A 227,064-nucleotide genomic window follows, 5' to 3' on the forward strand; every position below is an offset into this window, starting at 1 on the left:
GGGATCGGGAGGGGGTGAGGAGAAGGAGGAGGGGAGGGGGTGGGGGTGAAGAGAATGGGAGGGGGTAGGGGTGAAGAGGGGAGAGGGTGGGGGTGAAGAGGAGGGGTGGGGGTGAAGAGGAGGGGAGGGGTGGGGGTGAAGAGGAGGGGAGGGGTGGGGGCGAAGAGGAGAGGAGGAGGTGGGGGTGAAGAGAGGAGGGGGTGGGGGTGAAGAGAGGAGGGGGGTGGGGTGAAGAGGAGAGGAGGGGGTGGGGGTGAAGAGGAGAGGAGGGGGTGGGGGTGAAGAGGAGAGGAGGGGGTGGGGGTGAAGAGGAGAGGAGGGGGTGGGGGTGAAGAGGAGAGGTGGGGGTGAAGAGGAGGGGGTGGGGGGAGAGGAGAGGAGGAGGTGGGGGTGAAGAGAGGAGGGGGTGGGGGTGAAGAGAGGAGGGGGTGGGGGTGAAGAGGAGAGGAGGGGGTGGGGTGAAGAGGAGAGGAGGGGGTGGGGGTGAAGAGGAGGGAGGGGTGGGGTGGGAGGAGGGGGGAGGGGTGGGGTGAGAGGAGAGGAGGGGGTGGGGGTTGAAGAGGAGGGGAGTGGGTGGGTATGAGGGGGGAGGGGGGTGAGGAGGAGAGGAGGAGGAGAGGGAGTGGGAGTGAGGAGGGGGTGGGGGGAAGGGGGAGGAGAGGTGAGGGGGAGGTGGGGGTGAGGAGGAGGAGGGGGAGGACATGAAGGGGTGGGAGTAAGGGGGTGAGGGGAAGGGTGGACGGGAAGTAGGTGAGAGGAAGGAATGGGGGTGGGGGTGGGATGGGAGGGGAGGGCAGCGAACTGGGGGATGGGGAAAGGGGGTGGGGTTTGTGGAAAGTGGAGGCGTGGGTTGGGGGAAAGGGGAGGAGTTGGAGATGGGCGTTGGGAAGGGGGAAGGGGTTTGGGGAAGAGGGAGGGGTTTGGGGGCGGGGATGGACAATATTTCCAAACTTTGTATCATCTGCAAATTTTGAAATCATGCCCTGTGCACCACAGCCCTAGGTCATTAATATATATCAGGAAGAGCAAGGGTCCCAACACTGACCCCTGATGAACTCTACTACAAACCTTCCTCCAATCTGAAAAACAACCATTTATCACTACTGCAACAAAAACAAAAATACCTGGAAAAACTTAGCAGATCTGACAGCATCTGCGGAGAGGGATACAGTTGACGTTTCAAGTCCGTATGACCCTTCATCAGAACTAAAAAATATAGAAATGAGATGAAATATAAGCTGGTAGAGGGGCGTGAGTGGGACAGGTAGAGCTCGATAGGGGGCCAAGAAGAGACTGCCAAAGATGTCACAGACAAAAGGACAAAGGGGTGTTGACGGTGGTGATATTATCTAAAGGATGTGCTAATGGAGACATTAAGGGAAGCAAGCAGGACAAGCTAGTGGCAGATGGCCCTAGTGGGAGTGGGGTGGGGTGGGGGGAATGGATCGAAATGGGTTAAAAGGTGGAGATGAAACAATAGATCGAAATAAATTTTAAAATAGGTGGGAAAAGAAAAATGTATTTGTAAAAAAATTATAAATTATTGGAAAAGGGATCGGAATGGGGATGGAGGAGAGAGCTCATGATCTGAAATTGTTGAACTCAATATTAAGTCCGGAAGACTGTAAAGTAAAGTAAAAACTGTAAGTCGGAAGATGAGGTGCTGTTCCTACAGTTTGCGTTGAGCTTCACTGGAACATTGCAGCAGGCTAAGGACGGACATGTGGGCATGAGAGCAGGGTGGTGTGTTGAAATGGCAAGCGACAGGGAGGTCTGGGTCATGCTTGCAGACAGACCGAAGGTGTTCCGCAAAGCGGTCACCCAGTCTGCGTTTGGTCTCTCCAATGTAGAGGAGACTGCATATCACTACTCTTTGTTTCCTGTCACTCAGCCAATTTCTTATTCAAGTGCCTACTTTCCCTTTTATTCCATGACCTAGAATTTTGCTCACAAGTCTGTTGTGTGGCACTGCATCAAATCCTTTTGAAAATCCATATACACCACATCAACAGTGTTTCCTTTATCAACCTTCTCTGTTACCTCCACAAAAAACTCCCAGCAATTTAAACATGGTTTTCCCTTGATGAATCATGCTGGCTTTTCTTAGTTATCCTGCACTTGTCTAAGTGACTATTGATTTTGTCCTGAATTATAGTTTCCAGAAAATTTCCCATCACTGAGGTCAAACTGACAGGCCTGTAGCTGCCAGCTTTATCCTTGCAACCCTTTTTGAACAAGGGTGTAATATCCACAGTTATCCAGTCCTCTTCCCTGTGTCTAAGGAAGACTGGAAGATTATCACTAGTGCCTCTGCAATTCCCACTCTCATTCCCTTCAGTACCCTTGGTTGCATCTCACCCGATCCTGGTACCTTATCTATTTTAAGTAAAGATACCCTTTTTTCTCCCTAATCAGCCCTACTCTTTCTTTTATCACCCTTTTATAATTTACATATTTATGGAGGACTTTGGGATTCCCTTTTATGTTCGCTGCCAGCCTCTTTTTATGCTATCTCCTTGCTTTTCTTATTAGTTTCTTCATTTCTCTTCTGGTCGTTCTGATTCTCCATTGTATTTTCTACCTGACATGTGTCATACTCGTACTTCTTTCTTTTCATCTTTACCTCTCTCATCATCCAGGGTGCTCTGTATTTATTTGTCCTACCTTTCCCCTTCAAAGGAATATACCTTTTCATTGCCTGCAGTACTTTATTTTTGAAGGTAGCCCATTGTTCAGTCACTGGCTTTTCTGCCAACATTTGATTCCAACTCACTCGATTCAGGTGCATTCCCATCCCATCGAAGTTGGCTTTCCTCCAATTAATTATCCCTGCTTTGGATTGTTCTCTGTCCTTTTCCATGATTAACCTAAACCTTATGAGACAATGGTCACTGTCCCCTCGAGGCTCTCCCACTGATATTTGATCCATTTGGGCCAACTCATTCCCCAGAACCAGGTCCAAAAGTGCATATCTCTCGTTGGACTGGAAACATGCTGCTATAGAAGATTATCTTGAATACATTCCTGGAACTCTCGCCCCTCATGTCCTTTTGTACGATTCCTATCCCAGTGCTGGTGATGAGCTTGAACCGCTGCAGCTCATGTGGTGTAGGTACACCCACAATGCTGCTCGGGAGGGATTTCCAGGATTTTGACCCAGCAACGGTAAAGGAATGACAATATAGTTCCAAGTTAGGATGGCACGTGGATTGGAGGGGAACTTGGAGGTGATGGTGTTCCCATGCATCTGCTGCCATCGTCCTTCTAGATGGTAGAGGTCACAGGTTTGGAAGGTAGTAAGTAACCTTCCTTTTCTTCCTACCTCTCATCTGTGTTGAACTTCATTTGTTAATTATTTGCCCACCCTGCAAATTTATCCATGTCCTCCTGTAATGTGGTGCAGTCCTTCTCAGTACTGAAGTTCATTTCAGGGGCCCACTGGAGAGGGGTGGCAACTCCCAATTAGTAGCACATCATTCTATCAAGGTGGTGACCGATGCCCCCTTCTATAGAGTCAGCCCAGCCAAATATATCCATTATCACCTTGATCCAGACAGTCTGAGAGTGCCAAAGGATTCAGCACCAGCCCACTGTTTATGCACGAGGTGATGGAATTTCCTGAATGATCTACTGGATGTGGCTCTCCAGGAGAGTCACCCATTTCTTAATGGAGGAAGCCACGTGTGCAGACAAGAGGAAAATGGCAGCACTCTTGGCCTGGATGAATGCCTCTATTGTCTGAACAAAGGCATGGATACCCTTTGGAAACTTCACCACATCTTCATGGACATCACATTGAAGGTCCTGCATCTGCCATCCTACCAATGACTCCAAAGGCACATCATCAGCCTGGAGCTCAGCATCGGACTGGTGTCCCATAATCCTCTCAGTGGCTTTGGCTATGAGGGCCTCCAACAGCTGGTCAGTTGCATGTGTAGTGCTCTCACCAGGTTGTGATCCCAATTCTACTCGTGGATGCATGTCCAATGCCGTGAGCATATCTGCACTGGTGGAGGGTGTAGGGGAATGATGTGATGTTGCACCCTCTGAGGCTCCTTCCTCCTCCTCAGAGATGGATGACTTTCCCCCGGAGATGGCAGCTCTCTGTTCCTGTGGTCTTCCTGCATGAAAAAACAAAGAGCAAAGGATTTTGCACTCCCAGACACAAGCCTTGAGAATCGAGTCTTCAGATTGATGCAGGTACATTGGTGGACACAGCAACAGATTTCTCATGCTCGCCTGAGGCTCCCTCATGCCCACTCATAAGACTACTCACCCTCTTGCAACCACACTCCTGCCTAACCATTCACCTTAAAGCGGCCACCATGCTGCCCTGCCAGTTCAAGAGCCTCTTCTTCCATTGGCATTAGGATGGCTAGAAATGGGACTCGCCAATTGCTTGGTTCTCCCACTGGCAGGGCTGCACTGCTGGCTGGAGGCATTGAGGGAATCGCTGAATGAGATTTGAAGGAGGCTGTTGATGTGGCCATCGTCTCAGTCCCTGCCTCCAACCACTGAATGGTCAGACCCACCTGCCAGCCATTAACTGACCAGCCAGTGAAAAATTGGGGATCAGAGTGGGAGCATCAGAGCCACCCACTTCCAACCCTGCCTTCCCCTCCTCGCCGATTCACACAAAATCCTGACCAAGGTGTTTAGGAATGATAGGGAAGGAAAGAAAAGGAGGAGAGGTAGCAGCATTGATTAAGGAAAACATTACAGTGCTGGAGGGAGAAGATGTCCTAGAGGTATCATGGACAGAATCTATTTGGTTAGAGTTAAGAAACAATAGACATGTCATTACATTGCTGGCTGTACTCTATATACAATCAAACAGTGGAAAAGATACAGAGGAATACATTCGCAAGGAAATTTCAGAGGTGCAAGAATTATAGAGTAGTTATAATGGGTACTTTAATTCTCCTAATATAGATTGGGACAGTAATGGTGTAAAGGCCAGAGAGGGGCAAGAATTTTTAAGAAATTGTGTTCAGGAGAATTTTTTACAACATGTTTCCAGTCCAAAGAGGAAGGAAGGCATTGCTTGATCTGGTTCTGGGGAATGAGGTGGGTCAAGTGGATCAAGTGTTAGTAGGGGAACATTTAGGTGATGGTGATCATAGTATCATAAGGTTTAGGCTGGATGTGGAAAAGGACAATTCAGAGTCAAATAATTAATTGGGGGAGGACCAATTTCAATGGCATGAGAATGGATCTGGCCCAGGTAAGCTGGAATCCAAGATTGGCAGGCAAAACTGTAATAGAACAATGGCCTGTCTTTAAAGATGAGCTAGTTTAGGTAGAGTCAAGCTACATTCCTATGTGGGGGAAAGGTAGGGCAAACAAATCCAGAGTTCCCTGGATGACATAAGAGATATAGATTAAGATGTAACTGAAAAGGGTGCATATGACCGGTGTCAGGTGGATAATACAATTGAGAACCAGGTTTCATATAGAAAGTTCAGATGGCAAGTGAAAAAAGAAATAAGAGAAGCAAAGAGAATATGAAAAGAGACTGGCAGCTAACATAACAGGGAAGTCAAAAATATTCTAAAGGCATATAAATAATAAAAGGCTGGTAAAAGGAGGAGTGCAGCCCACTAGGAATGTAAAAGGGGAATTATGCATGGAGGTAGGAGGCATGGTTGAGGTACTGAATGAGTATCTTGCAGCTGTCTTTACCAAGGAAGAAGATGCTGCCAAGTCATGGTGAAAGAGGAGGTGTTTGAGAACTGGAGTGGTTAAAAAATTGATAAAATGAGGTATTAGAAAGACCGGCACTACTTAAAGTTGATAAGACACCAGGACCGGATGAGATGCAGATAAGGGTGGAAATTGCAGAGGCAATATCTATAACCATCCAATCCTCCTTAGATACAGGGATGGTGCCAGAGCACTGGAGAATTGCAAATGTTACACCCTTGTTCAAGAAAGGATATACCCATAATGTCGCGGACAGCAAAAATGGAAACGAGATTTATTTCATGATAATTATAAGTCGTCCATGTTTCACAGCCATACAGCAAGATGCTGAGGTGTCTTTTAAACCACAGCTTCCAAAAGGCATTTGATAAAGTGCCACACAACAGGTTTGTCAGCAAAGTTAAGAGTCCATGGAATAAAAGGGATAGTGGCAAATAAAATAAAATTTTTAAAACAATTTATAACATGTCCCTGCTCATGTGAGAAGACATGTTTTATAACATTTTTAAAGTTTTTTTTAAAATAACTTTTCATCTCCCTGAGGCAGCTCTGTGCCTCAGGGAGATTATCAAGCGCGCACCCGTGCACATGCGCGAAGTTCACACTCACCCCATTTGTCCTCCTCCCCCTGCCCACATAGGCAATGCTGAGCGCTGCCTCTCGCATTTCACAGCTGGGCCTTAATTGGTCCGCCAGCATGAAATCACCGTCCAGCCTCGATCGCAGGCAGCAGTCGGCTCCCCAACCACCCCCACCCACCCCAGCTGAGCCTGCCCAACAAGGACAAGATTCTGCCCATAAGATTCTGAGGGGACTTGACAGGTTAAATGCTGAAAGGATGGTTCTCCTTCTGGGAGAGACTAGAACTAAGGGTCATGCTTTAAAAATAAGGTGTCTCCCATTTAAGACAGAGACGAGAAAAAAAATTTTCTGAGCGTCGTGAGTCTTTGAAACTCTCCGCCAGAGAGCAGTGGAGGCAGGGTCATTGAATATTTTTAATACAGAGGTAGATAGATTCTCGACTAACAAGGGAGTCAAAGGTTATCAGGGATCGGCAGAATGTGGAGCTGAAGCCACAATCAGAACAGCCATTATCTTATTGAATGGTGGAGCAGGCTCGAGGGGCTGAATGGCCTGCTCCTAATTTGTATGGTCGCATGGGACTTCCAAGGTGTCCCATAGCCCCTCTTCCGGGGTATCTATCTGGAGATCGGAATATCTGGGCCAATATATCAGATTTATACCAGAAGTGGAAATATCTAGTAATAATGTGTGCTAATATATTCAATGCTTAGGAACTAGCCAACAAACTGCAGAGAAAAGATGAAGAAAGATTTTAATAGCTGAGAGTTATCATTCAGGGACCTGTTTTAGAAATTATTTTGCCTTATATACCCACGTTTCAGGGTTGCAGTGGGATGAAACACCATGTTTACACCTCAGGTGTCTGGGTTCAAATCAGCTTAGGCTGATGACACCCGATCAGAAATTGGCACTGCCTAGATTCTACCTTTGTTTAACTAGGATATTTAAATACTGGCTTTGGGTAGGAATGGAACTTTGTGTTGTGGGAGTTCCCCGACTTCCCTGGGAAATTCTTCTTTTACACCCTTGAAAGGTTTCAGTGGAACTCATACCAGTTAAGATCTGGCTGATTCCCTTTGAGGACTTCGGAAGATTCCAACATTTACTACATTATGGTGACTGATCCCAGAAGGAGATAAAGGTTGTTAGTTTTTTAAAATAAGTTAATCAACTTATGCCAGGGTGGTCTTTGTCACAGACACTGGCACCCCAACCCTGTAATATACATGTCCCATTCCTGAGATTTGTGGTGGGGTTCTGGCCTTGGTGGGTGGGTATTCTACTCCTAGGCATTTATGACATTGGAGAAAGATATCAGGAATCACCAAGCCAAGATTCTTCTAAAGAAGTTTGGATAGTCTCAAACAAGTTCCTATAAGAGTTTGCAGCACAAGCAAAGTTGGCAATTAACTGCGATTAAATGTATTCCTGGAGGTTTTATCACATGACTTGCCCCCACACTCCAGCTCTTATTTGGCCAATGCATCCATCCTTGTGACATATTGCCTTCCTACTCTTACTGGAAAGCAACATAACTAATTACCAATTGGATGATGCAACTGTTGGCCAAAAAGCCTTTCTTCTCCATTTCCAATATTTTTATGTCTGATAAAGAGAAATGTTCAAAGAAAATGACACAAAAAACAATATTTTTTAATGTCCCAATGATTTTTCTCCAGGGTTGCATACAGCAGTGTCCTGAAGATTGATCTTCAATTCCTGGAGACTCCAGACCAATCGTGGAAGAATGCCTGCATTGTTGCAATATTTAGGAATCTTTTAGGAAAAAAGCCTTTAGGCTCAATGGGGCCTAAGATGGATGGAGGCTGAATTTAATTGTGAAAAGAGAGCCTAGCAGTATCATTAAAAGGAAACCAAAACTTAATGTTACCAGGACCATCTCCTGATTTATTTTGGCCTCTTTGTTGCTCTTTGCAACATTAGCGATTTCAAACTTCAGGACATTTTGAATGTATCATGTTCCACTACTTTTAAAAAATGCTTAGGACATTTGAAATCCTGAAAAGTGGTCATGGAAGAAAGCATAACAATTAATTAATCCAATATACGCTACTTAAATGCCAATTTTTTAAAAATTAAAATGAACAGGGCACTATTTATTTAAGACTTTCTGTTCTCACAGCTGCAACCTTACCTTACATTATTGCAATAATGTGTGCTCTATATAAGCTCTCAGATCTGCACTTCAGCCTTTTTCTTCTTCCATCATCAGTAGCGGTTCTTCCTCTATTTTTCTACAGCAGAGTAATGCTCTTCAACTCACCAGTAGCTTAGCACTTTCTTGTCATTTATCATGTAGTAAGTTAGTAGCCATATTTTCTTTCTTCATTTTGTTGGTTTCTTGCTTGTTCTTTTACTTTAGTATCCACACAGAAATTCATACTGAAATTCATTTCAGGTAACCTTGCTCGTTTGTTAAAAAAATTACATATACATGAATAATAACAATAAAAGAAAGAAAATCACCCCATCACGGAAATCTAACTTTAATTAAGTATTAAAAAGAACTATTCCAATGCATTAAATAATCAGGTCAGTGAGTCCCACCCTGGATGTATATGCTCGTCCATACATCAAACTCCTGTTGCAAGTTCTTATAGAGAAGGGCATAAATGAGTTCAGGAGCTGATTTGTCCAGCATCTGAGGGATTGTAGCCTTCTTCCAGAATGCAACCAGCAATAATACAGAGAGAAGGGGCGATTCTTATTGTTCGTGACATTCTTTGTCAAAATTCTTTGAGAGCAGATTTCATCAAGAAAGCTCTGCTCATCAAGTACCCTTCCTGGCTGGTTCAATAATCTCTGTACCCTTAAAGTGTCTGCTTTCCTAAGACAACAGCATCAGGTGAGACATCCAGAAAGGATAGCCCTCTCGAGTCCATTATTAAGGATGAGATTTCAGAATTCTTGGAAGTTCATGGTAAAATTGGGCAAAGTCAGCATGGTTTCATCAAGGGGTCATGCCTGACAAATCTGTTAGAATTCTTTGAGGAGGTAACGAGTAGGTTAGACAAAGGAGAGCCAATGGATGTTATCTACTTGGACTTCCAAAAGGCCTTTGACAAGGTGCCGCACAGGAGGCTGCTCAGTAAGATAAGAGCCCATGGTGTTAGAGGCAAGCTACTAGCATGGATAGAAGATTGGCTGTCTGGCAGGAGGCAGAGAGTGGGAATAAGGGGTCCTTCTCAGGATGGCGGCCGGTGACTAGTGGAGTTCCACAGGGGTCAGTGTTGGGACCACAATTTTTCACTTTATACATTAATAATATAGATGAAGGAACTGAGGGCATCCTGGCTAAGTTTGCAGATGATACAAAATAGGTGGAGGGACAGGTAGTATTGAGGAGGCGGGGAGGCTGCAGAAGGATTTGGACAGGTTAGGAGAATGGGCAAAGAAGTGGCAGATGGAATACAACGTGGGGAAGTGTGAGGTCATGCGCTTTGGTAGGAAGAATAGAGGCATAGACTATTTTCTAAATGGGGAGAGAATTCAGAAGTCTGGAGTGCAAAGAGACTTGGGAGTCCTAGTCCAGGATTCTCTTAAGGTTAACTTGCAGGTTGAGTCAGTAGTTAGGAAGGCAAATGCAATGTTGGCATTTATTTCGAGAGGACTAGAATATAAAAGCAGGGATGTGCTGCTGAGGCTTTATAAGGCTCTGATCAGACCACATTTAGAATATTGTGAGCAATTTTGGGCCCCGTATCTCAGGAAGGATGTGCTGGCCCTGGAGAGGGTCCAGAGGAGGTTCACAAGAATGATCCCAGGAATGAAAAGCTTAACATATGAGGAATGTTTGAGGACTTTGGGTCTATACTCGATGGAGTTTAGAAGGATGAGGGGGGATCTGATTGAAACTTATAGAATACTGAAAGGCCTGGATAGAGTGGACGTGGGGAAGATGTTTCCATTAGTAGGAGAGACTGGGACCCGAGGGCACAGCCTCAGAGTACAGGGAAGACCTTTTAGAACAGAGATGAGGAGAAACTTCTTTAGCCAGAGAGCAGTGAATCTATGGAATTCATTGTCACAGAAGGCTGTGGAGGCCAGGTCATTGAGTGTATTTAAGACTGAGATAGATAGGTTCTTGACTGGTAAGGGGATCAAAGGTTATGGGGAGAAGGCGGGAGAATGGGGTTGAGAAACTTATCAGCCATGATTGAAGGGCGGAGCAGACTCGATGGGCCGAATGGCCTAATTTCTGCCCTTATGTCTTATGGTCTTATGGACTACAGCCGTATAGAAGAGTTCCGTGATTGTAGGATCTACTTGAAAAAACAAGTTTTTGTAAGGCTGTTGACCTTTTCTTCTTGTGTTCTGAAATGGCTTTGATAGTTTCTTCAGCACTCCAATACTACAGTTTAAAGGATAAGAAAAAGAATTCATTCATATATCACCTTTCTTTTCACCTCAAAGCACTTCAGTCAATAACTTACTTTAAAAGTGTAGTATCTGTTGTATTGTAGGCAAACACAGTAGCCAATTTACAAGGCCCCATAACAGCAATGATCAGATATTCCATTTTGGTGGTTTTGGTTGAGAAATGAATGTTGGACAATAATACTAGTACAATTTCCCCTCTCCTCTTCAAATTGTCCTATGGATCTTTTAAGCAAACCATTAGAGGTTTAACATCTCATCTGAAAGAAAGTATCTTCATCAATTCAACTCTTCCTCAGTACTGTACAGTAAAGTGTCAACCTAATTTTCTCCTGCAGTGAGGCTCAAACCTGTGATCTTCTGACTCAATCAAAATTTCATTTGGAACACCTTCGGGGGGAAGCATCATGGTGGTCTAGGTGTCCTGATCTTGGGGAAGGGTGGGGTCCTTGGTGGTGGGGAAGGGTTGAATGGTATTCGAGATGGGGAGCGGAGAGATTGGGGACGTTTACTGGGTAGCTGTTTGGCTTGGAGGAAATTCTAGTTCTCCTCCTGCTGCACAAGCAGTGTTGCAAAGGCATTTATCTCATGGATTCAGCCACTATTGCCTCCTTTGCCAAATTTCCGGAAGCTCTGCTTGTCTGTGGTTAAAAACAGAATAACCATTAAAATGAAGGCACACATCCTCATTAAAATATTTCCACTTTCCCCAAGCTGATTGGCTGGCCGCCCGTCCTTCTTCCTCCTCTGTTAAAACCAGAGGTGGGCGGATTTGAGACGCGTTGGGTTCCTGTTTCAGATTTCTTGCATTTTAACCTTCGACACAACCCTGACCCATACATTTCTGGGAGTTAAAATTCAGCCTATTATTGGAGTTAACCTTCCACACTGTATATAACCTGTCACAGTGTACACTGTGTTCCAGGACAATATACCCACTTAAAGGTTATCTTGGAGAATAAAGAATGTATGGCCTCATTCTCACATGCCACTAGTAAATTGCAGAAGCGTAGAAACATGAAAATTCCAGCTCAAACCAAGAAGTTAACAGGATTGTAACCCATTCTCAGATGTGCCACTGCAATCTCTAGATTAAATCAGGTTTCATGTTAACTCATTGGGTTGAGGAGAAAAAGCGAAGGCTCTTCGCAGTTCACTTCCTCCAGCTGTTGCCAAAAATGTTTGACCTTAAGTAGCTTCAGTTCTGCAGCATTGGTAGAAAAACCCCACCTAAAAATCAAAGGCTGCAGCCTTACTATCAGATCAGTCCTCTAGTAAGAGAATTAGCCAGTGCTTAAATAAAAGACATATTGCCTGGCAAATTCCGTTTTTGGGGGGCAAGCCTAACCAATACTTTATTTATCTCTAACTTACTAATTAAATTTGATGTGCCTTTTCTCCTGCTGACTTTCTCAACTGCTAGCATACATATGGGTTATGAGTTAGCTTGGCAGAAAACCAGACAAAGAATCTCTTTTTCTGAATAATGTATTGGAAAAGTTTTTTGGTTTCTTTATTTGTATATAGAATTTTGAGAAAAGCTGTGTTTTGCCTCATGTTTTCCTAGAAACCTGGCCATTCAGATTTTCTTTTCTCTTTTTCTTGAAGCAGGTCAGTCTGCTCTTTCCTATCAGTTTGGGTATGGCTTCTGCCTCAGACCCATAGAATGCGATCAATATCTGTTTTCAGGTACCCAATGCTGCTAGGACTTAGCAACCACAATTTTTCTCTATGGCAGGGTTGTGCTGGCAGTGTGTTGGGTTGACACTTCCACCTCTTCTCCCATGTGGCCCAATCTATTTTCCTGGGTCAGGTTATTTTTATTCATTAATTCGTTCACAGGAAGTGGGCATTCCTAGCTAGGCCAGCATTTGTTGCCCATCCCTAACAGGCCCTTGAGGAGTGAGTGGCAAATTGCTGCCTTGAACTGCTGCAGTCCATTTGTTGGAGGTACACACACAGTGCTGTCAGGGAGTTCCAGGATTTTGACCCAACAACAGTGAAGCAATAGCAATATAGTTCCAAGTCAGGATGGTGTGTGGCTTGGAAAGGAACGTGTAGGTGGTGGTGTTCTTATGCATCTGCTGCCCTTGACCTTCTAGGAGGTAGAGGTTACAGGTTTGGAAGGTGCTGTCAAAGGAGCCTTGGTGAATTGCTGCAGTGCACCTTGTAGGTGGTACACACTGCTGCCACTGTTTTCAGGAAGTGGAGGGAATGAATGTTTAAGGTGATAGATGGGATGCCAATCAAGCAGGCTGCTTTGTCCTGGATAGTACTGAGCTTCTTGAGTGCTGTTGGAGCTGCATTCATCCAAGCAAGTGAAGAGTATTCCATCACAGTCCTGATTTGTGCCTTATAGATGGGGGACAGGCTTTGGGGAGCCAGGAGGTGAGTTAGTCACCGTAGAATTCCCAGCCTCTGATCTGCTCTTGTAGCCACAGTATTTATATAGCTGGTCCAGTTCAGTTTCTGGTCAATGGTAACCCCAAGGATGTTAATACTGGGGAATGCAGCAATGCTATGCCTTTGAATGTCAAAGGAAAATGGACAGATTCTCTCTTGTTGGAGAAGGTCATTCCCCGACACTTGTATAGCAAAAAAAAGTACTTGTCACTTATCAGCCCAAACCTAAATGTTGTTCAGGTCTTGCTGCAAATGGAAACAGACTGCTTTAGTATCTGAACATTGTGCAATCATCAGTAAACATACCAACTTCTGACCTTATGATGGAAGGAAGGTCATTGATGAAGCAGCTGTAGATGGTTGGACCTAGGACACTACCCTGAGGAACTCATGCAGCAATGTATGGGACTGAGATGATTGACCCTCCAACATCCCAACCAATGGAGAGTTTTCCACTCCCCCACCCCCCCCCACTACCCCCAGCCACTTCAATTCCCATTGATGTCAGTTTGCTAGGGCTCCTTGATGCCACACTTGGTCAAATGCTGCCTTGATGTCAAGGGCAGTCACTCTCACCTCACCTCTTGAATTCATCTCTTTTGTCCATATTTGGACCGAAGCTGTAATGAGGTCAGGGGCTGAGTGGCCCTGGCGGAACCCAAACTGAGTGCCAGTGAGCCGGTTATTGCCAAGAAAGTGCCGTTTGACAGCACTATCGACACCACCTTCCATCATTTTGCTGATAATTAAGAATAGACTGATGGGGCTGTAATTGGCCAGGGTGAATTTGTCCTTTTTGTCAACAGGACATAACTAGGCAATTTTCCACATTGCTGGGTAGATGCAAGTGTGTAACTGTATTGAAACAGGTTGGCTAGGGGCACAGCTAGTTCTGCAGCACAAGTTTTCAGTACAACTGCTGGAATGTTGTCAGGGCCCGTAGACTTTGGAGTAACCAGTACCTTCAGCTGTTTCTTGATAGCACGCAGAGTGACTTGAATTGGCTGAAGACTGGTATCTGCGATGCTGGGGGCTTCAGGAGGAGATCGAGATGGATCATCCACTCAGCACTTCTGGCTGAAGGTGGTTGCAAGTGCTTCAGCCTCGTCTTTTGCATTTTTGTGCTGAGCTCCCCCATCATTCAGGATGGGGATATTTGTGGAGTCTTCAACTCCAGTTAGTTGCTTAATTGTCCACCACCATTCACGACTGGATGTGGTGGGACTGCGGAGCATAGATCTGATCCATTGATCATGAGATCGCTTAGTTGTCTATCACATGCTTCTTCTGCAAATATTCCTGTGATGTGACTTCACCAGGTTAACACCTCATTTTTAGGTATTACCTGGTGCTGCTCCTGGCATGCCCTCCTGCACTCTGCATTGAACCAGGGTTGATCTCCTGGCTTGATGGCAATGTAGAGTGGGAGATATACTGGGCCATGAGGTCAGATTGTGGTTGAATATAATTTTGTTGCTGCTGATGCTCCACAGCTCCTCGTAGATGCCCAGTTTTGAGTTGCTAGATCTATTCAAAATTTATTCCAATTAACACAGTGGTAGTGCCACACAACACGATGTGGGATATCCCCAATGTAAATTTATTATGTACTTGGGTAATCCCCAAACTCCTGGAATTCCCTTCCTAACAGCATTCTGGGTGTACCTACACCACATGAACTGCAGCGGTTCAAGAGGGCAGCTCACCACCACCTTCTCAAGGGCATCTAGGGATGGGCAATAAATGCTGGCCCAGCCAGTGAAGCTCACATCCCGTGAACGAATTTTTTTTTAAATGTGAAGGCGGGACTTCATCTCCACAAGGACTGTATGGCGGTCATTCTTACCAATATTGTCATGGACAGATGCATCTGCGACAGGTAGGTTGATGAGAATGAGGTCAAGTAGGTTTTTCCCTCTTGTTGGTTCCCTTACCACCTGCCGCAGACCCAGTCTAGCAGTTACGTCCTTTAGGACTTGGCCAGCTTAGTCAGTCGTGGTGCTGCTGAGCCATTCTTGGTGATGGACATTGAAGTCCCCCACCCAGAGTACATTCTGTGCCCTTGCTGCCATCAATGCTTCTTCCAATTAGTCTTCAACATAGAGAAGCACTGATTCATCAGCTGAGTGGGGGGTGGGGGTGCACGGTGGGTGGGGGGAGTGTGGTAGCTGGTAATCAGCAGGGGGTTTCTTTGCCCATGATTGACCTGATGCCATGAGACTTCATGGGGTCCGAAGTCAATGCTGAGGACTCCCAGGGCAATTCCCTCCCGACTGTATACCACTGTGCTGCCACTGCCACCGCTGCTGGGCCTGTCCTGCTGGTGGGTACAGGATATACCCAGGGGCGGTGATGGTGATTTCTGAGACATAGTCATACTCACAGAACCATACCTTACAGACAATGTCAGGCTAATGCTTGACTAGTCTTGGGATACCTCTCCCAATTTTGGCACAAGCCCCCAGATGTTAGTAAGGAGGACTGCAGGGTTGACATGGTTGGGTGTGCCGTTGTCATTTCTGTTGCTTAGGTCAATGCTGGGTGGTCCATCCAATTTCAATCCTTTTTTTTGACTTTGTAGTGGTTTAATACAACTGAGTGGCTTGCTAGGTCATTTGAGAATGCATTTAAGTGCTAACCACATTGCTGTGGGTATGAAGTCACATGTAGGCCAGACCAGGTAAGGATGGCAGATTTCCTTCCCTAAAGCACATTAGTGAAGCAGATGGGTTTTTATGACAATTGATAATAGTTTCATGGTCACCATTACCTAGGCTAGCTTTATATTCCAGATTGAGGTCACATTCCCAGGTGCAATTTGATGTCTTGATGGGAAGCTTGCTTCTGGGCAGAAGAGGAGAAATCTGGTGCTGATCAAAAATTTAACCAGTTTGAAGGAAATGCCAATGACTGCTCAGAAGCAAAGAATGAAACTTGAGAGGAATGAGTCCTTCTGTGAGTGGATTCTAATGGAATCAAGGGATATAGTGATTGGGTGGCAAAGTGGAAATGAGGTCGAAGATTATGGGCCAAGTGCTGGTAAATGGGGTTAGGTAGGTAGGTCAGGTGTTTCTCACGTGTCTGTGCAGACTCGATGGGCTGAAGGACCTCTTCTGCACTGTGTGATTCTGTGATGATTTAATTGAATGGAGGAGCTGACCCGAAAGGACATATAGCCCATTCCTAATTTTATTTATGTTTTTTGTGTAGCAGAGCCAAAATGCAAGGGTTTCTGACCTTACCTTTGTTAATTGACCCAATTAAGGTAAATGTGACAGCTGATATCTGGAGCTGAGGAATGAAAGATGTCATAAAACCATGTTTCATATCAAAAATGGCTTTATTTCTTGAGTGGGCCAAAACCCCAGTATAAATTAAGGCTGACAACAGCATTCTAAGTGAACAAAACAGCAGCTCGTAAGATGGCTAAACATTTACATAACTTCACCTTGCAAATTACAAAGCCATCAGAAAGGAGCCGGGCTGTCTGGAAGTGGGAGACAGGGACAACTAACTTAAATGATTGTAAATGGCTCCTCTCCTGAACCATTCATAGACATCCAGACCTAAGGTGTGTGCGGTCCAAGTCATTAGACTCAATCACTTAGAACAATGGACCCCGGCTGAAAAGGGGACTCCACCAACCATGTAATCTAAACACATCAAATAGTGGACCTGGAATGAGAGTTTCCCAGCTTGCTGTGATTATATTTCATAACTTACCAGTTTGTGAATGGAGGTCATGTGATGAGCAATCCAATCCTTTGTTGTTCCACCAGGGTCAGGGAGACAGAGCTGAAAGACCATGAGTTGGTAACAGTGAAAAGAAAACTCACAGCCCTCTTTCTCTCTCCAGCCATTCTGCAAAAGTGCCCTGCCTGTGTCTGACTAAGTAAACACCACAGGCAGTGTCTTCGACATAAACCAATCAATAGCTGACTCCAGAGGAAAAGACAAAGATTATCTGTCCAAGTCTTTAAATTGTCTTTTCGCAGAATCCTGGAAAAAACACTGAACAGGACCTGAAACCATCCAACGTGTCAATGTACGAGAGCCGTATATATGATTGACTTTCTTTCTGTATATCCAAACAATTTAACCTATCCTCCCTCCTTGTAACACACTTTCGTGTGAGTCTAATGTTCTGACATTGAGTCCTTCTGTCTTGCAATCTAGGGAGTGGGACTTAGACAGACTGTAGACATACTCTGATATCTGCTTAACACTTGTTTATTGGATCTATATCTAAACAGGTTACAGAGTAGGCAAGTAGCTCTTAGGCATGATTCCAACCTCTCTAAAGAGAGAGAGAGAATCTAACACATGGCTGACTAGTGTCAGTGGTACATCAATCATACATTAGCATATCCCATCTGTTAACCCTTTTACTGCATGTATGTGAGTGTGAACTGGAGCAGTTAAAAATTTATTTTTTACAGGTCAGATGTTAAGTACAGCAAATACCATTTCCTTTTTTGAAACTTACAAGAAAACCTGTCTATGTGTATCCTTTACAGTCACGGCACTAAAACAGTTAAACACTCAGAATAGGTAAGCAAATCATTTTTAAAAACACCTGTTGTGGCCAACCAAAAAGTGGCAAGAGAGGGGAGCCATTCTCCCACACTCCACTTGGCCACAACGAGGCCAACCAAAGGAAAAGCACTGGCCTATTGGAAGAAAGTACCCTTGGCAGTGAGTGCTGCCTCCAAGAATCCCCATACACCAGCTCAGTGTTGGAAGAATTTCATGATCAGGCCAGATTATTGGAGATTAGAGTTGTACCACATCTCAATGCAATGTTATAAGCAAGTTTCACATTTGAGCCTATTTTGCCTTCCCTATGTTAAATATTAATTATTATTTACCTGAAATGTTCAAAGGTACCACAACAACATCCACACCTTGCAAGTGTTCCTTCACTCAAAACCTATGAGAGAGGAAAGTAGTGGAAGATTCACAGCTACTTACTCCTTTCCCACACCTTGTATCACCCCCATAAATGAATGTTTACTCTTACATTCCATGTACTGGCAAACAGGGGATTTTTAACGTAAACTACTGTCTTCTTACAGGAAAAAAGCAGATCATAGCCAATGCCAGATAGCAACCACAGATGATGGAATTCTAACCCTGTACAAGCAGAAACTGTGAAGCCTATAGGCAGGCATACAGGAAAATCAGGAGTAGGAAGGAAATGGGAGTATACATTCAATAGAAAGGCAAACAAACCTAGTGGTTAAAACACTTAATTCCCTGAAAGTTTGAATACCTGTAGCTAAATCTATAAAAAGGCCAACAATATTATGGGTCTATAAACAGGGCTACTACACAAAAGTGACAAAATAATGACAGATTTGTACAAAATGATTATTAGGCCCCGATTACAGTACTGTGTGCAGTTTGGGCATCCTGTTATAGAATAGACATTAAAGCCATGGACGTTGATGCCTGGGATGAAAAGCAATAGTTGTAAGGAGACGCTTAAAATACAGGCATTATTTACATTGGAACAGAGAAGGCTTAAAGAGATGTAGTAAAGGTTTTTAAAATGAAGAGTTTTGATAGAATAGGAAAATACTTTTTCTGGCTGAGGGGTCTTAAATTTAAAAATTGTCACTAAGAATGCAAATAGAATTACAGAGGATTGTTAGAGCATGGAATACATTGCCAGAGGAATTGTTGAGAGAGTGAATATCAATATTTTTACAGATAAAATGAATAAATATTTGAAGCATAAGATACAAGACTACTGGAAAGTACAGGGCAGAAGGATTAGTTATGCATTGCTATAACAAAGAACCAACACGATGGGCCAAATGTGTTCTTCTGTAGTGTAAACCTCTGTGAAAGGCACCAGCTGCAAGTGGTGCATAAAATCCATTTTGTCCTGTCTCTTCAGTTCCTCTATGATGCTTATTATCTGTCACCACAATGCATTGTGAACCCATAAGCTAATTATTTATCTGAATGTGATACTCATTTACCCAAGCTTACCCCTTTTTTTTTGCCATGACAACAAGAGGAAGAAGATCAACAAGACAAGCCATAGCCACCCACTGTTTCAGTATTGCTTAGTTCTCTCTACCAACCCTGGTGTTCACTCTGCCTCTGCCAAACACTGGCCTGGAGTCAATTATCCAGGAGGGAATGCAAAAGTTAATGTATTGAGCAGGAGTGGACACAAGGAGCTGGGGGCAAAAGTTAAGAAAGTTAAGTAGTGGGTGTTTCTATAACACAGGGCTTTAGCGGTTCAAGAAGGCAGCACACCACCACCTTTTCAAGGGCAATTAGCGATGGGCAATAAATTATGGCCTTGCTAGCGACGCCCACATCCCATAAACGAATAAAAGGAAAGAGGATTAAGTGACTTGGTAATCAGCCATGACAATTAGCTCAGTAGGACCCATTCATCATTTTCAGTATAGATCTGTACTCCAGCTGAGACATTCACCTAGGAGGGTTAAATGATTACCATTTAATAACAGTAGTCAATGGGTTTTGATTCCCATTTGCAAAACAAAGTCTAAGGTGGAATTTTACGTCAGCGGGATTTTACAGTCCTGCCGAAGTCAACGAACTTTGGACAGCTCGCCGCACTTTATGGCCCCACCCCCGCCATTGTAAAATTCCGCCCCTAGTATTCAGATCAAGGAGTTAGAAATTAGTAGATACAAGGTGGCTGGGGTGGTGCTAGGGAACCAGGGAGGAAGGAAATAGAAATTGTGATGAAACCTGTACTTGTCTTGCTGAGTTCAGAGATCAGAAACTCCGATTCCCAATGAACCTCGGGCCTTTCATACATGTGCTAGCCAGGAACTGGGCGCACATGTGCAGATTGGGTATTTTGTGTTCTTCAGGCCAAGGACCGACCTTGCGCGCCTGCCTAGAAGGAAGAAAGAAGAGTGGCACAAAAGAGCAGGTCAGATGACCTGGGATGGAGCACCATTTGTTGAGCGAGTGTCCTAGGAAGCAGGAGGGGGACTGGGAGAGGTCCCAAACCAGGGAGGGGAGCAAGGAGAGGTCCCAAATGGAAGTCCCAGGTAAGGGACAAAGAGAGGGAACAGAAATAGGTCTCATTAAGTTCAGTTAAAAGAAAGGAGCAGAGAAATAGGCTCCAAATTAAAGAAAGAGCTGCAGGGAGAAGACTTTAAGTGAAGTTGGCACGAGAGAGGGCCTGAAGATTCAAGAAGGCAGCCAAAGGTTGGTGACTCCATGCTGCAGGCTGTTGGGGCAAAAGTACCCCTTTAGAGCAGTGGTGTTCCGCTTGACACAGCCAAAGATCTGAAATTGTGCTTGTAAGACAATGCTTGAGTGTACTCAGAAATCCAGGGGAAAGGAATCTTGGAAGGCGAGACTGAAATCTTGTGAGGTGGGTCATTGTTGAAGCCGCCTGAATGGGAGCAACTTTTGGAGAGAATTCCAAAGCGAGATCTTCAAAGGTGGTGTTTGGAAACCCTCATGAGAAAGATGAAGTTTTAGTGAGGTTGGTTGGCTCACAATGTGATGAACTGGGTGGGTTGTTGAGAAATCCATGGAATCGGCTTTGGTCGTATCTGTCATTTCTTCTATAGTGTGGCGTGTTTGACTGCAATTTTCCTGTGAGTTCACATGTCCATAATAGTTACTCTGAATGTTAGAGTATAAGATAGATATAGTAAATTGTTTTATCTTTCTGAACCATGGAATCTTGTGGCTTTATTTTTTTAGTAATTTTGAATCTCAAACTTAGTCTACTTTAAACAAAATGTTATTGATTCCAAACTGGATCTCCCCCGACAACCTGGGGTCTGGCCAAGGATCGTAACAAAGTTAAATGGGAGAAAGGAGATAGGGTAGGAGAGGGAGCAGAGGACAATGAAAGGGTGCGTGGCACTGAATCAGGGTCCATTTCTTCAGTGGGGGAACTTGAAAATTTTCAGCTTCCTACATTGTATGAAAATAGAATGGAAATTTTTTATTTGTATGGCTGGGGAAGCAGTTATAGTTCAATGTTGAGGTTAACAATCTATTCAATGGCTACAGCTGCCACAGCGTGAATGGTTGTGATGCCACCAAGAATGGATCTCTTAGAGTAGAAGTTCAGTATGTGGACGATGGTCTGACTTGAATAGCCACAGTCACCATTTCAGCTGTTCCTTATGTCCCACAAGATGGAACTGAATTGCTCCCTTACTTGTTAAGGAATAGAATGAAGTGAAAATTTCCTGAAGAAAGACTGTCAGAAAAACTTTAATGGATCTCTTCCGAAAACACAGAAAGGGACATTTTGAATACTACAGAATGCTTTGGTTATGGTTGAAGCCTGGAAGCAGTGTCCTGGTCTTATTAAGCATCACAAAATGAAGGCAACATGATTACCGAACAAACTCCAATTTACCCTATCTAGAAACTTAAACCTTTCCCTAAAAATATAATACAAAATATATGCAGAACAGTATTAAGACATTGACTCTCTCTGTTCGTAGTGTCTAGAAACATAAAGCTTGCAAACAAATCCAATCTATTTCTTGTTTTATGTCATTGAGGGGAAGAAATGAATCTCAAAAGTTCAGTTGCTTTGTATCATCAATTTTTTACCTTGACCAAATTGACCAACATTACCATCCACGAGCACTATTATTTTCCTTTTACTTGTCTCAGCATATGATAGCTGTAAACTGCTTTCCACAGGATCTGCCTGGTGACATCTTTGTAAATAAAATGAAAAGTATGCCATACAGATCTACAGCAAAGAATACCAACAAGTTGCATTTATATAGTGCCTTTAATGTAATGTCCCAAAGTGCTTCACAGGAGTTTTATTGAACAAATATTAACACCGAGTCACATAAGGAGACATTAGAACAGATGACCAAATGCTTAGGCAAAAAAGTAGGTTTTACAGTGTTCTTAATAGAGGAGTGAGAAGTACAGAGGCTTATGGAGGGAATTCAAGAGTTCAGGGCCTTAGGTATCTGAAGTCATGGCAACCAATGGTGGAGCAATTAATATCAGGAATGTGCAAGGGACCAGAATTGGCGGGTTCTAGGGCAGGAGGAGGTTACAGACATAAGGAGGGGCAAAAGCCATGGAGGAATTTGAAAACAAGGATGAGAATTTTCAAGCTGAAACATTGCTGGACTAGGAGTCAATATAGCTTAGTGTACACAATTGTCATTGGTGAATGGAGCTTGGTGTGAGTTAGGATACAGGCAGCAAAGTTTTGGGTGAACTCAAATTTACAGAGGGTGATAAGTGGGAGACTGGCCAGGAGAACATTGGAATAAACAAGTCTAAGCATAGTAAAAGCACAGATGTGCGTTTCAGCAGCAGGGTGAGATGAGGCAGGGAAGCAGTTGAGCAATGTTATGGAGGTGATGCAGACAGTTTTGACGATGGAACAGATATGTGGTCAGCAGCTCAACTCAGGGTCAAAAATGACACCAAAGTTGCAAACGGTCTGATTTAGCCTCAGATATATATGACTCAGAACTCCACAGAGTTTAAAGTAGGGCAATATGCCAATTTTTATCATCATTTTTAATTTATACTAAAGTAGTTTTAAAGTATACTTGTCGTGAGGGGTCTGGACATAATAGAAAGGGAGAAACTGTTCCCATTGGTGGGAGTGTTGAGAACCAGAGGACATGGATTTCAGGGGTTTGGCAAAAGAACCAGAGGTGACTTGAGGAAAAACTTTTTTTTTTACACAATGAGTGGCTGGAATCTGGACTGTATTGTCTGAGAGTGTGGTGGTGACAAATTCAATCATATTATTTAAAATTGGAATTGGATAATTATCTGAAGAGAAAAAAAAATACAGGGCTACAGGGAAAGGGGAAGTGGAAATAGCTGAGTTGTTCTTGCAGAGACACAACCAGCCAAGCAGCCTTTTCCTGTGCTACAGCCATTCTACGATTCAATCACCGTCACTAAAAAAAATATTACTAGGCAAACTTATGACACTGAAGGTTGACAAGGCCTCTGGATCTGATGGCTTGCATCCTAGGATCTTAAAAGAAGTGGATGTAAAGAGAGTGAATACATTTTTTGTAATCATTCAAAATTTCCTATTTTTCTGGAACGACCCCAGCAGATTGGAAAACCACAAATGTGAATCCCCTATTCAAGAAAGGAGGGAGACAGAAAACTGGAAACTATATTTCGCTTAACGTCCAACATTTTGAAAATGCTGGAATCCATTATTAAGGAAGTGGAACATTTAGAAAATCATAATAGAATCAAGCAGAGTCAACATGATTTTAGGAAAAGGAAATGGTGTTTGACACATTTATTGGAGTCCTTTGAGGATGTAACGATCAAGGTGGATATAGGAGAATCTGTCAATGTAGTGCATTTGGATTTCCAAAAGGCATTCAATATGGTGCCACATAAAAGGTTACTGCACAAGCCAAGAACCCATGGTGTTGGGGGTAATATAATAACATAGATAGAGGATTGGCTAACCAACAGGAAACAGAGTCAGGACAGCAAGCTGTAACTAGTGCAGTGCCACAGATGTCAGTTTTGGGACCTCAATATTAATAGGTGATTTCACTGAAACCTACAATATACTTAAAGGGATAGACAGGGTATATCCTGATTGTGGAGTCTAGAGCCAGGAGGCAATTTCAAAATAAGGGGGAAGCCACTTAGGACCAAGATGAGGAGAGGATTGTGAATCTTTGGAATTCTCTACCCCAGAGGGCTGTGGAAGCTGAGTCATATGTTTAAAGCAGAGATTGACAGATTTCTAAATACCAATGACAGAAAGGGATGAGGATAGTGTGGGAAAAGGCGTTGAAGTGGATGATCAGCCATGATCGTATTGAATGGCAGAGTAGGCTCGATGGGCTGAATGACCTACCCCTGCTCCTATGACCCTAACCTATATTGATGGCTTATGAGGCACTCACGGTTGGTCTCCTACATTCTACCCTCCATAAACTTGAGATCATCCAAGTGCTCACAGGCCTACATTGGATCCTGATCAAACAACGTCTTAAAATTTTCAAATTCTCATCCTTGTCCCTTCATGGCCTTGTCCATCCCACCTCTGTATACTCTCCTCAAACCCCACAATCCTCCAAGATACCTGTGCTCCTCTAATTCTGATCTCTTGTGCATTCTCAATTAAAATTACTCCATTACTGGTGACAATGTCTTAAGTTGCCTCGGCCTGAAGCTCTTTAATTCCCTCCCTACATCCTTCTGCCTCCCTACTTTGCTTTCCTCCTTTAAAATGCTTCATAAAACGTTCCCCTTTGACCAAGCTTTTGGTCATCTGACCTAATATCTACTTATGTGGCTCGGTGTCACACTTTGTTTTATAATGCTCCTGTAAAGTGCCTTGGGACATTTGATTATGTTAAAAGGTGCTATATAAATGTAAGTTGATATTATTGCAGGGTTGAGCAGGTTGGGCCTATAGTTACTGGAGTTTAGAAGAATGAGAGAAGATCTTATTGAAACATATAAGATTCAGAAAGAGGACAAATGCTGAAAGGATGTTTCCCCTTGTGGGGGATTTCAAAATTAGGGGGTATAGTTTCAGAATAAGCGGCCACCCATTTAAAATGGATTTGAACAGAAAGTTCTTCTCTCAGAGGGTCGTGGATCTTTAGAATTCTCTATCCCAGAAAGTATTGGAGGGTGAGACACTGAATAGATTCAAGGCTGAGGTAGATGCATTTTTGTCCTACAGGAAATTCAGGATGGGGAACAGGCAGAAAAGTGGAGTTACGGCCAAGATCAGATCAGCCATCACCTAATTGAATGGCAGAGCAGGCTTGATGGGTTGTAGGTCTCCTCCTACTCCTAGTTCTTAAACAGGGCAGCCAATTTGCACAAGGTTTGTTTGGAGAAATGCCTTTGTGCTCTGTTGCCTTTTGAGCGCTGTGGCTTAATTGTCATATGGCCTCTGAGGTCATCTTTGGTAAAACAAAGGATTGAGGCATAAGTCATTTTTAATCACCACATGAAACATGGTGTCAGGAGTTTGCTGCTGAAATTGAATGGATTTTGATGGCTGTAAGAGAGCCAGCCACTGTAAGAAACAGCAGAGAATAAGTAAAACTTCAGTATATAACTTTGTACAGGACATGGACTGCTGGGTGAGCCTGTATGTCTTTGAATATTCCAGTATGGGCTTCTATGGAGACAAAGGCATATTTGAGAATGAATTGGAAATCCTTCCAATGTCAGAACCATGAAATTGCCACAGAGTTAAACAAGAAACCTGAACAAATAAGAGTAGCAACTCTATTATCAGTGCTGGGGAAAGAGCGCTACAAGCTATATTGCATCCTAAACCCCACTGAGGAGCAGAAAACCCAGACTTGTGAAATTTGAGGCTTTGAATACCCACTTTAAACCCTCTACTAATGCTACGTGTTCAACACCAGAGCTTAGGAAGAGGATGGGGGAATATTGATCAGTAAGTGACTGTACTGAGATGTCTAGCTGAATCTTAAGGGTTTGGGCAACTGAAGGGTGCTGTTATCAGAGATAGGATTTGACTTCAGAACAAGAGATCCCACCATGAAGGTACGTCTGCGGGGAGAATAAAAACTTACTCTCAGGAAAGCTATTAATGTGCAGAAGCCCTGAAATGGTTAATTGTTATGATCACAGCCAATGAGCATAGAAGAGTTTTTTGTTCATGCGTGATGACTTTCTTTATAGATCATGCATGTGGATAACTTGTAACTGCAAATGCTAGACAATGCATTATTTTTATGAAAGGGGAGATATTTGGAGAAATGCCTTTGGGCACTGTTGATTTTTGAGCACTGTGGCTTGCCATGGTCATATGGCCTCTGAGGTCATCTTTGGTAAAACAAAGGGTTAAGCAGAAGCCATTTTTACACACCAAATGAAACAAGGTCCATGAACATCAATGGTCTGATAAGCTGTTTTAATGATGTTGGTTAATTGCTAAATATTAGGACATCAGCAGGAACTCCCTACAAAGTAGTGTTATAGGATCTTTAAGGCACACCTGAGAGGGCAGGCAGGCCTTGGTTTAACATCTCATCAGAATTACTGTATGTCCCATAGTGCAGCATCACTTCAGTATTGCACTGAGAGTGTCAGCCTAGATTGTGTGTTCACATAGATGGCGTAGGATTTGAAACCACAACCTTCTGACTTAGAGACAAGACTGCTACAAACTGAGCAGTCTTGCTGGTCACTTTACTGCTGTAGCATCAATATTGTCAGAAACAGGAGCTCTGTTCAACACATTATCAACTTATTTAAAGATAGATTTCTGTTATTACTTTGCAGGTGATGTTGTCGAAATAGGAAAAAGTGCTGCATTGAAGTGGTCATTTTCTCCCTTTCTTTCACTATCATTGCCATAACAACATCACTGCAGCCATTTCCCCTGCAGACTATGTGCAAAGCTGCCTCAGATCTAGTACAATTTTAATTGGACTATGACCATTAGAGTTGCTAGTGACATTCTTGCTGAGTGTGATGGGATGCACTTATGGCTCTACAAATGTTGTGGAGAAGACAGCCACCTGGATTATATACGGTTGCCATTCCATTCTACTTCTTTTCCCATTGCTATTGCACAGCTCTCACTTCTTCCATTCCATGGCCTTTGTTGTGGATCTGCCATTTGTCAGTTTGCATTGACAAGAGACCTGCTTTCCTTTTCTGCACACAGTATTCATTTTGCCATTACTGCTTCCCTGTAGATACCTTTAAGTGATTTCCCGCTCATGATTTGGCAAGGCGCAGTCACTTTTGGCTCCTTCAGGTTAGCTTTAAATAAAGAGAAACCAAATTCATATTGCATATTCTGATTTGCAGCTCTCTGTCATCAATTTGGAGAAGCCATGCTCATGAAATTTTTAGAGAACAAAATATAGGAAATTGTTCAGATTTGAGTTTAGTTGGCAGCCCGTTATTTGCAATTTGTCATACAATGTTACATTTGCAGCAGCACCTGCTGGTACAATATCTGTAGAATCTTGAGACCACTCATCCTTTTTAATATATAATAGTCACACACAGAAAGTACTTGTGAGTATGTCAACTGACTACATTTTACTGAAAGAAAGAGATATGATGTCTAAGCTTTTTGTCTTGCACTAATCAAGACACTGTCCTTTGCAGACAGAAGAAGCATGTCCAGGCATTATACCTTTTTCAACTAGATAAAGCTTAGGCAAGGGCCATTCCCTGGTCATTCCACATGGCAATGCCTTAACCAATCACAGTCGACCTACCTGGATTTGAACAATAACTTGGCATTTAACTGTTCCCTGCTGTTTTCTCCATAGCAACACCTCTACCAATCAATCAGCACTCTCCTCTCATGCAGTATAAATTGTTGTTCCCTTTACTGCTGGTAATTGTGCAATCTGTCCTGATGAATGCAAGGCGAAAAGTTTAGACACCATGTCTTTTTTCAGCAATACTCAAGTTCTGTACTACCAAATGACTGTGTTTTCATTGACATAGCAACACAATTTTAATAATGATGAGAGTTTATGCTTCTGCAGTAATTCCTAAAAACCTACACACAGATTAAGTAATTTTGTACTTCATAATATGCTCTCAAATGGACATGCATCTCATTGACTGGTATGGCTAAAACATAATTGAATATGGATGATTTAACAAAATGTTGGCATAACCTTGAATTATACTGTTTTGTTTCAGTATTGTTATAATTTCTGGGAGAATCTTTGAGGGTATTGGCTAAGTTATAAAAAATATGATTTATTGACTTCATTCAATAGATTTTCGGTACTAAAATCAGTGTTTAATTTTTCATTGTGTAATATCGTTTTTTTAGACTATCCACTACAATAAAAAGTATAATTAATAGGGCTTTAATGACCTTCATGTTTTGATGATATAAAGTAAACACAATAATATAATGACTAATTGTTTTCTCTTACCCTAGTGGTGATTAGATAAAATCTAACAACAGAAAACAATATTTTACTCAGAAGTGATTAGGCTTGTAAAATGTTTTGGTCTCTGCAAAATTCTGCAGCAGATGGATTCCAATATTTATTACATGGAGTGTTAAGAAAAATACCATTTTTATGGCTGCATTAATTAACATTTTATGGATCAGGATTCTCTATGTAAGTGTGATTCTAGAATTAGGAATTCTATACAATGATAGTGAGTGGAACTGCTTTGGCACCTTAATATTCTATGTTTGAATTAGAACATATATACATTAGTACATCACACAACCAGCATGCACACACACACACAGACCTGTCACAACACCCAACCACCCGCCTTCCCCATGCCCACCCCACCATTGTTTCATTGTTTCATTCAATTTCTGGTGATAGACTGTCCATCAATATCCATTACAAGCCTACCGACTCCCACAGCTACCTCGACTACAAGTCCTCACAACCCGCTTCCTGTAAGGACTCCATCCCATTCTCTCAGTTCCTTCGCCTCTGTCGCATCTGTTCTGATGATGCCACTTTCAAAAACAGTTCCTCTGACATGTCTTCCTTCTTCCTTAACCGAGGTTTTCCACCCACGGTTGTTGACAGGGCCCTCAACCGTGTCCGGCCCATCTCCCGCGCATCCGCCCTCACACCTTCCTCTCCCTCCCAGAAACATGATAGGGTCCCCCTTGTCCTCACTTATCACCCCACCAGCCTCCGCATTCAAAAGATCATCCTCCGCCATTTCCGCCAACTCCAGCATGATGCCACCACCAAACACATCTTCCCTTCACCCCCCCTGGCGGCATTCCACAGGGATCGTTCCCTCTGGGACACCCTGGTCCACTCCTCCATCACACCTTACACCTCAACCCCCTCCCACGGCACCTTCCCATGCAACCGCAGAAGATGTAACACCTGCCCCTTTACTTCCCCTCTCCTCACCGTCCAAGGGCCCAAACATTCCTTTCAAGTGAAGCAGCATTTCACTTGCACTTCCCTCAATTTGGTCCACTGCATTCGTTGCTCCCAATTCGGTTTCCTCTACATTGGAGAGACCAACGCAGACTGGGTGACCGCTTTGCAGAACACCTTCGGTCTGTCCGCAAGCATGATCCAGACCTCCCTGTCGCTTGCCATTTCAACACTCCACCCTGCTCTCATGCCCACATGTCCGTCCTTGGTCTGCTGCATTGTTCCAGTGAATCTCAACGCAAACTGGAGGAACAGCACCTCATCTTCCGACTAGGCACTTTACAGCCTTCCGGTCTGAATATTGAGTTCAACAATTTTAGATCATGCACTCTCTCCTCCATCCCCACTCCCTTTCCGATATCCCCCCCCCTTTTTTTCCAATAATTTATATAGATTTTTCTTTTCCCACCTATTTCCATTATTTTTAAATGTATTTCCATCCATTGTTTTATCTCTACCTTTTAGCCTTTTTCAATTCCTTCACCCCACCCCACCCCCACTAGGGCTATCTGTACCTTGCTTGTCCTGCTTTCTACCCTTAATTAACACATTCCTTAGATAATATCACCACCTTCAACACCTCTTTGCCCTTTTGTCTGTGACATCTTTTGGTTATCTCCACCTATCACTGGCCCTTTATCCAGCTCTACTTGTCCCACCCCCCCTTAAACCAGCTTATATTTCACCTCTTTTCTATTTTTACTTAGTTCTGTTGAAGAGTCATACGGACTCGAAACGTTAACTCTGCTCCTCTCCGCAGACGCTGCCAGACCTGCTGAGTTTTTCCAGGTATTTTTGTTTTTGTTTTGGATTTCCAGCATCTGCAGTTTTTTGCTTTTATCTTATTGTTTCATTGTTATTTGTGTATACTGATTTTTGATTTAAAAAGCTAATTGTCACAGGTTGACTTAATAAGTTATGTAATATATCATAATGTGGATGGGATTTAGTGGTCACATGTTGTTCTGTAATGATATTACATTATTATCTTATGTATGTTTCAGAGAATAATGTTTGGGTGAAAAACCCATTTCACAAATTTGCACATGCAGGGAGCCGCACCTAATGCAAATAGAAATTTTGAGCAATTTATAGATAGCTACCACGAGCCTGAGATTGTTATTCCTTGTAATACGCTAACTTATGTTGCCAAATTTCAGTCCCACTCTGAAAGACACTGCCTGTCATGATTCGATGTTTACCGGCTCCCCTCCAAACTTTGCCTATTTAAGTATTCATATGGTAGCTTAAATGTATCAGCTGTGGCTTAGTGGTAGCACTCTTAGCTCTGAGTCATAAAGTTATGGGTTTAAGTCCCATACCAGATACATGCACAAAATCTATACTAACAATCCAGTACAGCACTGAGGGAATGCTGCACTGTGAAATCTCCTTTATGCCCTGCTAGGTAGATGTAAAACATCTTGTGGTACTACTTTGAAGACTACATTTCAAAAGGACTTGATTAGCTATAAAACACTTTGGAACATTCTGAGATTGAGTTTTGCCATCCAATTATACATCATGTGATAAGGAGGGGTTTTTAAGAGGAAAATAAAATGTGGTTTCTATTTCTGAAAAGAGAGACATGTTGCCGAAGCTTTTCAGCTCGCACTTTCGTCTTGCAGGACAAACGGAAAAATTTTGTCAACACTAAATTTTAAACAATCACAACTATTTATGCTACAGGAAAAAACGGTGTTTATTGGTTGGCAAGTCAACTCTGATTTGCTGAGATGTTGCCATGGAGATATCAACGGGGAGCTATAAGCTGCCCAAGCTCCCGGGCAATTCTAAAAAGGCTCAAATCTTGAACATATTCTTTTTGTTTGCCCAAGTGTGCTAATAGCTAACTAGCTACCAATTTAAGATAATCAATTGAGCTGGTAACGTGGCTCATTTATGCCTGCTAGAAGCAACAAACATTCATATGCAGGAACCCACTCCCTGCAAACAAAAAGAATATGTTCAAGCTTTGTACCTTTCTTGAATTACCTGGGAACTTGGGGAGCCTATAGGCCCTGTTGCTTTCTCTATGGCAATGCCTCAGACAGAGTCAACTTGCCAACCAATCAGCACCCTTTTCTCCTGAAGCATAAATGGTTGTGATCATTTGAAATTTGGCATTCTTGTGTTTGTCCTGATGAGTGCAAGATGAAAACCTTCAGCAACATTTCTCTCTTTTCAGCAATATGAATAGTTATATCAAAATCTATGCATCTATGATACTATTATTGGTTTAGGATATATACACAAAGTAGTTGATCTTCATATTCTTTTCTCTCTCCTTCTTCATCAACTTATGCTATTGTACAGTGGGAGTTATGACCAAGGGCAATACTCAGACTAGCAAGGTTAGAGAAAGGGAAAGGGAGGGGGAGAGGGAAAGGTGAGGGAGGAGGCATGACAGTAAGAATAAGAGGTTGCAGTTACTGGGGAATTGACCCACAGTTGGGGGTACTGCAAAGACAAGCAGCTGGGGGACTAGGTGGGATAGTTGAGGATTGGGTTATAAGCCAAATATGATGCACGGAGAGGAAAAGGCCAGAAAACAGACTCAGCAGGTGGGTGGGTACTAATCGCTTGCTAAGGATAGCTCAAAAGGTACTAAATGTTAAGTGGATCCATGCCAGTTGGTGAAGTTAAAACTAAGACACAGTAGCTTTCTTTGCTGGAGAGAGTTTATTGATTTCGTTCACAGTCAACACTACTCCACTTCCCAGGGTCCCAGATATCCTCATTTATTGGCATTTTAAACAAGCAAGTTAACAATTAAAGGGAACAAATTAACAAATTAGCAAAAGATTAAATGAACAAATAACCAAAATGTGATTTTCGGGGTCAATAGTGCACCCCAGTCCCCTTGGTGCCCACTGATCATGGAAGGCCTCTAATATGCCAGTGGACACAGCATGCTCCCTTTCCAAGGACACCTGGCTGTGAATGTAGCCGGGGAAAAGGGGCAGACAATCGGGTCAGAGTACCCCCTCGATCGCCTGCTGCCTGGACCTGTTGATGGCCAGCTTGGCCAGGCCCAGGAACAGGTTCACGAGGAGGTCCTCCTTCCTCCCCGCCCCTCTTCACGCCAGGTACCCAAAGATTAGGAGCATGGAACTAAGTGTAGTAAACAATTAAGTAATACATTTTTTAAATAACTAGAAAGGGAGTGCAACCTTTGACAACTTACATAAGCGTGGTCCACGGACTCCACAAGAGCACAAAAAACACAGATATCTTGGAAGTCAATGAACCGACTGAACCTATGGATGTATGGGACTGCTGCGTCCAACACCCTCCACCTCAGGTCCCCGATGGTAAGTGGGAGGACTCCCACGTAGAGAGCCCTCCATTGAGGACATCTGCCGCTGGACAGCAACAGGGCACACCAAGGCATGTCCGGACGGCAGGTGAAGGCAAGGAGATGAAGGATGTGCAGCAGCAGCCCATACAGGAAACCCATTTGCAGCGAGCTAAAAGGCACAGAGGGCATTTCCACGAGGCGGCTCAGGTTGTGGGGGTTCCAGCTCCCAAGGAAAGGTTTGGTGCTTAGGGCCAATATGGAATTCCATCCAAGCAGGGATACGCTCAGACGGGTAGTCCACTGCACACTTGCGCCGCCTTGAGACCCCATGTGACATCAGGGCCAAGCACGACTGTCCTAAGGTCATGGGTGGCATTGGCCGTGAGCTGGCCATCCGCTGATGCATGATGTGCCAATTCCTGTGGAATCATCCAGCCCACTCTTTCACCACCCAGCACGTTCCCGATTGTGGTCACCCCAGCTGCCACAGCACTCCCTTCTGCCAGCCATCGAAATTGGTGCAGTGGCAGATTCCTGAGCAGCGGCTCTCTGACAATAGCCACTACTGCTGATGGGAGAGAGCTGCAGTGCAAGGTGACCATGTTTCAGACTTTGATCAGGTCCTGGTTAAAGATTGGCAACGTCTGCAAGGAGCCACGAAGGCCCCTCAGGTCTATAAACAGGTCTTCTTTTTATTAGGACAAAGAGAGGATGGAGAGAGGAGAAGAAAGAAGAGAAATATTTAAATAACCCCATCCTCTATCTCTTTTTCTTTGAACTATCCATTCAATTCAGCAAGAGAGAGAGATCATCAGGACAAACTTCAAATGACAATTGATTATGTATGAGGATGACCTGTTCTCTCCACATCACATACTTCTCAAATTCCTAAATATTCTTGAACAAGGCCCACCTTGGCCTCTTTCTCAATGCCTTACTTGAAAATAACACACTATAGACTAAAAAATGAATTTAAAAGCTCGTTTTGGCCCCTGAGTTAGGGCTGTATCTTCCATGCAGTTCTGAATTTGTCAACTTTTTGAGATGGATATATTTTTCAAATAAACAATCAGGGATAAGGGCCCCATGTGAAAAAGTCCTTTTAAGGGCATCATTTGCAAAGAATTATCATTAATTTTAAGAATTGTTTCGTGCTAATATATAATGTTGATGATGGCCCAGTGGAGGGAGCAAGTTTTAGGACTTAATTGTGCAAATGTCAGTGGATAACAGTCCGTAATGCAGACTTTGCAGCTTTAACTCTGTTAGTCAGTGACCTACAGACATACTATCTGTACGAACAGAACTACACACACCAAACAGAAATAAACATAATGATATTAAAATTAATTAACTTTTTGTAAATTATTTATGTTTTACACAATACGTGCATATTGTAAAACGGATGAGTGGGGAACAAAAGATTTTGATCGTTATCAGGGCAGAAAAAGTGGCATTTTAGTGCTGATGGGAATTATCCACTTTACTTGGATAATACAGTCATTATTTGAGCATTACGGAGACAAGCTGCATTACTAATCATTACATTGAGATGTTTGTTAATATTTGCAAACTGACTTACCCATTTCAAGTGTCAACCCCTCCAGCTGTTTGTTTTGCTGATGGAGTATTTTGGATTTGGAGCTCCCCTGCACACTGGGCTGGTACTCCAGTCGTGACGTGTGGCTATAGCGTAGGAGATTAGAGCCTGACATCCGCGCTTCAGGAAGTGCAACGCTGTTGTGTTTGTGCTAAATAAGCAACCACCTGATCCCCAAGTACAGATGCACAACACAGTTATTATGGAGTGAGGGAGGATGGTATTCGCCAATTTAAAAACATTGAAAGGCGCGTAACCATTCTTAAGTTGTAGGATTTGCCTGGTTTTTTTTCTAATCGATAAGTGACATTAGTGAGCGTGTAAGATAAACCACCCTAGCAATAAACGTAACCACTTATTTTAAGAGTAAATAACGGAAATAATACAGCAGCACTGAGCATTTAAATTGCCGGAAAACATTGAGTTGCAACCTTAAACTTCTTTTCAATCGAACCAGGTAACAGATTTATAAAAGCAAAATACTGCGGATGCTGGAAATCTGAAACAAAATCAGGAAACGCTGGAAAAACGCAGCAGGTCTGACAGCATCTGTCGAGAAAAAGACAGAGTTAACGTTTCGAGTCTGTATGACTCTCCGAAGAACCATAAGGACTCGAAATGTTAACTCTTTTTTTTTCCTCTCCACAGATGCTGTTAGACCTGCTGAGTTTTTCCAGCATTTTCTGTTTTTGTTTCAGGTAACAGATTTGTTGTTATATCCTAGTGTGAGCGCTTGGTGGGAAGGGAATCCAGAGGCAAGCTTATAGAAGACCACTACTTCTGTATGACGGGTAAAGCTTATGATGGGATGTCTGGTTTAATTATCCATGCCTTTTGCGGCCTTCTGAGATGCCGAGTGGAGATTTTAGTGGGCTGGCTGACGTAATGAGTTCCATGACCGGTCATTCATAGCCACAATCGCACTTCAGGTCATCCCGCACCTTCGACTTAAGGAACAGAGGCCGTATCACCACGATGAAAGCAAAATACTTTGGATGCTGGAAATCTGAAATAAAAATACAAAATGGTGGAAAAACGCAACAGGTCTAGCAGCATCTGTGGAGAGAGAAATAGAGTTAACTTTTCTGTCCATATAACGCTTCATACCGACTCTTTTTTGGCTCTGAAGAAGACTCATACGGACTGGAAATGTTACCCTGTTTCTCTCTCCATAGATGCTGCCAGATCTGCTGAGTTTTTCCAGCTTTTTTTGTTTTTATTTAAGGCCGTATCGCCATGCCCTGTTCAGATTCAGTTAAGTGCTATCCACTGTCCTCGAGGGAGGTGGAAGCAGGGATTTCTGCTGTTGGATCAGTGATGGATAGTGGGTTGATAACAGCCGCTTGAATATTGGCTGTTGTTTCTCAGAACGGCTGGCGCAATTTTAAACACTTCCTGGTGGGGTTATGAACAGCAAGGTTAGTGTTTTCGTAGCATTTTTCCAGCTCATGGAACACGACTGCTTTGAAGCAAATGGCAGGAGGGGCAATATAATCATAGAATAGTTACAGCACAGAAGGAGGCCATTCAGCCCATTGTGTCCTTGCTGGCTCGCTGCAAAGAGCATCTCAGCTAGTCCTACTCCATCGCCTTTTCTCTCCCATGTCTAGTGACATATGAGATGGACAAAGCATATGCTTATGTCTGCTCCCATAGCTAGTTTTTCCTGGGACAGGTCACTAGTTTGTCACCAGGGCCTGTGGCTTGAGGAGTACTTCTCAAGGATGGCTGACCAGGAGAGTCTCCTGCTCTTACCACTTGCCATTGGCGTATTGGAAGGATTTACAAATTGATAAAACTGCCTGGCTGTGTTATAAACATACCTTCCATGGCTATCAAGTCGTGAAGCGGGGCTTTAACCTGGAGCTTCAGGTTGAGAGGCGGGGAACACTACTCCTGCATCACAAGACCTCCATTTTTCCAGTAGCCCTGCAAATTATTTCTCTTCAGAACAATGTGGGACAGCAGCCAGAGCCAAGTTCACGACACTGTGGGTGGTTCAGCTGCACAAGGGGGGAGGAGTAAGAGTGCAAGAGCAATAGTGGTAGGACACTCAATAGTGAGGGGTGCAGACAGGCGCTTCTGCGACCATAGGCGTGACTCCAGGATGGTGTGTTGCCTCCCTGGTGCCAGGGTCAAGGATGTCACAGAACGGCTGCAGGTCATTCTGAAGGGAGAGGGCGAACAGTGAAAGGTCATGGTTCACATTGGTACCATCGACATAGGTAGAAAGAGGGATGAGGTCCTGCAACAAGAATTTAGGGAGCTAGGTAGCAGATTAAAAAGCAGGACCTCAAAGGTTGTAATCTCTGGATTACTCCCTGTGCTACATTCTTGTGAGTATAGGAATAGGAGGATGAAGGTGTGGCTGAAGAGATGGTGCAGGAGGGAGGGCTTTAGTTTTCTGGATCACTGGGTCTGTTTCTGGTGAAGGTGGGGTCTGTATGTCTGTGCAAGTTGGAAGGGTTGCATCTGAACCGGAACAGGACCAACATCCTTGCGGGGAGGTTTGCTAGTGATGTCGGGGGGTGCGGGGTTTAAACTAATTTGCAGAGGGATGGAATACAGAGTGAAGGTACAGTAGGGGGTGATGCACAGCCAAATATAGAAGGGAAACTAAGTTAGTCTGGAAGGTAGAGCAAATATAGGCCTGTTAAGGCAGAAAGGAAATAATGTAAGGCTGGATTGCATCTATTTTAATACAATGAGTCTTACAAGTAAGGCAGATGAATTGAGGGCATTGATTAACACATGGGAATCTGATATTGTTGCTATCATAGAGACATGGTTGAGGGAAGGGCAGGACTGGCAGCTCAATATTCCGGTGTATAGAATCTTCAGGCGTGACGGGGGGAGTGGGGGGTGTAAAAGTGGAGGTGGCATTGCATTATTGATCAAGGAGTCAATTACTGCAGTAAGGAGGGATGGTATCTTAGAAGGTTCCTCAAATGAGGCCATATGGGTAGAGCTTAAAAAGAAAAAGGAGGCAATCACTTTGCTGGGACTCTACTATAGACCTCCAAACAGTCAGGGAGAGATAGAGGAGCAGATATGTAGGCAAATCTCAGAGAAGTGTAAAAATAATAGGGTAATAATAGTAGGGGATTTCAACTTCCCCAATATTAACTGGGATAGTCTTAGTGTGAAAGCTTAGAGGGGGCAGAATTCTTAAAGTGCATCCAGGAGAGTTTTTTGAGACAGCATGTAGAAAGTCCTACAAGAGAAGGGGCGGTACTGGACCTAATCTTAGGGAATGAAGCCGGGCAAGTAGTAGAAGTGTAAGTGAGGGTGCATTTCGGGGATAGTGACCGTAACTCTGTAAGATTTAAGGCAGTTATGGAAAAGGACAAACATGGACAGGAAATAAAGGTCCTGAATTGGGGGAAGGCCAATTTCAATATGATAAGACAGGATCTGTCCAAAGCGGGAGCAGCTACTTGTAGGAAAATCTACATCAGACCAATGGGAGTCATTCAAAAAGGAAATAGTGAAAGTTCAGGGCCAACATGTTCCCGAAAATGTGAAGGTAGGACCAATAAGTCCTCAGAACCCTGGATGTCAAGGGAATATAGAGGATTGGATAAGGAAAAAAAAGGAGGCTCATGGCAGATAAAGAGGGCTGAAAACAGTGTAAGCACTAGAGGAGTATAGAAAGTGTAGGGGGGTACTTAGAAAAGTAATTAAGAAAGCAAAGAGGGGGTATCAAAAAACACTGGCGGGCAAGATAAAGGAAAAACCCAAGGCATTTTATAAATGTATTAAGGGTAAGAGGATAACCAGGAAAAGAGTAAGATCCATTAGGGACCAAAATGGCAATCTGTGCGTGGAGCCGGAGGATGTAGGTGAGGTTTTAAATGATCACTTTTCATCTGTGTTCACTATGGAGAAGGAAGATGTAGGTGTAGAAATCAGGGAGGGGGATTGTGATATACTTGAACAAATTAACATTGAGAGGGAGGAAGTATTAACGGTTTTAGTGGTCTTAAAAGTGGATAAATACCCAGGCCCAGATGAGATGTATAGGCTGCTATGTGAGGCAAGGGAGAAGATTGCAGGGGCTGTGACACTAATTTTCAAATCCCTTATGGCCACAGGAGGGGTGCCAGAGGACTGGAGCACAGCGAATATGGTACCATTATTCAAGAAGGGTAGTGGGGATAAACCAGGTAATTACAGGCTAGTGATTCTAACATCAGTGGGAGGGAAACTATTGGAAAAATTTCTGAGGGACAGGATTAATCTCCACTTGGAGAGGCAGAGATTAATCAGGGATTGTCAGCATGGCTTTGTCAGGGGGAGATCATGTCTAACAAATTTGATTGAATTTTTTGAGGTGGTGGCTAGTTGTTTAGATGAGGGTGGTGGCAGTTGATGTAGTCTACGTGGACTTCAGTAAGGCTTTTGACAAGGCCCCGCATGGGAGAATGGTCAAGAAGGTAAGAGCCCATGGGATCCAGGGCAATTTGGCAAATTGGATCCAAAATTGGCTTAGTGGCAGGAGGCAGAGGGCAATGGTCGAAGGTTGTTTTTGTGATTGGAAGCCTGTGACAATTGGTGTACCGCAGGGATCGGTGCTGGGACCCTTGCTGTTTGTAGTGTACATTAATGATTTTGATGTGAATATAGGAGGTATGATCAGTAAGTTCGCAGGTGACATGAAAATTGGTGGTGTCATAAATGGTGAGGAGGAAAGCCTTAGATTACAGGACATTATAGATGGGCTGGTAAGATGGGCAGAGCAGTGGCAAATGGAATTTAATCCTGAGGCGTGTGAGGTGATGCATTTTGGGAGGACTAACACGGCAAGGGAATACACAATGAATGGTAGGACCCCTGGAAGTACAGAGGATCAGAGGGACCTGGGTGTACATGTCCATAGATCCCTGGAGGCAGCAGCACAAGTAGATAAGGTGGTTAAGAAGGCATATGGGATACTTGCCTTTATTAGCCGAGGCATAGAATAAAAGAGCAGGGAGGTTATGTTGGAGCTGTATAAAATGCTAATTAGGCCACAGCTGGAGTACTCTGTGCAGTTCTGGTCACCACACTATAGGAAGGATGTGATTGCACTGGAGAGGGTGCAGAGGAGATTCACTAGGATGTTGCCTGGGCTGGAGCGTTTCAGCTATGAAGAGAGACTGGATAGGCTAGGGTTGTTTTCCTTAGAGCAGAGAAGGCTGGGGGGGGGACCTGATAGAGGTATACAAAATTATGAGGGGCGTAGATAGGGTAGATAGGAAGAAACTTTTCCCCTTAGTGGAGGTGTCAATAACCAGGGAGCATAGATTTAAGGTAAGGGGCAGGAGATTTAGAGGGGGTTTGAGGAAAAAACTTTTCACCCAGAGGGTGGTTGGAATCTGGAACACACTGCCTGAGGGGGTGGTGGAGGCAGGAACCATCACAACATTTAAGAAGTATTTAGACGAGCACTTGAAATGCCATAGCATACAGGGCTACGGGCCGTGCTGGAAAATGGGATTAGAATAGATGGGTGCTTGATGGCCGATGGGCCAAAGGGCCTGTTTCAGTGCTGTATAACTCTTATGAGCACAGGGAGCCACTCAGTTGAATTGGACTTTGTGTCCCTGGCTCCATCCTCATGGTGGTGTTTAACATATCCATGAGCTATATAGAATGATACAACACAATAAGGCCACTCGGCCCATTGTGTATGTGCTGGCTTTTCGAATGAGCTTTACAATTAGCCACGCTCCCCTGCTGTTTTCCCCAAAACCTTGCAAAAAAAAAATCCCTACAAATACTTATAACCATTTTGAAGGTTATAATTGAATCCGCTTCCTGTTGGGCAGTGCGTTCGTTAGTATATTAGTTTGTTGTATGTATTTTTTTGTTGGAAAAAGTGCAAGAGTTGCAGTGGGACGAGAGGAGAGGACTTGCCACAATGTTGCTGAACAGCCCCAGTAGCAGCAGCGCCTCCTGTTAAAGGGATGGGAACTCCAGTTAAAGGGGAAGGTAGATTTTTGCCACAATGTAGCGAAAAGATGGCGGAAACGGCCGAGGCTGACGTCAGCGCGGCCCGAAGCGCGGCCGGGCAGCAAGAAGGATCAGCAATGGCGACTGTGGAGAGGAGACTACCCAGTCCGGAGGCGCTGGCGGGACAGCCCTGGACCCACTGGATCGATGCCGCCAAACAGCACGGGGCGGACGGTGAGCCCAAAGCGCTCTTTAACCTTAGCAAACACTTTTAGCGGCGAGTGACGAGCGGGCCCGGGATGTTTGTGCGCCGACTTGGCGCAGGCAAGGCAGGCAAGTGTAACTCAGTGACTGACTGACTGACTGATGTGTCCAATTGTTACACAGGCACCGAATTGGAAGAAACTTTTAAGGAGTGCGGGAAAAACCGGGAGGTCATGCGGCTGAGCCGGGAAGGTGAGTGGCGGCTTCAAACTTTGCTGTGCTTCTGCTCCTGCCTGCCTGTTGTACAGGCTCCTAAACCGCGGACTGGTGACTCCGCTTCGCAGGCACTGGCAACTAGACCAAAAGGGGGGCCTGTTACATGGATGCATTCTGAACTCATGGTTTGCCCAAATATTTTGTAGGAGCTAGGTGAAGCAACAAAACGTTCAAAGTTCCCGTTCTCTTCCCCTCCTCCTCCTCCCAGTAATGATTTCCTAGTCGTATTTTTTTGAAAAGTTGATTTCTCTGATCTATGTGTTAAGGTTCAATTGCTATCTTGTTTGTCAGGTAATGAGGGAGTGGTTCTGGATAGTATTTTGGAACAATTGAAACTTTAAATCACGAATAATAATTCACTGTAATTGACCATTCTGTTATGTTTGGGTGATCCTACAGAAGATCTCACAATATTAAACTGTATTTCAAGAGGTTAAGGTTAGCTGCTCTTGGTTTCATTTATGTCAAACTATCTTGTGGATGAGTAATATACCCTGCTACTAAGTTATTCAGCTTGTTTGACATGTTGGTATTGAATCCAATTTTAAACTTCAGGTGGAAAAGTTGTAAATTTACATTTAGCAACATTGAAATGTATTATGTAGACTAATTTAAAAATCTCCATATTATTTGGGTAACAATCTTTATCGTAACTGGTAGAAATGACCATTGGATAACATTGCTACTTGAATCTACCCACTTTACCACCACCTCTGTGCACCTTAGATCATGTGCTTTAGACATTGGGCAAGGTCTAAACTAATGCCTAAACAATCTGTATGACCACCGATAAAAGTGCTGATTTAAATTTCAGCCATTTTAAATTAGAATGAAATTGGACAAAAAGACTTTCAGCTCCTCATTCCTTGTTCTTGAATCTGAAATTCCTCTTATTTAAATTTAGAACAGGTGTTGCTAAAATATTCTTAATAAAATTCAGTATAAAATGTGCTGCTGATGTATGTTTTTGGCCCTCGTTACAATACTTAAAATATTTGCATTTATTATTTTAACATGTTGGTACTTGCATTTGAATCCAAGATTCCTCTACTGGCTGTAAGGGTCTTAAAATAAAATTAATTTGGACAGTCTTTCTCTTTTCCAAGACGACGACTATGAGGTCATGGCACACAACTGTCCATAGTTCAACACTAACTTGACTTTGATAGAGGCCACACTGTTGATGTGGGAACTGGGAATGTTGCACTGATGTAATAATTTGCTCTTGAGTTGGGATTGAAGTCTGTTTTGGGGTAGTTCAGGGTGAGCTGTGTCCCTGATATGAATGTTTGCTGACACTGACTGCAAGTTGTATTCCGTTTCTTATTGCCAACATTCATCGGATTCTGGAATTGTTCTGCAGTGCAGACTTTTCCAGTGCTATTTTCATTGTAACTAAATTCTATTGAATCTGTAAAATCAGATGCTGTTGGTAATCATCTTATTGCACATGTGTAGGCATGGAACACGTTTAATGGGCCTTACGAGGCATTTTACCATAACACCATCCCTTAAATAATAAATTGATAGATGTGAGATATTGCTAACAGCACAAATTGTTTTCCCAGGTTATAATGTCAATGTGAGATTTAGTGAATGACAAGCAGTTAAAATTTAAAAAGTCAAACATCAGGGTTAAAAATGCCATTTTATATTGTGAAAATCTCTATAATGTTTTTAGCATTCATGTTGATAGCTGTGAGATGTGACCTGAGTTTTTTTGGAGTTAGATTAGTGGAGTGTTATACTATGGGCCACTCTATACTGTCAAATGAAAATCACGGTTATATCGAACCTGTCAGTTGTTAGCAGGGAAATGACGTGCATAGAATAGCTAACCTTTCAGCCTGTTTACTATGATGTTGAACAAATATCCATTTAAAAATGTAACATTTTATTAGTGTAGTACTAATAGGGCTACAAAGAACTTGCACAAATTTGAAATAACATTTAAAAATATTTTGGCTTGATTTCTTGGCCACAATTGTCATTATTTATTTATCACTTTTTTTTCCTATGTACTGTGTCTATAACCAATTTTCTAACTTCAATAGCCTTAACTCTTTCCATATCCCTTTCTGTCCACTTCTTGGTTTCTTCCAACTGTGTTGGACATGGGCACAAGCATCAAATATGGCTTCACTGACTTCTAATTGGCTGGAAGGAGGAGATGGCCAATCAATAACCTGAGTTTAAATTTGTTGTGATGACATAATGGATGTTCCCAGACCAGTCTTTGATACTTTTTTTTAAATGCTGAAAACAGCAAGGGTCTCTGTTGATTGAGTATATTCTTTTGTGGGCACCAGCGCCTGACTTGGCCGAATGGATGGTCATTAAACACTGAAATCGTAAATTAATTGAGTTTGGTTTGCGAATGCTATTTCAGTTTTTCTAAATTTGCTTAGATTGTCTATATGCTTGCATGCCCTGTGTAGTAAATGACACTCAAAACAGACAACTATTTCACTTCCACCAGATTAATTTAATACTATCTACCCTGCCTACATATTCTTTGGATGCATACATTGAGATAGTTGTTGTTACTTTGCATTCATTATCAGGTATCGTTCCACAGATGCATATTTCTGGTAGACTTAGGTTTATGTAGTGCTTTTCGCAACTTCAATGTCCCAAAGCGTTTTGCAGCCATTGAAATATCTTTGAAGTGTAGTGACTGTTACATTGCAGTTGTACTGGCTTGATAGAGAAAAATTACATTAATCTTGGGAAAGGAAAAGAGTTGCTTGTTGTACTATAATTGAGTGTCATTTACTGATGAGGAAATCAAACACATATACTGAAGTTCAATTGTTTTACAGCTTTATATCATTCAAAGCAGCAGGAAAGGCCCTATACCTGTTCCATTAGTCATTGCTCCTAGTTAACTGATTTGTGATCTATGAGCACCAAGACTTTGGTGTATCCATACAAACCAGATACTAATTAAAATGCAAAAGGATAGAGTTTAACTTCTAATGCTGAGAGAAAACGAGCGGTAACAGATCAGTGGCCTGTTATTACAATCAGTTGATTTTTCTTCCCATGAGAGGTAAATTGGACAAGGTGTGTATAAGGCTGTTGATCCACAGATGCCAGTTTTCTGCACTGATGCAGCGGAGACCCTTTAAGTCAGTGCGAGTAAGTTTAAAGTTAAAAGTGTCCTGCAAGACTCCAGATTTGGTTGGGATGTGAATCCTAAATTCTATATCCCGTTTATAAGTAGGTGGCTGAGGCACTAAGGACTCTGAATTCTGATGTTTTGGAAGTTTAAATGTATAATGCTTTAATTGTAGTAGCGATGTTTAGGACTGATCTAAATTTCTAGCATATTTCTGAGCTATTGCAAAATGTGTGCTCAATGAAGCTCATTTCTTATTACTTCAACATCAAGGACTCTAATATACATATTTAATATACATTTAAAAAATATATAATATATATTGTGAAATTTGTAATTGTTTGATCTATATCTGTCAATTTTTTAAAGTGCTTTCAAATCTACATAACGTAGGCAATGCCCCCATCCCTGGTTTGTTTAAAAATGGAGAATTTGTTCAGTAACATACAAGGTATTTAACAAGCCCAACTTACTGTGATGCCAAAGCAACATATTGCAGATGCTGGAAATCTGAAATGAAATCAGAAAATGCTGGAAATACCCAAGTCATGTAGTATCTGTGGCGAGAGAAATAATTAACACTTTAGGTCAATGACCTTTTGTCAGAACTGGCAATATTGAGATGTAACGTATTTTAAGCAAATATAGTGTCAGGGAAAAGGGTGGGATGGGAAAGGAAACAACAAATGGGAGAGTCTGATGGGGTGGAAGATGAGAAAAGATTAAATGATAAAAGGGATGTTGTAAGGCAAAAGGAGATGGTGAAAGAAGCAAAAGATGGGTTAAGAGGAGGTGTAAGTGGGAATGGCAGAAGCATCACTGACAGTGATTGGCCAAAAAAAAAATCACAGCAACAGTTATGATCTGACATTGTTAAACTGAGTCTGGAAGACTAAAAAGTGCCTAGTTGAAAGTTGAGGTGCTGTTCTTGGGTTAGGTCAAGCTTCCTTGGAGTCTGAGAACAGAGTGGGAATCGAATGGAGAATTAAAATAACTGCCGACCGGAAACTGAGGGTCACGCTGAGGTGTTCCACAAAGCAGTCGTCCAATCTATGTTTGGTTTCCCTGACGTTGAGGAAGATTGCATTGTGAGTCGTGAATACACTACAGTAAAATTTCTGTTAGCCAGTACTCTACCAACTTGAATACTCTTATTAACTGGAATTCTGGGATCTGTTTTTGTCAAAAACACCAGTAGTTGTTATTGGCAGCCTGCTCTCGCTTCGGCTCAGCATCCCACTGTTCTGCAGCACCATATTCTGTTAGTGCTGCTCACTCGATTCACATGCTCCTGCACCTCTCGCAAGACCTCTACACTCGCGTGATCACCCTGGAGCTTTCTGATTGGATGAAAATGTGAAACTGATTTACATCTTAGTTAACCAGAATATTTGATTAACTGGCACCTCCCATTCTTGGAGCATGTCAGATAAGAGATTTTCCTGTATATTGAAAGAAGTACAAGTGAATCATCGTTTGATCTGCAAGGAATGTTTCGGAGCCCAGGACCGTCCTTGACTGAGGATTGTCCACAATTGTGGTTGTCAGGAACTTGACCATGTTCATTCCATTTCCCACACTTCCGCTCTCATCTCTCACCCTCCTGAGGAGAACCACGATGGAGTTCCTCTTGTTTACACCTTCCATCCCACCACCTCCTTTCCACATTTATCCTCGCCATTTACACCACCTTCAACTTGATGCCATCACCAAATGCATCTTCTGCCCTTTCAGCATTTCAAAAGGGCTGTTCCTTCCTCTACACTGGTCCACTCCTCACACCCTCAACACCTCTTCTTCCTACTGCACCTTCTCATGCAAGCACAGGCGATGCAACACCTACCCTTTTATCTCCTCTCTTCCCAACACCCAGAGCCCCAAACACTCCTTCCAGGTGAAAGTGATTTTCTTGTACTTTCAACTTAGTATTCTGTATTCATTGCTCACAATGTGATCCTCTCTACATTGGGAAGACCAAATGCAGATTTGGTAACCACTTTGCAGACCGTTTCCATTTGTCCTGCAAGGGTAACCTCAAACTTTGGATTGCCTGTAATTTTAATTCTCTGCAATTTTCTCATTTAGACCTCTCTCCTCGGCCTCCTACACTGTTCCAAAAAAATTAACGAGAGCTAAAAAAAACAGCACCTAGTCCTTTGATTAAGCACTTTACAGCCTTCTGGGCTTAACATTGAGTTCAACAATTTCCATAACCCCTCTTCCCATTTCTTTTCCAGAAAGCAGCTGTTGATGATTCTGCTCTTTTTCTTACACATCCTCTCAACCTATCTTTTGTTTCTTTACTTGTTCTATTACCATCTTCCTTTCCCTTGCATCATCCTTTGTCATTTAATCGCTCCTGCCTTAATACAGGCCTTCCCTTTTGCTCTTCCAAATCCACTTCCCCAACTTCCCTGTCTCCGTACTTAAAACCTATTACATCTCTTATCTTTTCCCGTTCTGATAATGTAATTGACGTGAAATGTAAACTCTTTCTCTGTCCACAGCTGCTGCCTGACATGCTGTGTATTTCCAGCATTTTCTGGCTTTATTTTAGCTGTGATACCACCTTAATTCTTTTAGCTTAAAGTAATTCAACAGGCAAATACATTTTCTGTAGCTCCTTGTTTAACACAAATCAACATATATCTCAAAATCCTGAACAAATGTGATTTGTTTTTAACCTGATTCTGATCTAGTTACTTTATTAAAGCTTCAGAACTGTTTAAAAAAACTTTGATTTCAATCAAGAATCTAGCTCATGATTCATATTTTTCTGATCAACCACGCAACTCCCTGGATGAAACTGACAATGTTTCATAGAAAAAATTAGGTTGTAGAGTAATGTAATTTTTTTTTAAAACCCTCTAAATTATGTATCTATATTTTGATGGAAAATGGCTTTCATCTATAAAGCAGAGGAATTTATTCTGACTTTGCTCACTTACTAGTGAATACTTGAACATTAATATTAAAACTCTTCCAGATTTTGAAGAAATTAAAACAGAAGAAATATTTTAAAAATGATACTCTTAGCAGATGAACGTCCATGTGCTGCTTTGTATTTCCTTCTTAGTAATTAAGCCTTTTCCTCTTGCTGATTTTTTATTGAACTCAAAAATTATCTTCTGGGAACATTGATTGTTCAAATTTCATTTTCACGAAGTTCATTATTGGTCTGCATTTTTCCACTGACCTTGAAGAAAGCTGCCAGCAAAGATCTAGGAATCTCTGTGGCATGGGATGTCATCTTTCCTAGTACGAAAGCAAAATACTGTGGATGCTGGAAATTTGAAATAAAAACAGAACATGCTGGAAATACTCAGCAGGTCAGGCAGCATCTGTAAGGAGGAACAGAGGTAACACTTTGCGTCAATGATGACCCTTCATCAGAACATGAAGTTAAAGGATTGTTATCGACCTGAAACAATAAGTCTTCCTCTCCACAGATACTGCTGAGGGTTTCCAGCGTTTTCTGTTTTTATTTCACCATTTCCTAGTATTAATTTGATTCTGATATAAGGGATCTGTTGCATCCAGTAGCAGTGATGTCATAAAGGAGGCTAAGCAGCCATTCGCATTGAAAAAATTCTCTCAGCCAGCAAACCAGGAAGTACAATTCATAAAGAATGCTGGAAATACTCAGCAGGTCAGGCAGCATCTATAGAGAGTGAAATAGACCTGATGTTCCGGGTTGGTGACCTTTCGTCAGAGCTGGAAAATGACATAACGGGGTTTCAGCAAATACAGAGGTAGGGAAAAACAAAATGGAGAGTGTAAGGTAGAGTGGAAGGCAGGAGAAATTAAATGACAAAAGAAATGATGGTGCAAGGCAACAGAAGGTGGCAAGCAAGGAAACAAAAGATGGGTCTAGAGGAGGTGTAAATGGGAATAGTTGAATCATTAACAGCTGCCATCCAATAAACAGGGGTCTGAAATTGTTGAACTGGGTAAGTCTGGAAGGCTGTAAAGCACTTAATCAAGAAATGAGATGCTGTTCCTCTAGCTTGCGTTGGGTTTCATTGATCTCTGCCTCCTAAAATGTTCAAGTGGGAGTGGGGTAAAGAATTAAAATGACGCACAACCGTGAACTCAAGCTCACACTTGCGGACTGAATGGAGGTGTTCTGCAAAGCAGTCACCTGATGTGCATTTGCTTTCCCTGCATTCTCAGCAGTGAAGGTAGTATATACTAAACTGGAAGTAGTACAAGTAAATTGCTGTTTGACCTTAGCAGTGTTTGGGGCCCTTGACATGGCCAGGGAAGTTGTTCAGCAGTAGTTAAATTTGATACATTGTTTAAAAACCCCAATTACACCTCATTCAACAAGGCATAATTTTTGGGAGTGGGGGATGGTTTACAACAGGATTAGAGCATAAAAAGTGGAAGTTCACGTCAATTCAAGTGATTTCTAAATATTTCCATTTGCGGGGACATCAACAGTGTGCCCTGTAGAGGAGCAGGGAATCACTGACGGCAGCCCATTATAGGAGGATAAAGAAGCCATGAATGAGATATAATGAAGTTTCACTGGGATGTTACCAGCAACTTGGTTATGAAAGGAGACTTCAGAAGTTGAACTTTTCTTAATTTGCTCAGCTCCAGACCACTTGGAGCGCGGGGCAAAAAAACAGCCTGTGAAGCTGATATCTAGTCTGGCGTGCCACCACACTAATTCAGCACCTAACTGAACAAACTGGTAAGAAATTTTACTAATTTAAGAGAATTAAAATTCATGGTGGTGGCAGTTACGGAAATGTCCGGTTTTTGGATAGCTGGATTTGAGACACTGGACCGGTACGAAGAATTGCTAATAACTTCTTTCACAAATGGTTTAAATGTACAATATTTGTCACTGTTGAAGAACAATGCATAAATAATGTTTTCCCACATTACAGCAATGACTACACTTCCAAAAGCACATCTTTGGCTGTAAGCTGCTATGGAATGTTGTAAGGTCGCAAAAGGTGCTATATAAATGCAAGTTGCCTTTAATAAATTCTTGTAAAATAGAATTAGCTACTTGCTTTGAAAAAGCAGATTATTAAAAGGTACTTAGTTGATCTCCTTACCACGGACAGTATGGTGGTTGGACAGAAAGAGATTTGTGTGCGTACTTTTGAAAGATGAACTAAACTATCTGGTGGAGTTGTTGACAATGTTACTGTTCACTGCGTTGGATCCTGTGTGATGCTAATGTACTAATTGCCTATAATACTTCTATGTATCTTTAAATTCTAATATCCCCATTTCAGCAACATTACAAAATTAATAGATATAATACAGGATTGTATAAGTAACATATTGGAATCATAATTCAATAAACAAATTATACATTTTAAAATTAACGCAAATAATATATATATATTCGAATTAAAAATTTAAGTATATTCAAAATAAAGTATATTTGAAATAAACATCAGTGAATCATATTTAACATTTATAATTTTGATTAAAAGTCAGGAGAGACCAGAGAGGGTAAGGGGCCAAGGGTGGGCTGGTGGTAAGCTTTGGAGGTCCAAACTGGAGAAATAGTGTGAGGAGGGGAAAGAAATATCAGTGGAGAGGGCAAATATCAACACTTTCTGAATACTGCTGCACCATTGAGGTCATGCTTACCTGAGACTGTAACATTTAGGGCTTTGAACTATATCATTTTGAAGCAAGGGTATCATCAGATTGGTAGGGAAAAATGTCTGGTAGGCACAGGCTGCATAAGATCATCTTCCAGTCTGAAGTTATGCAAACCTGTATAGGGGGAAGTATGTAATGTGCTTGGTTTTGAAATAAATGGAAGCTATAATTGGTGTATTTTTAGTGAAGGACTGATGGTTGTCAGTAAAGAGATACAAATTAGAAAGGACAAAATGAGAGCACTTAAAGTCATGGAATAATTAGGGACAGTCAGCATAAATTTGAAAAAGAGTTTACAGAATGTCGTGACTGTATATGGACTTTTTTTTAGAGATTCATGAAGTATTAGGCAAATGGCTTACTTTTAAACTAAATCATGGCTGATTATCTACCCCAATACCATTTTCCCGCACTGTCCCCATATCCCTTGGTATCTTTAATGTCTAGAAATATACCTATCTTTGTATTGGACATTCTCAATGAGTGAACCTTCACAGCTGTTTGGTGGAGAGAATTCCAAAGGTTCACCACCCTCTGAGTGAAGAAATTCCTACTCATCTCAGTCTTAAATGACCTACCCCTTATTCTGAGACACTGTCTCCTGGATCTAGACCCCTCAGCCAGGGGAAACATCCTGCATCTACCCTGTTGAGCCCTGTAAATTTTGTATGCTTCAACGAGATCACCTCTCATTCCTGTAAACTCTAGAGAATATAGGCCGTCTCCTCATGGGATGATCCCACCATCTCAGAGATCAGTCAGGTGAATCTTTGCTTCAGTCGCTCTTTGACAAGTATATCCTTCCTTGGTTAAGGAGACCAAAACTGTACACAATACTCCAGGTGCGGTCTCACCAAGGTTCTATACAATTGCAACAAGGCTTCTTTACTCCTGTACTCAAATCCTCTTGCAATAAATGCCAACATACCATTTGCCTACCTAATTGCTTGCTGCACCTGCATGCTAGCTTCAGTGATTTATGAACAAGGACACTCAGGTCCCTTTGGATATCAACACTTTCCAATCTCTCACCATTTAAGAAATACTGTCTAGTTTTGTGTCATCAGAAAACTTGGAAATATGATTTTTGGTCCCCACATCCAAATTATTGTATAGGTTGTGAATAGCTGGGGCCCAAGCATTGATTCTTGCAGTACCCCCACTTGTCATAGCCTGCCAATCTGAGAATGGTCTGTTTATTCATACTGTTTTCTGTTTTGCTTGCTAACCTCTAGTGTGGGACCTTATTGAAAACCTCTGAAATCTAAATACACCACATCCACTGCTTTCCCCCTTATGTATTCTGCTAGTTACATCCTCAAAAATGCCAACAGGTTTGTCAAACACGATTTCCCTTTCATAAATCCATATTGATTCTGCCCAATCCTTATTTTCTAAGAGCCCAGTTGTCACAAGGATAAATCTGGGCCCAGTATAGACAGACAAAAGAATTTATAATGGAGAATAGGGAAATGGCGTAGAAGCTAAATAATTACTTTGTCTGTCTTCACCTGAGGAAGGTATAAGAAATCTCCCGGAAATAAGTGAACCAAGGGACTATTGAGAATGAGGAACTGACAGAAATTAGCATTATTAAAAGAAGTAGCATTGAGAAATTAATGGGACTGAAGTTGATAAATCCCTGCGACCCGATGATCTACAGTATAGTGTTGAAAGAGGTGGCTCTAGAAATAGTGGATGCATTGGTGGTCATCTTTGAAAATTCTCTAGATTCTGGAATGGTGCCTATGGGTTGAAAATGTTGAGAGAGAGAAAATGGGGAACTACAGACCTGTTAGCCTGATATCAGTAGCAGGGAATATAATAGAATCTATTACAAGGATGTGGAAGGATATACTTGCCACGGAGGGGGTGCAGCGTAGGTTTGCCAAACTAATTCCTGGGATGATGGGACTGTCCTATAGGGAGTGATTGAAGAGACCGGGCCTTAATTCTCGAGTTTAGAGGAATGAGAGGTGACCTCATTGATAGTTATGAAACTTTTAAGGGGCAGGACAGGGTAGATGCAAAAATGAGGCTTCCCCTAGCTGGGATGGTGGGGGGGTGATGGTGTGGTGGGGGTGCTAGATCTAGGGGACACTGTCTCAGAATAAGGGGCAAGCCATTTCAGACTGACATGAAGAGGAATTTCTTCACTCGGAGGATAGTGAACCATTGGAATCTTCTATCCTAGAGAGCTGTGGGAGCTCTGTCATTGAGTATGTTCAAGACAGAAGTCAATAGATTTCTAGATGCTAATGACATCAAGTGATATGGAGATAGCGTGAGGAAATGGCGTTGAGGTAGATGATCAACCGTGATCTAGTTGAATGGCAGAGTAGGCTCGAGGGGCTGAATGGCCTACTGCTCCTATGTTATCCTGCTACCACTGCATTCCTATTTACTCGCTTGAATGGTTCCTGTACCACAGTGCTATGATCCTTTCGCTCATCTCCCTGCAGCCCCCACTTTTGTGCAACAGGTTCTAAGAACTTCAAACCTGTTGGATAATTTCAAGGGCTGAGGCTCCTCCACTTCTACTTACTTGATCCCTATACCTGCCTCACCTGCAGTTTCACCCTCCCATCCTTGACCATGGACCAAATCAGACAACTCTATCCTAAGGGGCGTAACAGCCTCCTGGAACAAAGTGTGCAGATAACTTCCCCCTCCCTGATGTGTCACATTGTCTGCAACTCAGCCTGCAGATCTGACTCTGAGCCTAAGTTCCTCCAGCCACAGACACTGACTACAGACGTTTTTGCATTGGAGCATACAGGTGTCTACGAACGTCCACATTCTGCAGCTGCCACACTTCACCTGCCTGTGCTTATATTCTTATTTCAATAAATGCTCTACTTAATAAAACCTTTAGAATTAGTAAAATTACTTGAGATTTAAAAGATAAATGAGAAAAATACCAACCAATCAATCTGAATTTTGTCGAATCCTGTTTCTGTCTTATTTAAATTAATTGGACATAAAAGTTGATATTGAAGTTTACGTTACCAAGTTAGGGGAATGCCAAAATGTTCGTAAGAATATAGGAGGACAGATAAGTAGCAGGCACAGTTTGAGTGAGAGAAATGTGAAGCAACACGTTTTGAAAAAGCATGAAAGGAAATATACAGTAAGTGGTACGAATCGAATATTGGAGAAACAATAATTTGCAGGCCAGATTACACAGATCTTTAAAGATGAGTGTGGATAGAAAAGGCTGTAAAAAGCAAATTTAATTGTGTGCGCGTTTCTATTTGTGTCTGTCTGATTGGATGTCGGTTTGGCCACAGCTGGAGTATTGTGTATAGTTTCGGACGCTCCACTGTAGAAAGAATATTAGACCTATTGGGAGGATGCAGCAAAGATTTATCAAAATAAGAAATTTTAATCATTGCAATAGGTTTGAAGAATTTGTTTTTTTTCTCACTGTCACTGGATCTAAGAAGGTTAAGAGAAATTTGTGTTTTCCCAACATTTTGATGGGTTTTGAGAGGAGAAATAGTGGAAGTTTGTTTCCAGAATATGCCATTTCAGTAATGAGGCATAGAGAAGATTATAATTACAAGAAAAAATGAGAAGTTTGAATGTTTTTTCACATGTAATTGTTGTTTGTATATTAAAACATACATACCACAAAATTTAAGGAATTGGCAAGCATTTCAAAAAGAAGGGGCCAACCGAACTGTGGCGTAAATTCCAAGTTTGCAGAGGTAAAACTTGTATTCAACTAGTAAATCCCTTAATGGCTGTTGGCTATATGATATTTGGGAGGGTGGGTTGTGGGGGTAGGGAGAGGAGTGATGAGCTCAAAGTTTGAAGGATTGACTTGCCACAACTTACAGGGTGCATATTTTCTTGATTATCCATAGGAAGGCATAGGACATAGTGGTATGGTCACTGGACTAGTAGTCCAGAGGCCCATGCTCTGGGGACCCAGGTTTGAATCCCACCATGGCAAATGGTGGAATTTGAATTCAATAAAAAATCTGGAATGATGACCATGAAATCATTAAGATAAAAGCAAAAAACTGCAGATGCTGGAAATCTAAAACAAAAATAAAAATACCTGGAAAAACACAGCAGGTCTGGCAGCATCTGCGGAGAGGAACACAGTTAACGTTTCGAGTCCGTATGAGTCTTCAACAGAACTAAGTAAAAATAGAAAAGAGGTGAAATATAAGCTGGTTTAAGGGGGGTGGGGGTAGAGCTGGATTGAGAGCCAGTGATAGGTGGAGATAACCAAAAGAGGTCTGGGTATGCTTGCGGACAGACCAAAGGTGTTCTGCAAAGCGGTCACCCAGTCTGCATTTGGTGTCCCCAGTGTAGAGAAGACCGCATTGGGAGCAACGAATGTAGTAGACTAAATTAAGGGAAGTGCAAGTGAAATTCTGCTTCACTTGAAAGGAGTGTTTGGGCCCTTGGACGGTGAGGGGAGGGGAAGTAAAGGGGCAGGTGTTGCACCTTCTGCAGTTGCATGGGAAGGTGCTGTGGGAGGGGGTTGAGGTGTAGGGAGTGATGGAGGAGTAGACCAGGGTGTCCCGGAGGGAACGATCCCTACGGAATGCCACCGGGGGGGTGAAGGGAAGATGTGCTTGGTGGTGGCATCATGCTGGAGTTGGCGGAAATGGTGGAGGATGATCCTTTGAATGCTGAGGCTGGTGGGGTGATAAGTGAGGACAACGGGGACCCTATCATGGTTCTGGGAGGGAGAGGAAGGTGTGAGGGCGGATGTGCGGGAGATGGGCCGGACACGGTTGAGGGCCCTGTCAGCCACCGTGGGTGGAAAACCTCGGTTAAGGAAGAAGGAAGACATGTCAGAGGAACTGTTTTTGAAAGTGGCATCACCTGGTCCACTCCTCCATCACCCCCTACACCTCAACCCCCTCCCACGGCACCTTCCCAAGCAACCGCAGAAGGTGCAACACCTGCCCCTTTACTGCTCCTCTCCTCACCGTCCAAGGGCCCAAACACTCCTTTCAAGTGAAGCAGCATTTCACTTGCACATCCCTCAATTTGGTCTACTGCATTCGTTGCTCCCAATGCGGTTTCCTCTACATTGGAGAGATCAAACGCAGATTGCGTGACTACTTTGCAGAACACCTTCGGTCTGTTCGCAAACATGACCCAGACCTCCCTGTCGCTTGCCATTTCAACACTCCACCCTGCTCTCATGCCCACATGTCCGTCCTTGGCCTGCTGCATTGTTCCAGTGAAGCTCAACGCAAACTGGAGGAACAGCACCTCATCTTCCGACTAGACACTTTACAGCCTTCCAGACTGCATATTGAGTTCAACAATTTTAGATCATGAACTCTCTCCTCCATCCCCACCCCCTTTCCGATCCCCCTTTTTTTCCCCCAATAATTTATATAGATTTTTCTTTCCCCACCTATTTCCATTATTTTTAAATGTATTTCCATCCATTGTTTTATCTCTACCTTTTAGCCTTTTTTGATTCCTTCACCCACCCCACCCCCACTAGTGCTATCTGTACCTTGCTCGTCCTGCTTTCTACCCTTAATTAGCACATTCCTTAGATAATATCACCACCTTCAACACCTCTTTGCCCTTTTGTCTATGACATCTTTTGGTTATCTCCACCTATCACTGGCCCTCTATCCAGCTCTACTTGTCCCACCCCCCCTTAAACCAGCTTATATTTCACCTCTTTTCTATTTTTACATAGTTCTGTTGAAGAGTCACACGGACTCGAAACGTTAACTGTGTTCCTCTCCACAGATGCTGCCAGACCTGCTGTGTTTTTCCAGGTATTTTTATTTTTGTTTTACCATGAAATCATTGTTGATTGTCATAAAAACCCTTCTGGTTCACTAATGTCCTTTAGGGAAGGAAACCTGCTGTCCTCTACCTGGTCTGGCCTACATGTGACTCACAGACCCACAGCAAGGACTCTTTTAAAATAAAACACTCTGAACAAGGTCAATTAGGGACAAACAATAAATGCTGGCCTAGCCAGCGACACCCACGTCCCCTGAACAAATTAAAAAAACTGTACATGATGGAATCAATAGCTTAAAAGCTCACTGTCAGACGAAGCATGGAGAGGAGGGGGGTTGGGATGGAGATGCTGAAATATATGATTTCTATTATGCACTGAAAGTGGGAGGGAACCTCTTCTGGTCACTGATCAAGATGCCACTGTATATTTGTAATTCGTCAAATAGTCTGTGTGTATTATATACATATGCACGCATTCGCCCACCTCCTAGTAGCACTTTGTCTGGTGCTGGATTGTATTGGCATATTGTGAAAGGAGTGCTGTTGTTGGACACCTTTTTAAAGTGATATATCCTAGTGCAGTATTGTTGCTTGGAGCTTTGCGCTTGAGATAACTTTACCTTTTTAATTAGGGGTCACTGATTACATATTTTTCTTTCGTGAAATTGTAATAGAAAATAGCACAGCAGAACACTGTTAATAGATCAGAATTTTGTTTTCATATCGCTTTCATTTTTTCTTGATCCTAATTTATCTCTGTGATCATACACTTATATGCAGTGAAATGGTGAAATCCTCCCTGAATGCAGCAGTATTTCCAAATGTGTGACCTTCATAAAAAATACAGATATTAGTAACAAGATCAATTTAATCAGATGCTTGAGTAATTCTGATTCTTGCACAATAGATCAGTTATGACAAGGCTGGTTTTGTGCTTTCTGTGATGGTATATTTTTACTTTAAGAAATTTTGGGCAAGCTACCTGACTATTAGAACAGTTTGCCTTCAGATGAGCTTAAATCCTGTTCTGTAAAGAACCACCAGTTAAAAATATCACAAGTTCTTTTAAGCACAAAAACTATGCATTAAGATGCTCTAATCTGAAATGATTTCAGATAACCTGCGTATGTCAGGTTTTTAAAAAAAAAATCCATCAAGAAACTTGGCATTGAAATTATAGTAGGGATAGGCACAGTATCTGGAAAGGAGATAAAATGGCAGCCATTGAGTGGCTTCACCATGGATTGGCAATAGATTAAACTTTTCATTGCACAAATGGTGGTTAACTGATGCTACCCTTGAACTATTGACAAGGTATCCATAAAAATAAGTTTACATGTGTTTACTGAATTTTTCATAAGATAACCAGTCATTGTTTTGTTAAAATTACTTGGGTGGTTTAGCATTGATTCTTTACATTCACTTTTACCTACATACACAACATTTGTTTTCTGATATACCACTCCTCTGTTCAGTGGCCATGCAAATAGATGGCACCAGGGTTTCTGTTAATTTCAGTTGCATTGGATAATGAGACAAAATGCCCAATTATGAGTTTGTCTTTTTCCCTGTTCCTTCCACTACTGCCACTGCCAACCCCCCCAACAGATTTCACCTTGGCTGGATAAATGCTTTACTGTTAAAATTGGGAATTTATTATATGAGGAATTGCAAGTGTGAACTTGCATCACGTCACTGCAAGTTGTAATATGTTCAACCAATAATGACACCTTTTAGAAAACACCAAACTGAATCTGGGCTGGGTAATCTGACTTTTTTTTCCCTATTGTGTTGTTTGATCAGATTTGTTTTTCCCTGATTCTGCAAAAGCTTATGATTTGTTATCACTCGACTGCGTTGTGTAGGAACATGGGAATTGCTGGGTGAAAAAAAATGGACCATCTAATTTGCCTTCTACCATCCCATGATCTAATAATGGAGTTGATGATCACTGCAATCAATTTCAATTAGCCCAAAACAAACCCAGACATAACGTGAGAATAACCCCAGGTCTGGAGAGTTTTGGGAACAATAGAACCAAATTTGCCTCCAAAGCGTGTCATGTTTCTGTTTACTTATGTTGCATCTCAAAATATGCTTTTCTGAAAGAGATCCTGAATGACCAACATTAGCTGCTTCCATCATCTCCCTAGGAAGCCTGTTTCATAAGTTGACCAATTGCCCACTGAAATCTCTTTTCCGCAAAAGTTTTGAATTTAAATTCCCCTCTCCCTGTGCAACTTCAAATACAGGTTGTGTCCTTTGGTTCTGTTGATCTGGATAAGGTGAAATAGCCTATTTTGTAATGTTATTGTCCCTTTAGAATTCTAAAAACAGTAATCATATAATTTCTCAATTCTCTTCCAGTGAGAACATGCCCAATATACATGATTGTGTAAGTTATCATTTAGCATCATGACTTCATGTCAGCAAATTTTACATCTTTTTTTGAACATAATTACATATTTAATCTCAAATGGAACTGATAGCCTCCTTTCTTTTGGTGTTTTTCTGATTAGATTATAAAATAGTGGAATCGCTACAAAGGAGAATAATAGAAAAATATCTAGAAACCAAAACAATTTATAATGAATACTCAGCGTGGATTGATGGATAACAAGATGGAAAGAAGAGAATAGGGGTAATAGTGGCAGAAAATGAAAAGAGGAGTCCTACAAGGATTAATGCTGGGACCACTGTTCTTCACAATTTTATATTAATGTTTTGGACATTGAAATCTAATTTCTAAATTTGTGGATGATAAATTAGAGTGGACAATCAATACTGAGGAGGACCAAGAATATGATCAATGGGGAAATAAGGAAATGGAAGAGGCATTAAACAAATACTTTGTATCTGGCTTCATGGTAAAAGACACACACATTCTGGAAAAATTGGGGAAACCAAAGGACTAGTGGAAATGAGGAACTAGGAGACACTATGAAAGAAATGACACTGGAGAAATTGTGACAAAGTCGACAAAACACCCAGATCTGATAGCTTACATCCTGGGGGTTTTAAGAGGTAGCAACAGAGATAGTGGAGACATTTTTTTTATCTTCCAGAATTCCATAGATTCTTTGGATAGTTTGGAAGATAGCAAACAACTTGACAGTTCAAGAAAGGAGAGAGAGAAAAAAAAAACCTGGGAATTATAGGCCAGTTAGCCAGACATCAGTAATAAGAGAAATGCTAGAATCTATTATTGAGGATGTGTTAACAAGGCACTTTGCCTAATCATACGATGATATTCTGAGTTAATGTGGATTTATGAAAGGGAAGTTGTGTTTGGCGGATCTGAGTTTTTTGAGATTGTAATGAGCAGGGTAGGTAAGGGAGAGCCAGTGAATGTAGTATATATGGATTTTCAAAGAGCATTCAATAAAGTGCCACATGAGTCTATTACTCAAAACTGGGGCTCCTAGAATTGGGGGTAATATATTAGCATGGATTGAGGATTGGCGAGCAAATAGAAAGCAGAGAAGGAATAAACGGGTCATTTCTGTGCTGGCAGACTATACCGAATGGGATACTGCAAGGATCAATGTTTGGGCGTCAGCTATTTATGAAGTATAGCAATGACTTAGGTGAGATGACCAAATATACCGTATTGAAGCATGCTGATGATATAAATGTTATGATTTCTGTAGAGACCGATAACTTTTAAAAGGAGATTCAAACTTCCAGTTAATTGTAGAAAGAATGACATGATGTTTTAAAACTTTCACTGTAACAAATGATTAAAGAAATACCACTAATTAAACAGTTGCTTGGTAGTACAGAACATGAGTATTGCTAAAAAGAGAGACATGTTGTTAACGCTTTTCATCTTGCACTCATGAGGACAAATGCAAGAATGCCAAATTTCAAACGATCACAACACAAACAGAAAAGGATGCTGATTGGTTGGCAAGTCGACTCTTGCGTTTGTCCTGATAAGTGCAAGACAAAAACCTTCAACAAACGTGTCTCTTTTCAGCAATATTGACTAAACATTATTTTCCTTTTGTAGGCAACTTAGACATTAAACTACAGAGGAACATTCTGCTTTTATACTTATCATCCATTGCATGCTCCACAGAATTGCAGTCCTTTTAGCAAACAGTCCACAGTTGTTCCCAGCTTCCAAGGGGTTTCTGTATCCGCCTCTTGCTGAGTAGTAACTTTGAGTGACTGTATCCTGCTGTTTTCCTCAGTTTTCAGAGTGTTGTCTTAAATCCACCACAAGCAGTCAAGCCTGTTACGATGATTCTTCTTTCCCCTGACCGTTCTGGGATGAATCTCCTGGAATCCTTAGATGGCTACAAGATGCACCGACTAGAGACGGTCTCCCTCTTGCATCTGGCTGTGGTATCTTGCAAAACCAAAACAGCCGCTTCTTTCTGCAGACCACACACAACTGCAGTCTGTCTGAGATATTCATTGGTTTGCAGGGAAGCTTGTAACCTTATCTCAAAAATGGCTTCCTCTGCCCTCTTCCCCATGACAACGTGAAACACATTAACCTTGCCTTCAGGTAGAAATACTAATTAGCTACCCTTGGCCCCACTCTCTTTCATCTTAGAAGTAAATGGACAGTTTATAGAACGACTGTTTGCAACCCAATACCTGTAACGTCTTTCTGGGACTTTCAGAGAAAGTCTACTCACAGTACACTCAAAATGCGGCCATTGTCTCCAAGTGTAAATACTTTGCACCTTCTCAGTAAAGCAATCTAAGCTTTCCTTTGACTTCTAATAATCAAACCACCCAGGCTCACTATCAGGCAGACCCCATTATGACCCCATTCATTTATCCTAAATTTAAAGCTACAGTCCCAAAATATAATCATCATATGGCTGCGTTTATTTGTGCCGCAACACTAGGGGAAGTACTTCCTGCACATGTGCAAACACTGTCATTTGCAGTGAATCAGTCTGTGACTTTATCATTTGCAACTAGATAGATACCCTAAGTTAGGTTTTGGATGCAAACTGACACTTGGATTAGGGAGTAAATTAAAATGTAATCATGTTAGGATTGACTGTTCCCCAAAATATTCTGTACATTTGTCAGTCATTATTATTAATATTCTCATCAGAAATACATCAGGGTATTACTTTTTAGTAGGACTTTTGCAAATGCTTTCAAAAGGATTTATTCTGTTTTCGACTAATGAATATATTCTTTGGTAAATAAATAAACAATATTAAATTTTAAAAATCGTCACTCAATATGGGATTCGCGACCATGACTCTGGGCTTAAGAGCCCTGTTAACCATCAACTGAGCTAGCTGGGAATTGCCTCTGCAAAACCTTTCCAACCTGCATCAAAAGATCATTACTTAAACCTGCAATCAGTATTTCTATTTTGTATAAATGTGATGCATTGCAAACTTATCCTGAATAATAAAGCAGAAACCTGAAGAGGGGGTTGATGCCCTGGAGCTGTGTGAGTGGGCCCTTCTGATGCTCCTGTCGCTGAATGGAAGCAGTTGGTATCAATTGAGCATGTGCTGGCGGCCACACTAGACTGAGTGCGCATGTGCAGCTGTTCTGCTGCCAACTGGAAAGGAGTTGGGGAGCTGATCTTATAAACCTCAATTGTAACGCCTCCCCCTAAAGAATGAAGAGTTGCCATCATAGTGGTGAGTTTTCATAAACATTATCCAATATATATCAACTTTAATTCTATGTAATTGAACAACATAATTTACAATTAACTCACTACATAACAATACATGTAAATTCTCTCCCCCATTCTGTCACATTGTCCATTAAAGAGTCCATCTTGGCAGCATCACTATGTTTAAGCTGTATCAATCAAATACATGTAACAGTTAAAATCTTAACTCCTTTTTATGGAGGTTCTTCCCTTCTAATGATGAAGTGGTTTCATTGCTAGCAGCTCCTTTCTCATGGTGATTAAAGTCCATTTTATTTCCATATTCTTGATTAAAAGATGGCACAATTGATTCAGTCTAGGAAACTTTGTCAAGACCAATATTGCTGACTTCTGATCGTCCCTCTGGCTTTTGAATATGAACAGGTGTAAGTTGTAGATTCAGAAGAAATTCTCTGTCATAATGCTTCCCCCCCTCCCCCCCCCCCCCCCCCCCCCCGGGTTCAGTACTCCCTTTGTTTTCCTATAGAATCATTCTGTGAACCGCATGGCCCAAGTTTTAACATTTGATCCCCGGAAAAAAAAATTGTCTAAAAATTGTCCAAAAAAATCTAGGCAACCATCTTTTTCCCGTTTAAACACGATTATGGTTCTCCTTTGCTGATTTAAGAATCTCATTGAGATTATATTTATGTTCTGATAATTCTTAATGCTCTTTTCTGTTTCTTGCGTTCCCACCCAGTATGAGCTTTGTACAGTTCTTTCTGAACAAGAGCCACAGCCTCACTTGGAGTTTTATTTTTCTGCTCCAGAACTTTAAGATGGTGCATCAGCATTATCTCCCAACAAGTTCTTTTGCTTCAAAGCACTGTCTTTCTCTGGTTGTTCATAAGCCTGGAGTACTGCTGCTATATCCTGTTTTGACACCTGTGGCATAGGATTTGCAGGCAAGTTCAAAGCAGACCGATTCAGTTTGTTTGCATTTGACTTTAACTCTAATGCCAGCCGGAGGTTTCGAGGGTTGTTTACTATCTGAACTCTGAGCTTTTGATTCTCTGGACACATCTGTAGTCAAAGCAGTACTTTCTGCAGCAGAATTACAAGTTGTCCCTGATTTTTTTTTTGAGCACGTTGTCAGTTTCAATGGACTTGCCTACCATTCCTGGAGATGGCAACACTGTCTCTCGCAAGGTCATTTCCTCATATGAAATTGATATTATCAATAGGCAATTTAGACACCATTCCAACAATAATAGACTCATTGACTAAAGCCCAGTTTAAACTCACTGTAAACAGTGGAAAAGGTATAGTAAACAATTTCCATCAATGCCCTGTTACACTTTTTATTTAGTGAATTCTCTGGTGAGAAAAATCACATCTTTTGTTCACATGTTTTGAGCTGACCCCATACCCCTAGGAATAACTGTTTTTGGCTCCTTTAGCAGGCAAGAATGGAGTTACTTCACCCTCAAATACAAAACTCCCATAATCTTTTATGCTGCAATTTGTGCCCACTATAAATAAATTAGATGGTATCAGTTTGTCACCAGCCCCAACAACTGGTTCAGCCTTCTATGGAGAAACATTAGACTCTGATAAGTGACTGGCTTTGGTCTTACCTTCCAGCAATCTGCTTTTACATGTCCTGTCTTATAGCAAAAATAACGTGATGGTCTCCTCAGACCAAGCTGGCCGGTTCGTAAAGGACATAGCTGCTAGACTGGGCCTGCGGCAGGTGGTGAGGGAACCAACAAGAGGGGAAAACAACTTGACCGCCTCACCAACCTGCCTGCTGCAGATGCATCATCCATGACTGTAGCGGTAGGAGTGACAATTGCACGGCCGTTGTGGAGAAGAAGTCCCGCCTTCACATTGAGTATACCCTCCATTGTGTTGTGTGGCACTACCACTGTCCTAAATGGGATAGATTGCAAACAGATCTAGCAACTCAAGACTCATCCATGAGGCGCTGTGGGTCACCAGCAGCAGAATTGTGCTCGAACACAATCTGTAACCTCAAGGCCCGGTATATCCCCCACTCTACCATTACTATCAAGCCAGGGGATCAACCCTGGTTCAATGAAGAGTGCAGGAGGGCATGCCAGGTGCAGCACAGGCATACCTAAAAGTGAGGCGTCAACCTGGTGAAGTGATAACACAGGACTGCTTGCATGCCAAACAGCATAAGCAGCAAGTGATAGACAGACAGAGCTAAGTGATCCCACAACCAACGGGTCAGATCTAAACACTGCAGTCCTGCCACATCCAGTCGTGAATAGTGGTGGACAATTAAACAACTCACTGGAGGAGGATGCTCCACAAATATCCCCATCCCCAATGATATAGGAGCCCAGCACAGCAGTGCAAAAGATAAGGCTGAAGCATTTGCTACAATCTTCAGCCAGAAGTGCCGAGTGGATGATCCATCTCGGCCTCCTCCGGAAGTCCCCAGCATCACAGATGCCAGCCTTCAGCCAATTCGATTCGCTCCATGTGATATCGAGAAACAGTTGAAGGCACTGGATACTGCAAAGGCTTTGGGCCCTGACAATAATCCGGTGATAGTACTGAAGACTTGTGCTCCAGAACTTGCCGCGCCCCTAGCCAAGCTGTTTCAATACAGCTACAACACTGGCATCTACCCGGCTATGTGGAAAATTGTCCAAGTATGACCTGTACACACAAAGCAGGATAAATCTAACCCAGCCAATTACTGCCCGATCAGCCTACCCTCAGCAGTAAAGTAATGGAAGGGGTCATCAACAGTGCTATCAAGCAGCACTTGCTTAGCAATGACCTGTTCGCTGACACCCAGTTTGGGTTCTGCCAGGGCCACTCAGCTCCTGACCTCATTACAGCCTTGGTTCAAACATGGACAAAAGAGCAGAACTCCTGAGATGAGGTAAGAGTGACTGCCCTTGACATCAAGGCAGCATTTGACCGAGAGTGACATCAGGGAGCCCTAGCAAAACTGGAGTCAATGGGAATCAGCGGGTGGGGGGAATGCTCTCCGCTGGTTGGAGTCATACCTAGCACAAAGGAAGATGGTTGTGGTTGTTGGAGGTCAGTCATCTCAGCTCCAGGGCATCACTGCAGGAGTTCCTCAGGGTAGTGTCCTTGGCCCAACAATCTTCAGCTGCTTTATCAATGACCTTCCTTCCATCATAAGATCAGAAGTGGGGATGTTCGCTGACAATTGCATAATGTTCACCATCCGCGACTCCTCAGATACTGAAGCAGTCCATGTTCAAATGCAGCAAGAACTGGACAATATCCAGGCTTGGGCTGACAAGTGGCAAGTAACATTCGTGCCACACAAGTGTCAGGCAATGACCATCTACAACAAGAGAAAATCCAACCATCGCCCCTTGATGATCAATAGCATTACCATCACATCCCTCACTATCAACATCCTGGGGTTTACCATTCACCAGAAACTGAACTGGACTAGCCATACAAATACTGTGGCTGCAAGAGCAGGTCAGATGCTAGGAATCATGCGATGAGTAACTCACCTCCTGACTCCCCAAAGCCTGTCCACCATCTACAAAGCACAAGTCAGGGGTGTGATGGGATACTCTCCACTTGCTTGGATGAGTGCAGCTCCCACAACACTCAAGAAGCTTGATACTGCCCAGGACAAAGCAGCCCGCTTGATTGACACCACACCTACAAACATTCACTCCCTCCACCACTGACACACAGTAGCAGCAGTGTGTACCATCTACAAGATGCACTGCAGAAATTCGCCAGGGCTCCTTAGACAGCACCTTCCAAACCCACGACGTCTACCATCTAGAAGCACAAGGGCAGCAAATAGATGGGAGCACCACCACCTGGAAGTTCCCCTCCAAGTCACTTGCCATCCTGACTTGGAAATATATTGCCGTTCCTTCACCATCGCTGGGTCAAAATCAAAATCCTGGAACTCCCTTCCTAACAGCACTGTGGGTGTACCTACACCACATGGAGTGCAGCGGTTCAAGAAGGCAGCTCACCACCGCCTCCTCAAGGGCAGCTAGAGATGGGCAATAAATGCTGGCCTAGCCAGCGAACCCTATATCCTGTGAATGAATTTTTTAAAAATCGTTTTTATCTCCTACACTGTCTCTTTCACTATCCTGAGAAGCATTTGTCTTTTCAGTTTTACCACCCCCTCATTGTAGTTAGTATTCTGTTAATTCATTTATCAACTCGTTTATCTCTGCAGCTTGTGTGCATGTTTGCAAACAAAGGTTTGCTTCCACCCCTGTGCTTGTGCGGTCAGTCATAGCTAATCGCTAAAACAGCTGCCTCCCTTATGGTAGAAACTTTGTGACCTTCTAGGTGGGACTTGATTTCTCAAGGAATACTGTTTTTAAATTCCTCCATGAACAGCATCTTTAAGGTTTTCAAAATCCTGTTTGAGCTTCATCGCCCAAACCATCATCCAAACACCTCTCTTTTTTTCTAGCAAATTCCACAGAAGCCTGTTTCTACCTCTTTTAAATTTCTAAATTTTTGTCTGTAAGCTTCTGGAGCTGGCTCATATGCATTAAGCACAGCTGTCTTAACTGTGTCATAATCTTCAGACTGTTCACCTGAAAGAGTTGAATAAACCTCCAATGCTTTCCCTGTCCAAATTTCTTGTGCCCATTGTAACTATGTAGGAATTTTCTCAAATGATAAAATACATTTCAACTCCTCCTCACTCAATTTAGGCACTAGGTGAATATTCCTTGCTAAATCAAAACCAGGAGTTAAATCTGACCCATTTGTCAAATCTATCTTCTGCTCTCTGTTCGATTAATCAAAGCCTTTCCCTGTCTAATTCAAATTTCCTGGCTTTTTTCTCTTTCAAACTCGCTTTCTCTCTCCCTTTCTTCTCTTTCTAATATTTCTCTTTGGAATTCAAACTCAAGTTTTGCCCATTTTCTCTTTTTCTTCCTTCTCTTTTCAATTTGAGTTGCAGTTTGAGAAATGGAAGCTTATACCAATCAGAAGGAATGTCCAGTTGGGTCCCCTTCTCTTGAAAAGAAGCTGATGTGTGAGCTAGTAGAGGTCTTTAAAGATTTTGATGGAGTAGACCATTTCAGCTTTTGAGGAACAGCAAAATTAGAGACCACCAATATAAGAGAGTCACCAAGAGATCAGATGGGAAATTCAGAAGAAACGTCTTTATCTGGAGAGTAGTGAGAATGTGGAATTTGCTGTTGCAGGGAATGGTTAAGGTAAAGAGTGTAGATCTAGTTAAAGGGAAACTAGATAAGCATGTGAGGGAGAAGGAAGGAGTCTGCGTCCTCCGCAAACAAGAACGAGAATTCCAAAGGGCGTGTTGTCTACCTGGTGCCGGGGTAATGGATATATCATGGCAGCTGGAGAGGAACTTGGAAAAGGGAGGAGGTAGAAACAGATGTATTGCCAGAAGATTGGCGGATAGCTAATGTAATTTCTATATTTAAGGGGTCAGAACATGCCCAGGAAATTATAGCCAGTCGGCTTAACATCAGCAATAGGACGAATAATGGAATCCTTACTAAAGGATGAAATAGAAGAACATCTAAAAATAAGAAACGATGAATAGACAGCATTTTTCAAAAGGGAAAATCTTTCTTGACCAAACTTATGGAATTTTTGAGAAGGTAACAGAAAGAGTAGACAATCCAGTGGATGTAATTTATCTGGATAAGGTGTCCCAGAAAAGACTAGTAAATAAGGTGAGAGAATATGTAGTCAGCAGACAAATGGCAGAATGGATTGCTAACTGGCTTCAAGACAAAGAAGAGAGTCGGAGTTATTCAGTTGTTCGGAGTGGCAGAAGGTGGAAAGTGGTGTTCCATAAAGATCAGAATTGGAACCACTGCTGTTTACAATTTACATTAATGATTTAGACTGTGGAATCAAAAACAGAATTTCTAAATTTGTGAATCACAGCAAATTGGAGACAATAGTCAAGGCTGAGGAGGACTGCAACAACCTACAGGAGGGCGTTAAGAAACTGACAAAATGGGCAAATAATTGGCAAATGAAGTTCAACACAAATGTGAGTAGTTCATTTTGGCAGGAAGAATAGAGAGGTTACTTATTACTTGGAAGGTGCAAGTCTATGTAGGGTAGAGAAAACAAAGGGACCTCTGACCGTAAATACTTCAAAAGTTGTGCCACAGGTTAGCAAGTCCATAAAAGCAAACCAAGCACTAGGCTTTATTTCTGGAGGGATAGAGGGTTCTGATCGCCATGTTATAAAAGGATATGGAGGCACTAGAGAGGGTGCAGAAAATTTACAAGGATGATACCAGAAGTGTGTGGGTATATATATCAGGAAAGGATTGGCAGGCTGGGTCTCTTCTCACTTGAAAAAAGGCTCAGGAGGATCTAATTGTTTTTTTTTAAATTATGGAAGGTTTTGATAGAGTGGATACAGGCAGAATGTGTCTTCTTTCAAGAAGATTTCCACACTTTGCCTGCTTTTCATAGAACTACACACACACTCACTTGTATTTAGTATACTTTTAAAACACTTCTCAGCATTTTGATGAAGGGTTGTTTTTCCACTGAGATTATAAAATCTATCTTAAGCTTCAATTTGCTTTTTTACAGTTTAAGATGAACTTTTGTAACATGCATTTTTGAACTGTCCCCTTGAATAACTCAATTGCCAGAAGTGTCTGATGCTAAAGTTCCAGCATTCAATAATCATCGCACCTGCAAATTGCAGAATTTTACATAAAATTGTATAGAATGTACAGTTTAGAAACAGGCCAGTCAACCCAACTAGTCCATGCCACTAGAGCCTCCTCCCATCCTCCTTCATTTGGCTATCAGTATAACCCCCTATTCCATAGGATACAGAAACAGGCCATTTGGCCCAAACTGTCCATGCCAGTGTTTGTGCTCCACTCGAGCCTGCTCCCATCTTCTGTCACCTAAGTCTACCATTATAACCATCTCCCTCAAATGCTTGTCTAGCCTCCCCTTAAATGCATCTACTATTCGCTTCAACCATGTGGTGGTATGTTCCACATTTTCACCACTCTCTGGGTAAAGAGCTTTCTTTTGAATTACCTGCTGGATTTATTGGTGATGTTCTCTAGCTACACTGCATCCCACAAGATAAAGTATTCTGCCTGTATCCACTCTATCAAAACCTTCCATAATTTTTTAAAAACCTCTATTAGATCACCCTGAGCTGCTTTTCAAGCGAGAAGAAACCCAGCCTGCCAATCCTTTCCTAGTATATGTACCCACACACTTCTCGTATTATCCTTGTAAATTTTCTGCACCCTCTCTAGTGCCTCCATATCCTTTTACAACATGGTGACCAGAACTACACACAGTTCTCTATGCATGGTCCAACCAAGGTTTTATGCAGATTTAGCATAACTTTCTACTTTTCATGTTAGTTGTGAACAGCAGTGGTTCCAGCTTTGATCCTTGTGGAGCATGACTTCCCACCTTCTTCACTCTGAATAACTCCAACTCTTTTCTTTGCCTTGAAGCCAGCTAGCAATCCATTCTTTCTTTAAATTCTATATATGTCAACAGTGGGTTGTTCTAATTGAAATGAATCAATTAAAGCTGATACGTTTAATGTGCCTAGCTTTCAAAATATGCTGTAATTGGAATCCTTTCGGCTACAAGTGCACCAAGACTTATGTGCTAATTGATCAGCTTCATTGTAGAAACTTGTACTGTTTGTGGCATACCCTGTCACTTTTAGTTAATTTGTCTTGTTAAATTGGTATTCCTCTATACTCGGTCTTTATTTGTAAACGTATTGAATGAATGCTGCAAGCTGTTCACAACATTGTTAGGGAATTCAGAATTTTGTTCAACTGGAAGTTATTGCAGAATATGTCCACCAGTGTAAAAGTGAGATTTGGAGATGGTTTTAATGACGCCCCTCAGGGTTTTGATGGTTGGGGCCTCAGCTATGGTATTGCTGTTGAAAGTTGTGGGGAGGAGTTTCTTGGGCCTTTTCTTGTTTGAAATGGTCACTATATGGAGCTTGTGTAGTGTGAATGTTACCTGCCACTTATCAGTCCAAGCTTGAATGGTGTAGATTAGCATTGACTACTAAACTGAACACTGTAGAATCTTCAGCAAATTTCCCTAAATAGGGGTTGGGCTAAGGACATTTCCCTTAAGAGCATCTGTAGTAATGTCCTAATGCTAAGGTGAACAGTTTCCAACAACTCCAACCATTTACCTTTTCTGGGTCTCATCCAGGTGGTTTTGTCCTTGATATCCATTTTGCTAGATCACCGGTGCCATACCCAGTTGATTGTTGTCCATCAATTTGATTCACTAATTCTCTGGTAATCAGTGCCCATATCCATGTCTGAGTGCAAGCTGCGACAAGTTATGGGGCTAAAATGTTCTGGCCCATTAGCGAGGAAGCTATTGGTGAACAGTTGACTCTTTAATTGCCTGACTGATGATTGGGTGGATTCCACTATGGCAGTAATTAGTCTGATTAGTTTTGTCCTTTTTTTGCCTTTATGGAAAGGAGAACAAGCCATTTGGTGTTCATTGTACAATTGATTCCACTGTCATGATTACACAGAATAGCTTGCTGGTGGTGATTTTGGAGGGGGGGAGGAGGTGAACTTTCTCTGGTGTGCAGTTCTTCACAACAGCCAGGATGTTGTAACAAGCCTCCTGTGAGACATTATTGAATACCTTTTGAAAATCCATATATATAACATCTGCAACATGACTCTTATCAATAGAGTCACTTGACTTGCCTGGAACAAATTTCTGTCGACTGTCCTCTAATTGTTCACTAAAATTTGATTTCCATTGTGGACTCTAAAAGTTTGCCCAGTTTGGGCTGTAAGTGATCTTGTGCAGTGTGCACTGCTTCTTACCTTTTGACAAAGCTTAAGGCCTCCATTTTGTCTTTATTTTTGAAGAGGAAGGGATCAGAGGAATACCTATGGATGTTATTTAAATGGACTTCAAAAAGGCATTTGAAAAAGTCCCTTGTTGGAGACTGCTAGCTAAAGTTGAAGTTTATGGAATTGAAGGCAAACTATTTACACAAGAACATAAGAAATAGGAGCAAAAATAGACCACATGGCCTGTTGAGCCTGCTCCACCATCCAGGCTGCTTTTGGCTTCAGCTCCACTTCCTTGTCCACTCTCCATATCACTTGATTCTCTGAGGGACCAAGAATCTGTTTCTCTCAGCCTTAAATATATTTCATGATGGAACATCTACAACGCTCTGGGGTAGAGAATTCCTAAGATTCATGACCTATTAAGTGAAAAAAATTCTCCTTATCTCCGTCCTAAATGATCGGCCCCTTATCATGAGACTGTGGCCCCATGTTCTGGATCCCCCATCCAGGGAAAACAACCTCTCTGCCTACCCTTTCAAGCCACTTCAGAATCTTGTATGCTTCAGTAAGATTACCTCTCATTTTTCTAAACTCCCAGAGAATATAAACCCAGTTTACTCGGGTTCGCAAAGAACCATAGAAAAGTTACAGCACAAAGAGGCCATTCAGCCCATTGTTTCTGCGCAGCCAAAAAAGAGAAATAAAAGAAACTAGCTGCTCATTTTAATCCCACTTTCCAGCATCTGGTCCTTAGCCTTGCAGGTTACAGTGCTTCAGGTGCAGATTCGGTACCTTTTAATGACTTGAGCGTTTAAGCCTCAAACACCAATTTGGGCAGTGAATTCCAGACGCCCACCACCCCTGGGTGAAAAAGTTCCCTCATGCCCCCTCTAATCCTTCTACCAATCACCTTAAACCTATGCCCCCTAGTGATTGACCCCTCAGCTAGGGGAAACGGGCCTTTCCTATCTACCCTATCTAGGCTCCTCATTATTTTACACACCTCAATTAGGTCACCCTCAGCCTCCTCTGTTCTAAGAAAAACAACCCTCATCTATCCAATCTATCTTCATAGCTGCAATTTTCAAGCCTTGGCAAAATTTTTGTAAATCTCTTCTGTACTTTCTCCAGAGTAATTATACCCTTCCTGTGGTGACCACAACTGTGATTGCTCTAACTAATGAATCCCCTATCGCTACAGCTCTTCCTTTCTTTTCCTCCCCTCCTGTACAGCAGAGTTGCCTGTAGTGCCACAAATTTGGCTCTGAGAATATTCCTCTTCCAATAAACCAATGCCCTCACCAGTATCCAAAATGGAAAACAGATTGGTGAGCAGGACCCCAGGGGCCTTCTGCACCACCTGCCTAGTTCTCTTGTTCTGCTTGGTGTTCACCCATTCCCTTTCTGCCTCCTGACTCCTAAGCTGTGGTGTGACCACCTCTCTGAACATACTATACATGTAGCTCTCAGCCTCATGAATGTGCCACAGTGACTCCAGCCATCGCTCGAGCTCTGAAACCCGGAACTTGAGTTTCTGCAGCTGGTGACGCTTCCTGCATATGTGGTTGTCTAGAATACTGGTAGCATCCACGGCTTGCCACATATTACAGGATACGCATTCCATATGACCGAGCTCTCCTACCATGGCTTCTATTTGTTTCCCTTATGTTAACTTTACTTTTACAACTTTATTTTACCTGACCTTGACTTAACTTCTCTTTCCTATTGCTTGTGTTTCTAACTGAAATCTAAGGAGCTCCTTCTTTTAAAATGACTACATTTTTCTAATTTTCAGCCACTTGAAGACCCTCCCTAACAACAGTTTCTCACCAACCAATGAACTTATGTTTCTCTGTAATGTCACTCTTGAACTTTTTTCAAACTTGGCTCTCTTGTGCAGCTTTTCAACTCCTTGTCTCCTGAAGGCAAACTCACAGTAATTCCACCCTGTACCAGTTGCACTCATCATAGGATAGCCCTCTTTGTCCTGGGTGTTGTTGGCGCTGCATTCAACCAAGCAAGTGGAGAGTATTCCATCACACTTCTGACTTGTGCCTTTGAGATGGTGGACAGACTTTGGGGAGTGAGGGGTGGGTTACTCGCTTCAGAATTCTCAGCCTCTGACTTGCTGTTATAGCCACAGTAATTGTTCGTGGACATGGTTAATGGTGACCCCTGACAATGTTGACGGTTGGGGTTTTGGTGTTTGTAATGCCACGAGGGAAGGTGGCTAGATTCTCTCTTGTTGAAGACAGTCATTGCTATGCACTTGCTCTCAGCACAAGCCTGAATGTTATCCAGTGTTGCCCTGGTTTTGCTGCATCATTATCTGAGGAGGTGCAAGTGAAACTGAACACTGAAGTCATCAAGACTGCGAACATCCCCATTTCTGACCTTATGTTGGAGGGAAGATAGTTGGGTCTTGGGCACTGCCCTGAGGAACTCCTACAGTGATGTCCTGGGGCTTAGATAATTGGCCTCCAACAACCACAACATTTTGTGCCAGGTATGACTCCAGCAATGGAGAGTCCCCCACACCCCAAATTCCCTTCGATCATTTAATTTTGCTAGGACTCCTTTTATGCCACATTTGGTCAAATGCTGCTTCGTCATGGGAGTTACTCTCACCTCATCTCTGCACTCAGCTCTTTTTTTAAATCCATATTTGGACCAAGGCTGCAATGAGGCCTGGAGCAGAGTGGCCCTGGCAGAACCCAAACTGAGCATTGGACATCAACTACCCCCCCAGCTTCTTTAACATAATAAAACAAGCCAAGGCATGTAAGAAAGCAAAATTTGACACAGCCACATAGGATATTGGGGAAGATGACCAAAAAGTTGGTCAGAGGTGAACTTTAAGGAACTTCTTTTGGAGGAGGGAGAGAGGTAGAGATGTTTAGGGAGGGAATTCCAGAGCTTGGGCCTTGACAGCTGAAGACATGGCCACCAGTGGTGGAACAATTAAAATCAGGTGCTTGAGGAGCCAAAATTAGAGATGCGCAGAAGTGTTGTGGGGATAGAGAAGATTAAAGATGGGGTGAGGCCATGCAGGAATTTGAAAATGAGGATGAGAATTTGAAAATTGAGGCATTGCTTAACTGAGAACTAATGTCGATCATCAAGGTCAGGAGTGAGTGATGGAGGAACCAATCTTGTTGCCAGCTATGACATGGTCAGCAGAGTTTTAGATGACCTCAAGTTTACAGAGGAAAGGGCATAGGAGGCTGGCCAGGAGAATGTTGTAATAATTGAGTCTAGAAATAAAAAGCATGGATGAGGATTTCAGCAGCAGATGAGGTGAGGCCGGAATGGAGCCATGGTGATGTTAGTGGTGGAAATAAATGTTCTTGATGGTAGTGTGAATATATGGCAGGAAGCTCATCTCCAGGTAAAATAAGATGCCAAGGTTGAGAACAGTCAGGTTCAACTTGAGAGAACTGCCAGGGAGAGGGCTAGAGTTGATGGCTTGAGAATTTATAGCAGGGATTCTGGCCTTCCCAGTATTTAATTGGAGGAAATTTCTACTCAATTCGTACTGGATGACAGACAAGCAGTCTTACAGTTTAGAGATGGAAGGATTGAAAGAACTGCGTGTCATTAGCAATGGTCCATTGAAAATTTAGTTGCTGTGCAGGGCCTTTTTAAAAGTATTTAATAGACACCACAGCTTAGCAGGAACATTGGCTGTAGTGAATTGGTGAGGAAATAGTGCTTGTTAGCACCATCAGAGCCCTCTTCCATCACTTTGATGATTGAAAATAGACTTATGGGACTGTAATTGACTGGATTAAACTTGACGGCATAACCTGGGCAATTTTCTACTTTCTCAGGTAGTTGTCAGGGTTGCAATTGTACTGGAACAGCTTGGTTAGAGGTGCAGCTAGTTCTGGAGCACAAGTCTTCAGCAATGAAGTTGGAATGTTGTCAGGGGCCATAGCATTTGCAGTATCCAGTGCACTTATCTAATTCTTGATCACACATGGGGTGAATCAGATTGGTTGAAGATTGGTTTCTGTGATGGTGGGGACCTCTGATAGCATCTGAGATGCATCATCAACATGGCCCCTCTTGCTGAAGGTAACATATTGTTTAAACACTAAAACATTTGCCAAGCAACCCTAAACCTGGGGCTGGGGGTGGGAATCCATCTTCCAATTTCTTGTTTAATTACTGAAGTGTAGAAACGAGAGATCCATGTTTACCTTTTTTGAAGCCACCAGTCAATAATGCAGATCCTGGGCAGGGAACAGCATATGGTACTGGTCATGCTCAGAAGGCCATGACAATGCTAAAAGTAAACCAAATCCACAAAGGTGAAATTAGTAAGACAAATTAGTGAAGTAAAATAGATGCTAATTCAACAAATAGGTTTTTTTCAAAAATCTTGAGTTAATGCAGAATTTCCTCATACTGAAATGTTTTTAATATGGCGCATTTGAATTTGCAGATTTTTCTGAACATCTATCCAACTGCAATGTACTGTATTTCGGAGAGTTGTCAGCATCAGCTTTCCATCCAACATCATCTTGAACTTTTTTTTTTAAAATCAAATTTTATCCCTAATCAGATCCTACCCTTAACCAATCAAATGCACCACAACTGGCTAATTTATATGAAGTCATGAAGTATGGCCTGGAACCTCCTGAAACAGCAGCAGTGCAGTGTAATGCCAATTGTTAGGTACAATAGGATTCAAAGTAAAATTGCTCTTTTTGTTTTTGGCACCTTTTCCTCTCCTCTGCGATTGAATGTATTTTTGTACTACATCTTTATGGCATCAGAATAGTCTGCATTCAAAATTGAAAACTTTGACAGTTGCATTTTTGTGAACATGCTATGCCAAATATTAGTATTTGATGGGTTCATACTTATTTTTATGCATAAATGGGACTTAAAGAAGGAACATGGAGTAAATTCAGCAGTTTCCTTGGTCTGATTATTTATGCTGATTTTGTGTTCCAAGTTGAAGCAAGTAGTGTAGCAACCAAAAATAAGTACTGAGTTAACGGTTCATATGCTATGCCACTAATAATTAGGGAGATTCCCTGAAAAAAAATAGTATTGCAGATTTTGTCCTAGTATTTTTGGAAATGGTTGTGTAGGTACCAGGAACAATTTTGAGCTGCATAAAAGATTTCCAGAAGATAAGTCAGTGTACATGTGTATGTTGCCAGCAGTGCTTACTATCACACTATAAGCATGTAGTGATTGAGGCACAGATAATCGTTCAATGTGAATGCCATCACTTCAATTATGTGGAGCAGATATTATATCCCCAGCTATAATTAAATATTTACAATATTGTCCAGGAACATTTTTGTTTTAAAAACAAATGAAAATGCTGCATTTGCTGGAAATCGGAGGTAAATCAGAAAATGCTGGGACACTCGAATAGTATCTGTGGAGAGAGAAAAACAATTGTCATCAGGTTGATGACTTTTCATTGGAACTAGAAGTAGAGGTGCAACAGCTTTAAGCAAGTACAAAGGGAAAGGGGGAAAAATCTCACATTTACATAGCGCCTTTTACAGTCTCCGGATGTCCCAAAGCACTTTGCAGCCAATGAAGTTTTTTAAGCGTAGTCCCGGTTGTAATGTAAGAAACAAGGCAGCCAGTTTGCATACAGCGAGCTCCCATAAACAGCAATATAAAAATGACCAATTATCTGTGTGATGCTGATTTGAAGGATTAATATTGGCCAGGACTTGGAATCTCTTATGTCCACTTGAGAGAGCAGACAGGACCTTCATTTAACATCTCATTCAAAAGACGGCACCTCAACTGCGCTGAGTGCGCTCGGCACTGCACGGAAGTGACTGCCTAGATTTTTGTGCTTCAGGCCTGGAGTGGGCGACAAACCCACAACCTTCTGATTCAGAGTGTTACCAAACTGAGCCATGGCTGACGCACAAAAGGGAAGGATGTGGTAGGGTGGAACACAGGAGAAATTAAATGACAAAGGTGGAAAGCAATTGGTCAAAAATAAAAAAGTGGCTCTAGAGGAGGTGTAAACAGGAACAGCAGAATCATCAGCAGTAGCTGCTGTTCAAAAAAAAAAGAGGAGGCAGAGGTTATTGATGAATTGTTGAACTTAGTGTCAAGTCTGAAAGTCTTTAAAGTGCCTAATCGGGAGGTGTTGTTTCTCAAGTTTGTGTTGAGCTTCATTGGAATGGTTTAGGAGGCCAAGGACAGAGGTGGGGGTGGAAATGGGATGGAGAAGTCAAATGATAGGTAGTCAGAAGCTTGTGGCCACGCTTGTGGACTGAATGGAGATGCTCCGCAAAATGGTCACACAATCAATGTTTGATCTCCCCAATGTAGAGGATACTGCATCATGAGCAGTGAAAATGTTGAATGAGCATTATATTAAATTGAAAGAAAAGTAAATCACTGTTTGACCTCAGAGGACTGTTTGGGCTCTGGATGGTGGGAGGGGAGGAGTTAAAAAGGCAGGTGTTGCATCTCCTATGTTTGCATGGGAAGGGAAATGGGTGATTGAGGGAGTGATTAAGGGGTGAGCCAGGGTGTTGCAGAGGGAATGATCCCTTCAGAATGCTGAAAGGGGAGTGGGGGAGATGTGTTTGGCATCACGCTGGAGGTGGTAGAAATAGCAGAGGATGATCCGTTGAATGTGGAGGCTGATAGGGTGGAAGATGAGTTTAAGGGGAACCCGACTGTGGTTCTGGGAGAGAGGGGAAGGAGAGAGAGCAGAAGTGCGGGAAATGGAATGGACACAGTAAAGGCCTTGTTAACCATGGTGGAGGGGAATCCTCAGTTGAGAAATGGAAGAGAGCCCTTGCAGGAAGTGTAGAAAGAGTAGCTGTGGGAGCCTGGGCTTATAGTGGATATTGGTTGATAGCCTATCCTTGAAACACAAGCTGGGGAAGCGAAGAGTCGGAGATGGACTATCTGAAGGTGAGGGAAGGGGGGAAATTGGAAGCAAAGTTGGTGAAATTTCTCAGTTTGGGGAGAGCAGGAAATGACACCTGTATAAGTCCTCAATGTACCAGAAAAGGAGGTTAGAGAGGGGACCTGAGTAGAACTGGAGCAAAGAATGTTCCTCATATCCCACAAAAAGAAAGGCATAGCTAGGACCCATATGGATTCTAATAGCAACAGCTTTTATTTGGAGGAAGTGAGTGGAGTTAAAGAAAAGTTGTTCAATGTGAAAACAAGTTCAGCCATAGGGGGAAGGTGATGGTGGATGAGGGCTAGTTGGCTCTCAGTTTAAGAAAGAAGTGGCTGTCACGGTGGAAGTTGGAGATGTAGAGGGATTGGACGTCCGTGGTGAAAAGCATATAGGGCCTGGAAATGATTGAAGTGCCAGAGGGTGGTGCTTTAGTTGCGGATGTAGATGGAAAGAAATTTGTCAAGGAGAGGAAAAATTGTTTAAGATAGGACATCAGTTCAGTGGGGCAGAAACAGGTTCAAATGATTATCTTGGGAAGTTGGAAAAGCAGGTGGTGTGGGGTGGGGTAGAGGGAAGATCTCCAGAAGAGCTGAGGTCAGTGACATTCTTGGAAATAATAGCTTGATGTTCAGTGGTGGGATCGCCATCCAGGAGGTAGATGGAAGTAGAGAGTTGGTGCTCAGCCTCAGCCAGTTAGAGGTTGGTTCACCAAACAATGACATTGCCACCCTTGTTAGCAGGTTTAATGACTGTTAGGGTTGGACTGGAGAGAAAGGAGAGCTGTGTTTTCAGAGTGGGATAGGTTAGAAAGAGCGAAGAGAACCGACGTATTGAGATGACCAATATCATGTCAGAAATTCTCAATGAAGAGGGAAGAATTCAGGTGGAACAAGAATACTGAAGATGAAATACGTATCTGCTGTGTGGGGGCAGGACCCTGGTCAAAGAAATAGGTGCGGAAGTGAAGATGATTACAAGTCAACGACATGCCAACTTCAAAATTCATTGTGGGGCATAAGAGGACAAAATTGAGGCCCTTGCTGAGCTCTGATTGTTTGGGGTCAAAGGGGATAATGAAAACGCAACAAGTTGAGATAGGAAGAATGGTTGGCATCACAGAAAAATGAAGAGAGGAAGGTTCTGCAGGGGTTTTGGTGACCAAGAGTTGTTGAAGCTTGCGATCCTTGTCACCAGAAAGAATGAAAAATGTTTCATTTTCTCTAGGATTCTCTTAAAATATCTTAGCTTTGATGATTAGTTGGTGCAGTGTGTTAGATAGGCCCTCAATTTTAAGGGGAAGGTGGGGGAATGAGCTTGCAAGCCAGCTGGTGGATAACACACCTGTTGACATTAGTGACATGGAGGCCCTACTAAGGGAAGACAACACGGTAATCTGCCTAAAGGTTTAAATTACACTATAGTGTCAGTTCTTTGCACATTTTAACCCCTTGCCTAACCCTTTCCTGCCTTTTGGATTAAGCTGGGTGATAAGGGGTGGGTGGGGGTGGGATGATACTGAGGTCTGAAACTCTCAGGATTCAAATCCTGCTCCGCTTAATGGCGGTGTGAATGCTAGACTTTATAAGATGGTTATGTTTAAAAATGCCCCTTTTTAATTTAAGTAAAACTGAATGCCCTGGAATTCAGGGGAGATGATGTGAAGTTGTGCTGAACTCTGCCTGGCGATAAGCTCACGTGACCTGGTTACCATGAGGACAGGGGTGCAGGTGAGCTTTAACACAAAGGAAAAGGGCAGCTGGTCTCACTGCTGCAGACCCTCAAGAGTCAGACAGACCAAAGGAGTTGTGGGGAGAGGAACCCACAACAGGTACTACTATGTCAAGCAGAAGAAAAGGATTGCTTTTTGGGTTAACCACCCAACAAAGGGCTGGTCGGGATGGAATCAGTGTTCGAGGAAACAAGGATTGCGAAAAGTCTAGAGACCACAGAATCACCAGATGGAACTTTACAATGGGAGTTCATTCAATTATGCTCAAGGGGTTGAGTGATGAAGAATAAAAACAAAAAATGGTGGAAAACTCAGGTCTGGCGGCATCTGTGGAGAGAGAAACAGAGTTAATGTTTTGAGTCCGTATGACTCTTCAGAGATTCTTCTTTGGAGTCACACGGACTCAATGTTAACACTCTCCAAATGTTTCACTCTCCACAGATGCTGTCAGAGTTTTTCCAGCATTTTGTTTTTATTTCAGATTTCCAGCAAACGCAGTATTTTGCTTTCGTTTAAGTGATAGTGAAAGGGAGATAGAAGAACAAATATGGAGGCAAATTTCTGCTTTAAGAGCAAGAGGGCAATAATAGTAGGAGACTTCAACTATCCTAATATCAACTGGGATTCAAACAATATAAGGAGCACTGAGGGAGAAAAATTCATGCAGTGTGTCCAGGAAAATTTTTTCAACCAATTAGTGACAAACCCAACGAGAGGAGATGCAATTCTAGACCTAGTCTTGGGGAACGAAGAAGGACAAGTGGGTGAAGTGATAGTTGGCGACCATTTCGGGGACAGTGATCACAATTCAGTTAGATTTAGCATTACCATGGAAATAGACAGAGATAAGGCAGGAGTAAAAGTCTTGAACTGGGGGAAGGCAAATTTTGCAGAAATGAGAAGGGACTTGGCTGAGGTGGACTGGACAGCACTGCTGGAGGATAAAACAGTGAAAAGCACTAAAAAGCGAGATCCTAATTGTACAAAGTAGACATGTCACCTACAAAAATAAGAGTGGTACTGCCAAATCTAGACCCCCCTGGTTGTCTAGAGGAATACAGGGGAAGATCAAACAGAAAAGAAAGCGTACGATAGGCGCAAAGAACTAAGCACTGCAGATAGCCTAGACGAATATAGGAAGTGCAGGGGCGAAGTAAAAAAGGAAATAAGGAAATCAAAGAAAAGGCATGAACAAAGATTAGCAAGTAAAGTTAAAGGAACCCAAAAATGTTTTACCAATACATTAATGCTAAAAGATTAGTTAAGGAAAAAGTGGGACCTATCAGAGATGAAGATGGAAACTTGTGTGTAGATGCAGAGGCTGTGGGAAGGGTTTTAAATGAATATTTTGTCTCCGTGTTTACAAAGGAAAGGGAGGATGTAGATATAGTAGTCCAGGAGGAACACTGCGAGATATTGGACGGGGTAGTCATAAAGAGAGAGGAAGTACTCGAAGGGTTGAAATCCTTGAAAGTTGATAAGTCACCAGGGTCAGATGGATTGTTTCCGAGGCTGCTGAAGGAAGTCAGGGTGGAGATAGCAGATGCTCTGAGGATGATTTTCCAATCTTCACGAGATACAGGGGAGGTACTGGAGGACTGGAGAAATGCAAACGTAGTTCCATTGTTTAAAAAGGGATCAAAGGAAATGCCAAACAATTATAGGCCAGTTAGTCTTACATCGGTGGTGAGCAAATTAGTAGAACCAATCCTGAGAAATAGGATTAACTGTCATGTGGAAAGGCATGGACTAGTCAGGGATGGTCAGCATGGATTTGTTAAAGGAAGGTCTTGCCTCACAAATTTGATTGAATTCTTTGAGGAAGTGACAAGAAGGGTTGAAGAAGGTAGTGCAGTGGATGTTGTGTACATATATTTTAGCAAGGCATTTGACAAGGTCCCGCATGGCAGATTGGTCAGGTAAGTAAAAGCCCATGGGATTCAGGGTCATGTGGCAAACTGGACAAAAGGTTGGCTTTGTAACAAGAAACAAAGGGTAATGGTCGATGGATGCCCTTGCGAATGGAAAATTGTCTAAAGTGGTGTTCCGCAGGTCTCGGTGTTGGGACCCTTGCTGTTTGTGTTATATATTAACGATTTGGACGTGAGCATGGGGGGCACGATTGGGAAATTTGCAGATGACACAAAGATTGGCCGAGTAGTGGATGGTGTAGAGGATAGCCATATTCTCCAAAGCCATAAGACCATAGGACATAGGAGCAGAAATTAGGCCATTCGACCCATCGAGTCTGCTCCGCCATTCAATCATGGCTGATAAGTTTCTCAACCTCATTCTCCCGCCTTCTCCCCGTAACCTTTGATCCCCTTACCAGTCAAGAACCTATCTATCTCAGTCTTAAGTACACTCAATGACCTGGCCTCCACAGCCTTCTGTGGCAATGAATTCCATAGATTCACCACTCTCTGGCTAAAGAAGTTTCTCCTCATCTCTGTTCTAAAAGGTCTTCCCTGTACTCTGAGGCTGTGCCCTCAGGTCCTAGTCTCTCCTACTAATGGAAACATCTTCCCCACGTCCACTCTATCCAGTCCTTTCAGTATTCTGTAAGTTTCAATCAGATCCCCCCTCATCCTTCTAAACTCCATCGAGTATAGACCCAGAGTCCTCAAACGTTCCTCATATATTAAGCCTTTCATTCCTGGGATCATTCTCGTGAACCTCCTCTGGACCCTCTCCAGGGCCAGCACATCCTTCCTGAGATACGGGGCCCAAAATTGCTCACAATATTCTAAATGTGGTCTGACCAGAGCCTTATAAAGCCTCAGCAGCACATCCCTGCTTTTATATTCTAGTCCTCTTGAAATAAATGCCAACATTGCATTTGCCTTGCTAACTACCGACTCAACTTGCAAGTTAACCTTAAGAGAATTCTGGACTAGGACTCCCAAGTCCCTTTGCACTCCAGATTTCTGAATTCTCTCCCCATTTAGAAAATAGTCTATGCCTCTATTCTTCCTACCAAAGTGCATGACCTCGCACTTCCCCACGTTGTATTCCATCTGCCGCTTCTTTGCCCATTCTCCTAACCTGTCCAAATCCTTCTGCAGCCTCCCCGCCTCCTCAAAACTACCTGTCCCTCCACCTATCTTTGTATCATCTGCAAACTTAGCCAGGATGCCCTCAGTTCCTTCATCTAGATTATTAATGTATAAAGTGAAAAGTTGTGGTCCCAACACTGACTCCTGCGGAACTCCACTAGTCACCGGCTGCCATCCTGAGAAGGACCCCTTATCCCCACTCTCTGCCTCCTGCCAGACAGCCAATCTTCTACCCATGCTAGTAGCTTGCCTCTAACAGCTTGGGCTCTTATCTTACTGAGCAGCCTCCTGTGCGGCACCTTGTCAAAGGCCTTCTGGAAGTCCAAGTAGATAACATCCATTGGCTCTCCTTTGTCTAACCTACTCGTTACCTCCTCAAAGAATTCTAACAGATTTGTCAGGCATGACCTCTCCTTGATGAAACCATGCTGACTTTGCCCGATTTTACCATGCACTTCCAAGTATTCTGAAATCTCATCCTTAATAATGGACTCTAAAATCTTACCAACGACCGAGGTCAGGCTAATCAGCCTGTAATTTCCCGTCTTTTGCCTCACTCCCTTCTTAAACAGGGGGGTTACATTAGTGATTTTCCAGTCCTCTGGGACCCTCCCTGACTCCCGTGATTCCTGAAAGATCGCCACTAACGCCTCCACTATCTCTTCAGCTATCTCCTTCAGAACTCTGGGGTGTAATCCATCTTGTCCAGGTGATTTGTCCACCTTTAGACCTTTCAGTTTTCCTAGCACCTTCTCCTTGGTAATGGCCACCATACTCACCTCTGCCCCCCCGACTCTCTTGAACTTATAGATGGGTTGGTGGAGTGGGCGGTAAAGTGGCAGATGGATTTTAACATAGAGAAGTGTGAGGTCATGCATTTAGGGAGGTCAAACAGTTAGAGATTACACAATAAATGGGAATATACTAAGAGGGGTAGATGAAGTGAGAGATCTTGGCGTACAAGTACACAGGCCCCTGAAGGCAGCAGTTCAAGTAGACAAGGTTATAAAGAAAGCATATGGAATGTGTCTTTCATTGGCAGAGGTATAGAATATAAAAGTAAGGATATAATGTTGGAATTATATAAAACACTGGTGAGGCCACAACTGGAGTATTGTGTGCAGTTCTGGTTACCACATTACAGGAAGGATGTAAAAGTGCTGGAGAGAATGCAGAGGAGGCTTACAAGAATGTTGCCAGGGTTAGAAAAGTGTGGCTATGAGGAGAGATTGGATAGGTTGGGGTTATTTTGCTTAGAACAAAGAAGGCTGAGAGGTGACTAGATTGAGGTGTACAAAATTATGAGGGGAATAGATAGAGTGGACAGGATAAAATTGTCTCCCTCGGTGGAGAATTCTAGAACCAGGGGACGTAGATTCAAGATAAGTGGCAGAAGGTGTAGGGGGGACATGAGGAAGAACTTTTTAACGCAGAGGGTAGTGGATGTCTGGAATTTGCTGCCCAAGTTGGTGGTCGAGGCAGAAACTCTAAACTCTTTTAAAAAGTACCTGGATCTGCATCTAAAGTGCTGTAAGCTGCAGGGCTATGGGCTGGGTGCAGGAAGGTGGGATTAGAATGGGCATCTGGGTGTCCTCGGGCTGGCATGGACAAGATGGGCTGAATGGTCTCCTTCTGTGCTGTAACTTTTCTATGGTTCTATGATGAGGACTTGGTTTAAAAAGACATTGGAAAATTCATCTTGGCAAAGTTGGAAGAAGGGAAGAGTTGGACTTTGAACATTGTACTGCACTTTCTGTTAACTTGTAGTAGTATGTGTAAACATGGCGTGGGGCTTTCAGTCATGTTAAGAATTACTAAGAAATACCATTTCTCTGCAGTAGTTTAGTGTATTAGTTGCCTACTAAGCAATGTTAAATTTATGTTTAAACATTTAATCCAATGCTTCGGGTTGGTGACCTTTCATCAGTGCTGGGGGTGGGGGTTGGAAGTGTAACAGGTTTTGAGCAAGGGGTGCGTGGGTAAAAGAACTTGATAGGATAGATACCAAGAAGATGGTTTCCACTTGAGACTAGAACTTGGAGAGACAGTTTAAGAATAAGAGGTCTCCCTTTTAAAAAGGAGATGAGAATTTTTTTCTGAGGGTCATTGGTATGTGGAATTCTCTTCCCTGAAAGCAGTGGAGGCTGGGTCATTGAATTTATTCAAGGCAGAGTTAGACAGATTTTTGATAGACAATGGAGTCGAGAGCTAAGGGAGGGGGCAAACAGGAAAGTAGAGTTGAGACCACAACCAAACCAGTCATGATCAGCCACTGAATGGCAGAGCAGGCTCAAAGGGCCGAATGGCCTACCCTTCCTAAGTCCTATGTTCCTATTTTGATTTTAGTGTGTTTGTTACAGTAAGTCTTAAAACATGAAATGTTGTGTGATCCTGTGAGTCAGTCACTGGAAAATTCAAATCTCTCTAAGAGTTATTGGCCTCTATGAGGATTTTCATAGGATGAAAGTCTCCTTTGCCTTTTAATGGGCAACGCATTTAGGCATTCCATTCAATTCCTACTGGCCATAGGGCCACTGTATAATATTGCTAATCTGAAGTTGTGCTACAAAATGGGTGCTGTGTAAAATGGAAGAATGGCACACTACTGTAGTAAGCAGTGGTCTTCTGGTTAGCTGTGGATAATGTACTCTCTTTTTTGAAATGCGCAGGCCGTTTGAATTTTTTACCGCATCTTTGCATGGTGATAATTTAAAAGAACCCCTTGCGAGTGGCCCACATGGGATTTTTCGTGTTATTGCACAGTACGCAATTTAGGGAACATTGACAGTGGGTGCCTGAAATGACAATGGTTACGTTCCTTGGTTCAGTGAACAAAAATTCATGCAACTATTAACTCCTAAAATCTTTGTCCATATTGTGCTCTCAAGTTAAAATGTCTTGTTCCTGTTAATTATAAAAATATTAGCAAAATACACTTAAGGCAAAATAAGATATGACCTTATTTTGCAACCATTTCTTCCATTCATTGCTTCTTGCCTTTGCTCCTGTTTTGAGGTTAGGGTTGCTAACTCTGGTTTGATGTATTCCTGGAGATTTAATCACATGGAATTCAATCACGTGACATTGTTCTTGTGATATTCACATGACATTTGATCATCTGACATTTGTCCATTATTTGCAAATGTTATGGCATTTACCTTGGTTGAGTGTGTTAGCATCACCAAGCTCCTAATAAAATATTTGACTTGTTTTACAGTGAGATGAATGACACAATTTATGCATCAAAGTACATAAAAGAATAGAAAGTTTAATGATAACTAATGTCAAAACAAAAACTACTTTTGTTCCCACAGGATCAACTACAATAAGGAACACCCAATAAATAAACAAAAACATGATCAGTCTAAGTAAATTTAATTAAAGTTCTCTGAAAATTTAATGACATTTTACAAAACTGAGAAAAATAATAAATAGAACCAAATTCAATTCACTGACTCCCACAGCACAACTCTGAAGTCCAGCTTCAGGGAGGTGAGGCTCAGTCCTTAAAGCTGCCTGACTCCCACAGTAAAACCCATAAAACAACATATTGCAAAGGGCAGCATAAACTCTAACAGGAGGTTAGCATGCAGGTACATTAAGTAATTAGGACGGCAAATGGAATGTTGGCCTTTATTGCAAGGCAGATGGAGTATAAAAGTAGGGAAGTCTTACTGCATATGTACAGGGTGAGACCACATCTAAAGTACTATTACAGTTCTGGCCCCCTTCCATGAAGGGGGGATATGCTTGCGTATTGGAGGCATTCAGTGAAGGTTCACTAAGTTGACTCCTGTGTTGAAGGGGGTGACTTATGAAGAAAGGGTGACATTGAAGAAAGGGTGACAGATTGGGCCCATACTCATTAGAGTTTAGAAGAATGAGAACTGATCTTATTGAAACATGTAAGATTCTGAGGGTGCTTGACAGGCTATATGCTGAGGATGCTTCCCCTTGTGGGGGAATCTAGAACTAGAGGGCATTGTTTCAAAATAAGGAGTCTCCCATTTAAGGTGGAGATGAGGATGAATTTGTTCTAAGTATTGCTAATCTTTAGAATTCTTCACCCCAGAGAGCTGTGGAGGCTGGGTCATTGAATATAGTTCGGCTGAGTTAGACAGATTATTGATCTGTAAGTGAGTCAAAGGTTGTAAGGGAAAGTGGAGTTAAGGTCACAATCAGATCAGTCCTCTTGTTGAGTGGTGGAGCAGGCTTTTGTGGCCAAATAGCCTACTCCAATTTCTACTGTTCCACCCATCAAATTGAATTGTGGCACTCCCTCTCTCTGCAATTAGTTTGTGTGTTTCACATTTATTTTCCCTCAAGTTTTGTACCTTTGTTTCTTTCCCTACCTGGCCGGTTTGTGTTTCTCTCATATATTTTCTTCCCTGCTCCCACCCCTACTGTGTGTGTGTGTGTGCCTCTTTTTTTTGTTTTTTTCTCTTTCCTGCTCCCTCCCCTGCAGATTATCAACCTGAATGTTAACTGTTTCTCTCTCCACATATACTGCCAGACCTGTGGAGTATTTCCAGCATTTATGTTTGTATTTCAGATTTACAGCATCTGCAATATAATGCTGCTTTACTAAATGTTTTCCTTAGCCAGTGCAAACCACCTTGTTCACTGTTTCCGTTTCAAAGACTGTCATTGACTTAATTTCCTATGAACTTCACAAGATCTCCAGCCCTCTTCAACCTCTTTTCCAAGACCCACGAACAGGCCTGCCCTGGTAGACCTGTCCTTCTTGCCCCACAGAACTGACTTTCATCCTATCTCAACTATTAGCACATTAGAGAGGAATGATCTAAGTTCAGGAAACCAGGATGCAGAAGCGGTTTGGGTTGAGATGAGGAATGATAAAGGCGAGAAGTCACTTGTTGGAGTGGTGTACAGGTTTCCTAATTGTAACTACTAGGTAGGACAGAGTATAAAGCAAGAGATAATGTGAGCTTGCCAGAAAGGTACAGCAATAATCATGGGGGATTTTAATCTACATATAGACTGGAAAAATCAGATTGGGCGAAGGTAGCATAGATGAGTTCATAGAATGTTTTTGGGATAGCTTTTTAGAACACATTCTGGAGCCAACCAGAGAGCAGGCTATTCTAGACCTGGTATTTAGTAACAAAGTGGGATTATTTGAAAACCTCCTAGTGAAGGCACCCCTAGGAAGCAGCGATCATAATATGATTGAATTTTACATTCATTTTGAGAGAGAAGTAAGTGTGTCCAAGATTAGTATTTTAAACCTTAAATAAGGACAGTTATGAGGGCATGAAAGCAGAGCTAGCTAAAGTGAACTGGCAAATGAGGTTAAGGGACATGTCAACAGAGGTTCAGTAGCAGAGATTCAAAGGGACATTTCAGAATACACAGAATATTTGCATTCCAATGAGAGAGAAAAATTCCAAAGGGAGGGTCCACCATCTGTGGTTCATTAAAAAAAAATTAAAGACAGTATCAAACTTAAAGAAAAGGCATATAATTATGCAAAGACAGGAGGCAGGTCAGAAGATTGGAAAGAATATAAAGAACAGCATAGAATGACAAAAAGATTAAGGAGGGAAATATTAGAGTATGAGAGAAAGCTAGCTAGTAATATAAAGATGGATAATAAGAGTTTCTATAGATATTTAAATAGGAAGGAGTTAGCAAAGTGAGTGTTGGTCCTATAGCGAGTGCATCTGGGGAATTGATAATGGAAAGTAGGGAGATGGCAGACAAATTAAACAGGTATTTTGCTTAGGTCTTTACTATAGAGAACACAAGTAATGTCCCAGAAATAGTTGTAAATCAGGAGATGGAAGGGAGGGAGGAAAGCTGTGGGGGGGAGGGGTGAAATTACACTCACCAGGGAAGTGGTATTGAGCAATTGTTGGGGTTGAGGGCTGACAAATCCCCAGGTCCAGATGGACTTCACCCTAACATCTTGAAAGAAGTGGGTAGTGAGATAGTTGATGCACTGGTTTTAATTTTCCAAAATTCCCTAAATTCGGGGAAGGTTCCATTAGGTTGAAAAATAGCAAGTATAACCCCTTTATTCAAAAAGGGAGAAAGAAAGCAGGAAACTATAGACCAGTTAGCCTAACATTTGTCATAGGGAAAATGTTAGAAACTATTATTAAAGATGTTATAGCAGGACACTTAGAAAAATTCAAGGTAATCAGGCAGAGTCTGATTTGGCAAGATGTGATGAGTGGTGTGCCACAGGGATCAGTGCTGGGGCCTCAACTTTTTACAATTTAAATGACTTGAATGAAGGGACTGAAGGAATAGTGGCTAAACTTGCTGATGACACAAAGATAGGCCAGAAAGTAAATTGTGAAGAGGATGTAAGGAGGCTACAAATGACATAGGTTAATTGAGTGGTAAAGATCTGGCTAATGGTGTACAATGTGGGCAAGTGTGAAATCCTTAATTTTGGCAGGAAGAATAAAAAGGAAGCTTATTATCTAAATGGTGAGATTGCAGAGGGACCTCAGTGTCCTAATGCATGAATCACAAAAGGATGGTATGCAGGTACAGCTGGTAATGAGGAAAGCTAATAAGATGTTATCATTTATTGTGAGAGGAATTGATTACAAAAGTAGGGAGGTTATGCTTCAGTTATACAGGGCACTGGTGAGACCACATCTGGAGTACAGTGTATAGTACTGGTCTCCTTATTTAAAGAAAGATGTAAATGCATTAGAGGCAATTCAGAGAAGGTTTACTAGACTAATACCAGGAATGAGCAGGTTACCTTATGAGGAAAGGTAATACAGGTTTGGTATGTATCCACTGGAATTTAGAAGAGTTAGAGGCGACTTAATTGAAACCTTTTAAGATCTTGATGTGGAGAAGATGTTTTCTCTTGTGGGAGAATCTAGAACTAGGGGTTACTGTTTAAAAATAAGGGGTCGCTCATTTAAAACACAGATGAGGAGAAATTTTTCTCTCAGAGGGTTGCGAGTCTTTGGAACTCTTTTCCTCAAAAGGCGGAGGAAGCAGTCTTTGAATATTTTTAAGGCAGAGCTAGATAGACTCTTGATTAACAAGGGGGGGTGAAAGGTTATCGGGGGTAGTCAGGAATGTGGGGTTGAGGTTACATTCTGATCAGCCATTATCTTATTGAATGGTGGAACTCGAGGGGCCGAATGGCCTTCTCCTCCTAATTCGTTTGTATGTTTGTAACTTCTATTTGTCCCAATGTCCAGTCTCTTTTCACATTAATCCACAGCTCATCTGGCAGTCTGCCACTTTAACAATTTCTAGCCCTGTCTCCTTTTCACCATGGCTCTCTAATCCATAACACCTCCATTCCTCGCCATGAAAGCCAGAGGGCTCTGTTCTACTACCTTGAATGAAAACACAACTCATCTCCATCCACCACAACTTTCCTCCACCTGGTTAAACTTTGTACTTGTGTTAAACAGCTTTTCCTTTGACTCCATTTGCTTCCCTCAAATAAAAAATGTTTCTCTAGGGTCCTGAGTGATGCCTGCTTTCTTGTAGGAAAATTTTTGTATTTCAGACTTGCTCTGCTCCCCTCCCTCACCTTTTTCAATATAGTGATGTCTGGATGGCTGCCATTTGGTTCTCTCTCGTCGAACTGGAAAATTTCATCAACTTTGTTTCCAGTTTCCACCCTTCCCTGGCCTTCATGTGGCCTCATCTCCAAATCTTTCTTTCCTCAACTTCTCAGCCTATCCCCAGAAATGGACTATAGATTAACATCCAGTATTAGCCCACTGATTCGCACAGGTCCTTGACTACGCTTCCTCCAATTCTACTTCTTGTAAGGGCTCTCTCCTATTCTCCCAGTTTCTCCTTTGCATCTGACGATGCCACTTTCCATACCAATGCTTCCTCCCCGCCACCACGGTTGACAGGGCCCTTGACTGTAACCGTTCCATCTCTTGCAATTCTGGTCTCGCCCCTTCCCTCCCCTCCTCCCTCCTAGAACCATGATTGGGTTCCCCTTGTCCTCATCTTCCGCCTATCAGCCTCTGCATTTAATGGATCATTCTCCACCATTTCCGCAAACTCCAGCGCAATGCCACTACCAAACACATCTTTCCCTCCCCTTTCATCATTCCAAAGGGACGATTCCCTCCATGACACCCTGATCAACTCCTCAAATACCCAATACCCCATTCCCATTTCTTTCCCATGTGACTGCAGATTGGGTCACTGCAAGCATGATCTCGAACTTCGGGTCACCTGTCATTTTAATTCTCTGTCCCGCTCCCACTCTGACCTCTGTCCTCAGCCTCCTACACTGTTCCAATGAAGCTCAATGTAAGCTCAAGAAACACCACCTCATCATTTGACTAGGCATTTTACAGCCTTCTAGACTCAACATTTGAGTTCAACAATTTCAAAGCGTAACCTCTATCCCCATTTTTTTTTTCAGATGGCAACTGTTGCTGATGATTCTGTGTTGCTCATTTACACCTGTAGATCTATCTCCTTGTTTCTATACTTATTCCATTACCATCTCCACATGCCTTGCATTATCACCTCTTCTGCCAGTAGTCTCGAGTGATATGTAAACATTGGCATGGGCTGGTTGGGGCGAATGGCCTGTTTCTTTGCTGTATATCCAACGTGATTCAGTCTCTTCTGCCTATCACAGACCTTCCCTTTTGCTCTTTTTCCATCCTTTCTTTTTCAACCCCCTCCCCCCACTTAACTTGCTTAAAACTCGTGCCATTTCCCATCTTTTTCCAGTTCTGATGAAAGGTCATTGACCTGGAACATGAACTCCATTTTTTTCTCCACAGATGCTGCCAGAGCTGCTGAGTATTTCTCGCATTTCTGTTTTTACTGTCGATCCTGGAAATCTGGAATATTTTGTTTTTGTATTGATGGTTCAGCATCTTATCTCAATATCTAATTTCAGATCAGATTCCCTATTTATTTCATATGACAATACCTGTCTTCTACAACCATATTTGTCACTTTCTCTGCAACTTACTGTTATGTGGAGAGTTTTGGATTTCTAAATTGAATCCTGTGGGCTGTGGTACATGCTCAAAGTGCCTTGTAGAATCTGCTGTCTAAGATATTGCCATAGGAAATATCTCACAGATCATCTTGGGTGAGGGAGCTATTTGGTATAGGGATTGAGTTGTACTCTACTCCCCTGTTTACTGTTGAGTTGATCTGTACTTTTTGTACTAGCATTTATTGTGGTTCTTGCTAAATGTAATCATTTCTGACGGTTGATTTTGGCAGTAATTTTCCTCTCTCCCCACTGTTTGTGTTATACAGACAAGTCAAATCAAGAACTATCTATGTAGGGTATGTTTGATTTGTCAGCTTGACTCCCCTGGTAGCCCGTTTACTTCTTGAGTAGGAAGGCCCCCCTCTGCAGTTTAAACATTTTAACATATGCTGATGCTGTTCTGTATTATGGAAGAAGTGCTCTGTTGTTGAGGGTGCCATCCTTGAGAGCAAACATTAAAATCAGAGAATCGACCACCTGTTCCGTTGGATCAGTAGACATGTAAAGATACCATGACATTGTATTATTCTAAAAAGAATAGGGAGCCTTCACAGTGCGCTTATTGTAATTCTTCCCTCAATTAACGTCACCAAAATCATTTGTTATTGATGTTGATTAATAACATTGTTGTAATAATTTGAATGCAAAATGGTTTGTCCATATCATCAGCTGTCCCTTGATTTGAGGATGATGTCTACTTAGGCTCGTGAATTTCTGCCACGGGTCTTCATGTGACTGAAAAGGCCGATTCTTGACACACAGATCTCTGAGCACATGGGGTAGGATGTCCCATGAGGTAGTAGGATCTGGAGTGCAAGACTTGCTTCCTTCTCTTTCCTTCTCGTCGCTGCTCGGCCCCATCATTAAGACGTTGTGACTCAATGTGTGATGCAGACTGATGGACAAGTTGTCGCCATTTTGAATGATTAGTAGCAAGTTCCCCCCCAGTCATTAATATCTATGCTGCCGTGCTTCAAGAAGAGTTTGAATGTCTTTGAAACATTTTCTTTGTCCTGCACTGTAGAGTTTTTGAGAGTGGAGAAAACATGATCTGGCAGGGGAGACACATTTCGGCCATCCAGACACTGTCTGCGTTTTGCTTGCATTGCTGGCTTCAAGAAGGACATAAGCATTTGTTCAGTCCTCCCATTGTATCTGGAAGATGCGGCAGAGACATTGCTGATGGAATTTCTCTAGTGCTCTTTTATGTGTCCCTGATGCACAGTCCATGTCTCGCTGTAGTACAGGAGTGATATGGGGATGACAACTGCTCTACACGAGGACATTTGTTGACTTGTGGAGGTCTTTGTTGTCAAACACTCTCGCTGCCATGGTTTATAGAAGGTTGAACTGGTGCAGCTCGTCTGTTGTTGGATCTCCTTGTCAATGGTGGCCTTTTGAGAGAAGTGGCTGCCAAAGTATGGGAAGTGCTCAACATATTTCAGAGTATCTCCTTCAACATATATGGGCGGTTGTTATAGCATAGCAGATGGTAAATGCTAAGTTCAGATGCCAGAGGGAAACTTGCAAAACAGTTGTGGCGGTTGTTTCAATTTGTATTTTTATTTTGAGTTGCGTGCCTTGAATTCAGTAGTAATAATTTCACTGAGTCGGGTTTTTTTTTTACAAAACGGAATTAAACATTTATTAATAAAAGAAATAACTTTAAGCACATACATGGGCCTGCAAATTACTACTATGATAACTCCTGGCTCTCCTAATTAATTTGACTCCCAGTTACACCCCGGTTAAAGCAACAGCAAAAACAAAATAGATTTTAACACACACCCAGGCAAAGCACAGAATACCCTGTACAGGGATATCCGTAGTGAATTGCCTTAGCTTCGGCTCTTATAGGCAGCAGCTTGGTAAATAGAGGCTGGAGGCTTTTCATGCTTATTAGATCTTGGAATGCCTTCTCCTTATACATAACCTCATCCCCTTTATACATGTTTCTCCCTTTTAAATGTAAATCCGATTGTTCCAATATGTCTTTGGACTTTACCTTTCTAATAAAAAAATCCTTCATAGCACCAATTTTATCAGTAAGTTTTGGGAAAAATAAACACACATTTTGGCTTCTTCTGGCAAGTGTAACATTTCATCTTCTTTGAAATTCAAGCTACTCTGGTTTATCTAAAAATACAAATTTTCCTTTACATCTCACATTAGCATTTCAAACCTAGCTTCTCTTATACATCAAAGCCTTCAGACCAGCGGTCTTTAATTCAATTAAGTCCCCCCTGCCACACGCACACGTGCGCACACATGTACATGCGCGCGCACACACCCTAGATCCCACTATTCCTACTTTACAATAAATCCCAATAACATTATGAAAATTATTATATTTTCATGAGAGGTGGAATATTCGGCTGACCAGGTATAGGTTGATATGAGTTTCATTTTGGCAACATTCAAGGACTGGCCAAGTTTCTTATATGCAGAATTGAAGAGATCATGAATGGCCTGTCAATCTGGTGCAGAGTAATCTACAACATTGCAGTCATCTGCAAACTGTAGATCATATATGTCTATGGAAGTAAGTTTTTAGTTTTGGCATGGAGGTGACTGAGGTTAGAGTTTTCCATCTCGGTATAATTTAATATTGATACCAGAAGGCAGTTAATCTTTGAAGTAAATAGCCACTGTCGGGTAAATTGTAAATAGTATGCGGGTATCATACAACTTGCTTGACCCCAGTCTGGATTTTGAAGGCATCTATTTCAGACCTCCCAGTCAAAACAGTTGCACTCATATCATCATGAAGCAATTGCAGGATTGTGATGAAGTTTCTTCGACATCCAAATCTTTGGAGCACAATCCACAGAGCCTTGTGATTTACTGAGTCAAATGCTTTGGTCATGTCACCGAATGCAATGAAGAGCTCCTGGTGATGTTCTCAACATTTTTCTTGGATTTACCTGGCAACAAACACCTTGCCAGAGGTTCCTCTGGATGGTCTAAAGCTGCACTGTATCTTTGGAAAGATTTCCTCAGCCATAGAAATTGAACAACTCAGGAAAATGTATGTCAGCATTTTCCCTGCTATGGACAAAATGGAAATTTCTTGATAGTTTCCACAGTGTGATTTATCTCCCATCTTGGAAATTGTTACAGTTGTCACATTCCTAAAGTTGGCCCGGTGGGGGGGTGGTAGGAAGAGTCTTTTTTCTCCCAAATCCATAGGATGAATGCATGGAGTCTTGATGTGAGCAATCACAGAATTCACAGTAGTTTTGTGAAATACATTGTATTTGATAAAGGAAATAATTTAGCAAATTGGGTGAAAATATGTCCTAGAAAAGGCCCAGTTTTTTTTGAATATTTGCTTGTTTTCTGTAATAAACCTTGCACGTCATTGTAATATTTTGGGTTAGATATTTCTAGATATTTTCTCTCGGGCAGACTTCACACCCCAAATGATCTAGATTGTCCCTTTCATTCCGAATGTCTAGTTTAAAAATAGCAAGGCCCAGCGATTACAATCGAGAATCTTTGCACTATACAACAGCTATGAGAATGCATCACCTCCTACCACATAATTATCTGGTCTTTGAAAAGCAGATTGAAAATGTTTTCAATCAGATAAAGGCTTAGGCTTTAAATCTGCAGGTGATTTATCTAAATAAAATGGGTAAATAAATGTATAGTACAAAACAGCAGTACCGATACATAAAGTAATAAAGGTAATATTTACTTCCTCTCCATACATAGGCTTTAAAACAGAAAGTTGTTTCTTGTATTATGAAACGTACTGAAATTTCAAAACTAGTATAACGTGCCTGCAGGCCAACACAACCTTAAACACAATCCCAGCCCCGGCCGTGTATTCACCATACCCCCTGACCTTCCCCTCTCCGACGCTGAACGTTCAATGCTCAGCAAAGGACTTAGTTTCATACCTTTACGCCCTCATCTCAATGAATATTGGGCTCGGCACAATGCTGAACTCTTCTTCCGCTGCCTTCGTCTCCGTGCTCACGTCTTTGGGCAGGAGTCCTCTCCCCGTTCAATGGATCCTTTTACGCACCTCCAATATTCTGCCTCCACCTGGACCCCTCCCTCTGGATTCTTACCTTCTCTTGATCTTTTCATTGAGAACTGTCGGCGTGACATTAGTCGTTGCAATTTCTCTGCTCCTCTCGCCCACTCTAACCTGTCTCTCTCTGAACTTGCCTCACACCTTTCTCTCAGATCCAACCCTGACATTGTCATCAAACCCGCCGACAAGGGTGGTGCTGTTGTTGTCTGGCGCACTAACCTCTACCTCGCAGAGGCTGAGCGTCAACTCGCAGACACTTCCTCCTACCTCTCCCTGGACCATGACCCCACCACTGAACATCAAGCCATTGTTTCCAGGACTGTTACTGACCTCATCTCATCTCTGGAGATCTTCCTTCCACAGCTTCCAACCTGATAGTCTCCCAACCACGGACGGCCCGCTTCTACCTCCTACCCAAAATCCACAAACAGGACTGTCCCGGCAGACCGATCATGTCAGCCTGTTCCTGCCCCACGGAACTCATTTCTTGCTATCTTAACTCCATTCTCTCTCCCCTTGTCCAGTCCCTTCCCACCTACATCTGTGATTCCTCTGACACCCTACATCATATCAACAATTTCCAGTTCCCTGGCCCCAACCGCCGCCTCTTCACCATGGACGTCTAATCCCTCTACACCTCCATCCCCCACCAGGATGGCCTGATGGCTCTCCGCTTCTTCCTCGAACAGAGGCCCGAACAATCCCCATCCACCACTACTCTCCTCCGTCTGGCTGAACATGTTCTCACACTGAACAATTTCTCCTTTGACTCCTCTCACTTCCTCCAAATAAAAGGTGTGGCTATGGGTACCCGCATGGGCCCCAGCTATGCCTGTCTCTTTATGGGGTACGTGGAACATACCTTGTTCCAGTCCTACTCCGGCCCCCTCCCACAACTCTTTCTCCGGTACATCGATGATTACTTCGGTGCTGCTTCATGCTCTTGTCTGGACCTGGAAAAATTTATTAGTTTTGCTTCCAATTTCCACCCCTCCATCATTTTCACATGGCCCATCTCTGACACTTCCCTTCCCTTCCTTGACCTCTCTGTCTCAATTTCTGGTGATAGACTGTCCATCAATATCCATTACAAGCCTACCGACTCCCACAGCTACCTCGACTACAGCTCCTCACACCCCGCTTCCTGTAAGGACTCCATCCCATTCTCTCAGTTCCTTCGCCACCGTCGCATCTGTTCTGATGATGCTGCTTTCGAAAACAGTTCGTCTGAAATGTCCTCCTCCTTCCTTAACCGAGGTTTTCCACCCACGGTCGTTGACAGGGCCCTCAACCGTGTCCGGCCCATCTCCCGCGCATCTGCCCTCACACCACCTTCTCCCTCCCAGAAACATGATAGGGTCCCCCTTGTCCTCACTTATTACCCCACCAGCCTCCGCATTCAAAGGATCATCCGCCACCATTTCCGCCAACTCCAGCATGATGCCACCACCAAACACATCTTCCCTTCACCCCCCCCGGCGACATTCCGCAGGGATCGTTCCCTCCGGGACATCCTGGTCCACTCGTCCATCACCCGCTACACCTCAACCCCCTCCCAAGGCACCCTCCCATGTAACCGCAGAAGGTGCAACACCTGCCCCTTTACTTCCCTCTCCTCATCGTCCAAGGGCCCAAACACTCCTTTCAAGTGAAGCAGCACTTCATTTGCACTTCCTTCAACTTAGTCTACTGCATTCGTTGCTCCCAATGCAGTTTCCTCTACATTGGAGAGACCAAACGCAGACTGGGTGACCGCTTTGCAGAACACCTTCAGTCTGTCCGCAGTCATTACCCAGACCTCCCTGTCGCTTGCCATTTCAACACTCCAACCTGCTCTCATGCCCACATGTCCGTCCTTGGCCTGCTGCATTGTTCCAGTGAAGCTCAACGCAAACTGGAGGAACAGCACCTCATCTTCCGACTAGGCACTTTACAGCCTTCCGGACTGAATATTGAGTTCAACAATTTTAGATCATGAACTCTCTCCTCCATCCCCATCCCCTTTCCGATTTTCCCCCTATTTTTTGTTTTTTCCAATAATTTATATAGACTTTTCTTTTCCCACCTATTTCCGTTATTTTTAAATGTATTTCCATCCATTAATTTATCTCTACCTTTTAGTCTTTTTCGATTCCTTCACCCCACCCCACCCCAATAGGGTTATCTGTACCTTGCTCGTCTTGCTTTCAACCCTTAATTAGCACATTCCTTTAGATAACGTCACCACCTTCAACACCTCTTTGCCCTTTTGTCTATCACATCTTTTGGTTATCTCCACCTATCACTGGCCCTCTATCCAGTTCTTTTTGTCCCACCCCCCCACCCCTTAAACCAGTTTATATTTCACCTCTTTTCTATTTTTCCTTTGTTCTGTTGAAGAGTCATACAGACTCGAAATGTTAACTGTGCTCCTCTCCGCAGATGCTGCCAGACCTGCTGAGTTTTTCCAGGTATTTTTGTTTTGGATTTCCAGCATCCGCAGTTTTTTGCTTTTATCTTAAACACAATTGTTTTGCTAGCTGAGAAGCAGGCAGTCCACTAGATCCCTAACTGACAAAACACTCTTCAATGAGCTGACTATCTCCATTCAAACCACATTAGAAGTTGAAAGGATCAAAATTCAAATTAGAAAGCTGGTACTTCCTCTCTCAATATCATTATTAAATGTATAGCTGATGTTTGCAACTACGTATAATGGTTCCCACAAATATAAAAACAGTGCAGGTCTGGCAGCATCTGCGGAGAGGAACACAGTTAACGTTTCGAGTCCGAATGACCCTTCAACAGAACTAAGTAAAAATAGAAGAGGGGTGAAATATAAGCTGGTTTAAGGGGGGGATGGGACAAGTAGAGCTGGATAGAGGGCCAATGATAGGTGGAGATAACCAAAAGATGTCACAGATAAAAGGACAAAGAGGTGTTGAAGGTGGTGATATTATCTAAGAAATGTGCTAATTAAGGGTAGAAAGCAGGACAGGCAAGGTACAGATAGCCCTAGTGGGGGTGGGCTGGGGTGAAGGAATCAAAAAAGGCTAAAAGGTAGAGATAAAACACTGATAAAAGCAAAAAACTGCAGACATTCAAAATCCAAAACAAAAACAAAAATACCTGTAAAAACTCAGCAGGTCTGGCATCACCTTTTGTCTGTGACATCTTTTGGTTATCTCCACCTATCACTGGCCCTCTATCCAGCTCTACTTGTCCCACCCCCCCCTTAAACCAGTTTATATTTCACCTCTCTTCTATTTTTACTTAGTTCTGTTGAAGGGTCATTCGGACTCGAAGTGTTAACTGTGCTCCTCTCCGCAGATGCTGCCAGACCTGCTGAGTTTTTACAGGTATTTTTGTTTTTGTTAGAGAAAAAACAATGGATGGAAATACATTTAAAAGTAATGGAAATAGGTGGGAAAAGAAAAATCTATATAAATTATTGGAAAAAAAGAGGGGATTGGAAAGGGGGTGGGGATTGAGGAGAGAGTTCATGATCTAAAATTGTTGAACTCGATATTCAGTCCAGAAGGCTGTAAAGTGCCTAGTTCGAAGATGAGGTGCTGTTCCTCCAGTTTGCGTTGAGCTTCACTGGAACAATGCAGCAGGCCAAGGACGGACATGTGGGCATAAGAGCAGGGTGGAGTGTTGAAATGGCAAGCGACAGGGAGGTCTGGGTAATGCTTGTGGACAGACCGAAGGTGATCTGCAAAGCGGTCACCCAGTCTGCGTTTGGTCTCTCCAATGTAGAGGAAACTGCATTGGGAGCAACGAATGCAGTAGACTAAATTGAGGGAAGTGCAAGTGAAATGCTGCTTCACTTGAAAGGAGTGTTTGGGCCCTTGGACAGTGAGGAGAGGGGAAGTAAAGGGGCAGGTGTTGCACCTTCTCTGGTTGAATGGGAAGGTGCCGTGGGAGGGGGTTGAGGTGTTGGGGGTGATGGAGGAGTGGACCAGGATGTCCCGGAGGGAACGATCCCTGCGGAATGCCGCCGGGGGGGTGAAGGGAAGATGTGTTTGGTGATGGCATCATGCTGGAGTTAGCGGAAATGGTGGAGAATGATCCTTTGAATGCGGAGGCTGGTGGGGTGATAAGTGAAGACAAGGGGGACCCTATCATGTTTCTGGGAGGGAGAGAAAGGTGTGATGGCGGATGCGCAGGAGATGGGCCGGACACGGTTGAGGGCCCTGTCAACGACCGTGGGTGGAAAACCTCGGTTAAGGAAGAAGGAAGACGTGTCAGAGGAACTGTTTTTGAAAGTGGCATCATCAGACAGATGCGACGGAGGCTAAGGAACTGAGAGAATGGGATGGAGACCTTACAGGAAGCGGGGTGTGAGGAGCTGTAGTCGTGGTAGCTGTGGGAGTCGGTAGGCTTGTAATGGATATTAGTGGACAGTCTGTCACCAGAAATTGAGACAGAGGGGTCAAGGAAGGGAAGGGATGTGTCAGAGATGGACCACGTTATCACCCCACCAGCCTCCGCATTCAAAGGATCGTCCTCCGCCATTTCCGCCAACTCCAGCATGATGCCACCACCAAACACATCTTCACTTCACTCCCCGGGCGGCATTCTGCAGGGATCGTTCCCTCTGGGACACCCTGGTCCACTCCTCCATCACCCCCTACACCTCAACCCCCCACCACGACACCTTCCCATGCAACCACAGAAGGTGCAACACCTGCCCCTTTACTTACCCCCTCCTCGCTGTTTAAGGGCCCAAACACTCCTTTCAAGTGAAGCAGCATTTCACTTGCACTTCCCTCAATTTAGCCTATTGCATTCATTGCTCCCAATGCGGTTTCCTCTACATTGGAGAGACCAAATGCAGACTGGGTGACCGCTTTGCAGAACATCTTCGGTCTGTCCACAAGCATTACCCAGACCTCCCTGTCACTTGCCATTTCAACACTTCAACCTGCTCTCATGCCCACGTGTCCGTCCTTGGCCTGCTGCATTGTTCCAGTGAAGTTCAATGCAAACTGGAGGAACAGCACCTCATCTTCCAACTAGGCACTTTACAGCCTTCCGGACTGAATATTGAGTTCAACAATTTTAGATCACGAACTCTCTCCTCCATCCCCACCCCCTTTCCGATCCCTCCCCCCCCCCCTTTTTTCCAATAGTTTATATAGATTTTTATTTTCCCACCTATTTCCATTATTTTTAAATGTATTTCCATCCATTGTTTTATCTCTACCTTTTAGCCCTTTTTGATTCCTTCACCCCACCCCCACCCCCACTAGTGCTATCTGTACCTTGCTTGTTCTGCTTTCTACCCTTAATAAGCACATTCCTTAGATAATATCACCACCTTCAACACCTCTTTGCCCTTTTGTCTGTGACATCTTTTGGTTATCTCCACCTATCACTGGCCCTCTATCCAGCTCTACTTGCCCCACCCCACCTTAAACCAGCTTATATTTCACCTCTCTTTTATTTTTACTTAGTTCTGTTAAAAGGTCATTCGGACTCGAAACGTTAACTGTGTTCCTCTCTGCAGATGCTGCCAGACCTGAGTTTTTCCAGATATTTTTGTATTTTTGTTTTTGTCTTGGATTTCCAGATTCCGCAGTTTATTGCTTTTATTTTTGCTTTTAATATAAAAACAATGACCATTTAATCCAATCAGCACTTAAGGCCTTGTACTCCATGAAGTGTGAATTATGAAATGTAGCCAATCTATTGTGTTTCTGAGCTTGTAGCCTTTCCCCTCTGAGGAGTTACCTGTGTGAGCATGTATTGTTATCCCATCCAATCTGCTCCTAGTAATGGTACGTCGGTAGAGTACTGAGGGGCTGTTGTTTTGCTGGAGATGGCATCTTTCACAAGGGACATTAAACAGTGGTCTTGTCTATCTGTTCAAGTTGATGTAAAAGATCCTGTTGTATTATTTGAATCCTGTTGTATTATTTGAAACTTTGAGCAGGGAGTTCTGGTTATCCTGGTCTTCGTTCCTCTTCAGCCATCTCCACCAAAATAAGCAGATTAACTGGTTATTTGACATCAAGGTTGTGAAAGGCACTATATGCATACCAGTCTTTTTTATTTGTTTCATTTTCTGTTTGAGAGGCCTTTCCATGTGGCACAATTTATAATAAAAAGTAACTTCAGAAATAAATCGTTCATTGCAAAAACACTTTGGATCTCCTGAGGATGTAAAGAGATGCTAAAATCGTTTCACATCTTCATTTAGGGTTCTATTATTTTTACGAGATATGATCAAAAGTGGCAAGTTAGTTTGGAGACAGTTTACACGTTTGAAAACTGACTTGTCAAATAAAATCGTTTCCTACACTTTATGAAGTAATTTGTAGATGCTGGTTGGTACACTAATATATCAAGATCTGTTGAAAGCTTGTCTAAAGGGTCCCTGTTGACCTATATTATTTGTTCTCCACATAACTAATCAGAATTGGGATAATGGCCTGAATTTTGCGGTCCGTGGCAAAGGGACAGTGCTCACCCCCTGACCTCTAGCAAAGTTGTCCATAAAGGTTTATTTCTGGAGGATACATTTCCCCTGTTTGGACTTTACTTTGAATTTGGTGACATTTACAAGGGAGCTGTGGTATCCAGCAACAGCTAGTCAGGCAGGCTGCTTAGCCAATGAGATCAATGACATCAAAACATGAAGTAAAAAGAATGGAGTATAATTCATATTTTGATCAAAAATTGAAATAAAGATCGGGACAAACACATGAGATTGAGAGAAGGTGAAATATCAATTTTTTTTTTAAAGTAATGCTCTTCTGTGTGGAGTCTCATTCCTTCAGGTGGAATTACTTTTTAAGGGCCAGAGAAATTGTTTAACGTTAATTGTGACTGCATACGCAGTTAAATTTGGCTACCCCTGATTGAACGAGGCCCAACATTTTCATAGGCTTTTACAGTGGGAATGGTGGGTATAAACTTGAACTTCACATCAAGTTACTACTACTGTGCTGATCATCTATTTTCAAATACTGCAACGGAATAAGGCGTCGCTGACAACAACTCCTGGGTTTTTTGTGTTTAACTGTGCACTTACACCTGAAATTGCTGTCAGTTTTACCCAGTTATAATGAGCGGTGACGGTTTTGCTTTGCCCCTACTGCAAATGGCCAGGCTTTGAGGTAATAATAACAGTGGCAGCATTGACCATTTGCAGCTGCTGGCATTCATATTTGTGCAGTTAAATGTGGAGATCGGGAAGTTGCTGTCTGATTTGACATGTTCTTCCACAAGCTTCATTAAACCTGGACCTCACCGAGAGATTTGGCATTGAAATATATGAAGCTGTGATACTCATGCCTCATTAAATACCAGAAAAGATTGGGGCTTGTCCGTTCAGATGTGAGTGAATTTTCAACATTGTGATAAGCCTTAATTACTTACAGACAACCTCTCTGACACTGAATTTACTTTTACAAATGTGGAATCTTGTTCTTAGATTTTAATTATTGTTGGAGATGTTAAAGCCTCATCCCTCTTTAAGCTATTTTTCTTTCCTCTTTATTTTACTTTCCGTACGTGATTTCACATTCACTAAGTGACCTGAACTTGTGTATAGGGAGTGCAATTTTGAAGTTTGGCAAATTTTTGTATCAACCACAATGTAGTAAATAGTGAGCAAGATAGTAGTGGACTTCAGGAGGATATAAACAAACTGGTGAATTGGGAAGATACATGGCAGATACAATTTAATACAGATAAGTGTGAAGCGATGTACTTTGGGAAAGAAAAAAACCATATAGAGGGAGTGTAACCTGAAAGTGTACTATTTTGAGGAGGGATCTGCGAGTGCTTATTCACAGTCCTTTGGCAGGGAAAGCTGATAAGGCGGTTAAGAAAGCATGTGTGCCACTTGGCTTGTAAATAGGATGATTGAATATACCTGCACACGACAACTTTTTGCCAAAATTGAGGTTGAGTTGACTTTGTGGACCACTTCAAAAATGTGACCCCACAAACAGGTGACGCAAGATCGTGTGAGGCGCTGTAAGTGTTTCTGAGGTTGAATTTGACATGCTCAGCATTGAGTATTTCATGAAGTTTGAGCAGTTGGTTTAGTGAGGTGCATTTCATTCAATAACAACTGGTAAATGTGAAATCATTGCAAGTGACATCACTGACAGAGCTATAGACTTTTAGAATGCGTTGAGAATGACATTGAGCAGTCGGGCTCATATGCAGCCTGACATCTCGGGCTGACCAAAAACCGAAATTACTCTCTCTATTTCTAATCCTTCCATGGAACTGATGACTGAGTGAGAGTTGCATTGACAGATGGGGCATTGTGTGTTTGTCACATTGTTAACAGGTTTATTGGGTAGAAGGTGGTGGGGGGGGTGTGTGCCCTTCTACGTTAGAAAATGAACAGTAATAGTGTTGTGATTTCACCCAGCCCAATGATGTCGCTTGCTGCAAATATGCCAGGTTTCTCGAGAAATCAACTCTCTGCTGTTCCTGGTTGCGATCCAGGTCTTGGGGCGCGGTGGGGGAGGAGGAGAAGGAGAACATGCGGCAGGTGTAAACGGGTGGGAAAGGTCGGTACAGAATGTGATCCAAGTCTTAAACAGGGGGAGAAAATGATTCATGTTCTCAACTAGACCATGTGCTCGCTGTCATCTGTCCTTGCCTCCTTCAAACCTGGGTCACATTTTTATTCAAGTTCCTGATCTCACGATCCCCCGCTCACGCTCCCTTTTCATGAGCTCCTGACCAACATCGTATGCAGTTACATGGCTCCAATTTTACAAGGGTGGTGAGGGGATAGGAGAACGGTGTGCTGATTCAGCCCTCCCACAATGTCAGTGGTAAAGAATAAAGGAGCAGCTAGCATAAAAAAGAAAGGGATCCAGTGAATTCACCAAAATACTTTTTGAAAAGGCTATCAGCTTCTATTTTGTTTCTGTCAGCAATCTGAGCAACTATGCTTAGTATGATTGCTAACGTAGCAAACACAATGTTTTAAAAATGCATGTTGCTGATGGTTTGCACTAGGGTCTAGAGATGTGTGAGGTACTTAGATACTGAGCCAGGTGGACCATGTTGAGTGACCATCATTAATATCCTGCTCATGGGTGATTTAATGATGAAAGTCCTCCTGGCAAAGTGTTTCAGCAGTGGCAGCTTAAGCAAGAACTATAAATTCTCTTAAGTAAGGAAACGGGGAAAACACTATCTTACAAATGAGTATGGTTTCCACAAATGAATGTGGAATTTGATTTGGAGATTTATAACTCAAAATCTAGTGAAATAAGATCTGATAGAATCTTTTGTGGGGCGTGAGTATGGCAGAAAGTGTTTATTTTAGAAACCATACTTTATAGAACTCCTAAATAATAGGGAATGGCTGTCAGATTAGTTCATCCAAAATTAATAAAGATTTCGACACACTGATTCACATTCTGGTGTAACCTCTGTGCTATCTCCTTGATTTTTTTCTCCCTTTTTAGTTTGACTCCTGCACTACTACTACTACTACTACTACATTTGCTGATTTGCTTTTTTGTTGTGGTTTGCTTCTGAGCTGTAGCCAAGAGGGTGGAAACTTGTTGATTAGAGGATGTGTGGTGAATGGGAGAAGCCAAACGATGGCACGTTGTTCATTTTCCCTTCTGCTAGGGGCCACCTCATTGTTGTAACTAAGAGTGGGGAAATGAGAAGTGGAGAAGATTTGTTATAAATCATTCCTCCACACCATGATATTATGTGCTGACTTGCCACAAATGATGGAATTATTTTTAAAAAATGGCTTGAAACACATTTGTGTTGATACTGTAATATTAAAAGTACATTTGTAAGTAACTTTCTTTTATCGGCTTCTTGCTGCTTTGGATAGTGTGTTCACAAATACTAACTTACCACCTCATTGTCAGTAGCGAAAGCTGGTTACAAAATGACCAAAAGATTGAATTTTTTGTGGTGTTGGCACTCGAAATAAAATATTTGCTGTGCTACACCACTAACACAAAAAACTTCCTCAGATATTCAGTATCATTGCCACCATGGCAACCAGTTCCACATGTTCAATAGATCTCTCTTCACTAGATAAACATATTAGCTTTACTGAAAACTGCACACAAGTAGACACAATATGAAAACTAGGCAAACCTAATAGCACTCTAAGAAAATGGGTGCTCATATTTATTTCTTAAAATGCCTCCATATGTAAGTGCATAGCCAGTACATCAGAGCCATCTTTAATTATATGACAGTATATTTTGCTATACTTCTCTACCAGTTTTCCCTCTACTTTCTATGTAGAGTGCTTATGTGATTTGTTTAAATGTATGGCCCCTTTAAAATTTGTTTTTGCATGTACGAGTGTCAATTTAAAGGGGCCGACTTATGCGTGACCTGCATGAGGACTAGGGGGACCATTATTCTCTATCTTGGCTGCCTGTGGATTATGACAAAATTAATGACTTTTGAATTTTTTTCTCAATTATTTGAACAATAGTAGATCTATGATGTTACTTCTGAACAATTTCAACATTTGCATTTCCATTACTGAATCCACAGTTGCTTTGGTGAGGAATAACAAGTAACAGCTTTGGACGATATTCTGTTGCAAAAAAGGAAAGTAATTATAAGCTGATCTTCCTTTTCAATTTCTACTAGTGTTTTCCCTGTGAGAGGTACTAGTTATGGAATAGCCCTTAATAACTCATTCTTTGCACCCAACATTGACTTGTCAACTGTTTCCAAGATCTAAATAACTCCATGGCTGAAGTACCAAAATGTATGCTATACAAGAGACGATTTACATCAGAATACATAAAAGTTACAACATGGAAACAGGCCATTCTGCCCAACCAGTCTGTGTCAGTGCTTACTGTCCATTTGAGCAGATTTACCTGTTCTGCTCCCAAGTTAGATTTTGTGCATTCACTTACTCAATATAATCTTGAATGCTGACAGTTTCTGGTTCAACCACCAATCTTGGGAGTGAATTCCACAGCCTCAACCGCATAAAGAAATCCTTTCATAATTTTAAACACTCATTGTTTTGGCCCATAATGTAGTACCCTCATGGCAAAGACCTAGTTTTTCAAAACTGTCTTTATTTATTCATACCTGATAGCAGCATATTTATTCTGTGTTGTAGCCCCTCTAAAGCTTCTATCATTCGATTAATGTGAAGCCCAGTACTACATACAATAACTCAGGTCTTAAGTTGTATGTAGGATCCTCATTAGCTTTGATACTCTCAACATCTTGTAATAAAGCCTAGAATTCCATTAACGTTTTTATGACTTTATCAGCCCAAACTGCGGCCTTTAATCCCTTTGAACCTTTACATTCAAATCTTTCTTCTTCCACAGCACTACTTCCATTCAGGCTACCAGAATGTTTCATCTCGTGCTTACTGACGTTGACTTCCATCTGCCTTTTATAAGCTTGTTCCCTCTTTACCAATATCCATGGCTTAATTTTGGCCTTACAAGACATTAGGTGCATTTATTTTTTTAAATTAAATCAAATTTCAATATCTCTCTCTTAGGCCTATATCCCAATCACTGATGTATCCAGTGAACAGAGGTACGCATAGAACTAAGCGCCATGAGGCACCACTACTAAGCTTCACTGGATGTGAGAAAATGCCCTTAATGGTTTCTATCATATAACTAATTTTTAATCCAGTTTGCTGTCTTCCCTGTAAATCCACACCCATTAATCTTTAATAATCTCTCCCAAATCCATGTACACTAATCACTGAATTTTCTCCATCTATTATGCTTGCTAATTCCTCAGAGAATTGAGATTTGTCAAGCTTGATTGTCCTTTTGAAATCAGTACTGGCAGCATCTAATTCTTTTTGCCCTCAATCCAAATATGTAATAATTTCACCCTTAAAGATTGCATAGAACATCCTACCACTAATGTTAAACTAACTAATTATCTGGATTAGTTGTGTTCCTTTCTAAAAACAGATACTACCGTAGCTGCTGTCCAGCCCTCCAGTGCACGTTCACACTTGAAGTCCTGAAGTACTTTAACACCTTGGAAATTGCCTCCGCGTTCCCAGGATTACAGGGTGTATTCCCTGGTGTTTTGTCTTCCTTGAGTTTAACTAATTTATCTAAGATTTCCTTTTTTATTCATCGGATGAACTTTTTTGCTTTTATGGCCCTTTCTTGTGTCTGACTTATTTCCTAAGATAAAATCAAAAAACTGCGGATGCTGGAAGTCCAAAACAAAAACAAAAATACCTGGAAAAACTCAGCAGGTTTGGCAGCATCTGCGGATAGGAACACAGTTAATGTTTTGAGTCCGAATGACCCTTCAACAGAACTAAGTAAAATCTGGTTTAAGGGGTGGGGGGGGTGGGACAAGAAGAGCAGGATAGAGGGCCCCAGTGATAAGTGGAGATAACCAAAAGATGTCACAGACAAAAGGACAAAGAGGTGTTGAAGGAGGTGATATTATCTAAAGGAATGTGCTAATTAAGGGTAGAAAGCAGGCCGAGCAAGGTACAGATAGCTCTAGTGGGGGTGGGGTGGGGGGAAGGGATCGAAATAGGCTAAAAGGTAGAGATAAAACAATGGATGGAAATACGCTTAAAAGTAATGGAAGTAGGTGGGAAAAGAAAAATCTATGTAAATTATTGGAAAAAACAAAAAGGAGGGGCAAAATCGGAAAGGGGGTGGGGATGGAGGAGAGAGTTCATGATCTAAAATTGTTGAACTCAATATTCAGTCCGGAAGGCTGTAAAGTGCCTAGTCGGAAGATGAGGTGCTGTTCCTCCAGTTTGCGTTGAGCTTCATTGGAACAATGTAGCAAGCCTAGGACGGACATGTGGGCATAAGAGCAGGGTGGAGTGTTGCAATGGCAAGCGACAGGGAGGTCTGGGTAATACTTGCGAACAGACCGAAGGTGTTCTGCAAAGCGGTCACCCAGTCTGCGTTTGATCTCTCCAATGTAGAGGAAACTGCATTGGGAGCAACGAATGCAGTAGACTAAGTTGAGGGAAGTGCAAGTGAAATGCTGCTTCACTTGAAAGGAGTGTTTGGGCCCTTGGATGGTGAGGAGAGGGGAAGTAAAGGGGCAGGTGTTGCACCTTCTGTGGTTGCATGGGAAGGTGCCGTGGGAGGGGATTGAGGTGTAGGGGGTAATGGAGGAGTGGACCAGGGTGTCCCAGAGGGATGCTGGAGTTGGCGGAAATGGTGGAGGATGATCCTTTGGATGCGGAGGCTGGTGGGGTGATAAGTGAGGACAAGGGGGACCCTATCATGTTTCTGGGAGGGAGGAGAAGGCGTGAGGGCCCTGTCAACCACCGTGGGTGGAAAACCTCGGTTAAGGAAGAAGGAGGACGTGTCAGAGGAACAGTTTTTGAAAGTGGCATCATCAGAACAGATGCGACGGAGGCGAAGGAATTGAGAGAATGGGATGGAGTCCTTACAGGAAGCGGGGTGTGAGGACTTGTAGTCGAGGTAGCTGTGGGAGTCGGTAGGCTTGTAATGGATATTGGTGGACAGTCTATCACCAGAAATTGAGACAGAGAGGTCAAGGAAGGGAAGAGAAGTGTCAGAGATGGACCATGTGAAAATGATGGTGGAAATTGGAAGCAAAATTAATAAATTTTTCCAGGTCCAGACGAGAGCATGAAGCAGCACCGAAGTAATCATCGATGTACCGGAGAAAGAGTTGTGGGAGGGGGCCGGAATAGGACTGAAACAAGGAATGTTCCACATACCCCATAAAGAGACAGGCATAGCTGGGGCACATGTGGGTACCCATAGCCACACCATTTATTTGGAGGGCCTGTTCTTTTACCTGCATCAGTTCTCTTTGTTCTCTAACCAAGTTTATCTGACTCATAAACTACTTTTTATACCTTTCCCTGTCCAGAAGACTATTATTCATTTTTAATAAGCTTTTAAAATACATTTTTAATGTAACTTGCCTACACCCCATAGAACCATTATGGTTTTCTCCCTTTGAAGGTTTCACAATGAGCAGGTTGTACAATGTCCATACAAGGACTATTTTTAAAGTCACACTTCCCTTGCATGTGCACTAATCTTCAGCACATTCTCCAATTTTAACTAACTTTTGAAAATGCAGCACCAGCAAACCACAAGCTCTAAACTTAATAAGGTCCTGTACTTAAAATGTTATTTAGGAGCAACCTGAATTAGCAACAGAGATAAGAACAAAAAGCTAAAAGCTACTGCGGATGCTGGAAATCCAAAACAAAACAAAAACAGAATTACCTGGAAAAACTCAGCAAGTCTGGCAGTATCGGCGGAGAAGAAATCAGTCAACGTTTCGAGCCTCCATGGCCCTTCGGCAGAACTGCAGCATAGTTTCAACAAGGGAGAAATATAAATTGGTTTAAGGTGGGTGGGGGGGCGGGGGGGAAGAGACACATTGAGGGTGTGGTGTGAGCAGATAATCAAAAGATGTCAGAGACAAAAGGGTCAAAGAGGTGTTGAAGGTGGTGGTCTTTGAGAAAAGTGCTAATTAAGAATGGAATACAGGATATTCAAAGTACAGCTCTAGTGGGGGTGGGGTGGAAAGACTAAAGGTTTTAGTTTTAGATTTAAAAATAATGGAAATAGGTGGGGAAAGAAGAATCTATATAAATTATTGAAAAAAAAGCGGGTGGGGGGGGAAAAGAAACGGGGTGGGGATGGGGGGAGGGGGAGTTTAAGATCTAAAGTTGTTGAATTCAATATTCAGCCCAGAGGGCTGTAAAGTGCCTAGTCGGAAGATGAGGTGCTGTTCCTCCAGTTTGCATTGGGCTTCACTGGAACAATGCAGCAAGCCAAGGACAGACATGTTGGCAAGAGAACAGGGTGGAGTGTTAAAATGGCAAGCGACAGGGAGGTTTGGGTCTTTCTTGCGGACAGACCGCAGGTGTTCCGCAAAACGGTCGCCCAGTTTGCGTTTGGTCTCTCCAATGTAGAGGAGACCGCATTGGGAGCAACGAATGCAGTAGACTAAGTTAGGGGAAATGCAAGTGAAATGCTGCTTCACTTGAAAGGAGTGTTTGGGCCCTTGGACGGTGAGGAGAGAGGAAGTGAAGGGGCAGGTGTTGCATCTTCTGCGTGGGCATGGGGAGGTGCCATAAGTGGGGGTTGAGGAGTAGGGGGTGATGGAGGAGTGGACCAGGGTGTCCCGGAGGGAACGATCCCTACGGAATGCCGTCAAGGGGGGTGAAGGGAAGATGTGTTTGGTGGTGGCATCATGCTGGAGTTGGCGGAAATGGCGGAGGATGATCCTTTGAATGCGGAGGCTGGTGGGGTGATAAGTGAGGACAAGGGGGACCCTATCATGTTTCTGGGAAGGAGGAGAAGGCGTGAGGGAGGATGCGTGGGATATGGGCCAGACACGGTTGAGGGCCCTGTCAACGACCGTGGATGGAAAACCTCGGTTAAGGAAGAAGGAGGACATGTCAGAGGAGCTGTTTTTGAAGGTAGCGTCATCAGAACAGATGCGATGGAGGCGAAGGAACTGAGAGAATGGGATGGAGTCTTTACAGGAAGCGGGGTGTGAGGAGCTGTAGTCGAGGTAGCTGTGGAAGTCGGTAGGCTTGTAATGGATATTGGTGGACAGTCTATCATCAGAAATTGAGACAGAGAGGTCAAGGAAGGGAAGAGAAGTGTCAGAGATGGACCATGTGAAGATGGTGGAGGGGTGGAGATTGGAAGCAAAATTAATAAATTTTTCCAGGTCCCGACGAGAGCATGAAGCAGCACCGAAGTAATCATCGATGTACCGGAGAAAGAGTTGTGGGAGGGGGCCGGAGTAGGACTGGAACAAGGAATGTTCCACATACCCGATAAAGAGACAGGCATAGCTGGGGCCCATGCGGGTACCCATAGCCACACCTTTTATTTGGAGGAAGTGAGAGGAGTTAAAGGAGAAATTGTTCAGTGTGAGAACAAGTTCAGCCAGACGGAGGAGAGTAGTGGTGGATGGGGATTGTTGGGGCCTCTGTTCAAGGAAGAAGCTAAGGGCCCTCAGACCATCCTGGTGGGGGATGGAGGTGTAGAGGGATTGGACATCCATGGTGAAGAGGAAGCGGTTGGGGCCAGGGAACTGGAAATTGTTGATGTGACGTAAGGTGTCAGAGGAATCACGGATGTAGGTGGGAAGATGTTTCCCTACCTCTGGGTCATCTAACGACTGGCCCATCTCTTAATAGTAAGACTTATAGAGTCAGTTATTCTGTATTTCAGTTCCTGCATGTTGGACTGCAGTACATTACTTAAGAGACTGCTGCACGGAGGTGATTGAGACATTAAAATGAGGTGCCATCTGCTCCTTTAAGTGCATGTAAAGTGACACTATATCAGAGGAGGGAAGTTCTCTTTTTTATCCTAGCTGATATTTATCCTTCAACTGAAATCATTCAGAACAGCTTATCTGCTCATTATCACAGTATTGTTTTGAGGACTTTGCTGTATACAAATTGGCTACTGTGTTTCCTAACATTGTAATAATGACTCCAGTTGAAATGCTTAAAGCGCTTTGTGAGCCTCCTTTCTTTTTTAGCAACTTTAGGGATAAACTACACATCTGTTTTCCCTTTTTGTTCGTAGTCCATAAGCACAAACACTTCGGTATTTCTGATGAATCTCAGTTGGAGCCAGAGAATTTCTCCATTTGCAATATTACCTTATTCTACTATTTCTTATTTCCTGGCAAAGGTAGTCACCCCACCCAACCTATCAAGTTTGCTATCCTTTCCAAATCATGTACATTGAGGTTTCTGAAATTCAGATCTATCCTCAAAATTCATTTATTTTTGTGAGGGCCATCATCTCAAGGTCCTGTCACAAAAATCCTTCTAGAATCAACAGGAATAAATAGCTTCATATTATTTTGGGATTTTATGTCTCCTGATTTGATTCTTTTGTGGTGAAACGGACTGAACAGGTGCACTGTTGCTAGTATTTAAAGTGAGGTTCTCACTGTTTTCTATCTGTATTTTGTAGCCTGGTCTGACCAGTTTAAAGGAATGCTGAGTGCTTTCTCCATATTGGCAGTAAAAGGTTTTACATGGTTAGGAGTTTGAACACCTAAGCTCAGCATATTGAGAGGGAGCTCGTACAAATGTGGCAGCCTTCTGCAGGAAAACCTCATGGTTTGTTTTAATTTTTAAGACGCACAGCTTAGTTACCTTACCTCATTCTCTAACCATTTAAATGTCTCACGACAGGTGGTAGGTGAACCCCTTACAAAGGCTGGCAACCCTTCCTTTTCCAAAATCATCTTTAAAAAAAATGTATACCTTATTCATAAATTATCTGGAAAAACATTACAAAACATTTCTAAATCGCCATCACAAGAAGTGCAATCCGATTCAACTTTTACACATGGATCACGAAGTGCTTCAATGCAATCAATGAATATTACGATAATTTCAATATGATCATTACAGACAATCAGACAATGGTATTGGAGTTATCATCATACATCATGTTGCACTCTGAGGTGCTTCAATACAATTATAATATAATTAGTAATCAATTCATACATTCATTGTGAGCTGTGCAGCCCGAGGGACTCTAAACAATTCCCAGCCCCTCGGTGCATTATGGCTCCTGCATACCCATAGTGTTCACAAATTGTCTCACTTTGGAAAGGCCAAGGAAACTGTCTTGAACCACCCCATTAGAGATGTTCCGCTCAGGTGGCATCTGGGGGTTCATGCAAGGAACGAGCTTTGAATTGTTCTCTGTTGGAGAAGTCTCGCCGATCCTCTCCCCCTCTGGGGCGTTGCTGCTCCCAGCTTCCCGGAGCTGGGGTGCGCTGAGCGCTTCACTGCTCCCAGATTCCTGGGGCTGCGGTGCGCTGGCCTCTTTGGGTTGTGGGCAAAGTTGGAGTGCGCTGCTCTCCTCATTGTCTCCAATGTTCTGGAGTTTGGATGTCTCGTCCTCCAACTCCCTAGAGCTTTGCTACTTCTTCTGTAGGTGCTGCCCTTGCCCTTCTTCGTCCAAAGAGCAGCTGCCCTTGTCATCCATCTCGGATGGGAGACGCCTCTTGCCACTTGTCTGGGAAGTGGCTTGGTCCCTTCTTAGCCCCTTCTTCTTTTTGGCTCTCTTTACCAACTGCCACTCCCCCTGCTGATTTTCTGCTGCTTCCTCCTCCATTGATTCGCTCTCTTGAGGAGTGGGAGGTTCAGGGGGCAGTGCAGTTGATTGGCTGTCTGCTGCCTCAATCTTTTCCTCCACCTTGTCTCTCTCCATGTCCTCCTTTGTCCTATTGTTCTCATTGGGGGCCTTGGTGGTTGGGGGGTTGCAAGTGTCCTTGGTAGTAGTGACAGGAAGCATTTCCTCTGCTTCCCCCTCGTTGGCTTTGGCTGCCTGTGCATAAGTGAGGCAACGTTTGGGGCAGGTCTTGTAGAGGTGGCCTGCCTCACCACACAGGTTGCAGCACTTAGTCTGTATGCAGTCCTTTGTCTGGTGCCCTTCCTGCTTGCAGTTCTTGCAGAGGACGGTGCTGCAGTTGGCCGCCACATGACCAGACTTGCCGCATGAGCGACCAAGTTTGGCCTGCCCAGCGTAGACTAGGTAGCCATGGCTTTCCCCTATAGCGAAGCTGGAAGGAGGGTGGATGGTGGCTCCCTTACCATCGGCCTTGAGTGTGACCTTGACCTGGCGTTTGCTTGTCCAAATCCCGAAGGCATCTTTAGCCTTGGTGCGGCTCCCAACCTTGTCGATGTACCTGGCGAGGAAGGTGAGCCCATTGGCGACAGGGACGTGGGGGTTGTATAGGTGCACAGTCACCACACAGCCTCGTTGCAACGGCAGAGCAAGAGCGACTCCACCATCAGGGTCTTCATCTCCGGCTGGTCTCTCTTCTCCTCGAACACCTTCAGGAACTTGACGCAAGCAGCCACACTCCTGAAGGTCACGTCGCAATATCCAGCGCTGGGGAAGTCTTGCAGACAGTAGATCTCTGCAGCTTCGAATCCACACGACTTCAACAGGATCTGCTTGATGAAGAAGGCACGATCCATGGGTGCTCGTCCTTCACTGTCCTTCACCGCCACCCTAACGGCATTACGTACCCCATGGTTTGGGGCTCGACTGGTTATCCTTTTCCAAAATCATCTGAAATGTGTATATATGCCACAAGAAGCATAAATAATCCTTATCTGATCCTTGAGGATTATGCCTGCCAGCACTTCCACTCTCCAACTTTTGGCTGACCCTTGTCCTCTCAAACCTTCAGATGGGTTGTCCAATTTGGGCCAGCCAGGCTGAAAAATACTGGAATAAAATATCTACCAGCTGTAAACAACTGTCTGTTAAGCTCAATGAGGCTGGCAATCAAACAGAATTTAGACCAGTTCCATATGTTTGTATTCCAATTGAATAGCTTTGTCTCGACCCTTGAGCAAATGACTGGCTAATTGTTGCAACTATTGTATCAGGAATAAACTAGGGTATGTTTTCTGGGTGGAGTTGGCTTTTGATTGCATTGTGTTAAGACATTAAAAAAGCACTATTTATAGTTGTTAAAATCAATGTGAATGTTGGACTCTCAATGTGAAAACCCATAGTAAAACTGTCAACATTTACCAACAGTACCAGTTTTGTCTGTAGGTTATAGTCCAACAGTGTGAAATGGATGTTAAATGGCCCATCATGGTTAATGGATCAGGAGCAAATGTTCCTGATTAAATTATTATTGATCAGGTTACAATATCTAAGCCACCCTGATTGTATGCCAGAATATTTTTTCCACTCTTGAGTTTCTGGTCAACTATAAATAAGGAACTCTGCTATAATGGTTTTAAAAACAGCTAGATTGAGCCCCTAATGATTCCTAGGCAGTATAAAAGATGCAAAATTTGTGGGTTTTTTGACTGTGAACCGTCAGCATTCACCATCAGTACCTCTCTGAATTTAGTCACAACTTCCGGATTTGGCACAAGCACAGATGAATCTCAGAATTGTTGGAACACGGAACTGGCTCTCTGAATGAGCAATTCACCTAGTGCCATTCCCAGGCCTTCTCCCTGTATTCCTGCACATTCTTCTTTTTCAGATAACCCAATTCCTTCTAGAATGCCTTGATTTGAACCTCTACCACGATCTCAGGCAGTGTATTCCAGATCGTAACCACTCACTGCGTGGAACAGTTTCTCCTCATGTTTCCATTGCTTCTTTTGCCAATTATCTTAAATCTGTGTCCTTTCATTCATGAGGTGTAAATCTCCTTCCGTGCCCGGTGGGCGCCGCGGGGACTGGGGTGTTTTGTTGACCCCTTTAATCACATTTTGGTTTAATGTTTGTAAGTTTCCTTTAAACCTTGTCCTTGGTTTTACAGCTGACCTGAATTAGGGGCTGTGCTTGATTTATCCCTTGTTATTGTTAATTTAGTTAATTGTTTTGACTCGAAAAATGAGGTGTAAATCTGAAGGTGTAGTCAATCATTCAGTGCTCTGCTCCACCATAGGCTGTTCTTAAACGCCCCTCCCTAAGTCACCAGTTAGTTAAACTGTTGATCTGGTGAGATCTACCCCCTTTCTGCTCTCATTATTGTTGGCAAATCCATAGCTAGGTAAACCTTGTTCAGTGAGATGTAACCATTTTTAATGGCAATCTGTGTAATAATTACTGCTGAACAACTGATCTGACCCTGAAAAAGATAATTTTGTATTTGTGGAATGTTAAGTGTCTCCATTATGATTAATTACTAGACTTAAATCATTAAAATTTCTTTAATTAAAATTGAGCTTCTACCGTCCCAATCCTTTTGTTCTTTGTAATTTTTTTAAGAAGTGATTTCATTATTAATGCTTTACGTTTCCTGGCTTGTTGCCTGACAATTCTTCTTATGATTGGCTGCTTAGACTGCTTGATGACATCACTACAGCTCAACGCTGAGAATCCCCATTAAACAATGCTGCAATCAATTGCATTATCAAAGGTTAGAGTTCTTACCACAGAGAGCACTAGATTTTTCAGCACAGCTTTCTTCGAGGTCAGCAGAGAGTATCCCTGTGCTTCATCACTGACTGGGCCAAACCTGGGCCAAAATATTCAGCACTTACTGACCTTCTGTTGATCATATTGTCTCCAATTCACAAGCTGAATCCAATGTCAGAACAACCCAGGATAGCTATGGATAAATGAATTTCATTTAATGTCTTTTGAGAGGGGGGTAAAAAATTCCTGGTCCAATAACCAGTGCCCCCTCTAAGATATGCAGGTGTGTGGCTGCAGTGCAATCTGGCCCATACTATGTAGTGTAATAAAGAGGCTATGCACAACAAGGAAAAATTAGCAGAATACTGGCTACTAGAGAACCTGTTCCCTTCCCTTGATTAAGGAGATTTTGACCACTTTCATATTTTAGGGAAGACAAATCCTTCTCACTCCACCACCCCCTCCCCCCGCCATTGCATTGTTCCCTGAGATAGTAAAACCAGCACTACGTGTGGCTGCAACAAGCAAGTACATTTGTTTAAAGATTATTTACATATATGCAGAGCGAGTTTCCCTCTTGACCCCACTTTCATAGAACACAAGTGACTGATGACCAGCCATCCCTTCCTTTGTGCCAGCTTTGAGTCTAACCACTGAAGAGTTTTCTGTCCAGTCCTCACTGACTTGGTGCCACATTCAGTCAAATGTTGCCTTGATGTCAAGGGCAGTGACCCTTCCTCTCTGGAATTCAGCTATGTCCAAGATTGGACCAAGGCTATGATAGCCTAATGATGTAGGCAATGCTATGAAAGTAGGTGATCTTCATGACGGAGAGCATATCGGCTCAGATGCTCAGGTATGGGTGACTTAACAAACTTGTGAACAGTCTGCAATCTGGTCAGCTTGAGACAGTGAATGGAGAGGAGAATAGAACTCATGGCAAAGATGCAGAATTTGCGTTGAGAGCTGACGGTGATGGCTTCAGTATTCCCAATGTTTAATTAGAGGAAATTGTGGCTCATCCAATAGTGGATGTTTGATAAGCAGTGGGAGGCTGAGGCAGATGATGGAGTGATAAGAGTTGGGTGTTATCATCATACATAATGGAGCTTCCCCATGGCCATGGATGATGTCATTATGAGGCACGTAGATGAGAAAGAGGAAGTGGGGACCAGCAACAGACCTAATGGTGCAGGAAGAGAGGCCATTGCTGGAGGTATTCTGTATTGGTAAGATTGGAACTAAGTGAGGATAGAAATAAACTGGAGAATATGTGGTTGAAGGTGTCAACAAAGGTTAATACAGCATCATTACTGTCAGAGGATGTAATTTGTGACTTTAATTAGGGATGTTTTGTTGCATTGACAGGGATAGAAACCTGATCGGAAAGATTCAAATGTGGAGATGGAGAAACTAGAAAAAGATGCAGGACAGGTTGAAGGGTGAAAAGCAGCTTTGATAGCAGAACAAATAGTCTGAACCTTGGTGACAATTTCACTGTGTAGGTCATAATATTCTATCCCAAAATTATATTGACCGCTATGGCCCTGTGGGGAAAACCCAATCGGAAAATTCAGCATTTTCCTGTGGTACCATTTCTTCCTAACCTTAAAACAAATTGGTGTAGCCAAAGTGAACTGCCCTTTGAGTAGTATTTGCTGGCCTCTGCTGCTCAGTTTGTCTTTTGTACCAGAGTTCCTTTTGCTAATCACTGTCCGGTGACACGTGCTGTGTGTGTGTGGCTGAGGATGGGAGCAGGATCAGCTGTGATGCCTGCTGACACTTGCCTCTTGGTTCGTTCATGAAGAATAACCTCGAATGAGGCACCAGAGGACTGCCCTTGCCTGAGATGGAATTATAACTTCTGGGTGAGGAGGAGAAAAATATCCTTCTTAACAATTTAAAGGAAGCTTCATAAAATGGCGGTTATTTAAATTTATCAGAAATTTATTAGATACTTTATTTTCCATCTTTAGATAAATATGCACTGATGTACAGCAGGTGTGCAGGGATTAAAAGATTAGCCTGCTGGTTGCCTATTTACACGCTGATGGTTATTTGGAGCTATTAACAGTTCATTGCTGGAATACAAGTAAAGCTATTTTTAATATATTTTGAACCTGAATTACATGTGTAAACATAGGGATATTAAATTTTAGGTGGCTGTATTTAAAATGGTACAAATCGATACAGATTCTGTGGTAACATGGTGTTAATATCACAGTTTGAGCAGGCATATTTTCTTGCAAGCAGTTTGGCTTTTCCTCTGTGTTCATATTCGACATAAAAATACTTAAAACATGACTGATATGTTGAATACGTTGTTTTAAGATGTCTGATTTGTTGAATGTGGTACTTGTATAGGTTACATGTTTTATGTAGACTAATGCTTTGATTCAGCTCATTGTTGTGCTAGATAATCTGTCCCCTCTCATTTATATAAAATACAGGTATGTACAGCTATGTATGAGATCTGAAAATGTGGCATGGTGGTAATGTCATTGGACTAGTAATCCAGAGGCCCAGGATAATGCCAAGGCGATACAGGTTCAAATCCCACCACGGCAGCTAGTGGAATTTTAATTCAGTTAATAAATCTGGAATATAAAGTGTGTCTCAGTAATGGCAACTATCATCGATTGTAAAAACCCATTCAGTTCACTAATGTCCTTTAGGGAAGGAAATCAGCCACCCTTATCCAGTCTGACCAATGTGTGACTCCAGACACTCAGCAATGTGGTTGACTCTTAACTGCCCCCTCAAATGGCTTAGCAAGCCATTCAGCTTGAGGGCAATTAGGGGTGGGCAACAAATGCTGCCCTTGCCAGTGATGCCCACATCCCATGACAGAATAAAGAGGAAAAAACAGAATGCTGGAAAAACTTATTAGGTCAGGCAACATCTCTGGAGAGAGAATTGGTATTTCAGGTTGATGATCCCTCGTCAAAACTCAGCAACCTGAAACTATTACTCTGTCCACAGATGTTGCCTGGCCGACTGAGTATTGCAGCATTTTCTGTTTTTTATTTGATTTCCAGCATCCAATAGTATTTTGCTTTTGAATGTACAATATCTTTCTCTTTCCTTCCTTGTCCTCTATCTGAGTGTAATGTGTGTTTGTATCTTTATTATAGTTTAAATGTCTTGTGTATGACACGTACTTCCTGTAAATGTTGCAATTATTTCCTGTCCTTGTTTTCTTTGTTACTTTTTTTCTGTCTGTAACAGTTTAAAACCTAGAATTTCATCCCTAGCTCAGCCTCTGAGGACAATAGGTGGTGCTGTTCTTCCATTCCGAGTGCCCATGCTCTTTTTCATACTCCCCACTCCCGATTCTTCCCATTATAAAAGCCACTGTCACTGCATTTCCAACTACTCTATTGCTTTGAGTTTTGAGGTGCTGAAATAGTAAAAATGCAACAGATTTAAAGAATCTTTTAGCCAGCAAATGTGTCTGTCAATTTTCATAGGAACATTTGCAGTCGTCTTTTCACTGTTCGTGCACCTTAGGATCTTCTCCCAGGATTTCCACACCCAACAAACACTCTCCCTAATGAAATCCATACTTTGCTACTCTGCTAATTCCATCTCATTGTTCCTATGCCCCACAAACATTTCTGATGCCATTGTGCCTCCAACACCTCCATTCTGCACCTTCTTCCACACTCCAATGAGCCATTTCTATTTTTTTTTACCTGCCCCTCTCCCTTCCCACAGGCCATGATTTTCTGTTCTCTTTCCCACCCCCCCAAACCAATACATATGCGCGCACACACACACACATCTTCTCTTGGTTTGGAACGTTTAGTTTTATCAGGATCACTTTTTTTGTAATTTCTACAAAACTGTGTTCTTGCAAAGTATTTATTTTGTATAATATACATTGTGTATTTTAAGTGTATTCTCCCAGCTTATTATAGTGCCCCATCAAGTACATCATCAGCATTTCCTGCCTGAATTTAGGACAGCAAGTTTTCAACATTTTATTCTAGCTCATTTACACTGATGTGCCTTATATCTTTTTTAAAAAAGATTGCTGAATCATTGCATTACCCCTTTTTCATGTCTACATTTGCTGTGGTGAGTAAGCAAAAGTGCATCAGTGAAATATCATTTTGTTACTTCTCCAGATAAGCTTGTACTTAACTGAGGTTGAATATTCAGCATTGCCAGTGTTAATGGTCAGATGAATATACCTCTGCTTTGTATCAAGGAGTTCCTTTTTGGATTTAGATCTCCCTAAACCTGAGTGGAACTGAAGCAGTTTGTGTCTTGATGTTGAGTTGCTGCCTTTAGTTTCCATCTTGGAGTTTGCTATAATACTGTAATGTGTTTCACATGGGCATGCACAATACAGCTTGTCTGATTCATTTGGCATTACGTAGGACCAAGGTTTAACTGTGTTGTTTGCAGTGTTTGACCTGGATAATGTGGTCACATGACTGTTACTGGTGAGATTATTTGCAGCAGCAGTTTACTAGTTAGTATTTTGGCTTACTTGGTGGAGGAGCAGGAGAAGCTGTTCACAGGAGAATCCACAAAATACCTGCTGCTTTCTGTGCTTGTTGATCTTCCTATTCTGATGTGTAATCGAATGTTTTTATCATCAATAATGATTTTAAAGTAATTTGCTTTACTAAGAATGTAGCTAATATTGTCCTGAAAATTATTTAACTCTATTTACAATATCTGTTCTTAAAATGTTAACCGTTTTATGAAATGATGGAAAACTATATCATTCATTAGTCATCTTGCAATAACGCCTGTGTTTCTTAAAATATAAAGTTACCTCGAAATTAATGTACATGTAATTTACTGCTGAATAAAGCACAAAATACACTTGGTTCACACTGGAGATTTTCATTTCTGAGCATGATATGGAAACTTGTAGCTATAAAGTAAAAGGTAATTTAATCTTGGTTATCTTTTTACAGATATGCCAATATTTGGTCACTGTCCAGCGCATGATGATTTTTATCTGGTGATGTGTAATCATTGTAATCAGGTTGTAAAGCCCCAGGCCTTTCAAGCACATTATGGTGAGTTCACAGTTTACTCAATACATTGTAAATACATGTAGTCGCTAGCTTATTTTACTCAACATTGCATCCTTGGTTTTATATTAGTATATGCAGATAAATTTCCTGTAATTTTTCCCTCAGTGCAAGATGTCCCACGTGATATTTTGCCTCTGACATTGTGTACCCATTGTTCTTTTACAACCTCATCTGTTTAGTTGACTTGCCTTTGACAAATTGCTACCATGAAGGGCAGGAAAAGCTTGGTATGAAAAATGGCAGATTGTTAGGGGGTGAATTATAGACACTGCTTGCTTTGTTGATTTCAATAAAGCTTGTGTGCCCTTTCCCCAAAATTAAATCAGAACTGCATGCAAATCATAATTAACTTTAACTAGTGCTCAAAATGGAGCAGTATTTTCAGGTGATATAGCAGGACTTCTGAATAAGTACAGGTTTTGCCATCAGTTAAATTTGATGTCTAACTTAACCATGAGATTTACTCTGACGGAATGTCATACAGGCAGTGTTGTCAGCTCTGGCTGGATGCATTCCTGGAGGCGTTGATGCATGGCCTTCTCTCTCCTCCGGCCACTGGCGCCACCCTCACATTCTTTTCCCCTTACCCCCCAAATTGGTCATCCAACATATCCATCGTGGAGCTCCGCCTTCCCACAGCAAATTGGAAATCAAACTCTTTACCCAGTTGGACGTTTGTTGCCTGCCAATCAAACAGCCTCTTCTTTCCCATCACCAATATTTTTTATAATAAACATATGTTTGAAGTAAATTATTCTTTTTAAATTCCGGTATGATTTTTCTCCTGGAATTGCTCCCAGCAATGTACTGGAGATTAATCTTCAATTCCTGAAGACTCCAGGGCAATCCTGGAGGGTTGGGAACTCTACATATAGGGTAAATGGCAATGCTCAGCAGGAGGTGCACTATTTTACTATAATTTTGTTGTTGTCAACAAGTGCGATGAGAAAAATTGAGACGTTTTCGAGAAGTTGATGCATTATGCAAACCTTTTTAATATAGATGTGTCTTTATATTTTGAAATGCTTTTTATGGGCAGCTTGTGATTGTCAACAATTTTGTCTTTAATTTATGGAACCAAGTCATGCTACTATCAATATCCCTGTTCTTGGGTCTAAGTTTAATGTTCAGTGGTGTCTTCATTTTGTAATAGGATGACCCCAGGAGCTTGGTTTAGTTTCCTTTCATGATGGATGAGTCTATTTTAGCTGAGATGGTGTATTATAAAATATGGCATGCAAATTTCTGCTCCATTACTGTTGTTATACTTTAAAGCATTTTTATATGTTGCACAGGTTTATCATTGCTATGTAGAGAACATAAAGTACTCCAGGCATCACCAGACTAATTAAAGTTACTTGAACAATCCAAAAATTTCTGTATAAAAGGGAAGTAGATTTTTTTCATGACTGGCACTTCGATTCAATACCATTATAATCATAAACATTTTGAGATAAGCCATGGTTTCTAGCTGTATTAATGTCTCCTGAAAAATCAATGTGGTGTGCTGGACTGATGCAGGTGGTGACACACTTTTAGGGCCATCACATTCTACCTGTATGTCTTTAAGATTGTTGACAGCAGTATAATTCACCACACTGGGAAATCCAGCAATTATGTAAAATATTTGTTGTCTGGCCTTCTGATGCTTTTCCTACACTACTTGAAAGAAACTGCAACTGCTAATCCTTGATTGCCGCTTCCGTCACTTCCTGGTGTTTAGGCTAAGAGGCAAAACAAGTAGCTGCTATGACTTCTACAGCCATAGGCAGGTCAGTAGCCCAATCTGTTGTCGACAAACATTTTCTCTACTGTTTAATCTAAAACTTCTTGTGCATTGCGTAGATAAAACTAGACAATTCGTTCTTAATAGGCGCAATAATTCACATGGATATGTGAAGTTTTGATTTCCCTCTCCCTTCATGCCAGCATCTCCTGTTCTCCACACACACCCACCCACCCACCACCCCCCTGCCCCGTTTCTCTGCATGCTGCAAGTATTACGATTATTGTTGCAGGTTGAAAAGAATTTTCAAAGGCTTGTAGCTCTGGTTTTAGGCCATTTTAAAATGTGTAATAAAGCAGACTAGGTTGTGTAAATCTATCCACTGACACTGGGTAGATAATAGCCTTTGGGACTCTCGCTCTCCTAACTGTACTCTCCCTTACTACCACTGCATTCCATTTTACAATTTGAATGGCCCCTGTATTACAGTGCTGTGATCAGTTTGCTTGTCTCTTTCCGCCCCCCCCCACACCCCCCTGCAGTCCCTGCTGTCATCCACACAGGATGCAACAACCTCGTAGTTGTTGGACAAGTGTGGGAGCTGAGGCTCCTCCAATGTTACCTTCTGGGTAACTGTATTTCTATTCATACCCTCCTGTCCCTGACCTGAAATATTTAACCTAAGGGTTGTGACAGCCTCCTGGATTAGTGTCCAGGCAACTTTCTCCCTCCCTGATGCATTGCAGTCTGAAGCTTGGATTCCAGCTCATCAACTCTGAACCAAAGTTCCTTGCGCTGCAGATGGATCACTACAGTTGTCCACTAGCGTGCTCATTCTACAGCTGCAACATATCACCTGCCCTGCCATTTCTTGTACTTTATTCATTTTTTAAAAGTTATCAAACATCACAAGCTTTTTTAATTTATTAAATTTAGTTATATGCTTTTGTTTTTTTCTGTAACTTAGCCCAAAGTTTCAATTTAATCCTATTATTTTATTTTTTATATAGCAAGCTGCACCTTATGTCCCCACCTCAGCGAATTCATACACTTGCTAAAATCCCTTGCACTCTGGTGAAATCTGCACTCAATATCAAGCTGTTCTGTAGTGAAATCTGTACTCAATGTTAAGCTGTTCTGTGCTAATACTCATTAATAATTCACTTACTGTTTTACCTACTCCAGTTGAAATTTTTAATTTCTTGGCTCTTAGTTTCAACTTATCATCTGGTTTAGAGAGAAAAATAGGGAAAAGTAGAGAAATCCTCACCAATCAATCAATTATCTGCTTTTCTGACAAGTTTGTTTCCTTTCCAAACACTTGATTGAACATGGTCTGTGCATTCCCAACAGAGCTCTTACTATCCCATTCAGATCTCGCTTTATCCCAATCCTCATGCTCTTCAGTTATATCTTCAGTTCACCAGCAGGTTCTGTTTACCAAACTAGGTTTATGTACAACAGAATAGGCGTAGAAATAGCTGCCAGAAGTACCTTTGTTGTTGAAAGTGCAATTTATCACTTAATCTGATTAGGGCCTGCAGCTACCAAACAAAATGAATTTCAAGAATGTAAATGAAGGTTCTACCGCATGGCTTTTAAATGCTGCACTAGAGGCAGAACGGTTCTTTACTTGCTTGATTCTGTGTTTGCATTTCTCTCATCAAAAGAAAGTGTCTACAAATTTTGAGTGCAATATTATTTTACATCGAGAACATTTGCAATGGGTTTTTACTGCTTGCGCCGGGAGCCAGATTGCCAGGGTTTGGCCGCCGCCTTGACTGTATTAATTCGCAGGTTTTCAAGTTGGATAACTTAATTTAACAGGAGGTCCACATGAAGATTGCTGTCTCCCTCCTGACGACAGAAAGTACAGAACGTACCTGGCTCAGGAGTGCACACAAACATTGTACATAGCCACTTCTAGGAAATCATGGGGATTATTTTTGGGATGTTGAGACCAACGCAGCTCAAGTAGATTTGTGTCCTAGCACACATTTAAGTGAGCCTCTTAAAGTCCACAGGGAAAACACCCTCATTAATGAACACCACCGGCTGGCAACTAACGAAGCACTCCCATTGACACAGGACCTGAAAAAAAAAAACCCACGCATTCACCAGAAGTTCTCATGTTCCCTACTGGAACATACTCCACACCCTGCAACCCAGTGACAGCCCCACCTCAATGGTTTACCCCCTGGTTGACTGCAAGCATCGCTAATTGCAACCTGGTGACTGACCCAAACGGTGAAGTCCCAGGTTTCAATCTTGCACGGAAAATCTGAACAACCCTCAACTGCTTGAGGACAGGCCAGGGAAGATGTGTCCACTCACCCCATAAGTGAAACACGACAAAACCATCCAAGTTAGACCATCATCCACGTATTGAACTGCTGCCCTGAGAAATCCATTCCCAGTGGCATCGTACATCATAACCATTCATATTGGGTCAGCTATAGCCATTGATTAGATTGTTAACCTTGACATTGAATTTTCACTGCTTCCCCAACCATACAAATAAAAATTGAGACCAACTCTGTGGGCAGGGGAAAAAAAATGACCAATTTAAAAATTGTTTTAAAGTAGGGCGGGTATCTACAGTTTTTTTCAACCAACTAATATAATCCCTATGACCCCACCAAATTTCATTCCTGCATGGTAAAGCACTATCTGGCATGCATTACTATTCACATTATTAATACCACAAAGCTAGCATGTAGTGAATCATTGAAGGTGGGATACCTTTATCAATCTGTAAGTAAACCAACTGTGTTGATGATGACATAAGCAAGCAGTGAACCTGGTTCTCTGTGAACCTATGGCTTATGTCAATTTAACTTTCCTGCTTCACAATTCAGTTAAGGTGGGTGCTTCACTGAGAAGCGCTATTCATTTTAAAAATGGATTTTTCACCTTGAGCTGAAAAGAATCTCAATAAGAAACAATTCTGAGAGTGTCGAATTGTTCCCTCGTTAGTTTTTGTGGTCTTGGTTGTGAGCTTTATCCTCACGATGTAGGAATGGAATTTACCTTTATAATTTTTTTCAGAACCATTAATGTTGGAAGCAAACATTCTGCGGCTCCAGTTCTATTAGGAATGTGGTTGTTCACTTTGTTATGCAATGTTACACATGCAAATGGAATCTCTCTTATAAATGTGGATTGGTAATTTAATGATTCCGGGAATCATTTGCAAATGTTGAATTCCTATCTTGATCATCACTCTGAAGTTATCCTCCTATATTTTGAACATGAAATATGTCAACTTTAGATAATGTTAAGCCTGTTATTAATGATGCTGGGGCACTGTTTTTATCAGTTCTGGAAGATAAAATCTTTAAACTACTTGCACTTTTTGGCTTAAAAAATACAACATTAAAAAATGGCTTTACTGTTCGTAAATATTAATTTTGTGCATCTTGACACTATTCATTTTTGTTTGGCTTTGCAATTTATACGACAACATTCTGAATGAATAATTGCCGTAAAGATTTTGTCCCTGAGTTGGATGGCCTGTTCTTTGCTCACAAGAAGAATTTGTTCTATTCCACAATCACTATTTAGATGTGTTTATTCTGTGGAATACTTTAATACTTCCCTGTATTTCTGAGAAAATAACAATTTCCTCACTTAGAGGTGTTTAACTTCTCCAAGACAATTTAGATAAAATAAATCTTTGCAGCTGGAAAGATTAACGATATGTATGCAAATTTTGGTCTCCTTACTTTAGAAACAAAAATGTAATTTTCACGTTGAAATTGAGTTCTAGACAGGACTGTTTGAATTAGAGCTGGGGAAGAGGTGTAGAGGGAGGATGTTTTCTTGTTTGTTTGCTACTTTATAGTGAAATTGCAAATGTGTTTAACGAGTCCATTTACCATTTTGGCCTAGTAAATCAAGGAAGTCTTCCAAAACCAAGTGCTGGAAATATTCAGGTCAGGCAGCAGAGCTTAAGGCCTAGGCATCTGAAAACATGACCACCAATGGTGGAACAATTTAAAATTGGGATATTAAAGAGACCAGAATTAGATGAGCACAGATCTCTTGGATGGTTGTGGGGCTAGAAGAGATTGCAGAGATAGAAGCAAAATCATGATGGTGTTTGAAAATAGGGATGAGAATTTTAATATCGAGGTTTCAAGACCAGGAGTTAGTGTAGGTCAGTGCACATGGGACAATAGATGAATGAGACTTGGTGCAAATTAAGGCAGGCCAGCAGAGTTTTGAATGACTAAGTTTGCAAAGGGTATAATATATATATGGGAGATCATCCAGGAGTGCTTTGCAGCCAAGTCTACAGGTAATTGAAGACATAGGTGAGAGTTTCAGCAGAGGAGCTGAGACGGGTGCAGTTGGGCAATGTTATGGAGGTGGAAATAGTCGGTCCAAGTGATGGCATGAATAGATGATCAGCTTGGTTAAATATGACACTAAGTTTGCGAACAGACTGGTTTAGTTTCAGACTGTTGCTAGGGAGCGGGATGGAGTTAGTAGAGGGAATGGAAATTGTTGCAGAGCCTGAAAACAATGGCTTCGGTCTTCCCAATATTTAATTGCAGGAAATTGCTGTTCATTGTTACTGAATGTTAGATAATGAGTCTCATAATTTAGCAACAGTGGAGGAGTCGAGAGAGATGTCGAGGTAGGATGTCGTCAACATTCATGTGAAAACTAATGTGCTTTTGCATGATGTTGCCCAGGGGCAGCATGTAGATGAGAAATAGGAGAGGTCTAAGGATCGATCCTTGGGGGACACTGGAAGTAATGATTTGGAAGCAGGACGATAAGTCATCGCAACTGATACCCTCAGTAGGATTAGATAGATAAGAATGGAACCAAAATAAAAACAAAAAACTACTGCGGATGCTGGAAATCCAAAACAAAAACAGAATTACCCGGAAAAACTCAGCAGGTCTGGCAGCATCGGCGGAGAAGAAAAGAGTTGACGTTTCGAGTCCTCATGACCCTTCTACAGAACTGAGTAAAATTAGGAGAGGGGTGAAATATAAGCTGGTTTAAGTGGGGGCGGGGGGGGGAGAGAGAGAGAGAGAGAGAGAGAGAGAAGTTGTGGGGGGGAGGTGGTTGTAGGGACAGGCAAGCAGTGATAGGAGCAGATAATTAAAAGATGTCACAGACAAAGGAACAAAGAGGTGTTGAAGGTGGTGATATTATCTAAACAAATGTGCTAATTAAGAATGGATGGCAGGACACTCAAGGTACAGCTCTAGTGGGGGTGGGGTGGGAAAAGAAAAATCTGTATAAATTATTGGAAAAAACAAAAGGGAGGGGGGAGAAACGGAAAGGTGGTGGGGATGGAGGAGGGACCCAGGTGAGAACAGTCCCATTCAGCTGGATGGCAGTGGGGAGGTGTTGGAAGAGGATAGTGTGGTCATCTATGTCAAAGGCTGCAGAAGGGATGATGAGGGATACCTCACCTTTGTCACAGTCACGTAGGATGTTATTTGTGGCTTTGATAAGAGCCATTTCAGTTATGCGAATTAGTCAAGTTAGACAGAGAGAGAGGAGAGAAAGGAAATGTAAGAATTTTTAAAAATTTAATTTTAGGACCTCCAAGAATTTACTACACACAAAAGTGATACTTCACAGTTCTAATTGTTCCTTTTTTGGACCTCTGAGATTGAGTGGCATTGCAAGAACGTAAATATTGTTGTAAGGTGTTGGGTGTAGTTTGGTAGGTCTTATTAAGGTATTCACAGTCTTAGGTACTTTATTAACTGTTAGAAACTAAATACACTGGTACAGCAAAGGTCCAAGCTAAGGCCTGTCTCCATGCGTTTACACATGGCTCTGTCCATCACTTCACTGACCCCTAGGTGCGGGCCTTGTGTTCTGTTACATCACTGGGTGATACTGTACTCAGTCCCACGTTAACCCTTTTATGTGCCAGACCTTTATACTGCACCTCCCACCAAGTGTTTATCCAATGTATTTACAAGTTATCCCAGTTGATCCCATATATTTACATAATTACTACTACCCCATCTCTCTTCCACATTCCACACCTCCCCCCACCCAAATGAGTTTGTAGGTTCAGGTGGCCTGGAGGCCTTAACCTTTCCATATCTTGTTCTCAGAGGAGTGGTAGGCTCTGTCACTGCAGGTAAACTTTGTTGAGTCAGTGGTTATTCTGGCATCTGGGGTGTCTTTTCATCCTCTTTTTCCTACTGACATCCTACTTATGGGGCAGACAAACTGGGCTCACCTCTGTAGTGCTTTTTTCTCTTCCTTTGTGCAACTTGCCATGACACATGCTGGCATGGAAGATGGCACTTCCTGTTGAGTGTGATTTGGTAGTAAGCTCACCTTTGCATTTGGCTGTGTGGTGTACTGTCGTCAATGGATGGCTGCTACTCAGTTCCAACATTGTTTGTGGCGCATTCATGCTGGCTGGGGATTGCAGCATTATCTCTGACCTCGGTTTATCTCTCCAACTGGCGTCAGAGCGGAGGTTGAGGCTCTTCTCATTGTTGGTTCCTCTCTTTCTGTCATCTGTTTGAGGTGTCGTGGTAACCATCTGAGTGGTTGGCTGGTCTGACCAATGAGATGCTTCTGGCACCTGTAATAAAAGTGAACAAACCAGCTCTGCACAGACAGAAGAGCATTGAGAGCTAAAGTCCTAGTCGAGAGAATCTTTCTTGTTAGAGCTCTCGGGAACTTGCAGTTCTGTATAGTTTACAATGGTGGCTGTATTGATGTCTTCTGCCGTTTGAGGAGATTCCGGGCTACACAGACGTCTCTGCTCAAGAGAAAAAGACTGGTTACGGATGACGTACATCAGTTTGAAGATTTGCTTGCTGCTATACCTTAATGGCTCGAGGATCATGCCGAAGGCTGGACGCCTGATTCCTCCAGGCCCATAAAGTGGTGTGTCTGTTGTTTGTAGCCAGAGGTGTCTCAGCCATGGTTCTTTGCCCGCTATGACCATATCACTAGCTCTCATGTCCAATTTAAAGTTTGTGAGATGGCCATTAACCAAGACGTCTGCGTTCCAGAACCAAAAATCCAGGATCTTTGACCTCACCGAAGAAGTGTGGATATGTGATCCCTTAGTATGTTGTCTCGACCTCGTGAATTCTCTTGGGATATTCTGTGCATTTTGATGTTTTGGCTTTGCACAGCTTCCTGAAGTATCCTATTAGGTTACATTGAAAATATTGGGCTGAATTTCCGGACATTGATCATGCCTGTAGGGGCGCTTTGCTCCACAGCGTTGGCATGGGTTATCTACCAGTCAGCTAGGGTATTGCTTCCCTTGGCCTGGAGTGTCCCTCTTTCTGGGCTGTTTCACTAACTGGATAGTGAGGCTAATTTGTACCATGGTTTGCTTTCTCCCCTTCAGATGGATTTGTGCTGCGAACGGATTTCAGATTGTCTGGCAATCTGGATGGCCTTCTCAAGGGTTAGGTCTTCCTTCACATGTCTGGGAGAGTGTCATCCGCCAGTCTTACAACTATTCTATCCCTGATTAGCTCAGATTTCAGGTCTTTGTAATCATAGCCTTCAGCCATTCTATACAGGTCATTAATGAATGAGTCGACAGGTTCCCCTGGATGTTAGACATGTTTATTAAATTTAGCGTGTTCAAGGATTTTGTCACTTCTGAGCTTAAAATTGGCATCAAATCGTTCTAAAACTTGATCGTATTTTGCAAATAATTTGTTGATTCCTTATCTAGCTATTATATCATCAGTTATCAGGCCTACTGAATAAAGCAGCGTGTTAATTTGTTCAGCTTCTGTCTTTTTATTCAGACCTGAAACAATCATATATCTAAGGAATATTTTTCTCCAAAGTCCCCAATTTTGTGATTTGATCTGGGCCTTGGATAAGTCCAAATTGATCTGGGAGAGTGGAATTCTGATCCATGGTTAAAATTTTTAAATTGCAGGTTTGAGGTTTCTGAAAATCCAAGATGGCACTGCCGTATGCTTCTTCACAAAGGGTTTTCCCAGGCCTGTAGTATTGGCGTTCGTGATCTTGGCATTTAAATTTTCTGAACAATGGCTGCCTGGATCAACTGGTTAGATAGAATCTACCCTGCTTTAGCATAATGTTAACTACTAGAAATTCTATACCTAAGGCATAGTAAATGTTCAGCTAGGAGTTGTATCCATGCTTCCCTCCATGGCTCTGTCCAACATTACACTGACCCCAAGGTGTGAGTAATGTGTTCTCATACATCACTGTGTGGGAGGTACTGTACTCAGTCCCATGTTAACCCTATATGTACCAAACCTTTATACTACAAATATAGTCATTAAAAGGATCCTTATGTGTGACATTCTGTTTTTGTGAGGCTAACAATAAAGCTGTACAAATCATGTTGTGATTTGCAACTCATGCCATTTCTCTTGCCCACCTCAAATTGCTGGTTTATTACTTAGCATGCGCATTAAGCTCACTGTGTTCCCAACAAATTCTGGGCCAATGGGAATGACTTTCATAAAAGCTGAAGGAAATCTTCTTTTTACTGTCAACTGCTGTTGGTGATTCCCATCTTTCCATCTCCAAGAGATGATGGGAATGCAGCCTCGGAATTTAGGTGAGGTCAGATGATTTAATCTGCTGCACTTCTTTTGATGGCTGAACAAGCTGATTCTGAAAAGGAGAAGTCTGCCACAAGTGCCTCACATGAAGTTGACCATTGCTGATGGTGCAGGATGATCTTCGCTGGCATCTTGTTTGCAGGGCTGGTGTCTTCTTTGGAGCTTCTGAAACCATATTGCCGTGGTGGAGAATTCCTGCCCACAGCTGTGTTGTCATTTGCATCAATCATCATCAGCTGGAGTGTCTCATTTATTATGATTGATGTTGAGGGCTTTCCTTTTTGACTCTGTGCTTGCTTGCATGCTTGAATTAGAGCTTTGGGTGTCCTGTTGGTCTCTTGGCATGGGTTACCTCCATGTATGGCATAACCTTGGGGATGTGGCCAAATTCCATCCTGCGCACATGCCCAAGCCAGTGAAACCTCCTCTACTTGACCAGCACCAGCATGATTGACATATTTGCCTTAGAAAGGGCCACTTCATTGATGTCTTTGCCTTTATTGTCAACCTGCAACTGTTCAAACTGCTTAAAGAAAATCATGATAGACTCCTTGTTGTTTATGTTCAAGCTGCACATGATTTCTTCTTCTGTGGGCCCTCGCGAATGAAGAGTTTGATGCAGACTCTGCATAGACATCTGCAGAATTGGCAGTTCATATTATCGTTGTTAGTGCTTGGGGGAACTTCTGCAGCTGCACCACCTCTGCCCTTCCTCTGGGTACACTGCATATTGCGAATTTGGCATTGATGGCCCTCAACAACATGCTGAACCAAAATTCAGTGCTTGCCTCCATGTGGGCTGGTCAGCTGCAGAGTTTTTCCAAGAGAGGTGGTCTACCAGGCAGAAGTTTGTAAGACTCCTTTTTTGGATCCAGCCAAAGCTAGATGCCAAGCTGTTCATGAACCCAAGTGTTGCCTTAGACCTTGCTACACAATTTGACACCACTTTGCAGTTTGTCTCCCTCAGGTGACCCAGAAGATGAATGGAAACAGCTCCATGATCAGATCTTCAAGAATCAATCGACGTCCTGGGATACTGCAAGCATGAACATCATGACTGGTTTGATGAGAATAATGAAAACATCTTCCATCTTCTCAAACAGAAACAGCTCACACATGCAAGTCTTGTGGCAGCCCACAGTCATCAACCAAGCATTGAGCCTATAGAAATGCGAAACACAACTCCAGCTTGCATTAAGCGAAATGTAGAATGACTGGTGAAATGTAAAAGTGGGTGAGCTGCAACATCTAGCTGAGAAGCATAAACTGTGCTTTTCTAAATGCTGATGACTATATGGCCCATCCGCCACAACCTTTGCTCCTACCCTAACAACTGATGGAAATGAACTAATCACTGATAAGGCAGCTGTAATGGGAAGGTGGCGTCAGCACTTCGCTGAGCTCAGTGTCCTAACTTCAGACAAGTATGTATTTGGTAGTACAGAACTTAAGTATTGCTGAAAAAAAAGACATGCCTAAGCTTTTCATCTTGCATTCATCAGGTCACTCACAAGAATACCAATATAAGGGGGAAAAACAACAAATTATACTGTATGTGAAGAAAGTGCTGATTGGCTGGCAAGTGGCGTTGCCATGGAGAATGCACCAGTTAACTACCAAGCCTTGTTTGAAATTTAAACCAGGCAGCTTGACCCTGATTGGTCAAGGCATTGCCCTGAGGAATGAGTCAGCGAATGGCTGTCACTTATTTTGTTTGGCTGAAACAGGGTGCAGTGTATGTACGTGGTTTTTCTGTCTACGAAGGACATGGCCCTGTGTATTAATATATGTAGCTTCCAGTACAAGCAAATACGCCACATTAAGAGCACAGCTGACAATCTTAAATTGGTTGTCAGCGTAATTCTTTGCACATTGAGGATTATTTAGCGAAGGCTGTCCAATCTCAGAATCACATCTAATGTTGGACACTGTTTTAAGTTTTGCAAGTTCAGGCTGGTTGGGTATGGCCTGTACCCTGCCCAGTACAAACAGCGGCTGGGCATGCTGTTTGGTACAATCTGCCAGTCTTTGGGACATACAGCCTACGTACCTAGCATCACACTGGCCCTGAAATTCATATACTACATTAATCATTTGAATGATAGGCAGAACGTCTTTTTGGCTTGATGGCAGCACCCTGTTAGTGGCGAATACCACCTGTGTCGCTACTGCATAGTAGTAACGTGAAACAGTTAGCTTCACCTGTTGCTCAAATTTTTGAGATACCTTGCCCTTCCAGGGCAATCTGAGGTAGACTGGGCACTTTTCAATGCTGAAATTGATGGCCTTAGGCCCAGTCGTGAGTTTACATGATATACCACGCAAAATAATCTGATCAGGGTGGCCGTTATCCTGCAGGATGTATTTGATGCGCCATATTTCAGCATCAAGCTTGCACTGTGACCAAATGGCTCGTGTCCTATTTACAAGGTTACCAATAAGACTAATCCTATAGCGTGGGACATTGGTGAATAGGCTAACAATGTCAAATGAGCATATGGACACAGCATTGCTATCGATATGCAAGTCCTGTATTGACCAATGTCTCACTTAAGGAAGCCATAGATATTTGCGCTGCAGCACTATATCGTGACTATCTAGACCCGCCACCATTGTGTGAATGAGTATTCATTGAACTTATGAACTCGGCAATTCGTGCATTTGAGTTTGGTTTTAATAACACCATGTATGTCCAAATAGATGGTGTTGCCATAGGATCCCCTCTAGGCCCAGCTTCCGCAAACATCTTTATTAGGTTCCATGAGAAACGTGTGTTCGATGAAATGACACCTAACCTCCCACCCCTCTCATATTTCCAGTATGTGGATGATACGTTTGCTATATTTAAATCTGTAGCTGCACCTAATTATTTCCTTGCATGTCTTGATGGGCTCCATCCTGCGCTCAAATTCACCTTTGAAATGGAGCAGTCAAATGAACTCTCCTTGCTTGATGTGCTAGTTGAGAAATCTGCCAGTGAATTCTCTATCACTGTCTAACTCAAGCCTACCTTCACTGGTCAATATACATGTTGGGATTCTTATACTTCCACAAGCTGTAAGATTGGTTTTATTGGCAACCTTGTAAATAGAGTAGGAGCCATTTGCTCACCGTATAAGCTTGATGCTGAAATAGAGTGCATCAAATGGCTACCCTGATCAGCTCATTTTGTTCTGTATGTCATGCAAGCTTATGAACGGGCCCTATGGCTGTCACTTTTGGCACTGAAAAGTGCCCAGTCTATCTCTGATTACCCTGAAAGGACAAGGTATCTCAAAAATTTGAGCAACAGGTGAAGCTAGCTGTTTCAAGCTGCTACTGTGCAGTAACAACACGAGTGGTATTCGCCACTAACAAGATGTTGCCGTCAAGCCAAAAAGACATTCTACCTATCACACAAAGTGAGTAATGTGGTATCAGTACTAGTATGATACTAGGTATGTAGGTATACGTTGCGGAGACTGGCAGATCATATCAAACAGCATTTCCCAGCCGCTGTTCGCAATGGCCAGGGTACAGACCATACCCAACCAGCCAGTGCTTACAAAATTCAAAACACAGCGCCCGGCATTAGATGTGATTCCGCGATTGAACAACATTTGCTAAATAATCCTCTGTGTTAAGAATTGCGTTGGCAACCAATTTAAGATTCCGTTGGGCTCGCAATGTAGCACATTTGCGTATGCTGGAAGCTACATATATTACTACATAGGGCTATGTTCTTTGCATAAAGAAAGAACATGTATGTACATTGCACCTGTTTCAGCTGAACAAAATAAGTGACAGCCATAAGCTGACTCATTTCTCAGGGCAATGCCTTGACCAATCAAGGTCAAGCTGCCTGGTATAAATTTCAAACAATGCTTGGCTGTTGACCGTCAGTCACCATCAGTGGTGCATTCTCCATGGCAATGTCACTTGCCAACCAATCAGCACTCTCTTCACATACAGTATAAATTGTTGGTTTCCCCCTTTATATTGGTATTCTTGAGCGTATCCTGATGAGTGAAAGTCGAAAAGCTTAGACGTGTCTCCCTTTTCAGCAATAACTAGGACAGTTAAGCCAAGGGAGTTTAAATTTGACTTTGAGAACCAAATATAACAAAAGCTTTCCACAAAGGAGAACTGTGCCCTGACTGTTTGGATGGTGAATGTTAATTGCCCCTGGAATATCAGTGCCAAACAATCAAATTTTCAGGTGATGCCATATTAGAAGGGTTATTGCTATCAGAAGAAGCAGCTCAGAAATTATGGAATTAGTTGGACAAATGTCTTTGTGAGCAGAACAGTGCAGGCAAGTTCAAATGTGTAAAACCTGCTCTCTAAATGATAATATAGGTAAAATGAAACTGGAAGATTCGTGAGAGTCTTCACACTCGAGTCATCTGGACTTGAAGCGTTAACTCTGTCCTTCTCTCCACAGATGCTGTCAGACCTGCTGAGTTTTTCCAGCAATTTTTGTTTTTGTTTCAATCCTTAAGTAATGCAGAACAGCAGTTAGTAGAGCCCCTGTAGACAGAAATTGATCTCTAGTGTCAGGGATCTGAGTTTTGAGGAACTGGAAATGTTTAGACTTTTTAAGCTTAGGATTGAGGTGTGAGGGATGATATGCTTTGCTAGAGTAGGGGTAACATTAGTGGCTTTGTAAATAAGTGAGCCAGTTGGATCAAAAGGTCTTCGCCATCCTTGATTATGTTGCAAGGTACATGAGTTATAAGATTTGTAAGATTTATATTAAACCTAGCTGTTTTATGGTGCATAATTTGAACTACTGATGGACGCCCTGGTGACGTCTGGTACCATGACACAAACATCACTTCTTTAATGACGCGAATAAAGATTATGAATTGAGAACTACCCAGGATAACTAGCTCAATTGTAGAAATTCACTGTCATTTGCCTATCAAATTTGCTTTGCACTTAAGAAATGGAAGCATGCGGTCACATTCAAAACGTTTATGGCTGATCATCTGCCTGTACTCTTTTGCCACCCTATCCTATGATTCCCTTAGTGTCAAAAATCTGTCAATTGCAGCCTTAAGTATATTCTTCAACTGAATATCCATATCCCAGAGGGATAGCGAATTCCAAAAATCCGTAACCATGAATGAAGAAATTTCTCCTAATCTGTTTGAAACAGCTGACCCCTTAGCTTGAGATGATGGTTCCTAGTTCTAAAAGCTCCAGCCAGGGGAAACAGCTTCTCAGCATCAACCCTGTCAAAAATTTAATGCATTTATAATATACTATACATTTTATTATTTTAAATATCAGAGGATATAGGCTAATTTTGCTTTGTTGAAAAGAATGTTTGTAATAGTAGACATTTATCATGTTGCTCATTATTTCAATATTGGAATTAAAGCTTTCAAAAGGTGCAAATGCAGCACCGGAAACAAATTAGATTGAGATTATTAAATTGAATTTTGCAGGATATTCACTAAAATCTTTTAGTTCATAATGGTAGAGCAGGATTAGCATGGAAACATATTTTCAAAGAGAATAATGCTACCCTAATTTGATAAAACCATAACTTTCTACAAGACAGTATCTAAATGATATAACCAGAAAATATTGGCTGAATAATCCAATTTTTCCCCCTAAGGTAACAGCCATACAATATGCTTGAGAGAGCAGTGTTCGTCACATTAAACCTGCTGCTGTACCCTTACTTAACTCCTTGCTTTGAAGACCAGAACAAATGTTGTGCTTCTGTAAATCATTAGGAATTCATTGATCCCTTGCCTCCTCATTGGTTAGATAAATTGAGAAAACCAATAGTTTTCTCATTTGTTTGAAAAGGTGGTAGAAACAAAATATTTTTCTTTCTCTCATTCTCTCTCAATTTTCCTCTTTCATTTTCTTTTCATGTTCTATTGGGATTGTTTTCACTCAGATAATCTGGCAATCCAGGGTCTCAACAGGTAGGATGGCCATGGCTGGGCAAGCTGCAGGAAGCTCACCAGTGATCTGATGAGCTGCACAGCTTTAGCTGGTTAAACTCCAGCAGTACCTCTACACATTTTGCCACTCGGCAAGTGTCTTGCCAACCTGTGTCTACATTTTTGGGCTTAGGTAAGTGGCGTGTGTTTCTAAATTCTGTGCTATATATCGAATAAAGAGAAACTTTTGTTGTGACTTAATAACTTGGTAAATTCTTAAACATATCAGACATCCAACTGATCCAAAAATTCATGTTTGAGTTTAGATGAGCTATAACAAGAGAAAGTTATTGTTCCTGAATAATTTTAACAGAAGATTAATAAGTGATGCAGCTTTGGGTAAAATATATTTTAATGTTCTTCTTTACTATGATAGAGGGAGGTAATTTTGCTACAATATATAATTCATACATTGATTATTTTAAGGTATAAAAGTATTACAGGTTATGAATTAACAATTTGTCACTAAATTTTACAAAGGTATTAACAGATCTCTGTCTGGCACTGCTGAGATACTGAGAGGAGATGGCAGCATTGCGGAGCTGCTGGGTGTGGGACACAAAGGGAAGCTAGTTTATCAGAATTGAGGGATGGTGTCTGGGACCAGTGCAATGAGTACTTCAGTGTGACTGGTTTGAGGGATGTCTCGACAGGCTGGGTGTTCTAAGTGTAACAACACAAGAGTTTGTGGGTGGGGGGAGCCCTTTGGAAATTTCTGCGAGGTGGAGGTACCAGGATTGGTCAATCCTCAAACAAAAATCTTGAAGGTAGGAGTGGTAGTTCCATATTTGAGTACTGTGCTTACACTGGGTCGGGGAACATTGATAGGGCGATTCCAGGGGTGTGAAAGCACTGGTGACGGTATGCTAATGTCTGGAAGCTTTCGGGAAACGTTGCTTGGGAACTCTTGGTGGGGGCATATCAGGATCTGGGAGAATCGAGGCTCTCTATCAACTCCCAATACGCAATACACTTCTATTGTCCTTACGGAAATTCAGTGTGGGTACAATTGCTTATGTATAGCCAAAAGAAAAGAGTGAGAGTTACATCAGCAGATGATGCATAACCCATGTCGCTACAGTGCAACATTCATCACAGCCAAGAAATAGAGAGATGGAAAATAGAGAAAGGGTCTTGGGGCTTCAGACTTCTTCCCTGGCACAGATGCAACCAATGGATATGAAATGTGGCTATATCCTCCAAAACGTCTCCTGTATCAGGCATTGGTGGTATATTGAGGCAAAATTAGGTGTTTTGAGAAGCTCTCTGACCCTAGGTAGACACTACCTATGTCAGCAGACATTCGGCCATCCTTGAAATCCTGCCATTTCTCTGCTCTGGAAATCTCCAGGCCAAGGGAGACTGCCCGCTTTTGCTGACCCAACCGCCCTTTGTACAAAGGTATTTCGGCCCAAAAGCCCCCTGTTGAGTGGCAATGGCTGTAGTGCAGTGACACTTGTCTCCCAGGCTACCTGGCCGCAAGCCCAGTGCCAACTGCAGAACTGATCTGTGGAAAGGAGGCATTAGGAAGATGACCGATGTGCTGGATACCCCAGAGTTACAGTTGATATAACCAAGCTGAACAGGTTCACTCCCACATGACTAATTGCCGTTCCAGAGGCTTCATCCCCCTGTCCATGGGGAGCCTTCTTTCAAATCCCCACCATCTTAAAACATTGCAAAAAAAAAAGGCACAGTGGTATTGAGGGTTTGTTTGGGTGCAGTGGTTGCTAAAGCCAGGAACTGATTTTAATGAGATGGAAAGGGTGCAGAGGAGAATCTGGCTGAGGTGCTCAAAACTCCCTTGGGTACTCTGCACCACAAACACTAGCTGTCATTCTAGTTCCTAGCCTGAAGATGGTATGAAATATTTGAATACTGTAGTCAAACAGCTGTTCTTAATTTAGAATGTTTACAGTCAGTTAGGAGGCTATGTAATTCATTTCTGAAAGGTTGAGACTAAATACCAACAAGGGAATGTAGCTAACTGATTAATGGATAATTAAATTTTGAGAACTTAAAAAAAAATCCTCTCAAAAATATTTTGCATTTTAAAAATGCATTTTCTTAAAATTGCATGACTAATTCTGTGCTTTATTTCTCCCATAACTACCACAACTTCATCTTCTCCATCAATGCGTTTTCTGAAGTAACCATTGTGTAACTTATTTTTAGCTGAGGAAACTTACTCCAATTCATTATCTGGTCTGCTTTCAATCCCTTTTAAAAACACAAGCTGCAACATTTACAAAATTTGAATCTACCACTTCGGGAAACAGTATATATTTCTCCCTTGAACACAGAAGCTGCAATGGACAAATAACTATTGCAATATAATTTGAATGAGACCATTTATGTTTTTGTCTTTTTTAAACAAAAGCACTCCACATATGAAGCATCACCTTAATAAAAAAATCTTTCTTCAGAATTTCAAAATTATTTAAAGATAAGATTTTTTTTTACAGGAAACTTACAGAAGCTTAGCGGGGCTAACTAAAAGCCACTGGGATGTCCTTGGTAGTTTGCGCACTGCATTTTGGGTCAAAATCCTGGAATTCCCTTCCTAACAGCATTGTGGGTGTTCCTACACCATGTGGACTGCAGCGGTTCAAGAAGGCAGCTCACCATCACCTTCTCAAGGGCAATTAGGGATAGGCAATAAATGCTGGCCCAGCCAGAGAAGCCCACATCCCATGAACAAATATTTAAAAAAGCTGCATGTGCTCAGAATGCAGGAATTGCTTCCAATTAATAAAACCACAGCTCTGGGCAAAGTCCAAGCCAAAGTTTTTGAAACCATCTGAACCCTTCAGGTAAAACTGTAATGAAGGTACTATAAGATAAAGGACAGTTCCGTGCATAAGTACAGTAGTGTTATTGTGAAACGTGCAATTATTTTTATTTTGGACACAAATTTCAATTACTGAGGGGAACAAATGGCAGACAAAAATTATTTTGAAAAGCATCTTGTGATTTGATTGGTTTGAAGTCTTGTCCTATAACCATCCACCCACCCCCCCCCCCCCCATCACTTGCCTTTTTATTTGTTTTTCTTCTCACTGGCCATTGAAGATTGGTTGTTTTCAGAAGCACTTAATGGCAGAGCAGTAAACAAAAACCATTAATCATAGCGTTATTCAGCACAGAAACAGGCCCTTCGGCCCATCGTGTCCATGCTGGACATCAAGCACCTATCTATTCTAATCGTAATCCCATTTTCCAGCACTTAGCCCATAGCCCTATATGCTATGGTGTTTCAAGTGCTCATCTAAATAGTTAAATGTTGTGAGGGTTCCTGCCTCTACCACCCCCTCAGGCAGTGTGTTCCAGATTCCAACCATCCTCAGGGTGAAAAATATTTTCCTCAAATCCCCCCTAAACCTCCTGCCCCTTACCTTAAATCTATGCCCCCGGTTATTGACACCTCTGCTAAGGGGAAAAAAGGAATTAGTGTCCTGATGGAAAGAGAGCAGTCAGCAAAGTGATGAAAACCATAAAAGTTACTAATAAGCTTGAAGCTGCGGATAAGCAGAAGATTTTTTTGACAAACCTAACTGGACTAGCCACACATATACTGTGGTTAGAGGCTGGGAATTCTGTGGCAAGTAACCATCTGCCTGTCGTCCATCTACAAGGTACAAGTCAGAAATGTGATGGAATACTTTCCAGTAGCCTGGTTGAGTGCAGCTCCAACAATGTTCAAGAAGATTAATACTATCCAGGACAAAGCAGCTTGTTTGACACCCCATCCACCACCTTAAACATTCACTCCTTCCACCATCAGTGCACCATGGCAGCAGTGAGTACCATCTATACGATGCACTGCAGCAACACGCCAAGGTTTTTTTGACGGTACCTTCCAAACCTGTGATCTCGACTGCCCGGAATGACGAGGGCAGCAGGCACTTTGGAACACCACCATAACCTGCAGCCTCCTCTCCAAGTCACATATCCTGATTTGGAAATATATCACTGTTCCTTCATTATTGTACGATTATTTAAAAATGGTGCGAGGGATAGGCCAGAAAATTGTAGGCTGGTCAGTCTGACTTTGGTGGTGGGCAAATTATTGGAAACCGTTGTGAGAGACAGGATAAACTGTCACTTAGGCACGGATTGATCAGGGATAGTCAGCAAAGTTTTGTTAGGGGAAGATCATATCTTACTAACTTAATAGAATATTTTGAGGAAGTAACAAGGAAGATTGATGAGGGTAGTGCAGTGGATGTTGTCTACATTGGATTTCAGTAAGCATTTGACAAGGTCTCACATGGCAGACTGGTCAGAAAAGTGAGATCTCATGGGATACAGGAGAAGGTGGCAGTTTGGATCCAAAATTGGCTCAGTGACAGGAAACAAACAGTAATGATCGATGTATGTTTTTGCGAATGGAAAACAGTTTCTAGTGGTGTTCCACAGGGTTCAGTGTTGGGGCCCTTACTGTTTGTTGTATATATTAATAATGATTTGGACTTCAAGCTGGGAGACAGGATTGGGAAATTTGCAGATGACACAAAAGTTGGCCATGTAGTTGATAGTGAAGAGGATAGCTGTTGACTCCAGAATGTTATCAATGGTTTGGTTGAGTAGGCAGAGAAGTGGCAAATGGAATTCAATCTGGAAAGGGTGAGGTAATGCATTTGGGGAGGACAAACAAAGCAAAGGAATACTTAATAAACTGGAAGTTATTGAGAGGGGTTGAGGAGTGCATGTCCACAGGCCCTTGAAGGTGGCAGGACAGGTGGACAAGGTGGTCAAGAAAGCATATGGGGTGCTTTATTTAATTGGGTGAGATATTGAATACAAAAGTAGGGATATAATGCTGGAATTGTATAAAATGCTGGTGAGGCCACAGCTGAAATTTTGTGTACAGACCTGGTCACCACATTACAGGAAGAACATAGTTGTTCTGGAGAGAGTGCAGAGGAGATTTACAAGGATGTTGCCAGGACTTGAAAATTGCAGCTATGAGAAGAGATTGGATAGGCTAGGGTTATTTTCTTTAGAACAGAGGAAGCTGTGGGGCGACCTAATTGAGATGTACAAAATCATAAGGAGCCTTGATAGGGCAAACAGGAAAGACCTGTTTTACCCTAGCTGAGGGGTCAGTTACCAGGGGGCATTGATTTAAGGTGATTGGTAGAAGGATTAGAGAGGACATGAGGAAAAGGTTTTTCACCCAGAGAGTGGTGGGCATCTGGAATTTACTGCATAAGTTGGTGGTTGAGGCTGAAACGCTCAAATCATTTGAAGTTACCTAGATCGGCACCTGAAGTACTATAACCTGCAAGGCTATGGACCAGGTGCTGGAAAATGGGATTAAAATGAGTGGCTAGATTCTTTTCTCTTTTTCACTGGCACAGGCACGATGGGCTGAATAGCTTCTTTCTGCACTGTGACTTTTCTATGGTTCTATGTTGCTGGGTCAAAATTCTGGAACTCTGTTCCTAACAGCAGTATTAGCGGCGTCTTCACCAGACACACTGTGGTTCAAGAAGATGGCCCATTACTACCTTCAAGTAGATGGGCAATAAATGCTGGGCTTGCCAGCAGCGATTCATCCTATGAATGAATTAAAACATTTATTTTTGGCTATTTTCTCCCTTCTTTTGCAAGGGGAGATATGCATAACATGAAATAAAAACAGAAAATACTGGAAAGACTCAGCAGGTCTGGCAGCATCTGTGGAGAGAGAAAGAGAGTTGACATTTTGAGTCTGTATGACTCTTCACAGCTCTGAAGAAGAGTCATATGGATTCGAAATGCTAACTCTGTTTCTCCACAGATGCTGTCAGACCTGCTGAGTCTTTCCAGCATTTTCTGTTTTTATTTCAGATTTCCACCGTTCGCAGTATTTTGCTTTTTCTATAGCCAGGCAAAGGTATGTCAAGTAAAAGTACAATTGTCACTACTTTTAAGTGAATTCCTAGGCAAGCTAAATTGACTCAAAACAAAAAATTCCATCGCATCTGATAGCATCAGTCAGCACTTGGATAAGTGCTAATGAGATCTGTAAAGCCACAGTACCATAGTAGTTACATTATTGGACTGGTAATCTAGAACTCTGGACAAATGATCCAGAGACATGAGTTCACATCTCAACACAGCAGCTGGGGAATTTTAATTTAATTAACCAAACAAATTTAGAATAAAAAATGGTGACCATGAAACAACCGCATTGTTGTATAAACCTACCTGGTTCTAATGTCCTTTAGGGGAGGAGATTTGATGTCCTTACCTGACCTATATATGACTTGAGACCCATAGCAATGCTGTTGACTTTTAACTGTGTTCTGAAATGGACAAGCAACCCTCGGTTTTGTTCAGGTGACCCACCGCCACCACCTTGAGGACAATTAGAGATGGACAATAAGTGCTGGCTTTGCCAGAGACGTCCACATCCTGTGAACGAATAGTAAAAAAAAAAAAGAGATAATTAGTGGACACTGGGAAGGCACCAATAGATGAGCAATTGTCTGATTTGTCCATATTCAAATAAAAAGCCACAATACGCAAACACTGCAGACCCATTCGTCTTCCCTCCATTCCATGTAAAATTGAGAACCATTTGTGCAATAATAAATTAATCAACGGCAGAATGGATTTTTAAGTGGCAGATCCTGCCTAACCAACCTTTCCCACTTTGAGGAAGTTACGACCCAGCTGACTTGTGATCAGCCCTATGATATGGTATGTTTCAAAATCCGGAAGGGTTTTGACAAAGTTCCATTTTAAAGTTCATTAAACTTTTGGCTTTGGGGTTTCAGGATAAACCATGGGAATGAGTATGAAATTGGCTGGAGCAAAGGAAATGGAGGGCTTGGTGTCATGCTGGTGGTGGGTGGAGGTATTGCTGAAATGAGGGATGAAGAACATGGTTGGGCCATTACTTTTTCTAATGTACAAAAACGACCTGGAGTCAGAAATTCTATGTAAAGTGGTCAAATTTGCATGTGGCACCAAATTAGGTGAGGAGTGGAATCAGGATGCAGCTTGAATTGCAGGAAGCAGTTACAATTTCTTTAGAATTTCAGTAATCAAGGTTTTGGACAAGTAATGAAAGCAAAAATCCAGATTCAACTAATTGGATGTTACAATGAATGATGGTGGGGTAGGTTGAGTCATTATAATTCCTTGTCAAACTAAATAAGATGGGCTGAATGGCTTTCTTCATTCACAATTACCTTGATCATGGTAGTGATAAAAATGTGTTTGCCATGAAAGCTCTAGGATTAGATGTGTACAAATTATTTTTTGCATGTCTTTTTTAAATGGTTGGTGATTTTTTATATATAAATAAAGTGTATGATTTTGCTTCCTTATTGAACCTGCGGGAGCTTGAAGTACGGAACAAAACCAGGAAGCACAAAATCCCCAAGATTAGTAGAGCTTTCTACTTTTATACTGATATCTGTAGTTGTCTTTAATTTGCTTATTTTAGTAATTGGAATTACTATTTATTTGGAATTTTCCAGAAAATGAGGTTATTCAGTCTATCTAGGAGAACTGAAATTTAAGAATTGATTGCCTTTTCTTTCAATTTTTGACATTTCAGTTATCAAAATATTTACCTTATGATGTCGTCCTTACTGCTTTGAGAGATTTTCCTGCCTTCCTAATTCTTTTCGGAAATTGATACAAGCCAATCTTTTTCATCATTCACCAGAATCTTTACGTTTTTATGTGTTTTAAGGCACCCTTGGATAAAGCTCAGTTTCAGTTGAATATTGGAAGACCAAAGCTATAGACTTTGGCCCCACCACAAATTCCATATGCTGGTTGCTGATTCCACACCCTTCCCCAGCTGTTGTCTGAGGTTGAACCAGACCGTTCTTAATCTTGGCACCTTTTTTGACCCTGACCTGAGCTTCTGACTGGCATCCTTTCTATTGAAAAACAGCTGCCAAGTTCCACTTCAAACATTGCCCAACTCCTCTCTTCCTTAGCCCACCTTCTGTTGAAACCCTCATCCATGCTTTTGTGATCTTCAGCCTCGACGATTCCAATTCACCTGTGGCTGAAGCCTTTACTTTCCATAAACTTTGGCTCATCCAAACATCCTGTGTCTGTATCCTAGCCAGCATCAGGCCCCACTCGGTCATCACCATGTGCTCACTGACCTACATTGGCTCTTGTTCCCCCAGTGCCTCAAATTTGAAATTCTTATCCTTTGCATTTAAATCCTTTAATGGTCTTGTCCTTTTCTATCTTTGTAACCTCCTCCAGATCTATAACCTTCAGGGAACTCTCGCATCCTTTGATTCTGGACTCAGATTTCCCCATTCCCCCACCACCTCCTTAGGCAGACCCTCAAAATAGAGGATGACTTGCTTCAACTCCGGTTCATTTGGTTCTGAGGTGGCAGGTAAGCCCAATGCACAATCTACAGACTCTGCCAAATGTGTGGCAGCTTGTGCTAGAAGGGTCAGGCAGATGAAGTGTTTGGAGGTTTGTGGGCTCTCTCCAATGCTTTGACTTCAACTCTGCGTGTTCCCAGCGAGGTCTTTCGATATGTTCGGTGCCTTGCTGAGTAAACCACCTCCATTTTGGTCAGTCATAAGCCAGGAGCTCTCATGAGTCAGCAGGAATGCTTTGAGGACATCGCTAAAGTGTTACCGCCCTCCTGGGAGTCTCCAGCCATAACAGAGTTCCAAGTAGAACAGTTCGCTCACCCCTTCACTCCATTGGCAGTTCTATTTTGCACCAAGTAAACCTTAATGCTCTAGAATTCGCACCTTAGAACTCTCCTCTCAATTGCTTCTTAAAAGCCTTTCAGAAAAGCCACCTCTTTGACCAAGCTTTTAGGCAGCCCTTCTATAACTTTGACTTTGACAAGTCTTTTACTTGGCATTGATTTTTTTTATCAGATTCTGTTTCCATAATGTTGAGGGACATTTTTCTACTTTACATCAATGGCAGATTGACTGTAATTATGGAATTTGCTTGAAAGGCTTGCTTAACTGAATTGTTAGTCATTTACTGAGCGCACTTTAATCTAGTCAGTGACAATATCATTGCATTATTGTGAGGTTTGGAGAGTAATAAGTTCCCATTGCTGGCATCAGTTTTATCTTTTGTTAATTAATAGAAACTGACTGAAGGAAACAAAAGGATGTTGATACTAAAACAAACAGAAAACTGGAAACACTTATGATCAGGCAGCATCTGTAGAGAGAACAAGACAAGTTAATTGTATTTGTTTTTCCTGTTAAAATTTATTTTTAGAAAATGCTGCTTGGCAGATTCCTCCCATATGTTCAATCTAATTTTTCAGGGATCTGGCGTGCTTGCAGGGATTTATTTGGTTTCATGGCAGTTTATTTTGTATCTTGCATAGCACTGTAACCAGTGATCATTTCCTCTTCGCTGCAGGAATGAAGGAGACCATTAGTGTCAGTAGTCTAGCAATTCACAAATGATCTTTTCTCAGCAGTAAACTACTATAGGTAATTTGAAATTAGATGATGAATCTTCATTTAACAAGTTACTTCAGCACAGGCAGTTCCTCCAACAGGGACCTGTGATATGACCATATAAGAGAACATTGGATACTTCTGATTTGTATCTATCTTCCAGGACCTTTGTATTTCAAGCATACTGCTGTTAACAAGTGCGAGTTACATAATCCCAAATGTAATGTCTGTTGATGGGCGACTGATGTGAGGCCTCCACACTAGCTCGATATCAAAGTGGAAGCAAATGGGAATTAATAAAAGAGACTCCTCTAATCGGCTTCTACTCTTTAACGCTGGGCCGTAGGCTGTAGTTGGAGTTTCTTATGTAGCTTTCAATGAAAGGAGTTTGGCAGAACGCCCAGATCTGCATGGAGTTTGCAGAAGGTTAGTGTAGGCTACTTTACTGTCACTGCATGAAGCTAAAGCGGCCGTGTTCTGTTATCTGTTACCGAGACTAATCTGCAGCTGAATGTTGTTGAAGTTCCTCTTAACAGCCTAAGTAGAGTAAGTGAATCAAAGTAGATCATCTCAAAATGAGGGATTAACTGCTGTGGCCAATCTTGCATATAAGCCACTCTGAAATGTTATTTGAGTACTTCTGGCAAAAGCGGATGGAGCAAAGCTTGAGCTGTGCCAGAGTGCTGAGGTTTGCACTGATAAATAAACCTCTCGCTTTCAGTGCTGCAAACCATTACCTGTGTAGGATCAAGCAAGCTAATGCAATTACTTATATCAGTGAAATTCTAATGAGTGGAATTGTAGATATTTGGTCTCTTTAAGAGCCCTTTTAAGGCAGTGATAACTGTGGCTTCATGACACAGGAAATACTATGAACACACAGGAAGGTTTGCTTACAGGCTGTTCACTTCCCTTCTGATGTGAGCTGTCCAGTTATTGTGTGTTATGTTTTGTTTTTCTTTGTTCTTTGGAAATTGCCTTTGCAATGCGAATGTGTAAATTTGAATACATACTGTGAGGACCAACAATTTTCAAATTGTGTTCTTATAGTTTTCAGCAAATATTGTACCCATATGAGTTGCTGAAACAGAGTCCTTATAAAGGCGAGGAAGTTTAAGGCAAGTCTTTCTGACCATATTTGCATTTTTCCTGCCCATCTCCTGACTGCAGATCTGTAGTTTGAGAGCTGGTGTTAATGTCATTAGGTCTATCTGGTTATTTACAAATTAATGTATTGATATAAATCCCTTATGGGGAATTTGGAAGACCTTCTGCTTTTAACTTCTACAAGACTTGCTCTGGATACTTGTTTCATTCAGAACTGCACAGAATTATACGGGATGATAACAAATGTCATCTCAGTTGATAAGGCTCTTGCCTCTGAGCGGCAAAATTGTGTATTCAAGTCCTGCTCTGACTTCTCATTAGATTGGTGTGTCTGCATGATGCATTGTCAGAGATACTGTCTTTCAGCGAAGGCATATTGACATCTTATCCATCTTTTCTGGTGGGATAGGTGGGTATTACCGGCTTCGTGAAAGTATTCAAAGAGGAGCAGGGAGCTCTACCATTGTCCTGCCCAATATTAATCCTTCAGACAACATTTATCGTGTTGTGGTTTGTTAATTTTGCTGTGTGGGATCTTGTGGTTGGAGGTTTTGTGCATGTAAGTCACCATAGTACTAAAAGAGTTGTAAAACAAGGGTTTTAACTCCCCTAAGGTAGTCAGATGCAAGACCGATGTTTGTCGTCAATAAGGGGGATGTAGCTCTAAATCTCGTCAAGAACTGTTAAGTCAATCAGCTTGTTAGTCAGAGGTGACCCCATTCTTAAAAGATGCATTGTACTGTGCATGTTGGTGTTCTCTCATATATATTAAAGCCAACAATTTGCTTCAACATTAAAACTAGAAAACTTGGAATCCAAATTCTATAATAATTGGGAACATTAATTAGTAAACAATGAAGATCATTGGATATAATTTTAACTATTTCTTGATACTATTAGCTTTTTTGGCAACACTTGAATGGCTAGAAGTTTGACTATTCGATGTATCCAGCAGAAAGCTAACTGAAAGGACAGTTGGATGTCTTTAGTTTCTACACTGAAGAACAGATATTTCACCAGGTTGATTGGTGGGTCAAAATCTCCCACTCGCTCAGAATTCCTTTTGCTTGCTCATGCGCTTATTTTGTGCTCCTGCCATCTTGTGTAGGGGTACTCTTGAGTGTCTCATGTTTTATTTCATTTTCAGGATGTGCATGTTAATTGGCAGATTTGGCATTTATTGCCAATCCCTAGTTGCCTTGAGTTTGATGTAGCAGTTCACGGAATTCCCGTTCACGGAATTTGGGAATATTGGCCTTGGGTTATGCAGAATATAAGGGTTAAACTATGACAACAGGTTGCGTACATTAGGCTTGTATTCCTTTGAATGTAAATGCTTAGAAGGTGATCTGATGAAATTTTTAAAGATGGATTGAAGAGTTTTATAGGGTAGGCAGAAGCTATTTCCTCTGGTAAGGGGCCCAGAACAAGGGGTGTAACCTTAAAATTAGAACTAGACCTTTCAAGGTTGACACCAGAAAACATTTCTTCAGACACAGGGTGGTAGAAATCTGGAACATTCTATTCCTGCTGTTGAAACCCTCATTCATACCTTCATTACCTTTCGATTCAACTATTGCAATGCACTCCTGGCTGATCTCCCACATTCTACCCTCTGTAAACTTGAGGTCATCCAAAATACGATGCCCAGGTCTCAACTTACAGCGAGCCTTGTTCCCTATCACCAGTGTGCTCGCTGACCTACACTGGCTCCCGGTTAAGCAATGTCTTGATTTTAAAATGCTTGTCATTGCTTTCAAATCCCTCCATAGCCTTGCCCCTCCCTATCTCTGTAATCTCCTCCAGCCCCAAACTCTCCAAGATATCTGCGCTCCCCTAATTCTGGCCCCTTGTGCATTCCCAATCATAATTACTCCACCATTGCTGGCTGTGCCTTCAGTTGTCTAGGCCCCCAAGCTCTGGAATTCTCTCCTCACACCTCTGCCCCACTACCTCACTTTCCATCTTTAAGGCACTTCTTAAAACCTCCTACTTTGACCAAGTTTTGGGTTATCTGACCTAATGCCTCCATATGTGGCTCAATGTCATGCTTATTTTATAACACTCCTGTGAAGCACCTTGGGACGTTTCATTGTTAAAGGTGCTTGTTGTTTTTGTTGTTGTAATAGAGGCTATGTTAATTGAAAATTTCAAAACTGAGATTGATAGTTCTCGCTCTTGTGCAGTCATCGTTCCCTCACTGTCCATATGCATTATCAGGTGATCCAGCTTTTGTGTGCTGGGCTTCAGGATGGTAGTCCTTCCAGAGCTGAACACAGATGTACTCTCATTACCAGTTCCATTTTGAGTGAGTCACTAGGTAAAAAGGACAAACGTGTGTTCATTTATCACCTGTATTATCTTCAGGGCAAACCAAGAATTTCACAGCCACTTTATTGCTCTTACGTTTGCACACGGCAAGGTCCTACAAACAAGCATGAGAGAAATGCCCAGTTAACATGTATTGATGATGGTGGATGAGAGGATGCTAGAAAAATACCCTCCTTCAGATGGTGTCATAAACACTTTCTCTTGCTGAATTTTCAATTTGGCTTTGAGACAGAAACATCACAGCAAACATACTCCCCAATGTATCTTGTTCATCAGACACCAGTCTTTGGATGCCTGTTAGATGGAAATAGGGAAAACACACCCATTTTTCTGTTATGCAGTACAATGGCATCAATTTGTTGGCAGCAATAAAAGATGATAGACTCTCTAGCTGCCAGTAACTCAAGAATGACATTGATTTGCAGCTGTTTCCTGTAAACACTATTTTTGAAGGATATAATCAAAACTCTCTCTTCCCCACTCTCTCTATCCTCCCCCCCTCCCCCAAAACCAAACCCCTTTAAAACAAAATACTTTCACTGGGGGGGAAAAGATCCAAACAACCAGAGGCTTTCTGAGAATCCAAGTCCCTGCTCTGGCAGCATTCCACAGTGAGGAAATAAATTGCTACATCAAGCATTGTTGTGAAATGTGGAATTAGTTTTAAGGTTACAGCTGTAACATTTTATACTTGGTCATCCAAAGTACTATTTGTGCTTTGAGTTGTCTTCAGGAAAGTTTTGATATTTCAAGGCAACACCTTTTCAGAAATGGTAGCAGTGGTTTTATGAGGAACAATGTCATAAGTAATAGCAATAAATTGAACGGGCTTGAATCATGCTCTACTATTTTAAGGTGAATAGGAATCTACTGGATTGTGGCATACTGATTATACTGCTGCCAAATCTGTTCAGTTGTGGGTGTGAGAGTTTTTATTTTATTCCTGATTTTTGGAAATGTGTTTTGCTGAATTCTCTTTGTTTTGGTGACTGGCCAGTTCTTTTATGACCAAAACTCTAATTCTGTGAACCTCTTTACAGTCAGTGGAACCTTGCTGGGGGGTGAGAGTTTTATGGCAAAGAAACATAGTAAGCAAAGAGAGGCTGCACTTGTGGGCAGTGCCAGTCTCCCTGTAATTTGCTAATTTTATTCCATCAGGTCCCATGCTGATTGGTATGTTGTTAGAGTCAACTATGCTGGACTTGGCATATCCATTTAAAGTTTTGTTTCTCCATCAAGTATTGATATTTAGTAGCATTTCTCTTGCAAAATTAGTTCTTATTGCTGTGGAGGCAGCTATTTGTGGATAAAAGTATTTTCTTTTTACAAGATTGCAGCAGCATTGTCTGCTACTGTATTTGAAATTGGAGCAAATGCAATTTCGAGACGAGGATCGAAGGTTCCCGTGCATTTAGTGTCCTCATGGCCTAATAGTCTTCCTCATCTAAACTTAAAGTCAGGTATACTTGGTTGTAAAGGTAGTGTAGTGGTTTTCATACTGGACAACGATCCAGAGGTCAAGCATTCAGATCCCACCATGGCAAATTGTGGAATTGAATTCAATAAATCTGGTAATTTGTGGGAAACCAAGGGAGGAAAATTACCATGGATGCTGTCAGTCAAAAATGGGCAGTAAATGTGGCTTGACCAACTTTGCCTTTTTTTAAACTAATAAGTTGAAGGATTTGTATGCCATTTATGTGTAAACCTAGGTTTTCAGCCTTCTGAGCTATAACAAGTATGAGAGGATAAAATTGATAACCTAACATGGGAAAAATATATTTCTATCAGCTATTGACTGAATTTCATGTAGTGGGCCTTTCAGTGTGCCGCTCCATGGTATCTATGATTAGGCTCCTGACTGTTGATGCTAGGGCTAGCTACATTTGGATTGGATCATTCAGGAGGAAACATTAGATGTTTATTAGTGGGTAGTCTGCAGTTGGTTTCCCTATCCTCTTAAGCATGCAGCTGTGTTACTCTGCCCAAAAAGTTGCTTCAGTTTTAAATTGGTGCTTTTTATTTTGCTTAGCATGTTTTCCGATGTACACTGTACTTGTATAATGCTGGTTTAAAGCATATCACTCTTTCATTAAAAACTTCAGTTAAATGCCTTGCTTTAATTGTGTGACTTCTTGGGGAAGTTTTTCCAAATGTTTAGTGTTGGAACCCCATATTGAAAATGTAATAGGGATATTTTTGGATTTTCCACCTAATTTTTGTTGCAAAAGATACATTTTTAGCTTTTCATATTTTCACAAAGTAGTAATAGCTTCATTGTATGTCAATCGTTGTTGCACTCTACCTTTGTATTCAAAGTACTTTCTGTCATTGGAAACTTAACCCTCTGATCTTCATCTGTGTGGAAACTTAAGGCAAAGCAAGATTGGGTAAAGAATAGAATGAAGGTGTGGATTGACAAAAAGCGATAAAATGATTGAATGCAAGAGAAAGTTAAGGAGCATTAAATGAACAGATTGGAATGCAAGGGGAAGATGGGAAGGGATCAAGCAAAGGTGAACCATATTGTGATAAATGTGTTCTGAAGATGTTTAAAATGAAACAGAAAAGTGCATTCAGGGCACTAGACATTTTGTGATCCAGAAAATGAACTCCATAAAATCTTAATGTATGATCCTGACATAGTTTTATGTGTTTTTTTTTAGAACTGCATGTCCTCATCTCCATTCTTCTGTCTGCAGTGATTTATGGTTTTGGAAATGTTTTAGATTGCAGGGTCACTAATCAGTCTAAAGCTCTTCCTGATTTTAATGGTTGGAAAAATAGGCAAAATTGATCTTGTCAATCTTCCTAGTTTTACTTTTGGTTGTTGGGATTGCCACAATTTAGAACCAAATTTCAGCAATGAAAATCAGATGTTCTTTTGAGCATTTAAGTAAGGATGAGAACCGGAAATTAGAGGATAGCTAAGTAACATTTTCCCACCTATTTGGGGGTGGGATGATTTTAAAATAATTTTAGATTATGCAGGAATTACAGTTTTTGAAAAAATGGAAAACATTGGAGTAGGAGAGAATTAGGTGAAACACTGAGCAGTATTAAAGTTTTTCTTTGAAGATGAAATTGTGTGTTGGGTTGAGTTAATAATGCATCTGCTACTGATACTTAGGTGTAATTTTTAAAAATCCACTTTCCAAAAGCGCAACTAGTCAACTCTGGGAGTACAGAAGTGCCTTGAATATAAACTGCTTTTTTTAACGGTTAATTTTCTTTTTGCAATTAATAAGTAGTTCATCAGAAGATCGACTTCTTCCTTCTCTCTCTTTTGTAAAAGGGTGGTCACTCATTCATATCCAGATCAGTTTAACATGGCATTAATCATTAACTGCTAAAGTCTAGCAGATGTATAAATATATTAACATGTTCTTTTAAGCTGCAATAGTAAATCTAAGTACAGCCATTGTAAAGTTTTGAAAGCTCAGTTCTTTGTGCATTGAATTCTAGTTTGAAGCTGCAGTACTTGGAGCAATTCTGTTGGTCTTAACCTATGTTTTGTTTCCCCCGGCTATGATTTGATTGCTCATGGATTAATATTTGAAGATTCAAAATGGTGTCTTCAGGTTAGTTTTATTGTGGTTTTAAGATTTTTTAAAGTCTTCTTACACTCTTTAAGACTCTCATTTACTGGAAGTTAAAGGGGAGTTGGCGACATTGTGGTAATGTCACTGGACTAGTAATCCTGAGTCCCAGATTAATGCTCTGGGGACATGGGTTCAAATCCCACCATAGCAGCTGGTGGAATTTAAATTGAATTAATAAATTTGGAATTAAGAACTAGTCTAATAGTGTACATGAATCAGTTGTTGGTTTTCATAAAAACCCATCTGGTAGGCCTAATCTGGCCTACACGTGACTCCAGACCCCAAGCCATGTGGTTGATGCTGAAATGCCTTAGCAAGTCACTCCGTTGCTACAAAATCTAAAAGGCATCGTCCTGGGCACTTGAAACAACTAAGGCACAGCCAGTCCTGCAAAGTCCTCCTTACTAACATCTGGGGGCTTGTGCCAACAAATAGCCAAGCAACAGCCTGACGTTGTCTATAAGGCATGATTCTGAGAGTATGACTATGTCCCAGACACCACCACCACCATCCTGGGTATGTCCTGTTCCGCTGGTATAGTGGTATACAATTGGGAGAGATTTGCCCTGGGAGTCCTCAACGTCGACTTTGGACCCCATGAAGTCTTATGGCATCAGGTCAAACATAGCCAAGGAAACGTCCTGTTGGTTACCACCTACCACCACCTCTCAGCAGATGAATCAGTGCTCCTCCATGTTGAACACCACTTGGAGGAAGCACTGAGGGTGGCAAGGGCACAGAATGTATTCTGGGTGGGGGACTTCAATGTCCATCATCAAGATTGGCTCGGTAGCACGACTACTGACCAAGCTGGCCAAGTCTTAAAGGACATAGCTGCTAGACTGGGTCTTTGGAAGGTGGTGAGGGAACCAACAAAAGGGAAAAACTTACTTGCCCTCATCCTCACCAACCTGCCTACTGCAGATGTATCTGTTCATGACTCTGTTGGTAGGAATGACCACTGCACAGTCACTGTGGAGATAAAGTCCTGTCTTCACATTGAGGATACCCTCCATCATGCTGTGTGGCACTATCGCTACATTAACTGGGATAGATTTGCAACAAACCTGGCTACTCAAAACTGGGCATCCATGAGGTGCGGTGGATCATCAGCAGAATTGTATTGGACCAACTTAAAAATTCACTCCCTCCACCAATCCACAGTAACAGTTGTGTGTACCATCTACAAGATGCACTGCAGCAATTCGACAAGCCGCTTTTGTCAGCATCTTCCAAACCTGCGACCCCTGCCGACAAGGGCAGCAGATGCATGGGAACACCACCACCTGCAAGTTCCCACCCCAAGACACACACCATTCTAACTTAGAACTACATCACTGTTCCTTCATTGTTGCTGGGTCAACACCCTGGAACTCCCTAACAGCACTGTGGTGTATGTACACCACATGGACTGCAGCAGTTCAAGGCAGGGCACCACCGCCTTCTCAAGGGCAATTAAGGATAAGCAATAAATGCTGGCCTAGCCAGCAACGCCCACATCCCTTCAAGCAATTTTTTAATTCATTCATGGGAAGTTTATATAATAAAACTGCAACATTACCCTAAATATTCTGAGAAGATTGACCTGTATAGCTACTTGTGTTTGCCAGTTTGTTGCCTCCTTCCTGGGCTTTTCTGGTATTGCTATTTATTATATTGCTTCCACCATTTAAAGTGCCACCGTTTCACAGCTGGTAGTCATTTATATCATCCAAAAAACACTAACTATCCGTTTGCATTAACGTCAAGTTGCCGGTTATAGCGTCTTAAGTGATTTGTTTATTTCAAACAGAAGCCACTGTATTAAGGATTTCAGACAATTTAATGAATTCTTAGCTTTGTTTTGCACACTTATAATTTTGGAATGTTATTTCAATTAAAATCTGATTTGTATCTAATTAAGTTAGGTGCTTTAAGTTAAGTGTATTCTATGAATTGCAAAATTTAAATTAATTAGGTCGTCTGGTTTCATCAGTTTTTCCAGACAGTGATATAAGCTCAGGTTAACAACCTGCCCTGATTGACTATCTTTAAAAGTGTGTTAGTCTGTAGTCATATGGGCAGAGAGAACACAGATGGGTTTAGAAGTGTGAAAAATAACTGGTCGAAACCATTCACCGATGTTACGTATGAAATTAACCTTGGTTGAGTTGTACAGTTGCACATGGAAGGCGCGATTGTCTAGTTCACTGGCAAGGGTGCAAGTTACTCAGACTGCTTAGTCCAGATAAGTTAAAAGCAAAATACTGTGGATGCTGGAAATATGAAATAAAAGCAGAAAAACAGATGCTGTGAGACCTGCTGAATTTTTCCAGCAATTTCTGTTTTTAGTCTTGATAACTGTTGAGCTTCTTAAATGTTGTTGTAGCTGTGTTCACCCAAACAAGTGCCAGAGTATTTCATTACACCCTTTGTAGATGGTGGCAAGATTTTGACACCACAGAGTACACATCCTCTGCCCTGCTCTTGTAGCCCCTTTGTTGATGAGGCTGATCTGATTTTAAAAATAATTCTGGTCATTGGTGACCGTTTCTCTGGATATTGATGGTTGGGGAGTTCTGAGGAAAGTAATGCCATCGACAAGATTTTCAGTTTGGCAGACTGTGATTAGTGGGGCACAACAAAGATCAATTCTTGGGCCTCAGTTATTTCCAATCTATGTCAATGACTTTGATGCGGGCAACAAGTGTAATGTATGCAAGTTTGCTGCTGATACAAAGATAGGTGGGAAAGTAAGCAGGACACATAGAGAAGGTAATGAAGAAGGCACAGGAGATACTTTGCTTTGTTAGCTGAGGCATGTAATATGAAAGCAGGAAGTTATGCTAGAACTGTATAAAACACTGGTTAGACTGCAGCTAGAGTACAGCAGTTCCCATCACCATATTACAGAAGGGATGCAATTGCACTAAGCAGTACGGAGAGAATTTTGCCAGGATCGGAAAAACTTAGCTGTGAGGAAATGATTGAATAGGCTGGGGTTGTTGCTTTGGAACAGAGGAGCTACGTTTTGTGGGTGGGTGGGGGGGAGGTGGTGGTATACAATTATATGGCACCTTGATAGAATGGATAGCTGAAGGGGTTCATAACCAGGAGGCATAGATTTAAAATAATTGGTAGAAGGAGTTGAGAAATCTTTTCTCCCAGATGGCGGTGGGTTTGGAACTCGCTGCCTGAAAGGCTGGTAAAGGCAGAAGCTCTAATAGCATTTAAAAAGTACTTTGAGCACTTGAGTAGACTAACCTATAGGGCTATGAACCAAGAGCTGGAAAATGGGATTAGGCTGGATGGCTTGTTGGCTGGCACAGACATGATAGACAAATGACTTTTTTTCTCAATGCGATAAATTCCTGATGTTTTAAAAATTTATTCATTCATGGGATGTGGATGTCGCTTGCTAGACCAGCATTTATTGCCTACCCCTAATTGTCCTTGACATCTTCTTGAACTGCCGCAGTTGATGTGGTGTAGGTACACCCACAGCACTGTTAGGGAGGGAGTTCCAGGATTTTGACCCAGCAACAATGAAGGGACGATGATAAATTTCCAAGTCAGGATGGTTAGTGGCCTGGAGGGGAACTTCCAGGTGATAGTTTTCCCATGCATCTGCTGCCTTTGTCCTTCTAGATATTATGTTCATATGTAGCGGTCGTGGGTTTGGAAAGTGCTATTGAAAGAGCCATGGTGAGCTATTACAATGCATCTTGTAGATGGCACACAATGCTGCCATTGTGCATCAGTAGTGGAGAGTGTGAGAATGTTGAAAGTGGCGCATGGAGTACCAATCAGACGAGCTGCTTTGTCGTGGATGGTGTCGAGCTTGCATTGTTGGAGCTGCACCCATCCAGGCAAATGGACGGTATTCCGTCACACTCCTGACTTGTGCCTTGTAGATGGTGGAAGGGCTTTGGGGAATCCAGAGGTGAGTTACTTGCTGCAGAATTCCCAGCCTCTGGCCTACTCTTGTAGCCACAGTATTTATATGGCTGGTCCAGTTCAGTTTTTTTTCCATTCGTGGGATGTGGGCTTTGCTGGCTGGGCCAGCATTTATTGCCCATCCCTAGTTGCCCTTGAGAAGGTGGTGGTGAGCTGCCTTCTTGAACCGCTGCAGTCCGTGTGGTGTAGGTACACCCACAGTGCTGTTAGCAAGGGGTTCCAGGATTTTGACCCAGTGACAGTGAAGGAACGTCGAGATATTTCCAACTCGGGATGGTGAATGACTTGGAGGGGAACTTCCAGGTGATGGTGTTCCCACCTATCTGCTGCCCTTGCCCTTCTAGGTGGCAGTGGTCGTGGGTTTGGAAGGTACTGTCTAAGGAACCTTGGTGAATTCCTGCAGTGCATCTTTTAGATGGTGCACACTGCTGCTACTGTGCGTCGGCGATGGAAGGAGTGAATGTTTGTGGATGTGGTGCCAATCAAGTGGACTGCTTTGTCCTGGACGGTGTCCAGCTTCTTCAGTGTTGTAGGAGCTGCACTCATCCAGGCAAGTGGGGAGTATTCCATCACGCTCCTGACTTGTGCCTTCTAGATGGTGGACAGGCTTTGGGGATTCAGGAGACGAGTTACTCGTCGCAGAATTCCTAGCCTCTGACCTGCTCTTGTAGCCACAGTATTTCAATGGTAACCCCCTGGGACATTGATAGTGGTGGACTCGACAATGGTAATGCCATTGAATGTCATGGGGAGATGGTAAGATTTTCTCTTGTTGAGATGGTCATTGCTCAGCACTTGTGTGGTACAAATGTTACTTGTCACTTATCAGCCAATAAGGAGAATTCTAATTGAGTTATTTGGGAGACTCATGAGGTTGCAAATAGATTTAGACAGGTTAAGACAAGAATGTGGCAGATGGAATATGATGTGGGAAGTGTGAAGTTATGCACTTTGGTTGGAAAAATAGAAAAAACAGTATTTTTTAAATGATGATACACTGGAAGATTTTGGTGCTTAGAAGGCCTGGGTGTCCTTGTACAGAAATTGCGAAGTTAACATGCAGGTACAGGAAATAAGTAGGAAAGCAAATGATATGTTACACTTTATTTCCTTTGTAATAAAGGCTAAGAGTAAAATGTCTTACTGTTGTTTAGGGCCTTTCTGAGATAGTACTGTGCATAATTTTGGTCCCCTTACCAAGGAAGGATATACTTAGAGGGAGTGCAATATAGATTTACTAGTGATTTTTGGGATGAGGGGGTTGTCCTATCATTGATTAGACTAGGTCATTATTCCCTAGAGTTTAGAAGTATGAGAGTTAATCTTATTGAACCATAAAATACTTAAGGGGCTTGATTGAGAGGATCTTTTCCCCTGGCTGGGGGAGTCTAGAACTAGAGGTCTCAGTTTCCGTATAAGGGATCAGCCATTTAGGATTTGAGGTGAGGAGAAACCTCTTCACTGAGGATTCTGAATCCTTTGGAATTCTCTACCACAGAGTTGTGAATGCCTAGCTGTTATGGATTTTTGGATACTAAGGGAATTGAAGAATATGGAGAGCGCAAAAAGTTGAGATAGAAGATCAGCCAACAGTGGGGAAGGCTCAGAGCCATATGACCTGATCCTGCTTCTATTTCTTATGTTTTTTTTAAAACTTAAGGACAAAAGTCAGATGCAATAGTTAAAATACCTTTAATGTGGGCCTACTTAATGAGGTAATGACTTATATATGACAGAGCCATGAAAAGTTTGTAGAATCCCAGAAATAAGTGTGGAGAGAGAAGGACCTAATCACTGTGTTGCAGATTGGGACAAATCATAGAATATAGTAACATGATGCAGTATTCTTTCTCATACATGCTTATAACTGGAAATTAAAGATTCCAGTGTATTTTTGGCATATTTTCTATCTTCCAAAATTGTAATCCTTGGCCTATTAACAGTTCCAGAAAACTTCATACTCATGGCTAACTGTTAAAATTTCAGCAACAAAATTATCATCACACTAAAGGTTCTCCTAATTGTTCAAGTTTCTGCGCACGTAACTAAGCCATGTAGGCCAGGAAATCTCTGGTGGGGTGGGGCGCTAGATCTTCAATCTGTACAGAGTCAGTAGATAATAGTATGTCAGATTCAGCCTCTGCCAAATCGGGCCACCTGGGTTAGGGAGTGAAGGCTCCTCCTTATATCTATTGGACAATTCCTGCTGGAAGTCTACATATTGATATCAACTGAGAAAATGGAGCTTGGCTTGTAGTTTAATAGCCATCTGACATTTATCAAAGGGTGAATAATAACCACATACTGACCAGCACACTGGAAACAAATTATTAACATTTGATGCTTTGAGGAGAGGAGATGGTAGAGAAAATATAGTAAAAATGTATTCACCTTAAAGGGAGACACTTTATTATTAAAAATACAACACTAAAATATACAATTTATGCCTTTCAATTTTTTTTCTTGGTGTGGTCTCTTTAACTATCTGTTCTGTTATGATTCCATCAATTTCTACTCCATTCTGGAACTGGGAGCCATATCTGAAATTCTGTCTTTGACTGGATGAAAACAGATTCCAGAGGATCAACAATCAGGAAACTGAACTTTGAAATTTGACCTGCTTACATTGGAACAGCTGAGTGGAAGGCTGCCCTTTTAAAATATATTGCCAGCAGTGGCGGGGACAGGGCAGTTATGCACAGAGTTATCATGCTGGTCGTGACTTGAGAGTTATCGGGCTTTAAATGCAATTTTTCACAAAGTATGAACCGGAGAAAAGGAATTGATTGTTTCCATAGATATTTGGGTTACTTCTTGAAGCTATGCCTTCAAAAGTACATGTCAAGATTACTGTTACTTAGTACATTAAGAATTGCACTTCAGAGCAACTCATGAATTAATGTTTTGAGGCAATTAAGATATGATAATGAGCTGTTGAAATGCAAGCTTTCTTTTAAATTCCAAGTGCTATAAATTTAAGATCCTGCAGTTCCAGATGACTTAGCATGCTGCTATAATGCAGTGATGAATTATAGGGAATGTTTCAATATGTGCTTGAGTCTGCAAAGTTACTGAATATGGCCATGCTATCAGAGCAGCCTTGAACAGAGGCAAGGTGCTCCCTCCAAAAATGGGATTTAGTGGATTAGCCACTTCCCATTTAATGATGAGCAATATTAGCAGAAGTATGTGAGTGATAATTTTTCTGCCTTCAATGTAGGAAAGCTGCTGTTGGAAGGAAAATGAGATGAAAACAGGAAAGAAATTACATGCTGTGTGGTTCTGCATGCTCCTCATTTTGTTTTCAAAATCAAAGCCTAAAAACATTTAAACGAATGTTTGAATAATTAAGTTTTCAAGGTAGTGAGGGTTGGAATAAATTGACCATTCACACATCTGAAAAAATGGATGTTTATTACTCAACATGGTCTCTGATACATTATACTGTGAAGGCAGTTATTAACATCACAGGTATTTGTCCAACAATTGTAACTGTCCCTAAAAAATCATCTTGAGCAGAAATATCATTAGCTCAGATAATAATTTAAGATGCTTTAGCTTTTGAATTCACACTACTTTTAATATAAACCTGTCTTAAGTCTTATGCTGATGTTACAAATTACTACAGAACCTGTGTTTTTAATGCCATGTGTGCCTGATGAAATGGAAACGTTAGTTTCTTTTTGTGGGGTACACATTCCACAGAGTAATAAGATAAGCTTAAGCATATGTGATTGCTAATTTGCATTTCAAAACTTTCTGGCTGCTGAACCTTTTTCTAATGGCTGGTGAAGGCCCACACAGATAAGTGTTTGGAAACATGCCTTGCTTGCCTGCAATCGAGCAGTGGAACTGGCACTTGCTATCTTTGGAGTCTGTGATACAAGTTACCTTTTGGTGTTGCCAACTCTGCCACAGAAGATTGGATCATCTTCAACAAAATCTCCAAGAGAAAACACCACAACTTGGTTCACCTTGGAATGGCCTGATCAGTTTCAAATCCTATGACGTCAGTATTTGAGAAATCTCTCAGTAACTTAGAGAAATTACTGTTCTTTCACAAATTTTATAGAATCAATTTAACTTTTGTATTGGTTTGTGAAGAGGAATTAAATCTCAAAACTATTTTAAACTAGAGTTTGCAATTGTATAAACAGTGAAAAATCTTGCATGTAGAAAATACATTATATACAAAAATGAGCATTCCTAAAAGAATTATACAGCATTAGTAACCATTAACTTGACCCTGGTGCAACTTACCATTACTGACTAATGATGTCCTGCTTTTGATAGCTTGCATTATAATATGGAAAGCCTTAAAAATTGTTCTGCTTTATTATTGCAGTTGTTGAAACTTCCCAAGACTTATTTTGGGATTAATATTTCATAATGAAAATTTGGATATAGAAAAATCTAGTTGTTGCTCCATTGTTGGCTGGAAGTTAAATTGTTTTATTTTCTGTGTACAGAAAGAAGACATGGTACATCAAGTAAACCACCTGTGACTCCTCCATCATCTTCTACGTACTCTTATCCTTCCACATTCTCAAAAAACAGAAGCGGAAGTGATTGTGGGAACAGTCGCTCTTCTGGTGGAAACTGTCCTTCATCCAGCTCCAAGATACAAAAATCCCCCAAAGAAAAACTTCACATCAGTGGTATGAGCAGACCACTTTACCTGGTTCACCATGGCAAGATGCACCATGATAAAAAGTTAGTGTATGCTTTTCTTTTTGGTTGTTGTATTTTTGTTTCACAAAACATTTCTGCTGCATTGTTTTCCCACAATGGACTGATTTTTAGCACCACAGGGTTCAGATAATTAAACTCAAACTTCTAATTTAATTATCGGCATAGCTATGGTTTACAAATAATTAATTTGGATGAACATTTCCAAATTAACCTTGAATTACCTCGTCCAGTAAGATGACTGTGGCCCTTGCCTGAACGTTCAACTTTGATTCTTTGATTATCAAAGTGATTTGTCTTTGTTCACATCTTTATGGTTAAGCAGTGCAGAAATGAACATTGTTGGAAGTATTCCACGCTACATCCTCTCTTTTTCTCGGAGATAATAGAGATTACATGATTTTTATATACAAAAAGCTAAAAGCTACTGCGGATGCTGGAAATCCAAAACAAAAACAGAATTACCTGGAAAAACTCAGCAGGTCTGGCAGCATCGGTGGAAAAGAAAACAGTTGACGTTTCGAGTCCTCATGACCCTTCGGCAGAACTGAAGTATAGTTAGGAGAGAGGTGAAATATAAGCTGGTCTAAGGTGGGTGGTGGGGAGAGAGAGAAGTTGAGGGTGGGGTGGTTGTGGGGACAAGCAAGCAGTGATAGGAGCAGATAATCAAAAGATGTCACAGACAAAAGGATCAAAGAGGTGTTGAAGGTGGTGATATTATCTAAGAAAAGTGCTAATTAAGAATGGATGGCAGGATACTCAAGGTATAGCTCTAGTGGGGGTGGGGTGGAAAGACTAACAAAGTATTAGTTGTAGATTTAAAAATAATGGAAATAGGTGGGAAAAGAAGAATCTATATAAATTATTGGAAAAAAAAGGGAGGGGGAAGAAACGGGGTGGGGATGGGGGGAGGGGGAGTTTAAGATCTAAAGTTGTTGAATTCAATATTCAGCCCGGAAGGCTGTAAAGTGCCTAGTCGGAAGATGAGGTGCTGTTCCTCCAGTTTGCGTTGGGCTTCACTGGAACAATGCAGCAAGCCAAGGACAGACGTGGGCAAGAGAACAGGGTGGAGTGTTAAAATGGCAAGCGACAGGGAGGTTTGGGTCTTTCTTGCTGACAGACCGCAGGTGTTCTGCAAAGCGGTCGCCCAGTTTGCGTTTGGTCTCTCCAATGTAGAGACCGCATTGGGAGCAACGAATGCAGTAGACTAAGTTAGGGGAAATGCAAGTGAAATGCTGCTTCACTTGAAAGGAGTGTTTGGGCCCTTGGACGGTGAGGAGAGAGGAAGTGAAGGGGCAGGTGTTGCATCTTCTGCGTGGGCATGGGGAGGTGCCATAGGTGGGGGTTGAGGAGTAGGGGGTGATAGAGGAGTGGACCAGGGTGTCCCAGAGGGAACGATCCCTACGGAATGCCGCCAGGGGGGGGTGAAGGGAAGATGTGTTTGGTGGTGGCATCATGCTGGAGTTGGCGGAAATGGCGGAGGATGATACTTTGAATGTGGAGGCTGGTGGGGTGATAAGTGAGGACAAGGGGGACCCTATCACGTTTCTGGGAGGGAGAAGAAGGCGTGAGGGCGGATGCGCGGGATATGGGCCGGACACAGTTGAGGGCCCTGTCAACGACCGTGGGTGGAATACCTGGGTTAAGGAAGGAGGAGGACATGTCAGAGGAGCTGTTTTTGAAGGTAGCGTCATCAGAACAGATGTGACGGAGGCGAAGGAACTGAGAGAATGGGATGGAGTCCTTACAGGAAGCGGGGTGTGAGGAGCTGTAGTCGAGGTAGCTGTGGGAGTCGGTGTAATGGATATTGGTGGACAGTCTATCACCAGAAATTGAGACAGAGAGGTCAAGGAAGTGAAGAGAAGTGTCAGAGATGGACCATGTGAAAATGATGGAGGGGTGGAGATTGGAAGCAAAATTAATAAATTTTTCCAGGTCCCGACGAGAGCATGAAGCAGCACCGAAGTAATCATCGATGTACCGGAGAAAGAGTTGTGGGAGGGGGCCGGAGTAGGACTGGAACAAGGAATATTGTACATACCCCATAAAGAGACAGGCATAGCTGGGGCCCATGCGGGTACCCATAGCCACACCTTTTATTTGGAGGAAGTGAGAGGAGTTAAAGGAGAAATTGTTCAGTGTGAGAACAAGTTCAGCCAGACGGAGGAGAGTAGTGGTGGATGGGGATTGTTGGGGCCTCTGTTCAAGGAAGAAGCTAAGGGCCCTCAGACCATCCTGGTGGGGGATGGAGGTGTAGAGGGATTGGACATCCATGGTGAAGAGGAAGCGGTTGGGGCCAGGGAACTGGAAATTGTTGATGTGACGTAAGGTGTCAGAGGAATCACGGATGTAGGTGGGAAGGGACTGGACAAGGGGAGAGAGAAGGGAGTCAAGATAACGAGAAATGAGTTCCGTGGGGCAGGAACAGGCTGACACGATCGGTCTGCCAGGTCAGTTCTGTTTGTGGATTTTGGGTAGGAGGTAGAAGCGGGCCGTCCGAGGTTGGGCGACTATCAGGTTGGAAGCTGTGGGAGGAAGATCTCCAGAGGAGATGAGGTCAGTGACAGTCCTGGAAACAATGGCTTGATGTTCAGTGGTGGGGTCATAGTCCAGGGAGAGGTAGGAGGAAGTGTCTGCGAGTTGACGCTCAGCCTCCGCGAGGTAGAGGTCAGTGCGCCAGACAACAACAGCACCACCCTTGTCAGCGGGTTTGATGACAACGTTGGGGTTGGACCTGAGAGAACGGAGTGCAGTAAGTTCAGAGAGAGACAGATTAGAATGGGTGAGAGGAGCAGAGAAATTGAGACGGCTAATGTCACGCCAACAGTTCTCACTGAAAAGATCAAGAGAAGGTAAGAATCCAGAGGGAGGGGTCCAGGTGGAGGCAGAATATTGGAGGTGGGTAAAAGGATCCGTTGAACAGGGAGAGCACTCCTGCCCAAAGAAGTGAGCACGGAGACGAAGACGGCGGAAGAAGAGTTCAGGCTTGCTGCATTGTTCCAGTGAAGCCCAACGCAAACTGGAGGAACAGCACCTCATCTTCCGACTAGGCACTTTACAGCCTTCCGGGCTGAATATTGAATTCAACAACTTTAGATCTTAAACTCCCCCCATCCCCACCCCGTTTCTTCCCCCTCCTTTTTTTTTCCAATAATTTATATAGATTCTTCTTTTCCCACCTATTTCCATTATTTTTAAATCTACAACTAATACTTTGTTAGTCTTTCCACCCCACCCCCACTAGAGCTATACCTTGAGTATCCTGCCATCCATTCTTAATTAGCACTTTTCTTAGATAATATCACCACCTTCAACACCTCTTTGATCCTTTTGTCTGTGACATCTTTTGATTATCTGCTCCTATCACTGCTTGCTTGTCCCCACAACCACCCCACCCTCAACTTCTCTCTCTCCCCACCACCCACCTTAGACCAGCTTATATTTCACCTCTCTCCTAACTATACTTCAGTTCTGCCGAAGGGTCATGAGGACTCGAAACGTCAACTGTTTTCTTCTCCACCGATGCTGCCAGACCTGCTGAGTTTTTCCAGGTAATTCTGTTTTTGTTTTTGATTTTTATATACGTTGTGTTCTTTATCAAATATATCATCATATTTTTCATGCCTCATATGAGGTGCTCCCAGAGCTGGGATTCAGCTTTATCTTTATTATGCTTTCTAGTAATAAAAAGCCAGGGGATGTTACTGACATGGACCTATCCCAGCACTTGTCTTCAGGACCTGCAGTTTTAAATCAGTCGTTTTGAGACAGGGAGGTCCCTGCTTCTTAATGTTTTTGAGTGGCCCAGAGATAGAAAATTGGATTGGAGAGGGAAGTGGAAGAGGGAACAGAAAAAAATAAGAGAGAAATGAAAGACTTCAAAATGGAGCAGAAGGAAAGTAAATGCTCCATCTTTCTAGCCTTTTCTTTCCCTCCCCCTCCAGCCTTTTCTCTATCATATTACACACTGTATTTTCTCAAGAAGATGGACTGGAGACTTGGCCTAGGTATTCCAGCAGTGCCTCTCTATACCCAGCAGCAAGGACCGGTGTGTTAGTGACTGGGGTGCTCACCACCTCACCACCATTTCATAAGAGAAGTCTAACCTTCACACTACAACATAAACTAATCAAGAGCACACCCTCATGTATATTACTGTGGGATACAATGTTAGAGCATTCCCATGAGTGGCCTTCATTGTGATTGTGGCTCTTGATAAAAAGATTGAGTACCGAATTAATCTTGTTAACTATGCTAAGCGCTTGTCTTTTTAAAGCTGTTTATACACGCATGGTTAATATTGTACAGGGATTCCCAGTAATTATTTAGATTTCAAGTGTCATTGTCCATACTCGAGTTTCCTGAAAACCAGTAAGTTGTAATAGTTTTGGCAGTTAAGTATTAATTCTTGGTTTTATTTCCTCTATTTTTCCAAGTTCTTTTCCATTATCATTTGCTACTCTGTACTGATAGCAACGCACGGTATCTGTTATGACGCGGCAGATGATGTGTGCCAGGCAGATCAAATCCATGAGGGAAACTAGATCACGAGGTCACAGCGATTTTGCAATTTGTATTTTATTTCATGATATGTGCCCTGAATTCAGAAGTAATAAGTCCATCAAGACTAAAGAGATTTTTTAGAAAACCAAATTAAACATTTATTAACAAAAGGAAAGATTTCAAGCACATGCATAGGTCTACAAATTACTACTATAATAACTTGTAAAACCCCTAATTAATCTGGCTTCCAGTTACACCCCTGTTAAGGCAATGGTTTAAAAAAAAAAGTTTTAAACAGATCCAGACAGGTCAATACAATACCCTGAATTCAAAGTGGCTTTTCCCAGCTTCAGTTTCTGTAGATAGCAGGCTTAATGCCTTCCCTGACCTGTAGCCTCATTCTCCTTTTATACATACAATGTAAATCCAGTTGTTCCCATATGTCTTTGGAACTTTACCTTTCTCGTAATATAAATCTTTTCATTGAGCTAATATTATCAGTAACCTTTGGGGAAAAATAAACACATTGTGTGGCCTAGCTCCCCTGGCTAGGTGTAACATCCTACCATCTCTTTGAAATTCAAACTACCCTGATTTATTTAAAAATGCAAATTTCCTCACCTCACATTCTAAGACTTCAGCCATGTTTACATATTTAACATTTCAAACCTAGCTTCTTTTGATAAGTCAAAGCCTCCAGACCAGCTGTCTCCAATTCAATTAAATCTCACCCCCCCCCCCACACACACACTGAGAAACTATCCAAACCCCACTATTAACCTCCTTTTACAATAAATCACAATATTATGAGAATTATTATACTTTCATGACAATCTCCATATAGAGTGGGGGGAAAAAATCAGTTGGGGAATCTTTACCAGGTTAGCAGTGTTGGTAGCCAGACTGCCTGATGTACTCTCTTGGTTGCAAAGGATATATTGCCCAAGATACCACTGAAGGTAATAGGGTTGGGGTGGAAAGTGGTTCAAAAGGGAAGTGGATTTGTACATTCCTATCCTAAAATACAAAGGTAAAATTATTGTCTCAATATTTGTTTTAAGTAGATAACAATCTTTAAAAGTTGTCAGGCTAAACTGTTTCCTGGCTGAGACAGCACATCCCTTAGTCACTGAACATTTATGCAGTGGTGACTTTGGTTAAGAGGTTAGCACACAGTAAGTATTTTTAAGTATAAGTAAACATATTTTTATAAGGAGAGTTCTAGTTCAGGATCTATTTAATTTTGAACAGAAATAGTCAGTAGAGGAGTGGGTTATCTTATACTTTTTATCTTAAATTGAAGTTTAAAATATGCAGTGTGTTCTATTTTTAAAAAGAAATCATCATATTCTGCAGCATGACTTCAGTGGTTAAACCAGAGAAGATGCATCCTAATGTGAAGATTGATGGCACATCATTGAAAATGATGCCAGTTCCCATTAATTCCACCACTGTGAATGCTTCAGTAAAAACTGGCCTTAATTGTCCTACAATACCAAAGGCACCCCTGCCCTCCACTGGACAGATACCCAATGGTAAAAATCTTCTGTCAACTCCTTCATCCTCAGAAAAGAAACTTGAAGATGCTAAAAATATCAAGAAGTCCTCTTCCCATAAACGACTGTCAGGTGAGTCCTAATAGACTTTTATGGTACGGTGGAACTACCAGAACGTTTTTCAGATATAAATGATTATGCTTTAAAACTCATTAGCTGAAAACTGCACTAGAAGTTGCAGAGGACAGTCAAGAATTAAATATCTCAACCCTATAATTTTTTCCAATGCATTTGTTTTATTTGTCAGTATGTTGTTTATAAAACAGAAAAAGATCATTATCTGGAAATACTTTCTTAACTTTTTTGAAGATATTGTTGGGTAAAGTAAATAAACTATTACAGGGATGGTCAGCCAAACCATATGCAGCTTTCCTATGACTCAAATGCAGTTCTTTGCATTTATTAACACTAATTGTGCAGAGCAGATGTATGTGGAATATAGAACAAAACAAAAACAAAAATACCTGGAAAAACTCAGCAGGTCTGGCAGCATCTGCGGAGAGGAGCACAGTTAACGTTTCGAGTCCGAATGACCCTTCAACAGAACTAAGTAAAAATAGAAGAGAGGTGAAATATAAGCTGGTTTGGGGGTGGGGGGGAGGAACGGGACAGGGAACAAGAAGAGCTGGATAGAGGGCCAGTGATAGGTGGAGATGACCAAAAGATGTCACAAACAAAAGGACAAAGAGGTGTTGAAGGTGCTGATATTATCTAAAGGAATGTGCTAATTAAGGGTAGAAAGCAGGACGAGCAAGGTACAGATAGCCCTAGTGGGGGTGGGGTGGGGGGAAGGGATCGAAATAGGCTAAAAGGTAGAGATAAAACAATGGATGGAAATACACTTAAAAATAATGGAAATAGGTGGGAAAAGAAAAATCTATATAAATTATTGAAAAAAACAAAAAGGAGGGGCAAAATCGGAAAGGGGGTGGGGATGGAGGAGAGAGTTCATGATCTAAAATTGTTGAACTCAATATTCAGTCCGGAAGGCTGTAAAGTGCCTAGTCGGAAGATGAGGTGCTGTTCCTCCAGTTTGCGTTGAGCTTCACTGGAACAATACAGCAGGCCAAGGACGGACATGTGGGCATGAGAGCAGGGTGGAGTGTTGAAATGGCAAGCGACAGGGAGGTCTGGGTCATGCTTGCGGACAGACTGAAGGTGTTCTGCAAAGCGGTCACCCAGTCTGCGTTTGGTCTCTCCAATGTAGAGGAAACTGCATTGGGAGCAACGAATGCAGTAGACTAAGTTGAGGGAAGTGCAAGTGAAATGCTGCTTCACTTGAAAGGAGTGTTTGGGCCCTTGGACGGTGAGAGGGGAAGTAAAGGGGCAGGTGTTGCACCTTCTGCGGTTGCATGGGAAGGTGCCGTGGGAGGGGGTTGAGGTGTAGGGGGTGATGGAGGAGTGGACCAGGATGTCCCGGAGGGAACGATCTCTGCGGAATGCCACCAGGAGGGGTGAAGGGAAGATGTGTTTGGTGGTGGCATCATGCTGGAGATGGCGGAAATGGCAGAGGATGATCCTTTGAATGCGGAGGCTGGTGGGGTGATAAGTGAGGACAAGGGGGACCCTATCATGTTTCTGGGAGGGAGAAGAAGGTATGAGGGCGGATGCGCGGGAGTTGGGCCGGACACGGTTGAGGGCCCTGTCAACCACCGTGGGTGGAAAACATCGGTTAAGGAAGGAGGAGGACATGTCAGAGGAACAGTTTTTGAAAGTGGCATCATCAGAACAGATGCGACGGAGGCGAAGGAACTGAGAGAATGGGATGGAGTCCTTACAGGAAGCGGGGTGTGAGGAACTGTAGTCGAGGTAGCTGTGGGAGTCGGTAGGCTTGTAATGGATATTGGTGGACAGTCTATCACCAGAAATTGAGACAGAGAGGTCAAGGAAGGGAAGTGTCAGAGATGGACCATGTGAAAATGATGGAGGGGTGGAAATTGGAAACAAAATTAATAAATTTTTCCATGTCCAAAAATAGGTTAACAATGGTAAAACAGGCAGCCTCCCTTCCTGATATGGGTAAATATATTGTGAATCATCAATTACTTTTAACTTTAATGTGCCACCATAGTAATTGGCAGAGGCTTTTGGAAAATAAATAAATGTGGAGCAGAGTGGAAGCAATATTGTTACTATATTACAAACCTCTAGTAAAGAACACAGTGTCAAGGGGACAAATTGGCAAACCTCAATTATCACAGTCTGGAGAATGTGATTAAGTTCAAAAAATGTAAATAGGTTCAATGTGCTAAAGGCGGAATATTAGTTCTTCATTGCATTCTAGTAAGATCAGACAATATAAGTTTTTAATTTAGTGACATGCTCAAAAATGGATATTCAAACAGAATTCTTTGCGTAGTGTCTGGAATAACCTGTCAGTTAAGTTAGTAGAGGTATCAACATTAAGAAAATATAGCTGAGTCCAGGCTGTACATTAAAGTTCTAAAAGGACGAAGGGTGTATGACTTAACACCATAGACTAGCAATGGTCTCTAAATTAATGGTAGGTAAGAAGCCTAGCTGGATGGTTTGAATATCGTGTGAAAGGAAGTATAGGTTAAAAGGAAATTAGAATGGAAGGTATAACCATCTTAAAAGCTGTAAAAAAATAAATAAGTCAAGAATCTGGGTAAATCAGGTGATTTCATAGAATCCTATCCCTATGATACTCTGGGTGATTCTGATTTTAAGAAGGTGCAGGATAGAGGGCAGGTATTCCAAGGGAAAAAGAGAAATTCTGGGAGTAATGTAGACTGGGTGAGGGACTTCAATGTCCATCACCAAGAGTGGCTCAGTAGCACCACTACTGACCGAGCTGGCCAAGTCCTAAAGGACATAGCTGTTAGACTGGGTCTACAGCAGGTGATGAGGGAACCAACAAGAGGTGAGAACATACTTGACCTCATCCTCACCAACCTGCCTGCCGCAGATGCATCTGTCCATGATAGTATCGGTAGGAGCGCCCACCACACAGTCGTTGGGACGATGCCCCGTCTTCACATTGAGGATACCCTTCGTCATGTTGTGTGGCACTATCAATATGCTAAATGGGATGGATTTTGAACAGACCTAGCAACTCAAGAATGGGCATCCAGGAGGTGCCGTGGGCCATCAGCAGCAGCAGAATTGTACTCGAACACAATCTGTAACCTCATGGCCTGGCATATTCCCCGCTCTACCATTAGCCAGGGGATCAACCCTGGTTTAATGAAAAGTGCAGGAAAGCATGCCAGGAGCAGCATCAGGCATACCTAAAAATGAGGTGCAAACTAGTGAAGCTATAACACAGGACTACTTGCATAAGCAGCAAGTGATAGACAGACAGAGCTAAGCGATCCCACAACCAACGGATCAGATCTGAACTCTGCAGCCCTGCCACATCCAGTCGTGAATGGTGATGGTCAATTAAACAACTCCGCGGAGGAGGAGGCTCCACAAATATCCCCATCCTCAATGATGGGGAGCCCAGTACATCAGTGCTCAGCCAGAATTGCTGAGTGGATGATCCATCTCGGCCTCCTCTGGAAGTCACAGATGCCAGTCTTCAGCCAATTCGATTCGCTCCACCTGACATCTAGAAATGGCTGAAGGCACTGGATAGTGCAAAGGCTATGGGGCCTGACAATATTCCGACAATAGTGCTGAAGACTTGTGCTCCAGAACTTGCTGCACCCCTAGCCAAGCTGTTCCAGTACAGTTACAACACTGGCATCTATCCGGAAATGTGGAAAATTGCCTAGTTATGTCCTGTACACAAAAATCAGGACAAATCCAACCCAGCCAATTACCGCCCCATCAGTCTACTCTCCATCAGTAAAGTAATGGAAGGGGTCATCAACAGTACTATCAAGCAGCACTTGCTTAGCAATAACCTGCTCACTGTCACCCAGTTTGGGTTCCGCCAGGGCCACTCAGCTCCTGATCTCATTACAACCTTGGTTCAAACATGAACAAAAAGAGCTGAATTCCCGAAGTGAGGTGAGAATGACTGCCCTTGACACCAAGTCTGCATTTGACCAATTGTGGCATCAAGGAATCCTAGCAAAACTGGAGTCTATGGGAATCAGGGGAAACTCTCCACTGGTTGGAGTCATACCTGGCACAAAGGAAGATGGTTGTGGTTGTTGTTGGAGGTCAATCATCTCTGTTCCAGGACACCACTGCAGGAGTTCATCCTAGGCCCAACCATCTCCAGCTGCTTCATCAATGACCTTCCTTCCATCATAAGGTCAGAAGTAGGATGTTCGCTGATGATTGCACAATGTTCAACACCATTTGCGACGACTCAGATACTGCAGCAGTCCATGTCTAAATGCAGCAAGACCTGGGCAGTATCCAGGCTTGGGCTGACAAGTGGCAAACAACATTCGTGCCACAGAAGTGCCAGGCAATGACCACCTCCAACAAGAGAGAATCTAATCATCGCCTCTTGACGTTCAACGGCATTCATCACTGAATCCCCCACTATCAATATTCTGTGGGTTACCATCGACTGCACTGGACTAGACGTATTAATACTGTGGCTACAAGAGCAGATCAGAGGCTAGGAATCGTGCGACGTGTAATTCACCTCTTGACTCCCCAAAGCCTGTCCACCATCTACAAATCACAAGTCAGGGGTGTGATGGAATACTCCCCACTTGCCTGGATGAATGCAGCTCCCACAACACTGAAGAAGCATGACACCGCCCAGGACAAAGCAGCCCGCTTGATTGGCACCCCATCCACAAACATTCACTCCCTCCACCACCGTTGCACAGTAGCAGTAGTGTGTATCATCTACAAGATGTGCTGCGGGAATTCACCAAGGCTCTTTAGACAGCACCTTCCAAACCCACGACCACTACCATCTAGAAGGACAAGGGCAGCAGATAGATGGCAACACCACCATCTGGAAGTTCCCCTGCAGGTCACTTACCATCCTAACTTGGAAACATGTCACAGTTCCTTCACTGTCACTAGGTCAAAATCCTGGAACTCCCTTCTTAACAGCACCGTGGATGTACCCACACTACATAGACTGCAGCGGTTCAAGAAGGCAGCTCACCACCACCTTCTCAAGGGCAACTAGGGATGGGCAATAAACACTGGCCTAGCCAGCAATGCCCACATCCCATGAATGAATTTTTTAAAAAAATTACCCAAAACTCTTTTATGCAATTTTTAGGTGGCAAGATCAAGAGTAGCATTAGGGAACGCCCGGAAATGGGTCACATACTTGCTCTTGGATAGGGAGTATATACTTCTCTGGGTTTCATTACTGCAGAGCTGGCAAGGCATTTCGTTCTCCCACTGTCTGTACATTGAGAGCATACAGTTCCTTTTCTTTTGACTTCTGGTTACACACACTGCTTTGTATTAGCAACATGGAGTTTGCTTGGAAACTACAAATGTCTTTTGATTCTTGAAATTCTGACGGCTTCTTAATTGAAATTTTTACAAGGTTGAAAATGTGTAGAATGCACAAGCTACGTAGGTGCAAGTCCTTCATGTTTCTTTTAATTAGGCTCTTCATTTATCATACAGACCCTATTGAAAATGCCCAAAGTTTTTCAAATAGATCTATAGTGAGCTCTGATAGCTCAGTGCACTAACCATTGTAGTGTTGAGCTATTCAGGAAAGTTTGATCCCCAACATGTGCTGAATTAACTGGTTCTGGTAGGGCAGACATGATTGTAACAGTGAGCCTCTGTCAAAATTATCGGGTTTTGCACTAGACATGCTTTCTGGTTAATAATCACCACTCACTGTTGTAAGCTAACCTCACTTGGTGTAAAATCTGAAATGCTTCCCGTTCTGCCCAACATCCAGCTAAACAATGATGTAACACTTCATATACTGGCTACTGAATACTGCACCAGCCACATGTTCATTCTCCAACTTTAGGATAGACCACTGAAAAGCACTTAATTGACATGAAACACAACTGAATAGAAGAGTTAAGGGTGGATTTTTTGATTGTTGAGGTCAGTAGGGGTGTGTTTTGATGAGTACGGAAATAAGTTTTGGGAGGGAAGGGGACTGTGCCTGAGGAGAGGGAACCATTTGCTGTTTCAGGTAGCATGAGAGGCAGGAGGCAAATTTTCTGTGTGCGTATGTCAAATACTTGTCAGCAAAGTATTTGTGGGAAAATTAATCTTAGAATGTCAGGTTGGCAGCAGATTTTTGCTACCTGTTTTTATTTTGTAAACAGTGGTTCTCCATTAGCTAGACAAAGATAGAAAAACAGCAGTGTGTTCTGTAATACACATGTAACATTTTCCATTTTATGCTAGAACGGGAGTTTGACCCGAACAGACACTGTGGTGTTGTCGATCCTGAAACCAAGAAACCATGTACAAGATCTTTGACATGCAAGGTAGGTTACTGTTGACCTGTGCTGTTTTCTTGCTAAGGCTTCATGATGGTTTGATTTGTGTGGTCACTATTGTGAGAACAGAATTACTTTGCCACTAATTAATCATAATTTCAGAAAATACAATTCAGCTGATTTCATTAGTGAAGTTTTATACAAGCTGTCATTTGATTTTATAAAGTAGCAGCTGAGGTCTGGCTGGGAGAACAAAGAACTAGAGAGTCTGACGAGAGGATTTCAAAATCTACTACTCAAGCAACTTTTTCCTCCCACGACCTTAAAATATGTGGCAGATGAATTGAATTGAAATCCTGAGGGGAAACAATTCCACAAGTAGATAATATGAAAAGATGTTTGTTATTGTTTGTACACAGCAAAGGATTTGCTTGTTTAGTTTGATTTTGCACATTTAGTAGCGTATTGGATATTTGTCAGCTCATTTCTAACAGCAATGCTTTATATATAATTCATTACAAAAATAAACAATTTATGTAAATTTCATTGTGTTCAATATTTCCAAAACGTTTTGATTAAAAAAAAAATCTAAGGGCTATGTATTGTTATTATTTAAAGGAAATGTTAAGGCAAATATTTTTGTAATGCCTGCATTCATGTATTTTTGGAAACATTCAGACACATTCCTTGAGCCAACGGAGAGCAGTACCAGGTCGTAGGAAACATTTTGACCTTTTGTTGGCTGAGCACAAAAACAAACCCAGGGAAAAAGAATCTCATCGAATCTCTGAGCATCATCACCAGGCACCCCTTCTCAGGGAATCACATCCCTCACCATCTAAGGCTTCCCAGGAATTGCATCAGAATTCCCATGGAAATATTACATCGGATGTAAAACAGACAGTGTCTGGCAAAACCAAACTTCACAATTCAAGTCTTCCAAGGTAATGTGACTTTTTAATTTGAATGCGACTCTCTTAAATAATTTGTGAAGCATATTTGGGCAAAGCCAATGGAAGCTTCAGCTTTTTGTGACAATTGCAAGACGTTATTGGGGCATAAATTTTTAAATAGGACAAGCAATAAAACTGGAAATTCTGGGGCATTGTGACTAATGCAGCTGAAATCCAGCCATTCGATCTCATTGCTGCATGCTGCTCAGATTGTGGCTTTGTGAATGTAGCCGGGTATTAGAATTAGAGTTACCAACCATGCAGCATTGTCTTAAAGTCTGCAGGAATTAAGGATTAATCTCTTTTCTCATTTCCGTAAGTAACCTGGGAGAAAAATTGAGCACTGAGAAAGGTTGGACGAATGTTTAAATGTTTGCGAAAACTTTTATTGGTTAATTATAAGTATATTGGAGATGGCATAAAGGATTATTTGGATGAGGTGTGGTTGGAGTTGGAGATCATGTAATGAAACCTGCAGGGATATATCTTGCCAGAGCTGGCACTCCCAATTTGAATGGTGTACAGCACAGAAGTGTAGCTTGCAATTAGAGCAGAGTCTTTGTGATGAAGGTGGAAGTAGAAACTTGAAATTTAGAACTTGCACTGTTGAAGTTGTATTTTCTGCCTGCCAACCAGCCAGTCACAGTGCAGTATTGTGAAGAATAGTACCAAAACTCCAGATATTTGAATTTTCATACTATTGAAATGTGCTAATACAGCAAAGATGGTTGTTCTAGCATGGGGATTTTTATTTCTGAATCATCTTCCTTTTAGTTTTCAATCTAATGAGTTTTATTGTGCACAGAATCTGTGCTATATGTATATTTCCCTATTATGCATTAAAAAAAAATATGGTCATTAATAACTTGTTTCTGAACATTTCCAAATTGGAATGGACTTGATCTTCAGAATTGATTGAATCTTGAAACTCTAGTTGATAACATTCCCTTCTGCCATCCTGATTCTTCAGACGCATTCACATTCAAAATCTTTATCAATTCAAGGATTGCAACACATTCATAGTTGTTTACAAAATATAATTTGAGATGTTCAATGATTCATTGTTGCCTCCAATTTCACTTAACATGAATGCATCATGGCTTAGTGGAAATAGCTATGTAAATAAAATGATAGGAAGCTTTTTTTGCCTATTTTCAAACAAAGAACATCTTGTCCTGAGAAGCATACAGGTGGTGGTCATAATGACTCTGTTGTGATAAGCACATCGTTGGACATTTTGTTATAAAACACCAATAGGCAGTATATTAAATGGAAATACCAAATGCCCAAATCTCTCTACTTTGGAAGTTATCTGCCTTGTTTTCCCAGTTAAAGGTAACTATATAAATAGTGGGAGAGGAGGAATATTGCACAGCATAAATTCAGGTGCCGATGAACCGACAGACTGCATAAGAATTGCATTTAAGAATCTTATACTTGGCACTAGAACGGGGTGAAGATTTTCCCAATATGAAATATCTCATGTTATTAAATTTAATTGGCATTAATTAAATATTCCATTGTTCCAACATTCTGATAAACTACTAGCCTTTAACGTGAAGCATTTTGATTATGCATGTACTGTAAAGAGGTGTTCAATAGCATGGAATTTTGACCTCTAAATTTAAGAACAAAATGACCTCTTGTTCTCATTCTAGGAATCTTGCTGATTTCTGTGAGTCATGCTCTTCAAACACAAGATCATTTTGATGTTTTAGTTTTACGAAATGTGGCAAAATTAGTTGAGTTTAGTGGCAGTTTCTTTTTCACCATAAATACATAAACACAACCAGCACTCCAATTACAGTATAGTAGTTGGTGCAGATACATTTGAGGAATATAATACCTATGTAATTGAAAGGCATTGAATACGATAAATCCTCAGAGTGTAACCCTGTCAAACTGATGATCCATGTTTCCATGCCACTTATTCTACTTCTCACAAAAGTGCTCATGGCATATTGGAGAGGAACCATGATTTCAATAATGATCATTAATTGACTTCGTGACTTTTTTTTTAAGGCCTGCCAGTTGTACGTTACAGCACAGTGGCAATACCATTACTGACGCTGCATCAGTATATGAATCTCACCCCTCACTAGTAGGACCAGACTCAGCATCCAGGTTGTCTAGTGATGAGGGAGAATGTGATGAGAAAGAGGAATCTGCAGAAAAACTAGACTGCCATTATTCTGGACATCACCCTAGACCAGCAGCTGTAAGTTTAACAAATTGTTAATGAAATTCAAAAGTTTGTTCTGATGTGCAGTTTGTGCAGATTTTCCTAATTTTTTAAACAAACATTGTGGAATCAACTTAGCATCATTCTCCAGAACTTGTCATATCTACTACCAAAAAAAATTACTAGTTTGAAAAAAATTGCTAAAAGCTTGCCCATCTACAAAACTGGCCATGTACACAGGATGAATTCATCACTATAGGGAGTTGCCGCTAATTACTGGCCCATTTGCAGGCCTTCAAGGTGACTGTAAAATTTAAGCTCATTCTTTTGTTTTAAAACTTTTTAAATTTAAATGTTTTACATATATTTACTAAGACAATGACTACTATACCCCAATATACCTAACAAATTTGCTATGTTCCTTTAAAGCCATTTTTAGTATTTTAAAATTGGGTAACTCAGCTGAAGAATTGACACTGTGATTAAAGATGCTTATTTTTTGTGATGACTCAATGCAGTTTGATTAATACTGCTGAAAATGAATTTATCACTAACAAAATATTTTGTAAGCCACGTTTTTTAAATAACTTTTAAAACACTGGCTGATTGTACTGATGGCAGATTTTACTTTTGGTGATATGCAGATGAGTTTGAGTAGAAACTCTAGGGGAAGAAAAAGCTTCTCAAAACTAGCACAGTTTTAGGCTTAATTTGTACCCAAATCACTGCGCCCAAAGCGGAAATGCTTGGCTCGGATACAGAAACTGTATTAAGCATAGTATTTTTGTCTGAGTGTTGTAATTACAGTTGTAATATACACTACCAACAATATAAATTATTTCCAATTCATGCATTTTTTTGAGATTAATGGGCAGAATTTTCCCTCTACATTTCTGTTTTAAATTAGCTTTGCACCTTTGGAAGTCGGCAGGTTGGCCGAGGCTGCTTTGTCTTTGACAGGCGATGGGACCGCTTTCGGTGTGCACTTAGCTCTATGGTTGAAAAACATCTTAATTCACAGATGTGGAAGTAAGTATAAAACAAATTGTTGAGGTCTTTCATTGTAAGAACTTGCAATTATGTAGCACCTTTCATGAGCTCAGGACATCACAAAACACTTCACAGTTTGTAGTCAATATTGCAATGTTGGGCAATGGGGCAGGCGATTTGTGTGCGGCATGGTCCCACACGCAGAAATACAGTAACGACCAGTTATTTTGTTTCTATTGTGTTGACTCAGGGTTAAATGTTGCTCAGGGCACCAGAAGAAACTCCCCTGCTCCTCGTCATAAAATGTCATGAGATTTTTTGGGTTCACCTGAGAGGGCAGGTTGATTTAACATCACAGCTAAAAGACTGAACCTCCAACAGTGCGGTGCACTCGCAGTAATGCACTTAAGTATCAGTTTCAATAATGTGAGAGAGTCTCTGCAGTGGACTCGAACCCACAACCTTCTGACTCAGAGGAAAAGGGGGAGAGCACTACTACTGAGCAATGATTGACACTTTAAATTTTTTAAATATTTAGTTATTATTTAACACTGCTAATTATTTACTGCCACAAATCATCCTAAACTGGTAATCTATCCAAAAAAAGTGTGGAATAAGCCACCTGCTGACTAAATCTATCTTCTCATGGATGAACTGAAGAACGGTGTTGCTCAGGGTGAAATATCTCTCAACAGCAACTTGTATTTAAAAAGCATCTTAAACTTAATAAAATGACCCAAAGTGCTTCACAGGAGCATTAGCAAACAAAAAATGCCCCATAGCACATAAGGGGATATTAGGTCAGATGACCAAAAACTAGGTCAAAGAGGTAGTTTTTAAGAAAACAAAAATAAAAATACCTAGAAAAACTCAGCAGGTCTAGCAGCATCTGCGGAGAGGAACACAGTTAACGTTTCGAGTCCGTATGACTCTTCAACGGAACTAAGTAAAAATAGAAGAGAGGTGAAATATAAGCTGGTTTAAGGGGGGTGGGGGTAGAGCTGGATTGAGAGCCAGTGATAGGTGGAGATAGCCAAAAGATGTCATAGAGAAAAGGACGAAGAGGTGTTGAAGGTGGTGATATTATCTAAGGAATGTGCTAATTAAGGGTAGAAAGCAGGACGAGCAAGGTACAGATAGCCCTAGTGGGGGTGGAGGTGAAGGAAAGGGATCGATAAAGGCTAAAAGGTAGAGATAAAACAATGGATGGAAATACATTTAAAAATAATGGAAATAGGTGGGAAAAGAAAAATCCATATAAATTTATTGGAAAAAAAAGGGGGGAATCAGAAAGGGGGTGGGGATGGAGGAGAGAGTTCATGATCTAAAATTGTTGAACTCGATATTCAGTCCGGACGTCTGTAAAGTGCCTAGTCGGAAGATGAGGTGCTGTTCCTCCAGTTTGCGTTGAGCTTCACTGGAACAATGCAGCAGGCCAAGGACGGACATGTGGGCATGAGAGCAGGGTGGAGTGTTGAAATGGCAAGCGACAGGGAGGTCTGGATCATGCTTGCGGACAGACCGAAGGTGTTCTGCAAAGCGGTCACCCAGTCTGCGTTTGGTCTCTCCGATGTAGAGGAAACTGCAATGGGAGCAACGAATACAATAGACTAAGTTGAGGCAAGTGCAAGTGAAATGCTGCTTCGCTTGAAAGGAGTGTTTGGGCCCTTGGACGGTGAGGAGAGGGGAAGTAAAGGGGTAGGTGTTGCACCTTCTGCGGTTGCATGGAAAGGTGCCATGGGAGGGGGTTGAGGTGTAGGGGGTGATGGAGGAGTGGACCAGGGTGTACCGGAGGGAATGGTCCCTGCGGAATTCCCTTCACCCCCCGGCGGCATTCCTTCCCTTCACGCCACCCCCACTAGGGCTATCTGTACCTTGCTTGTCCTGCTTTCTACCCTTAATTAGCACATTTCTTAGATAACATCACCACCTTCAACACCTCTTTGTCCTTTTCTCTATGACATCTTTTGGCTATCTCCACCTATCACTGGCCTTCTATCCAGCTCTACCACCCCCCACCCTTAAACCAGCTTATATTTCACCTCTTTTCTATTTTTACTTAGTTCTGTTGAAGAGTCATACGGGCTCGAAATGTTAACTGTGTTCCTCTCCGCAGATGCTGCCAGACCGGCTGAGTTTTTCCAGGTATTTTTACTTTTGTTTTGGATTTCCAGCATCCACAGTTTTTTTGCTTTTATCTCAGGTAGTTTTTAAGGCCTGCTTAAACAAGGAAAATGAGGTACAGAGAGGGAATTCCAGAGATTAGGGCCTTGGCAGCTGAATACACAGCCACCTATGGTGGAGTAACGCTCAAGAGGCCAAAATTAGATGAGCACATGTATCTTGGAAGGTTGTGAAACTGGAGGAGGTTAGAGAGGATAGTACAAATGTTGGGAGAGTGTGAAACTGTGACTTTGAAATTAATTCAGGTTTATAAAACAAAGACAAAAACTCTGAAAATGTAAAGTTAAATTCCACTATAGCTTGTTTAATCAAAGAATTTATTAATAAAATATATATAAAATTGAGTAAAAATGCGAAGATGGTCATTTGGTAGTACAGAACTTGAGTATTGCTGTAAAAAGAGACATGTGTCAAAGCTTTTTGTCTTGCATTCATCAGGACAGATATGCAAGAATACCAACTGTAAAGGGAGCAACAATTCATACTGCATTAGAAGAGTGTACTCGTTGGTTGGCAAGTGGACTCTAATGGTAGAGACGTTGCCATGGAGAATGCACCATAGAGTAGTTAACTGCTAAATTTTTTGTTTAAATTCAAACCAGGCAGGTCAATTCTGGTCAAGGCATTGCCATGGGGAATGAACCAGGGATGGCTGTCTCCCGAGCTTTTTTTAGTTCAAAAAGGTACAATGCATGGACATGCTCCTACTGTCTGCAAAGGACAGGGCCCTGTGTGTGAATATGTAGCTTCCAACGTGTAAATGAGCCACACTGTAAGCCCGACTACTGATCTTAAATTGGTATCAGTGTTATTAGCACAATCAGGATTGTTTAGTAAATGTTGCCCAATCGCAGACTCCCGTTTAATGTTGGACACACTGTTTTGAGTTTTGCAACCATGCGCTGGTTGGGTACGGTCAGCACGTCCCTTCATCTGTTCGCAACAGGCAAGGTACTGACCTGACCTTACCCAACCAGCCCGTGGTTGCAGAACTCAAAACATAGTGTCCAACATTAGCTGTGATTGAACAACACTTGCTAAACAATCCTGACTGTGCTAAGAATTACACTGACAACCAATTTAAGATTATCAGTTGGGCTCACAGTGTGGCTCACTTCCCTGTGCTAAAAGCTACATATGTTTACACACAGGGCCCTGTCCTTTGCAGACAGGAGCATGTCCACGCATTGCGCCTTTTTCTACTAAAGGATAGCTTGGGAGACAGCTATTCCCTGGTTCATTTCCCATAGCAATGCTGTGACCAATCAGAGTTGACCTGCCTGGTTCAAATTTAAACAAAAGCTTGGCAGTTAACTGTTCCCTGGTGCATTTTCCATTGCAACGTCTCTACCAATCAGAGTCCACCAATCAGCACTCTTCCCATGTAGTATAAATTGTTGTTCCCTTTACAACTGGTATTCTTACGTATCTGTCATGATGAGTGCAAGACAAAAAACTTTGAAAGCATGTCTCTTTTATTCAGCAATACTCAAATGTGAAGCTTAAATTTCAATTATAGCTGTTAACTGGGTAGTTATTTGTAGATGAATTATATCATCATGGTTTTTTCAAAGTCTGTAGTTTTGTCCTCGGAGTAATGCGTGTGAAATAAATTTTTGAATGGATATTTTTACGATCGAGTTGCATTTCCTTTATTCAAAAGTAATAACTAATACCTGAGCAAAATAATTTTGTTTTTTTGCTTTCAGAAAAATCCCTCCTGCAGTGGATAGCCCTACATCAGCACAGTCAAACCCACACAGCACTGGCACAAACTCAACACTGTCACATTACAGTGTTAGTGCTGCAGGTTTTATCTCCTCTACATCATTGTCCTCCTCATTGGCGTCTCCAGTGTTAGTTTCTTCTCCATTTATGTCACCCATTGAAAGTAAATCTGTGCTATCATATGCAACTACTCTAAATGCTCACCCTGCTGCCTTGGGCGTCATGGACCCTGCTTATTGTATGCAATCTAGACACGTGTCTTCACCTTCTGTGATGCCTTCTGGGCTTTCTTCGGTTCCTTCACCTGTATTTAATAAACCTCAAAAAGTGAAACCCAGCAAGTCTTTTAAACCTAAAGATCCTTCATCTACCAGCAGTAATAGTAATAGCAACACCAGTAGCAACAGTAACAGCAGCAGTTCTGGAAAGAAAAGAAAAAATATTTCTGCACTGCCACTGCATTCTTCTTCCACTCATTCCACAGAATCTCTGAAGAAAAATTGTGTGAATTCTGGGAGCTTGGGGACCTCTTACTACTCATCTGTCACCTCATCTTATAGCAGCACACACAATGTTGGCCTAAATTGTACGAACAAGATGAACTCTTTAGGTCTCAAACATGACCAATCAGGAAAGGGGCTTCAAATGGGGATCCCTGCAGAATCGATTAAACGAATGAGTGTGGTTATGAACAGTAGTGATTCCACTCTTTCACTCGGGCCATTTGTTCATCAGTCAAATGAGCAGACTGTAACTTTACGTGGTGGCTTTTCACATCCACATACCCCACTGGACAAGCTGGAAGGGAAAAAGCGGAAGAGCTCACCAGGTTCAAGTACCATAAACAGTGGTAACAAATCGAACAAGATTGCCAAACCGCCTGTGGTAAACAATGTTCATTCAAAACATCCCAGTGTGATCCCAGGAACACCAGGGCTTTCCAACAACACTCTGCTCCATCAGGTATGAAATACTGAGAAATGAAATAGTGAGCTGCAGTGCTTTAACACCAGCTTTTTTTCTAATGGGTATTGGTTAGGTTTGGAGCTTTGCATTATAATTGTGCAGATGTTATTTCTCTTGAAGCTTTTCATGAATTTCTGTTCTGGACTGATGCTATTTGTTGCTGGAGCAACCTACAAATTCTTGGATTCCTACAAGGATGGTCTTTCTTGGTCTTTATATCAATATTATAATTCAAAAATTTTACAAGTTCACCTGCCCATTATTTATTCATGTATAATTGTAAACTTGTCATTTACTCTTTATCCTGTACAGCAAACTGATATATATAACTCATAGTGAAGAATATTTTATTTATGAACTTATATGCTACAAAACTGCACCTTATTACCTCCAAATCTTTATTTCATTCATCAGAATTAAGAGGTCTTGACCCTTTTCATGTCAACTGAAATAACCCAATTTTAGCATCTGTTTGCCTTCCCCACACCACCTCACCTTCAACAAAAGCAGCAAGGTGATGCTCAGGGCAAGTGGGGGAGAAGTCGATTGATGCACCAGAAGAAGAAAATTCAGTAATTCCTACACTTTTGTGCAATCTTCACAAATCGAATTGCTATTGAGATGCGATGATTGTTTTGTAGGCATAAGTTTATGACCAATGAGGTTGTTATTGCCATTTTTTTATTCGTTCATGCTAGGCCAGCATTTATTGCCATTCCCTAATTGCCTTTGTTCAGAGGGCATTTAAGAGTCTACCACATTGCTGTGGGTCTGGAGTCACAGACCAGGCAAGGAGAGCAGATTTCTTCCCTAAAGGACATTAGTGAACCAGATGGGTTTTTACAACAATCGACAATGGTTTCATGGTCATCATTAGACTTTAATTCCAGATTTTTATTGAATTCAAATTCCACCATCTACTGTGGCAGGATTCAAACCCAGGTCCGCAGAGCATTACCATGGGTCTCTGGATCACTAGTCCAGCGACAATACCACTACAGCATCACCTCCCCTACTGTTGAATATTTTTATATTGCCCTTTTAGTAATAATATTGCACAGCAATACATCCATTTATAACCATTATCTGTTGTTACTGGCAATCTTGCCAGAGAGCAGGACATTTTGTCCTTGTCAACCCAGCTCAGAGTAATATGATTATAGTTGGGCTTTGCAGGAAAAAGGAATAAATGTTGCCGCTTCTAAGGAGTATAATTGTTGCAAGCGGTTTTTCTAATAAACTAAGAAATCCGAAGAGAAGTATCAAGAATTCTAATTTTTTGTACATATTAAGTTGCCTTCTGTCAAAAAATTAAGTGAGGTAACGGTCTTCTGTTACAATATAAATTGGTGGTTAATAAGCTTTTCTTTATTTTGCAGCCAAAGGCTCGACCTTGATAATGAATGCTCTTCTGGAATAAACTGGACATCTTTTTTGTTTTTTTTTTAAAAACACAGGCGCTCTGAACTGTAAGAGGCCTTTGAATTATCTCATCTTCCCTTGTCCCTCAGGTCTGGAGGTACTGTGGATAGCAGAATCAAAACTGTATACAGGCTCTGAAGCCAAGTTTGTGGAAATGCCACCTTCTATAGTGGCACATTTCAAATTGAATTGACATGGACACCTAGATAAAATTTGGCCACTGCAACTGTTCAAATCAGTATTAAACATTGGGTTTAGAAGAATGACTACTGATCTGAGATTTATGCAAAGATGCAGTTTTTAAACTATTTTCCACTGACAGGTGTATTGCTGAACAGTTTTGGATTCAGAACTGCCAAGAGTTTAAGCATAAGCATAATGACAAATTAAGTTAATGGGATGTTTCTTTGTTCTAAAGGCCCTTGGCATCTACTGGAAATTTGTATCACAAAGCAGATATGTTGTATTTATTTTTTCATTAGATTTGTGTGTACAGTGTCTACAATTGAGCTAAACATTTGCCAAGTATGATGACTTGTGTCAGGTAGTTATTTTTGAAGTTACTGTTTTATTTTTGTTAAATCTGCAAATCTTGGCTTTTCTGAGCAGAAAAACAATTGTGGAACTAAAATGACAAAAATGGGAAGTTACAGTCCAGCAAATGCTAGAGTTTTGTTTATGGTGATAATTTTAAGAATTTTGTGTGTAAATTCTAACTGCTTTCTGGTTAGAAATACAGCAGACTGGTGAGCTAAAAGAAAATTGCATCATGTTTGGAGTATAGATGCAACAATTTTATCTTTATGAATAAAACATTCACGTTTGCTTAATCAATTTTGTACCATTCATGTGGTACAAACTACTGGGGCTCAGTGGCATTTGCAGCTTGGTCTTGCCTTTAGTAAATGGTAAGAAAGTAAAAAGATTTTAGTGTACGCTGCTTCCTCCCCTTTTGGCCTATCTGTAGTCCACATAATTTTTGCACTAATAGACTATATCCGTACTCGCAACTATTCTGGAAGATTTTAATAAAAAGGGATACAGTTGTAAGTTTTCATGTCAGAGTATGTGTAAAATCAGGGATTTCAAAATGAGAATTCCACAAAAAATGTTTAAAATGACCACTTTATTGAAAATTTGGGCACTTTTCAACATTTTCCCTATTGGTCTATAAATTGGGGAATCAGATGAAAGCAAATGTTTACAACATCAATTTAATGTTGCATCTTTCACTTTCTCCCCAATCTAGATGTAAGGAACAATGTGTGTATAGTATGGAGAATGTGAGCATACACTAACACAATCTGTTACATTAATTTTAATAGATTTTTGAGGACAGTGTAGTGAATTCTATAAAGACAGACTTAAGAAATAGTGTATAGTTGAATATACTCTTGTAATCATTGGGCAAATGGCAGGAAAACAATTAAAGAAGCCATCTGTTGCATATGCAATTTCTCAGAACAGTTTAAGTTGGTGACCAAGTAATAATGCCATTTCCTTTTTGGGTTGTAAAGGCTTCTATGAAAATTATTAAAGAAGAAAGCTGCTCCTTTCTGCTGTAATAAAATGGCACACCTGCATCCAAGTAGATATTTTTAAGACTGGCTTTTACTGAAGCTTACTTGTTCCTTTGGGACAGTTATCAATTGTAACTCAGTTTTCTTACCCCAATTTTCAACAAACTAAGAGTGTCACAATTTTTGTACTTTTTATTTTGAATTTTGTTTAATGGATTATACAAACGAATGGAACTATCCCTATTTCAGAATGCATATTTTGTTAAAATTGTACATATTAAATACGTATTTTTGCACAGGTCATTTTCTTATATCCAGTTTTGGTACAATTTTGAAATCATCTGGTATTTATTTATTTAGGAATTAATAAATAACAGGTAAAGTACCTTTATTGTTTAGAGATTCACTGCCCAGCCAATGATACAAAATACCTACAGTATAAAATTTGTGGGGCACTTTTTATAAAACTTTTGTCCATTTTGGAATTTGGGAGTGAAATGATTTATTTTTTGGAAGTGGGGGGAGGGGAAGAGAAGAAAGCCTCAAAACTATTTCACTGTAATAAAATGCTCATTTGTTGCCTAACTCCCAGTGTAACAATTGCATTCAATAGAAAATCATCCCAGACACACTATCTGAAAAACTGATTTTTAACTTCATTTTAGCAGCTTTTAGTCAAAATTTAAAGTGCCTGATAGTTGCTTCAAAACGACTGTTTAAATTGAGCATTTAAAAAAAATATTGAATGTTCAGTTTTTGATTAGGAGCTTGCTTTTTCCACCTGTGGATTTTTAAGGTTTCTCATTGTGCTTAAACCTTAACAACAAATTAATTTGGACTGATTACATCGCTTTCAATTGTGAAATGAATATACCAATTTCTTTCAAATTCTGATTGTATGTATGTGTGCGGGTGTGGTTGTACCACCAGCCAAAAACAAAAGAAAAGGCCTTTACATTTCTGTACCATTGAAGCACCGAGTTTTAATAATTTTGTCAGTGAAGAGGTCTAAAGCACTATTGCTGTATAACTTGACTCATTAAAATAATTGTACTTTTGAGTTTGACCCATAGTATCTAATACTAGAATGTAAATATTCTCATCCTGGCTATATTTAAGGTGATGGTGCCTTTTGGAGAGGAAATATCTTGGATTTCACTGAGTATCTCCTAAAATTCTTTGTGGATTAATACAGTCACAAAATGCAATGTTTCAGGAGTAAGTCTTCCTATATATATAAAAAAAATCCTTGACAGGATCCTATAATACTGCAAATTCAAATGAAATTTATTTTAAGATAAAAAGCCGAGATGAATATTCTGAACATAGGAGAGAAGTATTGTCTTAGAATAGGCACTCAGACCTGTTAATTCAGGTTTATCTAATGTAAGGAATTAAAACAATTGCAACGACAAAAGCAATATAGACAGAAATGAAGAGTTTAACACTACACATCTCAAATGTGAATGTAAGCCTGATAGCAAAGCATCTTTCTCCTCATTATTTGAGCCTGGTTCTAAAAGCAACCTCCTGTGTAAAGTGTGAATAGTTTCCGAAGTACGCATAATCAAGCGCACCTGGTCGCTATGGTATCAGCTGGACTTTGTGTTGCCTGCTGTATAATTCATGAACAAATGTCATGGGTCAGAATCTTTCGATATTTGAAAATGTATAGTCTATTTGTTTTGTAACAAGTTCTGTAAATAAAAATAATTTATACTGTTATTTATAACAAATGCTGTTGATTCTTTGCGTATCATTTGAGAATTAAAATATCTAATGTGTTTAAAATGTGAATTCTGTGCTACAAAATGCACTAAAGCTTTGTTCAGATTCAGCTTTAAGACAGCTGGGAATGTCATGGTTTGGCTTAGTTGGGAAATTTGAAATTGATCATTACCTACGCAACTTACAGGCTGTTTTTACTGTAATAAAAACAGAAAATGCTGGAGAAACTCAGCCGGTCTGGCAGCATCTGTGGAGAGAAACCGAGTTAACGTTTTGAGTCAGTATGACTCAGCTAAAGAGTAGAAATATGATGGATTTTATACTGTTTAGGAAGGGATGGAGCTGGTGGAACGGGATATATGACAGCTAAGGAGAGATTGACAAAGGTGTCATAGACACAAGACAAAAGGAGTGTTAATGGTAGTGGTGGAGAGTAAAGGTGCTGATGGTGGCATAAAGGTAGATGGCAGAACAAGGGTTAGCACTCTGAAAGCAAAATATAAGAAGTGACAGATGGCCCTATGGATGGAGGGGGGCTTGGGGGAAAACAGAATGAACAAATAATTAAAAGAAAAGAATTTTAAAACAAATAAAAATTGGATTAAAAAAGGCATCAAGAGGAAGGAGAAAGTTGATGAACTCAATGTTAAGTCCAGAAGGCTGTAAGGTGCCTAATCAGAAGATGAGGTGCTGTTCCTCCAGTTTGTGTTGGACTTCACTGGAACATTGTAGTAGGCTAAGGACATACATGAGCAGGATGGTGTGTTGAAATGGCAAACGACAGGAAGATCTGGGTTATGCTTGCAGACTGAGCGAAGGTGTTCCACAAAGCAGTTACCCAGTCTGTGTTTGGTCTCCCCAATATAGAGACCACCGCATTGGGAGCAGTGAATACACTTATGTTTTGCTTTCACAGAGTGCTGACCCTTGTTCTGCTTTAACACATTGCTTTCTTACCTTTGTCACTATCAGCACCTTGACTCTTCACCACATTCCCTCTATCTTCTGTCCATGACATCTTTGTCAATCTCTCCTTAGTTGTCACCTATCCCGTCCACCTGCTCCACCCCCTCCTAAACAGTATAAATCCATCATATTTCTACTTTAGCTCGTCACATGAACTTGAAATGTTAACTCTGGTTCTCTCCAGATGCTGCGAGACATGAGTTTTTCCAGCATTTTCTGTTTTTATTTCAGATTTCCAGATCTGCAGTATTTTGCAATAGATACATGTTGCAATTTAAGCAGTTTATTTTGTCCACGTGTCCGATTTTATTACAGGGATCAATCTGAAGCTATCTTAAAGCAGCCAACCTTGTCATGTAGTGGTGGTTTGGTGTCATCTAGAAAGTTGTGATTCCCTGGGTGCAAATGTATTATACAGAACCAATGGGTCATTCTCCTTTCTCCCCACCTTCTATTCCATAACAAGTCTGAATAAGTTATCACTTTAATGATGTGTTTGTAACAGTACTGTTTTAGGTAAAAGAGAAATCCTGATGTGCATTAGACTTCAGGCAACATGTAAGAATGGAAAATGTCTAACTCTACCTAGGATAGACGCTATCTTAGATTATTACATCCATTAAAAGTATCTTAACTAAGCTATTAGTTTCAAATGAGTAGAGACCAAACTATAACTGATTTAACAGTACCATTTGGGGTTGAAGTTTGTTTCACCTATTGACTCCTAGAAGGTGGCCAAGACTTGATTGAACAGCCCTAACTAGTTGATTATCAAAAACACCCCATCATTCCACATTGATAATTGGCAGCTCAAATTTTACTGGATTGCAGCTATCTGTAATCCTAGCTTGCAGTAAGTGCTTAACACTAAAAATGACAGTCACTTCAGCCATATGCCCAATGTCTATCATTTTAACTCACCCATTTTATCAAAAGTGCCATAGCAGCATAAATGTACCTGGCTATACCAAGTTCAATTTTTTAATTATGGGAGGGTTGACAAACAATCCTTCCCAAATAAATGCAATTCTAGTTCTGACTGAGATTGAGAACTGGCTACCCATGGAGTTCAAAACTACTAGAATTTGCACCACAAACAGACCCCAGATCTTCCTCCCATTGGACTTCATCTAATCCTATATGTACACAATTCCTTTCTCTTAGATGTATCTTTGCTATTTGTCTTGCCTACTCAAGTTGCACATTCTACAATTCGGTTTCAGTATATTTGGAAATCTCTTGCAGCTTTTGTTGTGCCACTATCCTTTCTGTATTATGGAGACCACAAATAAGTTTAAGAACTTATGCTTTTTCAATTTAATTCCCTAGAAATGAACCTGTGCTGTTTTATTCAGCTACACCATTAAGACAGTAGGGTTACATGGCCTCTTTATTTTTACCAAAACCTCACCAATTGAAATTAATTTTCCATTTACACACCCATTCTGTACAGGAGTACAGTGACTAGACTATTAATTTGGAGGCATGAGTTAAAACCTCACCATGGCAACTGAATTTAAATTCAATTAATTATCTAAATCTAGAATAAAAAGTTAGTGGTAGCAGTATTCGTGACCACAAAACACCCAATGTGTTGTAAAAACCTATCTGGTTCACTAAAGTCCTTTAAGGAAGGAAATATACTTGTCTGGCCTATATTTGACTCCAGACCCACAGCAATGTTGTTGAACTTACCTCCTGTGAATGATTTTTTAAAAATGTCTTGTATTTTATCAAGTCTTCCTAAAGTATTAACTATACCCTTAATGTGTTGCCATCTGCAAATTTTGATTATGCACTTGATTCTTCGAGATCTTTCATAGCTTTTTTTTAGTTGCAAAAATTGCATAGATTCCTGCTTGTAACTATTGTATAGTATCCTGTGTCCACCTTGTGCTTTAGAAATCCAGTTATTTGTGTCTTTACCCAAAACTTACTGATCCTTAAACATCTGTTTGTCATTTTAAATTTTTTCATTGTATTTAAGTTGCTGTTTGTACAGACACTTTTTTCTCTATATTTGTGTAAGATTCTTTTCATCCAGCCTTTTGGCTGTCCTATAATTCACCTCCTGTGGAACTTCAGTATGGAGAGGGAAGATTAATTAAGTAGATTAGTTCCATGTTTGGCCTCAAACATTATTTGACTCCTTGCTACTTAACAGAAATATCCCCAACCAATTCTATTTAATGTTGGCAACTTAAAACATAATTATTTCTCCATAAATTATATAGTGAAAAATGCAAAGGCAGTAGAAAACATTTAATAATTTCCCAGTATCAAAGTTCAGAAACAATACATCCTTTGATATCATTATTGGAATTCCAGCCTAATCTTTAAATATACCAATTATCTGAAATACATGAGCCTCTCTCTTGAAAACATGCTCTGGGTGTTTATTATATACAGTTGCTCAAATTGTTTACACTGTGTAGTAAACTGTAAAGTTTGGACTACATGTACATAAAGGTTTAACAATGGCACAAACTAAACCCATGATTCGTAAATATTAAAAGGTCAAGTTTGGAGAAATAACTAGAACAATTCAAAAACCTAAATGGCCATTGCATACGCTGAGAGCTAGCATCCTTTAAACCGATTACATATTTATTACTCGTGACAGTTTTTGGACTCTGTTCAATAGTAGGTCTCCTTTCTTTATGGTTTCCTGGTACTGCCAGTTCTTGCTGTCAGGCCTGCAATAATAATGGTCAAAATTAACAATTAAAATGCTTTGAGTAAAAAGAAATTAAATCATTTGAAACTAAAGTTGGTCCACACTTCCTTTTTAATGTTCTTTATTACATACCTGTTGGTTTCTACTATTTCGTTCACTTTATCTATTTTACAATGTAGTCTACCAGCAGCGATGAAACGAGACAGTTCCCTGCAAATCAAATGCAAATATTTTATTAATTTTTGCACTCAGTACATAACACAATTAATCTTCAATCCCCTCTCCTTCAGAAGTGTTACTAATACTGTTTTATTTTTAAAAAGCCATCATCTAATTCAGAATGAAATTCGTATGGTCAGAGGAAAAAGTTAACAGAATATTTTATGGTTTTGAACAAATCTTGGATCAGAAAATCAAACCCTAGGAAGAACAAAGCTAAATGGTTTTGGTTTGTTCCATACATTGTTTTACATGGGAAAGGGTAGAAGAATTTTCATGAATGACAACAACCAAAGCTCTTAAAAGGGTCACTAACCTACAACATACATATTTTTATAACTGACCTAACCAACTCCATTTGGAGGTTTAGAAAATTCCTTTCTACATGCTATGAATTTTACCATTGGTTTGGTTACTAACATCCAATGCAGTTTTCAAAATGTCATATTAAAGAAAGCATCATAAAATGCTGGTTAGGCCACAGCTGGAATTTTTGTGTATAGTTCTGGTCACCACATTACAGGAAGGACAGAATTGCTCTGGAAAGAGCACAGAAGAGATTTACAAGAATGTTGCCAGGGCTTGAAAATTGCTGCTAAGAAAGAAAAATTGGATAGGCTAGGGTTGTTTTCCTCAGAGCAGAGGCGCGACTTAACTGATGTGTACAAAAAGACCAGTTTCCCTTGGCCAGGGATCAATTCCCAGGAGGCATGGATTTAAAGTGATTAGTAGAAGGATTAGAGGGGACACGAAAAACTTTTTCACCCAGAGGTGGTGGGCACCTGGAATTCACTGCCTAAATTGGTGGTTGAGGCTGAAGCGCTCAACTCAAGGTACCTGGATATGCACCTAAAAATGGGATTAAAAATGAGCAGCTAGCTTTTTTTTCTAGTTCTAAAACCAAATTAAACAGGTTTTGGACTAAAACATTTTATAACACAATCTAAATGTTAAAAGGATAACAATTTCAGTTATAAGCACAAGATAGAAACCAACTTACTGATCAATGAACTCAACACCAACACCAAAGGCCTCTGCCATGTAAGTAAGCGTTAACGAACGGTAAGATTCCAGGAGTTGACTATATGCCAAAATTCTCATTTCACGTACATAGTAGCGATAGTGAGCAGAAAACAGCCAGTCCTTCCTTAATTCCTGTTCTACAGTAGCTAAAGAAGAGGGTAAAGTAAATTGACAGGAACTTGGAAAAACATTTATGCTTTCTCAAACCAGCTATGTATTTCAGAAACTATGCAAAATGACTCAATACAGAAATCTTTTTAAGTACTGATTGCACCAATTAAACCTTTTGCTTTATGAAATTACTTTCATCATTGCAGATGCTCCTTTCTCCACACCCAGTCCCCAAGTTGCAAATTTTCATTTATGACTTATGTCTTAAATAGAGGGACACTCACCAAGAGACTGGAAGAAAACGCTGTACCGGCACTCATACAGTGAAAATAGGTACTGCCGGACTGTTGGGAGACTATGCAGTACTTCAAGAATCTCTGCACCTTTGATGACCTAGATTTAAAAATTAAATTGAGGTTAACATTTTTAAATCACTTTCCTTTACATTTTGTATTGTGGTGATCGGCATGCTCTGTATAATAAGCAACCACTCAAAGATTAAAGACTAGAACTGTAGAAGATTGACAATGTTTCAACATACTGGATGAGCCCTTCCAGTAACTTTGAGGTCTGAATTCAGGAGAGCTGCAAGATAAATGAGTTAGCAGCATATTGTCTTCCACAGACTCCTAGGCTGACTCAGTTGGTCGTTCTTTCATCCAAATCTGAACATGGTGGGTCCAAGCCACACTACAGGTTTGAGTAATCATTTAGGTTGACACATTACTGCAGTATAGAACAGACTGCATTGTCTTTCAGATGAGACATTAAGCCAAGTCTGCCTGTTCAAAAATTCTTTAACCAACTCCTCCAAAAAAATTTGTCTGGTCATCCATCTGCTGGTTGTGGGGACTCAAGTAACTTGATTGCAGTGTTTGCTTGTATAACAATTACTGCATTTCAAAAGTAATTCATTAGTTGTAAAGTTCTGAGGATATGAAAGGCACTATATAAATGCAAGTTCATTCTTAGTGCCATCCAAACATATGGCTGTGTCAACAACCCCATATATTTAAATGAACATTACTACTAGTAGCAGAGACCAACATCTGTTCTTGCTGATGATAGGTTGAGTGGCTTAGTCTGACCATACAGGCTAGCAATCCAATACAATATGATTTTTTTGCTCAATGGCTTGTGCCCAGCTTTTCTACCCTCTGGGGAATGGTAGAACAGAAACATCACAAACAACTTTGAAACAATTGCCCATCTTTTGTGTTGTGGAATCTGCCACATTACAATATGCAGATTAAGTGCAGGAAAATATGTGAAGAGCAGGAGTAAGCAATTGTAGGCCATTCCAGCAGATGGCTGATCTACACCTTAATTCCGTTAACTTATCTTTAAATGATATCCCTTTATCCACTTACCTGACAAAAATCTATCGAGCTCAGTCTTAAAAATATTAGCTGACTCAGAATTCACAGCTTTTGGGGTAGAGCATTAGATATTCACTACCTTTTGTGGGACAAAGCATTTCCATCCCAAAACTGCCCAGCTCTAATTTCAAGATTGTTCTTGAACAAGAAAAGTTTCCCTGTATCTACCCTATTAAACACCTCAATTAGACCATCCACAGCCTTCTAAACTCAAGGGAATAAGACATTTATGCAACAGATGTCTCAGGCAAAATTGTAGGAGTGCTGCTTAAAGCAGTTCTATAATACCATTCAATTATAAGTTAAGAAAAGCAGGAGTGGAGGGGTTTGAGCCTATGCCGGCAATAAGTTCATGGTTGATTTCCTGCACTTTCCTTATATCCCTAAATCCCCTTAGTATCTAAATCTATTAGTCTCAAACTTGAATACTTAGTGTCTGAACATCCACAGCTCTCTAGAGGTAAAGAATTGCAGGGGTTCACAACCCTTTCAGTGAAGAAATTTCTCCTAATGAGTCCTAATCTTGATCCCTTATTCTGAGAATGTGACCAGCCCTAGCTTTACACTCACCAACCATTCTAGGAAAACATCCTCCTAACATCTACCCTGTCAAACTCCTTAAGGATGCTATATATTTCAACAGCACTTATTCTTCTAAACTCTAGGGAATATAGGCCCTACTCAATCTCTCCACATACGACAATCCCCTTATCCCAGGAATCAGTCCAGTGAATCTTCACTGCACTTGCTCTAAGGCAAGTAAATGTAACTTTCCTTGGATAAGGAGACCAAAACTATATACAGTACCTGAGTGTGGTCTCACCAAAATCCTTTACAACCGCAATAAGACTTCTTTATTCGTGCACTAATCCTTTTGTATTAAAAGTTAACATATTATTTGCTTACCTAATTGCTTGCTGTTAACTGCATGTCAGCTTTGTGATGTGTCCAAAGACAGCCAAGTCCCTCTGAATACCAACATTTCCTAGTCTGTCATTGTTAAAAAAATATTGTTTTTCTACTTTTCTTACCAAAGTGGGTAACTTCACTTTTCCACATTATATTCCATCTGTCATGTTCTTGTCCATTCATTTAACCCATCCAATCCTTTTCTGCCTAACTTTGTATGGTCAGAAACCTTGGATACTTGGTCCTCTCATCTAAATCACTGTTACAGATTATAAATAAGGCTCAAGCACTGATCATTATGGTGCCCTGCTAGTTGCAACCTGCCAACCTACTGTCTTCCCACTGTTTTCTATTTGTTGACCAATCCTCAATCCATGCTTATATTTTCTATTTTAGCCCATGATCCCTAATTTTGTGTAACAACATATTAGCATCTTATCTAATGCTTTTGAAATTTCAAATATGCTACATCCACTAGTTCCCCCTTATCCATCCTACTAGTTACAACCTCAAAAAATTGAATAGATTTGTCAAACACGATTTCCCTTTCTTAAATCCATGCTGATTCTGCACATTAATACGAGTTTCTAACTGCCCTGTTATTACATCCCTAATATTGTTATACTACTGACATCCAGTTAACTGGTCACAGTTCCCCGCTTTCACTTTCCCTCCTTTCTTAAACAATGAGGTAACGTTCGCTACCTTCCAACTCACAGGGACTGTTCTAGAATGCAGAGAATTCAGAAGAACAAAACTATAACAAACGGTAATAGTAAATTGGAACACAAGTGCTAATACTTAAAAGTCCCTCTTGCTTTTGCCACATTTGAAATCAGTGTTGATCACCAGGATGGGATCATGTATTTAGGTCAGAAATACAAGCAACAATCACTAAATTCCATCAGTAAAAAGCAGTCAAAATGTGAGTAACAAGCATCTATAAACACGCATCTAGCGAATAACATTCTGCAAATCTGTGTTGGGTTATTGCACATTGATACAGCACAAGTTTATGAATAGTACTCAAGGGAGAATAGATAAATCAGGTCTTTATAGGAAAAGATCACTCAGAAGAAATGTATAAAGCATTGATAGTTCTAGTATGTCTTTTTACAAAGGAATTATGGAAAAAAAACTTGAATTTGATAAAATCACAAAACAAATATCACTTAAATTAGATGTATGTTTTTCATTTTAGATAAATTCAGATAAAAACTTCTTGATGCTCCCTTGTGTTTTAGAAACCATAGTATAAGTTAATTTTCAGGGACAATAACTAAGTTAAATGCACAGAAATTTGACATTCAAATCTAACGTACATATATTCATTGTTTAAGATAAAAATTCTCTTCTTCCCTTACCTAGCCCCTCTCAGAAAACTGGTTGTACATGCACAAATATAACATATCAGCATAACAAGATTTTGCTGTTCTGTTGGAGAAACTGTTTTTCAACTGTTCCACATTTGAAAACTGCAAAAATCCCTTACAAGGTTACCGAAGTTTTTGATGGTTCAGAATAGTAAGTTTCCAAAACATTCTGCAGCTTTATCGCTGATTAGTAAGGCATTGTTCTCATACAATGGCAACATAATTTACCATATAGAAGTGCTATTATAAGCAGCTGAACCCACTGCTTTTCCTCTATGTCACAGAACATCATACCAGCTTAAGGCAATATCTTAAATGATAACAGGTTACCTTCCCCTTAGCATCATCACCATTCTTCAAAGTGTATCCTTCAATAACAATAAAACATTAGCCATGCTCTAATGATTCTAAGAAACTAAATATCAAAAAGCTCACTCTAGATGGAAGTCTATATAACCCAGTGATCAAGCCCTAATGCCTGTCCAACACCAATGGTGCATTTGACCAGAAGCTGACCCATATTTAACATGACAAAATTATTAACCAACCCAAGCATATCTTGACAAGACTTCCTGGAAGACTGTGCTCTGTGAATGGTATGTATATCTACAAAATAATACATTTCCTAAACAGCAGGTAATTATTTTTCATTCTTTATTCAAATACTGTTTGGAGACATACCAGTGTAAAATGGCCTGCCAACAAGAGAAATGTCAAAAACACTGGCTTGTGCATTTACCAGATTTAAATAATCTTTGGTAAACATGTGAAGAGTGCTCTACAATGCTACTTTGGAATGTGCCATTATTGGACCTCTGGGCCCTTTTCTGCAAGATGTTAGTCGTTAGTTTATTTACCAATTTACTGATGGAAGCATAGAATGATACAACACAGGAGGCGGCCAGTTGGCCTATCGTGTCTATGCCAGCTCTTTAGTAGAGGAACAACTTATCTTTATATAGCACCTTTAATGCAATAAAACATCCCCAAGCACTTCAACAGGAGCATTATAAAACAAAATATGACAACGATCAAACAAGGAGATATGAGGTCAAATGACAAAGCTTGGTTGAAGAGGGTAAGTTTTAAGGAGTGCCTTAAAGGAAGAAAGCGAGACAGAGGCGTGTAGGGAGGGTATTCCAGAGTTTAGAGCATAGACAACTGAAGGAATGGCCACCAATTCTCAAGTGATTAAAATCAGGTATGCTCAAGAGGCCAAAACTAGAGCAGCACAGATATCTGAGGGTTGTGGGGCTGGAGGAGGTTACAGAGATAGGGAGAGGCAAAGCCATGGAGGGAATTGAAAACAAGGATGAGAACTTTAAAATTAAGACTTGCTTGATCAGGCGCCAATATATGTCAGCGAGGACAAGGGTGTTAGGTGAACAAAACTTGGTGAGAGTTAAGATACACGCAGCAGAGATCTGGTAAACCTCAAGTTTACGAAAAGTAGAATGTGGGAGATCAGATGGCAGTATTTTAGAACACCAAGTCTAGAAGTAGCGAAACCATGAAAGAGTTTCAGCAGATGAGTTGAATCGGGGTGAAGTCAGGCAATGTCACAAAGGTAGAAATAGGCAATAGTACTGGTGGCGTGAATATGTAGTTGGGAGCTCATCTCGGGATTAAATGTGACACCAAGGCTGTGGACAGACTGGCTTAATCTCAGACTGTTGCCATGGAGAGAGATGGAGTCGGTAGCTAGGAAATGGAGCAAGGACCAAGAATAATGGCTTCAGTTTTCCCAATATTTAACTGGAGAAAATTTATGCTTATCCATTACTGGATGCCAGATAAGCAGTCTGATAATTTAGTAACAGTGAAGTTGCCGTGAGGAGTGATGATCAGGCAGGGCTGGGTGTCGTCAATATACGTGTGAAAACAAACAATGTGCTTTCAGATGATGTCATGTATATGAGAAATAGGATGGGGTAGATCCTTGAGGGGACACCAGAGGTAACAGTGCAGGAATAGGAAGAGAGGCCATTGCAAGCGATATTCTGGCTATGAATTGACAGATAAGATTGGAAGGTGAAAGCAGTTCCACCCAGTTGGACAACAGTGGAGAGGCCACGGAGGAGGATGGTATGGTCAACCATGTCAAAGGCTGCAGACAGGGCATGAGAGAAGGACATGGAGGGACCTTTGTCAGAATTAAGTAGAATCCTGAGGCCTAGCAAACAGCAAAAGGATCAGATTTTGGCATTTTTTCCTTTCTCAAGGTGAGGTATGAATGATAGAAAGTGGAACATTTCATAGTTCTATCATAAGGCACTCCCAGGTCAGGTATACTATAATCAGGTGCTTTATTGATTCATAGGGTGAATGTGACACTGGCAAGGCCGATATTTATTATCCACCCCTAATTGCCCTTGAGAAGGTGGTGGTGAGCCACCTTCTTTTCAACTAAGTGGCTTGCTAGGCCATTTCAGAGGGCGGACCGTGGGCCCAGACTCACATATGGGTCCACAATGGGTAAGGACAGCAGGTATTTTTCCAAAGAATATTGGTGAATCAGATGGGCTTTTATGACAATCGTAATTTTATGGTCACCATTACTGATAATTAAATAAATCTGGAATTTAAAAAAGTAACTGAATTTAAATTTCCCAACTGCCACAGTGGAATTTGAATTCAGGTCTCCAGATAGTTTGTCCAGGCCTCTGGACTTCTAGTCCAGTAAAATAACCACTATGCTGCCATAACTCATTGCAAAGATCTCTCCACATGTCCTAACAGTGTGTCTCAGCCTCAACCTCGGAAGTGTAGCCTTTACTGTAATAACATGATTGTCTGCACCCGCACATTCTTACACAAATCATCTAAATTAAGACATTGCCACAAACCCACTAGGAACTGGGTTAAAAGTGCACAACCTCATTTCACATAGGACCTTAAAGTCAGCAAGAAATGTTGCATCCCATCAGCCTGGGTTGGATTTAAATCCATGCCACCCAATTTTCTATTATTTGTTGACGAGCCATAATTTCTAATGATGCATGCTAATGAATAACCTTCAGTTATTAATGCTTTCCTTTGAGGAGTTAACATTGTCTTTCAGAAATGAGGATTGAAGTGCCTCTATATTTACACAGGATCCCGCACATAGAAAATGTTAAAATCATTTATTTCAAAGGGGCAAATAATTTATATTTAGATAACTCTGATCACATTCTAAGGATATCCCAAAGTATTTCATAACCAACGGATCAATTTTGTAGCCAAATGTGGCAGCTAATTTGAATGCAGAGTTATGCAAGTAGCAAATTAATGAATAACCAGATGTTTGCCCTGGTGACAGCTGAGGGAGCGATGTTGGCTAGGATACCAGGTAAATCCCTTGCTCTTTTTTAAATTCGTGCCAAGGAATTATTTACAGCCAGATGAGCAGGCAGCCCTAGTTTAGCACATCTGAAGGATAGTAGCATGGAATGCAGCACAACCTCACTGCTATATTGAAGTGTCAGTCTAGATTATGTATTCCAGCTTGTAGTGGCTCTTGAACCACAATCTTTTAAGATGAGATCAGTACCAACTAAGCTTAACTGACAAAGGCTGGTAACCTGGTCCTATCCTCGGAATGTCCAAGGGAGTTTACCCCACAGCACCTGCCATATTCCAGATTGATGACTATCTGCGAGGTCTTAGCTCTTCAACTTGGGAATGGAGTAGGTGCATCACAGTCAATACAAAGGTACAAGGAATGCTGGTGCCATCTTGGCTTGTTTAAAGCTCTAACTACAGATGGAGTAGCCAATCTCTCCTCAATTCTTAACTGCAGGAGTATAAACATGTCTGTTATCTTTGCTCTGGGATAATGGGGCTCAAACCCAGGCCGCGGAGGCATCCATCATGTGGGATTGTGGAATCTCTATGATATATACCCTACATTTTTCTCCTTGCAAGTTAGCAGAAGCCTCAGCTAGATACCTGGAGCAACCCCTATGAAGAGACTGGTTTTTGCAACTGATTTATAGCACATTTTGATTTTTTCTTCTCTTCTGTGTTTGAGTCAAGGATACAGTGGGCCATGGCCAAGATGAGCTCTACTTTAAGAGACACCTTATATCTGTGGTACCTGAGTGTTTGAAAGAAGCTTTATCCCACAGCCACTGATTACCTGCAATAAAAACAGGAAGTGCTGGGAAAACTCATCGGTCTGTTTCTCTCTTCACAGATGTCCTCAGACCTGCTGAGCTTTTTCAGCACTTTCAGATTTCCAGCATCCATGGTATTTTGCTTTTGTTTTCATTTTACCGATTACCTGCACTTCTGTATTTATTATGCTTCAACTTTAATATACTTTGAAATGGCTAATGTCTACTCAATATCTTTAAGGGTCTGAGCAGGTCTTAAAACAAGTGGCAAAATAATTCTGGGTGATTTCTGCTCTGGAGATTTTCCCTTCATGAGGACCCAGTTCAGCCTGTGAAAATAGAGAACACAGCAAAACAATATAAAACTAATCAAGTGCAAATCTTATTTACCCACAACATTAGAAACTACAGATACTGTTTCTAGGAGTTAGGAGATGAAACAGTAGGAGCAGAGAACCTCTACTGAAGCTGCAAGCTATGAAATAGCATTATTGTGCTAAGTCTTAGGGTTCATCATAATACAAAAGAAAACTTTGCCAGGCATGCTTAGCACATGGTAATCCTAGAAACCCAATTAGACTGAGCTAATTTGCTACAGTGCATGAAAGACATTCAAATGAATATAAATTGTACAAACTAATAACCAATTTTCACTTTGTTTTTGGTCTGAATAAGACTGCTTGGGACAAATGTATCACTTGCTTGGCCAGCTTTGCTTAGAATTGCAGTTTCAATGGAGTAAGCCTGAAGAGAATTACTGAACGTTAACTAATAGCAATAAAGAGTCAGTTTTAGTTAATGAATTTTCATGCAGTAACGGGAGTCAAAATTAAAAAAGAGCTCTCGCTACTATATTCCTTATGTCTAATAGTAACTGTGCCATGCATTCATTTATAGCACACAAATGGCCCATTCAAAAATTGCAGGGCCAAAATAAGTTTCCCAACTTCATACAATAAGACCAAGCAAGAACAAAACATTGCTTCTGGCTCCCCTTCGGCTGATCAGCATAAATGGGAGTTTTAATCCCAACACTGTCAAAACTCAAGCAAGAGGAAATAGAAATCTGTAACTGGAAATAACACAGATAGATAGATGGAACAGAGTTTTACAATGCCAAGATTTTGGTTTCAGCCTGGTTCCATTTGAAAGAACCAAAAAAAAAAACAAGTGGACTGTTTCTACTGCTAATTTGCACTTTTGGTTGTATTACTGAATTGAGTGTGTCCAGCACAACAGTGCAATACACTTTTCCATTATAATATAGGCATTAAAACTGAGGACAAATTCAGATGGGCAATGCCTTGGAGTCATGAAGACCGGGAGTTTGGCATGAGGTAAAACATTAATGGCAGGAGTTGAAAAGGGAGTTAACAAGCTCATTCTCGATCATATGTTGAAAAATTTACAGTACAAGCACAAATGCAAGTTGCAATTTTCCATATCCATGGAACTATACTAGACAAACGTACTTCCCTGAATTATTTTACCATTACGTCGCTTACCTTTTCACGTAGGTCAGGCCGATCTAGTGCAATCATGCTGACGTAAACAGTATAAGTTACAAAGGTTTTATAATCCATGAGTTCATAGGAAGTGAATGTAGAGACAGTATCTAAGAATAGCTCTGCAGCCTGCTTGAAGTCTCGAATTGCCACACAATACATCCCTTGATAAACTTTGAGACGATTCCTTCTATCCCAGTCACCACCTTCTTCAATTAAACTGCAAGGGAACACATATAGAAGATACTGAATTTTTTTTAAAAATTCACTTTAATATTCTAATGCCTTCTTACTTTTTGTCATCTCTGCAAGTAATTTTTAACATCCTTTCTGCCAATGTAATTTCTGTAGCCAGCAACTGCAAGCTATGCCAGTTACATCAGAATCACCACAGGTCAACATGATCAGAAACCTATTATCTCTCAACCTATACAGTATTGTAAAAGTCTGAATTATGTCTCAAAGCCATGAAGCTTTGTTGATCCCACTGGCATTCAAAGCTAATAGTTCTTCACTAAATTTTCAGCCATCACATATGTGAATAGCACATTTAGTAAAACATTTTATACTATTAGATTTACATATTACACTACAGGCTGCTACAGACATGAACTAAATTAAAAACTGCATGAACCACATGACTGATATACATTACAGCAAAGAAGTGATTCTTTTCCTTAAATAGGTCAAATTTCAATATGCTACAGTCAAATGTGTTGCATTATATACCCAAACACTCAGCCTCAAATTCAGGACCAATCATAAAGCACACATGAACAGATCTGAACACCTGATAATACTATACCTGCTGTGAATAAATATGACACATATATTAAATGTATAGCTCAGTGCCAAAATATGAGGGGGAACATGTTACAAAATGCATGTGGGCCAAAATAAAATGAATAGAAGCACATGAATCCAGTACCTTTTAGCCTTCTCTATGTTACGTGTGATCAGGTCATTATCCATGTAAAACAAACCAATTCTTAGCAGGTAAAACACAATGTCTAGACGATGTCCAAGAGCCACAGTCTTGTCGTATGTTTTCCGAAAGGCTGTCAAAGCACCATCCTTAAAAACGAAATATTTTTAATTACATTGAGACAAAGTGATTCAGAACTGTATCAGAACTGTTACAGGGTGATATAGATGGGCTGGTAAGATGGGCAAAGCAGTGGCAAATGGAATTTAACCCTGAGAAGTGAGAGGTGACACATTTTGGGAGGATTAACAAGGCAAGGGAATACACAATGAATGCTTGTACCCTAGGAAGTACAAGAGGATCAGAAGGACCTGGGTGTTACATGTCCATAGATCCTTAAAAGCAGCAGCACAGGCAGATACAGTGGTTAAGGCGGCATATGGGACACTTGCCTTTATTAGCTGAGGCATAGAATAAAAGAGCAGGGAGGTTATGTTGGAGCTGTATAAAACGCTAGTTAGGCCACAACTGGAGTAGTGTGCGCAGTTCTGGTCACCACACTATAGGAAGGATGTGATTGTACTGGAGAGGGTGCAGAGGAGATTCACCAGGATGTTGCCTGGGCTGGAGCATTTCAGCTATGAAGAGAGACTGGATAGGCTAGGGTTGTTTTCCTTAGAGCAGAGAAGGCTGAGAGAGTATACAAAATTATGAGGGGCATAGATAGGGTAGATAGGAAGAAACTTTTCCCCTTAGCAGAGGTGTCAATAACCAGGGGGCATACATTTAAGATAAGGGGCAGGAGGTTTAGAGGGGATTTGAGGAAAAGTTTTTCCACCCAGAGGGTGGTTGGAATTTTGAACACGCTGCCTGATGGAGCGGTAGAGGCAGGAACCCTCAACGTTTAAGAAGTATTTAGATGAACACTTGAAATGCCATAGCATACAGGGCTATGGGCCTAGTGCTGGAAAATGGGATTAGAGAAGATAGGTGCTTGATGGTCGGCACAGGCATGATGGGCTGAAGGGCCTATTTCTGTGCTGAATAACTCTATGACTATCATTTCATAACACACACTGAGCATGTTTATTATTAATCAACAGAAATATCAAAAGAAATAAAATCAAAATGACTTGTCAATCTCTTGTGGCACCACATAGAGAAAACGAAGATCAATCATAATCTTCAGGTGATATATGGCTAGGGGGCACAGGATCATTACACCAGAGCACAAAATGTAAATCAGCGATAAGAGTCAGCTCTTATTTGATAAAACACTTGGTTTTTATATAATTTATAGTTAAATTACAAACAGTTAACTGAAGCATCCATGCTTCTCTGCAGAATGGATGAAGGATTGGGAAGAAACAAAATTGAGGTACTACTTGTCACAATTTTACTCCTGCTGTTGGCCTCAAAGAAAGCTGCCCACAAAGATCTAGTGGTCTCAGAAGCATACACTGCTAATTTCCTAATGCCAATTTGGTTCTGGGGTCAAGCCAAGCGGGGTCAAGTCGGGGATGTCCAGGCATCCAGCAACAGGAATATCATCACGCAGGGTAAACAACCAATCACATTGACGTATTCTCACTTACAGCAAACCAGGGGGAAAAAAACACTGAAGCCCTTCACTTTTAATTTTACAATTTTAGACAGTGAAATAAATGATTGGGACATACACATAGGATAGAGGTCGAAGATAAAATATTATAAACTTTAAAAAAAGTTTTATAATGTGGAATTTATATAATGGAGAAATCTAGGAACATGGATATTAATTGTATATTAGTTGTATTTAATTGTATGTTTTACGAAAATAAATGCAAGTACAAAGAAATTGTTAGTGGTCCTAGAGATGGTGCATCAAATTGTACAGATTGCTTCGTACAAAATACGGAGGTCTTTTCTTTAATTTGTTTTGAAATTTTAGTTGTATATACAAACTATTTGATTTAAAGAGAGAGATGGGAATCTGTATTTAATAGCATGCAGGTGGTGAGCATCAACTGGGGATTCACTTGTATCCCTAAAAAAAGGAACAGACTAAAACTGGTTGTTGGGTTAAAAGATGCATGTTTGGGTGCATATATCACTGTAAATAAATGTTTAAAAAGGGTCGGCAACTTGGTTTCTGGCATATGACATATAGGAACATGAGGAGGCCAGTTAACCCCTCTAGCCTATTCCACCATTCAATGAGATCGTGGCTGATCTGTGACCTCTATCCAACATTGCCCGATATCGCTTAATACCTTCAGTTATCAAAAACCAATCTCAGTTTTAAAATTAACAATTGATCTAGCATTACTTGTTTGTTGCAGAAGAGAGTTCCAAACTTCAAATCTGGCATTCAACAAACATAAAATTACTTTTTCGAAGCCAGGGAGGCTGTTTAGCAATAACTATAAACAGCATGTTGTTAAAAACCAGTCACACCTCACTCAACAGGTGTAACCTTTTCAAGGGTTTTTATAGCAAGGCTAAGAGCAAAAGTTCTCAGCAGTTTGTAGATTTTCAGCTGAATGGGGCTGAAGGGGTGCCTCAACAGCACATCCCCTGGGGTAGTGTAGAATCACTGACAGCAACTCCATCGAGGAGACGGTGGCATAATGGTAATGTAACTGGACTGGTATTCCAGAGGCCCAGGCTAATGTTCTGGGGTCACAGGTTAAATTCCACCAGCTGCCGTGGTGGAATTTAAATTCAATTAATTAAATCTGGAATTGAAAATTAGTCTCAGTAATGATGAAAGTTAGTCTCAGTAATGGTGACCATGAAACTATCAATTGTTGTTTAAAAAAACATCCTTACCTGGTCTGGCCTACATGTGACTCTGGACCTACACAATGTGGTTGACTCTTAACTGCCCTCTGAAATGACCTAGCTCAGTTCAAGGGCAATTAGGGATGGGCAACAAACGTTGGCCTTGCCAGTGATGTCCACATGTAATGAAGGAATAAAAATAAAGCTTCCGGGTTTCTGAGTTTAACTGGGCATGTGTGGTTTCAGAGGAGTAACAACGGTGAACGTTGACAATTTTGCTACGATTATTATAGCAAAATCCAGAATTGGAGTCAGGCCTTTTACATCAACATTTCTAATGAAAAAGACCTTCAATATTTAAAAATAACGTTTGCACAAATTCCAAGGGACAGAAACATAGTTACATGGATGGCAAATTGCAATTTCTAAATCCATGAGAGATTTGTTAGTAATTTATTAAATGTCTACTCTAATTTAGACATTTGTGTCATGCATTTCAATGAGATTTCAATTCATGGGATCCTTGCCCTTATGGACAATCCCATTACAGGGAATTTCAATTATGTCTGTAGGTGGTATGTGATAGGGCTTTGCCTGTCACAAATTCACCCACATTGTGTCACACATAGTAGGTGCTGGATGTAAGGCCATATGGACTTCTTTTTCTGAAAGTTTTTGTTTTAAAATAGTAATTTAAATACTTACCATTTAGATCTACTAGGTTCAAAGATGTTTGAAAAACAACACATGTTGATGGAGGTGGCTTAACAGGGTATTTAACATTGCTGTTACAGTAGTGTTGCTGTTGAATTATATCACCCGAGTATTATGTAGTCAGTGGCACTCCCCATTGTAAATCATCCAAGCTATCTTGTTCCAGTAGCAATTGGGTCCACTTTTGTATTTTAAGAACATAGGAAATAAGAGGTGGAGTAGGTCATCTGGCCCTTGGAGCATGCTCCACCATTCAACAAGGTCATGGCTAATCTTATTTCTCAACTTCACCTTCCCACACTATTCTCATATTCTCTAATTCCTTTAGTACCCAAGAATCTACCAACCTCTGTCTTGAATATACTTAACAGGTGAGCATCCATAGCTCTCAGACTTCGAGAGCTCCAAGATTCACTGCCCTTAGAGTGAAGAAATTCTTCATCTCAATCCCTTGTTCTGAGACTGTGACCCCACCTTGTTCCAGATTCTCCAGCCAGGGAAAACATTTTCTTAGTGTCTACCCTACCCTTTAAGAATTTTATATACCACTGGAATTACTTCTCTTAATCCAATTAGCCAGTAGGAGACCAGTACAGAAACCCAATATAAAAATGGGAGTGTGATGCCAAAAGAATAGATGCTGCTCTTCATAATACACCAAGCTAAAATGAATATGTATCTTTACAGGTTTCAAAAAGGAAATACATAATTTCTTTGTTTTTTAAATGACTGTAAAGCAAGAAAATTTGATGTGGTTATCTATGGGTTTTATGCTGGTTCTTTTGTTGTGAATGTTGAAGTATTGCACATGTTTATGCTATGACTAAAGCTGGCTAGGCATGTGTAAAATTAAAGCCACACAAACCTTCTGGATCTCACAAACATTCCATGCTTTAGAGCAGGGGCGGGAACCTTTTTTCTTATCACAGGCCATTCACACGTAAGCAAAATCAGTCGTGGGCTACACACAAAAATCAACCAAATTTTCTTTTCTTTTAGAGAGAATACAGAAACATTCAACCCACCCGCTGTTTTAATGCGATGGCTGAATTTGAATATTATATTGTTAAATATTGAATAATTTAGTTGACGCTTCTATCAAAGCAAATTCGTAACAATGATGATAAATGCTATTTTGAAGGCGCTATTGTCATAGTTCTAAATTTTTTTTTTAGAAAATCTTGCTGTGGGCCAGATGAAATTGAGCAATGGGCTGTAGGTTCCCCATCCCTGCTTTAGAGCAAATAAACATCATATACACCAGCATCCCAAAAAGTGCCTGATTTTACTGCACAATTGTTAGCTTCTGAAGTTATCTTATATAGTTAGAGAAACATCATGCAATTATAAATAGACAAAATGTTATAATGGGAGAATTGAAGAATGAGCTTCATTGGGCCAACCAATCTCTTTTGCCTTCAATTTTATATTCTAGCAAAATGATAGATATTTTTATTCCAGGTTTCATCGCTGAAATTCAAAAAAAAACCACAGCATATGCAGAACAAAAAATAAACTTTTCATAATGGAATCCTTCATAATCTATGTTTTCATTTTAACTAATAAGCTAACCTGGGCATTACCAGATTTAATGCATCCTTCAACTCAACCCTGCATCCCACCTCAATTCTGTACACCTAAGTAGGGTGACAGAGGCTAAACAACTAGTTTCTATGGCTGATAAATCTAGTCAGGCCGTGCTTGTTTTCAAATGGAATGCAAGCCCAAAAAATTGAAATGACCAACACCGTGTGAAGTATGGCAAAGATTCTTACTTTGTCACCAATTCTGCACAGATACTCTGCCTTAGCCATCATTGCATCTCTGATTTCACTTTCCCCGAGGTTCTTTTCTGCATCTTCCAGTATATCATCCAGACGTTTTAGTTCTTCCTCATTTGCCCTTTTCATTTTGTTCAACAAGTCTGTGTCTATTGGCCAACCGACATCTTTACAAAGCTGTTCATAGTATGGTGCCATATCTGTAAAACAAAACCAAGGCATTGGAATTCAGGGATTTTACATTTTTCATCTTCACTCTGCTGTGTAGCATACTGACAACTTTGCATCACCTGAATATACAAAACATACTTATGATGCCACACTACATACCTCTCATTTGTTTCCCAGGCTCATGGATCTGAAAATTTCAAATCCTAATTTAATTTTGCAATAATAGCACTTCCATAAAACATTTTTCAAATATACTGAAGACTACATGCCAAAGAGTAGGAAGCAAGGCAACAGAACAAGCTGACAATCTGTCGGTCAAAAGATGAAAATTTTAACCAAAACTATTTATCACATTGACTTGTCGTATATTTTAAACTGAACACAATATATTTTACACATGGTGCCGAGTTTCATAAATGATGACTTATCAGATTAGTCCATGTGGCCTGTAAACTGTATTCCACAGTTCATAAGATATTGTCTATTAGTAGAGAAAATAGGAATGAAATACAAGCCAAAAATGAGGTCAGGTGACAAACTTTGACAGAAATATTTCAGTCGTTTACAACTGTCATTTTGGCCCCAAGAAAAGACAGACATGGAAAAAAAGTATTAAGAGGAAGTTTTAACTTAATTTTGCCTTCTTTCCTCCTCTCTCCCCCACCCTCCCCCCTCCATATATAGGACTAGATATCCTGACAGATACTTCAACATAAGATTAACAAATGTGACAAGATGTGACAAGTTTATAAAATGCTAATCTGCATCTAACCAAAAATAAAGTCTATAAGTCATTGCCCTCCTTTGTGCCTCCTTACCTTAAATGAGTGGCTCATATGGTTCTATAGTTGTTAGCAACCCGCCAACGCCTCATACAACTAACCAGGTAGACCCAGCAAACTATTTCAATGAGCGTCCGCATCAAAACAAAGTACAAATCTTCGCACACTAGCGTTTTCAGGAGTTCAGGGGATAGTGAGCAGTAGGAACCCTGATTAACTCACGCCAACAGACATAAACAATAACACAGAGATTAAAAACAAAAAACTACTGCGGATGCTGGAAATCCAAAACAAAAACAGAATTACCTGGAAAAACTCAGCAGGTTTGGCAGCATCGGCGGAGAAGAAAAGAGTTGACGTTTCGAGTCCTCATGACCCTTAAACAATAACACACTCGCTCCTGGGCAAGATCACCTAATAGATCCCAGGGATCGCATCCTAAACTATCCAGTTCCCCAGGACTCAATCTTAATTATTTAGAAGTTTTGGACGTTTTTAAAAACAGGGGAAACAACTAACATGTGGTCCTATTCCAGTGGCCGCTGTATAACATCATTCATTATAAATGATTCAGGGTTTTGGTGTGATTTATGAACCAGGGAACTGGTGGCTCTTTAGGAGCGAAAGACTTAAAATGAGCAGCAACTTCAAAAATGTTCAGATCAACGGCAAATGAGCGATAGCTCGGCAGCCGGGTAAAGGAGGGCTGAGAGTATGAAGGACATTGGTGGGTGGGGAGGGCGATGCTGAACCCCTCGCCGCTGGGGCAATGGTTTCACTGCGAGCCGGAGCCGCTTGTTCTCCCACCGCCGCCGCGAACCTGACTTCAGCCCGGCTTTAAAATGAGCCCCCGGGGGCCGACACGGGTTCATAGATCCCCAGGCTGAACAATCGGGCGGTGTTAACTGCCGCCTGGGCACTAGGCCCCGGGCTGGAGGCTGGGCCGACAGGTTCGGGCCTCTCCGTCCCCGCCTCAGTGACTGTGCAAATCACACCCCCCCCCCCCCCCCCCCCGCCGCAGCCACAGCCACTCACTGTTCTCCTTCACCGACTCCATCAGCTCGCTCCGCATTTTCGGGTCATTTCGGTGGCCGTCCAAAGTGAGCAGGAACTTGGCCTGCGCAATGCCCAGGCTCGGGTTCTTGGGCAGGCCCTCATCCTCCAGGTTCTCCAGTGGCATTTTCACCCACTCCGACTCTCGCTTCAAATGGCTCCGGCAGGCGGGCTGGGCCGGCGCACTCACCTCGCCCTCCCCGCCGACAAAGAGCCTCCCTGCCCCGCACCGAGGGGCCGCCGCGCGTCAACTCGCCTCCACTCCTGCCGCAGCGCCACCCAGCGCAGGGGAGTGCGCGTGCAGTTACCGGCTCCTCTCGCCAACCTCCTGTGTTATGGCCGTGCGACAGGGCTCCTCACGTGTACAGCAGGTCCACAATCTGCAGAGTATGTGGTGCACCTGGGGATGGATACTATCAATCTTAAAAATCACCGTGGCCAAGGATCATGCAAACCCCTGCATCTCCAAACCTTCCTTTCCTCTCCAATTCCTACAACGCGTTGACATCTTCCAAATCCATGCCCACCTTTCCCACAATGCTTAAGTCGAATCAGGTTGCCAGCCCTGCCGCAGAAACAAAACAACCCTACCCAACATCACAATTCACATCATCTGGGACTTTGATCATGATTCATTATCCTTCCTCATCCTCTTGGAACTCCCACAGCCTCCGCTGTCACTGCTTTGCCCTTACCTGCCAGCCCCCACCTCAGGTCACAGAGAAAGAATCTCAAGCCCCTTAAAGCTGTTCCAACACGTTGGGAGCTGATTGACCCCCTCCCCTGCACCAGGTAGGAATAGTGTGTGTCCTTCCAGTGACTTACTAGCCCAATGACACGCCGTTCCCACCAAACCCTATTTTATCTTTGGCAACTTTCCACGTGGCCAAAGATCCCACTCATAGAACCATAGAACACTACAGCACAGAAAAATTGGCCATTCGGCCCTTCTAGTCTGTGCCGAAATATTATTCCGCTAGTCCCATTGACCTGCACCCAGTCCATAACCTTCCAGACCTCTCCCATCCATGTATCTATCCAATTTATTCTTAAAACTTAAGAGTGAGCCCGCATTTACCACGTCAGATGGCAGCTCGTTCCACACTCCCACCACTCTCTGAGTGAAGAAGTTCCCCCTAATGTTCCCCCTAAACCTTTCCCCTTTCACCCTTCACCCTAAAGCCATGTCCTCTCGTGTTTATCTCTGCTAATCTAAGTGGAACGAGCCTACTCGCATTTACTCTGTCTATACCCCTCATAATTTTGTAAACTTCTATCAAATCTCAGGGTCCTCATCAATATTTATACCTGAGGGCCAGATTTTTCGGTAGGAGATGGGAAACGGAAGGCAGGCTCAACTCTGGGTTGTGATTCTGGAACTGGCTGCAATTTTCCCCGGTCAAAGCCTTAACTAGGTGAAGGACAGGTCTGCCATCTGATTAGGCTGCCAGGACATGGGTACAGAGACGGACCGACTCTGGAGTGGGCAGGATAAAAGGCCTACCTCGGCCACCAGGCTGAATCATCCTGTTCACTTTTAAGTGCTGTCAAGGGACTTTCAGGTAAGAGGAAAAGCTGTTCTGAATACTCTCTCTGGTATCCCACATGTGTAAGACTCTGAAAACTGGCCACACATAAAGAATACAAAATCAGTTGTTAAAAACTTCGAAGGGTTCATTGCTTTGAACTTTCACTTTGCTGCACAGAATTCATGGTTCTTTATGTAGTCTGGAACAGTCAGTTCAGTGCCTGAGCACTGATGTTCATGGAATATATGAAGCGCTACAGCCAGGAAAGGTCAGCCATGCAGGTGGCCAGAGCTGCTGGAGGGAATGACAGTGGCGTCCTAGTAGCAGCCTCCCTCAAGGCATCAAGAGCACCCCAACCAAGGGCTGAGGATGTGGCACACCTCTTGGGGTGCCCTCAACTTCCCCTGCTTCCTCAGCTCCTCTGACAGAGGGAGCATCTACCGAGCAGAGCCCAGGGCTGCCCTTGCAGGGATGAAGGCAGAGCAACCCCAGGAGAGGATCCAACAGTTTCCTCCCAGATGAGGATGACTACCACAGTCATCACACCAATGAAGCCAGAGACATGAGCAGACTGTTTTTCCATTATGTCCAGGTAGCTTCACCTATTCCAGTAGATTCTATGCTCTGGGTAGTACCTCCTCCTTTGTACCTTTGTCCCTTTGCTGTGGTCTCCTGATGCCCAGGATCCCTTCCTTGTTCTGCATGCTGCCACTGTGCTGCTTTAGTGGCCTCTATTTGTGATTGTGCAGCACCCATTTCTAGGTGCACCCTTCCTCCTGATCAAGTGATGGCCAAGAAGCCTGGTTAAATAGCCCAGTGCTCAGTCAATGTCAGAAAGATGGCCAGCCCGAGGTGACAAGGATCTCACCCTTGCCTCTTCCCCTCTCCCTTAATGAGCTCCTGTAACTTCTCAGTCCATACAGTGAACCCTTTGAGCTGGTTGAAAACTTTCCCCTCACCTTCAATAAAGTTTCCCTGCTTTCTGAGTTGCCTCCATTTCTATTCATGCCTTCCCTCACTGGGTGTGATTGCTGAGGGCCCCTGAATCCCAGCTGCCTCCCACAAAATTTACGAAATAGTAGAGTTTGAAATGATGTTTTTACACAAAAAAAATTGTGGAATCTGAAGTTGGCCTTTTTATTAAGGCTTTAATGAGTTTAATTGGCCTCACAGGGGACTGTTCTGAAGCCTGCTCAATTTCCTGTGCTGCTAAAAATAGTTGGAAACAGAGGCGGAACTTATGTCCATGCTGGACCACAAACCATTCAGGACCACATAATGTAAAAGAATAATGGATGCAATTGTCATTAGGCACAGATGAACCCTACAATCCCCTTAATGAGTACATTTCACTAACCCATATCGCATTTCGAGCAACATTTGTCCAAAATGAAGAGATTGGTCTGTTACCTGAACTACCCACCAGAGAATGTCTGTAGACACCCTAGCTGCCCAAGTGTTATTGCCCTTGAAAGAGGTTGCTCCCATCTACTTACAGAGAGGAGGGGGAATCCAGTGATTTATGCTATTTAAAAATCTCAAGTACAGCAAGTTTATTGTTTTCAGCTTGTTCCTTCTAACACAGCACATGTAAATTAATAAAAACACAGTTACTACATATTGTATAATGCTGCTACTTTTGCCATCAAATTTTGATTATTGTATTGCTGTGTTGCATTATTTGTCATTGGAACATTTAGCCTCAAGTATAGTGTTACTTGGGCATATTTCACAATTTAATGACAAATGGTGGATTTTTAAATTGCGGACATACAACTACTTAGAACTAGATTGAGACAATTCATAGAGAATACTCACTCCAGCTTTGAAAAGACTTTTATTAGTCTGGACTGGATTCTCAGGCTAATCCCAGCAGTATTACACTACCCATTGCTCCAACTATGTGTATTTTAAATCAATTATAGAGCAGTAGAGGGACATTTTGATCAAAAACATAATTACTGAAATACTAATTATTATGTGTGTCCAACATAATGGGATTTTGTAGGATAAATGTGCTCTACTGAATTTCTATCTAGGCCAAGCTGAAAGGAGGTCTTGATTTTTTTTGCAAAAATATACTTTATTCATAAAATATCTGAAAGAACATTACAAAACATTTCAAAAAGGCCATCACAGAAAGTGCAATAATATTCAAGTTTTCTACCTAGATTTTGTTGCACCCTGAGGTGCTTCAATACAATCAAAGGAACATTACAAACATTTCTAAATGGTCATTGCAGAAAGTGCCATGATATTTGAGTTGTCTACGTAAATCATGTTGCACTCTGAGGTGCTTCAATACAATTGTGATACATGTAATGTTAATTGCATATATTCAATGTGAGACATACAGCCCGAGGGGTTCTATACAATTTTCAGCCCCTTGGTGCACAATGGCTGAAAGGTCTTAGGCAGCGACCTTTCCCCATTGCGCAGGTGGTACAGAACTACTTGGAGCGTTCCGCGGCAGTGTGGCCAGACCCATCCTTCGCAACACCGGGAACAGGTAGAACCTCAGCACGTGGTGACACTTGGTGTTTGTGTACCAAGGGTCTACGCACAGCTTGATGCAGCCGCACACAAAGATGACCATCAGGATAAGTGTGATGTTGGACATGTTTTTTCTCTTTATCTAGAGGTTTGTACATCATGTCCCTGCAAAGACGGTCCATTTTCGATCTCCAGATAAAGCGGAAGATGGCCGGGTGATCGCCACAGTGCAAGAGTGAGGAATTGCACAGTGTACAGCAACACTGAATGTGCCTCACACCTGATGACCAGGTTCTTACCCACAATGGAGAGGGAGTGTCACTCCCACATGCCCAGCTTTTCTTTCACCGTGGCTACTTGCTCCTTCCAGTTTTTAGCGCATGCCCTGGTCCCTCCGAACCATATCCCCAGCACCTTCAGGCAGTCTGACCTGATGGTGAGCGGGACAAAGGATTGGTCAGCCTAGTTCCCAAACAACATGGCCTCGCTCTTGCCACGATTTACCTTGGCACCCGAGGCTAGTTCAAACTGGTTGCAGATGTTGATCAATCAGCGGATCAGAGGAAAAGATGGTGACACCGTCCATGTGCAGGGAGGCTTTGGCCTGAGTGCCTCCACTGCTTGGGATCATCACTCCTCTTATGCCTGAATCTTTCCTGATGGACTCAGAAAAAGGTTCTATGTAACACACGAACAGGAGAGGGGAGAGAGGGCAGCCCTACCTGACTCCAGATTTAATTGGAAAGCTTTCTGATTCCCACCCATTGATTGAAACTGATGTTTGTTTAAAGCAGTTGGATGCAATTGTGGATTCCTTCCCCTAACCCCATTATGGAGAGCACATCCACCATGTTGGTGTGCGATACTCTGCCAAAGGCCTTCTCCTGGTCCAGCCTGACGAGGCTAGTGTCCACGCCCCTGTCCCGCACACAGGCAGTCGTATCCCTGAGTGGCACCAGGCTATCAGGGATCCTCCTGCCTGGTACAGCACAGGTCTGGTCAGGGTGGATCACCAACTCCAGAGCAGACTTGACCCAATTGATGATGACCTTGGGCAGAATCTTATAGTCCACATTCAACAATGAAATGTGTCACCAATTTCTAATTTCCTCCCTTTCTCCCTTCCACTTGTAGATGAGGGTGACAATGCCTTTCCTCATGGATTCTGAAATGCTGCCAGCCTGAAGTATACCCCTGTACACTTCCAGTAGGTCTGGGCCGATCCAGTTCCACAGAGCCGAATACAACTCAGCCAGTAAGCAGTCGTTTCTGGGAGTTTTACACGTCTTGAAGGACTCAAAGGCCTTCGTCAGCTCATCCAGAGTTAAGATTTATCCAGATTCTCCCAGGTACTGTTGTCTAAGACCTCCGTGATAGAGGACAGGAAGGATTGGGAGGCCGTGATGTCTGTGGGCTTCATGTCATAAAATCCGGTATAAAAGGATTTGCTGATCCTCAAAATGTCGGACTGCGATAACTTTACTGAGCCGTCTTCTTCCTTCAGGCTGCTGATCACAGAGCTCTCTATGTACCTTTTGGAAGAAAAAAAGTGAGCACATCTCATCCTGCTCCACGGAGCGGACTCTGGACCGGAAGATGATCTTGGAGGCCTCCAAGGCAAAGAGCGAGGCTTGCTGGCTCTTCACCTCTTGGAGTTCCTCCTTGACATCGACCCCCATTGACGGCAGCTGGAGCAGATTCTGCATGTTTTTCTGGAGTCGGGACATTTCCCTCTGTTCCTTTCTAGCTTTCTGAACACCTTTGAGGATGAAAAACCTCTTGATATTCTCCTTGATAGCTTCCCACCAGTGTGTCAGGGTCTCAAAGAGGGGTTTCACGGTTCTCCAACCTTTCTAATCCATCTTGAGTTCCTCAGTGTTCTCTGGGGTCAACAGTTTCACGTTCAGCTTCCATGTCTCCCTGCCAATCCTCTGGTCTTCCTGTAAGTGACAGTCAGCCAGTAGGTGGCAGTGGTCAGAGAAGAATACCAGCTTGACGCCTGTGGATCTGACCCTGAATGCTCGGGACACAAAAAGGAAGTCTATCCTGGAACGAATAGATACGTCTGGCAGCAACCAGGTGTATCTACGCTGCGCTCCATCTGCAGGGTTGCTGAAGACGTCATGCAGCTTGGCATCCTTTACTGTTTCCGTCAGGAGTCCGGACGTGGTGTCCAGTCTGCTGTCGGTCCTGCCGGATTGTCCAGCTGCATTGATAATGCAGTTGAAGTCACCAGCCAGAATGACCGGCCTGGAGGTTGCCAGCAGCAGTGGGAGGTGCTGAAAGACTGCCAGCTGCTTGCTGCTTTGAGCCAGGGCATACACGTTAATTAACCGGAGTGAAGAATTCTTGTACAATACATCTGCTACGAGGAGGCGACCGCCCATCACCTCCTCAACCTCGGAGATGGTGAAGTTGCCTCCCCGCAGCAGAATACCCAGGCCAGAGGAACATGAGTCATTTCCTCCTGACCAGATTGATGGCCCATGGGACCACCATCGTGACCATTGCCTGAGGAACTGAGGTGTGGTATCGCACCCTCCTGCAGAAAGAACAGGTCAGCTTTGACCTTGGCAAGGTAATCCATGGCTACAACACATCACGTTGTAGACTTAACACTATGCATATGGACACAATCTTTATTCCCATTTTAAAGCATTTTGACGCTTACCAGACCTGTTGTCTTTGGCAGTTCCAATACTTTGGTCTGCTCCTGCATACCCATAGTGTTCACAAGTTGTCTCACTTTTGAGGGGCTGAGGAAACCATCCTGAACCGCCCGGTTGGAAATGTTCCACTCAGGTGACATCGGGGGGCTCATGCAAGGAACAAGATTTGGATTGTCCTCTGTTGGAGAAGTGTCTCCGATTCATTCCCCCTCCCTGCTGCTCCTGGCTTCTCGGAGCTGGGGTGCGCTGAGCGTTTCACTACTCCCGTCTTCTTGGGGCTGGGGTGCGCTGGCCTCTTCAAGTTGAGGTCAGAGTTGGGCTGCACTGGCCTCTTCATTGTCTCCAGTGTTCTGGAGCCCGGCTGTCTCCTTCTCCAGCTCCCGAGAGCTTTGCCGCTTCTTCTGTAGGTGCTGTGCTTGCCCTTTTTCGTCCAAAGAGCAGCACCCCCGTCAACCGTGTCAAATGGGAGTCACCTCTTGCCACTTGTCTGGGAAGTGGCTTGGTCACTTCTTGGCCCCTTTTTGTTCTTCTTCACCAACTGCCACTCCCCTGGTTGATCCTCTGCTGGCTCCTCCCCCATTGATTCGTTCTGCTGAGGAGTGGAGGTTTGAGTGACGGTGCTGTTGTTTGGCCACCTGCTGCCTCAACCTTTTCCTTCCTCCCTCTCTCTGCCCTCCTTTGTCCCATTGTGCTCGCTGGGGGCCTTGGTAGGTGGAGGTTTGCAAGTCTTCTTGGTGGTAGTCACAGTCACCATTTTGTCTGCTTGCCCCTCTTTGGTTTTGGCCGCCTGTGCATAAGTGAGTCAGTTTTTAGCGCAGGTCTTGTAGAGGTGGCCTACCTCGCCACACAGGTTGCTGAATTTAATCTGCTTGCAGTCCTTTGTCTTGTGCCCTTCCTGCTTGCAATTCTTGCAGATGATGGTGCTGCAGTTGGTTTCCACATGACCAGATTTTCCACAGGAGCGACAAACTTTGGGCTGCCCAGTGTAGATAAGGTAGCTGCGGCTTCCCCCGATAGCGAAGCTAGAGGGAGGGTGGAGGATTGCTCCCTTGCCATCCATCTTGGGTGTCACCTCGACCTGCCATTTGCTGGTCCAAACCCCAAAGGTGTCCTTGACCTTAGTGCAGTTCCCAACCTTGTTGACGTACCTGGCGAGGAAGGTGAGCACATTAACAAGAGGAACATGGGGGTTGTAGAGGTCCAATCACCACACGGTCACATTGCGATGGCAGAGTAAAGAGTGGCTCCACTGTGAGGATTCTCAGCTGTGGCTGGTGTCTCTTCTCCTCAAACACCTTTAGGAACTTCACACATGCAGCAACATTCTTGAAAGTCACATCAAAGTATCCAGTGCTGGGGAAGTCCTGCAGACAGTAGATGTCTGCAGCTTCAAATTCACAGGATTCCAAAAGGATTCTCTCCATGAAGAAGGCACAGTCAATGGGTGTACCTCCTTCACTGTCTTTCACCGCTACCCTAAGTGTTATATACCCACTGGTTTGGGGCTCGACTGGTTGCAGCCATCACCTCTTTAAGTTCCTGATGTTCAGCACTGACGTCCCTTCAAAGGAGAATAAACAATCACAGAAGAGCTTCCAATATCAAAGGGCAAAAGGTCAAAGCCTTCACTGAAACACCCCCATAAAAGAAATGAAACCCACAAAAACAACACTTACGCACATACAGAGGCAACCATTATCGTGGTCTCTCCCCTGCCAGGTAAGTATCTTGATTTATGTAACTTTACATGATTGGTAGATGTTCACTCATAAGAATGTGAACAAATCACCACAGTGTAGATTTTCCCCATCCCCACATCATTGTAATACACGTCAAGAATGGAGAAATATTTAGCAGTAAAATGGTTTCACAGACTCAATGGCAAGGGATTTTCAAAGGACTGCAGGGTTGGGTCGCTGTACTTTGAAAATCATGGTCCTGGAGATCGTATCAGGATGCCAATGGCTCTGGGACCGTTCCGACTTTTCAAATGACTGGCGGGGAGGAGGGAGCAGGGAAGGTGCTCGGTACCAATTAACAACCCCTTAAGCTCCCTAAGGAGCTAGTTAAGGGACCTGTCCAGAATAGAATGCAATTTTCAAAATTTCTTCCAGCAAATCCAAATAGTCCTGTGCATGTGAGTGGACAGCTGTCAGGTTTGTTGCAGGGCCCAAATAAATCTCTCTGCAGCTGTCTTGGAAACAAATCTGTGGGGCAAACTATCGCCGGCCTCAATGCTGCTCCTAACCTTGTCATACAAGGCCGCTGTCCACCTGGCCTTTCCGGGAGCTGCCTGCTCCAATCGGCAAGGCAGCAGCAACCCCAACCCCAACATGGTTACTGCCCTGCCTTTGCCGCTGGTACCAGGCAGGCAGCACCCACCTCCTGGAGGTGTTCAGAGCCTCTAATTGGGCACTGAGCTCACCTCCTGGCCAATTAGCCCATTTACATTTAAAAATCATGTAATGAGCGTCAGGTTCCTGACCTTGCTTTAAAAGTCCAGCCTAATGTGCCTGTACATACTTCCTAACAGTGCAAATAGTAAAGAAATAACTGGAAAATCTAAAGCATTAGGATCTTATTTTGACATATGAGATGCAACATTCCCCTGTATAATCCCTTACAGTTGCAGACTCGATCACTGACTGTAATAAATATTGATTGTATTTATATAGACTAAATGCTATTTATCTTCCCTGGCCTTGTGGGTAGAAATATTCCCTGTGTTTGTCATCATTAACTATTTTCCAGTTGTGTAATCCTTGATCAAAATTAAATTTCATTATTCTGAACGTAACTGTGGGATATGTGAAATTGATGGATAAAAGTTTATATTGCATGCCTATGAGGAGATTTCATGTGCCTACTGACTAAGCACCTAACCTGTCGCCCTGGCAACCTTATGAAGCAGCACACAGTCACAACCTTCCACCCCTTTCAGTATTTCCTTCATCTCATAGGGGTGCTGCTCATTCTTGGCTTTTACCCTCCTTTCCTGCAGATTTATCACAACAACAAGTGACACGAGGAGGAAAGCTGTGAACAGGGGGATGAGGGCCAAACTACCCAGGAGTTGCAGCTGCATCAACTTGTCTCAGGATGGTAGCACATGCCAGCTGCCTCCAGCTTTCCCCTCATAGCAGTACACTAGTGGAATTTGGAAGGCAGTACTAAACTTCCAAGGAACCAACTGGCAAACAACCAAGGCCAACTCAGTCCCATGAACCTCTGTACAGTGTGAGCAGCCAACCACTTACATTGAATTCCATAGAATGCATAACAGTGAAACAGAACATTCGACCTCACTGGCCCCTGCTGGTGTTTTTATTCCAAATGACCGGCCTACTGGAAGGCATACACTTCTAATCCTTTCTCCCTTCTGTGTTTAACTTGCACACCCTTAAAGAATCCATGCTACTTGCCTCAACTTTTCCTTGTGGTGGTGAGTGCTTCAGGTGGAAAGGATAGTATAAGTAATAGTTTGAAAATAAAAGAAAGGGATGAGAGTCTGTTATTATGGTTGTGGTTCATAGATGTTGTAGACATGGTTCTGGGCTTACATACAATGCTGGAGGCTAGACTGTTGATAAATTCTACCTTTTGTTGAACATTATATTAACTATTTACAATACAGACTCAGCGTGAGGCTCTACATAGAACTGTCTCTCGCCACGCCCTGTTGTCCTGTGATCTTACATCACTGATGATGTGGACAATATATTTACAAATTTAACATTAATCCTTTATATGACAGAGAGTAGAGCTATAGTTAGAAATTATATTTTAGGCATTGCAGGTAAAGATAAAACTAAAAGATGTAAAGTAATCAAACCAGGATAGAGAAGTGAGAAGTGTATGAATAAAATATTAAAGCAGAAGGACAGGTTAGGCTGTGTGGTCTAAATAAGCGTCTTTGTACAAGAGTATAAGGAACAATTTGAATGAATTGGAGGGTATGACATGGTAGCCATTACTGAGACATGTCTGCAAGACAACCAAGACTGGGAACCAAATATACCCTGTGGTACAGCCGATGTCTTGGGTAGCACCTTCTTCCCCTTGCAACTCTCTGTGCTCCTCAGACCTCCTCTTGACTTGGAGGATGCATCTGCTGAAACTCCTCCTCGCTACTCTGTCCAATGCCAGAAAAGCCTGCTCGCATCTCAACTCCCTCAGCTGGCATTCATTCATTCACCAGGGCTTCCTTTACTCACCTTTGCTGCCCAAGTGATGCCAGCAGCCTCACATTCCTCTCAATGGTCCTACCACTCATTGCTCACTAATGTAAGCCTCTCAGCACCAGCAATGGCAACTCTCTGTCACTGGCTAAGCATCTGAGCATAATTCTCCACTTCTTAAATACGATGAACAGAGCATCCATTTATACTCATGGAATCCTGCTGCGGTCCCAACAGCTGCTCCCTAACTTGCCCCTGACCTTCCATTTTCCCTGTGCCTTCCGATTGAAGATTTCAAATGGCTGTTCCAGAGCCTGATAACGAGTTCCACATTGAGCTCAAAAATCCGTTAATTGGAGGCGTGTGATTTGCCAGCTCCCCAACTCCACAACCCCCACTCTCCCTTTGAAAATTGCATCATGTTCAGGATGCTTCACGATGCCGTGACAACATCTAAGATTACGATTTTCAATGCATGCCCACACTCGACCTCGCCCTCAAACACCTTTGAAAATCCAGCCTGTGGTCTCAGATACTTTCTTCTTGCATTAATAGAAAAGGAGAATTGAAAAAGGCTTCAATCATGTCCACATTTCACCGTAATAGAGATGCGTTACACATATAAGTAATTCAATTTCCCATTTTTACCCAATGACATTTCTCCTGAAACAATGACTTGATGGGAGTATCTTTTGGGTATTATCTTGAATGGTCAAAAGGTGGTGCTGTGATCACAAGAAATTTAATATGGTATTTGCAGTGATCTGGCAATGTTAAGTGGCACTTTCTCTGAGGCAATGCTTATATATCGAAATGTTCAAAGCAAATGAGTTGTTTTGATCTTAACCTGACAGACAATGCTGAGTGTTCTTAATATCAGCAGTAAAATACTTGCAAAGAGATTTTTTTTAAATGCACTAAATAGTATTTTTTTTATTTCTCTCTGAGTAGATGTTTATAGGCTGGAACTTTTAACTTTATCAGGGAGTAGTGGATCAGCCACCCATTATACTGGTATTACTTTACAAAGGGAAGAAAAATTGGGTGGGAGGAAAATTGGGCAGGGTGCATAATGGGTGGCCAATTCCCTACCATTTAGATTGTGCTCCTGTCGCTGTTGAACGTTTCAACCATAGGCTTTGGTAACTGGTAATCCTTGTCTGTTTTAAGAGTGTTTTGCCCTCTTCATCACACGTTGTCTTCCCTTCTTTCTTTCGTTTCTGAAAATATTACTCCTTGTTTTTTTTTGGGGGTACATATCTATATGTATCAAGGATAATTATTTCTTTCGACCCATTGGTTATTTTTCATGTGCGAACCGGGACAGTGTCAGTCAGCTAGTTGACAGCAAAGTCATTACAGCAGAACCGGACCCTATCCAACAGGTGTTGCTGGAAAGTTATCAGGATCAATTCAGCTTTGCCATCTCAGGAGCTCTTAAGTGGCTTTAATGCTACCCAGGCTGAGATAAGGCAACTCAAGCAGTCATATCAAGATGGGATTTGGGATTTTTCTGGTCTTTTTAGCTTAATTACTCATTGGCGTACCAGCTTCACGAAAAAGGGAGTCTGAAAAGAGACATTCCTTTCAGTAACATTTAAATGTGTTACATTCAACAGAATTTCTGCTGTACCACTCAGTTTGAAAGACTATTGCACTTTGTTTATATTGAAAATAGGCACCATTCAGTGTCCAATCTGAGTTTATAATATCAGGTTCACAAGTCTACAGAAAAGCATATTGGTATGCATACTCTATTGGTGTTGGGGGGAGGCAATGGCTTAGTGGTATTGTCGCTGGACTAGTAATCCAGGGACCCAGGGTAATGCTCTGGGGATCCGGGATTTGATTCAATAAAAATCTGGAATTAAATGTCTAATGATGACCATGAAAGCATTGGCAATTGTAGTAAAAACCCATCTGGTTCACTAATGCCCTTTAGGGAAGGAAATCTGTCGTCCTTGCCTGGTCGGGTCTGCATGTGACTCCAGATCCACAGCAATGTGGTTGACTCTTAAATGCCCTCTAAGATGGCCTAGCAAGCCACTCAGTTGTATCAATCTGCTACAAAGTCATGAAAAAGGAATGAAATCGGACGGACCATCAGCATCCACTAAAAGCACCGGAAACGATAACAGCAATCTCAGCCCTGTTGACTCTGCAAATTCCTCCTTACCAACATCTCGGGACTGGTGCCAAAATTGGGAGAGCTGTCTCACAGACTAGTCAAGCAACAGCCTGACATAGTCATCCTCGCGGAATCATATCTTACAGATAATGTCCCAGACACCATCATCACCATCCCTGGGTATGTCCTGTCCCACTGACAGAACAGACTCAGCAGAGGTGGTGGCACAGTGGTATACAGTCGGAAGGGAGTTGCCCTGGGAGTCCTTAACATCGACTCCGGATCCCATGATGTCTCATGGCGTCAGGTCAAATATGGGCAAGGAAACCTCTTGCTGATTACCAAAGCCCTCCCTCAGCTGATGAATCAGTGCTCCTCCATGTTGAACACCACTTGGAGGAAGCACTTGAGGGTGGCAAGGGCGCAGAATGTACTCTGTGTGGGGGACTTCAATGTCCATCACCGAGAGTGGCTCGGTAGCACCACTACTGACCGAGCTGGCAGGGTCCTAAACGACATAGCTGCTAGACTGGGTCTGTGGCATGTGGTGAGGGAACCAACAAGAGGGAAAAACATACTTGACTTCATCATCACCAACCTGCCTGCCGCAGATGCATCTGTCCATGACAGTATCGGTAGGAGTGACCACCGCACAGTCACGCCTTCACGCTGAGGAAAGCCTCCATCGTGTTGTGTGGCACGATCACAATGCTAAATGGGATAGATTTCGAACAGATCTAGCAACTCAAGACTGGGCATCCATGAGGTGCTGTGGGCCATCAGCAGCTGCAGAATTGTGTGTGAACACAATCTGTAACCTCATGGCCTGGCATCTCCCCGACTCTACATTACATCAAGCCAGGGGATCAACCCTGGTTCAATGAAGAGTGCAGGAGCACATGCCAGTAGCAGCACCAGGCATACCTAAAACTGAGGTGTCAACCTGGTGAGGTTACAAAACAGGACTATATTCGTGCCAAACAGCATAAGCAGCTGGCAATAGACAGAGCTAAGTGATCCCACAACCAATAGATCAGATCCAAGCTCTGCAGTCCTGCCACATCCAGTCGTGATTGGTGGTGGGCAATTAAACAATTCACTGGAGGAGGATGCTCCACAAATATTCCCATCCTCAATGATGGAGGAGTCCAGCACATCAGCGCATAAGATAAGGCTGAAGGATTTGCTACAATCTTCAACCAGAATTGCCAGAGGTCCCCAGCATCACAGAAGACAATCTTCAGCCATTTCGATTCATTCCACGTGATATCAAGAAACAGCTGAAGGCACTGGATACTGCAAAAGCTATGGACCCTGATGATATTCCAGCAATATTACTGGAGACTTGTGCTCCAGAACTTGTTGCGCCCCTAGCCAAGCTGTCCTGTGCACAAAAAAAACAGGACAAATCCAATCCAGCCAACCACTGTCCCACCAGTCTACTCTCGATCATCAGTAAAGTAATAGATGGGGTCATCAACAGTGCTATCAAGCGGCACTTGCTTAGCAATAACTTGCTCACTCTCACTCAGTTTGGGTTCCGCAGAGCCACTCGGCTCCTGACCTCATTACAGCCTTGGTTCAAATATGGACATAAGAGCTAAACTCCCATGGTGAGTTACGAGTGACTGCCCTTGACATCAAGGCTGCATTTGACCAAATGTGGCATCAAGGAGCCTAGCAAAACTGCAGTCAATGGGAATTAGGGGGAAAATTCTCCGGTGGTTGGAATCATATCTAGCACAAAGGAAGATGGCTGTGATTGTTGGAGGTTAGTCATCTCAGCTCCAGGACATCACTGCAGGAGTTCCTCAGGGTAGTGTCCTCGGCCCAACCGTCTTTGGCTGCTTCATCAATGACTTTCCTTTCATCATAAGGTCAGAAGTGGGGATGTTTGCTGATGATTGCACAATGTTCAGCACCATTCGCAAATCCTCAGATACTGAAGCAGTCCATTTCCAAATACAGCATGACCTGGACAATATCCAGGCTTGCGCTGACAAGTGGCAAGTAACATTCATGCCACACAAGTGTCAGGCAATGACCATCTCCAACAAGAGAGAATCCAACTATTGCCCCTTGATGTTCAATGGCATTACTATCACTGAGTCCCCCACTATCAACATCCTGGGGGTTACCATTGACCAGAAACTGAACTGGACTAGCCATACAAGAGCAGGTCAGAGGCTAGGAATCGTGTGACGAATAACTCACCTCCTGACTCTCCAAAGCCTGTCCACCATCTTCAAGGCACAAGTCAGGAGTGTGATGGAATACTCCCCACTTGCCTGGATGAGTGCAGCTCCCACAACACTCAAGAAGCTTGACACCATCCAGGACAAAGCAGCCCACTTGATTGGCACTGCATCCACAAACATTCACTCCCTCCACCATCGACGCACAGTAGCAGCAGTGTGTACCATCTTCAAGATGCACTGCAGGAATTCACCAAGGCTCCTTAGACATCATCTTCCACATCAGCAACCACTACCATCTGGAAGGACAAGGGCAGCAGACAGATGGGAACACCACCATTTGGAAGTTCTCCTCCAAGTCACTCGTCACTCACCATCCTGACTTGGAAATATATCGCCATTCCTTCAATGTCGCTGGGTCAAAATCCTGAAACTCCCTTCCTTACAGCACCGTGGGGTGTACACACACCACGTGGACTGCAGCGGTTCAAGAAGGCAGCTCACCACCACCTTCTCAAGGGCAGCTGGGGCTGGGCAATAAATGCTGGCCCAGCCAGTGAAACCCACATCCCATGAATGAATATAAAAAGAAACAGTATAAATCTCATCCTCAGGAAAACCATATTTACACTTCTTACTTGCATCACTGTGAATTGAAGGAAGGCAAGATCATGCAGCAATTCTCAAACACATGCTGTTTGCTCACTGCTCACTAGCCTCCAAAAAGAGATGAGTTATTTTAGTGATTGTAAAGAGCTAATGAAATAGTAATGGATTGAGAATCATTAAAGCCTGATTGTCAGTACAGTGGACAATCTGAATTTGTTTTCTTCATATTTAAAACTTATCTTTTTAATAGTCTCTGCATTAGCAATTTTATACTTAAGCTGAGGTGCATAGTTACTGTTGCAGGGCCACCTTATCCAGATGGTGTCTCATCTGATGTAAGTATTAGCATCAATCTGCTACACGTAAAGCAAGGAATTTGACCTTGTACACATCTTACAGTCGTAAAACGTAATATTTCAGACCATTATCCTGCATCCCAACAATACCTGACGAAAGTACATCTGAAATTGGGTAAGATTATTTTTCAGGTGGCTCTTGCAGCTACTTACAGTAGGTATTACCACCTTTGTACATGTACATGAGTGACATAATGCCTCTCTTAAACCCCCCCTCATCAAAATTTACATGGGGTGAATGGAACAAGTGTCAGACCTATCCCGCTCAAATTCTTCAGCATCTGCCGAAGTCTGAACAAAATGTTAATTTTATTTCGATTTTTATTTTAATAATCCTGTGAAGCTTGGAGGAATAGGAGTGTCCTTCTCAGCTCCATAGCTGTCCTTTGGGCCCTGTTGGCCTAGAATCGTCTCACCTTCCAATTTACTTACCCCCTTGCAAACGTACTTGATAACAATACAAGTGACCTAAAATTAATTTCATTCGTGCAATAGGCAGCATCAACCTGCTCAGAACATTTAGATGACTCAGAATACTGTTTCCTTTTATGGAACATTCTACCAAAAGTCATATATGGTTGTACTCGTAATAGTCAGACCACAGGCTGCTCTCCAGGAATGGGAACAGTAAAAGCTGCAAATTACAACATCAAGTTTTTCATGCAGTGAAGTTTGTTCAGTAACTTGTTGCCTTAAAAAGTTTTTATGATTGATTTTAAGACAACTGGTTTAACTCTGTTAGCTACAGCAATCATTTCTTTATCATCAATCATCACATGAGGTCTGCTACTGATAGATATGTTATAGCCTCATGAATGTTTTCAGAAACAGCCCTCTGCAGTTTGGGTCTAGATCCAGCCCAGAGCAATGGAGTGGATGTCCTCTTTGTCTGCTGGCTTTAAGAGTCATATGTAAATTTAGTTTGCACAATATCAATTCAGTTCCTCATAGGGAAAGGCTGACAGAACATAACTGGCAATCTCAATGAGGAAAGTTACAAGGTGTCCAGTATATTTAGAAATATGCACTTATAGGAATCAGTTTTGCAGAATCTTGCAAATACTAAGTGCCTCCAGAGTAATAATAACTTCCGGTGGAGTGGCAATTGGAAATCCAGATGATCCTATCTTGCCTGACCTTCTGACTCAGGCCGGGCATCTCCCAGATCTCCTGTGTAGTGCAGCACACTCCTGGGGCCTACAGTCAAGGGCGGCTCAGTGGCAGGTAAGTAAGTG

The 227,064-nt window shown here is 41.8% G+C and overlaps 2 protein-coding genes across 4 annotated transcripts; one reads left to right on the forward strand and one right to left on the reverse strand.

The window, feature by feature from the left end:
• The first annotated feature begins 39,880 nt into the window (after positions 1-39,880).
• Positions 39,881-187,255, forward strand: atxn7 (ataxin 7). 3 transcript variants are annotated; one of them, XM_078543650.1, is made up of 11 exons: positions 39,881-40,051; positions 40,205-40,273; positions 119,746-119,850; positions 160,962-161,205; positions 167,041-167,312; positions 173,517-173,599; positions 174,230-174,495; positions 176,527-176,722; positions 177,594-177,715; positions 181,570-182,551; positions 183,934-187,255. In XM_078543650.1, the coding sequence occupies exons 1-11, from the start codon at positions 39,886-39,888 to the stop codon at positions 183,949-183,951; spliced, it is 2,523 nt and encodes an 840-aa protein (XP_078399776.1). In that variant the 5' UTR covers positions 39,881-39,885; the 3' UTR covers positions 183,952-187,255. The 3 variants fall into 3 exon arrangements, with proteins under 3 accessions (XP_078399776.1, XP_078399777.1, XP_078399778.1); XM_078543651.1 differs by lacking the exon at positions 119,746-119,850 and having other exon boundaries at positions 39,926-40,051; XM_078543652.1 differs by lacking the exons at positions 39,881-40,051; positions 40,205-40,273 and adding an exon at positions 119,333-119,434.
• A 3,178-nt stretch (positions 187,256-190,433) lies between these two features.
• psmd6 (proteasome 26S subunit, non-ATPase 6) lies at positions 190,434-210,191 on the reverse strand. Its single transcript, XM_078543654.1, has 8 exons — positions 209,655-210,191; positions 207,661-207,866; positions 202,412-202,557; positions 201,484-201,703; positions 192,505-192,613; positions 192,087-192,255; positions 191,000-191,077; positions 190,434-190,886 (listed from the first exon to the last, which is right to left on the reverse strand). The coding sequence occupies exons 1-8, from the start codon at positions 209,797-209,799 to the stop codon at positions 190,790-190,792; spliced, it is 1,170 nt and encodes a 389-aa protein (XP_078399780.1). The 5' UTR covers positions 209,800-210,191; the 3' UTR covers positions 190,434-190,789.
• Between the last annotated feature and the right edge of the window lie 16,873 nt (positions 210,192-227,064).

Source organism: Cetorhinus maximus, chromosome 6, assembly GCF_964194155.1.
Source record: "Cetorhinus maximus chromosome 6, sCetMax3.hap1.1, whole genome shotgun sequence".
NCBI classification, from domain to species: domain Eukaryota; kingdom Metazoa; phylum Chordata; class Chondrichthyes; order Lamniformes; family Cetorhinidae; genus Cetorhinus; species Cetorhinus maximus.

Bases quoted from the DNA above. Each gene is read 5' to 3' on its own strand.
- atxn7 (XM_078543650.1), top strand. From the start codon at position 39,886: ATGGCGGAAACGGCCGAGGCTGACGTCAGCGCGGCCCGAAGCGCGGCC. The intron at 161,206-167,040 runs GTTAGTGTATGC...CATATTCTGCAG, and splicing joins AAGATGCACCATGATAAAAA to CATGACTTCAGTGGTTAAAC. The intron at 167,313-173,516 runs GTGAGTCCTAAT...ATTTTATGCTAG, and splicing joins TTCCCATAAACGACTGTCAG to AACGGGAGTTTGACCCGAAC.
- psmd6 (XM_078543654.1), bottom strand. From the start codon at position 209,799: ATGCCACTGGAGAACCTGGAGGATGAGGGCCTGCCCAAGAACCCGAGC. The intron at 201,704-202,411 runs GTACTGGATTCA...GTTCCCTTGCAG, and splicing joins AACATAGAGAAGGCTAAAAG to TTTAATTGAAGAAGGTGGTG. The intron at 190,887-190,999 runs GTATGTAATAAA...TTATTATTGCAG, and splicing joins GAAATAGTAGAAACCAACAG to GCCTGACAGCAAGAACTGGC.